The 252763-nt window shown below is 48.1% G+C and overlaps 2 protein-coding genes across 4 annotated transcripts; one reads left to right on the top strand and one right to left on the bottom strand.

Annotated features, from left to right (window-relative positions):
• Positions 1-58838: 58838 nt before the first annotated feature.
• LOC134934694 (uncharacterized) lies at positions 58839-61442 on the top strand (the record flags this gene model as incomplete). Its single annotated transcript, XM_063930066.1, has 2 exons — positions 58839-59681; positions 60597-61442. Coding segments are annotated over 2 exons (1689 nt in total), but the record flags the coding sequence as incomplete, so codon positions are not given.
• A 10353-nt stretch (positions 61443-71795) lies between these two features.
• DENND5B (DENN domain containing 5B) lies at positions 71796-195210 on the bottom strand. Of its 3 annotated transcripts, XM_063928939.1 has the most exons (23): positions 194865-195210; positions 151246-151305; positions 133273-133382; positions 131331-131997; positions 129034-129221; positions 120332-120868; positions 114217-114448; positions 110764-110914; positions 109619-109712; positions 105701-105811; positions 101551-101682; positions 101158-101310; positions 95189-95267; positions 93936-94017; positions 86962-87090; positions 84071-84192; positions 83170-83315; positions 82164-82282; positions 80323-80510; positions 79461-79543; positions 77785-77911; positions 74488-74662; positions 71796-73000 (listed from the first exon to the last, which is right to left on the bottom strand). In XM_063928939.1, exons 1-23 carry the CDS (start codon positions 194986-194988, stop codon positions 72817-72819), a joined length of 3993 nt encoding a protein of 1330 aa, XP_063785009.1. In that variant the 5' UTR covers positions 194989-195210; the 3' UTR covers positions 71796-72816. The 3 variants fall into 3 exon arrangements, with proteins under 3 accessions (XP_063785009.1, XP_063785007.1, XP_063785008.1); XM_063928937.1 differs by lacking the exon at positions 105701-105811 and having other exon boundaries at positions 194865-195209; XM_063928938.1 differs by lacking the exons at positions 105701-105811; positions 151246-151305 and having other exon boundaries at positions 194865-195209.
• Positions 195211-252763: the final 57553 nt, after the last annotated feature.

Below are 252763 nucleotides of genomic sequence, written 5' to 3'. Positions count from 1 at the left end.
GGTCATTCCTACCCTGGTCAAAGCCAGAAAGGAGGTGACCGCACAACATTATCACCACATGTGGCAAAAATATGTTGCGTGGTGTGAGGCCAGAAAGGCCCCACAAAGAAATTTCAACTCGGTCGATTCCTGCATTTCCTGCAAACAGGAGTGTCTATGGGCCTCAAATTGGGGTCCATTAAGGTTCAAATTTCGGCCCTGTCGATTTTCTTCCAGAAAGAAGTGGCTTCAGTTCCTGGAGTCCAGAAGTTTGTCAAGGGAGTATTGCATATACAACCCCCTTTTGTGCCTCCAGTGGCACTGTGGGATCTCAACGTAGTTCTGGGATTCCTCAAATCACATTGGTTTAAAACCAGTCAAATCTGTGGATTTGAAGCATCTCACATGAAAAGTGACCATGCTCTTGGCCCTGGCCTGGACCAGGCGAGTGTCAAATTGGTGGTTTTTTTCTCAAAAAAGCCCATATCTGGTTGTCCATTTGGACAGGGCAGAGCTGCGGACTCGTCCCCAGTTCTCTCCCTAAGGTGGTGTCAGTGTTTCACCTGAACCAGCTTATTTTGGTGCCTTGCGCCTACTAGGGACTTGGAGGACTCCAGGTTGCTAGATGTTGTCAGGGCCCTGTAAATATAGGTTCCAGGACGGCTGGAGTCAGGAAAACTGACTTGCTGTTATCCTGTATGCACCCAACAAACTGGGTGCTCTTGCTTCTAAGCAGACTATTGCTAGTTGGATGTGTAATACAATTCAGCTTGCACATTCTGTGGCAGGCCTGCCACAGCCAAAATGTGTAAATGCCCATTCCACAAGGAAGGTGGGCTTATCTTGGGCGGCTGCCCGAGGGGTCTCGGCTTTACAACTTTGCCGAGCGGCTATTTAGTCAGGGGCAAACACGTTGGTAAAATCCTACAAATTTGATACCCTGGCTAAGGAGGACCTGGAGTTCTCTCATTCGGTGCTGCAGAGTCATCCGCACTCTCCCGCCCGTTTGGGAGCTTTGGTATAATCCCCATGGTCCTTTCAGGAACCCCAGCATCCACTAGGACGATAGAGAAAATAAGAATTTACTTACCGATAATTCTATTTCTCATAGTCCGTAGTGGATGCTGGGCGCCCATCCCAAGTGCGGATTATCTGCAATACTTGTACATAGTTACAAAAATCGGGTTATTATTGTTGTGAGCCATCTTTTCAGAGGCTCCGCTGTTATCATACTGTTAACTGGGTTTAGATCACAGGTTGTACAGTGTGATTGGTGTGGCTGGTAAGAGTCTTACCCGGGATTCAAAATCCTTCCTTATTGTGTACGCTCGTCCGGGCACAGTATCCTAACTGAGGCTTGGAGGGGGGTCATGGGGGGAGGAGCCAGTGCACACCACCTGATCCTAAAGCTTTACTTTTTGTGCCCTGTCTCCTGCGGAGCCGCTATTCCCCATGGTCCTTTCAGGAACCCCAGCATCCACTACGGACTCCGAGAAATAGAATTATCGGTAAGTAAATTCTTATTTTTGCTATATGTATGACCAGGCCAATAGCTCTCCAGTTGTAGTGGAACTACAGATCCCAGCATGCTTGTTATCCTCTTGTTTGCTACCTCTGTATTAGGGGTAGCCAATCATTGGTCCTGCAGCAATCTTTTGGATTGATGCTGGCTCACCATGTCTGCATTTAATGCAGAATATGCACACTAAAAAATCAGGCTTCCATAAAATGGATATTATTCGGACACGTGCGCAGTGAAGGATTAGATTAGGGTTGCAGACACGCAGGTGAAAGAGATATAAGGTAACGCAGGCGTACTGGAGTAGTAAATGCTAGGGGCATGCCGACAAATGCACACTGGATAAGGAGACACGCCGATGCATGCGCACTGTAGCAGGAGATGCAGGTAAGTATATCGCTGCTGCAGAATTGGGGTTCTTACATTGATTCTATTAAAACATCATGGGCCTTATTCTGAGTTGCACGCAATGCTGATGTTGGCGGAGTGGAGTAATTTTTTTCTACAGCACGTACATGAAAATTCATAAAAACTCCCACAGCGCATGTTACAGAGAGTGCGCACAAAGGCGCTGTTGCCATTCAGATGCATGGTATCAGAAACGTCTTGGAAAGGTGCTGGGCGTCCCTGGTCAGTGACTGGGAGGCGGCTACACAGACACATGGCGATGTTTTATCTTATGGACGAGTTACGGGAATGTGGCAGACGGGTCACTGAGGTGTTTGCCTTCTCAGATGCTCGATTGTTCACACAGGAGGTCGTACTCGGACGGTAAATCTGCCTCTGCCATAAGGCTGGTGCGACTAATGGTGGTGTCTAAAGACGCAGCAGGTGGTGCAGGCGTGGAAAATGGGCGTCCTAGTCCTTCCTTGCACCTTCAAACACACAGATATGAACCAGGGAAGGTCAATGGAAAAAAAAAGAACTGGTATCGGTCTGGTGCGCAATTGAAAGGTGCAGCCTCAATCAAAATCACACAATGGGGGCGTCTCCCTCACCCCCACAAAACAATAACAATTTGGAACAAAGATTGAGTGAAATCAAAGTGTGGCGCTCCTTTAAATATATATGCAAGTGGAAAAGACTGTAAATATCATAAAATGACAGGAATAATTTCAGCAGTATACATCCCTGAATACCACTTGTATCTTCAGCATGTATGAGATAGATTCATCCGTATTCTCAAGAGGATTCCTTCTCCTGATTAATTTCCTCTCTAGATGACCATAGAATAGAGGAAATAAAGGCAGGATAGTGCAAAAACGTTTTCTCTAACGTCCTAAGTGGATGCTGGGGACTCCGTAAGGACCATGGGGAATAGCGGCTCCGCAGGAGACTGGGCACATCTAAAGAAAGCTTTAGGACTATCTGGTGTGCACTGGCTCCTCCCCCTATGACCCTCCTCCAAGCCTCAGTTAGATTTCTGTGCCCGACGAGAAGGGTGCACACTAGGGGCTCTCCTGAGCTCTTTGTGAAAGTTTTAGTTTAGGTTTATTATTTTCAGTGAGACCTGCTGACAACAGGCTCACTGCATCGAGGGGCTAAGGGGAGAAGAAACGAACTCACCTGCGTGCAGAGTGGATTGGGTTTCTTAGGCTACTGGACATTAGCTCCAGAGGGACGATCACAGGTTCAGCCTGGATGGGTCCCGGAGCCGCGCCGCCGGCCCCCTTACAGAGCCAGAAGAGCGAAGAGGTCCGGAAAATCGGCGGCAGAAGACGATCCTGTCTTCAGATAAGGTAGCGCACAGCACCGCAGCTGTGCGCCATTGCTCTCAGCACACTTCACACTCCGGTCACTGAGGGTGCAGGGCGCTGGGGGGGCAGCGCCCTGAGACGCAATAAATCGATAAAAACCTTATATGGCTAAAATAAATGCATCACATATAACTCCTGGGCTATATGGATGCATTTAACCCCTGCCAAAACATACAGAAAAACGGATAAGGACGCCGAGAAAGGGGCGGAGCCTATCTCCTCAGCACACTGGCGCCATTTTCCCTCACAGCTCAGTTGGAGGGAAGCTCCCTGGCTCTCCCCTGCAGTCACTACACTACAGAAAGGGGTTAAAAAAGAGAGGGGGGCACAAATTAGGCGCAGTATAAACAATACAGCAGCTATAAAGGGAAAAACACTTATATAAGGTTATCCCTGTATATATATAGCGCTCTGGTGTGTGCTGGCAAACTCTCCCTCTGTCTCCCCAAAGGGCTAGTGGGGTCCTGTCCTCTATCAGAGCATTCCCTGTGTGTGTGCTGTGTGTCGGTACGTTTGTGTCGACATGTATGAGGAGAAAAATGATGTGGAGACGGAGCAGATTGCCTATAATAGTAGAGTGTCTGTAATAGTGTTGTCACCCCCTAGGGGGTCGACACCTGAGTGGATGTACTGTTGAAATTGCGTGACAGTGTCAACTTTGTATTAAAGACAGTGGTTGACATGAGACAGCCGGCTACTCAGCTTGTGCATGTCCAGACGTCTTATACAGGGGCTCTAAAGCGCCCGTTACCTCAGATACAGACGCCGACACGGATACTGACTCCTGTGTCGACGGTGAAGAGACAACCGTGATTTCCAATAGGGCCACACATTGCATGATTGAGGCAATGGAAAATGTTTAGACTTTTCTGATAATATGAATACCACCAAAAAAAGGGGTATTATGTTTGGTGAGGAAAAACTTCCTGTAGTTTTCCTGAATCTGAGAAATAAAATGAGGTGTGTGATGATGCGTGGGTTTCCCCCCGATAACAATTGATAATTTCTAAAAAGTTATTGGCAGTATACCTTTTCCCGACAGAGGTTAGGGTGCGTTGGGAAACACCCCCTAGGGGAGATAAGGCGCTCACACGCTTGTAAGAACAAGGGCTCTATCCTCTCCTGAGATGGCCGCCCTTAAGGATCCTGCTGATAGAAAGCAGGAGGGTATCCTAAAATGTATTTACACACATACTGGTGTTATACTGCGACCAGCAATCGCCTCAGCCTGGATGTGCAGTGCTGGGTTGGCATGGTCGGATTCCCTGACTGGAAATATTGATATTATTGCCTATAGAGCAAAAAAAAATAAAAAATGCATGATGCACAGCGGAATGTTTGCCGACTGGCATCAAGTATAAGTGCGTTGTCCAATTCTACCAGTAAAATGGTCAGGTGATGCGGATTCCAAACGGCATTTGGAAGTATTGCCTTACAAAAAAAAGGGGATGTACCCCTGGTCGCCTCTCAAAATAAGACGCCGTATTATCAGGCGCAGTCCTGGTTGGCAAGCGGACAAAAGGGTTCCTCTTTTCTGCACGTGACAGAGGGAGAGGAAAATGGCTGCAGAGATTAGCCAGTTCCCAGGAACAGAAACCCTTTTCTGCCTCTGCAAAGCCCTCAGTATGTCGCTAGGGCTTTACAAGTTCAGGCACGGTGGGGGCCCGTTCTCAATGAATTTCAGTGCGCAGTGGGCTTACTCGCAAGTAGACCCCTGGATCCTTCAGGTAATATTTTCAGGGGTACAAATTGGAATTCGAGACATATTCCCCTCGCCGTTTCCAAAAGTCTGTTTTACCGACGTCTCCCGCTGACAGGGAGGCAGTTTTGGAAGCCATTCACAAGCTGTATTCCCAGCAGGTGATAATTAAGGTACCCCTCCTGCAACAGGGAACGGGGTATTATTCCACACTATTGTGGTACCGAAGCCAGACGGCTCGGTGAGACCGATTTTAAAATCTAAAATCTTTGAACACTTACATACAGAGGTTCAAATTCAAAATTGAGTCACTCAGAGCAGTGATTGCAAACCTGGAAGAAGGGGACTACATGAGGTCTCGGGACATCAAGGATGCTTACCTTCATGCCAAAATTTACCCTTCTCACCAAGGGTATCTCAGGTTATGGTACAGAACTGTCACTATCAGTTCAGACGCTGCCGTAGGATGGGCCACGGCACCCTGGGTCTTTACTGAAGTAATGACCGAAATGATGATATTCCTTCGAAGGAAGGGAATTTTAGTTATCCTTTACTTGGACGATTCCCTGATAAGGGTAAGATCCAGGGAACAGCTGGAGATCGGTGTAGCACTATCTCAGGTAGTGTTGCGGCAGCACGATTGGATTCTCAATATTCCAAAATCGCAGCTGGTTCCGACGACTTGTCTTCTGTTCCTAGGGATGATCCTGGACACAGTCCAGAAAGAAGGTGTTTCTCCCGGAGGAGAAAGCCAGGGAGTTATCCGAGCTAGTCAGGAACCTCCTAAAACCGAACCAAGAGTGCATCAATGCACAAGGGTTCTGGGTAAAAATGGTGGCTTCCTACGAAGCAATCCCATTCGGCAGATTCCACGCAAGAACTTTCCAGTGGGACCTGCTGGACAAATGGTCCGGGTCGCATCTTCAGATGCATCAGCGGATAACCCTGTCACCAGGGACAAGGGTGTCCCTCCTGTGGTGGTTGCAGTGTGCTCATCTTCTAGAGGGCCGCAGATTCGGCATTCAGGACTGGGTCCTGGTGACCACGGATGCCAGCCTGCGAGGCTGGGGAGCAGTCACACAGGGAAGGAATATCCAGGACTTATGGTCAAGCCTGGAGACATCACTTCACATAAATATCCTGAAGCTAAGGGACATTTACAATGCTCTAAGCTTAGCAACCTCTGCTTCAAGGTCAGCCGGTGTTGATCCAGTCGGACAACATCACGGCAGTCACCCACGTAAACAGACAGGGTGGCACAAGAAGCAGGAGGGCAATGGCAGAAGCTGCAAGGATTCTTCGCTGGGCGGAAAATCATGTGATAGCACTGTCAGCAGTATTCATTCCGGGAGTGGACAACTGGGAAGCAGACTTCCTCAGCACGACCTCCACCCGGGAGAGTGGGGACTTCACCCAGAAGTCTTCCACATGATTATAAACCGTTGGGAAAAACTCGACAGGTATTGCGCCAGGTCCAGGGACCCTCAGGCAATAGCTGTAGACGCTCTGGTAACACCGTGGGTGTACCAGTCAGGGTATGTGTTCCCTCCTCTGCCTCTCATACCCAAGGTACTGAGATTGGTAAGATGGAGAGGAGTAAGCACTATATTCGTGGCTCCGGATTGGCCAAGAAGGATTTGGTAACCGGAACTTCAAGAGATGCTCACGGAGGATCCGTGGCCTCTACCTCTAAGAAGGGACCTGCTCCAGCAAGGACCCTGTCTGTTCCAAGACTTACCGCGGCTGCGTTTGACGGCATGGCGGTTGAACGCCGGATCCTGAAGGAAAAAAAGGCATTCCGGATGAAGTCATCCCTATCCTGATCAAAGCCAGGAAGGATGTAACCACAAAAACATTATCACCGCAATTGGCGAAAATATGTTGCGTGGTGCGAGGCCAGTAAGGCCCGACGGTGGAAATTCAACTGGGTCGATTCCTACATTTCCTGCAAACAGGAGTGTCTATGGGCCTGAAATTGGGGTCCATTAAGGTTCAAATTTCGGCCCTGTCAATTTTCTTCCAAAAAGAACTAGCTTCAGTCCCTGAAGTTCAGACGTTTGTAAAAGGGGTACTGCATATACAGCCTCCTTTTGTGCCTCCAGTGGCACTTTGGGATCTCAATGTAGTTTTGGGTTCCAAAAGTCACATTGGTTTGAACCACTTAAATCTGTGGACTTAAAATATCTCACATGGAAAGTGGTCATGCTGTTGGCCCTGGCCTGGGCCAGGCGCGTGTCAGAATTGGCGGCTTTATCCTAAAAAAGCCCTTATCTGATGTTCCATTCGGACAGGGCGGAATTGAGGACTCGTCCTCAGTTTCTCCCTAAGGTGGTTTCAGCGTTTCACCTGAACCAACCTATTGGTGGTGCCTGCGGCTACTAGGGACTTGGAGGACTCCAAGTTGCTAGACGTTGTCAGGGCCCTGAAAATATATGTTTCCAGGAGGGCTGGAGTCAGGAAATCTGACTCGCTGTTTATCCTGTATGCACCCAACAAGCTGGGTGCTCCTGCTTCTAAGCAGACTATTGCTCGTTGGATTTGTAGTACAATTCAGCTTGCACATTCTGTGGCAGGCCTGCCACAGCCAAAAATCTGTAAATGCCCACTCCACAAGGAAGGTGGGCTCATCTTGGGCGGCTGCCCGAGGGGTCTCGGCTTTACAACTTTGCCGAGCAGCTACTTGGTCAGGAGCAAATGCGTTTGTAAAATTATACAAAATTGATATCCTGGCTGAGGAGGACCTGGAGTTCTCTCATTTGGTGCTGCAGAGTCATCCGCACTCTCCCGCCCGTTTGGGAGCTTTGGTATAATCCCCATGGTCCTTACGGAGTCCCCAGCATCCACTTGGGACGTTAGAGAAAATAAGAATTTACTTACCGATAATTCTATTTCTCATAGTCCGTAGTGGATGCTGGGCGCCCATCCCAAGTGCGGATTGTCTGCAATACTTGTACATAGTTATTGTTACAAAAATCGGGTTATTATTGTTGTGAGCCATCTTTCAGAGGCTCCTCTGTTATCATGCTGTTAACTGGGTTCAGATCACAGGTTATACGGTGTGATTGGTGTGGCTGGTTTGAGTCTTACCCGGGATTCAAAATCCTTCCTTATTGTGTACGCTCGTCCGGGCACAGTATCCTAACTGAGGCTTGGAGGAGGGTCATAGGGGGAGGAGCCAGTGCACACCAGATAGTCCTAAAGCTTTCTTTAGATGTGCCCAGTCTCCTGCGGAGCCGCTATTCCCCATGGTCCTTACGGAGTCCCCAGCATCCACTACGGACTATGAGAAATAGAATTATCGGTAAGTAAATTCTTATTTTTTTTAATACAGCAAAGCAACACATAAAAGTTTCATAAAATCCAATCCCATAAAAATTGACACACAGGTAACAAGGAGGGCCCCAGCAGGCATAGGTGATGTAATTACCAGACGTTATGGGAACCTTGCGAGACCCCACAATCGCATAGATGTCAGAATATTCCAGGCAGTCTCCCGAGTTAAAACTCCCTGGATGTGGTAATTCCTTCCTCCAAATGCCGTTTGGAAGGTCTCCCGTGCCCCACCAACGCGTTTCAGGTCTGCTCCAGACCCCTTTTTCAAGGTAAGTGTGTCATACATAAAAAATCCCCGCTATTTATTCGGAAGTCCACCAATAGCGCATCCGTCAGCTAATACCTTCACCTGTGTGAAGATGGCCGCCCCCATGTTGTTCTTAGCGGTTGTCATAGCAACCACTCCTACCATCCGGTCACATGACATTGAATGGAATTGTCCAGTACGTCACCCCGCCAACATATTGTTACTAGCAGTTGTCCTAGCAACCGCTCCTACCATCCGGTCACATGACGCTGGGTGTGAAACTCACGCGTGTCATCCCGCGAGAGGATCTTCTCTTCAATCTTCCTAGTGTCCCGTTCTATATGTGAGCGGCACTTCCGCCCTCGCTCGTTCATACGGTGTACATCAATTCCGCCCTCATCTGATCGGCAAACTTGTCATATCCGGCCAGAATGAAGTAACCAGGCAACCATAGCGTCAATAACTTAGTTCATTCTAAAACAACGTCCCATTTGGAATCCATCATGATTCACAAGATGAGCAGTCTCAATCATTCATAAGATGGGCGGTCTCGATCATTATATAGTGTCACTGCCGGAGGAACAATAACACTTTAAATCAGTGACCACAGTCATAACATAAAAATACCTATGAACAATAGTGCATGCAAAAAACAAATAAAACCCAAAGCACATAGTTAAGATTCTATTAGTGAGGGCCTATAGAATAGTCTGAAGAGACAGCAAATTTAAAAAAGGGGGAGAAAGAACCTAGATTTAAAAAAATAAGAAGATAATACTACAAAAACCATTTCAGTTCGAAATCTAAATTCAACCCACTTGGTTGCAGTGTGTTATATTTATAAATGAGTTCCATCTCTGCTTTGGCTAAGCGTTTGGAGATATCTTTCTGTCGGCGACCGCATTCTATTCTCTTAATACCTACAAACCTAATGATATGTTTAGGGTCACAGCTATGATGTTTTTTAAAATGGCTGGACAACGCATGAGTGTCCAGCCCCTTTCTGAATTTCCTGAGGTGCTCACTCACCCTTATTTTTAACTGCCTAGAAGTACGTCCAATATAGAATAGATGACATGAACACTCAATGGCATAAACCACATTTCTAACATTACAAGTTATGAAATCTCGTATATCGTGGGTTATCCCATTGATTAAAAGATTTTCCAATTTTTTTCCACTATCTGTGGTTACTTCCCTGCAGCCAATGCAGGAACCACATCTGTGGAAACCCTTGCTGCTCCTAATGCCTTCCTTTTTAACTGGCGGAAGGTCACTTTTTACCAAAGAATTTCTAAGGTTAGGAGCTCTTCTATATATAAACACAGGGTGTTCAGGTAAATCTTCCTTCAAGATGGGGTCTTTTTTGAGTATTCCACAATGTTTCTTAAAGGATTTTTCCAAAATTTTGTGTTGTACACTATAACCGGTGATGAAAGCATACTCAAATTTATTCATTGTTTCAACATTTTCTCTATTACTTAAAAGGGTTTTCCTATCAAGCTGTGTAACAGTATTTTTTACTGTATTAAACGTTGCCCTCTCATATCCACAAGTTTGGAACTTAGTTTCTAACAGATCCAATTGTTCCTTACAAACAGCTTCTTCGGAACAATTCCGTTTGATCCGTTTAAATTGGCTATTTGGAATTGAATCAAGCCAATTCCTGTGATGGCAGCTGTTCTTGTCAATATAAGTCTGAGAGTCGGTTGGTTTTGTGAAGGTTTTGGTACACAAAATACCATCCTTAATATACAAGGTGACATCCAGATAGTTAACTTCCATATTACTTATATTGAAGGCAAGTTCGATACCACAAGGATTGCAATTAAGGTAACCACAAAAACTATCAAGTTCTTCCCTTTCCCCCCTCCATAGAAAGAACCGCTCAGCACACATCTCTCCTGCCGCTCAGCACAGCGCGATCTGTGCTGAGCGTGCGGTGGGAGACGGGGGGGGGGGGCGCTCATTTCACCCAGCGGGTGAAGTGAGCAACCCGCTAGGTTGACCTGCATGCAGGCCAATCTAGCAGCAGCGATAGCGATCTATCTAGTCAGATTGCTTAGAATATCGCTCCGTGAGTACCCCCCTTTAGTGGCAAAGTCATTTTCATATATGCAGATTTTTTTGCATCTTATTCATTATGTCTATAAAAAGGACCACATGTCCTCAAACAAAACAGGCCCCGCGGGTGCATCGGCCCACCGGGAATCTTCCCTGTGAACCCTGTAGCCAATCCGCCTCTGGTTCAGTATGCGATCCATACTGTTTAAGGTCCATAGATAGTTAAGTATTGGTTCAATTAGGTCATAATCATTTCCATGTAGTTGTTTTATACAGATGGAGTGCAAATGGGGGTTTAGTCAGTGGAGAATCACTGCAGAAGGAGGCAGTGCAGAAAAGAAGTACTGCCCCTTACCAGCTGCACAATGCTGAAATTTGTGTAATGTAATCATTTGATAAGCAGCTGTGCAGAGTACATAAATAAATGAGCAAACAAGAAAACAGCACTTGCAGTTCAAGACAGTATAGCACAGGTATGGAAATCCAGGGGTCAGGTGCCGTCAAGGGGAGTATTGAGTAAAAGATAGTGTAAGTAAGAGACAGAAAGTTACATGAAGGGAGAAGGCCCTGCTCTTGCGAGCTTACAGTTTAAAAGGTGAAGGGCTAACAGACCGGAGTGACACAGAAGGGGTAGACCCGGAGCGTGTACAAGAGGGTTAGGAGGAGCGTTGGCTGGGTTTGGTGAAGAAGTGGGTCTTGAGAGCCCGTTTGAAGTTTTGTAGAGGACGGAGAGATATGTTGTAGTATTTCCAGAATTTGACCAACAATTGCCACTAAAAAAAACTTTTTAGCATTCAGATAATGAAAATAATAATATGCAATCCAACCTCTAGGTGTTTTTTTTATTTTTTTATTACATAGATAGAACAAAAAGTTGAACATACAACACTGTGACCTGAGGGTACACCTGCATTAGCTATTATTATTATTATTATTATTATTATTAATGACTGCAGTGTGTTATGCACTTTTTTTTTCTTTTTGTATAAATATAATCTATAAAATTTATACGCAAGTAAGACCCAGTCCCTATACACCCACCCAAATAACTTCTTCAGGAGTCGTCCATAACAAATGACTGCACGTTATTATTATTATTATTATTATCTTTTATTTATATGGTGCCACAAGGGTTATGCAGCGCCCAATTAGAGTACATAAACAAATAATCAAACAGGAAAACAGCAACTTATAGTTGATGACAGTATAGGACAAGTACAGGGTAAATACACATAGCTACATCAGCAGAAATGGACCAATGAGGCCAAGATGAAGCTCCAGGCCTGCTTTGACTGCACGGAATGGGGGGTCTTTGAAGCCTCGGCAACCGACCTGAATGACTTGACAGACACTGTCACATCCTACATCAGCTACTGTGAGGACATGTGTGTACCTACCAAGACTTACCGCATTTACAACAACAACAAGCCCTGGTTCAATGCCCAGCTCAGGCAACTTCGTCGAGCCAAAGAGGAGGCCTATAGCAGCGGTGACAGAGCACTATACAACCGTACTAGGAACTCTCTGACTAAAGGAATCAGGCTAGCAAAAAAGCGGTTCTCGGACAAGCTGACAAACGATCTCTCCACCAATGACCCCGTATCTGTATGGAAAGGAATGCAATCCATAACCAACTATAGGAAAACATCAAAGTCCACCGCCATGCACCAAGACCTTGCAGATGAACTGAACCACTTTTATTGCAGGTTCGCAAAAGAAGTCCCCTGCAACCCAAACAATCGCCTCTACGATGCCCCGAACACCGACGGCCAACCCCAGGCACTGCAAGTCACCCAAGAAGAGGTGGAGGCATTGTTCAAAAGGACCAAAACCAGGAAAGCTCCGGGTCCTGACGGAGTGTCACCATCTGCCCTAAGAGCATGTGCGGGTCAGCTCGCCCCCATATTCACCAAGATCTTCAATAAATCGCTGGAGCTACAGAAAGTCCCTTCCTGCCTCAAAAGGTCTACTATAGTCCCGGTCCCCAAGAAACCCACTATCACGAACCTGAACGACTACAGGCCGATAGCACTGACGTCTGTGGTCATGAAAACGTTCGAGCGTCTGGTTTTGAATCACCTGAAAACTGTGACTGGCCCGCAACTGGACCCCCTGCAGTTCGCCTATCGCTCGAATCGGTGTGTCGAGGATGCAGTCAACCTTGGCCTGCACTACATTCTACAGCACCTAGACATTCCCGGTACCTACGCGAGGGTCCTGTTTGTCGATTTCAGCTCGGCATTCAATACAATCGTCCCCAGCATCCTCCACCCCAAATTACTTCGCCTAGGGGTCCCAGAAGCTACCTGTTCCTGGATAATAGACTTCCTGACAGATAGGACACAGGTGGTGAAAGCGGGGGAATTCACCTCTCAAGCGCGGTCCATCAGTACAGGGGCCCCTCAGGGCTGTGTCCTCTCACCCCTGCTCTTCTCCCTGTACACAAATGACTGTACCTCAGAGGCGCAATCAGTAAGGATCATCAAATTCGCGGATGACACCACCGTCATCGGCCTCATCAAGGATGGGGACGAATCGGCCTATAGACGGGAAGTAGACCGGCTGGCCCAGTGGTGCATCCACAACAACCTTGACCTCAACCCCCTCAAAACTGTCGAGATGATAGTGGACTTCAGGAAGAAGTCATCTAGTGCACCTCCGCTAACGATTGCTGACAGTGTGGTATCGCTAGTGGACTCCTTCAAGTTTCTAGGGACCACAATCTCCAGGGACCTTAAATGGGGGTCCAACACTGACGCCACTGTTGGGAAAGCGCAGCAGAGGTTGTTCTTCCTCAGGCAACTAAGGAAGTTTAACATCCCACAGAAGCTCCTGCTCCTCTTCTACTCCGCGATTGTGGAGTCGGTACTGTGCTCCTCGATACTCGTATGGTACAGCTCCGCCAGCGTGAGGGACAGATGCAGGCTCCAAAAGGTGGTCAGAACCGCAGAGAAGATCATCGGGGCCGACCTTCCCTCAGTCCAGGACCTGTACTTGTCCAGAGCTAAAAAGCGGGCAATGAAGATAGTAAAAGACCAGCTACACCCCGGCCACAGCATGTTTAACTTGCTTCCTTCAGGCAGGCGTTATAGGGCTGTCCCCGCCAGATCCACCAGAAGCCTCAAAAGTTTCTTTCCCCAAGCTGTCCGCCTGCTGAACTCCTGAACATTGACTGACTAGACGTACATGTAACTCACTTGTGTCCCTACGGTATACCTATCTGTGTAACTTTACTTGCCCCCACACTCACACACACACACACACACACCTGCTTACCTGTTACCTACTTGGCTGTTGTATAGCAAACCGAAGACAAATTCCTAGTATACGTAAGTATACCTGGCCAATAAAGCTGATTCTGATTCTGATTCTGATTCTGAGATGACACTGGAATAAGTATCAGGTGGCAGAAGACTGTTGGATTTGGTGCAGTTGAAGATGATTAAAGTAAGAAAGGATAAACACATGAGGGAAGAGGGCCCTGCTCGTGAGAGCTTACATTCTTAAGGAGGAAGGGTAGACAGACAGTTGTGACACAGATGGGGTACATAGAGAGCGTGGAACAGAGGGTTAGGAAGAGATCTGGCTGGGTTTGGTGAAGAAGTGGGTCTTGAGAGACGGTGTTCCCTCCAGATGGCGTGCTGTGGCGGCGAGTCTCGGGGGGGGGGGGGTCATTTCCGGGCCGCGTCGCCATGGCGACTGCTCAGGAACGAGCATTGGTTACTCGGGGGGACATGTCACTTCCGGTTCACATTGCCATGACAACGGTCCGGGAGTGACTGTTTGGCCCATGCACAGTGTCAAAACAGGGGGGGGGGGGGGGGGGGTGGGGATGGAGGAACATGCAGCAGGTTAATAACAGCTGCTACCTCTACACCCAGATCAAAACATCCTGTATAACAACATGGTCTGGAGTCATAACAAATGCTGTCCTAACTGACCATGTGATATCAATCACATGACACAGATCGATCACATGACCTCCAACCTAACCTATGAGATAGCTCTGGGAAAGGTTTCCGTGACTACACTGTAAGAAACAAATCCCCTGATTGGACCAATGCACTCCATATTAAGAAATGAATAAATAAAAACTTTAAAGTATCTATCAGGATTTAAAATAAAAGTTTGATATTATCAATGGTTTCCATGTATAAGTAGGTCTGTCTCCTATATATATTTTAATAGTTTTAATTACTAGAAAGAGATATGTGTGTGATAAACAGGAAATGTGCATCCAGGTGCCAATTAAGCCACCATTTTGTCTAGGGTATATAAAGCCCAAACCCAGACAACACAGTATACCTTTGAAAAAGCTGCAAGGCTTATGCAGCGAAACGCGTCAGACATTTACCCTTTGGAGCAGGACAATATCTTTTTGGATCCGAACCAGCCCTCATCATCTTCCAGCTATCCAGAGGAGTCTTAGAGAGGCACCATCCAATCACCGCACTGCATGAGGTACTCATCATCTATGGGACACACTATTTAATCCTCTAGCGGCCTATGGAATCTTTATTGGACTCTCTAACAGCATTTAAAAGAGACTCTTCATAGTGGATCATTACTGGACATTTATATCATTTAAAGGGCAATACCCGGAACGGATCCTACAGATTCAACACACTATATGTCCTGAATTAACATCTTGGGTAAACTCCATTCTTTTATGAATGCATATGGCACAATATTATTGCACAGAATATTGTTGTTGTTTTTTAGCGAGTTAGCTTTATTAAACTGTTTTAAAATTAACACATTTAGTGAATGATACTGTTCTTTCCTCTTGGAGCGCAGCCTCCCTCTTTTTTATTCATTTTCTGGGTCTTGAGAGCCCGTTTGAAGTTTTGTAGAGTGGTGGAGAGTCTGAGGGAGAGAGGTAGGGAATTCCAGAGAAGTGGTTTTACTGATTTATAGCTCCCCTTTCCATGTCTGGCCTCATCACCCTGCACCCCTCCATTTCGTCCCTACAACTGGAGCTCACTCCCTTCTTCCTACCACACTCCCCGCAAAGCTACAACTGGGCTCTCAAAACCTATTAACCAAAATCAGATCTCACCCTGAGCCACTATTTCCTACCCTAGTACACGGACTCATCTCGCTGTCAACCATATCTGCCCTAATCCTGTAGACTGTAAGCGCCCACGAGCGGGGGGGGGAAGCAGACATGACATCGACACCAGTTATAAAGTCGACAGGCAACATGTCAACATGGGAAATCCCAACATTTTTGGGGTGGACTGGGGTGGTGGTCAGGGTTAGGCTGCGGTGGGGGTGGGAGGTTTGTTGGGTTAGGTACTAGGGGTTACGGATAGGGGACGAATGTTTAGCGGAACACTGCTCATCATATGTCTCCGTGGGAATTGCTCCTCAATTGACCGCTGGAACACAGAAGCCGCCACCATTAGGACCAGGTAAGACACCGCTAGACCACCAGGGATGAACAGAACATCAACATTTTAGCAGAGTCCACATGGTAAACGTAGACGTGCTAAATTACAGTGTAATAAATAAAGTTGACCAGTGTTTGTGGGCTACATGCAAAAAGCAGCCAGTATTTACCCTACATGCAAAAACAATAAATACAAAAATAAATAAATAAATATATGAATGAATGTTTCACACCTCTTCCATTGCAATATAGTTTGTTACAAATTTACTTTTTAGTTTTTTTTTTCTTTTACTTTGTTTCCAATCAATATTATCTCTTATTTAGGGTGTGTCCAGTCCACACGGTGAGATATTTTCTTTCGATTTTTGACTATATAGTCAAAATCGCAAGAAAAGTTAGTGCAGATCGCAAGGTGAAAGTCACTTTGCGATCCTGATTCGATCCCGATGCTCGGTCCCGCCAGGTCGGCATCGCAAGAAAAGATAGACTGTGCAGGCAAGTCAATCCTTGCTAGATCGGTGTACTATCTAGTTCAGTGGTTCTCAAACTCGGTCCTCAGGACCCCACACAGTGCATGTTTTGCAGGTAACCCAGCAAGTGCACAGGTGTACTAATTATGCACTGACACATTTTAAAAGGTCCACAAGTGGAGCTAATTATGTCACTTGTGATTCTGTGAGGAGACCTGCAAAACATGCACTGTGTGGGGTCCTGAGGACCGAGTTTGAGAACCTCTGATCTAGTTCACAGGTTCTCAAACTCGGTCCTCAGGACCTCACACAGTGTATGTTTTGCAGGTCTCCTCACAGAATGACAAGTGAAATAATTAGCTCCACTTGTGGACCTTTAAAAATGTGTCAGTGAGTAATTAATTCACCTATGCACCTGCTGGGTTACCTGCAAAACATGCACCGTGTGGGGTCCTGAGGACCGAGTTTGAGAACCTATGATCTAGTTCACAGGTTCTCAAACTCGGTCCTCAGGACCCCACACAGTGCATGTTTTGCAGGTCTCCTCACAGAATCACAAGTGAAATAATTAGCTCCACCTGTGGACCTTTTAAAATGTGTCAGTGAATAATGAATACACCTGTGCACCTGCTGGGTTACCTGCAAAACATGCACTGTGTGGGGTCCTGAGGACCGAGTTTGAGAACCACTGATCTAGTTCATCTCACATGTCAATGACATCTCACATAAACCAAAATCTCACATAAGCCAAAATCGTAAGCACACATAGGGGGTCATTCCGAGTTGATCGTAGCTGTGCTAAATTTAGCATAGCTACGATCATGTTCCCTGACATGAGGGGGGACGCCCAGCACAGGGCTAGTCCGCCCCGTATGTCAGCACCGCCCCCCCCCCCCCGCAGAAGTGCAAAGGCATCGCACAAAACGCAGCGAGCGAATGGGTCGAAATGACCCCCATTGTCCATATCTCAAGAAAAGTTAGTCAAAATCGGTGGTGCTGGGCTCCGGGGAGTTCAAGGGAAATCGCAAGTGAAAATCGGTAATAGCACGGATCTCACTGGGTGTACACACCCTTAGGCCCAGTTACAATCTCTTAGTAACCAGACATATACATTCATGTAACAAGCAAGTTTGAGTTACTTGCAGTACTCAGATAAAATGTATTTGAGTTGTTTGTATTGAATAATTGCTTAGTTCCCTATCTTCTGTTTGCCGAATAGATGCAAGAGTCTGCTATTTGTTACCGTGCAAGTATATGTTACTGTATACAAACTGCAGGCAAAGACCATTATTTCACTATCAATAAGGTGCAGCTTTAGGAGGAGTCTGTGAAGGTTATATCATTATGTAGTATGAATGGTGCTAATTAACAAGAGGAGAGTTTGGATAAAGTGGAAATGTACATTTGCATACAAAAAAACAAGTTGGAAGACAGACTGGGGTGTATATAATTAGCATATTTAAAGGATGGGGGAAGAAATGAATCTGGACTCTTGTTTTTAAGTTCCGTCAATATTAGCCATTTGCAGACCAGTTAAATAGATTTGCCTATCAGTATATAATATCCGTCTGTATGTCAGGGGAATGCAATGAATAGCAATTGTATTTTTTTTTTTTGTAATCACAGCTTTACATCCTGCGGCAAACATTGCAGAAATCCCAAAGTTTTACAAATCCAGTCTTCCGTCTGCCATGATGACAGGAGGAAACAAATTAACAATGTCAGGGGCGTCATTCAGATCTGATCGCTAGGCAGCGATTTTTGCTATCCTGCGATCAGATAGTCGCCGCCTACGGGGGGAGTGTATTTTCACTGTGCAAGTGTGCGATCGCATGTGTAGCAGAGCTGTACAAACAGATTTTGTGCAGTCTCTGCACAGCCCAGAACTTACTCAGCCGTTGTGATCACTTCAGCCTGTTCGGGACCAGATTTAACGTCAGACACCCTCCATTCAAACGCTTGGACATGCCTGCGTTTTTCCAGACGCTCCCTGAAACTGAAAGTTGCCACCCACAAACGCCTTCTTGTCAATCTCCTTGCGAACGCCCATGCGAATGGATCCTTCGCACAATCCCGCCGCTGACCGGCGATCCCCGTTGCAGCTGTCCATCGCGCCTGCGCATTGCGGTGCATGCGCAGTTTGGATCGGATCGCCCACTGTGCGAAAACACACATCAGTGATCAGATCTGAATGACCCCTCAATCCCTACATGCCATCACACCCCTATATAGAAATGCTTACATGATGTTTAGATTTTATTTTTTTTACTTTTACTAGAATATACAGGAAGTAGTCAACTTGTCGACATTCGTAATATGGACATAGTCAGAATGTTGATACCAACAAGAAGTCAACTTTATGAATGTCAATACATGAAATTAGGGTTAGTTTGCCATTAGGTTAGGCTACATTCTGAATGTTGACGTAAGTTACTGAACCTGAATATAGGGGGTCATTCCGAGTTGTTCGCTCGGTAAAAATCTTCGCATCGCAGCGATTTTCCGCTTAATGCGCATGCGCAATGTCCGCACTGCGACTGCGCCAAGTAAATTTGCTATGCACTTCGGAATTTTACTCACGGCTTTTTCTTCGTTCTGGCGATCGTAATGTGATTGACAGGAAATGGGTGTTTCTGGGCGGAAACTGGCCGTTTTATGGGCGTGTGGGAAAAAACGCTACCGTTTCCGGAAAAAACGCAGGAGTGGCCGGAGAAACGGGGGAGTGGTTGGGCGAACGCTGGGTGTGTTTGTGACGTCAAACCAGGAACGACAAGCACTGAAATGATCGCAGATGCCGAGTAAGTCTGGAGCTACTCAGAAACTGCTACGAGGTGTGTAATCGCAATATTGCGAATACATCGTTCGCAATTTTAAGATGCTAAGATTCACTCCCTGTAGGCGGCGGCTTAGCATGAGCAAATCTGCTAAAATCCGCTTGCGAGCGAACAACTCGGAATGACCCCCATAGTGAATAATTCTGCGGGACTGATAGAAAAAAAATAGGATTTTAATACCTACCGGTAAATCCTTTTCTCTTAGTCCGTAGAGGATGCTGAGGACTCCAAAAGGATCATGGGGTATAGACGGGATCCGCAGGAGACATGGGCACACTATAAGACTTTGAATCGGTGTGAACTGGCTCCTCCCTCTATGCCCCTCCTCCAGACCTCAGTTATAGGAACTGTGCCCAGAGGAGACGGACATTTAGAGGAAAAGGATTTTGTTAAACTAAGGGTGAGAACATACCAGCTCACACCACAACACACCGTACAACATGGCATTTAACTAAACCCAGTTAACAGTGTGAACCAAAACAGATCAGCAACAGGTTGACGGTGACCCCTACCAAACACAACCTTTGTGTAACACAAGCAATAACTATATACAAGTACTGCAGATAGAGTCCACACTGGGACGGGCGCCCAGCATCCTCTATGGACTAAGAGAAAAGGATTTACCGGTAGGTATTAAAATCCTATTTTCTCCTTCATCCTAGAGGATGCTGGGGACTCCAAAAGGACCATGGGTATTATACCAAAGCTCCAAACCGGGCGGGAGAGTGCGGATGACTCTGCAGCACCGATTGAGCAAACATGAGGTCCTCATCAGCCAGGGTATCAAACTTGTAGAACTTTGCAAAAGTGTTTGACCCCGACCAAGTAGCTGCTCGGCAAAGCTGTAATGCCGAGACGCCTCGGGAAGCTGCCCAAGATGAGCCCACCTTCCTAGTGGAATGGGCTTTCACCGATTTCGGTAACGGCAAACCAGCCGTAGAATGAGCCTGCTGAATCGTATTACAGATCCAGCGCACAATAGTCTGCTTAGAAGCAGGAGCGCCAACCTTGTTGGCCGCGTACAGGATAAACAGCGCCTCTGTTTTCCTAACCCGAGCCGTTCTGGCTACATCATTTTTCAAAGCTCTGACCACATCAAGAGACTTGGAATCAGACAAGGCTTCAGTAGCCATTGGCACCACAATAGGTTGGTTCATGTGAAACGAAGAAACCACCTTTGGTAGAAATTGTTGACGAGTTCTCAACTCCGCTCTATCCTCATGGAAAATCAGATAGGGGCTTTTGTGAGACAAAGCCGCCAAGTCGGACACCCGCCTTGTGGACGCCAAGGCCAAAAGCATGACCACTTTCCAAGTGAGAAATTTCAACTCAACCTTTTGTAATGGTTCAAACCAATGTGATGTAAGGAACTGTAACACCACGTTAAGGTTCCACGGTGCCACTGGGGGCACAAATGGAGGTTGGATGTGAAGTACGCCTTTTACGAAAGTCTGTACTTCTGGAAGCGAGGCTAATTCCTTTTGAAAGAAAATTGATAAAGCCGACACCTGCACTTTTATGGAGCCTAACTTCAGGCCTGCATCCACACCTGCTTGCAAAAAATGGAGAAAACGCCCCAGCTGAAATTCTTCCGTAGGAGCCTGCTTGGATTCACACCAAGACACACATTTTCTCCAAATGCGGTGATAATGCTTCGCCATTACCTCCTTTCTAGCTTTAAGTAGAGTGGGAATGACTTCCCCAGGAATACCCTTCCTAGCTAGGACGCACGGCCCTTGCTGTAACAGATCCTCACTCAGAGGAAGAGGCCAGGGATCTCCTGTGAGTAATTCCTGAAGATCCGGATACCAGGCCCTCCGTGGCCAATCTGGAACAACGAGTATCGCCTGAACCCTTGTTCTTCTTATGATCCTTAACACCTTTGAAATGAGTGGAAGTGGAGGGAACACATAGACCGACCGAAATACCCACGGTGTCACTAGTGCGTCCACTGCTATTGCTTGAGGGTCCCTCGACCTGGAACAATATGTCTGAAGCTTCTTGTTGAGACGAAACGCCATCATGTCTATTTTGGGAAGTCCCCAACGACTTGTCACTTCTGCAAAGACCTCTTGATGAAGACCCCACTCTCCTGGATGGAGATCGTGTCTGCTGAGGAAGTCTGCTTCCCAGTTGTCCACTCCTGGAATGAAGACCGCTGACAGAGCGCTTGCATGTTTTTCCGCCCAGCGAAGGATCTTGGTGGCCTCCGCCATTGCCGCTCTGTTCTTTGTTCCGCCCTGGCGGTTTATGTGCGCCACGGCCGTGATGTTGTCCGACTGAATCAGGATGGACAGGTCGCGAAGAAGATGTTCCGCCTGCCGCAGGCCGTTGTAGATGGCCCTTAACTCCAGCACGTTTATGTTGATAAAGCTGAATATTTATCTTACTTAAAACCCTTTAAGAGGTCAAAGAACACAGTACGCTATTTACGTATGGTATACCGTAAGGGTACGCACGTTGCGTAACAATCGCTTAGCCGTAGTCGAGACGCTCGAGCGTCACGTTCGCTTACGGCCAAGAGATCACAGGCAGGCACGCTATAGGCTGCCGACTAGATAAAGCCAAATATTTATCCTATATAACACACTATAAAGAGGTTAAGAAACACTGTACGCAACTGGTGCACGAGGTACCGTAAGGGTACGCTCTTAGCGTAGCGGACGCTGTATCGGGAGCGAGCCGCTCGAGCGACAAGAACGCTCGCGAGAATACGCTGTTGGTATCGGGCACACTATAGGTGAGCGACTACCGTAATGCTACGCTATCAGCGTAGCGGACGCTCGAGACCACGAGGAGATCACGAGCGGCGCAGACGCTCACAAGATAACAATCAGTAGACCTTGAATGTAACACACAGAAATGATATTCTTATACTGTAAACCCTTTTGTAGTGATAAGGTGAAAATGCAACACAGTGTAAGCTGGTTTACACTAAAGCTGTTTGAGCGATAGAGACGCTCCTATTACCCACTGCAATAAACACACAATACCGGTCTAAGGGTCTAACGCCTTTTAAGGAAATGAAGGAACGTTCAAAAAGAATAATACAATACAAGTCATACACTACCAATATAACATAGACTACCTAACCAGATAACTACACAGGAAATACACTATCAGTACAATAACTATATAAGAGAAACGAGGGAGAAAGAGAAGAGAGAGAGAGAGAGATATGGCTCAGAATAACAAGAAAGACAATATGATTGCGGAGAAAACTTACGCACAAGGGGAACGATCGCATGCGCCTCTGGATATCCAGCTCCCGATTATCAACAATGAGAACCGTTGAAGAGTGAGAGCTGGATATGATCGGCTTGTCTATTTATGCCCCACACACAATACAATTCAATGGTCCCTACAATCTTATTGTTCATTGGACACAGGAATTCGTCTTCGCATTATAACAAAAGGTCATAGGTTGATTCATACAGGTGGGCTGTGTCTACTTCCAACTGCTCAGGTGGGTGGGAAACTAGGTTTCCCGCCGCATGGATAAGTAAGTGCAAATAATAGTAAATGGACATAAACTTCTTATGTCCATAACTATTCGCACGAGCGATTAATCCGCTTCAAACCAACACCGGAATATTGCTAAATAAATACTCTTCCGATGGATACTAAACACCACTGTATAATCCTTGTCTGACCCTTTGTATCAGACAAAGAGGGATCTCTCTGTCCATGAACATGCTACATTAACTAAACTTTCAGAATCTATCAAAGGGACCATGATCTACAAAATACATTATATGGTTAAAATATGTAACGATTGAGTCGCACGCTACGCACACATAAACTCTACCGTAAATGCACATCCCGTGCGCCTGCGGGTGCACGTAACAGCGGGTATGCGCACGCACGGGAGAGCGTACGCATGCGCAGAGCGGACATGTATGAGGTGCAAATATGGCAGAGTGCATAGTGATATTTTTCTGACTTTGACAGTCCATCCTTTGGCAGTCAACAATAACTGCTACTTCCTAAAACATTTCAAAACGAGAAAAATATATGTCAAGTGTAAATACATTTCCATGATTGGGTAAGGGAGGAGAGGAGAAGGTAGGAAAAGGGTATGACCTAGTGAGATAGCAGAAGCATGTGTGTATGAATCCATGTTTTGGGGGGTCATGTATCATCGTGCCGTACGTGTTTTAGATCAAGCTTCGAGGTATTGCGAAGTATACATTCGAATTCCTTCTTATCCCGTGGTACGGGTCTGTGGATGGGCTGTCAAACTTTACCGAGCTCTCTTCGGCTTTTGGTTGCAACAAAATGGGGGAGCACATTTTAGTTGATGATACATGAATGGGGGAATATGTGAATGCTGATATCTGTGCCGGTATTCCCTGTCGCCTATGTGTGTGCTTTACCTGAAGGTTGTAGAGATGAAGATAAGACACAATTATGGTAAATGCAGTGGTATTCTATGTCAGGTTAATGAACATTTGTCGGTTGAAGTCTTGTCTGGTGTCTGTTGAATGCAGTCTTCTTTGGGCTTTTGCCAATAGGTGTGAGCAAAAGCTTTGTCAATGTCCATAGACTTACAAAAGTGTTGGGCTAGCGTAATTTTAAAATTTCTAGGGAAACTGGGGGTCTATGGCATAGTTCATCAAATATCTGTGTATAAGGTTGTCAAAACTTCTTCTTTAATCCATCAGTTGTCTGTATACAGGCTCGTCAAACTCCTCGTCCAAGTGGGTCTTTTTACCTTGGAGAAAACGGAAAAACAGGTGAAAGAAACGGACCGTATAATCGCATTTTCATCACATCATTGTCTCTACCGTTGGGTCATAAATCAAATCCATTGGAATTACAATTTCCTCACTCCTTAGACTCATTACCCTGGTACTACGTTTGCACTTCATTAAAGCCTGACCGCATCTAAATATCAAGCCAATTGATACGACAACACCTAAGATACATAGGAGAAACTTCCCTACATCCATTATGACTCCTTGAGCCCATTCTCCTAAACCAGAGAACCAATTTCGCGGGTTCAACCATGACACCCAACCAGTCAGCTCATTACCCACAGCAGCAAGGGTGAGATTGTGTCTCCTGCGAAATTTCCACTTTAATTGGAGAATGTCATCCATCTTTTGGTCTATGACCTCGACCGGATCCTCGGTACTATTCGTTATATATGTGCAGCATTTCACGCCGTACTGCGTTGCCAGTGTGACACAATATCCACCTGTTACTGCTGTGAGATAATTAAGAACCATTCTATGCTGAACCAGTTCTGTTTTAGAAGCTTGAAGCTCCCTTCCAGTATACCTAAAAGTGTCGTCATACATTTCTGTGATATTGTCTAACAAATTTGCGAGCGCAGATATGTATTTATAATTCAACACTCTGGCGGTGCGAGTGATGTCTAACGTGAGTAGAACCTGAATCCCGGTGGATTCATGGATCATGTCAGAGGCCGGATGCTCTGTTCTTTCTATCAGGTGCCGTTTAACTACGTGCTCGTAATGAGTGTGAGTATAAGGAGCTTGGGCAACACGGTGTATATCTTTCATTTTGGCATGTGATACAGTCATTACCTCAGGCAGTACTTTTCCAATATAACACAATCCTTCAGAGTTTGGGGCAAGCCACTTATACGCCTTCCTCCCGCATATGAAATATGCATCATCGGGGAGAACATATGGGACGGAGTAGGACATTACCATATTACACATCTTCCATGTGAAACCTCCTAACCCTAATTCTCCCATCTGTCTAGTACACGTATCAGTTTGTACGATATGTGCACAGTATCCTGGTGATACCTCTCCAACTCTCGTAATCCTACTTCCTAGGGTATACCTATATCGGAAATATTTTCCACTACCAGCTATGTGGCGTATAAGCTCTGTATCTGTTGGCATTTTGTCGGCTCTGTATGAAAAGGTCATGGTTTGGTTAATCCATGACACTTCCCAATTTCCCGGCTTTCGGGGATTGGAAATGTTAAAACATATTAGGGACTTATCCACATGATATTGGTGGAGCTTCAAACTAGGAGGACTGGAGATATTAAACCTCCTATCCACCGGTCTCCCACCACTTAGCTCAAGTACCTCCCCTATAGTTAACGGGAAGGGCACTAATCCTGATTTGCTATGGCCTTGAGGTACTTGAGAGCATACCCAACAATCTGTCTGATTTAACACATTACCCACTAAGGAGTGATAGTCACTCAATGGATGCTGGTCCATGTGGATATTAAAACTGGACTGACATTTCTTGATACACCCATCCTCAACTACATTGTCACAGAGCCTACAGATACAGTTTTCTTCAGCTAACAATCCTTCACAATTCCTTCGATGGTCTATGTTATCGGATCGTTTTCTGATACTCGCCTTTGCTTGTTGATTATGTTGTTCTTGGGAAACTACGCCTCCATCTCTGTCATCAAAACCCATTCCAGAACCTCTCTCGACCTCCATGGTACTCTCGCCGGAACAGACTGCTCTGGTCAACATCATGGTCAACAGGAAAATCCATATCACAGTCTCTTGGGGCAAGTCCATCTTACAGGAGGAGAAAAGAAGAAATTTGTAATGGGGGTACAAAAAAAACAGTTTGAGGGGGAGAGAAACTTGTTACGATAATTAGTTCTCTAGTCTTGTCGTTCTTCTTGTTCTGCTGTCATCTCAAAGGTGCTGTCTCTCAGTCTTCCAAACGAACATTCCAGTGATGCAATATTCCTTCCAAATCAGCGATCTCTCTGTAAGGAGCAAAAATCTTGCATTACCATTTGTCTAACTGATGGGTGACATACCATCTTTAAAACATGAAAACATGAGTGAGAAGAGAGAAAACAAAAAAAAAAAAACAAAAGAGAGAGAACAATTCATAAAAATATATATTACATAAACCAACAATAAACAACAACAGGGAAAAAAAACATTTTCTTTCAAACATTTTAAAACATTGTCAGATCATCAGGCTGTCATCTCTACATGTCCAATGGTTTCCTTGCGCAGTCCCTCCCACCAGCACCTCCATACTCCACCCTCTGTATCTGGCCAGGATACATTGATGCGGATAGGTCATGCTGGGGTTTGGTAGACTTCTGCAAAGACCAAGCAGATATGCAATGTTTGAGTCCTACCAATAATCGTCAGAGATGGGGAGAGAAAAGAAACATTTCACAGATACATTTACAACGTTTCACCCGGTCATTCCTGTGTCTTCAGGGAATGACCTCCCAATTTATTAACTATAACCTCAGGCTTACCATCAGTCCTAATGATCACCTTTCCTGACTATATATTATGGGTGTGGCCCAAAATTCTTCCTATATGATCCCTGATTATAATTTGGTGTGTCATAATTTTGCTCATTTCTTTGTCTAGGGGGTCTGACTTTATGTGGGCTATTACAGTTGCTGGCATAATGCCCTTCTCTTCTACAAAGATAACAAATCCTTGGCTTCCTCCATGTGCTAGGGGCTTGGGGTTTCGGTCGACTTGATGCCTCCTCTAGTGCTTGGATGCTCATTACCATCAACCGCTCTCCCTGCGCTTCCCTGGTTCTTTGGATATTGCGGTCATGCTCGATAGCGGACTCTCTTAATGCAGCGACCGAGATACCTCTCCAGTGAGGTAGGGAGGTTTGTACCCTGATTTTTAGTGTGTCTTTTAAGCCGTCCATTAATACGGACACAGCTACTTCTCTGTGGTGTACATTAGTTTCAATGTCATCTATACCAGTGTACCTAGCCATATCCTGCAGAGCCCGATGAAAATACTCTGGTGTGGATTCACCTTCTTTTTGTCTTATTGTAAAGATTTTATTCCACTTTACTACTGTAGGAAAATATACTCCTAACTGTAGATTGATTCTTTTTACATTATCTTGGTTATACTTGTCTGTAAGTGGTACTTCCTCATCTAGCTTACAATCAGCAATAAATTTCAATGAATCAACATCGGGGGGTAAGCATGCCCTCAAAACTGTCCTCCAATCTTTGTTATTTGGCTCTGCAGTATTTCCTAGCTCTCTAATATACTTTTGACAAGCAACTAAGTCTTTCCTGGGATCAGGAAATTCAGACAGAATTGTTCTTAATTCCGTTCGGGAAAAGGGGCAGTACATGGCGATGTTCCTGACAGGAGTGGCTCCTGTAGTGTCAGTTTTCCCATTTGGTACTGCAATTACCCTGACAGGATTAAGTCCAGTAACGTCATTCTGAATTGATTCTACGATATGAGGTACATTTGTTTGTGCGTGATGTATAACACCATACGTACCTGTGGACACGACCTCACCTGACCCTCCGTTAGGGGGTTTGATTACAGTCTTTACCGATTTGGTCGCGTCCACCTGGATGTCTTGTGTGATGGCTGCTGGAAAAGGTGCCGACATCGTGCTGGGCTCACTTTCTTGTTGGTGTTCCTGAGGAAAGTTTAACATGGGGTGCGACTTGCATGGGTTAATAGTTGTACATTTAACACTTTCATTTTTATAAACCTTATTACGTTTGTTACTTTCATTCTTAATACAGTTACTAAGTGCATTTTTATCGTACAACATTGTGCCTTTCTCCGCAACCATAATCCTCTCCATTGCCATGTCTCTCCTCTCAAGATGAAAGTTAGGTATGTAAGTTACATTTCTTTGCATTTCACTTTCCTGTAGCCATAACTGCAAACAATCATCATGTTTAACCCGTTGTTTCCAGGATTTTATGAGACAGATCCTCCGCCTTAAATTATGCAATACCTCTAAGTCAAAACTACCTATCCCGGGAAATGGTGTCTTATCCCCCGCAGTCATTCGTGTCCATTCGTCACAAAAGGTCTCAGTGTGGGGACCATACCTCCCCCACATTACTAACCGAGCAGACCCTCGGGGTCTGCAAGCCTCTGCAGTCTGAACCCTGACTGCTGAACGTCCCTGTGTTGTGCACTTGGCTGCCATTGTGGACCTTTAACACAGAAAAACTTCCTAAAATGCACCAAACACAGTCTACGGTGGGAGTTTTTCCAAGCTCTTCCACCAGCTTCTTCTGCTCCGGGTATCTCCGGTCCGCCTTCTAGCAGACACGTGTAACCGTTACAGGCCCTATCTCTAGAGATTTTCCTGAGAAAATCCCCTTCCTTTTTCTTTACACAAATCACGCTTGCATGTGCTTCCCACAACACGTAGGGCAATTTACCTCGTATCACGTTGCGTTATTGGTCACACCTACAACCGTGCGGTCCAATCGTACCACCTATAGACACTTGTTGCCCATAAATGGTAGGATCATTGGAGTCTCCCTACTGTGCTCCAAAACAGCCAGAGCGTAATACAACGAAAACTTTATCACACTCTGTCGCACGTTTTCACTTAGACCGTGCTCATCACGTTCCACCAAGACCACCAAGATCACTCAGTTCACCAAGCGGGATTCAATACATTTATACCGTTTTTTCAACCCACTATCATTCTATAGTTTTCTGATCAGAAAAATCATTTCCCGTAATCTGATAGTTCTCTCCAGAGGCGTTACAGTAAAGTAAGGTATTTAAACTAAGTTTTGGAAACTGAAATCAATTTGTGCTATTATCACGTGGCTATACTATACCGCCCCCACTAGAACAATGCTATTGTGCGATTTGAGTTTCGGTGGGCGTACCCAGACGCTCCGTTGCGTAATATACGCTGCGTGCGGCGGCCTTTGTGTTGCGTTCGCGAGTCTCAGCCTTTTTGTTAGAGACACGTGTACGCTGGCCACAAAAATACAATTAGCACGTTTATCAATGTAGATGATCTTTAACTGTAATCATCTACCAAGCACCACACAGGTCTTTCCTTGTATCCTTAGGCAGAGCTGTGTGCGTGCTTTGCAATTTATCCCTTAATGTATTACTTTTACTCTTTAACTACCAATAGCAACAAATCTTTCTCAGCACGTTATCAATTGTGAAATGGCAAACAGGAGAGTGATATGAAAATACACGAAAAAGAAATGCAGCTATATGCGTGTGTAAGCAAAACAGAAATAAACAGTTTTTAAAAGACACTAGCGTTTTGTTCTTACCTCCGGTTCCGGATTCCCTCAGCACCCTTTACTAAGCGAAGCAGACGCTTATCCAGACAGCACTACGAGGAATATGATCTCCCGCCCTTTGCTGATGGATAATGTCTGCTGAAATTACCTAGTGCAGATATGTGAAGGACGGACGAGCCGCCAATTGATAAAGCTGAATATTTATCTTACTTAAAACCCTTTAAGAGGTCAAAGAACACAGTACGCTATTTACGCATGGTATACCGTAAGGGTACGCACGTTGCGTAACAATCGCTTAGCCGTAGTCGAGACGCTCGAGCGTCACGTTCGCTTACGGCCAAGAGATCACAGGCAGGCACGCTATAGGCTGCCGACTAGATAAAGCCAAATATTTATCCTATATAACACACTATAAAGAGGTTAAGAAACACTGTACGCAACTGGCGCACGAGGTACCGTAAGGGTACGCTCTTAGCGTAGCGGACGCTGTATTGGGAGCGAGCCGCTCGAGCGACAAGAACGCTCGCGAGAATACGCTGTTGGTATCGGGCACACTATAGGTGAGCGACTACCGTAATGCTACGCTATCAGCGTAGCGGACGCTCGAGACCACGAGGAGATCACGAGCGGCGCAGACGCTCACAAGATAACAATCAGTAGACCTTGAATGTAACACACAGAAATGATATTCTTATACTGTAAACCCTTTTGTAGTGATAAGGTGAAAATGCAACACAGTGTAAGCTGGTTTACACTAAAGCTGTTTGAGCGATAGAGACGCTCCTATTACCCACTGCAATAAACACACAATACCGGTCTAAGGGTCTAACGCCTTTTAAGGAAATGAAGGAACGTTCAAAAAGAATAATACAATACAAGTCATACACTACCAATATAACATAGACTACCTAACCAGATAACTACACAGGAAATACACTATCAGTACAATAACTATATAAGAGAAACGAGGGAGAAAGAGAAGAGAGAGAGAGAGAGATATGGCTCAGAATAACAAGAAAGACAATATGATTGCGGAGAAAACTTACGCACAAGGGGAACGATCGCATGCGCCTCTGGATATCCAGCTCCCGATTATCAACAATGAGAACCGTTGAAGAGTGAGAGCTGGATATGATCGGCTTGTCTATTTATGCCCCACACACAATACAATTCAATGGTCCCTACAATCTTATTGTTCATTGGACACAGGAATTCGTCTTCGCATTATAACAAAAGGTCATAGGTTGATTCATACAGGTGGGCTGTGTCTACTTCCAACTGCTCAGGTGGGTGGGAAACTAGGTTTCCCGCCGCATGGATAAGTAAGTGCAAATAATAGTAAATGGACATAAACTTCTTATGTCCATAACTATTCGCACGAGCGATTAATCCGCTTCAAACCAACACCGGAATATTGCTAAATAAATACTCTTCCGATGGATACTAAACACCACTGTATAATCCTTGTCTGACCCTTTGTATCAGACAAAGAGGGATCTCTCTGTCCATGAACATGCTACATTAACTAAACTTTCAGAATCTATCAAAGGGACCATGATCTACAAAATACATTATATGGTTAAAATATGTAACGATTGAGTCGCACGCTACGCACACATAAACTCTACCGTAAATGCACATCCCGTGCGCCTGCGGGTGCACGTAACAGCGGGTATGCGCACGCACGGAAGAGCGTACGCATGCGCAGAGCGGACATGTATGAGGTGCAATTATGGTAGAGTGCATAGTGATATTTTTCTGACTTTGACAATGTGCAGACAAGCTTCCTGGCCTGACCATTTTCCCTGGAAATGTCCCTGTGTGACTGTGTGACTGCTCCCCAACCTCGGAGACTCACGTCCGTGGTCACCAGAATCCAGTCTTGGATCCCGAACCTGCGACCCTCTAGAAGGTGAGAACTTTGGAGCCACCACAGGAGAGAAACCCTGGCCCTGGGGGACAGACTTATCTTCCAGTGCATCTGCAGATGGGACCCTGACCACTTGTCCTGCAGGTCCCACTGAAACGTTCTTGCATGGAACCTGCCAAACGGAATGGCCTCGTAGGCCGCCACCATTTTCCCAGCACTCGAGTGCAGTGATGAATCGACACTCTTGGCGGTTTCAGAAGTTCCTTGACCATTTTCTGGATTTCCTGAGCTTTTTCCAATGGGAGAAAGATCCTCTGCAGTTTGGTGTCCAGAATCATGCCCAAAAACGACAGCCGAGTTGTCGGAATCAGCTGCGACTTTGGTAAATTTAGGAGCCAGCCTAAAGCGCAACATTTTTTACTAACTGCTCCTGTGATCTCGCCTTTATCAGGAGATCGTCCAAGTACGGGATAATTGTGACCCCTTGCTTGCGCAGGAGCACCATCATTTCCGCCATCACCTTGGTGAAAATCCTCGGGGCCGTGGAAAGACCAAACGGCAACGTCTGAAATTGGTAGTGACAATTCTGAACAGCGAACCTCAGGTACGCCTGATGAGGAGGATAAACGGGGACATGTAGGTAAGCATCCTTTATGTCGACTGACACCATAAAATCCCCCCCCCCCCCCCTCCAGACTGGAGATCACCGCTCAGAGAGATTCCATCTTGAATTTGAATCTTTCCAAATATAGATTGAGGGATTTTAAGTTCAGAATCGGTCTGACCGAGCCATACGGCTTCGGGACCACAAACAGGCTTGAATAAAAACCTTCTCCCCGCTGTGACGGGGTTACCTCGACAATGACTCGCTGGTGACACAGCTTCTGTATTGCTGTACCCACTACCTCTCTTTCCGGAAGAGAAGCTGGCAAGGCCGATTTGAAAAATTGGTGTGGGGGCACGTCTTGAAACTCCAGCTTGTATCCTTGGGTCATACTTTCCAGCACCCAAGGATCCAGGCCCGAGAAAACCCAGACCTGACTATAGAGCTGAAGACGCGCCCCCACCGGTGCGGACTCCCGCAGGGGAGCCCCAGCGTCATGCAGTGGATTTGGCAGAAGCCGGGGAGGACTTCTGCTCCTGGGAGCTTGCCACAGCCGGCGATCTTTTTCCTCTTCCCTTACCTCTGGCCGCGAGGAAGGATGACCCACGTCCTTTCCGGAATTTCTGCGACCGAAAGGACTGCATCTGATATGGAGGCGTTTTCTTTTGCTGTGGAGGAACAAAAGGCAGAAAAGAGGACTTACCCGCGGTAGCTGTAGAAACAAGGTCCGCGAGGCCTTCACCAAACAAAACTCCACCCTTATAGGGCAGAGCCTTCATAGCCTTCTTAGAATCAGCATCACCATTCCATTGATGAGTCCACAACACCCTCCTGGCCGAGACGGCCATGGCATTAGCTCTTGATCCCAAAATGCCAATATCTCTCGACGTCTCCTTTAGATAGACTGCAGCGTCCCTGATATGACCCAGTGTCAAAAGCACGCTATCCCGATCCAGGGTGTCTATGTCCGATGACAAGATATCTGCCCACTTTTCAATCGCGTTACTCACCCACGCCGAAGCCACAGCCGGCCTGAGCAGCGTACCTGTCGTGACATAAATAGATTTCAAGGTAGCTTCCTGCCTACGATCAGCAGGATCCTTAAGGGTCGCCATTTCAGGAGACGGTAGGGCTACCTTCTTGGATAATCGCGCTAGAGCTTTGTCTACCGTGGGTGTCGCCTCCCACCCAACCCTATCCTGAGAAGGAAACGGGTATGCCATAGCAATCCTCCTGGGAATATGCCACCTCTTGTCTGGCGTTTCCCAGGCTTTTTCAAAAAGGGCATTCAGTTCATGAGAGGGAGGAAACGTTACCTCCGGTTTCTTCCCCTTAAACATACAGACCCTTGTCTCAGGGACAGCGGGGTCTTCCGTAATATGTAACACGTCTTTTATCGCCACTATCATGTAATGAATACTCTTAGCCACTTTAGGATGCAACTTCGCATCATTATAGTCAACACTGGAGTCGGAATCCGTGTCGGTATCAGTGTCAGCTATCTGGGTAAATTAACGTTTTTGGGACCCCGAGGGGGGTGAGTGTTACCACGTCTCCCATGGATTGTTTCCATGCTTGGTTCTGAGACTCAGATTTGTCTAACCTCTTATGCAATAAAGCCACACTGTTATTTAACACACTCCACATCTCAACCCAATCAGCAGTCGGCGGTGCCGACGGAGTCACTCCTTCATTCTGTTCAGCTCCCATACGCACCTCCTCCTGGGAAGAGCATTCAGTTTCTGCCATGTCGACACACACGTACCGACACCCCCAAACACACTGGGCTAAAGGGGACAGACCCACAGTAAGGCCTTTCAGAGAGACAGAGAAGGAGTTTGCCAGCTCACACCCAGCGACCCACCGGTCTGAAGAAAACAACAATGCCCCAGACCTATAAGCGCTAGTTTTATATATATATATATATATATATATATATATATATATATATATACACTGCTCAAAAAAATAAAGGGAACACTAAAATAACACATCCTAGATCTGAATGAATGAAATATTCTTATTAAATACTTTGTTCTTTACATAGTTGAATGTGCTGACAACAAAATCACACAAAAATGATCAATGGAAATCAAATTTATTAACCCATGGAGGTCTGGATTTGGAGTCACCCTCAAAATTAAAGTGGAAAAACACACTACAGGCTGATCCAACTTTGATGTAATGTCCTTAAAACAAGTCAAAATGAGGCTCAGTAGTGTGTGTGGCCTCCACGTGCCTGTATGACCTCCCTACAACCCACACAAGTGGCTCAGGTAGTGCAGCTCATCCAGGATGGCACATCAATGCGAGCTGTGGCAAGAAGGTTTGCTGTGTCTGTCAGCGTAGTGTCCAGAGCATGGAGGCGCTACCAGCAGACAGGCCAGTACATCAGGAGACGTGGAGGAGGCCGTAGGAGGGCAACAACCCAGCAGCAGGACCGCTACCTCCGCTTTTGTGCAGGGAGGAACAGGAGGAGCACTGCCAGAGCTCTGCAAAATTACCTCCAGCAAGCCACAAATGTGCATGTGTCTACTCAAACGATCAGAAACAGACTCCATGAGGGTGGTATGAGGGCCTGACGTCCACAGGTGGGGGTTGTGCTTACAGCTCAACACCGTGCAGGACGTTTGGCATTTGCCAGAGAACACCAAGATTGGCAAATTCGCCACTGGCGCCCTGTGCTCTTCACAGATGAAAGCAGGTTCTCACTGAGCACATGTGACAGACGTGACAGAGTCTGGAGATGCCAAGGAGAACGTTCTGCTGCCTGCAACATCCTCCAGCATGACCGGTTTGGCAGTGGGTCAGTAATGGTGTGGGGTGGCATTTCTTTGGGGGGCCGCACAGCCCTCCATGTGCTCACCAGAGGAAGCTTGACTGCCATTAGGTACTAAGATGAGATCCTCAGACCCCTTGTGAGACCATATGCTGGTGCGGTTGGCCCTGGGTTCCTCCAAATGCAAGACCTCATGTGGCTGGAGTGTGTCAGCAGTTCCTGCAAGACGCAGGCATTGATGCTATGGAGTGGCCCGCCCGTTCCCCAGACCTGAATCCAATTGAGCACATCTGGGACATCATGTCTCGCTCCATCCACCAACACCACAGACTGTCCAGGAGTTGGCGGAAGCTTTAGTCCAGGTCTTGGAGGAGATCCCTCAGGAGACCATCCGCCATCTCATCAGGAGCATGCCCAGGCATTGTAGGGAGGTCATACAGGCACGTGGAGGCCACACACACTACTGGGGATGGGGGGGGGGGGGATGGGGGCGCTAAAGGAAACTTTCGCCATGGGCCCCAGAAGGTCTAGAGCAGACCCTGATTACCATACGAGTGTGGTGTGTTAGATAGAATAGACTTAGATCGACAGGGTCTAGGTCGGCCACTATTGGTCAACAGTAAGTAGGTCGACATGGTTTCTAGGTCGACAGGGACTATAGGTCGACATGAAAAAAGGTCGACATGAGTTGTTTTTTTGTGTCGTTTTCTTTGCCGAGTGACGGGGAACCCCAGTTAGTGCACCATACCGATTTGTAGTCCACGTGGATCGTAAAGTATGAATAAGTTCAAGAATGAAGAAAAAAATAGTGAAAAACTCATGTGGACCTTTTTTCATGTCGAGCTACTTATGTCGACCAACAGTGGTCGACCTACACACTGTCGACCGGTCTTGTCGACCTAGAGACCGGATCCCTTACTGTACAGCCATTCCAGCATTCATGACCCCAGTTTCTTCCTACCTCGTCAGATTTGCTTCATAGGGCCGGGTACAGGATTCTGGCGCTTAGAATGCCGGCGGTCACATGACCTACAGTGGCATCCCGATGCTCAATATCCAGACAGCTGGTGGGTAAGTATGCCGACGCTCACCCCCAACCCTCCTTGGCATACTTACGTTCGGGATGTCGGCTGTTGAGATTCTGGTGCCGGTCTTCTGCCCGCCAGCGTTCTAAGCGTTGGGATGCCCACTACAGCCTGTTTCATACAGTGTTTAACACTTGCTTATCTTCCCTTACAAAGATAGGAGCCTCGTTCTTGGATGAAATATATTGTTGTAAATTGGAACTGAGATGAAGAGTAGCATGTAGCCCTTGTGAAGGGGAAAGTGGCTCCTGAAGTTTATCAAATTGCATATCACTGGTATATACTCGCAAGTGGCACTGCCCCCCAGCCACAGAATACAGCGATGATCTCCACTGCAATGTTGGGGTACAGGCATCATTGGGGAGTGGGGGGGGGGGGGGGGCAGAAGGAAGAAGAAAACAGGGTTGTTACAGGCTTGGTTTCAAAGATGACTTAGAAGCCGATTGGTTGCTGATTTAACTCTCTTCAAGCTTTGATAAATCTCCGCCTTTGTCCTTGCACATAAGAATATGGGGGGGTCATTCCAACCCGTTCACACGCAGCGGTTTATCGCTGTGGTGCGAACGGGTGGGTAATGCACATGCGCGGCGGCCGCAGTGCGTGACGTTGCCCGGTGACAGGGGTCGCCGAGTTACGTCGCGGCTTAAGAAGAAAGCGGTCGCAAGACGGACCGCAAAGAAGATTGACAGGAAGAGGGCGGATCCGGACCGTTTGGAGCCATTTTCGGGGAGTGGTGAGTAAAACGTAGGTGTGCCCAGGAGAACGGAGGGCGGAGGAGTGACGTCAAAGCCGAGACCATCATCGCTGGATCCATCGCACAGGGTAAGTATGTTCAGGTCTTGTCTTGTGTTGTGTGAAATTTTGTAGCTTAGCAGGGCTGCACAAGCGATCCGAGCCCTCCTATGCTAAAATACACTCCACCATAGGTGTGGGCTAGTTGATCGCAGCAACAGCAAAAAGTTGCTAAATCTAGCTATACACTATACAATTATTGGGCCGATTTGCTAATAATGGAGTGATCATTTTTTAAAAAATGATGTAGGGTATAGGTACAAGTACTTTGGCCAAATGATTTTAAAACGGTCCAAACCAGCCTGCTTGGATTGTGCATCAGTAATCTCCTATATATTTGCCCAAGTCTGTGACTCTGTGCCCGTAACGCTGGGCGGAGTCACAGGCACAGATCTGGCCAGGAACAGTCCCCTCCCTCTCTCCGCCCAGTCCCCTCCCCATCTCCGCCCAGTCCCCTGTCTCCCTTCTCCCCGTACACTCTCTCTGGTGACACCGCAGCCGCTGACTGTGAGCGGAACTCACACTACCCGCCTCACAGACTAGCGGCTGCTGCAGAGTTCAGGGGGACATGCTGAGCACTGGCAGCTGCTCTCGCTCCCTCTCCCACCCGCGGCATCCACCTGTCACTTACCCGCGGTCGCGGGTGAAAAGGGGGCGTGGCTTCGCGGAAGGGGCGTGGCTTCTCGTCCCGACCCCCGTTTTCGGCACAACTCGCCCCCCCTCCCACCCGCGGCAACCACCCGCATCAACCACCCGCATCTGCCCCCCACCCGCGGCATCCACCCGTCACTTACCCGCGGTCGCGGGTGAAAAGGGGGCGTGACTTCGCGGAAGGGGCTTGGCTTCGCGTCCCGACCCCCATTTTCGGCACAACCCGCCCCCCCTCCCACCCGCGGCAACCACCCGCATCTGCCTCCCACCCGCGGCATCCACCCGACACTTACCCGCGGTCGCGGGTGAAAAGGGGGCGCGGCTTCGCGGAAGGGGGCGTGGCTTCGCGTCCCGACCCCCCGTATTCGGCACATTGTGGGTCGGGGCATACGGCCTTCACCCGGACACTGCTGAATCTGCAGTGCTGGCTTCTGCACTGTGACAGGAGCCGGCACTTTGGTGTCACCCCTCAGAGGGTAACACCCGGGTGCGGCCCGCACCCACGTTGTGGCGCCACTGCTCCCGCCCCCACCCGTAGCACAAACACCCGTCGCATCCACCCACCACCCGCGGCACTCCCGTCCCCTCCCCCACCCAGAGCACAAACACCCGCGCCACCCACCCGCGGAACTCCCGCCCCCTCCCCCACCGGTAGCACCAACACCCGAGGCAAACCAACCGCATTCGCCCCCCACCCGCGGCACTCCCACCCGCAGCACCAACACCCGCGACACCCACCACCCGTGGCACTCCACCCCCCCCCCCCCACCCGCAGCACCAACACCCGCACCACCCGTGGCACTCTTCCCCCACCCACAGCACCAACATCCGCTCCCACCCGCGGCACTCACGCCCCCACCCGTAGCTCCCACACCTGCAGCACCCCCCGCCCCTCCCCCACCCGCTGCAACCCTGCCCCTCCCCTATACCCACCTCTCCCCCCTGCTGCACCCTTCACCCAACCCGCACCACCACCGCCACTGCCCCATCCTGCACCCACCCCTCCCCCACCCGCACCACCTCCCCAACCCTCGGAACCCCAGCAGCTGCCTCCCACCACCCAACTGCACCACCACTGCTCCAGCCCCTGCCCCCCCTCCGCACCTGTCCCCCACCCACAGCACCTCCCCCACCCCCATCATCTACAGACACCTCCCCCACCCCCAGCACTTCTACAAACCATCACCCAACCTCCCCCTCTGCAACCCCAACTCCCCCTACATCGCCCCTCCCCCACACACAGCACCTCCAGACCCCCTCCTTCATCCACAGCCTCCTGCACCTGCCCCTCCACCACCAGCATCTACTGACCCCATCCAAACCCCCTCCCGCCCCCCCAACCCACCCGCAGCATCCTCACACCCCCCCCCCCTGCCCCTCCCCTACCCGCCAAAGCTGCACCAACCGCCCTACCCCAACTGCGGTATCCCTGCACCGGCACCCTCCCCCACCCACTGCAGCAGCACACCTGGCCCACTACAACCGCCGTAACCCCACACCCACCACTCACTCATCCACAGCGCCCACGGACCCCCTCCCCCATCCGTGCCATCCCCGCACCCGCCCCTCCCCTAGCTACCGCACATCCACATCACCTACCCCATCCAGATCATGTACCTCACCCGCAACACCCCCGCCACTCCCACAACCACAGCACCTACCCGCCCGCATTATCTACAGGCACCCTCCACATCTGCGGACCTCCCACACCTGCCCCTCCCCCACCCGCAACACCTCTGGACCACCACCCGAACCACCTCCGGACTCCCTCCCCCATCCACAGCTCCCCCGCATCCACCCCTCCCCCATCCACAACATCTACATCCCCCATCCCACACCTCCCCCACCCACAGCACTTCTGAAACCCATCACCTAAGCTCACCCCCCCTGCACCTCCAAACGCACACCCCTACATCGCCCCTCCCACACACACATCACCTCCATACCCCCTCCTTCATCCACAGTCCCCCTCCCCCACCAACAGCAACTACACTCCCCCTCCCCCACCCACAGGACCTCTGCACCCTTTACGCCATCCATGCCCCTGCACCCACCCCTCCGCCACCCACAACACCTCTGGACCCCCTCCCACACCCAACCCTCCACCACACGTAGCACCTCGAATCACCATCCACAGCCGCTACAAGTGATTCCCACGGATAGGAACCTCACTGAACCCACCCCCTTTCCAAACCCCCCAAACTTTTGTGAGTATAGTTGCTACCAATGGACATTGGATTAATTAGAAACACTAATACTGTGGCCATTATGTTTATAAGCAACACTCCTACCTGTGCCCATTGTGTATAAGTGGCGCTGCTACCTGTGCACACTGTGTGTATAAGCGCCTCTGCTACCTGTGGTCACTGTGTGTATAAGCGGCTTTGCTACCTGTGGGTATTGTGTGTATACGCCGCTCTGCTACCTGTGGGTATTGTGTGTACACGTGGCTCTGCAACCTGTGCCCATTGTGTGTATAAGCACCTCTGCTACCTGTGGGCACTGTGTATAAGCGCCTCTGCTACCTGGGGGTATTGTGTGTATAAGCGGCTCAGCTAGCTGTGGGCACTGTGTGTATAAGCGTCTCTGCCCCCTGTGGGTATTGTGTGTATAAGCGGTTCTGCTACCTGTGGGTAATGTGTGTACATGTGGCTCTGCTACCTGTGCCCATTGTGTGTATAAGCCCCTCTGCTACCTGTGGTCACTGTGTGTATAAGCGCCTCTGCCCCTGTGGGTATTGTGTGTATAAGCGGTTCTGCTACCTGTGGGTAATGTGTGTATAAGTGGCTCTGCTACCTGTGGGTATTGTGTGTATAAGCGGTTCTGCTACCTGTGGGTATTGTGTGTATAAGCGGCTCTGCTACCTGTGGGCATTGTGTGTATAAGCGGCTCTGCTACCTGTGGCCACTGTGTGTATAAGCGCCTCTGCTACCTGTGGGTATTGTGTGTATAAGCGGCTCTGCTACCTGTGGCCATTGTGTGTATAAGCGGCTCTGCTACCTGTGGGTATTGTGTGTATAAGCGCCTCTGCTACCTGTGGGCACTGTGTGTATAAGCCCCTCTGCTACCTGTGGGCACTGTGTGTATAAGCGCCTCTGCCCCCTGTGGGTATTGTGTGTATAAGCGGCTCTGCTACCTGTGGGCACTGTGTGTATAAGCGCCTCTGCCCCCTGTGGGTATTGTGTGTATAAGCGGTTCTGCTACCTGTGGGTATTGTGTGTATAAGCGGTTCTGCTACCTGTGGGTATTGTGTGTATAAGCGGCTCTGCTATCTGTGGGCACTGTGTGTATAAGCGCCTCTGCCCCCTGTGGGTATTGTGTGTATAAGCGGCTCTGCTACCTGTGGCCACTGTGTGTATAAGCGGCTCTGCTACCTGTGGCCATTGTGTGTATAAGCGGTTCTGCTACCTGTGGGTATTGAGTGTATAAGCGGCTCTGCTACCTGTGGCCATTGTGTGTATAAGCGGCTCTGCTACCTGTGGCCACAGCACCTTCGTATCTTATCTACAGTGCATTGCTGTTACTCATCTGCTACTTCATAATGCAGACACTAGCAATATATACTACACTCTACACTATGTTATTCATTGTGCCCTACGGCCACTCTGCACGCCCTCACAAAGGCCTACGCCCCCTTGACAATCGCATGCCCTCCCCCCTTACAATATTTACCCACTGCCATAAAAAAAAAAAATCAGGTAATACTCCATATAATAACAATTATAGCACAGCTGAAGCCCGTGCAGGGGATAATGAATCGTAGCCCCTTGCAACGGTATTTTCTGTCTAACACCTTCCCTCTCTTTATCCTCTCCCTACCACCCTGCCTCTCCCTATCCTTTACCGATCGCACAGCGTTTCTGTACATTCCCTTTCTCTCCCCCTACGCCTCTCTATCTTATCTCAACCGGAACCCATTTCTGTATGTCCTCTATACTGCCCTGCGTTTCTGATTCTGTTATCTACCGCCCTGCGTATGTTCAAAGGCGTGCAGAGGTTAACGGGGCGTAGCCCCTAACGACGGTGTGAAGAGCGCCCGTAGGGCGCGATGAATCACCTAGTAAATTATAATCTTATTGTGTGTTTCCATAATTGTGCCCTTCCATTCGCCAAAAAAAATCTTCCTGAAGACTATCGAAGTGTGTAGATACCTTAAGCCATGGGTCTTCAACCTGCAGCCCCCCCAGCTTCTGTGGAACTACACATCCCAGCATGCCCTGTAATAGTTTTGCTATTGAGGCATGCTAAAACTGAATCAGGTCATGCTGGAATATGTAGTTCCACAGCAGCTGCAGGGCCGCAGGTTGAAGATCCATACTTTAAGCCATACTTGCGCACCCTCACAGCATAATGCCATAAATTGTGGGTCTGAGAAAGCGGGTGTAGTCAAAATGACAATCGCATCAGCACGCCCCCTATCAGCCCCATTTCACTAGGAAGGGCAACCTCTTCTTCCGGACATCCTCCAGATGTTTTGGGAGAGTAGGCGAGTATTTAGCGCAGTGAGTAAGAGTTTACACTTGCACAGATGCTAGGGTGTGATGCACTCAGTGCTTCACTTTTTCCACATTTTGTTATGTTATAGCCTTATCCCAAAATGGAATAAATTCATTCCCCCCCTCAAAAATCTGCACACAATACCCCATAACGACAATGTGAAAAAAGTGTTTTGGAGATTTTTGCTAATTTATTAAAAATAAAAAACTAAGAAATCACATGTACATAAGTATTCACAGCTTTTGCTCAATACTTTGTTGATGCACCTTTGGCAGCAATTACAGCCTCAAGTTTTTTGAATTTGATGCCACAAGCTTGGCACACCTATCTTTGGGCAGTTTCGCCCATTCCTCTTTGCAGCACCTCTCAAGCTCCATCAGGTTGGATGGGAAGCGTCGATGCACAGCCATTTTCAGATCTCTCCAGAGATGTTCAATCGGATTCAAATCTGGGCTCTGGCTGGGCCACTCAAAGACATTCACAGAGTTGTCCTGAAGCCACTTATTGGATATCGTGAATTTTGAGGGGGAAAAATGAATTTATTCCAGTTTGGAATAAGGCTGTAACATAACAAAATGTGGAAAAAGTGAAGTGCTGTGAATACTTTCCAGATGCACTGTAAATAGAAAGGACAGTTTTCTTAAATACTTCCCAAAGTTACTTATACAGAATTAGTGGCAGCTCAGAACACTATATCGAATGTAATCGCTTATCACCCCTAGTGGGGAGACACCACATATGCCACTTTCACACAGAGTGGCAGGTAATTTTTCCAGTCCCAGCCTTACCCCCTCTTCACACAGGAAAGCAAATTACAGGGTGAAGCAGTTCTGTCCCGTAATTTGCAGATCAATGTCTTCGACCCTGTTAAAAAAACAAAACCATGGTCGATGTCCCGGGAATTTCAACTTGGGTTGACCCTTTCACACGGAAAAAGAACCCCTATTGATCCGCAAATTACTGGGTAAAAGTACTTTACCTGGTAATTTTGTTTTCTGTGTGAAAGGAGTAATACACATTTTTACATGCAAGGTTTCAGGTAGATATAGACAGGAGCAATTGTGTAATTTTTTTTTGTCTAATACCCCTTTCAGACAGCAAAGCCGGAAATTTGCCGGGTCTAGCAGCCACCAAAGTCCCAGGTTTCAGCCCCGACCCTGTTAAAGAGCAGAGTTGGGGATCCAGGACTTTAGCAAACAAAAATCGTGGGTTGATGCGTGTTTACGTGCAAAAAAAAACGTGACTCTTGTGGTAGTATGAAAAGGGTATAATAGCTAACAAACTTTTAAAAAAATCTAACATACGACACAAATGGAAATGCAAGGTGTAAATATGTAGTTATTGTCATTGTATTAAATTTATATTTTTTTTAGTTGTATACTGTGAAGTGGCCAGCAGATGGCGCTAGAGAATCTTTAGCAGTCTATTTTCCAAGGACCAACAAACACTGGAGCCCATTACACACTGGGCGACCTCCCCTAATTAGCAATCAGGGACGGATCTAGACTTTTCTTTAGGGGGGGCGGTTTACGGTTTAATCTGGACTCCTCCCTCTACAGTCCCAACTCCTCGCATCTGCAATCCTAACTCCTCCTCTCTCAATTCTGACTGAACTTTTTGAGTGAGACTGATATAGAGCTTTGTGATTGTTCTATGTACATGTGACTGTGCTATGGGGTAATTGTATTTATTAGCCCTAGTACCCACACACCAGCAAGTGAGGGGCAAATGCTCTGTAACCCTTGCTCTCCTGGCTCCTCCGTGCTGCTGTGGTATAAGCTGCAGCACATCGTTCTGCCTCAGGCTCTCCCCAGAGAGCTCTCATCTGATCAAAAGTGGGCATGGCTATGACTGTGTTAGGGGGGGGCGGTCGCCCCCTTCGCCCCCCCCCCCCCCCTAGATCCAGCCCTGTTAGCAATAAGCGTTATATCGCTGAATGCTAATTAGTGGAGATCACCAGTGCAGTGAATGATATCATTCAGTAACATCATTCCATGCACATGCAGCTCAACAATATAGTAAAAGTTGAGCTGCATGTTCGGTAGATAATGCAGGAACGAGAACAACCCGCGGGTGCACACATTGTTCAGGCATACACACTAGATGATATGAACAATAGATCTTTTAAAAAAGATTATCGTCCATATCGAAAAAAACTCATGAAAAACTCATGTCGACCTAGAAACCCTGTCAACCAATAGTGGTCGACCTAGATACTGTCCACCTAGAGACCGGATCCCCTTGTCTATACACCATATTTATTTATTACCATGTACTTCTATAGCACAAGACTATGACCCATTCCTAGTGCAGGGCGGTGGAGATCAGTACATTTATGGTTGCTTCTAAATCGGAGTGGGAGAAGGGACCTTCTGACGTCACTAGGGGAGGAGACACGTCACCAGGGGGAGGAGCTACGGCTGTACAGGGTCCCCGAAAAATACGCTCGCCACGCTTTGGGCTCGGTGGCTCGTTCCGCTTGCCACTGGGTTACTAAAGGTAATAGTTGGTGGCGTGGATAGTACAGGAACTATCCCGCTGGCCTAGCTCCTCCCCCTTGTGTCGTGGCTCCTCCCCCTGACGTAAAAGGTCCCTTAGGCCACTTGGATCTAGCATCTACCGTACATTTATGGTATTTTATGTTGGTTTTATGGCCTTCACATGTTTAGTTGATTTCATTTGTCAATGGACACAATTAAAGAACTTGTACAACTTTTTTTTTTTGTGCTCGTATCCACGTAGCCTGATCTTTCATGGTGAATAGAAGAGGCAACTGCTTTGGTTATAGGAAAATTGAGAATTCTACACCAACTGAAGAGGAACACGGCATCCCCTTATTCCCTTTGACCTCAAGTTGATTCCATGCCAGAAAATATGCTATGATTATATTGGTAGCCACTATCTACCATATGGTAGCTTCTATTTGCCATGTTTTCCCCATTGTTTTTTTCCATAGGACACCCGAGGACAATATTTACCCTAGGACACCCAAGCAATTTAAATATAGACCCTACGGATGGTGTAATGGTTAGCCTTACTGCCTCATGGCACTGAGGTAATGGGTTCAATTCCCACCACGGCTCTAACTGTGTGGAGTTTGTATATTCTCCCCATATTTGCATGGGATTGCTCCGGGTACTTCGGTTTCCTCACACTCCAAAAATATATTGGTAGGTTAACTGGATCCCAACAAAAATTAACTCTGGTGTGTACATAGGCAGACTAGATGGGCCAAGTGGTTCTTATATGCCGTCACAGCCAATGTTACATATATCATACTCACCAACTCTCCCAGATGGTCTGGGAGTGTCCAAAATGTAGGGAACAGATATGGCAGGACCACAAATTGCGGCTTTAAACCGTAGGGGGCAGGGCCATGATGACGAGACTGCGGCCCAACGCCCATTAGAATGGAGGTGGCTTAATGACAATCAGCAAGTATGATGTAGATACATATATACATACATACATATATAGGGGGGTATTCAATTGGTGGAAAAGTTAGTTGGGTGTCTGTTTTTTCCTAAATAATAGACAGGAAAAAACAGACACCAAACCGACTTTTTAAACAATTGAATTCCCCCCATAATGTGTATCAGCTTCTTTTCATGTAAATAAACTGCGGATGGAGGAATACAATTAGGTTCTCTGGAAAAATAATATATTCAGCTTTGATGAACATTTGTATGTGGGACAATGCCCTCCCAACTGGAGTTCTGTGACCACATAAAAACAAAGGGCTGTACACCAGTTCTGGTCTGAGCTGCTAAGCGTATCCCACGGCGCTTATTTCTGACTATACACCTTTCACAGCATGGACTGTTCTCCGCACCTGAGTGGCGCTCACTCCCCAATTCCCAGACAAGAATGTAAGGAATGCAGAGCATCGTATTACAGATTCCATCTCCGTTCTCATGACACAGAGATACTGCATATTCCTCAGGATCTTTCCCCTTCAAGGTAATCCGATACAGCGGCTCTTACGCACCGCTATGTGCAGAGAACACATGCATCAGGGGAATTGCTGAGCGCTCTCAGGCAATAGCAATTGTTTGGCTCTATATAAAATGCATTTGAAGGAGAAATCAGGATTTTGGTACTTACCGATAAATCCCTTACTCCGATTCCACAGGGGCCACTGGAGTGCAGATACAATGGGGATATAGTAGGCATAACGGATGCAAGAATAGTTTGGCATACTGGCGCAAGAGGTTTCTGTTCTCTGCACGCAAGCAGAGGTGTAGCATGGAGCCATAGCGTCCGGCGCAAGTGTATGCTATGGACGGGGACCCCCCCCCCCCCAACCCTTTACATTTTGGGGTGTCTGATAGTAATGACCCTTAGAGGTACCAGCTTTTCCCAGAAAAAATGAGCATCACATTCTCCCCTGTGCGCCAGTTCGTGGACCAGGGAGAGGCTGACCGCACCAATGCGAGGAAGTTGACAGACCCCCTTGCCCAATATATATATATATATATATATATATATATATAAAAAAAAATTTTTTGTTTGTTTTTTTGTAGATTGTGTTGTCTGTGCACCAAGGAAAGCACAATGCAGACCAGTCTGATAAGGATTGCTGTGCTGCATAGTTAGGGTATTTTCTCCTTCATCCACTAGGGGCCACTGGAGTGCAGATACAATGGGGATATAGTAGGCAGGGGTTCACTACGGTATGCTGGCGGTCGGGCTCCCGGCGACCAGCATATCGGCGCCGGGAGCCCGACCGCCGGCTTACCGACAGTGTGGCGAGCGCAAATGAGCCCCTTGCGGGCTCGCTGCGCTCGCCACGCTACGGGCACGGTGGCGCGCCACGCTATTTTATTCTCCCTCCAGGGGGTCGTGGACCCCAACGAGGTAGAATAAGTGTCGGTATGCCGGGATCCCGGCGCCGGTATACTGTGTTCCGGGATCCCGACAGCCGGCATACTGAAGACCACCCGTAGGCAGTAACTGGGAGCTGGCACTTTAAATTTATAACCATGTGACTAGCTCCTCCCCTACTATGTCCCCCCTCCAAGCCAGTCTAGTGAAAACTGTGCCCGAGGAGAGCTGGAAAAGACCAACGTCAAAGTAGAGGAGGTTCGCTTAGTCAACTAAAACAATATAACACCCAGGAAACCTGGAAACATAGTGATAGGGTAATAGGAACAAAACGCACAGTCACACAGTGACATGCAACCCGATAAGCGTAGAAGGACGAAACAGCGCTGGGTGGGCGTCCAGTGGCCCCTGTGGAATCGGAGAAAGGGATTTATCGGTAAGTACCAAAATCCTGATTTCTCCTTCATCCACTAGGGGCCACTGGAGTGCAGATACAATGGGGACGTCCCAGAGCTCCCAAGACGGGAGGGAGAGCGCTGAGAGTCCTGCAAAACCGCTCGGCCAACCTGTGACACAGAGGCCACAAAAAAGTCAAATCTGTAAAACGTGATCAACATATGATGACCCGACTAAGCGGCATCGCAACATAAAGCATTCATGAAAACCACGTGGGCGGCCGCCCCCGAAGGTCCCCCAGAGCGCGCGGAGTGCGCCGAAATGGAAAACGGAGGCCAGAGCCGGCCCTAACCAATATGATGCCCTAGGCAAGATTTTGGCTGGTGCCCCCTAGCACCAACGCTGGTTCCGCCTCTGACCTTGCACCTCTTTCCCAGCACCACCACCCCTCATCCATAGCAATCCTTATTTTGGGGTTTGTACACCCTATATTTTAAATAGGAACAGTTCGCACATTTGGCGCACAGCCCAAAAAAGGGTGTGTTTTTGCCGGCAAGGGGCATGGCCACACAATAGTAACCCCAATTCCAATTACGCCACACAGTACTGCACTTTATTCACATTTGATCATGCGATGGTTTCCATAATTCATATTACATCCCACAGTAGTATCACTTTACCTTATAAACGTTACTCCTCACAGTAGAGCCCCTTATTCACATTACATCACACTGAATTGCTCCTTATTCACATTACACCACACCCTATTGCTCTTTATTCACATTAGACGACACAGTAGTGCCCTTTCTATACGCAATGCCACATAGTAGAGCACCTTATACATATAATGCCACACAGTAATGCCCCTTACACATATGAGACACATTATTAATGTCCTTATAAACATAATGTGCCTTACACATTATGACAACCTTTATTAATGCCCTTTTACACATAATGTCCCTTACACATATGCTGCACATTATTAATGCCCTTATACACATAATGACACACATAGTGCCCCTTACACATATGTTGCACATTATTAATGCATTTTTACATGACACACATAATGCTCCTTACACATATTTTCCGAACACTACTGCACAACCAACCCACTCACATGCACACAGCACTCACACTGCCACTAACACTGTGACCTCTGCCTCTGCTTGGATACAGATGTGTTCTCATACATCTTGCTTCAATGCTAACGTCGGGCACATTTTTTTTAATGAAAATGCATCTTATTTGCATTGCTATGTAGCTAGGATGCACAAGCAGCTTCTGCTGATTAAAATGATATGCAGCATGCCTATATACTGTGTGAGACTGTGGCTGTATCTGCATATGAAATGCTACACACAGAATATAGGCATGCCGCATATCATTTTAATCAGCAGAAGCTGCTGATGCCCCTAGGCATATCAAATGCCCTAGGCAATTGCCTAGTTTGCCTATGCCTATGACCGGCTCTGACGGAGGCTCTCGAGCAATCGCCAAATAAGACTGTCTGATGGTCAGATGTATCCAACGGCCCAGGACCCCGGCCATTTAGGACGGGAGCATCGTACAGAACAAAGAAGAAAACAATTTGTCGAATAGCCGAAGACCTCTGTAGAGAGAGTCGGTGAGCCCTGACAACATCCAAAGAGGGCCGAAAACACCAGTGTCAGATTTATATGAAAAGCGGACATCACCCCAGGAAGAAACGAGAACTGAGTATGACGCTCAGCCGTAATCTTAATCGAAAGGGGGGCTGCCAGAAGAGTACTCCCTGCAAGAGAGCCCGAACTTCCGGCAGCCAGGCTAATTTGCTTTGGAAAAGAACCGAAAAAGGAGAGACCTGAAAGTCAGGTCAAACTAGTCGAAGCGCAGCCGAGCAAACCACCCGGAGAAACCAATGGCGGCGGCTAAATGAAAAACCGGAGGAAAAAACCCTCGTCATCCACACTAGACCACATAAAGTTTCCCAAAAGTGGCAAAAGTGAGACGAGGTAACCTCAAAAATCGGGGCCCAGTAGGTATCACCGAACTAGGGAACTCCTGCCTTCTGAGAAGGTCTCGTGAACAGCCACGCCGTTAAATGAAACCTGTGTAAGACTGCAGGGTGGATGTTCAAGTCATGCACAGCCAAACTGTAATCACAGGGAAGACTAGCGCGCGCATTCTCCCTTTATGTGTTGCAGAAAGAGAGGTAGAAACAGAAAAGGAGGAAAGAAAGACTAATCAGACACTCCAAGGAGCCGTGAGGGCATCCTCGGCTACTGCCGCCAGAGCTCACGTCCGAGAGTAGTAAAGGGTTGAAGAGTCAGTCGGAGCGCCCTGAGGTCGATCAGAGTTCTCTGCTAACAGCGGACCAGCTGACAAAACTCTGGGGAATGTCCACTCACCCGGGTGCCTGACCTGGCGGCTTGACCTGGAATGAAGATTGTCATCCTCTGCTCAGAGGAGAATGTAGGCGACCTCTCTCAGCGCCGCAACTTGCCTGCAAAGAGAGAGGAACTGGTCCCGAGGAAGGAAAAAATCCTCTGACGGACCGAGGGGCATAAATGGGACCCGGGTCGAATCAGAAAATCCTGGATCCTCCGGATATTCAGAAGTAACCTAAACTGCAGAGAGGGTTTCCATCAGTAGATTGTTCAGTTAGGGAACAAACGTCACTCCCTGCCTTTAAAGTAGGGCCCTCCTGTGACCTTCATGAACACGGTGGGAGCGAAAGAGAGACCGAACGGAAAGATCTGACGGTAGAAATGAGTATTCTGTACTACGAATTGGAGAAAAACCTGGCGAGGAAGCCCAATGGAAAACAGTAAACAGGCATCCCTGATGGCTAAGGAAGCCTAAAACCCCTTTCTCTAACGTCCTAGTGGATGCTGGGGACTCCGTCAGGACCATGGGGAATAGCGGCTCCGCAGGAGACAGGGCACAAAAGTAAAAGCTTTAGGATCAGGTGGTGTGCACTGGCTCCTCCCCCTATGACCCTCCTCCAAGCCTCAGTTAGATTTTTGTGCCCGGCCGAGAAGGGTGCAATCTAGGTGGCTCTCCTAAAGAGCTGCTTAGAGTAAAAGTTTTGTTAGGTTTTTTATTTTCAGTGAGTCCTGCTGGCAACAGGCTCACTGCATCGAGGGACTTAGGGGAGAGAAGTGAACTCACCTGCGTGCAGGATGGATTGGCTTCTTAGGCTACTGGACACCATTAGCTCCAGAGGGAGTCGGAACACAGGTCTCACCCTGGGGTTCGTCCCGGAGCCGCGCCGCCGACCCCCTTGCAGATGCCGAAAAATGAAGAGGTCCAGAAACCGGCGGCAGAAGACTTTTCAGTCTTCATAAGGTAGCGCACAGCACTGCAGCTGTGCGCCATTGTTGTCAGCACACTTCATAACAGCGGTCACTGAGGGTGCAGGGTGCTGGGGGGGGCGCCCTGGGCAGCAATGATAGTACCTTATTCTGGCTAAAAATACATCACATATAGCCCCTGGGGGCTATATGGATGTATTTAACCCCTGCCAGGTCTCAGAAAAACGGGAGAAGAAGCCCGCCGAAAAGGGGGCGGGGCCTATTCTCCTCAGTACACAGCGCCATTTTCCCTCACAGAAATGCTGGTGGGAAGGCTCCCAGGCTCTCCCCTGCACTGCACTACAGAAACAGGGTTAAAACAGAGAGGGGGGGCACTGATTTGGCGATATGACTACATATATTAAAATGCTATAAGGGAAAAGCACTTATATAAAGGTTGTCCCTGTATAATTATAGCGTTTTTGGTGTGTGCTGGCAAACTCTCCCTCTGTCTCCCCAAAGGGCTAGTGGGTCCTGTCCTCTATCAGAGCATTCCCTGTGTGTGTGCTGTGTGTCGGTACGTGTGTGTCGACATGTATGAGGACGATGTTGGGAGGCGGAGCAAATTGCCTGTAATGGTGATGTCACTCTCTAGGGAGTCGACACCGGAATAGATGGCTTATTTAAGGAATTACGTGATAATGTCAACACGCTGCAAGTCGGTTGACGACATGAGACGGCCGGCAAACATATTAGTATCTGTCCAGGCGTCTAAAACACCGTCAGGGACGTTATAATGCCCATTTTACCTCAGTCGGTCGACACAGACACGGACACTGACTCCAGTGTCGACGGTGAAGAAACAAACGTATTTTCCTTTAGGGCCACACGTTACTTGTTAAGGGCAATGAAGGAGGTGTTACATATTTCTGATACTACAAGTACCACAAAAAAGGGTATTATGTGGGGTGTGGAAAAACTACCTATAGTTTTTCCTGAATCAGATAAATTAAATGAAGTGTGTGATGAGGCGCGGGGTTCCCCCGATAGAAAATTATTGGCGGTATACCCTTTCCCGCCAGAAGTTAGGGCGCGTTGGGAAACACCCCTTAGGGTGGATAAGGCGCTCACACGCTTATCAAAACAAGTGGCGGTACCGTCTCCAGATACGGCCGCCCTCAAGGAGCCAGCTGATAGGAGGCTGGAAAATATCCTAAAAAGTATATACACACATACTGGTGTTATACTGCGACCAGCGATCGCCTCAGCCTGGATGTGCAGCGCGGGGGTGGCTTGGTCGGATTCCCTGACTGAAAATATTGATACCCTTGACAGGGACAGTATTTTGTTTACTATAGAGCATTTAAAGAATGCATTTCTATATATGCGAGATGCACAGAGGGATATTTGCACTCTGGCATCAAGAGTAAGTGCGATGTCCATATCTGCCAAAAGATGTTTATGGACACGACAGTGGTCAGGTGATGCAGATTCCAAACGGCACAAAGATGTATTGCCGTATAAAGGGGAGGAGTTATTTGGGGTCGGTCCATCGGACCTGGTGGCCACGGCAACTGCTGGGAAATCCACCGTTTTTACCCTAAGTCACATCTATGCAGAAAAAGACACCGTCTTTTCAGCCTCAGTCCTTTCGTCCCCATAAGCATATCTGCCCAGGGATAGAGGAAAGGGAAGAAGACTGCAGCAGGCAGCCCATTCCCAGGAACAGAAGCCTTCCACCGCTTCTGCCAAGTTCTCAGCATGACGCTGGAGCCGTACAGGACCCCTGGATCCTACAAGTAGTATCCCAGGGGTACAGATTGGAAAGTCGAGACGTTTCCCCTCGCAGGTTCCTGAAGTCTGCTTTACCAACGTCTCCCTCCGACAGGGAGGCAGTATTGGAAACAAATCACAAGCTGTATTCCCAGCAGGTGATAATCAAAGTACCCCTCCTACAACAAGGAAAGGGGTATTATTCCACACTATATTGTGGTACTGAAACCAGAAGGCTCGGTGAGACCTATTCTAAATCTGAAATATTTGAACACTTACAAAGGTTCAAATCAAGATGGAGTCACTCAGAGCAGTGATAGCGAACCAGGAAGAAGGGGACTATATGGTGTCCCGGGACATCAGGGATGCTTACCTCCATGTCCCAATTTGCCCTTCTCACCAAGGGTATTCTCAGGTTCGTGGTACAGAACTGTCACTATCAGTTTCAGACGCTGCCGTTTGGATTGTCCACGGCACTCCGGGTCTTTACCAAGGTAATGCCCGAAATGATGATTCTTCTTCGAAGAAAATGGATGACCTCATGATAAGAGCAAGGTCCAGAGAACAGTTGGAGGTCGGAGTAGCACTATCTCAAGTAGTTCTACGACAGCACGGGTGGATTCTAAATATTCCAAAACCGCAGTTGTTTCCGACGACACGTCTGCTGTTCCTAGGGATGATTCTGGACACAGTCCAGAAAAAAAAAAGGTGTTTCTCCCGGAGGAGAAAGCCAGGGAGTTATCCGAGCTAGTCAGGAACCTCCTAAAACCAGGAAAAGTGTCAGTGCATCATTGCACAAGAGTCCTGGGAAAAATGGTGGCTTATTACGAAGCGATTCCATTCGGCAGATTCCACGCAAGAACTTTTCAGTGGGATCTGCTGGACAAATGGTCCGGATCGCATCTTCAGATGCATCAGCGGATAACCCTATCTCCAAGGACAAGGGTGTCTCTCCTGTGGTGGTTACAGAGTGCTCATCTTCTAGAGGGCCGCAGATTCGGCATTCAGGATTGGATGCTGGTGACCACGGAGGCCAGCCTGAGAGGCTGGGGAGCAGACACACAGGGAAAAAATTTCCAGGGAGTGTGATCAAGTCTGGAGACTTTTCTCCACATAAATATACTGGAGCTAAGGGCAATTTATAATGCTCTAAGCTTAGCAAGACCTCTGCTTCAAGGTCAGCCGGTATTGATCCAGTGGGACAACATCACGGCAGTCGCCCACGTAAACAGACAGGGCGGCACAAGAAGCAGGAGGGCAATGGCAAAAACTGCAAGGATTTTTCGCTGGGCGGAAAATCATGTGATAGCACTGTCAGCAGTGTTCATTCCGGGAGTGGACAACTGGGAAGCAGACTTCCTCAGCAGGCACGACCTCCACCCGGGAGAGTGGGGACTTCATCGGCAAGTTTTCCACATGATTGTGAACCGTTGGGAAAGACCAAAGGTGTACATGATGGCGTCCCGCCTGAACAAAAAACTGGACAGGTATTGTGCCAGGTCAAGAGACTTTCAGGCAATAGCTGTGGACGTTCTGGTAACACCGTGGGCGTACCAGTCGGTGTATGCGTTTCCTCCTCTGCTTCTCATACCCAAGGTATTGAGAATTATAAGACGTAGAGGAGTAAGAACTATACTCGTGGCTCCGGATTGGCCAAGAAGGACTTGGTACCCGGAACTTCAAGAGATACTCACAGAGGACTCATGACCTCTGCCGCTAAGAAGGGACTTGCTTCAGCACGTACCATGTCTGTTCCAAGACTTACCGCGGCTGCGTTTGACGGCATGGCGGTTGAACGCCGGATCCTAAGGGAAAAAGGCATTCCGGAAGAGGTCATTCCTACCCTGGTCAAAGCCAGGAAGGACGTGACCGCACAACATTATCACCACATGTGGCGAAAATATGTTGCGTGGTGTGAGGCCAGGAAGGCTCCACGAAGAAATTTCAACTCGGTCGATTCCTGCATTTCCTGCAAACAGGAGTGTCTATGGGCCTCAGATTGGGGTCCATTAAGGTTCAAATTTCGGCCCTGTCGATTTTCTTCCAGAAAGAATTGGCTTCAGTTCCTGAAGTCTAGAAGTTTGTCAAGGGAGTACTGCATATACAACCCCCTTTTGTGCCTCCAGTGGCACTGTGGGATCTCAACGTAGTGCTGGGATTCCTCAAATCACATTGGTTTAAACCGCTCAAATCTGTGGATTTGAAATATCTCACATGAAAAGTGACCATGATGTTGGCCCTGGCCTCGGCCAGGCGAGTGTCAGAATTGGCGGCTTTGTCTCACAAAAGCCCATATCTGATTGTCCATTCGGACAGGGCAGAGCTGCGGACTCGTCCCCAGTTTCTCCCTAAGGTGGTGTCAGCGTTTCACCTGAACCAGCTTATTGTGGTACCTGCGGCTACTAGGGACTTGGAGGACTCCAAGTTGCTAGATGTTGTCAGGGCCCTGAAAATATAGGTTTCCAGGACGGCTGGAGTCAGGAAAACTGACTTGCTGTTATCCTGTATGCACCCAACAAACTGGGTGCTCTTGCTTCTAAGCAGACGATTGCTAGTTGGATGTTGTGGCCGGAGAGCCCCAGCCACGAGGCAAATGGCCGCCTCGGCACTGAAGGGGTTAATCCCTAGTGCCCGGCGCCATTTGTTAAAGACCATGGGCGCTTGGCGCCAGATTTAAAAATGTATTGTGGGCGCTAGGCGCCGTGTTTTATTAATATAAAAAATGTATTTTATGGTTGTGCCGTGGTCCCGGACCTCTCCGGAGACCACGGCAGGGAGGACAGCCCCCGGCGCGCTCAGCAGAGTGTGCGCGCCGGGGGAGAGGAGGCAGCCGCTGACCGCCGGAGTCCGGGAGCTCCGCTCCCGGCAGCGGTCAGTGTAGCCCCGGGCGCACTGGAGTGTGCGCGCCGGGGAGAAGGGTGAGCGCTGCGGCTGGGAGCTCGGCTCCCGCTGCAGTGCTCTATGTGAGAGCCGCCGCTGGGGGCCGGGAGCTCTGCTCCCAGCGCCTCAGCCCAGCACGGGTGGCCAGCCGCAGCAGCCGGGACGGACGTCCCGGGCTGCTAGCCGGCGAGGGGGGTGCGCTGCAGCTCGGCTCCCCGCCGGACGCTGCAGCGAGGCTACCAGACAGGCGCCGCTCATGGGGGACCGGGCTAGCCGGCTCCCTAGCGGCGTGGGTGAAAGTAGGCTGCCCAGCAGGATGGTGAGCGCTGGGGTCCGGGAGCTACGCTCCCGGCGCCTCAGCGCTGAAACAAGCCAGGGTCACGGCGGCCGGGACAAGTGTCCCGGGCCGCCGGACTTCGGTACAGGGGGGTGCGCCGCTGCGTGCGGCGGGGCCACAAAAGTAGTGCCACACTGGGGGGACAGGGAGAGCCAGCTCCCTGGAACCCCAGAGGCAGGAAGGCAGGCTGGAGGATGGGGGAAGCCAGCCCCATACCTCCAGCACAGAGGGAGAGCCCTAGCAGCCAGGCTGCAGGGCTAGGGAAGGCACAGTAGTTAGGACATTGTGTAAAACATGCAGTGCCTAGGTATGTGGAGCCTGTGCAGGCTCAGAGTGTATTTAAATGTATAAACATGTACAGTGTGATTTAAATGTAATGTATGTAAAGGTAAAATGCACTTACTTGATTGTGTGTCCCAGGAGGGGGGAATCCATAGCTGTGCAGGCTGATGGATTCTCCCAGACCTTTTCCCTAAAAACGGAATGCTTTCCCATCCAGCCTCACAGTTCCAATGGGCACAGGGAGAAAGAGAAGCAGCTTAGCTCTGAAACAAGCTGAGTGGTTTCTTGGAGCTCCATGGAGATCAGCCGTAGTGGCCAAGAAACCTGGACCGGGGAGCCCGGCTGCCCAGCTCTGGAGCCCAAATCCAGGCTGCAGGCAGTGAGAGGGGTCCCGGGCAGGTTTCTGGAAGTCAGATTTAGGAGGGAAAACTTCCCCCCAGCCAGACTGGACGGCACCGGGGAGTATCCCGATTCTCCAAGGTAGGAGCGTCAAAGGAGACCGACCACTCCCCACTGTCCATAGGGAACAATGTTAGGTGTGCATGAGACCAGAGCATGCACAGCTCATGGGTAAACATTGATTGGTTGTACACCACAGGGCGGGCTTACCCCCTGTGGTAAGGGGTCTTGGAGAGGGATAAAAGAAGGGCAGTTGGCCCATAGGAGTGTGTAGTTGTAACATCTTCTTCTGCTGAAAACATCTTGATTGTATGCTGTTGCCCCTAGCAATAGGGAGGAGCCTTTTTAAAGGTTATTTGAGCAATAAACATCTTTGCCTCAAGACTGCTTCATCTTGTGACCAACAGGGTTAGGCCAAACCTAGCCCCGTCCTCCGGCTGTCCAGGGAAGCACCTAGCGTCTCCAAGCTCCGCCTTCCGCCAGCTACCGGTAGAGGCCTAGCAAGTGGCTAGTGGGGATTCGTCAGCACCACACAGCTGTGGTAAAGCAGTGCGTCGGCACATACAGAGCAGAACCGTGGTTCCAAACGCCACGGCAGGTTAGGAGTTTGGTGGTGGCAGCGAGAACCCGCCCACAGCGCAGTGGGTGGAGTCAGTAACAAGCGGTTACTGACGGTAAGCGGGAATCCCCTATGTGGTCAGGCCTCGTGCGGCTTGACCTTCCATTCTGTGCGCAGTCAACGGGACGCGGCAAGCGGCGAGTGTTTCCGTACGGTACCGTCCTGTCACAGAAAATGGTGGCATAGTGGTGGGATAATCCCAGGCGGCTTTTCATCACCCGATTGGAGAAGCCGAGTTACTCAGGAGAGGAGTAACTGCAGCGCAGGAGAACGCACAAGATGGCGGAATTCAGCGGAATGTCCAAGGATGATCTGGAGATCGTATGCCAGGAGAAGGGTGTGGATATCCCTTTCAACGCGTCCAAGAGCGTCATGCAGGCGGCGCTCAGGAGCTGGGAGGAGTCTCAGGTGGAGGTGGAAAACACTGACGGCGTCAGCATCGCAGAGGACGACCCAACAGGGGACCTTCGCACAGGACCGGTGAGACCCACAAGCCCCGCCCTCTCTCACAACAGCCATGTTTCCCAGCAATCCCTAGCAGGGCCAGGATCCCAACGTCCCAGGGGGGGCGACCCGGATACCCTAGCAGATCGGCTAGCGGAATTGGGGGAAAGGGCCACGGAGCAAGAACGCATGCTTGTCATTCGGATGTGGCATGCGGAGCGGGCATCACAGGCCGTGGTACCCCGGGAGCCGTTGTCAGCTGTTGTGCACAGATCAGGACGAGTTCAGTTTGCCAAGTTTGCAGACAGTGATGGGGACATTGATGGACATTTACAAGTTTTTGAAAGGACTTGCAAACTACACGATCTACCCAAGTCGGAGTGGGTGAGGCACCTTGTGCCCACTCTGCATGGAGAGGCCTTGGAGGCCTATCGAGGAGTGGCGACGGAGGACTGTGGGAACTACGACGAAGTCGCGAAGGCCCTCCTCCAGCGATTCTTCATCACTCCCGAGTCTTACAGGAAGAAATTCAGAGACTTGCCCAAGAATCCTAGCAGCACCCATGAGCAGTTCGCCACCCAGCTGCGGCAGTACGTGGTGAAGTGGGTGAAGGATTCGGAAGCCACTACGTGGGACGCACTGATCGACCTGATCTGCAGGGAGCAGTTCTACCGCAGGTGCGCCCCAGAAGTGAAGGAGTGGGTGCTAGATCGGGAGCCACCCAGCTTAAAGATGGCTGCCCAGTTAGCAGACAAATATGTGGCAATTCGGCCGCAGGGGCAGAAGCGCCCAACCAGCAGCCAGCCCCAAAAGACTGTACCACCAGGGGGACACCCCTCTTCAGCTCATCGCCCCCCAAAGCAAGCATCTTCCAACCCGGGTGCTTTTGGCCAGCAACCGCCCCGCAGTGCCCCTGCCAGTAATCAGAGGCCATCGGAGCCACGCCTGGACAAAAAGTGCTATGGCTGTGGGAAGATCGGACATCTGAGGATGAACTGTCCTGCATCCCAAGCACCCCAGACTCGTGCCCCAAATCCGAGTGCTGGAGCCCGGATTGCTTGCTTAACCCGTGAAGATGAGCTTCCAGAGACTGTACCCCCTCCAGTCAGTCCGATGGAGTGTGGCACGAAACAGGTGGACTCCACGGAAAGAGTCACCTGTATGGCTAAGAAGCCCCCACCAAATATGTGGCGACACCTGCAGCCGGTCCAAGTGGGCTCCCTGCAGGGCGAAGGCTTAAGAGACTCTGGGGCCTCCATAACCGTTGTAAGCCCCCACCTGGTCGACCCTGCTGCCGTACTGCAGGGTTGCACTGCAAAAGTTACAGTGGCCGATGGGCTAGAGCGAGAAGTGCCCATGGCCAGAGTCTACCTCGACTGGGGAGCTGGACAAGAGCTAAGAGATGTTGCCGTAATGGATGGCCTCCCAACTGATGTCGTCTTGGGGAATGATCTCGGTGGAGGGATCGTTACTGCCTTCGCGAACGCCATCACCCGGAGTCAAGCGGCCAGACTACAGTCTTCATCGTCTCTGCCAGCACCGCCCAGCCCAGAGGAAAAGACCCCAGCGGCTGAACAACCGCCAACCACAGCATCAGCCATCCCAGAGGAAAAGACCACAGCGGCCAGATCAGCACATCTGCCCCTTGCCTCTGGTGGGCCTACGTCCCCTAGCAACGCAGAGGATGTCGGTTCCAGTTTGTTGAATCCTGTGCGGGTGCCCAGTGATGCTCCTGTCCCTAGTGGTTTGCAAACTCCGGCGGTGAGTATGAGTGACTACACCGACCCTACCATGACTAACCCCAACTTGACTGATCCCAATATTCCCCCTGTAGAGTGTCCAAACTTAGGAGAAAGTGAGGGTCGCAGGCAGGAGTTTAGGGAAGCTCAGCTCTCTGACCCATCCCTGGAAGGTATGAGGCGCCAAGCTGGCCGCGGCCTTGCTGGGATGGGGGCAGGGAGCGTGACCTGGTGGAAACGGTTACTGTACCGGGTAGCAAAGGTAGAAGGGGATAGGCCAGTGCGGGAGCAAGTTCAACTGGTGGTTCCCAGGAGCTTTCGGGAGCAACTGATGTCAGTTGCCCATGAAATTCCTTTGGCGGGACACCAGGGGAGGGACCGAACACTGAGGCGCCTGACGCAGAACTTTTTTTGGCCCGGAGTGTCGGATGACGTCCGGACCTACTGTAAGTCCTGTGATGTGTGCCAACGGCTTGGTCGCCCCAGTGCTCGGGCTCCCCTGAGGTCTTTGCCAATAGTCGGGGAACCTTTCCAACGAGTGGCCGTGGACATAGTCGGTCCCCTACCTGTGCCCAGTAGATCGGGGAAGAGGTACATCCTCACCGTGGTGGATTATGCTACCCGGTATCCAGAGGCTGTGGCTCTGTCCGCCATCACTGCGGAAAAGGTAGCGGACGCTCTGCTAGGCATATTTAGTAGAGTAGGGTTTCCCAGTGAGGTCCTAACCGATCAAGGGACGCAGTTCATGAGTGATCTGGTCCAGTGTCTCTGGGCGAAGTGCGGAGTGCGCCAACTCCGCACTGCCCCCTATCATCCCCAGACTAACGGACTTTGCGAGAGATTCAATGGCACTCTGAAGCAGATGCTACGGGCATTTGTGACTTCGGAGGGAGGAGACTGGGAGCGATACCTGCCGCACCTCCTGTTTGCGTATCGGGAAGTGCCCCAGGAGTCAACCGGATTCTCACCCTTCGAGTTACTATATGGCCGCAGAGTCCGTGGACCTCTTGACCTGTTCCGGGAGTCTTGGGAGGGGGAGCTGATCCACCAGGATGAGTCCGTGGTGGAGTATGTGTTGAAGCTCAGAGATCGGTTAGAGAATCTCATGGGACTAGCGCAAGCGAATCTTGCGGAAGCACAGACCAAGCAGAAGACTTGGTATGACCAGGGCGCGCGTGCTCGGGTCTTTGGAGTAGGGCAGAAGGTGCTGGTTCTGGTGCCCACACGTCAGAACAAGCTCCAGGCTGCCTGGGCGGGACCATACACGGTCGCAAAACGCCTAAGCGACATCACCTACGTGGTGTCATTTGACAGCGATGGTAGGAGGCAGCGTACCTACCATATAAACATGTTGAAGGCATACCACGAGCGTGTGGAGTCGGTAGCCGCTGTGTGCTGCCTGCCGATGGAGGAACCAGGAAAAGATCCCATTCCTGACCTCCTCGCGGATGCCAAGGGTGAGGGTGGTGTAGAGGAAGTTAGCTGGAGCAGTGAGCTTGGTAACCCCAAGAGGGAGCAGCTGGAGTCAGTGCTGCAGTCCTTTGAGGCCCAGTTCAGCAGGAAGCCCGGCCTGACTTCCCTACGTGCCCATCATGTAGACACTGGTGAGCATAGGCCAATTCGGCAACCCGCGTATCGGGTCTCGCCAGAGGCACAGGCGAGTATCTACCAAGAGGTGCAGGAGATGTTAGCGCTAGGCGTAATCACGCGCTCCAACAGTCCCTGGGCCGCCTCCGTTGTACTGGTTCCCAAGAAGGACCGGACAACCAGGTTCTGCGTAGACTACCGCCGGTTGAACGAAGTAACCAAATCCGACGCCTATCCCCTACCCCGCATTGACGCACTGTTAGACGAGCTGGCTGGGGCGAAGTACATCTCTACGTTCGACCTGAGCAAGGGGTATTGGCAGATACCAATGACTCCCGAGGCTCAGGAACGGTCCGCTTTCATCACCTCCTTTGGCTTGTTTGAGTTCAAAACGATGCCATTTGGGATGAAGAATGCGCCAGCCACCTTCCAGAGTGTGGTCGATGACCTATTGAAGGGGTTCCGAGAGTTCGCCCAGGCCTACTTGGATGACATTGCTGTCTTCAGCCGAACCTGGGAAGAGCACCTGGGCCATGTGGGGTTGGTGTTAGAGAGGATTCGGTGGGCAGGTCTGACCATCAGGGCAGACAAGTGCCAAATGGGGATGACAGAGGTACAGTACCTGGGGCACCGTGTGGGGGGAGGTAAGGTGAAGCCTGAACCAGCGAAGGTGGAGGCGATCCGCGACTGGCCCCGGCCCACAACCCAGAGACAGGTCCTGGCTTTCTTAGGGATCGCAGGATACTACAGACGTTTTGTCCCTGACTTTAGTTCTGTGGCCAAACCCCTGACTGATCTGACTAAGAAGAAACTCCCCAAGATAGTTGACTGGACGACCGCATGTGAGTTGGCATTCCAGTCGTTGAAAACCGCTCTAGTACAAGCCCCAGTACTGATGGCGCCGGACTATAGTAAAAACTTTGTTGTACAAACTGATGCGTCACAGTACGGACTCGGGGCAGTACTGAGCCAGGAGGGGCCGGATGGACAGGAGCACCCTGTGGCCTATTTGAGCAGAAAGCTGCTACCGCGGGAGGTGGGGTATGCCACAATTGAAAAGGAGTGTTTGGCTATTGTTTGGGCTGTGAAGAAGCTTCAGCCCTATTTGTATGGCCGCCATTTTACGGTGGTAACGGACCACAATCCATTACGGTGGCTCCAACACACCACGGGGGAAAACGGCAGACTGTTGCGGTGGAGCCTTGCTCTTCAGGTTTATGACTTCCATATTATCCACAAGCAAGGCAAGGCTCATAGCAACGCAGACGGACTGTCACGGCAGGAGGAGCCTGAACCCCCAAAGAACTCCCGGTAACCCCATTAAGGACTGCGGAACCAGGACCCAAATCGTTGGGACATGGGTCCCTGGTTGACCCGCTTGAATGGGGGGGGGGGGGGGGGGGGGGGGGGGAGTGTGGCCGGAGAGCCCCAGCCACGAGGCAAATGGCCGCCTCGGCACTGAAGGGGTTAATCCCTAGTGCCCGGCGCCATTTGTTAAAGACAATGGGCGCTTGGCGCCAGATTTAAAAATGTATTGTGGGCGCTAGGCGCCGTGTTTTATTAATATAAAAAATTTATTTTATGGTTGTGCCGTGGTCCCAGACCTCTCCGGAGACCACGGCAGGGAGGACAGCCCCCGGCGCGCTCAGCAGAGTGTGCGCGCCGGGGGAGAGGAGGCAGCCGCTGACCGCCGGAGTCCGGGAGCTCCGCTCCCGGCAGCGGTCAGTGTAGCCCCGGGCGCACTGGAGTGTGCGCGCCGGGGAGAAGGGTGAGCGCTGCGGCTGGGAGCTCGGCTCCCGCTGCAGTGCTCTATGTGAGAGCCGCCGCTGGGGGCCGGGAGCTCTGCTCCCAGCGCCTCAGCCCAGCACGGGTGGCCAGCCGCAGCAGCCGGGACGGACGTCCCGGGCTGCTAGCCGGCGAGGGGGGTGCGCTGCAGCTCGGCTCCCCGCCGGACGCTGCAGCGAGGCTACCAGACAGGCGCCGCTCATGGGGGACCGGGCTAGCCGGCTCCCTAGCGGCGTGGGTGAAAGTAGGCTGCCCAGCAGGATGGTGAGCGCTGGGGTCCGGGAGCTACGCTCCCGGCGCCTCAGCGCTGAAACAAGCCAGGGTCACGGCGGCCGGGACAAGTGTCCCGGGCCGCCGGACTTCGGTACAGGGGGGTGCGCCGATGCGTGCGGCGGGGCCACAAAAGTAGTGCCACACTGGGGGGACAGGGAGAGCCAGCTCCCTGGAACCCCAGAGGCAGGAAGGCAGGCTGGAGGATGGGGGAAGCCAGCCCCATACCTCCAGCACAGAGGGAGAGCCCTAGCAGCCAGGCTGCAGGGCTAGGGAAGGCACAGTAGTTAGGACATTGTGTAAAACATGCAGTGCCTAGGTATGTGGAGCCTGTGCAGGCTCAGAGTGTATTTAAATGTATAAACATGTACAGTGTGATTTAAATGTAATGTATGTAAAGGTAAAATGCACTTACTTGATTGTGTGTCCCAGGAGGGGGGAATCCATAGCTGTGCAGGCTGATGGATTCTCCCAGACCTTTTCCCTAAAAACGGAATGCTTTCCCATCCAGCCTCACAGTTCCAATGGGCACAGGGAGAAAGAGAAGCAGCTTAGCTCTGAAACAAGCTGAGTGGTTTCTTGGAGCTCCATGGAGATCAGCCGTAGTGGCCAAGAAACCTGGACCGGGGAGCCCGGCTGCCCAGCTCTGGAGCCCAAATCCAGGCTGCAGGCAGTGAGAGGGGTCCCGGGCAGGTTTCTGGAAGTCAGATTTAGGAGGGAAAACTTCCCCCCAGCCAGACTGGACGGCACCGGGGAGTATCCCGATTCTCCAAGGTAGGAGCGTCAAAGGAGACCGACCACTCCCCACTGTCCATAGGGAACAATGTTAGGTGTGCATGAGACCAGAGCATGCACAGCTCATGGGTAAACATTGATTGGTTGTACACCACAGGGCGGGCTTACCCCCTGTGGTAAGGGGTCTTGGAGAGGGATAAAAGAAGGGCAGTTGGCCCATAGGAGTGTGTAGTTGTAACATCTTCTTCTGCTGAAAACATCTTGATTGTATGCTGTTGCCCCTAGCAATAGGGAGGAGCCTTTTTAAAGGTTATTTGAGCAATAAACATCTTTGCCTCAAGACTGCTTCATCTTGTGACCAACAGGGTTAGGCCAAACCTAGCCCCGTCCTCCGGCTGTCCAGGGAAGCACCTAGCGTCTCCAAGCTCCGCCTTCCGCCAGCTACCGGTAGAGGCCTAGCAAGTGGCTAGTGGGGATTCGTCAGCACCACACAGCTGTGGTAAAGCAGTGCATCGGCACATACAGAGCAGAACCGTGGTTCCAAACGCCACGGCAGGTTAGGAGTTTGGTGGTGGCAGCGAGAACCCGCCCACAGCGCAGTGGGTGGAGTCAGTAACAAGCGGTTACTGACGGTAAGCGGGAATCCCCTATGTGGTCAGGCCTCGTGCGGCTTGACCTTCCATTCTGTGCGCAGTCAACGGGACGCGGCAAGCGGCGAGTGCTTCCGTACGGTACCGTCCTGTCACAGATGTGTAGTACAATTCAGCTTGCACATTCTGTGGCAGGCCTGCCACAGCCAAAATATGTAAATGCCCATTCCACAAGGAAGGTGGGCTCATCCTGGGCGGCTGCCCGAGGGGTCTCGGCATTACAACTCTGCCGAGCAGCTACGTGGTCGGGGGGAGAACACGTTTGTAAAATTCTACAAATTTGATACCCTGGCTAAAGAGGACCTGGAGTTCTCTCATTCGGTGCTGCAGAGTCATCCGCACTCTCCCGCCCGTTTGGGAGCTTTGGTATAATCCCCATGGTCCTGACGGAGTCCCCAGCATCCACTAGGACGTTAGAGAAAATAAGATTTTACTTACCGATAAATCTATTTCTCGTAGTCCGTAGTGGATGCTGGGCGCCCATCCCAAGTGCGGATTGTCTGCAATACTTGTACATAGTTATTGGTACAAAAATCGGGTTATTATTGTTGTGAGCCATCTTTTCAGAGGCTCCGCTGTTATCATGCTGTTAACTGGGTTCAGATCACAGGTTGTACAGTGTGATTGGTGTGGCTGGTATGAGTCTTACCCGGGATTCAAAATCCTTCCTTATTGTGTACGCTCGTCCGGGCACAGTATCCTAACTGAGGCTTGGAGGAGGGTCATAGGGGGAGGAGCCAGTGCACACCACCTGATCCTAAAGCTTTTACTTTTGTGCCCTGTCTCCTGCGGAGCCGCTATTCCCCATGGTCCTGACGGAGTCCCCAGCATCCACTACGGACTACGAGAAATAGATTTATCGGTAAGTAAAATCTTATTTTTTTCTTCAAATTAGCAATCACAGACTGAAAGAATTCTAAATTCAGAATAGGCCTGGCCGAGCCATCTGGCTACGGCACGGGAAAAACCAAAGGCCTGAGAAAAAGCCCCGATTCCAATGATGTGCGGAAACAGGGATCAGGACCCTTGCGGTCTGAAGCATCTGGAACGCCGCCTGCAGGACGACTCTCTTGTCGTCGTAAACCGACAGACCCGTGGTGAGGTAACCCTGAGGCGGTTGAAATCGAGTGTGTAACCGCCTGTGATGAGAAACCTAGCCCAAGCATACCCAGGCCTCCCAGAAAAACCACAGACATGCGCCCACCCTGGGATCTCCCAGGTGGGAGGGAGGTCTGACCTGCGGTGGGTGTTGTTGGAGGACCTACAATCAGACTGGCCGAGGCTGCTGAACCTCTGCCTCTTACTCTGAGATCCCTTGGTGACGGAGATACCGCCCCTGTCATGGATTCGAAACATGAAAAGGGCACGGAAAGATCTAAAGGAAAGACCGGTATAGGTCCGTCTTGGAGCTGGAGCAGCAGTAAGGGAAAGAAAAGTGGACTTACCCCCAATGGCCTGAGAAATCCAGGCAAGAAGAACCTTCCCGACCAGGCCTGTAATGAACCTGCTGCCCAGTAGGATTCAATATCCGCCTGTCACTGTCACATCCCCAAAGGTCGTCGGGTTAAGACAGCCCAAGCGGAAATTCAGGCTCCGAGTATACAGACGTCCTTGGAGGCCTCAAAAGAATATAAAGAAGAATCGAGACTCTGATCTGCCCAAGGTATCAGCTGATCCTGATGCAAACCATCCGGTAACCTAGAGGACAATTGTTCCACAACCTACCTGCTCCGGACAAGGTAGAATCCCTGCTGCCGCATATTTCTCTCAGATGGCTCCCTTAGCAAGGTTGCCCCAGGAAACGGCAGCTTGGACCGGCGATACATCGAGGGATATACCCTTGGAGAGGTCAGATATCGTTTCCTGCTATCTGCGGGGAAAGGATAGGAAAACCAACATTGTTTGATACCGGAGATTGTGCATTCGGATGTCTTCAGGCCGCCGACCGGAGCATATCCAGCTCATCCGAAACTGGACAAGTCGCTGTCATTTCTTCATTGGCGCCAAACTCTGCGGTACGTGAAGCGGCCGACTCCTTTACCTGCAGCACCAGATGAACTGCTGTACAATGCACCTCGATATCCTGAGATATTGTATCAGTATCCTGGACATCTCTCGCCTCCTCCAAGAGAGGCCTCTCATCCGCAGAGTTGTGTAACATGGAGGTTAGCAAGCTCCTTTTAGAAACCTGGAGAGGAAAAATAACGTACGAGGTCTCTGGTTAACAGCGACATTACCTGCATAAGCCGAGCTGTTCAAACAGGAGTACGCTGCAGTTGCGTTGAGGGCTGAGCAGATGTTTCTACCGCACAATCCTCACATAACAGGGAATTCTCTGACTGGGTGTTACGTTCAGTAAACGGAAAGAGAAAAGGTGGGTTAAAGAAGCGTAGCCCTATGTAATCTCTGCACTCTAACGTGCAGTGACAGATACGTTTCAAATAAACATTCTGGAGCAGCGGAGACTTGAACTGGTAGCGCTGTGGGTCAGGAGTCTTAGCCACTAGGCTATAGGAGCTTCCCTTAAAGTTGCTTTTGTTGGGAGTGAAACCCGGGTCTCCGTGTTCAGATGTTCCCGCTACTAGCGTAACGAGCCACAGCAGCTATTTGTCTGATGCCACATTCATTCCTCAAATACAAACAGCATTAGTACCAAGTGAAAACAAAGGAATAATAAAGGGAATGCAACACCCGCCCTGTATGTAGTGTACTGCTAAATTAGGAAAAACAGGTGCAATACATGTTTCTCGGAGGCTCCGCTGGTTTCCCAAAATGGCGGTCAGCCTGTGATAAAAGCCGGGGGGAAATGCTATGTGGCAAGGCGGAGCTATGTGGAAATGTGAACCCAGGTCTGTATGTTATTCTAAAACATTGTGAAAGAGTTTAGTTCTATCCACTATATATGTATTGTAACAGTATACATACATATACACACATACATATACACACACATATATATATATATATATATATACACACATACATACAGATCTATGGTGGTCATTCCGAGTTGTTCGCTCGCAAGCTGCTTTTAGCAGCTTTGCACACGCTAAGCCGCCGCCTACTGGGAGTGAATCTTAGCATAGTAAAATTGCGAACGAAAGATTAGCAGAATTGCGAATAGACACTTCTTAGCAGTTTCTGAGTAGCTCCAGACTTACTCTGCCACTGCGATCAGTTCAGTCAGTTTCGTTCCTGGTTTGACGTCACAAACACACCCAGCGTTCGCCCAGACACTCCCCCGTTTCTTCAGACACTCCCACGTTTTTCCCGGAAACGGCAGCGGTTTTTCGCACACCCCCATAAAACGGCCAGTTTCCGCCCAGAAACACCCACTTCCTGTCAATCACACTACGATCACCAGAACGAAGAAAAAACCTCGTAATGCCGTGAGTAAAATACCTAATTGCATAGCAAATTTACTTGGCGCAGTGCGAACATTGCGCATGCGCAATTAGCGGAAAATCGCTGCGATGCGAAGAAAATTACCGAGCGAACAACTCGGAATGAGGGCCTATATACACACACACAGACACACACACACCTACAGTGAACCTAATTGAGGTAGTTTAATACACTTTTGTATTTATAGATGGGGCCATGTCACAGACAGGGTGTACATTGCAGGGAATACTGTGAATCTGGGTTCCACTAAACATATTGGCTCCTATAAAGATGTGAGAGCGCTGCATTGCAATGTGAGCCGCGGCCGGGGAGCCCGCTGAGCAAAGTGGGATTAAGCTCTGCCCCCCCCCACCCCACCCCACCACCGAGTGCAATTTGAACTTGTAAATATGCGTGCTGTGGCAGTGAGCGCTGAGCCCGCTGTACAGAGCGGGAGTCAGCGCGCCGCCGCTATAACAGATGGAGCAGGGAGCGCCCTGCATCCCCCGCCGGCCATGCGTGCTGTGGCCGGGGAGCAGTGAGCGCTGAGCCCGCTGTACAGAGCGGGAGATAGCGCCGCCCCCTCTATTTTAAACCAAACCGCTGAGCCCGCTCTACAGAGCGGGAGTTAGCTCCGCCCCCCGTTGTGGCGCGTAATTCAAACTTACTCGCTGCCCGGGGAGAGCTGAGCCCGCTTTACAGAGCGGGATGAAGCTCCGCCCCCCCTCAATGGCGCCGATTTTAAACTAGAAAAGGCGCCTCTAGTCTTAACCCTGACCCACTCCAGACATGGTATGACTGGAATAAAAATATTACAAATTAGTATGAGTGTCTGCCTAGGAATCTGTAGCATTAGTCCACTACACTACAGCCTCTCTCCATATAGCAGAGGTTCTCAAACTCTGTCCTCGGGGGCACACACAGTGCATGTTTTGCAGGTCTTCTCACAGAATCGCAAGTGAAATAATTAGCTCCACCTGTGGACCTTTTAAAATGTGTCAGTGAGTAATTAATACACCTGTGCACCTGCTGGGTTACCTGCAAAACATGCACTGTGTGTGCCCCCGAGGACCGAGTTTGAGAACCTCTGCCATATAGCATATGTGGGCACTGCAAACTAAACATGGCTTAGCAATGTAATACAACAATGTGGAGGGGGGTGTTTACTCACCACTGCAGATGATAGAGTGGCCCCCGACACGCGCCGCACGCAGCGGTGTCCGGCCTCTGTTGACGGAGTGGCCCCGACACGCGCCGCATGCAGCGGTGTCCGGCCACTGTTACTTACCGCTGCCGTGCTGCCGGAATCTTCTGCTGACGGAGCGGCCCCGACACACGCTGCGGTGTCCGGCCAGCTCCGGAGAGCTCAGTGTCTCCTTCAGCCGGGGCCCATCCCGAGCCTCCCGCAGCTGCGATGAGACCCCGCCGGCAGCCTCCCGCGGTGCAGACTGGCAGTGGCAGAGCTGCCAGTCTGTGAATGTAAGAAAGAATAATAAAAAATAATAAAAAATAAAAATCTTCAGAGAAGAGTCAAGTGACCAGCTCACTCGGGCACTAAACTAAGACTGGCTTGGAGGGGGGACATAGTAGGGGAGGAGCTAGTCACATGGTTATAAATTTAAAGTGCCAGCTCCCAGTTACTGCCTACGGGTGGTCTTCAGTATGCCGGCTGTCGGGATCCCGGAACACAGTATACCGGCGCCGGGAAACCGACACTTATTCTCCCTCGTGGGGGTCCACGACCCCCCTGGAGGGAGAATAAAATAGCGTGCGTAGCGCGCCACGGTGCCCGTAGCGTGGCGAGCGCAGCGAGCCCACAAGGGGCTCATTTGCGCTCGCCACACTGTCGGTAAGCCGGCGGTCAGGCTCCCGACGCCGGTATGCTGGTCGCCGGGAGCCCGACCGCCGGCATACCGTAGTGAACCCCTGCCTACTATATCCCCATTGTATCTGCACTCCAGTGGATGAAGGAGAAAATACCCTAACTATGCAGCACAGCAATCCTTATCGGACTGGTCTGCATTGTGCTTTCCTTGGTGCACAGACAACACAATCTACAAAAAAACAAACAAAAAAATTATTTTATATATATATATATATTTTGGGCAGGGGGTCTGTCAACTTCCTCGCACTGGTGCGGTCAGCCTCTCCCTGGTCCACGAACTGGCGCACAGGGGGAGAATGTGATGCTCATTTTTTCTGGGAAAAGCTGGTACCTCTAAGGGTCACTACTATCAGACACCCCAAAATGTAAAGGTTTGGGGGGGGGGTGTGTGGGGCCGTAGCATACACTTGCTCCGGACGCCATGGCTCCATGCTACACCTCTGCTTGCGTGCAGAGAACAGAAACCTCTTGCACCAGTATGCCAAACTGTATTCTTGCATCCGTTCTGTATGCTTATTACATCCGTGTAGGCCGTAGCTGAATTCCCATCGTCTGGCGTTATGGAGTCTGTGGAACCCTATGAATAAACAATGAGCAGAGTATCTCTTCCGATCTGTGTTTGACATGTGATAAGAGGAGGAGAGAACGGAGCTCAATAAGAAGTCACTGATCTCTGTGCAGAGATCCGGGACATACATCCTAGCACATCAAGATGACGGAGCGGACAGAGAAAGAGGAGCATGTTCAATTGCCACATTCCTGTCGAGTCGTCCATTTCGGTTTGATGGCGGCGGCTCTTGACGATCAGACATCTCCATGCGTGCTTCTGCTAGCTCACGTGCACAGAGCCTTCATATTACACATTTTAAAATGAACAGGTTGCAAAATTAACTAATAGCCTCAGGATGGCAGCTTGGAACCAGTGGCATCGGTGAAACACAAGAGCGGCATTCAATAGTTTATGGCAATATTGACTCTTAGCAGATGGTGCTGGGGAAAAGAGGCTATTGGGGGGTGGGGTGGGGGGGGGGGGGGGGGGGGGGGGGGAGATCTGGGGCTTGGAAGAGCTTCGGGCACTTAACCCAGGAGCTAAAGGCCCGCAGTATGTCCATCTTTGTGAGATTGGAAAAGTCTAATTTCTAATGACATATATATGCCCACGCAGCATGGATCGTGGCACACAGATCTGACCCTGGTGGCTGGCGGTTCCCATAGGATATTGGTCAGAGAATACAACTTTCAAACCATGGGGGACAAGTACTAAGCTTTGCAGAGAGATCTAGTGTAGAGAGATAAAGTGGCAGCCAATCAGCTCCTTTAGAATGTAAGCTCTCACGAGCAGGGCCCTCTTCCCTCATGCGCTTATCCTTTCTTACTTTAATAATCTTCAACTGCATCAACTCCAGCAGTCTTCTGCCACCTGATACTTATTCCAGTGTCATCTGCTGATGTAGCTATGTTTAGTTACCCTGTACTTGTCCTATACTGTCATCAACTGTAAGTTGCTGTTTTCCTGTTTGATTATTTGTTTATGTACTCTGTAATTGGGCACTGTGGAACCCTTGTGGCGCCATATAAATAAAGGATAATAATAAATAATAACTGTCACAGTTTGAAAAATGATAGAAGCCGATTGGACTTTAGCTCTCTCCAAAGCTCAATACATCCGGCCCATAGATTTCAGGTCGCAGGTTACAGTAATGAGGAAACAGCAGAGGACATGGTGAAAAACACTCCAGCAGCGATAGTTTTCAGATAAAATACATTTTAATACTGAGGGGAAAAAACAAGTGGACATTTGTGTAATAAAATCATACAGTACAGGGAACATAATACTGGTGTGGAAATAACAGACAGCAGCATTTCAAAAAAGTTTTCCTTGACCACAATGAGAGAAACGGAATATAATGTATTATTACAGATACATGGTTCAGACCAATTTACGGAGATGTCGGAAAGAAAAGACCACAAAACAAATCTAAAAAGACTCACCAGCCCTATAAAAAAAAAAAAACTAACAAATTGACTGTTTAGACTGGAATACATGAAATGTTCTAAAATTCATTATTGAGGTGTATTTAATACAATAATGCATATGAATACTGTACAATTATCAGTAGGCAGCGGGAAGCAATTAAATTATAAAAAAGAAAAAAAAAGTTGATAGGATTGGAAGAACACAGAAAACCGAACAGCTTCCTGCTCAGATTCAGCATTTAAAAGTGTACTGCAGGCTTACCGCATAAGTAGCGGCTATGAAGCAATCTGTGAACTACAAGTCCCAGCATGCCTTGCCAGACTAATACGAATAATGTCAGTATAAAGCACAGTGTGAGAGAAAATTCTGGATTGAACAGTGCTGCTAGCTTTCCTTTTACACGTCTTCTCCCTGAACTTTTAAATTAAAAGCACATTAGAGGAAAAAAAAAACAACAACGCATTTCGCGCTCTCTACAGTGGAAACGACCACATATAACCACAGCCCAAAAATGGTGCCAAACAATTTAAGATTATTTAAGTGGATCAACAGACAGTACACAGTAAGCGGAACCTTATAATTTCACACAAGACCCTTTTCTCAAATGTAACAAGTAGTGCAAAATATTATTTCTTATTCAACCCCTTGCCTAACAAATCCCAGTGTATATGAATAAATAGCTGAACGTCCACAAAACTACCATTAAAAAAAAAAAAAAAAGATGTTCAAAAAAAATTAAATTGAAAAAACATTATTGTAGCATCATGTGATTCATGGGGGCATGCTATTTTTGATGAAAAGAAGGAAAAAAACACCCTCCACAAAATATCAATCGGATAAAATGGAATTATGAGACTTGGAGCAAAAATGTGGAAATCCTGCAGAATAAGTATACATGCAATAACGCATATATGACATGAACAATGTCACAGCTTCAGGATTCATCTCATTAAAAAAAAAAAAAAAACAACAATTAAAAAATTCATGCCAGCCTTTTATGTTTTACATATATTCAGATGCAAAATGTTCAGAGTAATGAAAATAAATCTGTAAGGACAAGGGAATTGGGAATGTTGCAACCTTGACAAATATAATTTACATTCACAATATATATGTATAGACCAAGAATACAGATGGCTACATCTTAATACTTGCAGTGGTTTCTTGCTATATAACTTAGGAAAATAGTTATTTTAGGACTCGCAGTATTTACAACATATAAACTTTTAAAACATGCTTGTAATTTAACACAAGGGTATCCCGTCACCTACACACAGTGGGCCGAACCGTGAGTTATACAAATGTAGCCTATCCAGTCACTAGGAAAGAGTGACTGTGTCACGGCTGGTGACATGAACCAATATTCATGAGGATGCAGCCTATGCAGTGATGTCACCGGTCCACAAAAGAACTGAAAGGCAGCATTCTTAGTGACATCACAGGACCTGAGCCAAATGGTAAGGTGCTTCATCATGAATAAGAGCACAACTCACAACATGGCCGACACCTGGGTATCGGTGAAGGGTGTGCTTTAATGTGGCTCAATGTTTAATGTAACGGAAACAAACAACAATCTGCTAGTTAAACACATGGTTAGGTGAGGGATTTCTAACCCTCATTCCACAGTCAAAAACAAAAGAAGGAGGAAGAAATACTTAGTAAAATCAACTGAAATATATTCTGATAAAAAAAGGCAAAAAAAAAAAAAACAGAAACAAAACCCAGTCGTATTTACACATAAGACAGGAAAATACTCTATTGTACTAAATATCTGATTCAAATTTACTAGGCAATAATTTTAGGGATGCCTTATAGCATTACTGCGATTGGAGCCTTGCCTGTTGTGCGCTAACGCATTTCGCAACGGCTTTCAGTGATTCGTTACTAAATCCAGTGTACTACATCTCTGTAGCAAATTACAAAGGTCCAGAGTAAACTCTCAAAATTGGGGGGAAAAAAATTCCCAGAAAGCGAGATATTGTACAGTGTTCCAAGTGTAGTCCTAAACGTCTACTCCTTTAGTGAGAGAACCCTCCAGGACAATGTTGAAATCTTGCAGAGTCTGTAGCACCCGGACAAGAGAATGTACCATCATTTGATCTCTTAGTAGGGCAGTCTCCTCGTACATCCGGGTGATAGATGGGCACTCAGCCAGAAGAGGAATCCACTGTGACAGCAAATGATCCCTAACAAAACAGAAATAGGATTACATTCCAGTGTCTCTCGCTTCTAGTACAGATTCTGGGAATATAAAAGCTGCACTTACACCGATCCTAAAATACAATTTTAAGAAAAAAAGAAAAAGATCCACTAATAACATTTACATATAGACTGATAGAGGATAATATGAGTGGGTTGCGGTGTGTGTGTGTGTGTGTGTGTGTGTGTGTGTGTGTGTGTGTGTGTGTGTGTGTGTGTGTGTGTGTGTGTGTGTGTGTGTGGGGGCTGTGACATCATCAAGCCCCGCACCCACACCGGGAAAATTCCGCGATTTGCGGGTCCGCGGGAAGAGGGCGGGGCTAAAATGACGTGATTCGCATAATTTGAACCCCTTCCCCTCACCACGGACCCGCGAATACCAGAGACTATGTCTCCATCCTGCCCCCATCACTAGAGTGCGGGCAGGATGCGGGAGACCTGCCTACTCTTCCGGGGGTGCGGGGGGCTACCCCAAAAAATGGGAGCCTCCCGCAGCTTCTGGGAGAGTTGCCAAGTATGACCAGATCGCCTGACTTGTATTGAAGAGCTGCAGCCAGTCTATTAGTTTGCTATAGCTACAGGTTAATAGCTTGAAAAATAAATAGAATTTCAGATTGTTTGAATTGTCACGGACTCGCGTACGATTGCTCAATGTCTTCAGAAGCATTCATGTTTGGTGGCCCTCAAAATGGTACGCTGACCCTCAATTCCCATTTTATATGTATCCAATAAAACATGCTCGGGTAGTATTCCTACCAAGGAATGTTGTGTAGCTACTATAAAGGTGTACCACATCTGCCTGCAGAGAATACCATGTGCTTGAGTGCCTTTGCTTTACTCTTTCAGGGAGATGTACTAAGCCTTGAAAAGTGGTATATTGCATGGTGATAAAGTAACCGCAAACCAGCTCCTGTCATTTTTCAAACCCAGGCTTAGATTTATCAAGCCTTGGAGAGTGATAAATAGCACGGTGATAAAGTACCAGCCAATCAGCTCCTAACTGCCATGTTACAGGCTATTTTTGAAAAATGACAGTTAGGAGCTGGTTGGTTGATACTTTGTCACTGTGCAATTTGTCACTCTCCAAGGCTTGATAAATCTGTGCCCCACTCTGTAACATGGCAGTTAGGAGCTGATTGGCTGGCACTTTATCACCGTGAATTTATCACTTTTCAAGGCTAAGTACATCTCCCCCTTTGTCCCATAATCCTCTCTTTCAACTCCATATGCTAATTATTAAGCTAAGGATGTTGTAAATATCAGTTCAATGTAGAGTAACTGATGAAGTTGTGGGCTACTCTACAACGAAACGCGTCAAGTACAGTACTAGATGTCAAGCCAATCTATACAACATCCTCAGCTTCCTAATCATCATTAAGAAGATTTGGGGAGGGAGCATGATTCACAGAGTCACATTCTAAACTTCCTAACCATCTAAATTTCTCTTCTTCCTAGTACACAGGCAGCATCTTACCGCGCTCCCAGGCACACCAGAAGCTGGAACTTCCCATCCTTGCCAATATTTCTGGGAGCTGCCACAATGGTGTTGACATAGTGACAGAAGACTTTGCAGGACGATCTCTGAAGCAGCTGGTCTTCTTCTCCGTCTCCAATTTGATCATTGGTTTCAAAGTAAGCCACGGCTCTTTCTGCAGACAAACGTACACAGGCGCATCATTAAGCTTGTAAAGCACTTCCGTCGTCTACAAGAAAAGCCCTTTTGTGGGCTATACATATATTTTCTGCACAAGGGAACATCATTGAGTCAAGCGTCTGACAGCTCAGGGATCTCACCGCTACCAAGCGAAGTGATAAGCTAAGCGGCTGCCTTCACTATGCATAGGTGACTTGGCAAACACAACACTGAAACATTAAGAAAAATACAATTACAAAAAGTTTCACCGTGGTTCTATACATCAGGTATCATCACACCCTTGGAACGACGCCCATCTCCTGGGAAGCCATGGCCTGTGTGAATCAGGACACGGGTTTTAAGTCTAAACGCAGCTTCTAGGTAGATAAACCATCCATCCATGAGATCTGACAGCTGGCAACACAATGACATCCTGATGCCCCAGAATGCTGTGCCCACGTCCGCCATTCTTTAAAGCCAAATGTAAATTTGCTCAGAGAGAACCGGATATGTGATCAGTACACCTCTGAATAAATGTGGAATGGTCATCCATACTGAGGGAGAATGGTAGGGTTAATCGCGATTGATGAAGAGGTTTGACAACTGAGGATTGGGCGGTTTATAAGGATTGATGTAGGGTTTAATAATAACTGAGGATGGGGTGTTTAATAAGGATGAAGGGTTTAATGTCAACCGTGCATGGGGAGGTGGGGTTAGCTATTGTCATTTTAAGGGGAGATGATGAGGCATTTCAACAATGAAGAAGAAGATTAGACAAAGACAGTGATAAAGATAAATGCTGATATGGGGGATTATGAGGAAAAAGACAGATGATAAGGGTGGGGCAATCAGATGGAGAAAGGAATTAATACCATGTGATGTGTAAGGGAAGGGAGCGGGTTGATGGGCTGGAGCACAGGTTCTCAAACTCGGTCCTCAGGACCCCACACGGTGCATGTTTTGCAGGTCTCCTCACAGAATCACAAGTGAAATAATTAGCTCCACCTGTGGACCTTTTAAAATGTGTCAGTGAGTAATTAATACACCTGTGCACCTGCTGGGTTACCTGCAAAACATGCACTGTGTGGGGTCCTGAGGACCGAGTTTGAGAACCTCTGGGCTGGAGGAATGAGAAGAAGCAGAAAGATTGGACTTGTGGGGGTGTAGTAGAAGAGGATAGATGTGGACGTAGAATGGTTGGTATCCGGTCTCTAGGTCAATCACACTTAGGGTGACAATGTCTAGGTCGACCACTATTGGTCGACAGTAACTAGGTCGACAGGTCATAAGGTGGACATGAGTTTTTCACAATTTTTTCTTTTGAACTTTTTCATGCTTAACGATCCACGTGGACTACGACTGGGAATAGTAACCTGTGCAGAGCGCAGCGGAGCGAGACACTTTGCCCGAAGCATGGCGAGCGAAGCGAGTTGACACGGCACACTAAATGGGGTTCCCCCGTCACTGTACGGAGAATACGACACCAAAACGCGCCCCCCCCCAAAACAAACAAACAAACAAACTCATGTCGACCTTTTGACCCGTCGACCTAGAACATGTCGACCTAGAAACCCTGTCGACCAATAGTGGTCGAGCTAGACATGGTCGACCCTCCATACCACACCCGAATGGTTAGTTGCTTGGACTGAAGGAGGCCTGACTAAAAAGAGTAGGAGTTATGTTTATGGGCTGCAATTTATTAAGCAGATACCAAATAACATTTTACCATTTGCCAGCCTCCTATAATTATCCCCTAGGCCCTCGCCCTGCCCTTACTTGAACAGTAAACATGAACACGTTTTCTGACACAAGAGCAGGTCCCAATGACCTATTACCAGTCTTACCTGCAGAGATGCCTCTTTCATCATCTAAGAGGTGAAAGTACAGAAAGCTTCGTACATCCTTTGCTAATGTGTCAGGATACAACAGAACGCAGCACTTTGACAGATTCTCGGGGGGAATGTGACATTTACTAAAATGTCAAACTGGAACTTGTTATTAGTCATCCGGAATAACTGGGAAATGTGACATATCTGACATTTTAAACTGTGTTGGTTAAAGCAGAGGTTCCCAAACTGTATGCCGTGGCTCCCAGGGGTGCCTCGGGACACTTGCAGGGGTGCCCTGGGTTGGTGGTCCAGGACCAATTTAAATTATTCCTGGTCAATATAATAGGCAAAACCAGTGCTGGTGGCTGCCAGTCATAAAATATGTGGCCAAACAGAAGCAAATTTTGTCCCTCACCACACAACTGACCCTAAGGATGACATATAAACGCGATCTACTTAATGTAATATTTATTTCTAAATTTCTCAATAAGAAATTTTTGGCCTAGGGGTGCCATGAGAAAAATTCTGATATTCTAGGGCGCCGTGATTCAAAAAAGTTTGGAAACCACTGCGTTAAAGGGTGGATTTCATAAGAGTGTAATGATCTGGGGATGCCTGCAGGTGGCAGCACGTATCTGTTATTTGTCAGGGCTGCTGAAACGTGCGATGTATGTTTTGAAGGACGTAGTGGTTATTGCTACAATAAGCGTAATGTCCATTCTTGGTGAGTTTTTACAAAAACACAATGCGACATTAGTCTATGCCACAGGTTCTCAAACTCGGTCCTCAGGACCCCACACGGTTCATGTTTTGCAGGTCACCTGTAGATTTTTAAAATGTGACAGTTGCTGATACACAGTGCAGCTGCCGGGTGACCTGGAAAAAGTGAACCGCGTGGGGTCCTGAGGACCGAGTTTGAGAACCATTGGTCTATGCACATCAGCATGACCGCCGTTTAAGCAGAGCGTCACTAAAGGATAATTAAGGGCGGCAATTTTTTATTACTCCCAGAGGAGCACAGTTTATAAACATTCGCTGCACTTTACAGCGGCGGGATGTCGCCAAGTAAGGTGCGAATCAAGCATTTAAAACGCCTGCCAACGACATTCTCCCCCCATTGCCCACACTTGAATTCCCCCCCAAAAAATTCACCGTTACCTAAAACAAACACATTAACCTTGTACACCCAGACACAGACAAGGTGAGAGTACTCTCATCACACTCTTCACGGCCGTTCCAAATCACACGCTTAGACCGAGATAGCCGGGTGCACTTGCACCGGATGATAAGCACGAGATTATAATTTTACCTATGAAGTCCCAGATGAAAACGGTCTTCTGGAAAATGCGGGCAGATTTAAATCCGTGATGAAAGACTTGCTCCAAGGCCGAGACGAGGCCATTCTCTCCGCAGAGCAGGATGGTTAAGCTGCCTCTCTGCAGGGAAGCAAATCATATTAGAAGCTGCTAATGTGGATTAGTGCTGAAGGCCGGCACTGCATACTAACAGCTGACAGGGACGTGCACTTAGCCAGCTCAGCAAAGACCAGGCGTGCAGCAAAAACACAGTCTCTAAAATTGCAGCTTCTAAACTTTACATTCAGATTTATTCTTCCCCCTCCCTTTATATATTCTTCCCCCCTCCCTGTATAAAACAATCTTGTTCTATGGACTTTACGCAGTTGCTATGATGGCGCAGAGAACTCGCCACTCAGCACGGTTTAATTGTATTTTCCTGGACTGTTGCAACTCTACATGTGCCTCTTTTCTGGAACTGCCCCAGCTCTCCATGTGCCTCTTTTCTGGAACTGCCCCAGCTCTCCACGCGCCTGTTTTCTGGAACTGCCCCAGCTCTCCACGCGCCTGTTTTCTGGAACTGCCCCAGCTCTCCATGCGCCTCTTTTCTGGAACTGCCCCAGCTCTCCATGTGCCTCTTTTTTGGAACTGCCCCAGCTCTCCACGTGCCTCTTTTCTGGAACTGCCCCAGCTCTCCATGTGCCTCTTTTCTGGAACTGCCCCAGCTCTCCATACACCTCTTTTCTGGAACTGCCCCAGCTCTCCATACACCTCTTTTCCGGAACTGCCCCAGCTCTCCATGCACCTCTTTTGCGGAACTGCCCCAGCTCTCCATACACCTCGTTTCTGGAACTGCCCCAGCTCTCCATACACCTCTTTTCTGGAACTGCCCCAGCTCTCCATACACCTCTTTTCTGGAACTGCCCCAGCTCTCCATGTGTCTCTATTCTTGAACTGCCAGAGCCTTCCATGCATCCTATATCCTGGACTACTCTGGCTCTGCCTGCGTCCAATTTCCTGGACAAACCCAGCTCTCCCTACTCCCCGTTTCTTAAACCTCCTCAGTCTCCACGTGCCTTTTGGAAACATTGGGGGTAATTAAGATCTGATCGCAGCAGCAAGTTTGTTAGCAAATGGACAAAACCATGTGCACTGCAGGTGTGCAGATGTAACATGTGCAGAGAGAGTTAGATTTGGGTGGATTATTTTGTTTCTGTGCAGGGTAAATACTGGCTGCTTTATTTTTACACTGCAATTTAGATTTCAGTTTGAACACACCACACCCAAATTGAACTCTCTCTGCACATGTTACATCTGCCCCCCATGCAGTGCACACGGTTTTGTCCATTTGCTAACAAATTTGCTGCTGCGATCAGATCTGAATTACCCCCATTGACCTTATTTTTAGAACCCTGATGTGCCCTTTAAGCAATATCATAAATCTGGTAACAAATGTACAAAATGAAGTACACTCCGCATTAGAAAACTAAGGACATATAGGGTTACAGCAATAACTAAACAAACGGGAAGTAGGCTAATCCAGACGAGAAGAAAGCAGGGATTTCCAGGTCAGGGAGGAATTTATTTTCTAAACTGGCAATTGCAGCTTTTGTTCCATATCAGCGCAGGATAAAGATCTAAATCTGGCCCATTTGTTTCATGGTTCCAATAACAAAGGATTTACTTTTACCTCTTTTTCTGGCTTGTGAAAATGTTTGACGATATTATTCACTGCTTCCCCGATTCCTTCCTGGATCTGCCCTGCGTTCGGTTCTGTAATACAACAGTATGTGAGCACAGACCAATATCACCAGGATTATGTTTAGATGCCTCTCAGTGTCCAATACAGAAAACAGAACAGTATAGTCTTTTTTTCATCCACTCACGTTGGTCTCCAATCTGGACTTGGACAGGAATAGATCTTCCTGCACCCAATCAGATAGTGTGGAATGTGCATAACAGCACAGAGCATTTCAGGAATGGAGTGTGCTGCTCTTGCGGGAGGAAGTGATTGTATAAAGTAGGACAGGGCTGCATGTGACCGGCTGGTCAGGATGTGGGGAGGAGAATGGAGATAAACGGTAAAATGCAAAGGGGGAATTTATCAAGCCTTCTAAATTATGGACAGTGAACAAGTCGCCCATAGAAACCAATCAGCTTCTAGCTAGCATTTTTTATGTACGTTTGATAAAATTATAGGTAGATGCAGATTAGCTGAGCACTCTTAAAAAGGCTTGATACACCTCCCCCAAAGTTTGACAGTTCGAGAAGCAGGAGCAGCGATGTGAGGCTTCAGTCAAACTGATGCAGGAAGACTTGTCCAAAAGCACCTTTGTATACACTGGAGTTTATAATGCTGGTTCCCTAATCCCTACTCTAACGGGGTTACACAGTGGCACAATGGTTAGCATTGCTTCCTCACAGTTATAAGGTCAGGATCTGAATAAAATCAATCTGTGAGTAGTTTGTATGTTCTCTCTATACAGAACACTGAATAGAACTTTTTTTTTATTTTTATATCTATGTATATATGTGCTCAGCTATAGACTTACTGCAGTTTTTCCCCGTCAGAGAGGTAATGCTCAGCCTGCGGATGGTAGTGGGGGACTTTTGCTGAGGTGGGGTCCGGCTTTGCTTCCCAATGTCCTCATCGGATATTGGGGTTATCAACTCCCCGATAAGAACTCTTTCAAGGCTCCCGTCATCGATTCCTTTACCTAACCAACGACCGCATGGGAATCTAGGGAGAAAAAAGACCTTATTTAGTATGGTGGGTTGCAGAATCACAGCAAGATGTGGGTGAGTTAAGAAAGGTACAGAATCACATTGACACTTATCCCCCATGCATGAGAGTGGCGCAATTTTACAGCGATCAGAGATATCAAGGCTTTAACGTCAGCAAACAATGGCGCAGTTCAGTCATTAAGCAGAACAGCGCTATCTGGACAGAGAGCTGGGAATGACGACGCCCTCTAGTAGCACGTCTAACCTGGAGTGCGGAAGAGGTGACAGGGTACCAGGCAAAACAGGAGTTTACTTTATGCTCTGGCCACAAACACGAATGACGCGGGTCCAAATTTCTCCAAGGCACAAATTCCGGGAAACAATACTACAAGCTTATTAATGCTACCATATCACACGGCTATGTCCGATTAAGGAGTATATTCAATAAGAGTCGGGTCCATTCCAACATGCATTTGTCGGTATGGACCCGACAACCCCTATTCAATGGACGGCCAAATCAGACTGTCTGGCGCTGCAGGGAGAAAAGTGGGAAGGCCGTCAAGGTACCTCTCATCCCTGATCCCCGTAGCCTGCCGCACCGCTCCCCGTCTCCTCACTTCAATCAGACTTGTTTTCAAGTCGGATTGAGTTTGTCGGAAATGGGGCTAAAACCCGTCGGGTTTGGCCCCGCATCTGACAATGCACGCTGATCTGCGGCTGAAGCCGCCGATCAGCGTGCATTCCAACAAGTTGGGTTTCCCGACTTGTCGGAATAAACGGGGCCCTAATGAATAGGTCGGAACCCCTTCCGACCTAAAACTGTCGGAAGCTGCCGTCTTTCCGACAAGACGGCAGCTTCCGACAGTTATTGAATACACCCATAAGTCTATGTGTTGTCGATAATTATTCAATGAAGTTCCAGTTATGTAAAACATTGAACATTATGTTTGTGTATGCCCAACCACCAGCATCCTTGCCAATTGGCAGTCCCACCCCTGCTCACTGGAAACACTAATCCCAGAATAGACCATACAATATTTATTGGGATGGCTAGCTCATCCAAGATATTGTAAAAAAAAAAAAAAAGAAAGAAAGATGAAAATCATCCACTTTCGTCTTTACCTTTTTTTTTCTTCAGGATACATCTGCTATGAAGAACCTCTTTCCTCTCCACAGTGTCTATGGACCCTTCCTCAGATGCCACCTCTGTTCTGCTGGGTTCACTACGATATGCCGGCGGTCGGGCTCCCAGCGACAAGCATACCGGCGCCAGGAGCCCGACCGCCGGCTTACCGACAGTGTGGCGAGCGCAAATGAGCCCCTTGCGGGCTCGCCGCGCTACGTGCGCCACACTAATTTATTCTCCCTCCAGGGGGGTCGTGGACCCCCACGAGCGATAATAAGTGTCGGTATGCCGGCTGTCGGGATCCCGGCGCCGGTATACTGTGCGCCGGGATCCCGTCAGTCGGCATACAGAAGACCACCCGTTCTGCTCCAGCTATAGCAAGGAGGTCCCACAGTGGAGATCCCTTTTAAAGCTTCCAGTGCTGGAGCTACCAGCTCCCTTCAGAGAATCAGGCAATGCGCATGTCCTGGCTCTCAGAGTGAGCATTAATACTCATCACAGCCTGGCTTTCCTTTCTAAACACAAATAGCACAGATTGCTTACTTGTACGTGTGTCCGGTTATTTCATTCCTGACCATGACGCAGTCTACCAGCCACTTGGCCAGAAGTCCCGAGTTGTCGTGTCCCAGCTGGACTGTAGTGAGTTTCCCCAGGTTCTGGCACTGATAGAAGAGTCACAGAAGAGGAATTCATATAAGAAAGAGCATAACAATACACATATATCCCCCTAGGGGCAGAACACACTGCAGCTGAGCATCTCCGCACCAAGCCGTCGGCAAGTATATCTAATATTTACTGGAACAAAGGTCACGCAAGAATAAGCAATAATAAAGGAATAAATATTCAAGAGACACCTGGGGGGGGGGGGTGTATATGTAATAGCCTGAGACTTGCAGGCACTGGTGAGTTTGCGCTAAGTCTGCATGATGTTTTAAATGGGAAATCATTTAGGAGGGTGAAAACAGATTGCTTTCTCTTTTTAAATGACTGCCCTCTTAATACAGTGGTCAGACTCTCCAGGAACTCACTGATGCATGCCTGTGATTAATACTGTCTTACAGTCTACACATTAAGTGTACGCGCATACTTCCCTTTCAATTACCACCACCGCAATGCAACGTTGTGGCTGGCACTGCCTATAGTTCTGATCCACCGGGATAAACTACGGGCCTGGAAGAAACATGAGGTGGGCCAAATTCGGGGCCAAATTACTGCCTCACAGCACTGAGGTCATGGGTTCAATCCCCACCATGGCCCTAACTGTGTGGAGTTTGTATATTCTCCCCGTACTTGCGTGGGTTTCCTCCAGGTACTCCGGTTTCCTCCCACAATCCAAAAATATACTGGTAGGTTAATTGGATCCCAACAAAATTAACCCTAGTGTGAATGTGTCCTGTGTATGTAATGTGATAGAGAATATAGAGTGTAAGCTCCACTGGGGCAGGGACTGATGTGAATGGACAATTATTCTCTGTAAAGCGCTGCGGAATATGTGTGCGCTATATAAATAACTGGCTAATAAATAAATATCCTCTCAATGCCGACATACCTCAAACGTCATCTCTAGCAGGTTCTTGGGGATCTGCATAACTTTAGTATCTCCCAGCTCACCGGAGACGCACACCCAAGGGTTAGATGTGATGATGGCGTTACTTATCTTCCTGATGGGGATGATCACAGCTCTATAGGGAATCACTGCGGGAGCATAAATTCAGATCATTAAGCGGTGCAGATGTACCGGGCGAGGAAGTGGCTTGACGCCGCCTTGTGCATTAAATGGGTCAGCACAGTAGCAAATGTTTAATGTGAAACTATATATATAGCAAAATCACACCGTAAATGATGAATCAATATTTATGAGAATGCATCGCATACATTTACTAGTCACACTACGGAGATCCTCCATGATAGGAGCCTATCCATTCACTAGGGACTAATCAACAAAGCCACAGGACTAATTACTAGCAATCTGTGAGTTGCATGTTCATGGATATTGATTCAGCTCACAAAATGCATCTCCTGAACGGGCTCAGAATATTAGGTGGTGGCGGTTCTGCGGGCTGAGTATATAGGAAAATGCAGCCCATTGATTTACTAGTAAAACATACAGAGACTGGATATATAGCACATCCTGAATGCCATTTCTAACACTCCCATTTAACAAGTACAAAGTTAAATTAATGTGGGAACCTTGAACCTTTCGGTCTACAAATTTACTGAAAAGCTGCAGCCTGGGACAGAAATTCATGTCCACAGCTGTAAATTACGACTTCCACAATACAGGGGTGGCAATAAAGTGCAATGTGTTAGGAGATATTAGAAGGCTGGGAGACTTTACAAGACTGGGAGGGAATGTTCTGACATTCTAGTGTAAGGTTCACACAGACAATAACATAACAGCAATTCATAGCCCGCTGGTCACAGGCGCTTGGTGGGTGGACAGGACTTACTGATGGTGGTGAACACGCTGGTAAAGCAGAAGTAGTCCACAGCGTTCAACGAGAGGAGATGGTAGAGAAACTGCTCCTTCTCCTCCTCACAGCGCAGGAAGGCATAGCGCTTATACAGCTTCCTGCAAGTAGGACATTAGTCAGCACACCTAGAACCATACATGTGTACCTGTTCCTGCCAGCCAGAAAGCAGTCAGCACACCTAGAACCATACATGTGTACCTGTTCCTGCCAGCCAGAAAGCAGTCAGCACACCTAGAACCATACATGTGTACCTACTCCTGCCAGCCAGAAAGCAGTCAGCATACCTAGAACCATACAGGTGTACCAGCTCCTGCCAGCCAGAAAGCAGTCAGCACACCTAGAACCATACATGTATACCTGCTCCTTCCAGCCAGACATCAGTCAGCACACCTAGAACCATACATGTGTACCTACTCCTGCCAGCCAGAAAGCAGTCAGCACACCTAGAACCATACAGGAGTACCAGCTCCTGCCAGCCAGAAAGCAGTCAGCACACCTAGAACCATACATGTGTACCTGCTCCTTCCAGCCAGACATCAGTCAGCACACCTAGAATCATACATGTGTACCTGCTCCTTCCAGCCAGACATCAGTCAGCACACCTAGAACCATACATGTGTACCTACTCCTGCCAGCCAGAAAGCAGTCAGCACACCTAGAACCATACAGGTGTACCAGCTCCTGCCAGCCAGACATCAGTCAGCACACCTAGAACCATACATGTGTACCTACTCCAGCCAGCCAGACATCAGTCAGCACACCTAGAACCATACATGTGTACCTGTTCCTGCCAGCCAGAAAGCAGTCAGCACACCTAGAACCATACATGTGTACCTACTCCTGCCAGCCAGAAAGCAGTCAGCACACCTAGAACCATACAGGAGTACCAGCTCCTGCCAGCCAGAAAGCAGTCAGCACACCTAGAACCATACATGTGTACCTACTCCTGCCAGCCAGAAAGCAGTCAGCACACCTAGAACCATACAGGAGTACCAGCTCCTGCCAGCCAGAAAGCAGTCAGCACACCTAGAACCATACATGTGTACCAGCTCCTGCCAGCCAGAAAGCAGTCAGCACACCTAGAACCATACATGTGTACCAGCTCCTGCCAGCCAGAAAGCAGTCCGCACACCTAGAACCATACATGCGCACCTGCTATTGCCAACCAGAAAGCAGTCAGCACAACTAGAACCATACATGTGTAAGCTCCTGCCAGCCAGAAATCAGTTGGCACACCTAGAACCATAAATGTGTACCAGCTCCTGCCAGCCAGAAACCAGTGTCAGTCAGCAAACATAGAACCATACATGTGTATAAACTCCTGCCAGCCAGAAACATGTGTACCAGCTCCTGCCAAAAAACAGTCAGTACACCTAGAACCATACATGTGCACCTGCTCCTTCCAACCAGAAATCAGTCAGCACACCTAGAACCATACATGTGCCCCAGTTCCTTCCAACCAGAAATCAGTCAGCACACCTAGAACCATACATGTGTACCAGCTCCTGCCAGCCAAAAATCAGTCAGCACACCTAGAACCATACATGTGTACCTACTCCTGCCAGCCAGAAAGCAGTCAGCACACCTAGAACCATACATGTGTACCTGCTCCTGCCAGCCAGAAAGCAGTCAGCACACCTAGAACCATACAGGAGTACCAGCTCCTGCCAGCCAGAAAGCAGTCAGCACACCTAGAACCATACATGTGTACCTACTCCTGCCAGCCAGAAAGCAGTCAGCACACCTAGAACCATACAGGAGTACCTACTCCTGCCAGCCAGAAAGCAGTCAGCACACCTAGAACCATACAGGAGTACCAGCTCCTGCCAGCCAGACATCAGTCAGCACACCTAGAACCATACATGTGTACCTACTCCTGCCAGCCAGAAAGCAGTCAGCACACCTAGAACCATACAGGAGTACCAGCTCCTGCCAGCCAGAAAGCAGTCAGCACACCTAGAACCATACATGTGTACCAGCTCCTGCCAGCCAGACATCAGTCAGCACACCTAGAACCATACATGTGTACCAGCTCCTGCCAGCCAGAAAGCAGTCAGCACACCTAGAACCATACATGTGTACCAGCTCCTGCCAGCCAGAAAGCAGTCAGCACACCTAGAACCATACATGCGCACCTGCTATTGCCAACCAGAAAGCAGTCAGCACAACTAGAACCATACATGTGTAAGCTCCTGCCAGCCAGAAATCAGTTGGCACACCTAGAACCATACATGTGTACCAGCTCCTGCCAGCCAGAAACCAGTGTCAGTCAGCAAACATAGAACCATACATGTGTATAAACTCCTGCCAGCCAGAAACATGTGTACCAGCTCCTGCCAAAAAACAGTCAGTACACCTAGAACCATACATGTGCACCTGCTCCTTCCAACCAGAAATCAGTCAGCACACCTAGAACCATACATGTGCCCCAGCTCCTTCCAACCAGAAATCAGTCAGCACACCTAGAACCATACATGTGTACAAGCTCCTGCCAGCCAGAAACGTGTACCAGCTCCTGACAGAAATCAGTCAGCACATATAGAACCATACATGTGCCCCAGCTCCTGACAACCAGATATCAGTCAGCACAGCTAGAACCATACATGTGCACCAGCTCCTGACAACCAGAAATCACTCAGCACACCTAGAAACATACATGTGCACCAGCTCCTGACAACCAGAAACCAGTAAGCACAGCTAGAACCATACATGTGCAAAGCTCCTGACGGAAATCATTCAGCACACCTATAAGCATACACGTATAATATATAATAAAAGTCTACCAGTATCAGAATTACAGAGGGCTCTGCAAGTCCTAGGACATTACACGCATCTTCCTCCTGGAGCACTATGGGTAATGCACTCACTTAGTAAGCATGTGATTGGTCAGCAGCTGTTTGAGGTGCTGTGACAGCAATTTCTTCTCCAGGACAAGCCGTATCCAGCCACGGGCCCTGCCGACGTCGGTCTTTATCACACTCAAGTTCCGGATATGTCTGAGGATAAAACCGCAAAACAGAGCGTTAATGTAGATCTGAATAATTCCTCTTCCAGCATTTGACCACAGAATTACCCATAATGGAGATCAAGATGACACCTCTGATGTATTTATGCGTCATTTAAATTCAAAGAACAATTTATTTAGAATTAGTAACTAGACATTAGCTTTCATTGTAGACAGATCACAGGTTATGTGTAATTGGTTGCTATGGGTTACGTCACAACTTCAAAAGCACTTTCAAACAAATTCTCAATAGAGCTGGGCCAATTATATTTAATTTACACACACCCTCGGGCAACTCTGCCTGGTGGGGAAGTATTTCTGCCTTCACAGCAGTGTGTGTAGCTGCTGCCCTGACGAATATACTACACACACACATACAATATATGTGAATCCCGTTATGTTTCATGTTAATTTTTAGACGTTTGAATGCATCACACACAAAAATAAAGCAGAAAATCAACATTTTAAAAATACGACAATACTATAAGGGGTTGGTAGTCATAATTATTGCCTAGAAGCAGAAGTAAATGTATACTCTTGGTAGTTCATTTTTATTGTTTATATGCTTGACTCATGTTACAACAGAATGGACATAGGAACTGAGGGGACTTCTAAAAGACGCTATGCGTGGCCGAGTCACCACGGAACTGGGGTGCTGAGAGGGGCTGTTTGGCGCGACTAAAGCCACAGTGTATGAGGACACACATGTATATAGATTTTGTTCTCATAACCCAGGAAGCCCCAAAGTCATTCTGTCCGTAACAACCAGTTCTCCAGGATCGAGACCATGGAGAAGGCTGAATGAAGACAGCATGGGAACCGGAACACACAGTAAATGGTATCGCAGTCCCTGCAATAAACTTTCTGGATATATTTGCACTGTACTCTGTATTTATTCATCATTCTCCAGTATACCCCAAACGCGGGCAACGGGATGCAAAAGGGATCTTGTTTTAGATTGCAAAAAATAATGAGTGCGCTCCTTATGGCCAGAGACCTGTCGCACATGATAAACTTGTGGCCCGTTCACCATTGTCTAAATGTACGAATCGGCGCTAGGCATCATATACTGTAAATGTATAGGTAATATTGTGTATTAACCTATTCAGTGCGCTGTTGGAGAATTATGGGAATGCATGTGTAAAAGCACAGACAATGCACTTATGAGGAATGTTTAAGGTATATTGTTTTAAAAAGCTTTGACATTTGGGAACAAATTGCACTTGGGACATTTTAACATAGGAATGGATATGTTAATGTGAAGGGGGTCTCTGGACAAGCAATTCTCCCCCACCCCCACCCCATGGTACTGTGTTTAAGAACAGGATAAAAACTGGGCATGTGAGCCTTATGTAGAGAGATCTCTTCTGACTGAAATGTTTATACCTTCTGTGACATCAAGAAGTATTGAACTGCTGTAACAAAGGTATGCTGTATCCCCCTTGCAAAAGAGTAGGAGTCTGTTTTTCAAGGACTATTTGAGCAATAAACATCTTGCCTTCAAGACGACTGGCTTTTCATCCTGCGACAAGCGCAGTCCCGTTCTCCAGCTGTTTAGAGGCAAATCCAGCATCTCCAAGCTCAGCCCTCTGCCAGCTAATGTGCAAGGCCTGGTCCAGGTCAGTGACCAGTGGGGCTCACCAGACACCAGTCAGGAGATGTGGTAGCAGTGTGTCCATGCATACACAGAAGCAAGAGGCTTCATTCAGGTGCCGATCTAGGGGCCTGAGTGGAAATTAGATGATCCAGGTGCTAGCGGGGGAAGCCTGGTGGCGGCAACAAAATATCCACCCACCGCAATGGGTGGGGTCGGTAACAGGTGGTTACGGACCCCACCGCAATGGGTGGGGTCAGTAACAGGTGGTTACGGACTGTAAGAGGGAATCACCTATTGGCCAGGTCCCATAGACCCAAAACCAATCTGTGATCGCTTGGCGTGGGCAACGAAGCGCGTCTGGTCACACCCCTCTTTAAGACAATCTACTTTGTCTAAACTTTTCTATTGTGTTTCCCAAAACCCAATACATATTAGGACACTATAAGACATACATAACTTTGCCTGGGAACAAAAATGGAAGCCAGCATGGTGTGCATTAGAATAGGCGCATTTTAAAAGATATACAATGTCTGTATTTATTTTCCTGGCATGCAGGAGGAGAATGCATTAGCATGCGAGAGGCCGCACGGTATCACACACCACAGCACCCAGATAAGGCAATTAGCTGGACTGCAAACCTGGCTTTGTTAAATCAAACCAATTTAGCAGCGGTTGTGAGAATGTCAGGGTGTTGTGTTGGTGAGGGACGTTTATAGGCAAGATTTATTTCCACATTTCTGTTACAGTGGAAAGTGATAGATAATGGTCAGCTCTCCCACACACGGCTTACTATCACGTAGTGCTGAGCATACACTAGGGATACAGTTAGCGATCACAGACCGTAATGTAACATATTAACCTAAAGGAGATTTGGTAACGTCACTGATACAGACAACCAGGATACACAACTGATTTCTAAAAGGGAAACAACAATACAAACCCACAAGAATTAAATATACAAAGAGTCTGAATTACAACGGACAATTACAGCACTGTGTGTCTACAACAGGGGCGTCCAAACCAAGGCCCCGGAGCCAGTTCGTCCAGCCATCTGCTGCAATATGGCCTACTGACCTGACTGCAAATGGGACATTGGAGTGGCCTGCCCATTGGCAGGAGATTACCAGGGACAAAAGGGGGCGGCCTGGTAATGACGTGGGTGACAGATCCGTAGTCTGTTATTGCAGAGCCACATGTGACACAGACAACTTTACAGCCCAAGATCCGCACAGCACCATATCAGGTATCAGTCTCCACTCTCCTATTCATACTTCCAACTCCCCCCTGTCCCTATGACCTATTCTCCTCTCCCTGCTGCCGACTCCCCTTTCCCTATAGCCCATTCTCATCCCCTTGCTGCCAAATCCCCTGTCCCTATGGCCCATTCTCCTCTCCCTGCAGCCGACTCTCCTATCCAAACTTTCAACTCCCCCTGTCCCTATGGCCCATTCTCCTCTCTCTGCTGCCAACTCTCCTATCCATACTTCCAACTCTACTGTCCCTATAGCCCATTCTCCTCTCCCTGCTGCCAACTCCTGTCCCTATAACCCATTCTCCTCTCCCTGCTGCCAACTCCCCTTGTCCCTATGACCCATTCGCCTCTCCCTGTGGCCAACTGCCCCTGTCCCTATGGCCCATTCTCCTCTCTCTGCTGCCAACTCTCCTATCCATACTTTCAACTACCCCTGTTCCTATAGCCCATTCTCCGATCTCTACTGCCAACTCCCATTGTCCCTATGGCCCATTCTCCTCTCTCTGCTGCCAACTCCCCTTGTCCCTATGGCCCATTCTCCTCTCCCTGCTGCCAACTCCCCTTGTCCCTATGGCCCATTCTCCTCTCCCTGTGGCCAACTCCCCCTGTCCCTATGGCCCATTCTTCTCTCCCTGCTGCCAACTCCCCTTGTCCCTATGGCCCATTCTCCTCTCCCTGCTGCCAACTCCCCTGTCCCTATGACCTATTCTCCTCTCCCTGTGGCCAACTCCCGTCCCTATGGCCCATTCTCCTCTCCCTGCTGCCAAATCTCCTATCCATCTTTCCAACTCCCCTGTCCCTATGGCCCATTTCTCCTCTCCCTAACGCCTCTCCATATACTGCCTACTAGCAGAGATCTCTGCATAGAAGAGCTTAAGGTGCCTATGCAATTAGCTCAGTTTTTTCGCCTAGGTGAAAAAACTGAGCTTTTTCGCTATTTTCAGGGCGAATGGAGATTCGCCCTATGCAATATTTTCGCCTAGGCGAAAAATGTGACAGGGGCGGAAAACACGTGGATCAGCGAATCCACTTGTTTTCCGTCTAAAATGCGGGCCATTTTCGCCGACTGAGTCATTTTTCACCAATTCCTTTTCACTTAATAAAAGAAGGTGAAAAGGCATTGGCGAAAATGCCTTAAAAACTGCAGAAAACGGCCCTAAATGAATACGAGTGGGGCGAATTCATCAGCTCCGAAATGTAATCTGAACTAATTGCATACGTCCCTAAAGCTGGTCACTTCTTTTCAACTGGGGGCATAATGTGTTCTAGGGGCAATACACTATGGCATAATGTGAACTGAGGGTATAATTTTAATATTTCATTTTTTAATGATGGAAACCTCTTACTTATGAACAAAACTGTCTGGTCCTCTGTTTAAAGTATTTTTTTTGTTTTTTTATTATAGCACTCCAAGAAAAATGTGTGTGTGTGTGTGTGTGTGTGTGTGTGTGTGTGTGTGTGTGTGTGTGTGTGATGTTTTCCATATAGAATTCCTGTCAGTAATCCCATTGAAGGACACGGTGTCCTCATTTTGGTATCGTCAATGAGGGTTCCCACTTGCTGCGATCACAGACTGTAATATAAGACAACTGCAGGTGAATTGGTGCTGCATACAGATCTACTGAGAGCAACATGAGAGGCTGAGAAATGACATGTGAAACCACTGAGGGCCTTAGCCACCTTGTGTGACACCAGCTAGCCATATCTGACGTGCTACAGCAAAACAGAGGTAAGTACACCGCAATCTCTCTTAAGGTGTGGTAAGTCTTTTGTATATTTCTATGAATGTTATGAGAATATTTTTTATACAGTACAACTTACACTTTAGGCTGAAGCAGTGGCTAAAACTAAAATGCAAACTAGAACCAAGTCTAAAACGAAAATGCAAACTAGCGCCAAGTCTAACACTAAAATGCAAACTAGCGCCAAGTCTAAAACTAAAATACAAACTAGCACCTAGTCTAACACTAAAATGCAAACTAGCGCCAAGTCTAAAACTAAAATACAAACTAGCACCAAGTCTAACACTAAAATACAAACTAGCGCCAAGTCTAAAACTAAAATACAAACTAGCGCCAAGTCTAACACTAAAATACAAACTAGCACCAAGTCTTAAAACTAAAATACAAACTAGCGCCAAGTCCACAAAAATGCAAACTAGCGCCAAGTCTAACACTAAAATACAAACTAGCGCCAAGTCTAAAACTAAAATACAAACTAGCACCTAGTCTAACACTAAAATGCAAACTAGCGCCAAGTCTAAAACTAAAATACAAACTAGCACCAAGTCTAACACTAAAATACAAACTAGCGCCAAGTCTAAAACTAAAATACAAACTAGCGCCAAGTCTAACACTAAAATACAAACTAGCGCCAAGTCTAAAACTAAAATACAAACTAGCACCAAGTCCACAAAAATGGAAACTAGAACCAAGTCTAAAACTAAAATACAAACTAGCGCCAAGTCTAACACTAAAATACAAACTAGCACCAAGTCTAACACTAAAATACAAACTAGCGCCAAGTCTAAAACTAAAATACAAACTAGCACCAAGTCTAAAACTAAAATACAAACTAGCACCAAGTCTAAAACTAAAATACAAACTAGCGCCAAGTCCACAAAAATGCAAACTAGCGCCAAGTCTAACACTAAAATACAAACTAGCGCCAAGTCTAAAACTAAAATACAAACTAGCACCTAGTCTAACACTAAAATGCAAACTAGCGCCAAGTCTAACACTAAAATGCAAACTAGCGCCAAGTCTAAAACTAAAATACAAACTAGCACCAAGTCTAACACTAAAATACAAACTAGCGCCAAGTCTAAAACTAAAATACAAACTAGCGCCAAGTCTAACACTAAAATACAAACTAGCGCCAAGTCTAAAACTAAAATACAAACTAGCACCAAGTCCACAAAAATGGAAACTAGAACCAAGTCTAAAACTAAAATACAAACTAGCGCCAAGTCTAACACTAAAATACAAACTAGCACCAAGTCTAAAACTAAAATAAAAACTAGCGCCAAGTCCACAAAAATGCAAACTAGCGCCAAGTCTAACACTAAAATACAAACTAGCACCAAGTCTAACACTAAAATACAAACTAGCGCCAAGTCTAAAACTAAAATACAAACTAGCACCAAGTCTAAAACTAAAATACAAACTAGCGCCAAGTCCACAAAAATGCAAACTAGCGCCAAGTCTAACACTAAAATACAAACTAGCACCAAGTCTAACACTAAAATACAAACTAGCGCCAAGTCTAACACTAAAATACAAACTAGCGCCAAGTCTAAAACTAAAATACAAACTAGCACCAAGTCTAACACTAAAATACAAACTAGCGCCAAGTCTAAAACTAAAATACAAACTAGCGCCAAGTCCACAAAAATGCAAACTAGCGCCAAGTCTAACACTAAAATACAAACTAGCACCAAGTCTAACACTAAAATACAAACTAGCGCCAAGTCTAAAACTAAAATACAAACTAGCACCAAGTCTAAAACTAAAATACAAACTAGCGCCAAGTCCACAAAAATGCAAACTAGCGCCAAGTCTAACACTAAAATACAAACTAGCACCAAGTCTAACACTAAAATACAAACTAGCGCCAAGTCTAAAACTAAAATACAAACTAGCACCAAGTCTAACACTAAAATACAAACTAGCGCCAAGTCTAAAACTAAAATACAAACTAGCACCAAGTCTAACACTAAAATACAAACTAGCACCAAGTCTAAAACTAAAATACAAACTAGCGCCAAGTCTAACACTAAAATGCAAACTAGCACCAAATATGAACCTGCAGGCTATACACAGGTAAATACTCATCTTAGGAGGTTATGGGACTTGTCAGTGTGTGTATGCGTGACATCAGTCCTATCTGTACAATGCAGATGACAATGTGACCGGCACACAGTTGTCTAACACAGTTAAGGTAAGCTTACGCTCTGCTTCCAGTTAGCCCCTGGTTGCGCCTCACATACCTCATGTCCTGGATTAGAGACACCCGCAGCAAGGGCAAAGCAGCCCCAGTATCAGATTTCCTGCGTTCAGGACCGAGGGAAACTGCAAGGTTAACCAAAAAAGAAAATATTTTCCAAAAATGTATTTTATGGACTTAAAAGACAATTAATACTAAGCAGTGTATTCAATACCTGTCGAAAACTGCCGTCTTGCTGGAAAGACGGCAGTTTCCGACAGGTGTAGGTCGGAAGGGGTTCCAACCTATTCAATGCCGGCTGTTTTTTCCCCCGTCAAGTCGGGAATTCCTTACTTGTCGGAAAACACGTGGATTGTCGGAATCCACGTGTGTATTGTCGGGAACGCGGCCAAACCTACAGGTTTTGGCCCCAGTTCCGACAATATCAATCTGACTTTTTAAAAAAAAAGTCGGATTAACATTGTCGGAACCGGGGAGATGAGACGGGGGAGCGGGGACAGGTCATGAGGACGAGCGGGGACAGGTAGGAGGGGAGGGGACCATGTGAGGAGAGGAGCTGGGAGGGAGCGTGGACAGGTGAGGAGATGAATGGGATCGGAGCATGGACGGGTGAGGAGACGAGCGGGGACGGAGCGTGGACGGGTGAGGAGACGAGCGGGGACGGGTGAGGAGTGGAGAGGGTCAGTGACGAGAAACAGCAGCAGCACAGACGGGACAGCACCAGGGTATGAGCGGCTGTGACAGTTGTTGGGAGCGGCCAAATACAACAGTCAGATTTGGCCACTTATTGAATACGGACCTGTCGGATCCTTTCTGTCGGAAAGGATCCGACGAGTATTAAATACACCCCACAGCTGGTGTCTTGCTTTATTTATTTTTTAATACTTTCTTTCTCAAAGATTGGGGGTCGGTATGGAATCAAGGGGCAGATTTATTAAGCCTAGTGAAGTGATAAAGTGGAAGGTGATAAAGTACCAGCCAATCAGATCCTAACTGCCTAATTTTAAACCCAGCCTGTGACATGGTAGTTAGGAGCTGATTGGCTGGTGCGTTATCACCTTCCACTTTATCACTTCACCAGGCTTAATAAATCTGCCCCTAAGTCACAAAATAGGAAAATCAATGTATAAAGCAACGGAATAGAGCCCATAGTCTACAACTTGCACTGCGTGATAGAGCAAATCATAAATCAGCTTGGGCTCTTGTAGATAACATCACTCCTGGTCACCTCCCCTGTGCTAACCCGAAGATCGCCAGCGGCCCCTTTGCCACAGCTGAACTTGCCGACGGACTTACCTGGTGATTCGGCGATGTGCTCGTGCCTCTCCTCCCGCTCCTGGTACTGGACTAGATGGGACCACAAAGCCGACTTCCCCTGGAAATCCAAACATGAACCAATAAAAAATAAGAATTTACTTACCGATAATTCTATTTCTCGTAGTCCGTAGTGGATGCTGGGAACTCCGTAAGGACCATGGGAATAGCGGCTCCGCAGGAGACTGGGCACAAAAGTAAAGCTTTAGGACTACCTGGTGTGCACTGGCTCCTCCCCCTATGACCCTCCTCCAAGCATCCGTTAGGATACTGTGCCCGGACGAGCGTACACAATAAGGAAGGATTTATGAATCCCGTGTAAGACTCATACCAGCCACACCAATCACACCGTACAACCTGTGATCTGAACCCAGTTAACAGCATGATAACAGAGGAGCCTCTGGATAGATGGCTCACAACAACAATAACCCGATTTAATTAACAATAACTATGTACAAGTATTGCAGACAATCCGCACTTGGGATGGGCGCCCAGCATCCACTACGGACTACGAGAAATAGAATTATCGGTAAGTAAATTCTTATTTTCTCTGACGTCCTAGTGGATGCTGGGAACTCCGTAAGGACCATGGGGATTATACCAGAGCTCCCAAACGGGCGGGAGAGTGCGGATGACTCTGCAGCACCGAATGAGAGAACTCCAGGTCCTCCTCAGCCAGGGTATCAAATTTGTAGAATTTAGCAAACGTGTTTGCCCCTGACCAAGTAGCTGCTCGGCAAAGTTGTAAAGCCGAGACCCCTCGGGCAGCCGCCCAAGATGAGCCCACCTTCCTTGTGGAATGGGCTTTTACAGATTTTGGCTGTGGCAGGCCTGCCACAGAATGTGCAAGCTGAATTGTACTACAAATCCAACGAGCAATAGTCTGCTTAGAAGCAGGAGCACCCAGCTTGCTGGGTGCATACAGGATAAACAGCGAGTCAGATTTTCTGACTCCAGCCGTCCTGGAAACATATATTTTCAGGGCCCTGACTATGTCCAACAACTTGGAGTCCTCCAAGTCACTAGTAGCCGCAGGTACCACAATAGGTTGGTTCAGATGAAACGCTGAAACCACCTTAGGGAGAAAATGAGGACGAGTCCTCAATTCCGCCCTGTCTGAATGGAAGATCAGATAAGGGCTTTTACAGGATAAAGCCGACAATTCTGACACGCGCCTGGCTGAGGCCAGGGCCAACAGCATGACCACTTTCCATGTGAGATATTTTAACTCCACAGATTCAAGTGGTTCAAACCATTGTGACTTTAGGAACCCCAAAACTACATTGAGATCCCAAGGTGCCACTGGAGGCACCAAAGGAGGCTGTATATGCAGTACCCCTTTTACAAACGTCTGAACTTCAGGAACTGAAGCTAGTTCTTTCTGGAAGAAAATTGACAGGGCCGAAATTTGAACCTTAATGGACCCCAATTTTAGGCCCATAGACACTCCTGTTTGCAGGTAATGCAGGAATCGACCTAGTTGAAATTCCTCCATCGGGGCCTTACTGGCCTCGCACCACGCAACATATTTTCGCCTAATGCGGTGATAATGCTTTGCGGTTACATCCTTCCTGGCTTTGATCAGGGTAGGGATGACTTCATCCGGAATGCCTTTTTCCTTCAGGATCCGGCGTTCAACCGCCCTGCCGTCAAACGCAGCCGCGGTAAGTCTTGGAATAGATAGGGTCCTTGATGGAGCAGGTCCCTTCTTAGAGGTAGAGGCCACGGGTCCTCCGTGAGCATCTCTTGAAGTTCCGGGTACCTAGTCCTTCTTGGCCAATCCGGAGCCACGAGTATAGTTCTTACTCCTCTCCTTCTTATAATTCTCAGTACTTTTGGTAAGAGAGGAAGAGGAGGGAAAACATACACTGACTGGTACACCCACGGTGTTACCAGAGCGTCCACAGCTATTGCCTGAGGGTCCCTTGACCTGGCGCAATACCTGTCCAATTTTTTGTTTAGGCGGGACGCCATCATGTCCACCTTTGGTTTTTCCCAACGGTTTACAATCATGTGGAAGACTTCTGCTGAGGAAGTCTGTTTCCCAGTTGTCCACTCCCGGAATGAACACTGCTGACAATGCTATCACATGATTTTCCGCCCAGCGAAAAATCCTTGAAGCTTCTGCCATTGCCCTCCTGCTTCTTGTGCCGCCCTGTCTGTCTACGTGGGCGACTGCCGTGATGTTGTCCGACTGGATCAGCACCGGCTGACCTTGAAGCAGAGGTCTTGCTTGGCTTAGGGCATTGTAAATGGCCCTTAGCTCCAAGATATTTATGTGAAGTGATGTCTCCAGGCTTGACCACAAGCCCTGGAAATTTCTTCCCTGTGTGACTGCTACCCAGCCTCGCAGGCTGGCATCCGTGGTCACCAGGACCCAGTCCTGAATGCCGAATCTGCGCCCTCTAGAAGATGAGCACTCTGCAACCACCACAGGAGAGACACCCTTGTCTTTGGTGACAGGGTTATCCGCTGATGCATCTGAAGATGCGATCCGGACCATTTTTCCAGCAGGTCCCACTGGAAAGTTCTTGCGTGGAATCTGCCGAATGGAATTGCTTCGTAGGAAGCCACCATTTTTCCCAGGACCCTTGTGCACTGATGCACTGACACTTGGCCTGGTTTTAGGAGGTTTCTGACTAGTTCGGATAACTCCCTGGCTTTCTCCTCCTGGAGAAACACCTTTTTCTGGACTGTGTCCAGGATCATCCTTAGGAATAGAAGACGTGTCGTCGGGATCAGCTGCGATTTTGGAATATTAAGAATCCAACCGTGCTAACGCAACACTACTTGAGATAGTGCTACCCCGACTACCAACTGTTCCCTGGATCTTGCCCTTATCCGGAGATCGTCCAAGTAAGGGATAATTAAAACTCCCTTCCTTCGAAGGAGTATCATCATTTCGGCCATTACTTTGGTAAAGACCCGGGGTGCCGTGGACAAACCAAACGTCAGCGTCTGAAACTGATAGTGACAGTTCTGTACCACAAACCTGAGGTACCCTTGGTGAGAAGGGTAAATTGGGACATGGAGATAAGCATCCTTGATGTCCAGAGACATCGTATAATCCCCTTCTTCCAGGTTTGCCATCACTGCTCTGAGTGACTCCATCTTGAATTTGAACCTTTGTATGTAAGTGTTCAAGGATTTCAGATTTAAATTAGGTCTCACCGAGCCGTCCGGCTTCGGTACCACAAACAGCGTGGAATAATACCCCTTTTCCTGTTGTAGGAGGAGTACCTTGATTATCACCTGCTGGGAATACAGCTTGTGAATGGCTTCCCATACCGCCTCCCTGTCGGAGGGAGACGTCGGTAAAGCAGACTTTAGGAAACGGCGAAGGGGAGACGTCTCGAATTCCAATTTGTACCCCTGAGATACCACCTGAAGGATCCAGGGGTCCACCTGTGAGTGAGCCCACTGCACGCTGAAATTTTTGAGACGGGCCCCCACCGTGCCTGAGACCGCTTGTAAAGCCCCAGCGTCATGCTGAGGACTTGGCAGAAAACGGGAGAGGGCTTCTGTTCCTGGGAACTGGCTGTTTGCTGCAGCCTTTTTCCTCTCCCTCTGCCACGGGGCAGAAATGAGGAGCCTTTTGCCCGCTTGCCCTTATGGGGCCCAAAGGACTGCGCCTGATAATACGGCGTCTTCTTATGTTGAGAGGCTACCTGGGGTAAAAATGTGGATTTCCCAGCCGTTGCCGTGGCCACCAGGTCTTGTTAGACCTACCCCAAATAACTCCTCCCTTTTATAAGGCGATACTTCCATATGCCTTTTGGAATCAGCATCACCTGACCACTGTCTTGTCCATAACCCTCTTCTGGCAGAAATGGACAGCGCACTTACTCTTGATGCCAGTCGGCAAATATCCCTCTGTGCATCACGCATATATAGAAATGCATCTTTTAAATGCTCTATAGTTAGTAATATACTGTCCCTATCTAGGGTATCAATATTGTCAGTCAGGGAATCCGACCAAGCCACCCCAGCCCTGCACATCCAGGCTGAGGCGATTGCTGGTCGCAGTATCACACCCGTGTGAGTGTATATACATTTTAGGATATTTTACTGCTTTCTGTCAGCAGGTTCCTTAAGGGCGGCCGTATCCGGGGACGGTAGTGCCACCTGTTTAGACAATCGTGTGAGCGCTTTATTCACCCTAGGGGGTGTTTCCCAACGTGCCCTATCCTCTGGCGGGAAGGGGTATGATGCTAATAACTTTTTAGGAATTAACAGTTTTTATCGGGGGAAACCCACGCATCATCACACACTTCATTTAATTCCTCAGATGCAGGAAAAACTACAGGCAGTTTTTTCTCACCCAACATAATACCCTTTTTAGTGGTACTGGTATTATCAGAAATGTGTAAAAACATTTTCCATAGCCTCAATCATGCAACGTGTGGCCCTACTGGAAGTCACATTCGTCTCTTAATCGTCGACACTGGAGTCAGTATCCGTGTCGGCGTCTGTATCTGCCATCTGCGGTAACGGGCGTTTTAGAGCCCCTGATGGCTTTTGAGACACCTGGACAGGCACAGGCTGAGTCGCCGGCTGTCTCATGTCATCAATCTTTTGTAAAGAGCTGACACTGTCACATAATTCCTTCCATAAGCTCATCCACTCAGGTGTCGACTCCCTAGGGGGTGACATCTGTTACAGGCAATTGCTCCGCCTCCACCTCATTTTCCTCCTCATACATGTCGACACAACGTACCGACACACAGCACACACACAGGGAATGCTCTGATAGAGGACAGGACCCCACTAGCCCTTTGGGGAGACAGAGGGAGAGTATGCCAGCACACACCAGAGCGCTATATATATATATATATATATATATACAGGGATAACCTTATATAAGTGTTTTTCCCCTTATAGCTGCTGTATTGTTATACCGCGCCTAATTAGTGCCCCCCTCTCTTTTTTAACCCCTTTCTGTAGTGTAGTAACTGCAGGGGAGAGCCAGGGAGCTTCCCTCCAACGGAGCTGTGAGAGAAAATGGCGCCAGTGTGCTGAGGAGATAGGCTCCGCCCCCTTCTCGGCGGCCTTTTCTCCCGTTTTTCTGTGGAATCTGGCAAGGGTTAAAATTCATCCATATAGCCCTGGGGGCTATATGTGATGTATTTTCGCCAGCCAAGGTGTTTTTTATTGCTGCTCAGGGCGCCCCCCCCTAGCGCCCTGCACCCTCAGTGACCGAAGTGTGCTGAGGAGCAATGGCGCACAGCTGCAGTGCTGTGCGCTACCTTGGTGAAGACAGGATGTCTTCTGCCGCCGATTTTCCGGACCTCTTCTTGCTTCTGGCTCTGTAAGGGGGCCGGCGGCGCGGCTCTGGGACCGGACTCCATGGCTGGGCCTGTGTTCGATCCCTCTGGAGCTAATGTCCAGTAGCCTAAGAAGCCCAATCCACTCTGCACGCAGGTGAGTTCGCTTCTTCTCCCCTTAGTCCCTCGATGCAGTGAGCCTGTTGCCAGCAGGTCTCACTGAAAATAAAAAACCTAAAACTAAACTTTCACTAAGAAGCTCAGGAGAGCCCCTAGTGTGCACCCTTCTCGGCCGGGCACAAAAATCTAACTGAGGCTTGGAGGAGGGTCATAGGGGGAGGAGCCAGTGCACAACAGGTAGTCCTAAAGCTTTACTTTTGTGCCCAGTCTCCTGCGGAGCCGCTATTCCCATGGTCCTTACGGAGTTCCCAGCATCCACTAGGACGTCAGAGAAATTCCATTTGCATTAAAGTCTATCCGTTCTGCGTCTGATCAGACGATCTTCCTCCCACCTCAATCCCTGCTCGCTCCTCGCATCAGCTGCGCACTCTTCCATTAGACTGTAAGCTTGTTCACAAGCGGGGCCCTCCCTACCTTTCATTTTCCGGTCTCCCTCTTTGTCCTACCTGGCATATCCCTGTTTTAGGTCGACCAGGTGAATGGAGAGCCCCCTGGTTTATAGATTACCTGCTTGACCTGCAGGCCGTGGCTCCAGATCCTCTCCAGCAGGTCACACAAACTGGCGATCAGGGTGTTCTCCTCTAGACCCGTTATGTTGGCGTCGGCGTGGCCAAGCTCCACGGCTTCATGGCCCATCTTCTCTACCAGCATTCGTTTGGTCTAATAAAGCAGAACGTGGTCAGCAGCGCTAGACAGAGTTCTCATTCCTCGCAAGAATAAAATAAACCATTTGGATTTGAATAACGACGTAAAGAAAGCGACATAAACCTGATCAATACATAATCACTTCTATATCTAATTTATTCTTCCCTAAAGCTCCATTTATTTTTCCAAACTCAACATTCTAAAAGGTTTAAAATAAGGAACGACTCCCAGAGAGAAAATCGACGCAGGGTTTACCTTCATCCGACATTCCTTTAGGAGCCCTTCCACAAACTTGGAGTTAGTCTGTGCTATGACGGCGGGGGAGAGATCGGACAGCTTGGGCTGTCTCACAGTCTTGCCCAGGCTCCGTGCTTCCTGCATGTATTTCTACAAAAAAACAACAACACATGCATATCAATCACAACAAAACTGTACATCATAACGGGGTGTTCTGGGTAGTAATAATAATAATAAATAATAATAATAATAATAATAATAATAATAATAATAATAATGGGACTATAATAATACAAATGACAAACAAAATCCCACACCTACAAGCTACGGAATGAAAGCGGACATACATTGTAGAACTACAATAAGCATATTTTGTTCTGCAGAACTCCCAACTCTTCCGATTTAGGCGTGACAGTCTCGATTTAAGGGGGACTGCACTGAGTGTAGGGACTGTTGGAAGGTGTGACAGTCTCGATTTAAGAGGGACTACACTGAGTGTAGGGATTGTTGGAAGGTGACAGTCTCAATTTAAGAGTGACTACACCAAGTGTAGGGATTGTTGGAGGGTGTCAAAGTCTCGATATATGGGGGACTACACTGAGTGTAGGGAATGTTGGAAGGTGTGAGAGTCTCGATATACGGGGGACTACACTGAGTGTAGGGACTGTTGGAAGGTGTGACAGTCTCAATTCAAGGGGGACTACACTGAGTGTAGGGAATGTTGGAAGGTGCGCCAGTCTTGATTTAAGGGGGACTACACTGAGTGTAGGGACTGTTGGAAGGTGTGACAGTCCCTATTTAAGGGGGACTACACTGGGTGTAGGGAATGTTGGAAGGTGCGACAGTCTCGATATACGGGGGACTACACTGAGTGTAGGGACTGTTGGAAGGTGTGACAGTCACAATTTAAGGGGGACTAGACTGAGTGTAGGGACTGCTGGAAGGTGCGACAGTCACGATTTAAGGGGGACTACACTGAGTGTAGGGACTGCTGGAAGGTGCGACAGTTCCGATTTAAGGGGGACTACACTGAGTGTAGGGATTGTTGGAGGGTGTCAAAGTCTTGATTTAAAGGGGACTACACTGAGTTTAGGGAACGTCAGAAGGCGCGACACGCTCAGAAATCCATGGATATTATTAGAGGAGGGAAACTAGAAGCGGACTATTGCTTTCCTCTGGAGGAGGCAGAGCGCCCCCATGTGTGTGACCCGTGTTGCACACTTTTTGGGCTGAGTTGGGAGTAGAGGCGTTGTTTGCCAGGTGCAGTTACTTGCTTTACTTTGCTTTGCTCCCAAGCCTTTTTGTCCAGTTTTGGCCTGGAACCGATGTCAGGTGGTATCGTACTGTAACCTATAGCAACCAGACATTTTCTAAATGCATTAGACTAGAGAAAGCACAGTGGGCTGTATCGCACCTGTGCACATTACACCCCTGATATTAAACAAGCCTCCTAGCCCAGCCTGTGATTCAGAGACCATCCAGGACTATAGAAAGTTACAGCATCTCCTTATTCTGCATAGAGATCAGGTTTAAATGAACAGGCCGCCCTCCTGGATCTCAAGTCTCTGTCTTGTGGAGTGGATGGTGCCTAGACAAGACAATTCTCAGCCATGAGGCCTGCCGATGATTATTTGGGGGGGGGGGGGGGGATAAGGGACCCACACAATAAGCAAAGGGGGGACTGCTATAGATAAATCACACGGAAAGCTTTGAACACCTGGGTCAGTGTGCCTTTAAGCTTGGTTCTTCTCTAAATACAATGACAGCACACAGGTCTCTCTAAACCCTTTGAACACACTCCGATCGTTAATATCGTCTATATGACCACACATTAGACAGCGCTGTACGGAGCATATACAATGATTCACTTCTGCCCCCCGCCCATTGGAGCTTCCCACCCAATACTCCACCACACAAACGTCTGCCTGTCCGTATGTTCCAGAGTGTGAAAGGAAGCCCAAACAAAAAACACAGGGAGAACGTACAAACTCCACACAAGACAATCAACTTTGCTACTCCCTCTTTCAGGAAAGCGCTACCCTTCCAGCGGGCAAGCAAGACACCATTTTATATAAATATCCATCAAAGGGACAATTGTAATCACACATTTGGAGCAGAACTGGGTGGTGGGCTCTAGTGAAAAGCCCCTCACACCTGTGTCCCAGTTATTGTGCATCTCTGTTCCATCGCTTTGTCGCACAGAGCTGTGGAATATATTGGTCTGTAGAAAGAGACAATAAAACTGCACTTTTATGGAGACAAACAGGACGGCACTACGTCCAAGGCACACAGCTGGCAGCCGTATCCCTTTTGCTGCCAAGTCAGCGTACGCAGATCTTTGCCAAAATATATCTTTACTTAGGAGTGAATTAATAACGGCACGGCTTATGTAACGGATATTAAACACACTCCATATCACTTCTGTATACTGTCCTGGATAGGACAACGGGCACACAATGTGAAAAAACAAGTGCTATTATGGCTAAATAATATTTTTTCTAAATAAAAATTTTTTTTTATTATTATTATTTACATAAAACAGGTTACAGGAAGAATCTTGTTATTGACCATTTTCCCTTGGTTTATTTTTTCTGGCTGCTAAGCATTCAAAAATCTGCACAGTATCATGTGAGCGCCATGACAACCACAGTCACAGGACACATGATGTAGTGATCAGAAAGACTTTTGGAACTCCCCTCCAAAGCTCTATTCGTTACTGTAAAACCGTCCCTCCTCCACCACCACTCACTTAATGTTTTGCTGGAGGACAGCTGAAAAATGCATGTTTAAAAAAAAAGGTACTTAAACTTGCAATTTAAAGATTTTTTTTCATGGACCTGAGGCTTTAATAAATCAAAATGAAAGATTTTTTTTACGATGGGATCAACGCTGGTTAAGGACATCCCCCCCCCCCCACACATCAGAGCCCCATTTCCCTGATCCGATTGCACTGGTGACCCACCGAACATCAATGAGCCTAAGGGAATCGGGGAAATTCTTCATTTTAAAAATCCCAGATGTATGAAGCCTTGGAGAGAGTGATAAATTGGAGAGAGATAAACTACCAAACAGCTCCTGTCATTTTTCAAACACAGCCTATAACATGGCAGTGTGGAGTGGATTGGTTGGAACTTTATCTCTCTCCACTGCTCGGTACATCTCCCCCTACCACTCTAAGTTTCTGTTTCCAGTTTCAGTAACTGAACACTGGCAGAAAGCAAACATTGCACTTTATATGGATTTCAGCCACAGTATTGGAGATATTGCATCTTAAGCAGGCTCTTGTTAACCATGTAGGGGCAAAAAAAGTCTAAGCTACAAAAACAATACTCAATATAGGATATGTAACACTGACAGGTCAATCTGTGGGTTGTAGCTGATGGCTAATGTGGTTTCTTTCAGTGCTGGTTAGGAAATGGGAGTCTTATGCACATCATCCCAGCATTAAAATACAAATTAAATATTAGGTGGAAGTGAAGGCATTCTGACCAAACAGCCATGAGGATCCAGGTCTTCCGTTCCCTAATGAGCAATGTCATAAATGAGGCATTTAGTGCCTCATGTCTCCAAAACGGCAGGAGGCTGTGAGTATCTCATGCCACATTGAGGTCATTGGTTCCTGTAGAAATGATGGACTGAACGAATTGCCTTCTCAGTCATGTCATTGGTCCCCCAGTTAATTTGATTGGCAGCTGAATACAGGTTCCATCCACAAAATAACTGTACCGACTATGCGCAAATTTGACCTCTTAAAAGGTAACGTTCCTGCAAGTCTGATAACTTCTGACAAATATGTACAGCAACAGGTTTCGAGACACATTCTCCAGTTCTGGTCTCGGTAAAGCACGTGAATATTTAGCGCAGTTTTGTTACCAAATATTTAGATATAGGATATTTACAAAACAATACTACAATAATTCTTTGTCTGATACAATTACAATACATGTACAATCATTCACAGAGCATCAAAGCAGAGATTCTATGGGTAATGCTTTGTAAATCTAAAGAACAAACATTTCTGTGACGAAACGCGCCAGTTTCAAAGCTTTTAGGTAAAGCACACGAACTACAAAGCAATTCACGACCACTCTACGCGACAGCACCAGGATTAGGGTTTTACTGCGTGCAATATTGACCACAGAAAGCAGCTGTAAGTGAGCAAACATACCAGGCAGCACTCAGAGAAGGATTTTTTGGGAGGCCGTGCCGGAGCAGGGAACACCTGATCCCACTCCCAGAATGCCATGGAGTTCTGACGGATCAAAATCTCCTCTGACGGCTTAAGGAGGAGTGGCAGACACGACAAGAGGGACAAGAAAGCAAGAAAGGAGACAGGCAGGCATGCACATGAGCCCGACGTAAAAGAAAAGAGAAGACAAAAGTAAATACAGAATAGCAAAATAAAACACCATAATGAAAAAGGTTGCAACAAAAGATAAAAACACAACAAAAACAAAAACAATGATCTATAGCAATAAACCAAACATTTTTAAGGAAATTATGCCTGTGGAAAACCAGAATTCCTTAATTATTTAGAATCAATGGAGAGAGAGGACACGGAGGTAGGAGGAACATGAGTGGCTCGTGCCTCCATGGTTTCACTAGATTCTAGTATGCGGAACACTGACCCATAAACGGTCTGCCCTGACTATGGGCCTAATTCAGACCCGATCGCAGCGGCAAAATTGTTCTCTAATGGGCAAAACCATGTGCACTGCAGGTGGGGCAGATGTAACATGTGCAGAGAGAGAGTTAGATTTGGATGGGGTGTGTTCAAACTGAAATCTAAATTGCAGTGTAAAAATAAAGCAGCCAGTATTCACCCTGCACAGAAACAAAATAACTCACCCAAATCTAACTCTCTCTGCACGTTACATCTGCCACACCTGCAGTGCACATGGTTTTGCCCTCTAGAGAACAATTTTGCTGCTGCCTTCAGGTCTGAATTAGGCCCTATGTGATGTGTGGAGTTTCAGGAGCAGATGTGCTTTAAAAAAAAAAATCTCACAAAAGGCAATAAAATTATATGTGATCTGTGAAAATGGGTCTCAGACAGCAGCTTATTGCAGATTTCTCATTATGCTTCCTGCGGCAAATTCAGCATATATAACTTCTGGAATATTGCACGCATGTCTGATGACTGTCTGATTTCTGAGACAGAGACAGATCCGTGTCATCTAGATGACAGCGGCCACGGACAACAATGCACTTGCTTCAAGTGTAATTTGACGTACAGTAACTTGGTTACATATATAAGGCTACGCAGGAAAACGGCACAGTGCTGACATAAAACAATGGAAAATGAAACGAAGTTAAGTACATGGCAAGCACAACATATGTAGACAAAATGAAGTGAAGTGGTGGAGAAGGACAAAGCCACAGAGGGGTCAGATCCACTAGTACAAGAATTCCGGTAATGCATTCGGAGAACAAGTCCAAGAATGAGGCTCAGTTAGGGCAGACTCCTATTTGATGGGCAAGCAACAGAGGTTATTAATGCCCGGCATGGTCCACGGGAGGTATGCATTCTGCAGAGACTGGGGCTGGGGGAAAGGGGGGGGGGGGGGGGACATAGGTGAGCTGTCAATCAGAGCTCACTGCAGTGACTGACAGCCGCTCAGCATTAACAGGAAGAGGAATGTGTGCCGACGGTGTGGTGTGGGCAATTCTCGCATCACAACACTGCAAGTGTTTCTACAATAGTTCTATGAAAGCCTGCTCATTAGTATACACTGAATTCGCGCAGGGGTGGGGAACCTGCGGCCGGCCCTCCAGCTATTGTTGAACTACACATCACAGCATGGCCTGCAACAGTTTTAGCAAAACTGTAGGGCATGCTGGTATGTGTAGTTCAATAGCAGCTGGAGGACCAAAGGATCCCGAACCCAGGGTTAGAGCAATTATTCAAGTTACTGCCCCCTGCTGTTCGTAAGCAATAAATCCATTCCGGGTTAACTCTTCTGTACACAAATAAGAATAAAGGGGCAGATGTATTAACCTGGAGAAGGCATAAAGAAGTGATAAACCAGTGATATGTGCAAGGTGATGAAGGCACCAGCCAATCAGCTCCTAACTGTTAATTTACATATTGGAGCTGATTGGCTGGTGCTTTTGTCACCTTGCACATATCACTGGTTTATCACTTCCTTATGCCTTCTCCAGGTTAATACATCTGCCCCATAGTCTCCTATTGTAACAGAGGTGAAGCAATAGAATAATATTTTGTAATACTTGTACAGTGACATGCAATTTATACAACGGTTACTTAAGTGAATACAAACCATTCCCCAAAACTGTGCAAAAAATAAAATAAAATAAACAAAAGGGACTGACTTTAACAAACCCATCAAGCATCACTAATGTATTCCTGTTTATTAACCGTGGTACACGGCAACAGACAGATTTAATTAGTAACGGTTTCAATGCGAGGACACCCAAAATGATATTATGCGCTGCCGATGTATGTGCAACGCATTAATGTTTGATGCACAGAGGCCCCCGGATAATAACATTATTCAGACGCTGTATGTAACGGAGAGGCAGTCGCCAGACTGTGGGAAAGGCTCGGGGCTCGGAGAGAGTGACCCCTGACCTTCTGCAACAAAGAGGACTCTCCGCCTGCTCCTAACTAGACTCAAGAGGACAGGTGGCTGCACAGATTACACAATGAGAGATGGGGCTGAAGACTGTTCCGTTAATATGATTACCATGGAAGTCAGGAATAAGTCAGCGTCTTCCTGGGGAACAGATCAATCTTACCTAATCGTGGCTCACTGTGAATCAATAAGGATATAAAAAGGTAGCTGCAATAGCACAGGGAATATTCTGTGCTGCACATAAAACTATAAAATCCCTGGAAAGTTTTTAAACACTTATAAAAAAAAAAAAGTCCTTTAAACAAAGAATTACTAATGCAGAACGTAGAGCATATTAATTAACTTGGTGCATGGATGACATGGCAAAAATATGTGCCGTAAGTAATATGTCACCGTTATGGCGACTTTGAAAATGACAACATCCGATTGGCTGCCATGTACTGCACATGTATCTGGGCACCAGTGCAGCTCAGACGTGTCCCCAATAGGATTTGCCTGATTTCTATGCAACTGATGCAACGATAAACATGGGGCAGACTAAAGGGGGGGAAGGGGGCCTAAAATGCAAGGCCCGTTAACACATGTACCAAGATTATGCTCTACCATTATGATCCAGGTCCCTCTCTGCTATATGCAGGGGTCTATGCCTAATCGCAGAGCCCACGCACAAACGTAAGCCTTCGGGAGCAGCCAAAAACACAGAACGTGCAATCGATGTGAGTGACGGATCATGTGCCGCACGTGTTACAGTGATTCAAGGCAAGGGATGAAATTAAACAGTTGAATTTAGGATACTCAGCAGCTGATATGTACAGGAACAAAAAAGCAGCCACAGAGGCGGCGAGCAAACAAAAGCAAAACATAATCCAATTGTGCAAAAATAAAAAATGTGAGCACGCTGTTAAGTTCACCCATTTCACGCAGCCAAAGAGGGGGGAGGGGGGGAGGGTTCCGCCCACTTTCGCAGCCCGAGGTGGAATTTGTCCTCCCCCACCACAATTCTCTAGTCATCAGCTGCTCAGTACTCTACAGCAGTGATTCAAGCTGCCCCCACTCCGGCAGACGCCCCACCACAGTGACTGCAGAGCATTGTAGCGGAGTGTCAGGTCAGTCTGCTATCCTTCTGCATTCAATTACTACAGAGCGGCTGCTGGAGCAAGAGCGCTGGACGAGGTGAGGGGAGGAGAGTGATCGCCCCTACTATTGCGCAGCCTGAGACCGACGATCTCATCACCTCAGCCCCACAGGACGACCGGTCCCTGTCTGCGTCCAACATATAAATGAAAAGCTCATTTTTATTTTTATCATTGTGGGAGGATTTTGACAGCCTCAGAAATTTATTCTGCAATTCTGAACGCTGCTGAAGCTTGGGGGGGGAGGGGGGGAAGCGGCGAGGGGCAGAAATGATTATTCCATAAAATTAATGAGGGCTGAGCAATTTTCCATCTGCTGCTCGGTGTGGAGTTGGCAGTCTTGCTGCGACTACATACCTCCCTCAAGTCATTGTCTAATCGGAGGTGCTCTGAATGCTGCCGCTGGCGGTCCTTCCTCCGCTGCGCCGTGGCGTTTCGGCTCACCCAGCGACTGTAAAGCAAGGCGAGAATTAACGTGGAGGGATATTGATTAACATAAAGCATTCACACCACAGGCCTTGCTGAGCATCAGACAGGAAGACGTGGCCAGGTTTGGGCTGTGGTGTAATACATCTCTAATCAAGTACTCTGCAGGCCTAACAATGGTGCCAAAAGCTGGAAATGCAGTATAGGGATTACAAAGAGCAAGTAACTTTGTATCTGGAACAAACCGCGCTGCAATGCAAGGGGGGGGGGGGGGGGGGCAAATACATGTATTATTTTTCTATGCAGGGTAAACACTGCCTGCTTCAGCATGTAGCCCACAGATGCTAGCCAGCTTTTTTTTTTTATTATTATTATTTTTTTTACACTGCAACTTCTATTTAACAGTTTGGAAACACCCCTCACACCTAAATCTCTTTGCACATTTTAAACACCCCCCCCCCCCCCCCTTCCCCGCAGCATGGTTTTGCCCAGGTACACAGTTATTTTACCCCCAGGCCAGAATAAGCCCCCGTGTCTCCGTGCCTTCACCAATACCGCCTTAGCTCATACTTGCCTACCTGACCCTCTCCATGAGGGAGAAAATGCTCTGTTCCTGGACTTTCCTGGTAATGTATGATTGCCATCACCTGTGGTGAAACACCTTTAATATCAGTTAACTAGCTCACCACAGGTGATGGCAATCATACATTACCAGGAAAGTCCAGGAACAGAGCATTTTCTCCCTCATGGAGAGGGTCAGGTAGGCAAGTATGCCTTAGCTGCCTCTCCATCAACACTTGAGGGACATTGCAGGGACGTGGCCTATCACAACTGACGGCCACTCCCCCTGAAACAGAGCTGCTTCAGAGGGACCGGTGGAAGGGATCTCTGCATCGCATAACACCAACAGAAAATACACGCGACTTTTGCGAATACATAATAGAACCTTTATCAACATCCCCCTCCTCAGGACACTGACGCAGGATTGGATTAAAAGGAGACAATGGTGAATTTGTAGCTGCACACTGAGTACCGAGATGGGATGTGTAACTTCTGCCAAAAGCAAAATCGCTTACTTGTTGCTAATCGGCCCATTCGCCAACACGTCGGACTGCAATTTGGGGAAGAAGCCCTGCTCATATTTTCCTTGTCCAATTTTCATATCAAGCAAGTGTGGGTGGATGGCCGTGTGATCGATCTTCGTAAGGCGTTGTTCAATAGACTGCGCTGTAAGGGTAAAGAAACCAAACGATTTATCAATAATGTAATATACAACGTGGTAACCTCCGGAAAGTGCACCACCATTAAGCTGAAGGAAAATTAGCTCATTTGCTGGTGACGAGTGATGTCCGCATTTCAGAAAGAAACCAATGTGCCCGGCGGGCATTTGCAACCATCAAACCAGAATATTGCTGGTCGGTCTGAATGTGGATAAACTCACGAAAGAGATATTAATACTTAAAAATTTTTTTAAAAAAAAGTACAGTGAGAACAACTCCAGAACGCTCCAGAGGTTTCCAACAATCCGGAAATAATCCGCGGTGAGTAACACAGGTGACGTGAACCAGCCGCTCTTACTGGGACGCCGGTGAGTAACAGCTGAAAGATTCTGGCACCGGGTACAAGGCAGTAAGTCATGCTGGCAGCAGGGTTTACAGCTGTCATCCTAGTACGCCAAGCTCTGCCAGTTTACAGAAAACCTGTCACTGTGTCCTGTCTGTAATAATGCATTTGGGCATCAATGTATAAATACTTCAATGTTAGTTTTATTGGTTTCAGAGCCCCAGGCTTGTAAAGATGACCCAGTCCAGGACAGCTATACCGGAGGGTCTACAATAACCAGCTCAGGTCCGAGGTCCTGCAATCCTACAGGTGAACGGGTCAGTGCTACAGGTGGCCAAACGTGGATGTACAATGTACAGGGCAGTCCAGAGATTGAGTTAGGGATAATCAGCTCTAGGGCAGGTAGGGGTAAGTAGCCACCAGCTGCAAGTTATGTCTTTTTAATTAATATCCATGATTACTGCTCACTGTAATAAAGAATTAGTGGCACATATCCTCCGTACAGTGCCAGAGAGATGAACCAACATACATTATAAGGCATTTGGTTCAGCACAGGAAATGACACATCTGAGTGATATCACTGGTTACTAGTGATAGGCTACCCAAAATGGCTTCCTCCGATGTGAGGTGTTACACTTTAAGTATTGGCACAGTAATGCTGATTCAGAGCTCAGAGTAAAGCAGAAAAAGGGTAACTTTACACCCTGCGCTGCAGGTGGGGCAGACGTAACATGTGCAGAGAGAATAAATTGCAGTGTAAGAATACAGCTGTTCAGCATCTGTGGGCTACATGCAGAAGCAGCCAGTATTTACCCTGCATGTCCACATAAAGCACGTATTTGTCCTCTTGCATTGCAGCATGTTTTGTAACCGTGCAAAGTCACCTGTTTCCTGTTGTTGCTTTTCTTCCAACACAGAATCAGCCGCTATCTGTAGAAAGTGCCCAATAGCTGTGTTGTGACCCATTTGCACTGAGCTGACTACATTCAAGTGACCTCATGTAAATCCACTCAATTACATGTCTTAAACTGCAGCTGTCATAGATACAACGGAGGCAGCCATTTTGTAGGCCTAACCAGTATTGATAAAATGATCGTGAATTCAATAGGAACCATTGATGCACCTCAGCTCTAATGTTATTCAGTGAACAAAATGGCCGCCGCCACAATGTATAGGTGATGGTTAAGTAAGAATATCAGTGATTTTTTTGTTTGTATTCAATATCTGTTCTATAAACTGTCAAGAAACACAATAAGCAAGAGGCAAAGAATAATAAAAAGTGGTGGATACGTAGTTCATACTAAAACACACAAAAAAAACACACAATTCTTTGTCTAGGGACCTCAATACCAAGTGTAGTTAAATCTCTGGAGAGCAAATAAAATGAGAAAGAATCACTTTCCAGAACAGTTAAAATGGAGAAGTGTGGCCTGCAGCGAAGGCTTTCTAATGACACCGCTGTCTAACAGGTTATCTGACTAAACAAGTTATTACACACACACACACAAGTGTCTCCGCCCTATACTGAAAGCGATAGTATGTGACGCCTACAGCTGTGTGGAATCACAGGCCGGAGATTAGTGCCCTGGAAGCCACAGCGGATCTGCTGCTTTCTCATGGAACAGCACACTTCTCACTTATAATCTGATTTCCACACAAGTATTACACGTAAATGCAGAACAAGGAACGTCTTATTCGGCGCATTCAGCTTTCAGCAGGGGAAATATTCCCGTAACAGCCACAGTAGTATTTCTGCATTTACTCTGAGGAGCATGTCAGCTGCAGAGACAGCAGCCATTTTGTTGGTCAGGACCCATATTCCTGACACTGTGGCTTAACCATTCACCTGTGTACACCTCATTTCTCTGCGATTTTATGATTTTTGCTTAACTTCTAGTCATGTCTTTTGGTTTCCATTGTATTTTGACAGTTATAGGTTATTTACTTTTGTTAGATACGAAGGGGTATATTCAATTGAAGTCGAAAGCTGCCGTCTGTCGAAAAGAAGGCAGTTTTCGACTTTTTTATGTAGGAAGGGTTTCCGACCTATTCAATCTAACCCCAAATTATTTGACAAGTCGAGGTATTCGACTTGTCGAAAAACCCGTGGATCGGCGGAATAGCTGCTGAGCCGCGTGTTTGTGTCGAAAACTGGGTTTTTGGCCCCCCTATCGACCATCCCAATTTGACTTTAAAAAAAGTCGAATTGAGATGCGGGAGCAGAGACGGGGGAGAGCCACGGGCAGACGGGGGAGAGCAGTGTAGCCGGAGGATAGGTAACAGCCGCCGCTCACAGCAGCGTCCACCCGGCTCCAGCAAGCGAAACCTCGCTTGCTGGAGCAAGGTGGACGCTGCCGTGATCGGCGGCTGTGACACATCCTCCGGCTACGCTGCTGTAGCGCAGCTCTCCCCGTCTGCCCGCGGCTCTCCCCGTCTCAGCTCCCGCATCTCAATTCGTCTTTTTTTAAAGTCAAATTGAGATTGCATTGAATAGACCAGGTCGGATCCATTCCGACAAATGAATGCCAGAATGGATCCGACTTCAATTGAATATACCCCTAAGTGGGGTATCCTATTAGGTGCGACCTTTTTACCGCTGATAACAACGGCCTGACCGATGGTCATTATCACGTAGTCCACTGCGCTACTGCACATCAGCGGTCTTCTGACCAAGCATATGCGAGTGGGGAGTGATGGGAAAAGATCCTACAGATCCCTCTCCTGTTGCTTCTGGTGACCGCAAAACATATCTCCGATATATGTTACGGCCCCCTGTAGATACATTATATTTGTGAATACCAAGGTCGCAGATAGGGGGAGGTTCAGTGACAGAAATGGATATCACTTTGTATACGGGTGACTATAGGCATTTAATTCTGTGCACGTAATGCAAAAACAGAAACCAGCATGAAGTTTAGTTTCTGAGGTGACGCATTGTACGAAACAGAGTAAAATGAGCTACGTACCGGCCTCTTTTATGGTGGAACATGCCTGGTAAGTAGAGGTCCGGATTGCTGGCGCTCTCACATTATACATTCGGATCTTTTCGATGCGGGAATCGAACACGCGGAGCAAAGGGTCCTTCTCCTCCCATAGAGACATGATTTTGTTATCTATAAATGTGGCAAACATCTGCGTCTCGATAAATCGGGAGAGGAACGGGAGGTAGGGCTCAGGTTGGTCGGACAGGAACGAGGCCTACAATATAAACAACAAACCGAATCAGATTTTATTCCAGTAACACATCGGTGGCAATTCTGTTCCACGGATGTTTAAAGGTTTTGTGATGGTGACTGGCAAACAAGCTTGGTAAATGTTCCATTCATGACTGTAGAGGTGCCATTGACTCCTACCAGTGTTTCCCAACTCCGGTCTTCAGAAACCCCCAACAGTACAGGTGTTCCAGATCTCCTGGTTGATGTACAGGTGTACTCATTACTGGCTGACACATTCTAAAAGATCCACAGGTGGTGCTAATTATCTCACTTATGATATGGAGGAGATCTGGAAAACATGCACTGTCAGGAGTCCATATGGACTGGAGTTGAAAAACGCTGTTCCATAACAAATGTATAACCAATAAAATGAATGTACTCAACAAGAGATTAAAACGTCCATTTATTCTTATATCCTAGCAGTAACACAGAATAAAAAAGAAAGGGGCCTATATAACCTTAATAAGTAAAAATAAGATTTTAAAGCTACCGGTAAATCTTTTTCTCGTAGTCCGTAGAGGACTCTGGGACTCCGTAAGGACCATGGGATAGACGGGCTCGGCAGGAGACATGGGCACTTTAAGAAAGACTTTGACTCTGGGTGTGCACTGGCTCCTCCCTCTATGACCCTCCTCCAGACTTCAGTTAGAGAAACTGTGCCCAGAGGAGACGGTCAGTACAAGGAAAGGATTTTTGTAATCCAAGGGCAAGATTCATACCAGCCACACCAATCACACCGTATAACTTGTGATATACTACCCAGTTAACAGTATGAAAACCAACATAGCATCAGTCCAAGACCGATGAAACTATAACATAACCCTTATGTAAGCAAAACTATATACAAGTCTTGCAGAAGTAGTCCGCACTTGGGACGGGCGCCCAGCATCCTCTACGGACTACGAGAAAAAGATTTACTGGTAGGTTTAAAATCTTGTTTTCTCTTACGTCCTAGAGGATGCTGGGGACTCCGTAAGGACCATGGGGATTATACCAAAGCTCCCAAACGGGCGGGAGAGTGCGGATGACTCTGCAGCACCGATTGAGCAAACAGGAGGTCCTCCTCAGCCAGGGTATCAAACTTGTAGAACTTTGCAAAAGAGTTTGAACCTGACTAAGTAGCCGCTCGGCAAAGCTGTAGTGCCGAGACCCCTCGGGCAGCCGCCCAAGACGAGCCCACCTTCCTAGTGGAATGGGCCTTAACCGATTTTGGCAACGGCAATCCTGCCGTAGAATGCGCCTGCTGGACCGTGTTACAGATCCAGCGAGCAATAGTCTGCTTTGAAGCAGGGCCGCCAACTTTGTTGGCTGCATACAGGACAAACAGTGCTTCTGTTTTTCTGATCCTAGCCGTTCTGGCCACGTAAATTTTCAAAGCCCTGACCACATTAAGGGACTCGGAATCCTCCAAGTCACGAGTAGCCACAGGCACGACAATAGGTTGGTTCATATGAAAGGATGAGACCACCTTAGGTAGGAATTGAGGACGGGTCCGCAACTCAGCTCTATCCATATGGAAAACCAGATAGGGGCTTTTATGTGATAAAGCCGCCAATTCAGAAACTCGCCTAGCCGAAGCCAAGGCCAACAACATGACTACCTTCCAAGTGAGATATTTCAACTCCACTGTTTTCAGTGGTTCACACCAATGTGACTTAAGGAAACTTAACACCACGTTAAGGTCCCAAGGCGCCACCGGAGGTACAAAAGGAGGCTGAATATGCAGTACTCCCTTCACAAAAGTCTGTACTTCAGGTAAAGAGGCCAAATCCTTTTGAAAGAAAATGGATAAGGCCGAAATCTGAACTTTAATGGAGCCTAATGTTAGGCCCAAATTCACTCCAGTTTGTAGGAAGTGAAGAAAACGGCCTAGATGGAATTCCTCCTTAGGAGCATTCCTGGCCTCACACCAAGAAACATATTTTCGCCATATTCGGTGATAATGTTTAGACGTCACTGCCTTCCTAGCCTTTATTAGCGTAGGAATGGCATCATCCGGAATACCCTTTTCCGCTAGGATCCGGCGTTCAACCGCCATGCCGTCAAACGCAGCCGCAGTAAGTCTTGGAACAGACAGGGACCTTGTTGTAACAGGTCCTGCCTTAGAGGAAGAGGCCACGGATCTTCTGTGAGCATTTCTTGCAGATCCAGATACCAGGTCCTTCGTGGCCAATCTGGAACAACGAGAATTGTTCTCACTCCCCTTTTCCTTATTATCCTCAACACCTTGGGTATGAGAGGAAGAGAAGGAAACACATATACCGACTGGAACACCCACGGTGTCACTAGGGCGTCCACAGCTACCGCCTGAGGGTCTCTTAACCTGGCGCAATACCTTTGTAGCTTTTTGTTGAGACGGGATGCCATCATGTCTATTTGGGGTAGTCCCCACCGACTTGCAATCTGCGCGAAGACTTCCTGATGAAGTCCCCACTCTCCCGGATGCAGATCGTGTCTGCTGAGGAAGTCTACTTCCCAGTTGTCCACTCCTGGAATGAACACTGCTGACAGATCGCTTACATGATTCTCCGCCCAGCGAAGAATTCTGGTGGCTTCCGCCATTGCCACTCTGCTCCTTGTGCCGCCTTGGCGGTTTACATGAGCTACTGCGGTGATGTTGTCTGACTGGATCAGAACTGGTCGATTGCGAAGTAAGATCTCCGCTTGACGTAGGGCGTTGTATATGGCCCTTAGTTCCAGGATGTTGATGTGAAGACAAGTCTCTTGACTTGACCAAAGTCCTTGGAAATTTTCTTCCCTGTGTGACTGCTCCCCAACCTCGGAGGCTCGCGTCCGTGGTCACCAGGATCCAGTCCTGAATGCCGAACCTGCGGCCCTCTAGAAGGTGAGCACTGTTAAGTCACCACAGGAGAGATACTCTGGCCCTGGGGGACAGGGTGATCCGCTGATGCAATTGCAGATGCGACCCGGACCATTTGTCCAATAGGTCCCATTGGAAGGTCCTTGCATGGAATCTGCCGTATGGAATGGCTTTGTATGTTGCCACCATCTTTCCCAGAACTTGAGTGCAATGATGTACTGACACTTGTTTTGGTTTCAACAGGTTCATGACTAGAGTCATGAGTTCCTGTGCTTTTTTCCGTCGGAAGAAAAACCCTCTTCTGGTCTGTGTCCAGAATCATGCCCAAGAAGGGCAGACGAGTCGTAGGATTCAGCTGCGACTTTGGAATATTGAGAATCCAGCCGTGTCGCTGTAACACCTTCAGTGAAAGTGATACGCTGTTCAGCAACTTCTCCCGTGATCTCGCTTTTATGAGGAGATCGTCCAAGTACGGGATAATTGTGACACCCTGCTTGCGCAGGAGCACCATCATTTCCGCCATTACCTTGGTGAAAATTCTCGGGGCCGTGGAAAGCCCAAACGGCAACGTCTGAAATTGATAATGACAATCCTGTACCGCAAATCTCAGGTACGCCTGATGAGGAGGATATATGGGAACATGCAGGTATGCATCCTTTATGTCCAGAGATACCAAAAAATCTCCCCCTTCTAGGCTGGCGATGACCGCCCTGAGCGATTCCATCTTGAACTTAAACCGTTTTAAGTAAAGGTTCAGGGATTTAAAATTTAAAATAGGTCTGATCGAACCGTCCGGTTTCGGGACCACAAACAGTTGAGTAGTACCCCTCCCTCTTTGCAGCAGGGGAACCTCTACCACCACTTGTTGAAGACACAATTTGTGAATCGCATGTAACACTATCTCCCTTTCCAGGGGTTTTTTCCGTAGGGACGATTTGAAAAACAGGCGAGGAGGCACCTCTTCGAATTCCAGCTTGTAACCCTGGGAAACAATTTCTATTGCCCATGGATCCACCTGTGAGTGGACCCAGACGTGGCTGAACAGTCGAAGACGTGCCCCCACAGGAGCGGACTCCCTCAGGGGAGCCCAGTGTCATGCGGTGGATTTTGTAGAGGCCGGGGAGGACTTCTGTTCCTGGGAACTAGCTGTGTTGTGCAGTTTTCCCCCTCTGCCCTTACCTCTGGCAAGAAAGGACGATCCACGTGCTCTCTTGCTTTTATTGGAACGAAAGGACTGCATTTGATAATGAGGCGCTTTCTTAGATTGTGAGGGAATATATGGCAAAAAATTTGATTTACCTGCCGTAGCCGTGGAGACGAGGTCCGAGAGGCCCTCCCCAAACAATTCCTCACCCTTGTAAGGCAACAACTCCATATGTCTCTTGGAGTCGGCATCACCAGTCCACTGTCGGGTCCATAAAACACGACTAGCAGAAATAGACATAGCGTTTATCCTGGAACCCAGTAAACTAATGTCTCTTTGAGCATCCCTCATATACAAGGCAGCATCTTTTATATGCCCTAGGGTCAGTAAAATGGTATCCTTATCAAGAGTCTCAATATCCGCTGATAAGAAATCTGTCCATGCTGCTACAGCACTACAAACCCCGGCCGACGCAATAGCCGGCCTGAGTAACGTACCAGAATGTGTGTAAATGGACTTCAAGGTAACCTCCTGCTTGCGGTCAGCAGGATCCTTGAGGGTAGCCATATCTTGGGATGGTAGCGCTATCTTTTTTGATAAGCGCGTCAAGGCTTTGTCCACCCTAGGGGAGGATTCCCACCGTATCCTGTCCTGCGACGGGAAAGGATACGCTGTTAGGATCCTTTTGGGAATCTGCAGTTTTTTGTCTGGAGTTTCCCACGCTTTTTCACATAATTCGTTCAGCTCATGTGAGGAGGGAAAGGAGACCTCAGGTTTCTTTCCCTTATACATGTGTACCCTCATGTCAGGGACAGGGGGTTCCTCAGTGATATGCAAAACATCTTTTATTGCGATAATCATATATCGAATACATTTAGCCACCTTTGGCTGTAATTTTGTATCATCGTAATCGACACTGGAGTCTGAATCCGTGTCGGTATCTGTGTCAACTATTTGGGATAGTGGGCGCTTCTGAGACCCCGAAGGTCCCGGCGACATAGGGACAGGCATGGGTTGACTCCCTGACTGTGCCCCAGCTTCGGCTTTGTCTAGCCTTTTGTGCAATAAATTAACATTTGCACTTAAAACATTCCACATATCCATCCAGTCCGGCGTCGGCCCTGCCGACGGAGACCTAACATTCATAAACTCCCCCTCCTCCTTAGGTGAGCCTTCAACCTCAGACATGTCGACACACACGTACCGACACACCACACATACACAGGGAAGCTCTTTTCTGAAGACAGGTTCCTCACCAGGCCGTTTGGAAAGACAGAGAGAGAGTATGCCAGCACACACCCCAGCGCTATATGACCCTGGAAAAAACACAGTATGTTTACCCAGTAGCGCTGTTTTGTGTATATGCGCCAATTATGTGCCCCCCCTCTACTTTAAAACCCTCTGTCACCGTGTGTCAAGCAGGGGAGAGTCCGGGGAGCTTCCTCTCAGCGGTGCTGTGGAGAAAATGGCGCTGGTGAGTGCTGAGGAAGAAGCCCCGCCCCCTCGGCGGCGGGCTTCTGTCCCACTCAAATTTTTCAATAACATGGCGGGGGCTCGTTATATACATGTACAGTGCCCAGCTGTACATGTATATATATGTCTTTGCCATAAGAGAGGTTTATATTGCTGCCCAGGGCAGGAAGGACAGGAAGACTGGTGTCTGTGCAGTAGCGCACTCCTCTTTTCAACAGCACGGACCTACAATGAACTAACAGCGGGGTTTCAGGACAATGTCGGACACTAATGTTCTAGGACAGAGAAGAGACTTACACAATGAAGGAAAACCCCTTTTAAAGTTAAACGTATAGAAATAGATATTTGCTTATACACACATGAAGGAAATATAATAATCATGTGGAATAAAAACGGAACTGGACAAATGACCAGAGATTATACTTTACTTTGTCAAAGTTCTGCATTTGCTCTCGGTTTGTCAGCCAGGACTCCATGTCATGTGCGGCCTGAATGACGAACACCTCGTAGTCGGCAAACATCTGTGTGAACCGGTTGGCAAAGACCTCCCGGATCTGCACGTTGAGCTTGTAGTCTTTGAGTTCCTTCTCTGTGCACTGGAGCTTGTGGTCATCCTCCGTGTCCGTCAGCGGAATGCTGATGCTGATTTTCTCCATCTTTATCCCTGTCCTTTTAGTGATTTCCTCCAGGCGAGCCATGGTCTCGTTGCCCTTGAGCAGCTCATACATGTTAATGTTATGGCTGGATATGTTTCCGTTCTTTTTGTCGTTGACGTAGTCGTCCAACGCCAGGCTCTTCAGCTTGGTGGCGCTCTCGCTGCAGTGTAGGTTGCCCTCTGGTGGTATCCCGTAGTTCAGGAGGACCTCAGAGATTTCCTGGATAAACTCCAGTTTGTTGGGGAACTGCGGGAATTCCTCAGGTAGTTCAATGAAGTGGTTGTCGATATCCACAAAGCACAGGTTAGCCTGGAACAAGGAAGGGAGAACGAGACATCAGCAAATAAAGCGCCAACAAAACCCACACAAATGAATCGTGAACCCGGATCTATGTGAATGGTCTACCTTCATGTCGTCAACAGTCAATATGTCGACGGGACAATGCCGACACTTGTTATTCAGAGCTAATGAACTGAATCAGGGCCAGCGACTGTGCTGTAACTGTAAACATGGTTGTAAACAATCATTGTTTCATAGTGTTCATTCTAGCACCCTGCACCTTTCAAATCCTGTGCAGTTCCTCTTTCCTGCCAGGGGTGTCGCACTCTGTTCTGGTGCTTCTCAGCACACACAGGTCTGTATCACAGCACTGAGTAACAGATCAGAGTGTGCTGAGAAGCACCACAGCAGAGAGCGACACTCCAGGCAGGAAAAAGGAACTGCACGGACTTTGAAAGGTGCAGGGTGCTAGAATGAACACTAGTTTCAAATTATAATGCCGACACTGTTGTCCCGTCGATATCATTCTGTCGACAGTACGGAAGATTGTAGCTACTTCCCCACTCAACAGGCAACTAACAACTTACGGTAGAGTCTGATTTTTCATGTTAAGACTGAAATAGACATGAATAATATCACAGCGGATGGAAACCCGGCAGATTCTTCAGCTGTTGTTTGGAAGGTTTATAAAAATGTAACTTTAATTTAACTTCAACCATAACCTTGATGTAGTACTCGATCTAACACGTAGCTAAGTCTATAATGAGCCCAATTGTAAAGCGCAATGGAATGTTCTGCGCCATATAAAGAAATTGCTAATAAATAAATAATTAGGCAACGTTGCTCTATTATATACAGAAGAACAAATCCCAAATAGACCTTATCACGCAGTAAACAAACGGTGATTATACAACGGGGCTGTACCCTGCAGGTCACCCATCTGCCGGCCTCATTAATAATGCATTGTACATTTAACTACAAGAGAACATCCCTAACTTTATGTACAGCTCAGAGGCCAATAAACCGCAGCGGATCTCTTTCTGCTGGGGAAAGGTTTTCAGGCTGCCCACAGAACACGTCTGTTACATGTGATCTCACACGGCTTACGCTGATCCATTATTTCACAGAAATAATATATAGTATACATCCTAGCAGCCATCTGTGTATAAGATAACACATTGAGTCTAATTCAGACCTGATCGCTAGCAAGCGGGTTTTGCACTGCTGCGATCAGAGTCGCCGCCGCCTACGGGGGAGTGAATTTTCGCTGTGCAAGTGTGCAAACACGTGTAGCAGAGCTGTACAAACAGATCTTGGGCAGTCTCTGCACAGCCCAGGACTTACTCAGCCGCTGCGATCACATCAGCCTGTCCAGGACCGGAATTGAAGTCCGGAACCCTCCCTGCTAGCGCTTGGACACGCCTGCGTTTTTCCAGACACTCCCTGAAAACGTTCCGTTGACACCGACAAACGCCTTCTTCCTGTCAATCTACTTGCGATCACCCGTGCGAACGGATCCGTTGCAGAAACCCATCGCTGAGCGGCGATCCGCTTTGTACCCGTGTGACACGCCTGCGCATTGCGGTGCATACGTAGTTTGGACATGATCGCCCGCTGAGCGAAAAACGCAGCCTAGTGATGAGGTCTAAACTACCCCCAATGCACACAAGTATAAATGTTCCTTTGCGCCTTGTTCTGACAGCAGGATGAAATACAAACTTTCATCCCTTTATATCACCAGGGCGTGAGATCACTGCAGGCTCCCCACCAACAATCACATAACTAGGAAGCCCCACCAGTATCTCCAGCAGCCTGCAAGGGCTACAAATCCATGACCTCTTTTGGGCCTCACCATCTACAGGTTGGGAATTCTGCAATCAGGGTTGTACAGCATATGGCAAAAAGTGTAGACCGGGGCTTCTCAACTCCAATCCTGTCTTTGGAAGAGTGTGGGGTAAATACCGATCCAGCAAAACTCACTGCGCACGATTATAAAGACATCCTGAAAACATGACCTGCGAGATGGACCTACCCATGGGCTGTGGTGGAGAAGCCCCTAGCGTAGACAGAACTTTGCGAAGCGTATTCTCCCTGCAGCATAGGGCAGCACATGCTTAAAGAGGGAGACATAGGTGGAGGGGACATTGGTGGCCCAAATGGGGTGGGGATGGGTCTGGGGCTCTGAAAACTTCTTGATGAGAAGAGCGCAGAGTCCGCCGCGGGACTTTCATAGCTGGGGCGGCGGTGGATTCAGCAAACGGAGCGTGGGAAGTGAATATTAATGTGATTATTTCAATCAATGCCTTTTGGTTATTGTTAGAAAAAGACACGTCCTTTAGCAGATTCCGCTCAGAGAAAACGACCTGCCAGCAGCGCCGCGCATTGGTTACGGCGGCTCACGTGTCCGAGGACTAACAGCTTTCCTCTTATCTGTCAGCCCCGTGCTTCACAGGCATTTTTAATTTCAACGCTGCATGCTTATTACTGAACGTGAAAAAGAGATTTCGGAATGAGAAAGCCCCGGGGGTGACGCCGGCCTTCAAAAGCAAATGGTGATTAGAGCCAGTACTTAGAGATTAGCAAACATCAGACGTACGATAGCTAATGATTGGTAATATATCGCTTGCACATAACAGCATTATATTCAGGGCTACGATGTGCGAATGGCCTTTGGCCTGAATGGTAAAGTACTTGTTATATTTAACCCAATCAGCCGCTACCAATTCATCCCACTAGGAAGTACAATATAACAGTGTCTGATGAAGTTTATGTCCTTGGATGATGAAGCGACGGTGTTTGCTCTATTATACTATGGCGGAGCAGCTTAGGCAGAAGGGAGAACACTTGGGAAACGGCCCATAAGCACTTCGTCTAATTCAAAATTTTTATTTTTTTCCTTTCATTAAAAAATTGCTTTCTTGGCAATGGTCAAAACACACCGGCAAAGTCACATTCAGCTGCTGGACATGAATCTGAGTTATGTTCTGAGTTCTTACATCCGTGAACCAGTCAGTCAGTCACAGTCATGGAGGCGGCCATTTTGTGGGCTGAACCAACATTCAGCTTATTGCGACTGCACTGTGCCAGAGTGTACTGTGCATCTCTCTGGGAAGATGGCATCGGCGCCACTTTCCCGGTGATTTGTCTATTGCGCATACCTCCAGGAAATTGGCACTACCACTTTATTCCAGTGATTTTGCAGCGGCGCTGGAAAGGTAAGTATAGCCAACGGGTGCAGGGTGAGCAGTATGGGCCGAACCCGTTATAGCTACACCCCTGCTATCACGTCACTATGCACCAAAATCATAAATGCGGAATGAAATACTTTGCGCTGTACTGTTCCTTTAATACTCCCCATCCTGTAATGCATATCAGACCATGCAAAAAGCTACAACTTGAAGACTCAGTGTGGAACTGGCAGCGAGCAGGGATGACCGTCCGACGGAGCCAATCACAATCCGCACAAGAATACCAATGAGAGGTCTGTTGCATAATGGGCACACTGTATGCATGCATCATCCCCCAGCACAGCGGCTAGTGCTAATGACTCATCCTGTGCTGACATAACCCGGGACTACACAACAGCCGCTCTGCTGTACAACACACGACGTAAGCAGGAGACCCACTGCCTGGGTGGGATTCCTTCTAATTATACCAGGCAATGTGTAAGCTATAGCCTCAGACACCCTGATCCTTTTTACTCTCGCTGCATTACTGCTCCTCACTGGGATTTACACTTAATCCTCCGGTGTTATACCTATAGAGAAAGTGCCACACACACACACACACACACACACACACACACCAGCCTGTTCCCAGTGAGGAAGGCTAGGTGGCACTGCATACAGGCTTTGCATCAGGAAAATCTCCCAACGCTCCCGTGGTGTGGTGCTATACTTCTCCCACCGAAGGCAGACCTATTTCACAACACGCAGGTTGTCAACGCCCCTCCCCTGTCTACTCTCATTGAAATGACTGGGAAGCTCAGTGGGGGAGGGGCACTGACAACACCCACGTTAGTTAGGTAAGCAGTGCTGGACAGAGCACGGTGGGTAGAAAGTAATATTATATCTCCATGATCACCAACGTTGTGGGTGGAAATAATGTATAAAATATTGAAGCACACAGCAGTAATACTTAGGGGCAGATGTACTAAGCCTTGGAGAGATTTACTACCAGCCAATCAGCTCCTGTCACTTTTCAAACACATCCTGTAACATGGTAGTTAGGAGCTGATTGGTTGGAACTTTGTCACTCTCCAAGGCCTTAGTACATCTCACCATTTCCCCTGTAAGTGCAAAGTCCCATCTGGCTTTTACTGCACTGACTCACAGACTGATACATTAAGTAGGGGAGAGGTCAGGGGAAAGGAAGGTGCACCTTGGCCCCGTCACGGCTGGAAGCGCTTATATCACAGGTACTAAGCAACAACTGTTTGGCCAATAAGACTTTCTTCCACCCGCTATGAATCATCAAAGCTCAAATCTCATCTTCAGTTGTTCTTAATGTGCAAGTAATAGTTATAAACCCCAGTGACTGGTACATGACCGTTTTGGTCTGGCACAAACATATGGTTCTTAATGGAGCATACAAAAAGAGACCGTAACGCTTTCCAAACCAAGTTGGGTTTGTACTTGACTTGATAAACCATGTATCCTCCTGCACTAGGGTATATGAACATGTGGACAGGTCCTAGAGACTAGGGTATAGGAACAGGAGATCGGGTCACAGAGACTAGGGTATAGGAACAGGAGATCGGGTCACAGAGACTAGGGTATAGGAACAGGAGGACGGGTCACAGAGACTAGGGTATAGGAACAGGAGGACAGGTCCTGGAGACCAAGGTATATGAACATGTGGACGGGTCCTAGAGACTAGGGTTAAGGGACCTTTGGACGGGTCAAAGAGACTAGGGTATAGGAACAGGAGGACAGGTCCTGGAGACCAGGGTATAGGAACAGAAGGACGGGTCACAGAGACTAGGGGATAGGAACAGAAGGACGGGTCACAGAGACTAGGGTATAGGAACAGGAGGACGGGTCACAGAGACTAGGGTATAGGAACAGGAGGACAGGTCACGGAGACTAGGGTATAGGAGCAGAGGCACAGGTCACAGAGACTAGGGTATAGGAACAGAAGGACAGGTCCTGGAGACCAGGGTATAGGAACAGGAGGACGGGTCACAGAGACTAGGTGATAAGAACAGAAGGACGGGTCACAGAGACTAGGTGATAAGAACAGAAGGACGGGTCACAGAGACTAGGGTATAGGAGCAGGAGGACAGGTCCTGGAGACCAGGGTATAGGAACAGGAGGACGGGTCACAGAGAGTAGGGTATAGGAACAGAAGGACGGGTCACAGAGACTAGGTGATAAGAACAGAAGGACGGGTCACAGAGACTAGGTGATAAGAACAGAAGGACGGGTCACAGAGACTAGGGTATAGGAACAGAAGGACAGGTCACAGAGACTAGGTGATAAGAACAGAAGGACGGGTCACAGAGACTAGGGTATAGGAGCAGAAGGACGGGTCACAGAGACTAGGGTATAGGAACAGAAGGACGGGTCACAGAGACTAGGGTATAGTAACAGGAGGATGGGTCACAGAGACTAGGGTATAGTAACAGGAGGACGGGTCACAGAGAGTAGGGTATAGGAACAGAAGGACGGGTCACAGAGACTAGGGTATAGGAGCAGGAGGACAGGTCCTGGAGACTAGGGTATAGGAGCAGGAGGACAGGTCCTGGAGACCAGGGTATAGTAACAGGAGGACGGGTCACAGAGAGTAGGGTATAGGAACAGAAGGATGGGTCACAGAGACTAGGTGATAAGAACAGAAGGACGGGTCACAGAGACTAGGGTATAGGAACAGAAGGACGGGTCACAGAGACTAGGGGATAGGAACAGAAGGACGGGTCACAGAGACTAGGATATAGGAACAGAAGGACGGGTCACAGAGACTAGGGGATAGGAACAGAAGGACGGGTCACAGAGACTAGGATATAGGAACAGAAGGACGGGTCACAGAGACTAGGGGATAGGAACAGAAGGACGGGTCACAGAGACTAGGGGATAGGAACAGAAGGACGGGTCACAGAGACAAGGATATAGGAACAGAAGGACGGGTCACAGAGACTAGGGTATAGGAACAGAAGGACGGGTCACAGAGACTAGGGTATAGGAGCGGAAGGACGGGTCACAGAGACTAGGTGATAAGAACAGAAGGACGGGTCACAGAGACTAGGGGATAGGAACAGAAGGACGGGTCACAGAGACTAGGATATAGGAACAGAAGGACGGGTCACAGAGACTAGGGGATAGGAACAGAAGGACGGGTCACAGAGACTAGGGGATAGGAACAGAAGGACGGGTCACAGAGACAAGGATATAGGAACAGAAGGACGGGTCACAGAGACTAGGGTATAGGAACAGAAGGACGGGTCACAGAGACTAGGGTATAGGAGCGGAAGGACGGGTCACAGAGACTAGGTGATAAGAACAGAAGGACGGGTCACAGAGACTAGGGGATAGGAACAGAAGGACGGGTCACAGAGACTAGGGGATAGGAACAGAAGGACGGGTCACAGAGACTAGGGTATAGGAGCAGAAGGACGGGTCACAGAGACTAGGGGATAGGAGCAGAAGGACGGGCCCTGGAGACATTGGCCAGGAGAAGAATCTGTACTGGAGACTGGTGTATAGGAACAGAAGGAACTGTACAGTAGATATTGGCCAGGAGAATAAGGATCGGTACTGTTCACTAGGATATGCACTTGTGGGCAGCTGCAGCCTCAGTGGTGTTACCGCCATTTAGGAGGTTAAAGTTATGCTACAGGAGGGGAGGTTAAGGTAAGGCTACAGGACGGGAGGTTAAGGTAAGGCTACAGGAGGGAAGGTTAAGGTAAAGGCTACAGGAGGGAAGGTTAAGGTTAGGCTACAGGACGGGAGGTTAAGGTTAGGCTACAGGACGGGAGGTTAAGGTTAGGCTACAGGACGGGAGGTTAAGGTTAGGCTACAGGACGGGAGGTTAAGGTTAGGCTACAGGACGGGAGGTTAAGGTTAGGCTACAGGACGGGAGGTTAAGGTAAGGCTACAGGAGGGAAGGTTAAGGTTAGGCTACAGGAGGGAAGGTTAAGGTTAGGCTACAGGAGGGAAGGTTAAGGTAAGGCTACAGGACGGGAGGTTAAGGTAAGGCTACAGGACGGGAGGTTAAGGTAAGGCTACAGGAGGGAAGGTTAAGGTTAGGCTACAGGAGGGAAGGTTAAGGTTAGGCTACAGGAGGGAAGGTTAAGGTAAGGCTACAGGACGGGAGGTTAAGGTAAGGCTACAGGACGGGAGGTTAAGGTAAGGCTACAGGAGGGAAGGTTAAGGTTAGGCTACAGGAGGGAAAGTTAAGGTTAGGCTACAGGAGGGGAGGTTAAGGTAAGGCTACAGGAGGGAAGGTTAAGGTTAGGCTACAGGAGGGAAAGTTAAGGTAAGGCGACGGGAGGTTAAGGTTAGGCTACAGGAGGGGAGGTTAAGGTAAGGCTACAGGACGGGAGGTTATGGCTAGGCTACAGGACGGGAGGTTATGGCTAGGCTACAGGAGAGGAGGTTAAGGTAAGGCTACAGGACGGGAGGTTATGGCTAGGCTACAGGACGGGAGGTTATGGCTAGGCTACAGGACGGGAGGTTATGGCTAGGCTACAGGACGGGAGGTTATGGCTAGGCTACAGGACGGGAGGTTATGGCTAGGCTACAGGACGGGAGGTTATGGCTAGGCTACAGGACGGGAGGTTAAGGTTAGGCACCAGGAGAGGGGGGGACGGGGCAGGGTTTGGCACCAGGAAGGGGGAGGACCAGGGTAAGGTACCAGGGGAGGGGACTGTAAGGGTTAGGCACTAGGGGGGAAGTCACAATCAGCTGACCGCCAGAGCCCCGCTCCCATACAAGTGAGTGCAACACTAAGACACAATGTTTGGTTGATATTCTAATCATGTCAACATTTCATCAGTGTTGACATGATGAATGTCGACAAAATATAATGAACCCTACATAACACTATTATATACCATACAAATACTCACGAAGTTGAAACTATACTGTTTACCACTACGGTGCCAGTCTACAGCCAATATTTAATATTTCTGTACCTAACGTCAGCAGACAAGTGAATAATAAATGGAATATCCCTAGGACACGCGCCATCACATTTACCTCCTGCGGGAGTTCCAGTTTGGAGCGGTCTGTCCCTTCTTTGGACTGAAGGCCCATGAGGTACGGCACTGGTGCGTCCAGGAAGTGCAGCAGCGAGGCGGGCAGGATGGGGACGTACACATGCTGCCACTGAAACGGGAAAAGGAGCGACGTGACGCCTTCCGCTACACTCATCAGCCGCTGGTAGTCTGGATGGGGTGGATAAAAGGGGAAATAAAAACAGGGGCAAATGTAACATAAGAAAGTATAAAGAAACAGAACAAACACCTTTATACACAGCACTAAACCACTGAGTCATTATATTTAACAAACCATAAAATATTTTAAGGGCACCCAGTGGGCAGTGTCACAAAAAAAAAAAACAAAGCACACTCAGGAGAGAACAAACTGGATGTATGAACTTTGTTTCATATAGAGGCACATGTGAAACTGCAATATTCCAGCATCAGTTCAACGGAAGCTGGATATTACTACTCAAAGCTGCTGGGGACCCTGCTCCTCCCACTATATAACTCTCAGTCTGTGGCTTCCTTCTGCCTCCATTCTCCTCCTCACATCATGTCACTGCCCCTGTCACATGCAGCCCTGTCCTCACTGACACATCCCTCATCTCCTGATATACTCTGTGCTGCTGGGGGCCCTGCTCCTCCCACTATATAACTCTCAGTCTGTGGCTTCCTGCTGCCTCCATTACCCTCCTCACATCATGTCACTGCCCATGTCACATGTAGTCCTGTCCTCACTGACACATCCCTCATCTCCTGATATACTCTGTGCTGCTGGGGACCCTGCTCCTCCCACTATATAACTCTCAGTCTGTGGCTTCCTGCTGCCTCCATTCCCCTCCTCACATCACGTCACTGCCCCTGTCACATGCAGCCCTGTCCTCACGGACACATCACTCATCTCCTGATATACTCTGTGCTGCTGGGCGTCCCCGTTCCTTCAAAATATATGGCTGTGTATACATCAGACGATCCCGAATTATGTCTGATGGGACAACAGCGCGATATATTGATATATTTATAACGTAGCGCAGTGGCCACATCCTGGAACATACCGCTGGGTCGTCAAAAAGACCCCGAGGCCAGTGGGGGGAGCGCGCAATCATAGGTACACACCAGACGGATGTGTACGATTATGACGCTCAGATCCGCCTGATCAGATGACGTATTGGCTGACGTGTACCCGGCATATAACTCTCAGTCTGGTTTCCTGCCGTCTCCACTCCCCTCCTCACACCACGAGCCCTGTCCTCAATAACATAAATGGTAAAGTCACTGCCTCTTACCAGATCACCTCACTCCTAATATGATGCATTACAGGCTGCCCTACCAACGAGCACTGCAAGACTGGGGATAAATGGCCAAGTCACAGGAGATGAGCATTGATTATTATATAGCTGCCCTGACACTAGTCCAGGAATTCTGTCTGTGACCCAAACCTCTCCACGGAGGACAGGTGCGATAAGTTACAGAGACGATGGCCTCGGTCTACCCACCTGGTGATGCTTAGAGCTCTCTGTTCCCTACAATAAGGAATAAGGGGTCTATTCATGAAGCAGTGAAAAGAGTGGAGAAGTGAGCCCGTGGAGAAGTTGCCCATGGCAACCAATCAGCTGCTCCGTACAACTGTATAGTATGCAAAGAATAAATGTTACACCAATGCTGATTGGTTGCCATGGGCAACTTCTCCACTGGCTCACTTCTCCACACTTTTCACTGCTACATGAATAGATCCCCATGTGTGAAACTTGCTGCTCCTCTGATTACTGTATTGCATAGGGAGCCAATCTCACGGATAGCTTTCAAAGTAATCAATGGAGTCAGGTCAGACTGCCCTGTGGTGTAAAGTCCTGGGCAGACATGCAGTAATGTCATACAATGCTGTGTCACTGAGCCCCACGCGGACATTACACCCTCACAGCAGAATTCCCCCACTTCCTAATCCCAAACTGGAAACACATCCAACAATAGAGGATACCTGTTGTCTGTATACAGAGTGCTTCAGGCTTCGTGAGAATGCAGCCTCTCAATTCCCTCGGAAATAGTGACACCACTGAGGCACAAGGCAGTCTGTGCCTCACTGAGGTTACCCGCTATTAGTGAATTTGCAGGGTGAAAATCAGTTTAACCAACAAAACAAACTGCTGCCCTTGTGTTTAATAATTTACCAGGAAGTAGTGACATCAGTGAAGGTCCCTACCTCACACCTCAGTGATACTGGTTAAGCAATAGGCTGCATTCACATTAATATTGTTTATTATGTCTCTCTCTCTCTCTCTACCGTGGACTTACCTTGTGAGTACAGCAGAATCTGCATCTCCAGTAAAACACAAGTAAACAGCTGGACTAGGTTCTCCAGTCCCAGTAACTCAAAGGCCTCTCTCAGAGGGTAGTCAGACAGAGGGAGCTCGTTAGGCCCCGGTCTCTGACAAACAATAGGTTCGTAGACACCATGGAATTTGAGTGACCTCCCCGGTGGTGGCAGAGGGACTTCGTAAAGAACGTTATGGATGTAACTTTCCAGAGGTAACGGCGGAGGCTGAGGAGATGTGACGGCTTTGTAGAGCTGAGTTAGGAACTTCCTGCAGGGCTGCATGAACGGGAGGGGCGTTATGAGACAAATGCATTTAGAAACGTAGAGCGTGTCCCTGCTGATATCGTAAGAGTTATATCTCTGGAGCTTGGCTAGAGAGGTGGCATCGCCATCATCCATGCTGCTGGCTAAGGAGTCCATGCTGCAGGAGGACGAGGCGTATACACTATTGCACTGCTCCGCGTTGTGCATCTGATACAGGGTCTGCATGGCGGTGCAGATCTGCTTGCTGGTCACCTCTTCGAAAAACGTGAGGACGAACCCGTATGTTCTAGAGCCGTCTTCTCTAGTGATGATGAATGAATGGAACTGGGGGTCCCGGTTGTCCGTCTGGGTCCTGAAGGACAGTCCTTTGGGCATGCAGAGCTGTGAAAACCAAAAGCATGGCAATAAAATAGGTTTTGGACAACGTATATGGACATTAACATTATAATGCAGAAAGGATGCAACGTAGAGCAGCCGTAGTAGGCCGATAACTCAGTAATAGTAGATTCATGGATTTGCTGGTCTAGCGGCCTTTGGAGCTCCGGTTAGGGGCACAGTCATAAAATAGTTTCCCTAGGTGGTAGTGCAGTGTTCATGTAAACGGTAAAGAACGGACATGTGAAAGTCCGCTGCTACCCTATAATATAATGAGCGCCTAGTGCCACCCATAGCCGAGACATTACAACGATCCCTTTTCTTCCTGTTCTAAGAGCGCCATGTAATGATGTTGTCAGGTAATGTTTTAGGTTTCACTTCACATAACAATTACCAGAGGCAAAACACTCATCAGAATGGAATACGTTAAGGAGATTAATTCTGCTGCGTATTCTAACTTCTTGGCCTCAATGGAAATGTGTTTTACAGAGCGACGGTTACATTTGTAGAGGCTATAATTAGCTGCATTAAAATCACTGCGATAATTGAAACTGCCTCAGTCAACACATGACGACAAACTTAATTGACTACACATCTCAGGATAAAAGCTCTGCGGTAAAGTCAGGGCAGAACCTTCTAGGTCTATAATGTCTATAGAAGGTATATGTGGGGCTGGGGGAAGGCCATCACTGGCCACGGGATACAGGTGATGAGACCATCGCCTATAAGAGTTGACAAGGATTTAATTTCCTGTGGAAAGTCTTTACTATGAGGCCACTATGTCAAGTGCTATTAGTGATGGGCTCTCTAATGCCATCTACATGAAGTATGCATCACTAGTGGCACCTTCTAGAAATAGTGGAGGTAGCCATTTTGTGGGCTGAACCAATATGTTGCCTAGTAAACTGCTAGATTGAATACTGGCTCTCTCCACAAAATGGCTGCCTTCAAGGTGTGTACTCAAACGGTCAACTGTGGCTTTCCAGCTGTTGTGAAACTACACATCCCAGCATGCCCTGCCACCGTTTTAGCATTCCCTAATAGCAAAACTGTGGCAGGGCATGCTGGGATGTGTAGTCCCACAACGGCTGGAGAGCCACAAGTTGGCCAGGCCTATGCCTAAGGGGATTTAGCAGACAGATGTTCCCATGGAGATCACAATTTCTGATTTTTGCTGTTTCAGACACTGCTCAGTCTTCCCTTCTTCCACCTGTGGAAAATATAATAAAAATGGAATTAATTACATAACAGGGTCCCTGTGCGGTCCATTCCAGGCCTTACCATGTTGACTGCATCTTGGTCAAAGGGGTTCCACTCCACATTCTGCGGATAGTGAGCCAGCACTTTGGACTTGAATGTTCTTCTGACGGGACTCTGATCAAAGTGCTCACCTGGGATCACACAATGGAAGGTTTTACATTTTGTAATGGTCTCTAACGCAATCGAATACATAATTCATTGGAAGATCACGCAGTGTTTAAACTAACTACATTGTTTGTCTTTCCCAGTCAATTAATTAGAATTTTCAGTGAAATTTAGTGTAAAATATACTACATTATGCCGTTAACTATTTATTTTCCTCACAAGAGAGCCACTGCGCTGTTTGGAGCCACTTAGTGTCAGGAGAATTTCCAATATACAACACAGTTACTTTTGCAGAGGTAATTGTGCGCACAAAATAGTTGACAACAAATGGATCATAATCTGTAACGTATAGATTGAGGTATTATCATAACAAATATCTATATATGAAGTGAACGTTGACACGCATCTAAATTAACTGGACATGCACATGTATAGACACACCAGCCACATTGTGAGGGTTAAAACCTATAGTTAGGTCTTTCAAGATGGCCGCTCCCTGTACAATCATGCTCCTCAGCCCAACAGCCCTATGCATCCACACGAGTCCTGGTCAAATGGCATCTGCACTGAGCGGCCGGATCGCTACAGGACCTCAGAATAAAAGTCCACACACAGACATTGGCCTTCTGAGGTAGCTTGCTGCCTAGCGTTAACAACATTACCGCAAGGTTCCAATAGATTTTTATTATATTAAGGGGCAAATATTGCAGCGTATGTGGTCCCTGCATTAAGCTCACCCCTCCACCACTGTGTGAAAATAATTTGGTATATATGGACAGATTTTGAATGTCTCTTACAGACACATTTTACACCCAGGGGAAAGCCTTCGCTGTGGAGATTCTGCAGAGCGGCCTGTTCATACTCGCGGCCTCATAGCTCAGTTCTGGGCTCCAGGCCAGCTCTCACAGGGATACAAGTGGAGGTGTGAGATATTTGTACACAAGAGACCCTGAGCAGCATATATTCCCTTACACCCAGGTATGGCAACAAATTATACGTTAAACACTACATTTCATTTATTATCTAAATAAAACAATGTTGCAATACACTAGCTGTGCACGGAACGCGCTGCTGCAACGGCTATCTTGTCTGTCTATGAGGGGTTTTATAGATGCAATAGTCACAACAAAAAAAAGATGCAAAGTAATGTATTTGTCTTCCTACAGCATCACTAGTTATGTGGCTTCATGGCTGATTTCAAGTTGTGCAATTATACAGGATGACAATCTCTTAAGAAAAATATTGTAATTTAATTCAAGTAAAAAATAATATAAAACAAGGAAATTATCATCCCAAAATGATATAATTAAATAATAATAATAATTACATTAAAATTATAATAATTAAATTACGATAGAATAATAATAATAATTACATAAGAATAATAATTAAATAATGATATAATAATGATGATAATAATAATAGATAAAATTAATAAATAAGCATTTCCTGGACATAATAGGGACCCGCAATTAATGGCCCATTAAGCTCCAAGGACGGGAATAATTGCCTGAAGCACATGGAGACATTAAAACAGAAATCTTAAACTATTTAAAGTTAATCAAACTAGACAAAGATTAAACCTCACTAATGTACAATTATTTTCAAAACAATTGTGCGACTAGAAATTGGCCATGTAGCCATAGGTATATTCAAATGAAGTAGAAAACTGCCGTCTGTCGAAAAGACGGCAGTTTTCGACTTTTTAAGGTCGAATCCTGATTCGACCTATTCAATATTTCCTTAAATTTTTCGACAAGTCGATGAATTCGACTTGTCGAAAAGAACGTGGATCAGCGGAATAGCTGTCGATCCACATGCTTGTGTCGGTTTTGGCCCCCTTTTCGACCATCTCAGTCCGACATCAAAATGATGTCGGACTGAGATCCGGACCCAGAGGAGGCGAGGCGGGGGAGCCGCAGGGAGACGGGGGGGACAGCCGGCGGGCATACAGGGGAGATCAGCGCTACAGTAGTGCTGCAGCTGGATGTCACTCAGCTTCCATCCGGCTCCAGCACGCTGCTGGAGCCGGGTGGAAGCTGCCATGAGGTCGGGCGGCTGAGTGACATCCTGCTGCAGCGCTGATCTTCCCTGTATGCCCGCCGGCTGTTCCCCCGCTGGTCTCCCCGCGGCTCCCCTCGCCTCCTCTGCATCCCATCTAAATTCGACTTGAAAAAGTCGAATTAAGATGGGATTGAATAGGGGTTGTCGGATCCATTCCGACAAATACATGTCAGAATGGATCAGACTTTAATTGAATATACCCCATAAGGTCTAAGAGAAGAGAACTGGAATCGCATTACAGTGTTTGCCACATAATGAGGTGTAAATTGCAAAGCACATAAGACATTACCATAGATTACTTTCTACCAAGATCTACTACACACTGTGCCTTACAGGAATAGTGGGATATTAAAAACTTTAAACTAACAGAAATTGGGCCTATGTAGGAAAAAACTCAACTTTAATTTATTATATTCTCATAAGACTGGTCTAAAAGAAGATAGTAGTAATACTACTACAGTACTGTCAAATCCTTTGTAACAGTGTCTGTGTGTAACTATCAATTAATATTGGCGTTATTTGGGAAAGTTGTTGTGTAGAGAACATTTTTTCTTTGTCAATTCAAAACTCATTCAAACTCCTTTAATTCACGGGTCAATCTATACCAAATGGTCCAGAATTAAATTAACTGGTTGCTTAACCATTTTTTTTTTCCATTCTTTGCGAGTGTTGACCCTTTGTAAGTTAGTAGTGAGAAACCACCATTACTTTGTTTGTTTACCGTTATATTAAGATGGCGGATATTTTTGTATCATGGCATTTTTCCCATTTTTTGAAATGGAAAAAAAAAGGACAATAAAAAAATGGAATATCAAACTACACATTTTATTGTTTTTACAGGTACCCCTCACAGAGACCTGTGCATGCTGTGAATTTGAATTTTTTTTAGGTCCTCCATCACAGGTACTCTAAGGTCAATTTAGGTGAAAATGGGAAAACAAGCAATTTCAAAGTGCTCTAATAAAAAAAGTTGACAAGTTATATAACTCAACATTTGTTTGGAAAATCACTGAGTATATAACTATCCGCAGACAAAATTACAGCTCTGAAATTTTATTCCTTCCCACAGAAATAAAATCCCAAAATAGCCTTTTTTTTTTTTTTTTTTTTTACTGACATTTAACTTTGGCCATTTTGAATTTCAGTCATAAAGAAGTGAGGTAGGGAAATAGTTATATGACAAAAAATGGAACTTGAAATGTGCTGAAAATGTTTGTTTGTTTTTTATCCCAGTTTTCTATGACTTTTCTGAGCTGATATATTGCATTTACCCCAAAGGTCCGCAACAGTAAAAAATGTCATACGCCACCCAAAAAAATGGTCAAGCAACCAGGGCTGGACCACTCAACATGAATTGACCCTCAACAAAAAAAACAGGGCAGCATCTTAAGAGTCAGTAGCTGCCATGGATTTGCTGTTCATATATGCATGTAATGCTAGTAATACATATTGCTATACTGGCCCCTGTGACTCCAAAAGAATGGGCAGCGCAACAGGGAAGAAACATGTGTGACCAGCTTTAAGAAGGGCTGACGCGTTTCACTGGAGAAATATTATATATAGTGTTGTGCTCATTATAGAAGTTTTGAAAAGTATCTGACAGGCAATGGACTTATGCTCCCCAACTGAGTTCTTTTTACAACATACAGAGGGGGATATTCAATTATCTGTGGTAATTTTTCAGGTGCAAAATAACTGGGGTTTCGCTAATTGTTTTAATCATATTCTAAGATTCCCCCCCCCCCCCAGGGATAATCCAATTATTCCACATTTTTTGCACATGAAAAATTACAAGTTTTCGGGAGAACACACATAAGGATCCAGGATAAGTTCCCGGTCCGGTGTGTTTTCCTCGGGCCAAATTGGATAGCCCAGGGCGGGTGAATTGGCTGCTGTAAATTACCACGGCTAATTGAATATCCCTAGAATGCACAATGGACTATGCAAAATATCCTAGAACAGTGATAGAGTCGGTGATTTTGATCTGCGCTTATAGGTATAGAGGCAGCCTGTATGGTACAAAGGGCCTTCACCAAGACCCCAATATAGGACAATAGATACAAGAAAGTGACCACACCTGGCGCCACCATACACCAACAACAAATGAAATAACTTACTTAAATATCAACCAATTGGAATGGATAGCCTCTTTTATAGTGGGAGTTATTAGTGGAGTACAAAAATCCACCCCTCTCAGAGAGGTAACAAATCTGTAGGACTAAAAATAAAAAAACATAGTGCAACCAATTTTTTAAGGTGAAGTGAAGAAGATATTTTTATTGGTTCAACTCACATAGATATGAGTCAGTCAAGCATATCATCCACCATATGACGTGGATCCTCAATCCCCGCAGATGTCCTGATAGGCTGGGGACTCAGAGGGAGAAAAATATAGTGCAATACTGCTTCACCATACAAATCGGTTTATTCTGACAAAAACACACTTACATTAAACAAAAAAATTAAAAGCATATCACCCAAATGGGATACTGGAACACCACTTCACAAACAGAGCCAGCTGCGTTTGGTCACCTGTGCGGGATCCAGATGGTTAGAGCCTTATGCTTAAGCGCGCTTTCGGTACTCAGACCTTCCTCAGAAGCATGATGCTTTTAATTTTTTTGTTTAATGTAAGTGTGTTTTTGTCAGAATAAACCGATTTGTATGGTGAAGCAGTATTGCACTATATTTTTCTCCCTCTGAGTCCCCAGCCTATCAGGACATCTGCGGGGATTGAGGATCCTCGTCATATGGTGGATGATATGCTTGACTGACTCATATCTATGTGAGTTGAACCAATAAAAATATCTTCTTCACTTCACCTTAAAAAATTGGTTGCACTATGTTTTTTTATGTTTAGTCCTACAGATTTGTTACCTCTCTGAGAAGGGTGGATTTTTGTACTCCACTAATAACTCCCACTATAAAAGAGGCTATCCATTCCAATTGGTTGATATTTAAGTAAGTTATTTCATTTGTTGTTGGTGTATGGTGGCGCCAGGTGTGGTCACTTTCTTGTATCTATGCAAAATATCCTTTGGATAAAATATAAAACCGGGCCCCTTAAAAGCAGAAAACATAAAAAATTATAACCCAAGTTTACAGTTTTATAAAACATGAAAAAACAGAGAACTTTATGACTTGACTTGCAAGTTTCATGGGGAAAATAAGAATTTACTCACCGGTAATTCTATTTCTCGTAGTCCGTAGTGGATGCTGGGAACTCCGTAAGGACCATGGGGAATAGCGGGCTCCGAAGGAGGCTGGGCACTCTAGAAAGATCTTAGACTACCTGGTGTGCACTGGCTCCTCCCACTATGACCCTCCTCCAAGCCTCAGTTAGGTACTGTGCCCGGACGAGCGTACACAATAAGGAAGGATTTTGAATCCCGGGTAAGACTCATACCAGCCACACCAATCACACCGTACAACTCGTGATATGAAACACAGTTAACAGTATGAAACAATAGAGCCTCTCAACAGATGGCTCAACAATAACCCGATTTAGTTAACAATAACTATGTACAAGTATTGCAGATAAACCGCACTTGGGATGGGCGCCCAGCATCCACTACGGACTACGAGAAATAGAATTACCGGTGAGTAAATTCTTATTTTCTCTAACGTCCTAGTGGATGCTGGGAACTCCGTAAGGACCATGGGGATTATACCAAAGCTCCCAAACGGGCGGGAGAGTGCGGATGACTCTGCAGCACTGAATGAGAGAACTCCAGGTCCTCCTCAGCCAGGGTATCAAATTTGTAGAATTTTGCAAACGTGTTTGCCCCTGACCAAGTAGCTGCTCGGCAAAGTTGTAAAGCCGAGACCTCTCGGGCAGCCGCCCAAGATGAGCCCACCTTCCTTGTGGAATGGGCATTGACAGATTTTGGCTGTGGCAGGCCTGCCACAGTATGTGCAAGCTGAATTGTACTACAAATCCAACGAGCAATAGTCTGCTTAGAAGCAGGAGCACCCAGCTTGTTAGGTGCATATAGGATAAACAGCGAGTCAGATTTTCTGACTCTAGCCGTTCTGGAAACATATATTTTCAGTGCCCTGACAACGTCTAGCAACTTGGAGTCCTCCAAGTCCCTAGTAGCCTAGGCACCACAATAGGCTGGTTCAGGTGAAACGCTGACACCACCTTTGGGAGAAACTGGGGACGAGTCCTCAATTCTGCCCTATCCATATGGAAAATCAAATAAGGGCTTTTACAAGACAAAGCCGCCAACTTTGATACTCGCCTGGCAGAAGCCAAGGCCAATAACATAACCACCTTCCACGTGAGATATTTCAGATCCACGGTTTTTAGTGGTTCAAACCAATGTGATTTTAAGAAACTCAACACCACGTTGAGATCCCAAGGTGCCACAGGAGGCACAAACGGGGGCTGACTCTGCAGCACTCCTTTTATAAATGTCTGAACTTCAGGTACTGAAGCTAGTTCTTTTTGAAAGAAAATCGACAGAGCCGAGATCTGTACCTTAATGGAACCCAATTTAAGGCCCATAGTCACTCCTGCTTGCAGGAAATGCAGAAATCGACCTAGTTGAAATTCCTCTGTTGGGGCCCTTTCGGCCTCACACCATGTAACATATTTTCGCCATATGCGGTGATAATGAGTTGCTGTAACCTCTTTCCTGGCTTTAGTAAGCGTAGGACTGACTTCCTCCGGAATGCCCTTTTCCTTCAGGATCCGGCGTTCAACCGCCATGCCGACAAACGCAGCCGCGGTAAGTCTTGGAACAGACAGGGCCCCTGCTGCCGCAGGTCCTGTCTGAGTGGCAGAGGCCATGGGTCCTCTGATATAAATTCTTGAAGTTCTGGGTACCAAGCTCTTCTTGGCCATCCACGAGTATCGTTCTTACTCCTCGCCTTCTTATTATTCTCAGTACCTTTGGTATGAGAGGCAGAGGGGAGAACACATAAACCGACTGGTACACCCACGGTGTTACCAGAGCGTCCATAGCTATCGCCTGAGGGTCCCTTGACCCGGTGCACTATCTTTTATAGCTTTTTGTTGAGGCGGGACGCCATCATGTCCACCTGTGGCCTTTCCCAATAATGTACAATCCTATTGGAAGACTTCTGGAGGAAGTCCCCATTCTCCCGGGTGGAGGTCGTGTCTGTTGAGAAGATCTGCTTCCCAGTTGTCCACTCCGGGAATGAACACTGCTGACAGTGCTAACACATGATTTTCCGCCTATCGGAGAATCCTTGTGGCTTCTGCCATCGCCATCCTGCTTCTTGTGCCGCCCTGTTGGTTTACATGGGCGACTGCCGTGATGTTGTCTGATTGGATCAGTACCGGCTGGTTTTGAAGCAGAGGCCTTGCCTGCCTCAGGGCATTGTAAATGGCCCTCAGGTCCAGAATATTTATGTGTAGGGAAATAACCTGACTTGACCAAAGTCCCTGGAAATTTCTTCCCTGTGTGACTGCCTCCCAGCCTCAAAGGCTGGAATCCATGGTCACTAGGACCTAGTCCTGTATGCCGAACCTGCGGCCCTCTTGAAGATGGGCACTCTGCAGCCACCACAGTAGAGATACCCTGGTCCTTGGAGACAGGGTTATCAGCCTATGCATCGGAAGATGCGATCCGGACCACTTGTCCAACAGGTCCCTCTGAAAAGTTCTTGTATGGAACCTGCCTAATGGGATTGCTTCGTAGGAAGCTACCATTTTTCCCAGGACTCGCGTGCAATGATGCACCGCTACCTATTTTGGCTTCAGGAGGTCTCTGACTAGAGATGACAACTCCTTGGCTTTCTCCTCCGGGAGAAACACTATTTCTGGTTTATGTCCAGAACCATCCCCAGGAACAGTAGACGCGTCATAGGAACCAGCTGTGACTTTGGACTGTTTAGAATCCAACCATGCTGTTGTAGCACTTTCCAAAATAGTGCTACCCCGACTACCAACTGCTCCTTGGACCTCGCCCTTATAACGAGATTGTCCAAGTACGGGATAATTACAACTCCCTTTTTTTGAAGGAGTATCAACATTTCGGCCATTACCTTGATAAAACACCCTCGGTGCCATGTACAGTCCAAACGGCAGTGTCTGGACTTGGTAATGGTAATCCTGTACCACAAATCTGAGGTACTCCTGGCGAGGATGGTAAATGGGGACATGCAGGTAAGCATCCTTGATGTCCCAGGATACCATGTAATCCCCCTCGTCCAGGCTTGGAATAACCGCCCTGAGCGATTCCATCTTGAACTTGAATTTTTGTGTTCAAGGATTTTAAATATAAAATGGGTCACACCGAACCATGCGGTTTCGGTACCCCAACCCGTGTGGAATAGTAACCCCGTCCTTGTTGAAGTAGGGGCACCTTGAGTATTACCTGCTGGGAATACCGCTTATTAATTGCCTCTAGTACAGCCTCCCTGCCTGAGGGAGTTGTCAGCAAGGCATATTTTAGGAAACGGCTGGGGGGAGACATCTCGAATTCCAGCTTGTACCCCTGAAATACTACTTGAAAGAAACAGGGATCCACCTGTGAGCGAGCCCACTAATTGCTGAAATTTTTGAGACGGCCCCCCACCGTACCTGGCTACACCTGTGGAGCACCCGCGTCATGGTGTGGCCTCACAGGAGGCGGGGGAAGAATCTTGATTCTGGGAACAGGCTGACTGGTGCAGCTTTTTTCCCTCTACCCTTGTCTCTGTACAGAAAGGAAGCGCCATTTGACCTGCTTGCTTTTCTGAAGCCGAAAGGACTGTACCTTTGTCTGTGAGGAAACCTGAGGTAAAATTATTTCTTCCCAGCAGTTGCTGTGGATACGAGGTCCCAGAGACCATCCCCAAATAATTCCTCACCCTTATAAGGCTCTCTATGCGCTTTTTAAGTCAGCATCACCTGTCCAGTGACAGGTCTCTAATACCCTCCTGACAGAATGGTCATTACATTTATTTTGGATGCCAGCCGGCAAAATATCCCTCTGTGCATCCCCCATATATAAGACGACGTCTTTAATATGTTTTTATGTTTGCCAACTAGTATCCCTGTTTGACAGGGTCACCGACCACGCTGCAGCAGCACTATCTGCAGGTCTCAGTCTAGTACCTGAGTGTGTAAATACAGACTTCAGGATAGCCTCCTGTTTTTTATCAACAGGTACCTATTAAAGTGGCCGTATCCTAAGACGGCAGTGCCACCTTTTTTGACAAACGTGTGAGCGCCTTATCCACCCTAGGGGATATCTCCCAGCGTAACTTATCCACCTGGCGGGAAAGGGTACGCCATCAGTAACTTTTTATAAATTACCAGTTTCTTAACGGGGGAACCCACGCTTTCACACACTTCATTTATTCATCTGATGGGGGAACAAAACACTGCCTGTTTTTTCTCCCCAAACCTAAAACCCATTTTTAGAGGTGCTTGGGTTAAAGTCAGAAATGTATAACACATTTTTTATTGCCGGGATCACGTCACGGATGTTCCTAGTGGATTGTGTATATGTCTCCACCTTGTCGACACTGGAGTCAGACTCCGTGTCGACATCTGTGTCTGCCATCTGAGAGAGCGAGCGTTTTTGAGCCCCTGATGGCCTTTGAGACGCCTGGGCAGGCGCGGGCTGCGAAGCCGGCTGTCCCACAGCTGTTACGTCATCCACCCTTTTATGTAAGGAGTTGACACTGTCGGTTAATACCTTTCACCTATCCATCCACTCTGGTGTCGGCCCCACAGGGGGCGACATCACATATATCGGCCTCTGTTCTGTCACCATATAAGCCTCCTCATTCAACATGTCGACACAGCCGTACCGACACACCGCAGACACACAGGGAATGCTCTAAACGAGGACAGGACCCACAAAAGCCCTTTGGGGGGACAGAGTAAGAGTATGCCAGCACACACCAGAGCGCTATATATATACAGGGACTAACTGAGTTATGTCCCTAATAGCTTTTAATAAGAATTTACTCACCGGTAATTCTATTTCTCGTAGTCCGTAGTGGATGCTGGGAACTCCGTAAGGACCATGGGGAATAGCGGGCTCCGAAGGAGGCTGGGCACTCTAGAAAGATCTTAGACTACCTGGTGTGCACTGGCTCCTCCCACTATGACCCTCCTCCAAGCCTCAGTTAGGTACTGTGCCCGGACGAGCGTACACAATAAGGAAGGATTTTGAATCCCGGGTAAGACTCATACCAGCCACACCAATCACACCGTACAACTCGTGATATGAAACACAGTTAACAGTATGAAACAATAGAGCCTCTCAACAGATGGCTCAACAATAACCCGATTTAGTTAACCATAACTATGTACAAGTATTGCAGATAAACCGCACTTGGGATGGGCGCCCAGCATCCACTACGGACTACGAGAAATAGAATTACCGGTGAGTAAATTCTTATTTTCTCTAACGTCCTAGTGGATGCTGGGAACTCCGTAAGGACCATGGGGATTATACCAAAGCTCCCAAACGGGCGGGAGAGTGCGGATGACTCTGCAGCACTGAATGAGAGAACTCCAGGTCCTCCTCAGCCAGGGTATCAAATTTGTAGAATTTTTGCAAACGTGTTTGCCCCTGACCAAGTAGCTGCTCGGCAAAGTTGTAAAGCCGAGACCTCTCGGGCAGCCGCCCAAGATGAGCCCACCTTCCTTGTGGAATGGGCATTGACAGATTTTGGCTGTGGCAGGCCTGCCACAGTATGTGCAAGCTGAATTGTACTACAAATCCAACGAGCAATAGTCTGCTTAGAAGCAGGAGCACCCAGCTTGTTAGGTGCATATAGGATAAACAGCGAGTCAGATTTTCTGACTCTAGCCGTTCTGGAAACATATATTTTCAGTGCCCTGACAACGTCTAGCAACTTGGAGTCCTCCAAGTCCCTAGTAGCCTAGGCACCACAATAGGCTGGTTCAGGTGAAACGCTGACACCACCTTTGGGAGAAACTGGGGACGAGTCCTCAATTCTGCCCTATCCATATGGAAAATCAAATAAGGGCTTTTACAAGACAAAGCCGCCAACTTTGATACTCGCCTGGCAGAAGCCAAGGCCAATAACATAACCACCTTCCACGTGAGATATTTCAGATCCACGGTTTTTAGTGGTTCAAACCAATGTGATTTTAAGAAACTCAACACCACGTTGAGATCCCAAGGTGCCACAGGAGGCACAAACGGGGGCTGACTCTGCAGCACTCCTTTTATAAATGTCTGAACTTCAGGTACTGAAGCTAGTTCTTTTTGAAAGAAAATCGACAGAGCCGAGATCTGTACCTTAATGGAACCCAATTTAAGGCCCATAGTCACTCCTGCTTGCAGGAAATGCAGAAATCGACCTAGTTGAAATTCCTCTGTTGGGGCCCTTTCGGCCTCACACCATGCAACATATTTTCGCCATATGCGGTGATAATGAGTTGCTGTAACCTCTTTCCTGGCTTTAGTAAGCGTAGGAATGACTTCCTCCGGAATGCCCTTTTCCTTCAGGATCCGGCGTTCAACCGCCATGCCGACAAACGCAGCTGCGGTAAGTCTTGGAACAGACAGGGCCCCTGCTGCCGCAGGTCCTGTCTGAGTGGCAGAGGCCATGGGTCCTCTGATATAAATTCATGAAGTTCTGGGTACCAAGCTCTTCTTGGCCATCCACAAGTATCGTTCTTACTCCTCGCCTTCTTATTATTCTCAGTACCTTTGGTATGAGAGGCAGAGGGGAGAACACATAAACCGACTGGTACACCCACGGTGTTACCAGAGCGTCCATAGCTATCGCCTGAGGGTCCCTTGACCCGGTGCAATATCTTTTATAGCTTTTTGTTGAGGCGGGACGCCGTCATGTCCACCTGTGGCCTTTCCCAATGGTGTACAATCCTATTGGAAGACTTCTGGAGGAAGTCCCCTTTCTCCCGGGTGGAGGTCGTGTCTGTTGAGAAGATCTGCTTCCCAGTTGTCCACTCCGGGAATGAACACTGCTGACAGTGCTAACACATGATTTTCCGCCTATCGGAGAATCCTTGTGGCGTCTGCCATCGCCATCCTGCTTCTTGTGCCGCCCTGTTGGTTTACATGGGCGACTGCCGTGATGTTGTCTGATTGGATCAGTACCGGCTGGTTTTGAAGCAGAGGCCTTGCCGGCCTCAGGGCATTGTAAATGGCCCTCAGGTCCAGAATATTTATGTGTAGGGAAATAACCTGACTTGACCAAAGTCCCTGGAAATGTCTTCCCTGTGTGACTGCCTCCCAGCCTCAAAGGCTGGAATCCATGGTCACTAGGACCTAGTCCTGTATGCCGAACCTGCGGCCCTCTTGAAGATGGGCACTCTGCAGCCACCACAGTAGAGATACCCTGGTCCTTGGAGACAGGGTTATCAGCCTATGCATCGGAAGATGCGATCCGGACCACTTGTCCAACAGGTCCCTCTGAAAAGTTCTTGTATGGAACCTGCCTAATGGGATTGCTTCGTAGGAAGCTACCATTTTTTCCCAGGACTCGCGTGCAATGATGCACCGCTACCTATTTTGGCTTCAGGAGGTCTCTGACTAGAGATGACAACTCCTTGGCTTTCTCCTCCGGGAGAAACACTATTTCTGGTTTATGTCCAGAACTATCCCCAGGAACAGTAGACGTGTCATAGGAACCAGCTGTGACTTTGGACTGTTTAGAATCCAACCATGCTGTTGTAGCACTTTCCAAAATAGTGCTACCCCGACTACCAACTGCTCCTTGGACTTCGCCCTTATAACGAGATTGTCCAAGTACGGGATAATTACAACTCCCTTTTTTTGAAGGAGTATCAACATTTCGGCCATTACCTTGATAAAACACCCTCGGTGCCATGTACAGTCCAAACGGCAGTGTCTGGACTTGGTAATGGTAATCCTGTACCACAAATCTGAGGTACTCCTGGCGAGGATGGTAAATGGGGACATGCAGGTAAGCATCCTTGATGTCCCAGGATACCATGTAATCCCCCTCGTCCAGGCTTGGAATAACCGCCCTGAGCGATTCCCTCTTGAACTTGAATTTTTGTGTTCAAGGATTTTAAATATAAAATGGGTGACACCGAACCATGCGGTTTCGGTACCCCAACCCGTGTGGAATAGTAACCCCGTCCTTGTTGAAGTAGGGGCACCTTGAGTATTACCTGCTGGGAATACCGCTTATTAATTGCCTCTAGCACAGCCTCCCTGCCTGAGGGAGTTGTCAGCAAGGCATATTTTAGGAAACGGCTGGGGGGAGACATCTCGAATTCCAGCTTGTACCCCTGAAATACTACTTGAAAGAAACAGGGATCCACCTGTGAGCGAGCCCACTAATTGCTGAAATTTTTGAGACGGCCCCCCACCGTACCTGGCTACACCTGTGGAGCACCCGCGTCATGGTGTGGCCTCACAGGAGGCGGGGGAAGAATCTTGATTCTGGGAACAGGCTGACTGGTGCAGCTTTTTTCCCTCTACCCTTGTCTCTGTACAGAAAGGAAGCGCCATTTGACCCGATTGCTTTTCTGAAGCCGAAAGGACTGTACCTTTGTCTGTGAGGAAACCCGAGGTAAAATTATTTCTTCCCAGCAGTTGCTGTGGATACGAGGTCCCAGAGACCATCCCCAAATAATTCCTCACCCTTATAAGGCTCTCTATGCGCTTTTTAAGTCAGCATCACCTGTCCAGTGACAGGTCTCTAATACCCTCCTGACAGAATGGACATTACATTTATTTTGGATGCCAGCCGGCAAAATATCCCTCTGTGCATCCCCCATATATAAGACGACGTCTTTAATATGTTTTTATGTTTGCCAACTAGTATCCCTGTTTGACAGGGTCACCGACCACGCTGCAGCAGCACTATCTGCAGGTCTCAGTCTAGTACCTGAGTGTGTAAATACAGACTTCAGGATAGCCTCCTGTTTTTTATCAACAGGTACCTATTAAAGTGGCCGTATCCTAAGACGGCAGTGCCACCTTTTTTGACAAACGTGTGAGCGCCTTATCCACCCTAGGGGATATCTCCCAGCGTAACTTATCCACCTGGCGGGAAAGGGTACGCCATCAGTAACTTTTTATAAATTACCAGTTTCTTAACGGGGGAAACCACGCTTTCACACACTTCATTTATTCATCTGATGGGGGAACAAAACACTGCCTGTTTTTTCTCCCCAAACCTAAAACCCATTTTTAGAGGTGCTTGGGTTAAAGTCAGAAATGTATAACACATTTTTTATTGCCGGGATCACGTCACGGATGTTCCTAGTGGATTGTGTATATGTCTCCACCTTGTCGACACTGGAGTCAGACTCCGTGTCGACATCTGTGTCTGCCATCTGAGAGAGCGGGCGTTTTTGAGCCCCTGATGGCCTTTGAGACGCCTGGGCAGGCGCGGGCTGCGAAGCCGGCTGTCCCACAGCTGTTACGTCATCCACCCTTTTATGTAAGGAGTTGACACTGTCGGTTAATACCTTTCACCTATCCATCCACTCTGGTGTCGGCCCCACAGGGGGCGACATCACATATATCGGCCTCTGTTCTGTCACCATATAAGCCTCCTCATTCAACATGTCGACACAGCCGTACCGACACACCGCAGACACACAGGGAATGCTCTAAACGAGGACAGGACCCACAAAAGCCCTTTGGGGGGACAGAGTAAGAGTATGCCAGCACACACCAGAGCGCTATATATATACAGGGACTAACTGAGTTATGTCCCTAATAGCTTTTATATACAGTATACAGTGCCAATTTTAATGCCCCCCCTCTCTTTTCCCTCTTACTGTGCAGGGAAGAGCCAGGGAGCTTCCCTCCAGCCGAGCTGTGAGGGAAAAAATGGCGCCAGTGTGCTGAGGAGATAGGCTCCGCCCCTTTTTCGCGGCCTATTCTCCCGTTTTTTATGGAATTCTGGCAGGGGTATTTACCTCATATATAGCCCCTGGGGCCATATATTGAGGTATTTTAGCCAGCCAAGGTGTTTTTATTGCTGCCTCAGGGCGCCCCCCCCAGCGCCCTGCACCCTCAGTGACCGGAGTGTGAAGTGTGTGAGAGGAGCAATGGCGCACAGCTGCAGTGCTGTGCGCTACCTTGGTGAAGACAGAGTCTTCATGCCGCCGATTTTCCGGACCATCTTCTTGCTTCTGGCTCTGTAAGGGGGACGGCGGCGCGGCTCCGGGACCGAACATCAAGGCTGGGCCTGCGGTCGATCCCTCTGGAGCTAATGGTGTCCAGTAGCCTAAGAAGCCCAATCCGGCTGCAAGCAGGCGAGTTCGCTTCTTCTCCCCTTAGTCCCTCGCTGCAGTGAGCCTGTTGCCAGCAGGTCTCACTGAAAATAACAAATTCTAAGACTATAACTTTCTAAGAGCTCAGGAGAGCCCCTAGTGTGCATCCAACCTCGGCCGGGCACGAAATCTAACTGAGGCTTGGAGGAGGGTCATAGTGGGAGGAGCCAGTGCACACCAGGTAGTCTAAGATCTTTCTAGAGTGCCCAGCCTCCTTCGGAGCCCGCTATTCCCCATGGTCCTTACGGAGTTCCCAGCATCCACTAGGACGTTAGAGAAATATAATATACTGTTTACAGTGCCAATTTTAATGCCCCCCCTCTCTTTTCCCTCTTACTGTACTGTAGAATTGCAGGGAAGAGCCAGGGAGCTTCCCTCCAGCCGAGCTGTGAGGGAAAAATGGCGCCAGTGTGCTGAGGAGATAGGCTCCGCCCCTTTTTCGCGGCCTATTCTCCCGTTTTTTATGGAATTCTGGCAGGGGTATTTACCTCATATATAGCCCCTGGGGCCATATATTGAGGTATTTTAGCCAGCCAAGGTGTTTTTATTGCTGCCTCAGGGCGCCCCCCCCAGCGCCCTGCACCCTCAGTGACCGGAGTGTGAAGTGTGTGAGAGGAGCAATGGCGCACAGCTGCAGTGCTGTGCGCTACCTTGGTGAAGACAGAGTCTTCATGCCGCCGATTTTCCGGACCATCTTCTTGCTTCTGGCTCTGTAAGGGGGACGGCGACGCGGCTCCGGGACCGAACATCAAGGCTGGGCCTGCGGTCGATCCCTCTGGAGCTAATGGTGTCCAGTAGCCTAAGAAGCCCAATCCGGCTGCAAGCAGGCGAGTTCGCTTCTTCTCCCCTTAGTCCCTCGCTGCAGTGAGCCTGTTGCCAGCAGGTCTCACTGAAAATAACAAATTCTAAGACTATAACTTTCTAAGAGCTCAGGAGAGCCCCTAGTGTGCATCCAACCTCGGCCGGGCACGAAATCTAACTGAGGCTTGGAGGAGGGTCATAGTGGGAGGAGCCAGTGCACACCAGGTAGTCTAAGATCTTTCTAGAGTGCCCAGCCTCCTTCGGAGCCCGCTATTCCCCATGGTCCTTACGGAGTTCCCAGCATCCACTAGGACGTTAGAGAAAAGGGAATTTAAATATTTTAAATCTTTTACTTTATTACGAGAAAATAATAAACACAGAACAGCAAGTGAACATTAATTAATTTGGTTTGTTCACATCTGTCCCCGTCAAAAATACAGATAATCCTAAAACATTGTTTATTTGACATATTTAACTTTAGTACAACTCATTTTATAGACTTGGCGGCCTTAAAACATTTTATTAAATTAGAAAACACAAAACAATATTTAAAAAAAACAAAAAACTTTATTGAAAAGCATTCACCCCCCCAATGTAATATTGCAAACAGATTTACATAGACGGAAGCCCTGCAGTTCCCCACCACCGCCAGGTTAGATTAGTGACTACAAGGAGGTAGCAGAGTCACAGGGATAGGCCCAAATCAACATACACCAATCAGCTGCAGGCATAAAGTGATTGTGATTTTCAGATAAAGCCCCAACAGAAAAGGAAACACATGAGCAGAACATCTTGGTACATACTGGGGGTATATTAAACCCCTATGGAAAGGTCGACTATGTGGCACAGAACTACAAGTCCAAGCAAGTCAGTAGAGTAACAGACGCACTGATGCCCCAGACAGAAATAATGCAACAACAGGGCCATTATCTGTGGAACAACATAATTCTAAACGAGGGAGGGGGTGGGAGGGATATGGATGAATGGCGCTTTATAAAACATGAAATGGGGAATGTAAACCATGTCAGAAGCATAAATACCCATGATCCGCTATATACGTCAGATTTTTTGTTCCTCGTGATTACTAACCCAGCAGGTCATAATTTCTACCGACGGGCACAGACAGCGGATTGGTTTGTACATGCCGTACTGCAATTTTTCTCTTTGCTTTATTGTATTTAAGCTGTCTCTATGCGTTAGTCATCAAGGCCTTTATATCACCTGGACAGAAGTGCATTATTTAAGTGCTCCTGCAGACCAGGTCTGCTGCATGCAATGGGGGCACATTTTTTTCCACTGAGCAGTTCTGTGTCGTATCCAAGGTCAACCGAAATCATAAATAGGCTATAACGCTTTTCGGCAAAACCACAGAAATAAAGCTTGAATTATAAAGCAACACATTTATGAAAGGATAGAAGGAAACCAACTGTTTTTAGGGAAAGGTTCCTCGAAAACACTATCTTGGGATGTCTGTTCAGTATGTCTTGGCGTAACATGTTTACAAGATGTTTCAACTCTTTACAACAGTAGCGGCAATTGAGCCGAGTGAGACAGAATGGAGTCATGAGGGAAGATTTATTAATGCTTCTAAAACATTGCACCGTAGGAAATGATAGAATCTGATTGGTTGTTTTAAGAAGCTTTAGTAAATCTGCCCCTTGGACACAGCAGAGAAGCTTCGGGAAGGTGGGTGTTTAGGAGAGGGTAAAAGCAAGCCACAGACCAAAGTGAGGAGTTATGGTGAATTAAAGGATTGAGAGTTGGTGAAGTGCGTAGGTCTTATAGTGCCCAGCCTAGGTTACCTTTCTGCTCGGGGTCGTGGCTTCTGCCATGTCGTTCTGCTTCTAGCCATTGGTATAAGACTACATAAACAAAAAATGGATGGGTAAACAAAAGCATGAGCATCCTGGATAGAAAGCAAATAGCAGGGTTAGTAAAACGGAACAAAATAAAACGTAACTACACAAACAGGTGTTAGAATGAGCCAAAAGCAAATAAACTATGTATGGGAAACAAAAGGAACATAAATTAAGGCTTTCTGAGACTGGCGTTAATGAAGAAAATGATTTATAGCAGATAAGAAATAAACGGGCAGATGTATTAAGCCTGGAGAAGGCATAAGGAAGTGATAAACCAATGATATGTGCAAGGTGATAAACGCACCAGCCAATCAGTTCCAATATGCAAATTAACAGTAACGAGATGATTGGCTGGTGTGTTTATCACCTTGCACATATCACTGGTTTATCGCTTATGCCTTCTTCAGGCTCAATACATCTGCCCCAAAGTACTTTAAACTGAAAAATAAAATATCACATGACACTGTATGAGGCGGTGCTAAAGTGCGCTCGCCACCATCACGCTGGAGACAGCCGTTTGCGGCCTAAATCAATATTCATGTGGATACGTCCTATCGCCGTCAATAAGGATTAGTGAGATCGCTGAGTAGCGCGTTTCAAAGTCCATTAAGAAAATATGTTGAGGTGTATCAAACATAAGGGTTAATGTATCAAGCAGGGAAAAGAGTGGAGAAGTTGCCCATAGAAACCAACCACCTTCTACCTAAAATTTATGGACACTACATGATACAAGCTACCTCAAAGCTGATTGGTTGCTATGGGCAACTTCTCCACTTGATACCATCAACCCCAAAGAATTCTGCACATTAAATGCCTGCATCGGGCATCTTTTTTCTTTTCTTTTTTTTTGCAGAAAATGTGTCTTACTCGCATCAATATGCAAATAGGACGCACAAGCAGACTCGCATTGCCTATGGCCCTCATTCCGAGTTGTTCGCTCGCTAGCAGATTTTAGCAGCATTACACACGCTAGGCCGCCGCCCTCTGGGAGTGTATCTTCGCTTAGCAGAATAGCGAACGAAAGATTAGCAGAATTGCGAATAGAAAATTCTTAGCAGTTTCTGAGTAGCTCGAGACTTACTCCTACACTGCGATCAGCTCAGCCCGTTTCATTCCTGGTTTGACGTCACAAACACGCCCTGCATGGGCCAGCCACTCCCCCATTTCTCCAGACACTCCCGCGTTTTATCCCGGCACGCCTGCGTTTTTCCGCACACTCCCAGAAAACGGTCAGTTTCCGCCCAGAAACACCCACTTCCTGTCAATCACACTCCGATCACTTCAACGATGAAAATTCTTCGTTCGGACGTGAGTAAATCTACTAAGTTTTGTGCTAAAATACTTAGCGCATGCGCACTGCGTACCATGCGCATGCGCATTTTTGCCTTAAACGGTCCGTTACGAAAATCGGCAGCGAGCGAACAACTCGGAATGAGGGCCTATATGCTCTGAGCGTCTGCAACTGCATATGAAATAGCACATTACGGTCTTTTCTTGGAAAACACTGTAGCGTAGCATTTCGAATGCAGATACAGCCACAGTTGAACACAGAATATAGGCATGCCGCATATCATTTTAATCAGCAGAAACTGCGTGTGCGTCTTATTCACACGTTTTGCAAATAAAACACATTTTAATGGTCAAAAAGTTGTACGTAAAAATGATCGGCGCTACCAAGTCACGCCATGGCAGTACATAAGTAGAAGGGTTGTTTAACTTGCAGGGAGGCTAGATGTAAGTGGACACATCTGTACATCACTTAACCAACTATTGGCGCAATTCACAGTTGTACGCTATGCTGCGAACGCACTGCACATTCGCAGGCGTACTTTTGTGACTGCATTCGCAATGAGGATTCAGACGCAAAGTGATGGACAGGAAGTGACCGTATTGGTGTTAGAGGGAAGTGGTTTGTAAAAATCTAGGCGTGTCTTGGCCATTTACGGTGCTTGCATGTGATGTCAGCGGCGAACTCCTGCGTACAAAAACATGGCTCCTGCGTGACTATTGCCACGTCTAGTCCGCGCAGCCATACAGCTTCTCGAGCAGTCAATGTTTAACGTTCTCACATACAAGCTGCGTATGTGTATGCAAACTGCGAATGAGTTGCGTTCGCTCCAGTGGGCGTCTATTTTCATGTCTGGGTGACAGCTTCACTTGCTAACATTAGCAGTTGCGCAGCGTAGAAAATCGCAATTGCGTAGAACTCTGAATCAGGCCCTATATCCAGATTACACTTACAATTGATTTTATGACCTGCAAGACGCATCAGCCGCCATTATACCTGCAGGCAACTTCTAAGACAAACACTGCTCGACTCGCGGACATTAAAAAATTCCTTACGTAATTCAGTACCAGCGACACCCACTGCAATACAACCTCCACAAAGCAACAAACAAATAGCGGATTATGACCTTGCTCAGGAGGAATCTTATCGGTGGTGTAATTTTAGAAGCTCTCGGCAACAGTGCTGCAAATAGACGCTGGCCCCCGGCAGATGGGTAAATCTTACAATCACCGTTTTAATTGAGAGAACAAAAAAAACTTAAACTGCGCATAAACCGATGTACATATGAAACGATTAAAGTTGTAATATGGCAATAAAATGTCACTGAGATGTTACATGGAACATTTGGGCGATGTACTAAGGCTGACAGCAGAAAACCTGTGTTGAATAATTCATGGTGAAAGTAAAATAAAACCGGAATCAGAGGCTATTTTCAGCCATCCTTTGTTGTCAGGTGGTGCGTCGGCAGAAACAAAGAAAGAAATATCTTGTAATAAGGTGCAGGGAATGTATAGGAGTGCGGGGCAGGCAGGCAACGGCTGTTACCGGTACACAGTAATAATACACATGTAAAGAAGAGGATTAGGAAATAATGTAATACTGCAACTACAAATAGTTAGGAGATACCAGCAATTAATACGTTTATAAATGCACTAACACCTGCAAATATATACAGAAACATCTCGTATATTATATATGGCTTAAATGTCTGTCTCGCAGTTGAGCGCAAGAGCAGAGGGGAGACCCCACCCCTCTCACAGCTCTCATTGGCTGCTAGGGATGAGAAAGAGCTAAGCCCCACCCATCCGCTCACGTGCACTGGAGGACGGAGTAGTGATAACCTCTCCTCACAGCTCTCATTGGCTGCCGTTTGGTCATACAGGTCTGTACCGTCCCATCAGAGTCCAGAGGGACAATTCAATTCATAGCGATGTGCTGCCAAGCACGGATGTCCACATTATTTTACGGCAGGCAATCGTCCCCCATTTTCCAGCGCACCACTATGGCGTGCAAGCAAAGACAGCGGTAGCAGGGTGCCTTCCCCCCCGACTGTCCTCCGCACTTAATCGATTTGCCCACCTATGCATTCCACAATCTGTGGCAGGGCCTGCTGGGATGTGTAGTCCCAAACATGGCCTACCTCCAGCCCTATAACACAACAAAGAGAACACGCATTTTAAATTAAAAAATAAGTATATTTGTGCCACTAAGCTCCAGTTGTTACAATAAACTCCACTCCCTCTGTATATTCCTCATAGCATAAATCCAACTCAAACACATTATTGCGCTTCCCGATATCTTCTTGCATTTATATTTATATCAGGCAGTTGCTGTAGAACATTTGTTATTCTGACCAGCGTCCGTGATTGTATTTCGCTGCGATTATCACACGCCTGCAGAGTGCTGGGACACCGCTGTCTTGCAGCTGTTCGGGTTGCAACACACAAGTGACGGCTCCAGCAGAGAAGATAACGGGAGCTTTATAGAGACCAACAAAAGGATTTCAGCAGGAACTGAAGTCTCACATTTTACTCAGCAAAAGTGTTAATAGATATGTTACAGCCAAGAACGTCTCATACCAACGTAAAGCTGTAAGGGAGGGAGGAGGCACGGGTAAGGGATTCTGCTTTACTCAAATGTTTTATAGATAAATATACTATTTCAAAAACAAGGTACAGTATACGCCCCCTGCTTTTCTCAATCCATTTCCACAGCAAGTCCCTTTTCCCCCAATCCGCAATGCTGTGTCTGCATTATTAGCAATTTACAGGCCAATTAATCTGCAGCCTAGATTGCCTGCGCCAGGCTGTTTAAATGAACGGGGCAAGAAAAGAGACGCAGCTATGCCAAATCAATAAAATATTTACGGAACATTTCTTCTTCTTTTTTTTGGAACATAGGTCTTGGGCCACTTCACAATATTTAAAGGCATAGCGCCTGCCGCAAAAGGTGAACGTACCGCAGAACAGCTGGAGGAGCATATCTTACATGTGTTCACACCTTGGCACAGGAAAAAAATAAATGCAGGCGCACACTGTAAACACTGGTTATCAAAACAATTATAATAAACTATGCAGTTTAACATGGACTAAAACTGGAGGTTCTTGGCATACTTTTTGGCCAAAAAATATGGGCCCACCTATTTGTTACTCTGGCCAGGTAGGTCCCTAACATTCCTAAGTTTCAAGTCCAGAGCACGGGAGCCTCCGGGTCAGCACAACCCAACCACGTTTCTTCACTTACGTCTACAGAAAAGTAACTGGTCTGTAACGGTTCTTCTCACGTAAGAACACTTGAGTGAGGGCCTGGTGAAGCAACTGAATGCTATGCAGAGCTGGATGTAGGCATGACTGTTTCTAGGCGGATTTTTGGTAGCTGGTATAGGGCACTGTGCGCTGATGGTGACGACTAGTAGCCAATCAACCATACACACTAGACGGGCGCATCTCAAGACACGCACAACACTGCATACAGGCAAACAAATGCATTTCTTCCGGGCAAGCTGTTGTGGAGTAACAAGAGCCCAATTTCCACGCACTAGTCAGTAAACAACAACCTTTTTGCCTCCAAGAGTTTGTCTCTTTAATTTGCTTTCTTCATGTAATTTTATTAATACATTTTTTAAAGGATGGGAGACAATAGAAGTGATGAGCAAAGATAATATTTGCCCCATCCGCCCCCCCCAAAAAATAAAAAAAATAAAAACACAAAAAATAATAATTATAAAAATAAAAATGAAGAAGTGAGAAAAGCAACGTGTTTCAGGTATTATCATCTACTTTCAGGAACGGTTTCCTGCTTCTCTGTACAACAACCCACGTCTAGAGGACCCAGCTGGCACTTTCAGTATTATAACATGCAGGAAAAAACCAGAATCTGATCGTTCAATATTTTATTTAGATCTTTAATTGAATCATGTAAATTTCTTCCTCTGCTGCGAAGCCGTACAAAGCAAGTAGGTCACGTCTTTAGCAAAGCTAATAAGTTTCTTCCTAAAATCTCATGCTTAATTAATTTTTTTTACATATTTTTTTTTTTTTTAGGAACCCTCGAGCGTCTTTACATTCCTTTTTGTATATTCACCATATTAGATGCACTTTAATTTGTGTTTGTTTTGCAGTTTGTGATAAATGTATTTAGGCCAAGTTTATTTTCCTCAAGTACACCAATTACATGCTACTGAGGGTCATGTTAGTTCCTCCAAGATACCTTGGTTACGCAAGGACAGTACAACAGGAAGTGTAGTTGTGTGTACTATCATCGGTGATACATCCTACTCCATTACTTCCTGTGGTGAGTGTAGGCCATTAGGTATGACCCGCATTAAGCAGATTTCCTCCAGGAGTGAGGGTACTAATGACCTACAAATTATCAATGTGTCAAACAGCTGCGTTGCTAACCAGGAACGCTCAGCGGCACATTAGATGTCAGGCACATGGTGGGAATATTGGGAACAGCAATTAGGAACACGTGCCCTGGATCACAATCTCATCCGTATAGTTACCTAATCATATAACACACGGCCTGCTATAGGCTAGAGATGTGCGGTGCGGTTCATTGAAAATCCAAAACCACTTAAAATTTTGTGGATTCAAACAGAGTCCTTGTTCGGATCTTTCCGAGGTTCTAAATTCCGGGATGAGGAGTGCAAAAAAAAAATAAAAAAAATTGTGGCTGTTTTTATCGATTTTAAACCAAGCCGAAATACGAATCAAAACACTTGAGGGAGTTTTTGCCAAAACACGCCCATCTCTAGTATAGGCATCAAAACAAAGTGAGACAGGCAACGTGTACGGAAGGCCCATCGGGAATGGCGGGTTACACAATATCCTCCCTGGGTCCCCGGAATGCTCGTCAACAAGAAAACTTCTACCCTATTAATAAACAAATCTTGCAGAACTGTGCAGAGATCACCTGCGACTGGATGTGGCTCAAAATCACCTATAGCTCTAGACACAAAGGGGGGAATTCAATTGTTTGAAAAGTCAGTTGGGTTTCTGTTTTTACCTAACTCATAGACAGACTCCCAACCGATTTTTCAAACAATTGAATATCCCCCAAAGTTTGCCTGCAAGCAGACATGTCCACACGGGATAAATACGCATGGAACGCAGTCATCAGTACCTCAAACCCCATACCAGTCCGCCCCCTATAAAAAACGGTGACACTTAGCGGGAGAATACAAAGATATATGGGCAGTACGGATGGTGTAATTACTGCCTCACAGCATGTGAGGTCATGGGTTCGATTCCCACCATGGCGTTTGTATATTCTCCCCGTACTTGCGTGGATTTCCTCCGGGTACTGCGGTTTCCTCCCACAATCCAAAAATATACTAGTAGGTTAATTGGCTCCCTACAAAATTAACCCTAGTGTGATTGTGTGTGCGTGTACATGTGGTAGGGAATATAGATTGTAAGCTCCACTGGGGCAGGGACTGATGTGAATGGCCAAATATTCTCTGTAAAGCGCTGCGGAATATGTGTGCGCTATATAAATAACTGGTAATAAATAATAAATGAGAATGGAGATTGCACTGATGTCACCAGAGCAGGTTTGTCTCATTCGCTACAAAAAGTAACAAACTGTAATGACCACTCAAAAAGCAACAAAACCAAAAATAAATAAAGCAAACGCTCAAGTACAAACACTCAAAAGGATTATAAATACATAAAACCCAGAGCAAACAAAAGGCCAGGCGCAGCGTGTTACATACAGCAATACGGCTGGGAAGGCATCCATCGCTATTAATCTGGGAGAACAACCCCTGTTCGGATTACAGTGCTGCAGGGCACCGTTCTGCAGCCTCCTTACTGCGGCTTAAGGCTGATCGCTGCTGACAATTTCAGCTTAGGTTCCCTGCCAGGCCGCAGGATGAACAGAATCAGTTTGTCCACAGGGCAAATGACAGGAACAGTCACAGTGACTCGGAATCTGTTTTATTAGAGTCGCTTCCTTGTTTTCTAAGAGAAGGTCAAATTAGCTCAGCGTGAGGCAGGGAAGGAAACATTAGATTTAAAGGACGGAACGCACTTTGTATGCTAATATAACCACACAGAAGAGATACAGAGGGCATTAATGAGATACCTGCTTCTGCGGAATTAATGTCTCTCTGTATCTAAAAACAGAGACATTACATTGGTGTTTACACAAAAACTTAGGGCCTGATCTGAGTCACACACAATACTGATATTCGTGTAAATGGCTGTTCTTCAACTGCGCGTGCTTCTAAATCGCCAAAATGCTGCACGGTGCAGAGAGGCGCAGTTGCAATTGAGATGCGTAGTATTCAAAGTGCACTGGGCGTTCCTGGGCGTTGACTATTGGAGGCCAAACGAAGATTCTGCACCTGGTATCTGGATGATAAGTCAACAGTAATAATGTCAACAGTCAATATGTCGACCCCATATGGTCAACAGTTACTAAAGGTCAACATATTTTTCAACTTTTTCATACTTCACCATCCACGTGAAGTACAATTGGGAACAGTAACCTGTGCCGAACGCAGCAAGGCACCTTGCCCGAAGCCACGAGGGGACGTGGTACACTAATTTGGGTCACGTGGTTAAACATACAAAATCACACCAAAAAAAAAAAAAGAAACGTAAAAAAAAAAAAAAAGTGTCGACCATTTCCATGCAGACTTTTTTTTACTTTTTGTTTTTTTAACTGTGTCAACCTTTTCTGATCAGGTGTCTACCTTTCCACTGTTGACCTACTGACTCTGTCGACTGCTTCTTAGTCCTTGTATATACACCGGGGGATCGTCTTGTAGCGCTAATAGCACACACTCGCACGTATTACACAGGTAAAAGACGCACACATGGGCGCAGCACCGTCAGTCCCATCATTCCTAAAGGCGTGCTGTGCTTCCCAACTTCAACTTTAGCAAAAATGTTACACTTTTCTGTAAACAAATGATCTAGAAAATATAGAAAAGTATTTCTATGTTCCTCCAGAACTAGGTCAGATTGTGAAGGATTTTTAAAAATGTTCCTACGGATTCCAGCGATAAGCTACAGCTTTATGTGCAGATTTTTAACACTTGGAGCTGATGATCCTTTGTCCGTTATTTTGTGGGGAGGGGGGAGAAGAGGGGGGGGGGGGGGTAAAATTGTTGGACCATTTGTCTAATTTAGTTCAACTAGAAACCAAAAAAAAAAAAAAGTGTTACCAAAGTTGCAAATGAGAAAACACAAGTTTTATATTACGACTATGTCATCGCAACTGAGGTGTGACACGTTTTCTGCACCTGCACTATTCTCTAGAAACCGTGTTACTCTCTGCTGTGCCAAGACGACGACCCGTCTTAAAGGGAAAAGTCTGAAAATAATAAATAAAACCAGGTCTGTAATAATCTAAAGTCCTGTAACCTATAGAACTGAATAAAATATAATGCCAGGTTTATGTGCCATATATAAAAGGTAAGAGGCCACAGGCAAAATGTTTATAAAGAGGTACCAACTCACACATATCGTCTAAGAGCTATGATAGAAGAAATAAAACCTCTGCTGTAATCTAACACACAAGTTTTCCTGTAATGATGACACAAGGGGAGGCAGTCATGTTGACAGGTAAAACATGTCGGCATCTGCAGAATGTCAACATGTTCACAAGGTTGCCTTGTGAAATGTCAACATTCTGCAGGGACCAGGGGGTTAGGCACTAGTGAAAGGGAAAGGAAGGATTAGGTTAAGTGAGGGTAGGGGTAGGCACTAGGGGGAGGAGTCAGGGTTAGGCTACGGTAGTGGAGGGTCAGGGTTAGGCTACGGTAGGGGAGGGTCATGGTTAGGCTACGGTACGGGAGGGTCAGGGTTAGGCACTAGGGGCAGGTTTAGGGTTAGGCTACGGTAGGGGGGGTTAGGCACTAGGGGGAAGTTTAGGGTTAGGCACTAGGGGGAGGTTTAGGGTTAGGTTACAGGAGGGGAGGTTAGGGTTAGGCTATGGTAGTGGAGGGTCAGGGTTAGGCTACGGTAGGGGAGGGTCATGGTTAGGCTACGGTAGGGGAGGGTCATGGTTAGGCTACGGTAGGGGAGGTTAGGGTTAGGCACTAGGGGGAGGTTTAGGGTTAGGCTACGGTAGGGGAGGTTAGGGTTAGGCACTAGGGGGAGGTTTAGGGTTAGGCACTAGGGGGAGGTTTAGGGTTAGGCACTAGGGGGAGGTTTAGGGTTAGGTTACAGGAGGGGAGGTTAGGGTTAGGCTATGGTAGTGGAGGGTCAGGGTTAGGCTATGGTAGGGGAGGTTAGGGTTAAGCACTAGGGGGAGGTTTAAGGTTAGGCTATGGGAGAGGAGGTTAGGTACTAGGGGGAGGTTTAGGGTTAGGCACTAGGGGGAGGTTTAAGGTTAGGTTACAGGAGGGGAGGTTAGGGTTAGGATATGGTAGTGGAGGGTCAGGGTTAGGCTACGGTAGGGGAGGTTAGGGTTAAGCACTAGGGGAAGGTTTAAGGTTAGGCTATGGGAGGGGAGGTTAGGTACTAGGGGGAGGTTTAGGGTTAGGCTGCGGTATTACGCACTAGGACAGAGGTTCTCAAGTGCAGTCCTCAAGGCATTTTAAGGCATTTTAAGTCCAGGTTTTAAGTTTATCCATGCTTGGCCACAGGTGACTTAATCAGCTTCTCAGTGAATTTGATTGAACCATCTGTGCCGAGCCTTGGATATACCTAAAACCTGGACTGTTGGGGTGCTTTGAGGACTGCGTTCGAGAACCTCTGCCCTAGGGCATAGGTCTGCAAACTCGGTCCTCATTACCCCCACACGGTGAATGTTTTGCAGGTAACCCGGCAGGTGCACAGGTGTATTAATTACTCACAGACACATTATAAAAGGTCCGCAGGTGGAGCTAATTATTTCACTTGTGATTCTGGTAGGAGACCTGGAAAACATGCACTGTGTGGGGTCCTGAGGACCGTGTTTGCAGACCTATGCCCTAGGGGAATAGTGAGTAAGGGTTAGACACCAGGGGAGAGTTAGGGTTAGGCTGTGTGTGTGGGGGGGGTAAGGGGGGGGGGGGGGATGGAAGGCTTAGGCACTAGGGGGTTAGGCTGCAGATAGGGGCTGGGTTTAGCAATACTCACTGTCTAAAGCACTGCAGGAACCGCCAGAATACATCAAGGCGTCACCGCCACATCAGCTAAGTCACCGCCAGACCACCAGGGACGTTTTGTCAGCATTCTAATCAGGTCAACATTTCATCAGTGTTGACACAAGGAACGTAGATGTGGTTACTGTTGACATGCCAAGCAAGTCGGCATTACGAATGCCAACAAAACATACCACTCCCTGACAAAAGAACTCCCTGGTAATACACATTACCAGGGTGGTACATACATCGGCATCATTACTTTATCTCCCCGTCACACATCCCGAGATGAGCCAGCGTGCCAGCTCCGCCACATGTAAATGACGTTGGGTGGGTGTCCTGACAGTCTGCTATCTTATGTCACAGCATCGTCCCGAGCCTAACGAGAGGCATAAGCTGCAATGATCTCCTTGCAGATAGACAGCAGAACATATGGGCACAGCTGTCCCTGGATACCTGCAGCCTGAGCAGCTGATTCAGATATGGAGACTGCAATCAATAAGCCGAAGCGGGCCTGCCAGCGTAAATTATTAATGATAATTGTGATCAGCCCGTCCCCCCCTTGGCTCATCTAGTGAGCAGAGGTCATAGGGGTGAGTAGATGGGGGAATATAGAGATCGGAGGTGAGCGCAGACACTGATATTTCATTTGTAACTGGATATATTGCTGATAACTGGGCCAGGGGCAATGCTACCGGGGGCGACAGATGTTCAACGGAGGGAAATATAGTTATAAAAATTTAACTTCCCAGAATGCACCGTAATGTATAAACAGGTCAACGCCAAAACATGACTATCTGTAATAGGAGAATATATAGCCAAACATCACTGGCTAACTGACAATACAAAAGTCTGTAAGAATTGTGGATGCAGGTCTATTAGTCAAGCACAATCATTATAATATAATGTTATAATTCTAATGTTATAATAAGAATATATCGCAGTAATCCGTATAAAGTACAAGGGCGACGGAGGAGAACGGGAAATGCCATGAGATTTTCCTACATTATGTTGGGACCCCTCACCCGCCTACAACCCACACACCCATCCGTTTCTACAGCTGCGAGTTAAAGCGCTGCCTGACCTGAGAACACACTCGCTGTTCCCGTCGGACAGACTTGGAGACTCGCCATTAACGTGTGACACTGCAGCGTTGGGCTTATATGTGCCAGCTACAATTACAGGTTACATTAGGCTGCGTATAAATCGGCACAACGTCTGTCCGTGACCTCAGATTGGTCCGTCTCTTGTCATTGCGGCAAGCCATGTGCTCGGTGCTGGCAGCTGGGGCATGCGACGCTGCAGACGGAGAACGACATTGCAAAAAGGCAAAGGGACTGCTGCAATGCAGACAGACAGCGAGGAGAGCGACAACACAGACACAAGTCTTCCAGGAGGATATGGATCGGTTCCCACATTTATACTTCAGCGATTACAACGGGGAGGGGGGGGGGGGGGGGGGGGGGTGTTAGAAGTGATGCCCCCGAATGCCTGTGGGACTGCAAACTAAAATGCGCAATTTAGGGGAGAAATCGGGGCATTCTAGGGTGCCGCTGTCACAACGGCAATTCGCCTGCAATTCACCACTAACCATATCGACCCCAATGCACTAAAGCCCCACTCTCTGTAACATCGCATCTGGATACACATCTAAAGTTAATTCTGTTCTAAAATATAGGACCGACAACGGCCATAAACGCCAAACTTCTCGGGGTGCGCACGCCACAGTCAGTTGTGTACACAGGTGTTCTGGGCTACCTGCAGCTCAGCTGGGAAAGAATAGGGATTATTGATCCCTATGATGAATGGACCAGCACTTACTGATGCCCCCCCCCACCAAAGTATTAATGATATCTATGACACTTTGGTTTGTCACTCAGCGCACAAGATGAAATTAGCGTTTTGGGGGAGCTATTAAACACAAAAAAATAAAAATCAACATCATGGCGGATTTATCGGCTATAACCACTTATAACCACCACAAACCAAATGCCAGGATGCGTCGCTACATTCCAGCAAGGTGTAAAAACACGTAACCGTTTTATCAGCTGTTTACGTGAATGCTGAACTAAAAACTGTTAAAAATACCACAAAACTGTAATATAAGGGTGAATAGGCCCCTTTTTTTGTTAGTGTATTTTGAGGATCGGTAACAAACACTAAAAGTGTACTGGTATATAGTCTCCAGGGGTGGGGGTCTTAAATAGTAAGGGGTCCTCTTACCATCCAAGGGGAGAATTCAGTTGATGGGCTGAAGAATATCTGCCGCCATCAAGTAGCTTCTGTCATCCAGCGTCTACCCCACTAACCTCTCACATAGCGGCACCAGGTGCCCAGGTCTCAACCAGCAGCCACACACAAATCCCAGGTTATTTCAAGACACATCTACTGTAGTTGAAACAGGGGCCAACGCCAATTATAGCATGTGCCCGGCTTCCACTGAGCCCCTCAATTGTTTAAAGGGCGCCCAAAATTGCATATTGCCCGTCACAGGGCAATATGCAATTATTTGGACACCCATTGTTTTTTCCGCTGATCGTGGACAGAAGCACCGTGTTTAGCCCACCGGACTACAGTATTGGAACGCATTGCAAAAACGGACATTTTTTGCACGTTTCTGCCCGCGCCTCAGGTGGCAGCGAGCGGAAAATAAGATTTTACTCACCGGTAAATCTATTTCTCGTAGTCGATGCTGGGACTCCGTAAGGACCATGGGGAATAGCGGCTCCGCAGGAGACTGGGCACAACTAAAGAAAGCTTTAGGACTACCTGGTGTGCACTGGCTCCTCCCCCTATGACCCTCCTCCAGACGTCAGTTAGGATACTGTGCCTGGAAGAGCTGACACAATAAGGAAGGATTTTGAATCCCGGGTAAGACTCATACCAGCCACACCAATCACACCGTACAACTCGTGATATTATACCCAGTTAACAGTATGAACAACAACGGAGCCTCTGCACAGATGGCTCTCAATAATAACCCTTTAGTTAACAATAACTATGTACAAGTATTGCAGACAATCCGTACTTGGGATGGGCGCCCAGCATCCACTACGGACTACGAGAAATAGATTTACCGGTGAGTAGAATCTTATTTTCTCTGACGTCCTAAGTGGATGCTGGGACTCCGTAAGGACCATGGGGATTATACCAAAGCTCCCAAACGGGCGGGAGAGTGCGGATGACTCTGCAGCACCGAATGAGCGAACTCCAGGTCCTCCTCAGCCAGGGTGTCAAACTTGTAAAATCTTGCAAATGTGTTTGACCCCGACCAAGTAGCAGCTCGGCAAAGTTGTAAAGCCGAGACCCCTCGGGCAGCCGCCCAAGAAGAGCCCACCTTCCTTGTGGAATGGGCTTTTACTGATCTAGGATGCGGCAGTCCCGCCGCAGAATGTGCAAGCTGAATTGTGCTACATATCCAGCGAGCAATAGTCTGCTTTGAATCAGGAGCACCCATCTTGTTTGGTGCGTAGAGGATAAACAGCGAGTCAGTTTTCCTGACTCCAGCCGTTCTGGAAACATAAATTTTCAGGGCCCTGACTACATCCAGCAACTTGGAATCCTCCAAGTCCCGAGTAGCCGCAGGCACCACAATAGGTTGGTTCAAATGAAACGCTGAAACCACCTTAGGCAGAAATTGGGGACGAGTCCTCAATTCCGCCCTATCCATATGGAAAATCAGATAAGGGCTTTTACATGACAAAGCCGCCAACTCTGACACACGCCTGGCCGAAGCCAGGGCCAATAGCATGACCACTTTCCACGTGAGATATTTTAACTCCACGTTGAGATCCCAAGGTGCCACTGGAGGCACAAAAGGAGGCTGAATATGCAGCACTCCTTTAACAAAAGTCTGAACTTCCGGCAGGGAAGCCAGTTCTTTTTGGAAGAAAATCGACAGAGCCGAAATCTGGACCTTAATGGACCCCAATTTGAGGCCCATAGTCACCCCTGACTGTAGGAAGTGCAGGAATCGACCCAGTTGAAATTCCTCCGTTGGGGCCTTCCTGGCCTCACACCAAGCAACATATTTTCGCCATATGCGGTGATAATGTTTTGCGGCCACGTCCTTCCTGGCTTTGATCAGCGTAGGAATGACTTCCTCCGGAATGCCCTTTTCCTTCAGGATCCGGTGTTCAACCGCCATGCCGTCAAACGCAGCCGCGGTAAGTCTTGGAACAGACAAAGCCCCTGCTGCAGCAGGTCTTGTCTGAGCGGTAGAGGCCATGGGTCCTCTGAGATCATTTCTTGAAGTTCTGGGTACCAAGCTCTTCTTGGCCAATCCGGAACAATGAGTATAGTTCTTACTCTTCTCCTTCTTATTATCCTCAGCACCCTTGGTATGAGAGGAAGAGGAGGAAACACATAAACCGACCGGTACAACCACGGTGTCACTAGAGCGTCCACCGCTATCGCCTGAGAGTCCCTTGACCTGGCGCAATAGTTTTCTAGCTTTTTGTTGAGGCGGGACGCCATCATGCCCACCTGTGGCCATTCCCATCGGTTTGTAATCAGCCGGAAGACTTCTGGATGAAGTCCCCACTCTCCCGGGTGGAGGTCGTGTCTGCTGAGGAAGTCTGCTTCCCAGTTGTCCACTCCCGGAATAAACACTGCCGACAGTGCTAACACGTGATTTCCCATCGGAGAATCCTCGTGGCTTCTGCCATCGCCATCCTGCTCCTCGTGCCGCCCTGTCGGTTTACATGGGCAACCGCCGTGATGTTGTCTGACTGAATCAGTACTGGCTGACTTTGAAGCAGGGGTCTTGCCTGACTTAGGGCATTGTAATTGGCTCTTAGTTCCAGAATATTTATGTGTAGGGACATTTCCTGGCTTGACCATAGTCCCTGGAAATTTCTTCCCTGTGTGACTGCTCCCCAGCCTCGAAGGCTGGCGCCCGTGGTTACCAGGACCTAGTCCTGTATGCCGAATCTGCGGCCCTCCAGAAGATGAGCACTCTGCAGCCACCACAGCAGAGATACCCTGGTCCTTGCAGACAGGGTTATCCTCTGATGCATCTGAAGATGCGATCCGGACCACTTGTCCAACAGATCCCACTGAAAGATCCGTGCATGGAACCTTCCGAACGGAATTGCTTCGTAAGAAGCTACCATCTTTCACAGGACTCGCGTGCAGTGGTGCACCGACACCTGTTTTGGTCTTAGGAGGTCTCTGACTAGCGATGACAACTCCTTGTCCTTCTCCTCCGGGAGAAACACCCTTTTCTGTTCTGTATCCAGAACCATCCCCAGGAACAATAGACGTGTTGCAGGAACCAGCTGCGACTTTGGAATATTCAGGATCCAGCCGTGCTGTTGTAGCACCTGCCGAGCAAGTGCTACTCCGATCAACAACTGTTCCTTGGACCTCGCCTTTATCAGGAGATCGTCCAAGTACGGGATAATTATAACTCCCTTTTTTCGCAGGAGTATCATCATCTCGGCCATTACCTTGGTAAACACCCTCGGTGCCGTGGACAGACCAAACGGCAGCGTCTGGAATTGGTAATGACAGTCCTGTACCACAAATCTGAGGTACTCCTGGTGAGGAGAGTAAATGGGGACATGCAGGTAAGCATCCTTGATGTCCAGTGATGCCCTTCCTCCAGGCTTGAGATAACCGCCCTGAGCGATTCCATCTTGAATTTGAACCGTTTTATATACGTGTTCAAAGATTTTAAATTTAAAATGGGTCTCACCGAACCGTCCGGTTTCGGTACCACAAACATTGTGGAATAGTAACCCCTCCCTTGTTGAAGGAGGGGTACCTTGACTATCACCTGCTGCGAATACAGCTTGTGAATTGCCTCTATCACAGCCTCCCTGTCCAAGGGAGACGTTGGCAACGCAGATTTTAGGAAACGGCGAGGGGGAGACGTCTCGAATTCCAGCTTGCATCCCTGAGACACTACTTGTAGAATCCAGGGATCCACCTGTGAGCAAGCCCACTGATCGCTGAAGCACTTGAGACGGGCCCCCACCGCACCTGGCTCCGCCAGTGGAGCCCCAGCGTCATGCTGTGGACTTAGCGGAGGAAGCGGGGGAGGACTTTTGTTCCTGGGAACTGGCTGTATTTTGCAGCTTTTTCCCTCTACCTCTGCCTCTGGGCAGAAAGGACGCACCTTTAACCCGCTTGCCTTTTTGGGGCCGAAAGGACTGTACCTGATAATACGGTACTTTCTTTTGCTGTGAGGGGACATGGGGTAAAAATGCTGATTTTCCAGCTGTCGCTGTGGAAACTAGGTCCGAGAGCCCATCCCCAAATAACTCCTCACCCTTGTAAGGCAAAACTTCCATGTGCCTTTTAGAATCTGCATCCCCTGTCCACTGCCGGGTCCATAAACCCCTTCTGGCAGAAATGGACAGTGCATTTATTCTAGATGCCAGCCGGCAAATATCCTTCTGTGCATCTCTCATATACAGAACCGCGTCTTTTATATGCTCTATGGTTAGCAATATAGTGTCCCTGTCTAAGGTATCAATATTTTCTGACAGGGAATCTGACCACGCAGCTGCAGCACTGCACATCCATGCTGAAGCAATAGCTGGTCGCAGTATAATGCCTGAGTGTGTATAAACAGACTTCAGGATAGCCTCCTGCTTTCTATCGGCAGGTTCCTTGAGGGCGGCCGTGTCCGGAGACGGCAGTGCCACCTTCTTTGATAGTCGTGTGAGCGCTTTATCCACCCTAGGGGGTGTCTCCCAGCGTAACCTGTCCTCTGGCGGGAAAGGGTACGCTATTTGTAACTTTTTAGAAATTACCAGTTTCTTATCAGGGGAAGCCCACGCTTCTTCACACACTTCATTTAATTTATCAGATGGGGGAAAAACCACTGGTAGTTTTTTCTCCCCAAACATTATACCCTTTTTTGTGGTACCTGGGGTAACATCAGAAATGTGCAAGACATTTTTCATTGCCGCAATCATATAACGGGTGGCTCTATTGGAATGTACAGTAGTCTCCTCGTCGTCGACACTGGAGTCGGTATCCGTGTCGACGTCTGTGTCTGCCATCTGAGGTAGCGGGCGTTTTAGAGCCCCTGATGGCTTTTGAGACGCATGGGCAGGCACGAGCTGAGAAGCCGGCTGTCCCACATCTGTTATGTCGTCAAATCTCTTATGTAAAGAGTCGACACTGTCACGTAATTCCTTCCACATTACCATCCATTCAGGTGTCGGCCCCACAGGGGGTGACATCACATTTATCGGCACCTGCTCCGCCTCCACATAAGCCGCCTCATCAAACATGTCGACACAGCCGTACCGACACACCGCACACACACAGGAAATGCTCTGACTGAGGACAGGAATCCACAAAAGCCCTTTGGGGAGACAGAGGGAGAGTATGCCAGCACACACCAGAGCGCTATATAACACAGGGATTAACACTATAACTGAGTGATTTTTCCCCTATAGCTGCTTATATATATGTAATACTGCGCCTAAATTTAGTGCCCCCCCTCTCTTTTTAACCCTTTGAGCCTGAAAACTACAGGGGAGAGCCTGGGGAGCTGTCTTCCAGCTGCACTGTGAAGAGAAAATGGCACCAGTGTGCTGAGGGAGATAGCCCCGACCCTATTTCAACTGACTTTCTCCCACTTTTACTGGATCTCTGGCAGGGGTATTTTTACACCTATATAGCCTTCCTGACTATATATGGTGTAGATTTGCCAGCCAAGGTATATTATATTGCTGCTCAGGGCGCCCCCCCCCAGCGCCCTGCACCCATCAGTGACCGGAGTGTGAGGTGTGCATGAGGAGCAATGGCGCACAGCTGCAGTGCTGTGCGCTACCTTGTTGAAGACCGAAATCTTCTGCCGCCGATTTTCCGGACCAACTTCTTGCTTCTGGCTCTGTAAGGGGGACGGCGGCGCGGCTCCGGGACCGGACGATCGAGGTCGGGCCCTGTGTTCGATCCCTCTGGAGCTAATGGTGTCCAGTAGCCTAAGAAGCCCACGCTAGCTGCAAGCAGGTAGGTTCGCTTCTTCTCCCCTTAGTCCCTCGTAGCAGTGAGTCTGTTGCCAGCAGATCTCACTGAAAATAAAAAACCTAAACTATTACTTTCTTCCTAGGAGCTCAGGAGAGCCTCCTAGTGTGCATCCAGCTCGGCCGGGCACAAGATTCTAACTGACGTCTGGAGGAGGGTCATAGGGGGAGGAGCCAGTGCACACCAGGTAGTCCTAAAGCTTTCTTTAGTTGTGCCCAGTCTCCTGCGGAGCCGCTATTCCCCATGGTCCTTACGGAGTCCCAGCATCCACTTAGGACGTCAGAGAAATTATGTTAGCGCCCAGCGTCAGAAACAATTAGCTCCCGGCGGCCGCGCACAGCTGCAGAGGGTGGCAATAATAGATGAGTCGCCCCCACAAGTATTACGACGTTTCAAAACCATTATTACCCCATCGCAAAATAATCAACCTACTGTAATTAGTATTTTAGAGGACATTACTTCCGCACGCACACAGAGAGGGTCAATAAACACAATCATGGCAGGTTTGCTGGCATTTAGCGTGTATACAATGGGACGACGCTGTGAAATCTGACAGGAATGGGAGCAGGAGAAACCATGAGACGTCCTCCGTGCCTCCCTGTCAGTGAAGTGTAATAAACAGGCGGCCTTCAGGCGGAGATTAGCAACAGCCAAAGATCACAGAACTATAATCTGCGCAATGGACGGGATAATATCCACAATCTTCGCTGCCTTTCTGCACAGCATCCATTGTGCTTAGTGACTCAATAATGCAGATATCACACATAGGGGGGAGATTTATCAAAGTGGAGAGAGATAAAGTACCAACCAATCAGCTCCAGTCATTTGTTTTTTTAAACACAGCCTGTAACATGACAGGAGCGGATTGGTTGTCACTTTGGGGGTAATTCAGACCAGATCGCTCGCTAGCGGGTTTTTTTTTGCAGCGCTGCGATCAGGTCAGAACTGCACATGTGTATACACCGCAATGTGCAGGCGCGTCGCACGGGTACAAAGCGGATCGTTGCTGTCCGATGGGTTTTACGAAGAATCTATTCGTACAGCCGATCGCAAGGAGATTGACAGGAAGAAGGCGTTTGTGGGTGGCAACTGACCATTATCTGGGGGGTGGTTGGAAAGATGCAGGCGTGTCCCAGCGTTAGTAGGGCGGTTGTCTGACGTTAATTCCGGCCCTGGGCAGGCTGAAGTGATCGCAGTAAGTAAGTTCTGGGCAACTCAGAAACTGCACACAGTTTTTTTTTGTACCGCTCGGCTGCACATGCGATCGCACACTTGCACAGCTAAAATACACTCATCTATAGGCGGCGACTATCTGATCGCAGCGCTGCAAAAAAACCCTAGCGAGCAATCAGGTCTGAATTACCTCCCCTTTATCGCTTTGCAAGCTATGAGAAATCTACGCAGTCCTTATCGCAGTGGAATGGACTAAATGAATGAGCAAGATGGTCGACGTGATCCACTATTCAATGGTCTGCAAATGGTCACAGGGGGCCAATCAAAGTGCACTGGTCTCTCACACAGAGTGGGGCGGCCATTTTGTGGGCTGGTCCAAACCTCCTGAGAAAAGCAGTGACAATTCTGAGGCATTGGTATATAGGGTATATTCTAAGTGCTGTTTGCTGTAAAGACATTTGATTTGCTCATTAACTCGTTCAAATACCCCACACCCCCCCAAAAAAAAACAAAGAAAAAAAAGGCTTATCCAACAGGTGGGCCAGGAACATTGTTCATTCTTTCCCCCTGACAGCATTTTGCAAGTAGACAGTCTGATTCCCCACCGCGGCTTCTAGAAGCAGATGGTAACTTGCAAGGGACTCCGCACCCATTGTCTGAGAAGCAGAAATGTAGGTTGAACTGCCCATCGGTGTCAGCTGTCTCATTGTGGCTCGCTGACCCCGAATAATCCATTATGCTTCTCTAACAGCGACGCCGGCGACACACAAAAAAAGAGCCAACACAACAGACACGCCCCCTTCTGCAGCCAGACGGACAGGAGCAGATTTACTTCTGGGAATCTTTCGAGAGAGTCTGTTGCAGGGAATGGACGGGGCTACAGCGAGGGGGCGTCCTGTCTGGGCACTAAACGCAGAACATGGGGCTCATTCTCTAGACCCTACCAGAAATACACACATCCGAGTCTGAGACACAGAACTGTCTGGGCTGACAACCTGCAACAAAATAAATCTCAATTCCAGACAGAGAGGAGAGTTTTATTTTGGTTGCGGAGGACAGGAAGGAAGAACATACAATCACCGGCTGGAAATAGCTTCCAGGGGGCAGAACGCGTGCCGCTCAGGGATAACCACTGCACAGCTGGGTCACAACTTTTAAATGGACATGGAAACCTATGTTTAAATAAAGTCTATTCGTATGTCTCTCTCTTAGTTGGTGATTCAGTTGTTTAATGGGCGTCCGTAATACATATCGCCCTGTCACTTTAGACAGGGAAGTTTGCAATTATTTGGGTGCCCATTGTTTTTGCACATAAGTACAGGATTTAGCCGTGCAAAACATGGCTACAGTACCGGGCGCGATGCGAAACACCCGACATAGACACCGAGTACGACTCAGGCCCCCATTCTCAAATACAACTTTTTAACAAGTGAAATCAAATTTAAAATATACCCCACCCCTGACCCACTCAAACCCACAAATTATCACTTTAAATTAAACTCCACCTATTTTCACGCAAGCCCCACCTTCTTCTGAAGTCCACCAATCAGGACTGTCCAACCAAAACCGGTTACCTATTTGTATCTAGTACGGGGGGGATATAAATACTAAGTCAGCCATATTCTGAGCGAAGACTGTTCCGATCCACACAATACAACAGTTCTGAGCGATTATTGTCCAGAGTACGCGATTATCAAACATTCAGTCATCCACACTGTTCTGCCGATTCCCTGTACATTGTGCCCGTATAGCTTTCGGTGTATGGAGGCATGGCTATTATAACAGCATCGATAAGTCCCTCTAGATCAGAGGTTCTCAAACTTGGTCCTCGTGGGCCCACACAGTGCATGTTTTGCAGGTCTCCACACAGAATCGCAAGTGAAATAATTAGCTCCACCTGTGGACCTTTTAAAATGTGTCAGTGAGTAATTAATACACCTGTGCACCTGCTGGGTTACCTGCAAAACATGCACTGTGTGGGCCCACGAGGACCAAGTTTGAGAACCTCTGCTCTAGACTACAGTAAGGTTAGTAACTCTCCAGCGTTGCACTGACCACAGAGGAAGCCGACGGCCCAGCCATTCCTTCTGCCGTTTGTGTTGTGGGAAAGCCAAGACCTCATAAATCAGTATTTAATAAGGAAGGTGGGGGTTGGGAAAGAGTAACAATGGTCAGCTAGGCAAGGGCTTGAAGCACTCCAAGAATTTCAATAAAATCCATTGTTAAGATGCACAAAAAAAAAAAAAAAAAAAAAAAAGAGATTACTACTATTAACATTCCACTAAATTCCAACTGTTGCATCAAAACACCAATAAATTAGTCCCAAAGACCGCACCAGGGACACAGCAACCAAAAGACGAATATAGATACCAACACACATATCCGAGCGTGATACAAGACGTGATCACGTGAATATCTTCTGTTGTTTTTAGGATTGCAGTTTTACAGCAAGAAGGCACACGTGTAATTATTAAACGGTTGTTAAACTACGTTGACAAAAATATGAGCAACAGTTATCTTTTATTTATAAGGCACCACAAAGTACTTAGCGTCGTACAAACAAAATTATATAAAATGGGAGCAGACACTAAGTGTGTAATCGGTGACCCTGTATAGGACAGATGGAGGAGATCAGAGGCCCTGACAGATCAGAGGCCCAGGCTGTACAGTAAGTCATATATTGCAATTTTGAACAGTCCGTGCAGAATTAAAAAAAAAAATTGTTACATTTCAATCCATTTGTCATTAGGCAGAAAATAGCCACCAGAAACGTTATTGATCGATGTTATCGATAGGGCCACCGTGGTTAATTACATGTAGAGGGCAGGTATTGGAAGAGACTGTCTGATTGTAATGGGTTTATGGCCTATAGCCCTGCCATTACAATCCAACTAGTTTACAGGGTAGACAAAAGTGTTTGATCATTCCTAACATGTCTTAAAGCCTCCTTGAAGCCTTGTGTACTATATACTTGAACATGCGTTCCTACAACAGCCTATTCTATCTTCACAGGCGCCATTGCTGCCAAACGCTGCGGGCAAGGTCGAAATTGATGTGAAGAGTAGAGAAGGGAACACTTGTCAGAAAGTCTGGGCGTTAGCTTCCATTATACAAGTATCAGCATCACAGCGTGAAGTGCTTCAATAAAAAACCCATACATATGGGATCGGAGACAGAAGGAAATACAGGGCAGACATGCCAACATGCACCCTCCTCACCAAATAAAAACAGGCTGCATTTCTCGCCATGTCAGTGGCCGCTACTACTAGAGCGGTTCTCGGGCCTCGCTTATCTAGACACACTGGAGAAGATGGCAACAGACACTCAGGATGCAACCGTATTCCGGAGTAATGGCTAGCGTACCATTTAGGGGATTTAGAAATGCTAAACGCAGGCGACAGGTAACATGCAGTCCTGGGTTAGCGCATTGCGTGTACTGGAGTTGCATTCAGTATCTTAGCACGTCTCCAGCGGATGAATGCACACAGTATAGGAACAGATAGACATTTATACTGATTTCCGTGTGAATTACATAAAACATAACCAGTGTTCCCTCACTCACACCTATCTGCTTCCTACACACTTCTAACAAAGAAACAAAACATTTGCTTTTAGATTAGAGATTTTGGACAGGAAGTCTGCTGTGTCCCGGAAAATAAGAATTTACTTACCGATAATTCTATTTCTCGGAGTCCGTAGTGGATGCTGGGGTTCCTGAAAGGACCATGGGGGATAGCGGCTCCGCAGGAGACAGGGCACAAAAAGTAAAGCTTTACGATCAGGTGGTGTGTACTGGCTCCTCCCCCTATGACCCTCCTCCAAGCCTCAGTTAGGTACTGTGCCCGGACGAGCGTACACAATAAGGAAGGATTTATGAATCCCGGGTAAGACTCATACCAGCCACACCAATCACACCGTACAACCTGTGATCTAAACCCAGTTAACAGTATGATAACAGCGGAGCCTCTGAAAAGATGGCTCACAACAATAATAACCCGATTTTTGTAACTATGTACAAGTAATGCAGATAATCCGCACTTGGGATGGGCGCCCAGCATCCACTACGGACTCCGAGAAATAGAATTATCGGTAAGTAAATTCTTATTTTCTCTATCGTCCTAGTGGATGCTGGGGTTCCTGAAAGGACCATGGGGATTATACCAAAGCTCCCAAACGGGCGGGAGAGTGCGGATGACTCTGCAGCACCGAATGAGAGAACTCCAGGTCCTCCTTAGCCAGGGTATCAAATTTGTAGAATTTTACAAACGTGTTCTCCCCCGACCACGTAGCCGCTCGGCAGAGTTGTAATGCCGAGACCCCTCGGGCAGCCGCCCAAGAAGAACCCACCTTCCTTGTGGAGTGGGCTTTTACCGATTTTGGCTGTGGCAGGCCTGCCACAGAATGTGCAAGCTGAATCGTACTACAAATCCAGCGAGCAATAGTCTGCTTAGACGCAGGAGCGCCCAACTTGTTGGGAGCATATAGTATAAACAGCGAGTCAGATTTCCTGACTCCAGCTGTCCTTGAAATGTATATTTTTTAAAGCTCTGACAACGTCCAACAACTTGGAGTCCTCCAAGTCGCTTGTAGCCGCAGGCACTACAATAGGTTGGTTCAGATGAAATGCTGACACCACCTTAGGGAGAAAATGCGGACGAGTCCGCAGTTCTGCCCTGTCCGAATGGAAAATCAGATATGGGCTTTTGTAAGATAAAGCTGCCAGTTCTGACACTCTCCTGGCCGAAGCCAGGGCTAGTAGCATGGTCACTTTCCATGTGAGATATTTCAAATCCACAGTTTTTAGTGGTTCAAACCAATGAGATTTGAGAAAGTCCAAAACAACATTGAGATCCCACGGTGCCACTGGAGGCACCACAGGGGGCTGTATATGCAGCACTCCCTTAACAAAAGTCTGGACTTCAGGAACTGAAGCCAATTCTTTTTGGAAGAAAATCGACAGGGCCGAAATTTGAACCTTAACAGATCCCAATTTGAGACCCATAGACAATCCTGATTGCAGGAAATGTAGGAATCGACCCAGTTGAAATTCCTCCGTCGGAGCACTCCGATCCTCGCACCACGCAACATATTTTCGCCAAATGCGGTGATAATGTTGCGCGGTTACTTCCTTCCTTGCTTTAATCAAAGTAGGAATGACTTCTTCCGGCATGCCTTTTTCCTTTAGGATCCGGCGTTCAACCGCCATGCCGTCAAACGCAGCCGCGGTAAGTCTTGAAACAGACAGGGACCCTGCTGAAACAAGTCCCTTCTCAGAGGTAGAGGCCACGGATCTTCCGTGATCATCTCTTGAAGTTCCGGGTACCAAGTCCTTCTTGGCCAATCCGGAACCACTAGTATCGTTCTTACGCCTCTTTGCCGTATAATTCTCAATACTTTTGGTATGAGAGGCAGAGGAGGAAACACATACACCGACTGGTACACCCAAGGCGTTACCAGCGCGTCCACAGCTATTGCCTGCGGATCTCTTGACCTGGCGCAATACCTGTCCAGTTTTTTGTTGAGGCGAGACGCCATCATGTCCACCATTGGTCTTTCCCAACGGGTTACCAGCATGTGGAAAACTTCTGGATGAAGTCCCCACTCTCCCGGGTGAAGGTCGTGTCTGCTGAGGAAGTCTGCTTCCCAGTTGTTCCACTCCCGGGATGAACACTGCTGACAGTGCTATCACATGATTCTCTGCCCAGCGAAGAATCCTTGCAGCTTCTGCCATTGCACTCCTGCTTCTTGTGCCGCCCTGTCTGTTCACATGGGCGACTGCCGTGATGTTGTCCGACTGGATCAACACCGGTTTTCCTTGAAGCAGAGGTTCTGCCTGGCTTAGAGCATTGTAGATTGCTCTTAGTTCCAGAATGTTTATGTGAAGAGACGTTTCCAGGCTCGACCACACGCCCTGGAAGTTTCTTCCTTGTGTGACTGCTCCCCAGCCTCTCAGGCTGGCGTCCGTGGTCACCAGGATCCAATCCTGTATGCCGAATCTGCGGCCCTCCAATAGATGAGCACTCTGCAACCACCACAGAAGAGATACCCTTGTCCTTGGAGACAGGGTTATCCGCTGGTGCATCTGAAGATGCGACCCTGACCATTTGTCAAACAGATCCCTCTGGAAAATTCTTGCGTGGAATCTGCCGAATGGAATTGCTTCGTAAGAAGCCACCATTTTTCCCAGGACTCTTGTGCATTGATGTACAGACACCTTTCCTGGTTTTAGGAGGTTCCTGACAAGCTCGGATAACTCCTTGGCTTTTTCCTCCGGGAGAAAAACCTTTTTCTGAACCGTGTCCAGAATCATCCCTAGGAACAGCAGACGTGTTGTCGGAATTAACTGGGATTTTGGAATATTCAGAATCCACCCGTGCTGTTTTAGCACTTCTTGAGACAGTGCTAATCCCATCTCTAGCTGTTCTCTGGACCTTGCCCTTATTAGGAGATCGTCCAAGTATGGGATAATTAATACGCCTTTTCTTCGAAGAAGAATCATCATCTCGGCCATTACCTTGGTAAAGACCCGAGGTGCCGTGGACAATCCGAACGGCAGCGTCTGAAACTGATAGTGACAGTTCTGTACGACGAACCTGAGGTACCCCTGGTGTGAGGGGTAAATTGGAACGTGGAGATACGCATCCTTGATGTCCAAGGATACCATAAAGTCCCCTTCTTCCAGGTTCGCTATCACTGCTCTGAGTGACTCCATCTTGAACTTGAACTTCTTTATGTACAGGTTCAAGGATTTCAGATTTAGAATAGGTCTTACCGAGCCATCCGGCTTCGGTACCACAAATAGAGTGGAATAATACCCCTTTCCTTGTTGTAAAAGGGGTACCTTGACTATCACCTGCTGAGAGTACAGCTTGTGAATGGCTTCCAAGACCGTCACCCTGTCGGAGGGGGACGTTGGTAAAGCAGACTTCGGGAAACGGCGAGGTGGATCCGTCTCTAGTTCCAACCTGTACCCCTGAGATATTATCTGCAGGATCCAGGGATCTACCTGCGAGTGAGCCCACTGCGCGCTGAAATTCTTGAGACGACCCCCCACCGCCCCCGAGTCCGCTTGAGAAGCCCCAGCGTCATGCTGAGGCTTTTGTAGAAGCGGGGGAGGGCTTCTGTTCCTGGGAAGGAGCTGCCTGTTGCTGTCTCTTCCCCCTTCCTCTGCCTCGTGGCAGATATGAATATCCCTTTGCTCTCTTGTTTTTAAAGGAACGAAAGGGCTGCGGTTGAAAAGTCGGTGTCTTTTTCTGTTGGGGAGTGACTTGAGGTAAAAAGGTGGATTTCCCGGCTGTAGCCGTGGCCACCAAATCCGATAGACCGACACCAAATAACTCCTCCCCTTTATACGGCAAAACTTCCATATGCCGTTTTGAGTCCGCATCGCCTGACCACTGTCGCGTCCATAAACTTCTTCTGGCCGAAATGGACATAGCACTTACCCGTGATGCCAGTGTGCAGATATCCCTCTGTGCATCACGCATATAAAGAAATGCATCCTTTATTTGCTCTAAAGACAGTAAAACATTGTCCCTATCCAGGGTATCAATATTTTCAATCAGGGACTCTGACCAAGCTACCCCAGCACTGCACATCCAGGCTGTCGCTATAGCTGGTCGTAGTATAACACCTGTATGTGTGTATATACTTTTTTGGATATTTTCCATCCTCCTATCTGCTGGATCTTTAAGTGCGGCCGTCTCAGGAGAGGGTAACGCCACTTGTTTTGATAAGCGTGTGAGCGCCTTGTCCACCCTAGGAGGTGTTTCCCAGCGCGCCCTAACCTCTGGCGGGAAAGGGTATAAAGCCAATAACTTCTTTGAAATTTGCATTTTTTTTATCGGGGGCAACCCACGCTTCATCACACACCTCATTTAATTCATCTGATTCAGGAAAAACTATAGGTAGTTTTTTCACACCCCACATGATACTACAGGTACCACAAAACAGGGTATCAGCAATATGTAACGCCTCCTTCATTGCCAAAATCATATAACGTGTGGCCCTACTAGAAAATACGGTTGATTCGTCACCGTCGCCACTGGAATCAGTGCCTGTGTCTGGGTCTGTGTCGACCGACTGAGGCAAAGGGCGTTTTACAGCCCCTGACGGTGTTTGAGGCGCCTGGACAGGCACTAATTGATTGTCCGGCCGTCTCATGTCGTCAAACGACTGCTTTAGCGTGTTGACACTATCCCGTAATTCCATAAATAAAGGCATCCATTCTGGTGTCGACCCCCTAGGAGGTGACATCCCCATATTTGGCAATTGCTCCGCCTCCACACCAATATCGTCCTCATACATGTCGACACACACGTACCGACACACAGCAGACACACAGGGAATGCTCTTAACGAAGACAGGACCCCACTAGCCCTTTGGGGAGACAGAGGGAGAGTTTGCCAGCACACACCAAAAGCGCTATATATGACAGGGATAGCCTTATAATAAGTGCTCCCTGTATAGCTGCTTTAATAATATAGTTTTGCCACAATTTTGCCCCCCCTCTCTTGTTTTACCCTGTTTCTGTAGTGCAGTGCAGGGGAGAGCCTGGGAGCCTTCCTGACCAGCAGAGCTGTGTGAGGAAAATGGCGCTGTGTGCTGAGGAGATAGGCCCCGCCCCTTTTTCGGCGGGCTCGTCTCCCGCTCTTTAGTGGATTCTGGCAGGGGTTAAATATCTCCATATAGCCCCCGGAGGCTATATGTGAGGTATTTTTAGCCAAAAAAGGTTTTCATTTGCCTCCCAGGGCGCCCCCCTCCCAGCGCCCTGCACCCTCAGTGACTGCCGTGTGAAGTGTGCTGAGAGGAAAATGGCGCACAGCTGCAGTGCTGTGCGCTGCCTTAAGAAGACTGAGGAGTCTTCTGCCGCCGATTCTGGACCTCTTCTCGTTTCAGCATCTGCAAGGGGGCCGGCGGCGAGGCTCCGGTGACCATCCAGGCTGTACCTGTGATCGTCCCTCTGGAGCTAATGTCCAGTAGCCAAGAAGCCAATCCATCCTGCACGCAGGTGAGTTCACTTCTTGTCCCCTAAGTCCCTCGTTGCAGTGATCCTGTTGCCAGCAGGACTCACTGCAAAATAAAAAACCTAAGCTAAACTTTTCTAAGCAGCTCTTTAGGAGAGCCACCTAGATTGCACCCTTCTCGGCCGGGCACAAAAATCTAACTGAGGCTTGGAGGAGGGTCATAGGGGGAGGAGCCAGTACACACCACCTGATCGTAAAGCTTTACTTTTTGTGCCCTGTCTCCTGCGGAGCCGCTATCCCCCATGGTCCTTTCAGGAACCCCAGCATCCACTAGGACGATAGAGAAAAATTCTTCCCTCCCAGCATCACAACCGCCTTCGGAGACACCTGGTAATGACAAAGGTCCCAAAAAATACAGTATCAGGACTCGTGTATTATACAAGGACCATAAGCCCCAAATCACCAAACACGTTTATCAGTGACTGATTAAGGGGTCTATTCATGAAGCAGTGAAAAGAGTGGAGAAGTTGCCCACGGCAACCAATCAGCTGCTCCGTACAATTGTATAGTCTGCAAATTATAAATGTTACTTCAATGCGGATTGGTTTCCATGGGCAACTTCTCCGCTGGCTCACTTCTCCACACTTTTCAGCGAGGACCACGCGAAAGCAGTCACTGGCCAAATCCGGCGTCCCCCATGGGTTGGGTTTGCGTCGGGATCCTGGCTTTGAGACAGCCGGGAGGAGGGGCCCGAGCGCAACCAAGCCCCTTGCGGGCTCATTGCGCTCGCCACACAGCGGGTGCACACTATGGGTGTCTTGGACACCCACAAGTGGGAATAGTCCCTGTTGGTCGGCGGGCTATTGAGCGTGCGGGATCCCGGCGTCGGTATTGGGACTGGCAGTCACATAACTGTATCCCTTCCCCATTCTACTGGAGCAGGCCCGATGGGTATTGGCCATCGGAAAGAGGGGGAGTAAAGTAATCGAATTGCCTTTTTGAACATAGATAAAAGCCTGGAGCTGGACGTCTGCTCAGAGGCAGTAACACCATTCTGACTGTGCTGCTGTGTAGTAAATGTAGCCCGTGTGCCTCTATCCCCATCAGAGACCGCTCAGGCATCAGAGCGCGGCTGTAACCAGATCAACGCTCTATCCCCCATAGAGAGCGCTGCCCTTTTCTGCGCACCTGGTCCTCAGGATACCCGTAGGCCGAACTCCGTCACCACCGCTCATCCCACCCGAATGCTTCATTCCGCTAGTCGCCGGCTCAGGACATCTGCTGGATTTTATTCCAGAGACCCCGCAGTCAACAGATCCGACGTCCCTAATTATTACTATTGTTTATCTATACGGTGCCACCGATTTACACAGCACTGTACTGAGGATCTAGGTCAGTCATACTGGAGAGTGAGAGGAAACTCACACCAACACAGGGAGAACATACAAACTGCACACAGAAAGGCTATGGCAAGAAACTGATCTCTTGACCTCAGCGATGAGAGATGACAATGCGAACCACTATGCCACCATGCATCATCTTCTGCTTTAGTAGACAACTGGGTTTCAGAGGAGATGCTCAGATATGTGATTAGTTAAATGCACTCAATGAAGTCACTGCTGGGGCTCAGTGCCGTTTCTTGCGGCGGGCGAGCAATCGCACGGGGCGCCCGCCATGGCACTTTGCGGCTCCCTTTATCCCCCTCCTCCCGAGCAGTTTCGCGGAATGATGCGGTTGCGTTGTGACGTCATGATGCAATCACGTCATTCCGCGAAACCCCGCCCCCCGAGCAGGAGTACTCAGGAAGAGGGAGGAGGAGCAGACAAGCTGGAAGGCGCAAAGGAGGCGGCCGGCGCGAAGAGCGGGAAGATCCTGATTGCTGTTCATGGGTAAGTAGTCTCGCACCCCCATCCCTCTCCCCCCCCACTTGACACTTGCCTGCCGTACTGAGTAAAATGGGGACACTTACCTGCCGTACTGAGTAAAATGGGGACACTTGCCTGCCGTACTGAGTAAAATGGGGACACTTGCCTGCCATAATGGGGACACTTGCCTGCCATACTGAGTAAAATGGGGACACTTGCCTGCCATAATGGGGACACTTGCCTGCCGTACTGAGTAAAATGGGGACACCTACCTGCCGTGCTGTGTAAAATGGGGACACTTGCCTGCCGCGCTGTGTAAAATGGGAACTCTTGCCTGCCGTACTGAGTAAAATGGGGACTCTTGCCTGCCGTACTGAGTAAAATGGGGACTCTTGCCTGCTGCACTGAGTAAAATGGGGACTTCTGATCCCCCCCCCCCCCTATGGTGGCCGCGATGATATCAGATGAGGCCACGCCCATCTTAATGATGCCACGCCCCCTTGTCGGGAGTGACCGCATGATTTTTCATTTAATAGCTATGGGGGAAGGGGGTGCATTTTTTTTTAATTTAATGTCAAGGGGGGGGGGGGGGGGGGGCATTTTGAAATCTTGCACTGGGAGCCAAATTGGCTAGAAACAGCCCTGCTGGGGCTCCATAAGGAATATACAGTAGGGGGAGACCGAGGGGGTGCAGCAAACTTCATTTTTAGTTAAAACAAAGGATTGGGGGGGGGTCCAAAACCTGTACAAGAAGAAACGTGTAGTCCTGAACAACATGGCTGGAAGTCTGGTTATCCGGACAATGCTGCAAACCCAATGCTGGTTTCTGAATTATATGTGTGTGATATTTTTCCAATATGATGTAGCACAGACGGACGTAAATCCACAAACACACAGCGTACGGCATAGAGCACTAAACAGCCGGCAGTGTTTATCCTGCTGACGGCACCAGGCCATCGTTAAAGTGCAAAGGTGCGTCGCTTGGACCTGCGGACCATGGTACAAAATCCACACACAGTCACACTCTATAATCAGTCATCCCAATAAAAAGGGAGCCTTAGCACATTCTGCTACTGGGAGCAGTAACGCCCATGTCCTGCTGCATTGTGGCTTCTGAGGGACTGGCCACAGCGATATTTTACATATATTGGGCTCACTGTCATAAGGGGGGTATTTATCAACGCACGGAGAGATAAAGTACTAACCCATCAGCTGTCATTTTTCAAACACAGCCTGTAATATGACTGTTAGGAGCTGATTGGTTAGTGCTTTCTATACTTTATCTCTCTCTATGCTTTGCTAAATATCTCCTTTATAATAGTGAGTAGTTATAATAGTGAATAGTTATAACGTATTATCTCTCTCACCCTGGCAGCACAGATCTCATCATTATTCATTTAATGCTCCTTTATATGACCTTCCAGAAGTTTCTCTATGACTTAAGTTTTCCCTTTGGACCACAAATTTGGAGAGATAAATGCCATGAGCTGATTGGTTGGTACTTTATCTCTCTCCTGCTTTGCAAAATATCCAGCGCATGGAGAATGAGGAGCTGCATACTTATAAATGGCTGCTTGCACCGGGGATAGGTACACTGTGCATATGACTGCATATAGAAATACACAATTCCAAAGTCTCTCTGCATCATGTGTCATGCGCCTGTGGTTTCCACGGTTGCTACAAGACACAGTTTAGAATCTGCGAGTTGTAAACTATTAATAGCGGCCTGAAGAAACAAACCAAGGAAACGTGGTAATTACCAAGCATCTTATAGCCTGCCGCAACGATTAAAACCAAATTTTTTTTATATTTCATGCGATTGCCGCTTTAAATTCAATACCGTTAAATACTTAAAGAACACAAACATCTTCTGTTTCAATATTAAATCATCAGCTGTGCTAAAAAGCCAAGGCAGAATGCATGTAACTTAAATTGCAATTTAATTAATCTGCCTGACCTATATAGAGGTCTTCTCCAGGTCTGCTAATAAACACGGAGATTAGCATTAGTCATTGTGTCTGCAAAGGGATTGGATTCCACAGACCTCACGTCTGCGGGCTATGATGCGCCTTCCCAAGCTTTATCGTATTAGCAAGTGTCGATGGCGCCTGCGAGATCAAGGGAACGGGCAACCAGATCCCATAAATGATCAAATTTGCAAGTAATTTTAGAACAGACGTTTGCGAATTATCGCTTCCATTTACACGTCTCCGACTGCCAGGCTACATTTATGTGGAACTGTAGATGCGTACATAAATTGCTTTATACTTGTATACAGCACCATATAAAAGTCAGCGAGTGCTATTTCACCGTAAAACAGGTTGGTCTGAAACCCACAAAGTTAAAGGGATTTAATTCCTGCAATTTTTTTCTTGTTAAGAGCTGGCAGAAATCTCTGAAAACAAAATTATAGGAACCAAGTATAGCGGCTTTAATTGCACTTTAATAAACGTGAGTAAATATCTGCACGTTTTCTATGGAAACCCCCAATGTTGTCAATTGCACCCCAAATTGTGCTCAAAGGGGTGTCCAGTACTCCGTACCCTAAATCATTTTAGCTGATAAGTAGCCCAATATTTACCATTACAGAAAGGTTCTGACCAGCGGCTTCTATACGATCCCAGTGATAAACGACCAATCAGATTATAGGGAAACTAGGCAACCTATGCATCTCTGGGTACGAGCCCTGGGACGCTGCGACTTATAGGCTCACTATATTCAGTCACACCGTTCCCATGGCTGCATTAAACTAGTTTATATATTGCCCAGCAAAGACTCGCCCGTTGACTGGTATTCCTCATCACGAGAGACGATACTGAATGCCCTATGTAAGAACGTAGGTGTCCCCGCCACTGCAACACCTGCATAATAATAACACATCTGCACCTTGCAAAATCTCACACCACAGTGACTGCTTTGTGCAACAAATAAATAATAAAACCTGTTTATGGCGAGTAATATGAGGAAGTTGTGGATTTCCAGCGCGCGTACAGGACACATTACCCAGAATAACCTACTCAGCTGTGCGTGAAGATTGACGACTAGTAATTATACGCACTAGCAGAGGAGAGTATGTCTGCGGCATCAGCCAAAGAGCCCGGCATCTGGACCCGATCCAGGGTCACCGGAGCCCGTTAGCGCGGGCAGTTCCGCTGGCTTAAAGAACTGCAACAAAATTTGTGTCTGGAAGAGTCAATTCCCCCCCCATATAAGTCCATATTCAACAACTGAATCCCCCCCCCCCCCCCCCCCGCCCCACCATCCTGTAGAGTATCAGCCAATCAGCTCCTGTCATTCACACACAGCCTGTAACATTGCAGTTAGGAACCGATTGGCTGGTACTTTATGGATCTCCAAATGGGAGTATTTATAACAGCTCGGAGAGAGAGGATATTGTGAGAGACCAGCCAATCAGCTTCTGCCTTACATTTTACAGGCTGTGTTTGAAAACCGAGGAGACGATTGGTTGGTACTCTCTCTCTCTCACAGGGCCAGATGTACTAAGCATTAAAGGGGCATAAGTAAAAATGTTCTCTCTCTTCTAGCTTTGATAAATACCCACCGTGTTCTCTAACACCCCATATACAAGATAATGATGGAACGTGGCCGCATGGATAATATAACAATGATGTACACACAGTATATATAATGAGAGAAGATAACTGCAGGTTTCATGTAATTATCACACTACACGCAGAAAACAGCTGAAGTAACGACAGTCACACGGGTTTAACCGGTTGTTAAAGGCAAAAAGAAAATAACTTAATGTGCGACACTAATATCTCTATCACATACTGTATATAACGCTATGAGGGGTAGGTATGCCGCGCTTTACACTAAAAGGCCAGCAAACTGTGAGGTACAATGACCTCGCCTATAAAAAAAAAAAATTAGAAATGAGGCACCTGACCCAAAGAGCTTACAATCTGAAAAGAGACAACTGATTGCAGAGCTTTGCCTTAAAATGCAAATGATAGGAAAGCCAGTGTAAAAAGGAGGCCTGGGCCTGTACAATGCGATGTCATCGGTCACAGTCCCACAGCTTCAGGGTGTCAGTGGCCGTTAGATACTGCGAGGACTATTTAGCATGCGCATGACAGGAATCTCACAGCGGTGCCAACAGCCACAGGACAATGATAATACACAGCAATCACACAGCGGTGCCAGCAGCCACAGGACAGCGCTAATACACAGCAATCACACAGCGGGGCCAGCAGCCACAGGACAGCACTAATACACAGCAATCACACAGCGGTGCCAGCAGCCACAGGACAATGATAATACACAGCAATCACACAGCGGTGCCAGCAGCCACAGGACAGCGCTAATACACAGCAATCACACAGCGGGGCCAGCAGCCACAGGACAGCACTAATACACAGCAATCACACAGGAGGTGCCAGCAGCCACAGGACAAAGCTACTACACAGCAATCACACAGCAGTGGCAGCAGCAACAGGACAGCGCTAATACACAGCAATCTCACAGCGGTGCCAGCAGCAACAGGACAACGCTACTACACAGCAATCTCCCAGCAGTGGCAGCAGCAACAGGACAACGCTAATACATAGCAATCTCACAGCCGTGCCAGCAGCGACAGGACAACGCTAATACACAGCAATCTCCCAGCAGTGGCAGCAGCAACAGGACAGCGCTAATACATAGCAATCTCACAGCCGTGCCAGCAGCGACAGGACAACGCTAATACACAGCAATCTCACAGCAGTGGCAGCAGCAATAGGACAGCGCTAATACACAGCACTCTCACAGCGGTGCCAGCAGCGACAGGACAATGCTAATACACAGCAATCACACAGCGGTGCCAGCAGCCACAGGACAGCGCTAATACACAGCAATCACAGCGGGGCCAGCAGCCACAGGACAGCACTAATACACAGCAATCACACAGGAGGTGCCAGCAGCAACAGGACAACGCTACTACACAGCAATCTCCCAGCAGTGGCAGCAGCAACAGGACAACGCTAATACATAGCAATCTCACAGCCGTGCCAGCAGCCACAGGACAAAGCTACTACACAGCAATCACACAGCGGTGCCAGCAGCAACAGGACAACGCTGACACAGAGCAATCTCACAGCCGTGCCAGCAGCGACAGGACAACGCTACTACACAGCAATCTCACAGCGGTGCCAGCAGCAACAGGACAACGCTACTACACAGCAATCTCCCAGCAGTGGCAGCAGCAATAGGACAGCGCTAATACACAGCAATCTCACAGCGGTGCCAGCAGCGACAGGACAACGCTAACACACAGCAATCTCACAGCGGTGCCAGCAGCCATTGGACAGCGCTAATACACAGCAATCTCACAGCAGTGCCAGCAGCAACAGGACAATGCTAACACACAGCAATCTCACAGCGGTGCCAGCAGCAATAGGACAACGCTGACACACAGCAATCTCACAGCGGTGCCAGCAGCACCAATATACAGCAATCTTACAGCGGTGCCAGCAGCAACAGGACAATGCTACTACACAGCAATCACACAGCGGTGCCAGAAGCCACAGGTCAGCGCTAATACACAGCAATCTCACAGCGGTGCCAGCAGCCACAGGACAACGCTACTACACAGCAATCTCCCAGCGGCGCCAGGACAACGCTACTACACAGCAATCTCCCAGCAGCCACAGGACAACGCTAATAACAGCAATCTCCCAGCAGTCACAGGACAACGCTAATACACAGCAATCTCACAGAGGTGCCAGCAGCCACTGGACAACGCTAATACACAGCAATCTCCCAGCAGTGGCAGCAGCAACAGGACAACGCTAATACACAGCAATCTCACAGCGGTGCCAGCAGCGACAGGACAACGCTAATACACAGCAATCTCACAGCGGTGCCAGCAGCGACAGGACAACGCTAATACACAGCAATCTCACAGCGGTGCCAGCAGCCATTGGACAGCGCTAATACACAGCAATCTCACAGCAGTGCCAGCAGCAACAGGACAATGCTAACACACAGCAATCTCACAGCGGTGCCAGCAGCAATAGGACAACGCTGACACACAGCAATCTCACAGCGGTGCCAGCAGCACCAATATACAGCAATCTTACAGCGGTGCCAGCAGCAACAGGACAATGCTACTACACAGCAATCACACAGCGGTGCCAGAAGCCAGAGGTCAGCGCTAATACACAGCAATCTCACAGCGGTGCCAGCAGCCACAGGACAACGCTACTACACAGCAATCTCCCAGCGGCGCCAGGACAACGCTACTACACAGCAATCTCCCAGCAGCCACAGGACAACGCTAATAACAGCAATCTCCCAGCAGTCACAGGACAACGCTAATACACAGCAATCTCACAGAGGTGCCAGCAGCCACTGGACAACGCTAATACACAGCAATCTCCCAGCAGTGGCAGCAGCAACAGGACAACGCTAATACACAGCAATCTCACAGCGGTGCCAGCAGCGACAGGACAACGCTAATACACAGCAATCTCACAGCGGTGCCAGCAGCCACTGGACAACGCTAACACACAACAATCTCCCAGCAGTGGCAGCAGCAACAGGACAACGCTAATACACAGCAATCTCACAGCGGTGCCAGCAGCCACTGGACAACGCTAACACACAACAATCTCACAGCAGTGCCAGCAGCAATAGGACAACGCTGATACACAGCAATCTCACAGCGGTGCCAGCAGCCACTGGACAACGCTAACACACAACAATCTCACAGCAGTGCCAGCAGCAATAGGACAGCGCTAATACACAGCAATCTCACAGCGGGGCCAGCAGCGACAAGACAATGCTAATACACAGCAATCACACAGCGGTGCCAGCAGCACCAATACACAGCAATCTTATAGCGGTGCCAGCAGCGACAGGACAATGCTACTACACAGCAATCACACAGCGGTGCCAGCAGCCACAGGACAGCGCTAATACACAGCAATCTCACAGCAGCGCCAGGACAACGCTACTACACAGCAATCTCCCAGCAGCCACAGGACAACGCTAATACACAGCAATCTCCCAGCGGTGCCAACAGCAACAGGACAACACTAATACGCAGCAATCTCACAGCGGTGCCAGCAGCAACAGGACAATGCTAATACACAGCAATCTCACAGCGGTGCCAGCAGCGACAGGACAACGCTGACACACAGCAATCTCACAGCGGTGCCAGCAGCCACTGGACAACGCTAATACACAGCAATCTCCCAGCAGTGGCAGCAGCAACAGGACAATGCTGATACACAGCAATCTCACAGCGGTGCCAGCAGCCACTGGACAACGCTAACACACAGCAGTGCCAGCAGCAGTAGGACCGCGCTAATACACAGCAATCTCACAGCGGTGCCAGCGACAGAACAATGCTAATACACAGCAATCACACAGCGGTGCCAGCAGCACCAATACACAGCAATCTTACAGCAGTGCTAGCAGCGACAGGACAATGCTACTACACAGCAATCACACAGCGGTGCCAGCAGCCACAGGACAATGCTAATACACAGCAAACTCCCAGCGGCGCCAGGACAACGCTACTACACAGCAATCTCCCAGCAGCCACAGGACAACGCTAATACACAGCAATCTCACAGCGGTGCCAGCAGCCACTGGACAGCGCTAATACACAGCAATCTCACAGCGGTGCCAGCAGCCAATGGACAACGCTAATACACAGCAATCTCACAGCGGTGCCAGCAGCAATAGGACAGCGCTAATACACAGCAATCTTCTCACAGCATTGCCAGCAGCAATAGGACAGCGCTAATACACAGCAATCTCACAGCGGTGCCAGCAGCCATAGGACAGCACTAATACACAGCAATCTCACAGTGGTGCCAGCAGCCATAGGACAGCGCTAATACACAGCAATTTCACAGCGGTGCCAGCAGCCACAGGACAACACAAATGCACAGCAATCTCCCAGCGGCGCCAGGACAATGTTACTACACAACAATCTCCCAGCAGCCACAGGACAATGCTAATACACAGCAATCTCCCAGCGGTGCCAACAGCAACAGGACAACACTAATACGCAGCAATCTCACAGCGGTGCCAGCAGCAATAGGACAGCGCTAATACACAGCAATCTCACAGCGGTGCTAGCAGCGACAGGACAACACTAATGCACAGCAATCTCACAGCGGTGCCAGCAGCAATAGGACAGCGCTAATACACAGCAATCTCACAGGAGGTGCCAGCAGCCACAGGACAACACTAATACACAGCAATCTCACAGCGGTGCCAGCAGCAATAGGACAGCGCTAATACACAGCAATCTCACAGCGGTGCCAGCAGCAACAGGACAACGCTAATACAGTGGCGCCAGCAGCGACAAGACAACACTACTACCCAGCAATCTCACAGCGGTGCCAGCAGCCACAGAACAGCGCTAATACACAGCAATCTCACAGTGGTGCCAGCAGCCATAGGACAGCGCTAATACACAGCAATCTCACAGCGGCGCCAGCAGCCACAGAACAGCGCTAATAAACAGCAATCTCACAGTGGTACCAGCAGCCATAGGACAGCGCTAATACACAGGAATCTCGCAGCGGCGCCAGCAGCCAGAGGACAACGCTACTACACAGCAATCTCCCAGCGGTGCCAGCAGCCACAGAACAGCGCTAATACACAGCAATCTCACAGCGGTACCAGCAGCCATAGGACAGCGCTAATACACAGGAATCTCGCAGCGGCGCCAGCAGCCAGAGGACAACGCTACTACACAGCAATCACCCAGCTGCGCCAGCAGCGACAGGACAATGCTAATACACAGCAATCTCCCAGCGGTGCCAGCAGCCACAGGACAATGCTGATACACAGCAATCTCACAGCCTTGCCAGCAGCCACAGGACAATGCTAATACACAGCAATCTCACAGCGGCGCCAGCAGCCACAGGACAACGCTAATACACAGCAATCTCACAGCGGTGCCAGCAGCGACAGGACAACGCTAATACACAGCAATCTCACAGCGGTGCCAGCAGCCACAGGACAACGCTAATACACAGCAATCTCACAGCGGTGCCAGCAGCGACAGGACAACGCTACTACACAGCAATCTCACAGCGGTGCCAGCAGCGACAGGACAACGCTAATACACAGCAATCTCACAGCGGTGCCAGCAGCCACAGAACAGCGCTAATACACAGCAATCTCACAGTGGTGCCAGCAGCCATAGGACAGCGCTAATACACAGCAATCTCACAGCGGCGCCAGCAGCCACAGAACAGCGCTAATAAACAGCAATCTCACAGTGGTACCAGCAGCCATAGGACAGCGCTAATACACAGGAATCTCGCAGCGGCGCCAGCAGCCAGAGGACAACGCTACTACACAGCAATCACCCAGCTGCGCCAGCAGCGACAGGACAATGCTAATACACAGCAATCTCCCAGCGGTGCCAGCAGCCACAGGACAATGCTGATACACAGCAATCTCACAGCGTTGCCAGCAGCCACAGGACAATGCTAATACACAGCAATCTCACAGCGGCGCCAGCAGCCACAGGACAACGCTAATACACAGCAATCTCACAGCGGTGCCAGCAGCGACAGGACAACGCTAATACACAGCAATCTCACAGCGGTGCCAGCAGCCACAGGACAACGCTAATACACAGCAATCTCACAGCGGTGCCAGCAGCGACAGGACAACGCTACTACACAGCAATCTCACAGCGGTGCCAGCAGCGACAGGACAACGCTAATACACAGCAATCTCACAGCGGTGCCAGCAGCGACAGGACAACGCTAATACACAGCAATCTCACAGCGGTGCCAGCAGCCACAGGACAACGCTAATACACAGCAATCTCACAGCGGTACCAGCAGCGACAGGACAACGCTAATACACAGCAATCTCACAGCGGCGCCAGCAGCCACAGGACAACGCTAATACGCAGCAATCTCATAGCGGTGCCAGCAGCGACAGGACAACGCTACTACACAGCAATCTCACAGCGGCGCCAGCAGCCACAGGACAACGCTAATACGCAGCAATCTCACAGCAGTGGCAGGACAACGCTAATACACAGAAGGCAGTAATCAGCCGGATATGAATGGGAGCTGGCCACCACTAATCGACTCTTTCATTCTCATCTCAGCTAGAAGTAACTAATAAGGAGAAAAAACAATTTGGGGGGGGGGACCAGACATGACCCTATGAATAGAATAGAATTATCTGCTCCGGACCATAAAACCCAGTATGCATTTACTGCTTTTCCAGTCTACATAGTGCTGTGTATGTCACAGGCAGGGTGTAAGTCATCTTGGTAAATCTTGGCCGTCCTCTGCAGTAGGTTTAATCACAGCTTTGCTGTGGAGGCCGAGATGCCGGAATAGGCAGGACGTGGGGGCTGGGATATAAATATCACAACATCCCAAGATAATAACAACAACCCCCCGCTGGTGCAAGTGTGTGTGTGTGTGTGTGTGTGTGTGTGTGTGTGTGTGTGTGTGTGTGTTTATTTATTTATTTTTATTAGGATAGCACAGTAGAAAGGCAGAACGAGAAATCAAACACATTTCCTTGATTTACAATTCAGCCGATGCTGCACAATACAATTACATTCCATTCCACACAGAGACGTGTACACGGCCGGCACATATGTATCCCCCTGTAGGTATACACTGTATTTTGTTGCTCTTCCATGGGTCGGACATCCTCAGGGACACGTCGGATGCTTTGTTACCAGACTGTGATACACATTTGTGCTTGTACCTTTCCTGCTGCTTAGATCAGAATATATCTGTACAGATGGGAGTGAAGGTGAACGCTTACATAACAAATTACAACAACGGCCGACGCACGACTGCAACTTCTGCAGCACACGCGTCATCTAATGCACCTTAGCATCAATCTGGTACGCCAAAGTGGCACGGCTTCAATACAGTCGAGCAAGTTGGCAGACACCATGCACCTCTCTGCCAGCTGCTTCCCCCAAATCAGAACGTCCCTTCCGGCCTGTTACCCCAACATAATACACATCTCTAGCTGGCACCTCATCATCAACTATACCAGCAGGGTGCCCCACTATACCAATAAGCCCTGCACGTCCACTAGGCCATGTCTCTTCTTTCAGCAACAAAACGCAACGTCTGAATATAGTAAAGTTACCACGTCAAACCAGACACCCCACCACTTCGGTCATATAGGGCAGGCACCCCACCACATCGGTCATATAGGGCAAGCACCCCACCACATCGGTCATATAGGGCAAGCACCCCACCACATCGGCCATATAGGGCAAGCACCCCACCACATCGGTCATATAGGGCAAGCACCCCACCACATCGGCCATATAGGGCAAGCACCCCACCACATCGGCCATATAGGGCAAGCACCCCACCACATCGGCCATATAGGGCAAGCACCCCACCACAAAGGTCATATAGGGCAAGCACCCCACCACATCGGTCATATAGGGCAAGCACTCCACCACATCGGTCATATAGGGCAAGCACCCCACCACATCGCTCATATAGGGCAAGCACCCCACCACATCGCTCATATAGGGCAAGCACCCCACCACATCGCTCATATAGGGCAGGCACCCCACCACATCGCTCATATAGGGCAGGCACCCCACCACATCGCTCATATAGGGCAGGCACCCCACCACATCGCTCATATAGGGCAGGCACCCCACCACATCGCTCATATAGGGCAGGCACCCCACCACATCGCTCATATAGGGCAGGCACCCTACCACATCGCTCATATAGGGCAGGCACCCTACCACATCGCTCATATAGGGCAGGCACCCCACCACATCGCTCATATAGGGCAGGCACCCCACCACATCGCTCATATAGGGCAGGCACCCCACCACATCGCTCATATAGGGCAGGCACCCCACCACATCGCTCATATAGGGCAGGCACCCCACCACATCGCTCATATAGGGCAGGCACCCCACCACATCGCTCATATAGGGCAGGCACCCCACCACATCGCTCATATAGGGCAGGCACCCCACCACATCGCTCATATAGGGCAGGCACCCCACCACATCGCTCATATAGGGCAGGCACCCTACCACATCGCTCATATAGGGCAGGCACCCTACCACATCGCTCATATAGGGCAGGCACCCTACCACATCGCTCATATAGGGCAAGCACCCCACCATATCACTCATATAGGGCAAGCACCCCACCATATCACTCATATGGGGCAAGCACCCCACCACATCGCTCATATAGGGCAGGCACCTCATCACATCGCTCCTATGCTACGTCATTACTCTAGGGCTGGCACCTCATCACACCGCTACTCCAACCCTGGCACAACCATACCAGTTACCTCACACCGGGACCCTAATTGTTGCACCACACTGGGCACCCCCCACATTATCACCTGACACCAGGGACCCCACCGTTACACAATGGCTATCCCACCACACCAACACCCAACGATCAGGCAACCCATCACATCACCCCAGACTGTGCTCCCCTTCACACCTTTAACAAAAACCAGGCACCCCACCATCTTACTATTAGCAAAGAACGAGCACCCCACCACCAAACCAGACCAAACATATCACCCCAGACAGAGTAATCCACCATCATCCCTACACCCCGGACCGAGCACATCATCACCCCACCATCATCCCAGAGAGGGAACCCCACCATCATCCCATCACCCCGGACCGGGCATGTCACCAGACCGGGCACATCATTACCACAGTCCGGGCACCCCACCATTATACCATCACCCCGGACCGGACATGTCACTAGACTGGGCACCCCACCATCATACCATCACCCGAGATGGAGCACCCCACCATCACCCCAGATAGGGCACCCCACCATCATACCATCACCCCAGATAGGGCACTCCACCATCATACCATCACCCGAGATGGAGCACCCCACCATCACCCCATCACCCGAGATGGAGCACCCCACCATCACCCCAGATAGGGCACCCCACCATCATACCAGACTGGGCACCCACCATCATACCATCACACCAGATAGGGCCCCCCTCCATCATACCATCACCCCAGATAGGGCACCCCACCATCACACCAGATAGGGCCCCCCTCCATCATACCATCACCCCAGATAGGGCACCCCACCATCACACCAGATAGGGCACCCTACCATCTTCACATAGACACCCGGCTACATCAGCCTAAGCCTTCCCAGCACCATCTCCGCCAATCACCCCCCAGTGCAGCCGGCGTCACCCGCAGCCTCGGCCCATCTTACCGGCCAGCTCATCAGGCTCCAGCCCGCTGTCCGCGTCCGTCCCGCATATCACGAAGTAATGGGCCAGGCGACAAGGAGCAGCGGCCGAGCCAGAGGCTGGAGAGGAGCCGCTGCCCCCGCTCATCGTCTCGGCGTCCAGGATCCTGGCTGTGTGGTGAGATCCCCGGACTGCAGCTGTCAGCGCCAGCCCCGCTCACTCTCCATATTCCCGGCCAGAGACTGAGCAGCGTCCGCTCCGGGGAGCACCGGTCACCTGAGTGCGGGATCGCGCTGCAAGCTCCGCCCGCCAGGGGGCGCAACTACTGCACCGAACCTGCCCACCGCCGGGAGCGAGCGCACACAGACCGTCCCCCCTACCGCTGTAGCCACGCCCGAAGTACCGGCTACACCACTAACAGCTCCTCCCCCGCCACGCCCACCACCCTTTATATATAAATATGTGTATAGCGCTAGTCTGATTTATTGAACAGTGTAGAAGTTACCCATAGCAACCAGTCTACTTTGAGGTAGCATTTCTCAAGTATATTCTGTAAAATGATAGGTAAAAGCTATACTGCAGCGACAGCGTGTGAGGTGTGCTATGTACCCTAGTTATAGCGCAGGAGGCACAGCCGGCGGTATATACCCCAGTGATAGCGTGTGAGGTGTGCTATATACTCTAGTAGTTATAGCGCAGGAAGCACAGCCAGCGGTATATACCCCAGTGATAGCGTGAGGTGTGCTATATACTCTAGTTATAGCGCAGGAGTCACAGCCAGCGGTATATACCCAAGTGATAGCGTGTGAGGTTCAGTATATACCCCAGTGATAGCGCATGAGGCATAGCCGGCGGTATATACCCAAGTGATAGCATGTGAGGTTCAGTATATACCCCAGTGATAGCGCATGAGGCATAGCCGGCGGTATATACCCAAGTGATATCACTGGGGTATATACTGAACCTCACATGCTAACGCATGAGGCATAGTTGGAGATATATACCCCAGTAAATGGCATGAGAGGTGCAGTATATATACCCCAGTGATAGCATGTGAGGTGCAGTATATACCCCAGTGATAGCACGTGAGGTGCGGTATACACCCCAGTGATAGTGTGTGAGGGGCAGCCGGCAGTATATACCCCAGTGATAGCGCGTAAGGTGCGGTATGTACCCCAGTGATAGTGTGTGAGGGGCAGGCGGTGGTAAATTACCCCAGTGATAGCGTGTGAGGTGTTGTATATACATCAGGGATCGTGTATGAGGCATAGCCGGTGGTATATACCCCAGTGATAGCGTGTAAGGTACAGCTGGCAGTATATACCCCATTGATAGCATGTGAGGTGCAGCCAGCGGTATATACCCCAGTGATAGTGTGTGAAGTGCGGTAGATACCCCAATGATAGCGCATGAGGTGCAGTATATACCCCAGTGATAGTGGGTGAAGTGCGGTATATACCCCAGTGATAGTGTGTGAGGTGCGGTTATACCCCAGTGATAGTGTATGAGGTGTGGTAGATACCCCAGTGATAATGTGTGAGGTGCGGTATATACCCTAGTGATAGTGTTTGAGGCAAAGCCAGAGGTATATACTCCAGTGATAGCGTATGAAGTGCGGTATATGCCCCAGTGATAGTGTGTGAGGTGCAGCCAGCGGTATATACCCCAGTGATAGCGTGTGAGGTGTTGTATACCCCAGTGATAGCGTGTGAGGCGTTGCCGGCAGTATATACCCCAGTGATAGCGTGAGGTGTTGTCGGCAGTATATACCCCAGTGATAGCATATGAAGTGCGGTATAAACCCCAGTGATAGCGTGTGAAGTGCGGTATATACCCCAGTGATACTGTGTGAGATGCGGTATATACCCCAGTGACAGCATGTGAGGTGCAGCCAGCAGTATATACCCCAGTGATAGCGTGTGAGGTGCGCTATATACCCCAGTGATAGCGCATGAGGCACAGCCGGCAGTATATACCCCAGTGATGGTGTGTGGAGTGCGGTATATACCCCAGGAATAGAAAGCGAGATGCAGTATATACCGCAGTGATTGCATTTGAGGTGCAGCCAGCGGTATATATACCCCAGTGATAGTGTGTGAGGTGCGCTATATACCCCAGTGATAGCGTGTGAGGTGCAGCCAGCTGTATATATCCCAGTGATAGTGTGTGAAGTGTGGTATATGCCCCAGTGATAGTGTGTGCAGCGCAGTGCAGTATATACCCCAGTGATAGTGTGTGAGGTGCAGTATATACCCCAACGATAGTGTGTGAGGTGCAGTATATACCCCAACGATAGTGTGTGAAGTGCGATATATGCCCCAGTGATAGTGTGTGAGGTGCGGTATATGCCCCAGTGATAGTGTGAAGTGCGGTATATACCCCAGTGATAGTGTGTGAAGTGCGGTATATACCCCAGTGATAGTGTGTGAAGTGCGGTATATACCCCAGTGATAGTGTGTGATGTACGGTATATACCCCAGTGATAGTGTGTGAAGTGCGGTATATGCCCCAGTGATAGCATGTGCGGTGCAGCCAGCGGTATATACCCCAGTGATAGTGTGTGAAGTGCAGTATATGCCCCAGTGATAGTGTGTGAAGTGCGGTATATACCCCAGTGATAGTGTGTGAAGTGCGGTATATGCCCCAGTGATAGTGTGTGCAGTGCGGTATATGCCCCAGTGATAGTGTGTGCAGTGCGGTATATGCCCCAGTGATAGCATGTGAGGTGCAGCCAGCGGTTTATACCCCAGTGATAGTGTGTGAAGTGCAGTATATACCCCAGTGATAGTGTGTGAAGTGCAGTATATACCCCAGTGATAGTGTGTGAAGTGCAGTATATACCCCAGTGATAGTGTGTGAAGTGCGGTATATGCCCCAGTGATAGTGTGTGAAGTGCGGTATATGCCCCAGTGATAGTGTGTGCAGTGCGGTATATGCCCCAGTGATAGTGTGTGCAGTGCGGTATATGCCCCAGTGATAGCATGTGAGGTGCAGCCAGCGGTTTATACCCCAGTGATAGTGTGTGAAGTGCAGTATATACCCCAGTGATAGTGTGTGAAGTGCAGTATATACCCCAGTGATAGCATGTGCGGTGCAGCCAGCGGTATATACCCCAGTGATAGTGTGTGCAGTGCGGTATATGCCCGAGTGATAGTGTGTGAAGTGCAGTATATGCCCCAGTGATAGTGTGTGAAGTGCAGTATATACCCCAGTGATAGTGTGTGAAGTGCAGTATATACCCCAGTGATAGCGTGTGAGGTGCAGCCAGCGGTATATACCCCAGTGATAGTGTGTGCAGTGTGGTATATGCCCCAGTGATAGTGTGTGCAGTGCAGTATATACCCCAGGAATAGAGTGCGAGATGCAGTATATACCCCAGTGATTGCATGTGAGGTGCAGCCAGCGGTATATATACCCCAGTGATAGTGTGTGAGGTGCGCTATATACCCCAGTGATAGCGTGTGAGGAGCAGCCAGCTGTATATATCCCAGTGATAGTGTGTGAAGTGTGGTATATGCCCCAGTGATAGTGTGTGCAGCGCAGTGCAGTATATACCCCAGTGATAGTGTGTGAGGTGCAGTATATACCCCAACGATAGTGTGTGAAGTGCGATATATGCCCCTGTGATAGTGTGAAGTGCGGTATATGCCCCAGTGATAGTGTGTGAAGTGCAGTATATGCCCCAGTGATAATGTGTGCAGTGCGGTATATGCCCCAGTGATAGTGTGTGAAGTGCGGTATATGCCCCAGTGATAGTGTGTGAAGTGCGGTATATACCCCAGTGATAGTGTGTGAAGTGCGGTATATACCCCAGTGATAGTGTGTGAAGTGCAGTATATACCCCAGTGATAGTGTGTGAAGTGCAGTATATACCCCAGTGATAGTGTGTGAAGTGCAGTATATACCCCAGTGATAGTGTGTGAAGTGCAGTATATGCCCCAGTGATAGTGTGTGAAGTGCAGTATATGCCCCAGTGATAGCGTGTGAAGTGCAGTATATGCCCCAGTGATAGCGTGTGAAGTGCAGTATCTGCCCCAGTGATAGTGTGTGAAGTGCGGTATATGCCCCAGTGATAGTGTGTGAAGTGCAGTATATGCCCCAGTGATAGCATGTGCGGTGCAGCCAGCGGTATATACTCCAGTGATAGTGTGTGAAGTGCAGTATATGCCCCAGTGATAGTGTGTGAAGTGCAGTATATGCCCCAGTGATAGTGTGTGAAGTGCAGTATATACCCTAGTGATAGTGTGTGAAGTGCAGTATATGCCCCAGTGATAGTGTGTGAAGTGCAGTATATGCCCCAGTGATAGTGTGTGAAGTGCAGTATATGCCCCAGTGATAGTGTGTGAAGTGCAGTATATACCCCAGTGATAGTGTGTGAAGTGCAGTATATGCCCCAGTGATAGTGTGTGAAGTGCAGTATATGCCCCAGTGATAGTGTGTGAAGTGCAGTATATGCCCCAGTGATAGTGTGTGAAGTGCAGTATATGCCCCAGTGATAGTGTGTGAAGTGCAGTATATGCCCCAGTGATAGCATGTGCGGTGCAGCCAGCGGTATATACCCCAGTGATAGTGTGTGAAGTGCAGTATATGCCCCAGTGATAGTGTGTGAAGTGCAGTATATGCCCCAGTGAGAGTGTGTGAAGTGCAGTATATGCCCCAGTGATCGCATGTGCGGTGCAGCCAGCGGTATATACCCCAGTGATAGTGTGTGCAGTGCAGTGCAGTATATGCCCCAGTGATAGTGTGTGCAGTGCAGTATATGCCCCAGTGATAGTGTGTGAAGTGCAGTATATGCCCCAGTGATAGTGTGTGCAGTGCGGTATATGCCCCAGTGATAGTGTGTGAAGTGCAGTATATGCCCCAGTGATAGCATGTGCGGTGCAGCCAGCGGTATATACCCCAGTGATAGTGTGTGAAGTGCAGTATATGCCCCAGTGATAGTGTGTGCAGTGCAGTATATGCCCCAGTGATAGTGTGTGAAGTGCAGTATATGCCCCAGTGATAGTGTGTGAAGTGCAGTATATGCCCCAGTGATAGTGTGTGAAGTGCAGTATATGCCCCAGTGATAGTGTGTGAAGTGCAGTATATGCCCCAGTGATAGTGTGTGAAGTGCAGTATATGCCCCAGTGATAGTGTGTGAAGTGCAGTATATGCCGCAGTGATAGTGTGTGAAGTGCAGTATATGCCCCAGTGATAGTGTGTGCAGTGCAGTATATGCCCCAGTGATAGTGTGTGAAGTGCAGTATATGCCCCAGTGATAGTGTGTGAAGTGCAGTATATGCCCCAGTGATAGTGTGTGAAGTGCAGTATATGCCCCAGTGATAGTGTGTGAAGTGCAGTATATGCCCCAGTGATAGTGTGTGAAGTGCAGTATATGCTCCAGTGATAGCATGTGCGGTGCAGCCAGCGGTATATGCCCCAGTGATAGTGTGTGCAGTGCAGTATATGCCCCAGTGATAGTGTGTGCAGTGCAGTATATGCCCCAGTGATAGTGTGTGCAGTGCAGTATATGCCCCAGTGATAGTGTGTGCAGTGCAGTATATGCCCCAGTGATAGTGTGTGCAGTGCAGTATATGCCCCTGTGATAGTGTGTGCAGTGCAGTATATGCCCCAGTGATAGTGTGTGAAGTGCAGTATATGCCCCAGTGATAGTGTGTGAAGTGCAGTATATGCCCCAGTGATAGTGTGTGAAGTGCAGTATATGCCCCAGTGATAGTGTGTGCAGTGCAGTATATGCCCCAGTGATAGCATGTGCAGTGCAGTATATGCCCCAGTGATAGTGTGTGAAGTGCGGTATATACCCCAGTGATAGCATGTGCAGTGCAGTATATACCCCAGTGATAGTGTGTGAAGTGCAGTATATGCCCCAGTGATAGTGTGTGCAGTGCAGTATATGCCCCAGTGATAGTGTGTGCAGTGCAGTATTTGCCCCAGTGATAGTGTGTGAGGTGCGGTATATACCCCAGTGATAGTGTGTGCAGTGCAGTATATGCCCCAGTGATAGTGTGTGAAGTGCAGTATATGCCCTAGTGATAGTGTGTGAAGTGCAGTATATGCCCCAGTGATAGTGTGTGAAGTGCAGTATATGCCCCAGTGATAGTGTGTGAAGTGCGGTATATACCCCAGTGATAGCATGTGCAGTGCAGTATATACCCCAGTGATAGTGTGTGAAGTGCAGTATATGCCCCAGTGATAGTGTGTGAAGTGCAGTATATGCCCCAGTGATAGTGTGTGCAGTGCAGTATATGCCCCAGTGATAGTGTGTGCAGTGCAGTATATGCCCCAGTGATAGTGTGTGAGGTGCGGTATATACCCCAGTGATAGTGTGTGCAGTGCAGTATATGCCCCAGTGATAGTGTGTGAAGTGCAGTATATGCCCTAGTGATAGTGTGTGAAGTGCAGTATATGCCCCAGTGATAGTGTGTGAAGTGCAGTATATGCCCCAGTGATAGTGTGTGAAGTGCAGTATATGCCCTAGTGATAGTGTGTGAAGTGCAGTATATGCCCCAGTGATAGTGTGTGAAGTGCAGTATATGCCCCAGTGATAGTGTGTGAAGTGCAGTATATGCCCCAGTGATAGTGTGTGAAGTGCAGTATATGCCCCAGTGATAGTGTGTGAAGTGCAGTATATGCCCCAGTGATAGTGTGTGAAGTGCAGTATATGCCCCAGTGATAGTGTGTGAAGTGCAGTATATGCTCCAGTGATAGCATGTGCGGTGCAGCCAGCGGTATATGCCCCAGTGATAGTGTGTGCAGTGCAGTATATGCCCCAGTGATAGTGTGTGCAGTGCAGTATATGCCCCAGTGATAGTGTGTGCAGTGCAGTATATGCCCCAGTGATAGTGTGTGCAGTGCAGTATATGCCCCAGTGATAGTGTGTGCAGTGCAGTATATGCCCCAGTGATAGTGTGTGCAGTGCAGTATATGCCCCAGTGATAGTGTGTGCAGTGCAGTATATGCCCCAGTGATAGTGTGTGAGGTGCGGTATATACCCCAGTGATAGTGTGTGCAGTGCAGTATATGCCCCAGTGATAGTGTGTGAGGTGCGGTATATACCCCAGTGATAGTGTGTGCAGTGCGGTGTATGCCCCAGTGATAGTGTGTGAAGTGCGGTATATGCCCCAGTGATAGTGTGTGAAGTGCAGTATATGCCCCAGTGATAGTGTGTGAAGTGCAGTATATGCCCCAGTGATAGTGTGTGAAGTGCAGTATATGCCCCAGTGATAGTGTGTGAAGTGCAGTATATGCCCCAGTGATAGTGTGTGCAGTGCAGTATATGCCCCAGTGATAGTGTGTGAAGTGCAGTATATGCCCCAGTGATAGTGTGTGAAGTGCAGTATATGCCCCAGTGATAGTGTGTGAAGTGCAGTATATGCCCCAGTGATAGTGTGTGAAGTGCAGTATATGCCCCAGTGATAGTGTGTGAAGTGCAGTATATGCTCCAGTGATAGCATGTGCGGTGCAGCCAGCGGTATATGCCCCAGTGATAGTGTGTGCAGTGCAGTATATGCCCCAGTGATAGTGTGTGCAGTGCAGTATATGCCCCAGTGATAGTGTGTGCAGTGCAGTATATGCCCCAGTGATAGTGTGTGCAGTGCAGTATATGCCCCAGTGATAGTGTGTGCAGTGCAGTATATGCCCCAGTGATAGTGTGTGAAGTGCAGTATATGCCCCAGTGATAGTGTGTGAAGTGCAGTATATGCCCCAGTGATAGCATGTGCGGTGCAGCCAGCGGTATATACCCCAGTGATAGTGTGTGAAGTGCAGTATATACCCCAGTGATAGTGTGTGCAGTGCAGTATATGCCCCAGTGATAGTGTGTGCAGTGCAGTATATGCCCCAGTGATAGTGTGTGCAGTGGAAAGGAGAGGTTTTCGTTCTTCTATGATTTCCACTGTCCATACAAAAGTATGGTGATGAGATGCAGACACAGAGCAGGCCGCCACCGGAGAAGAAATGAACTCTCCACGGTAACCCGCTCATCAGACCACACCTGAACGACTGGCTATTATGGGGGAGGAATCCGGAAATGTAGCATTATGTAACCTTAAGATGGCGTTAGCTAACGTGGCCAATCATACTTGTTTTTGCATTTTACACACTCCAAGATAGACAGTCATTAGATCGACAAGGTCAAAAGGTCAAACTTTTGGGGTGTTGTTTTGTGTTTTTAAACATTTTTTACCCCAGTTTCTTGAAATGCGCCCGCTTGCCACGCTTCGGCCGCAGTGACTCGCTTCGCTTGCCAGATGGTGATAGTTGTGATATGGATAGTCAATTTGATGAAATGCGTTCGCTCGCCACAAGGTGATAGTTTGTGACATGGATAGTAAATGCAGAAAAAAGTTGTAAAAAGCCCTAAAAAAAAAAAGTGTTGACTATACGTCGGCCATTAGTGGTCAACCTGCTGACTGTAGACCTTTTTAGTGTAGATCTATAGACCGGATGCCAGAGAGAAAAAGAGAAGTTTAATTTTAACAGCTGGAACTGCAAAGACCTGGGACTGCCCTCCTGTAATTACTGCAAGAAACCTAGTGCACAGGTTACTATGCAATGGAAGTAACCTATAGCAACCAGATATTTGTTATTTTTCTAAATCAGAAGAATTCTGATTGGTTGCAACGGATTTCCAGCATCTGTGTGGATAATAACCTATGCACAAATTCAGAGCCCCATTAAGGCTTTGGGGGGCCAGGGGCACTTAAGACAGGGGGGCCATAAAGTCTTGACCAATTATTTGCTTGCAAACCTATCTGGTCGCACATCCCTTGCTTGATGTGCCCGGTGTCTCCTCCATGCGGCTGCTCCCTGAAGCCCGTGCAGCCAGGCGTTTGAGCCTGCTCAGGTACAGAGACTTTCAATTAGTATACTTTACACTGGACAGCTCTCGGCGCCTGCAGCCTCAGCACTGCACTAAGGCACTGTCAGTGACAGCTGTTGCGGCACAGCAGATCGGTAAATAAGATCCGATCTACAGCGGGGGGGCCCCTCAGAGAGGGGAGCCTGGGCTACTTACCCCTAGTGCCCCCCCCCTTAATCCGGCTCTGCACAAGTTCTGCTAAATGTCCCCCCAATATCTACAGCACCGAGATGAAGCATACAGAAGTCTGGGAACGTTTGGATCTATTCTTTATACAGAGATCTCTATAATCCATCAGCCACAAGCGTACTTTAGTGGCTTCAATGAGCATAAAAGAAAAAGTGCTTTTTCCAGCACACACCATCAGTGCTATATACACGTGCTCACACTGGTGCATTTTGTCCACGTCTAGTTCAATGGTCTGATATAGCTGTTGGCAAATTCTCCAGCTTTCATGGCACTACAAGTCCAAGCATTCCAGGCCTGACATACAACTGGATGCATTTTATACCATAACACGCAAGTGTAAAATGCGCCGGATTCTGCACAGTTGAGTCGGACTCTATTGTATGTAGGTCTGGGTCTGCAAGGGCAGCAAATGGTGGGAGGGATCAAGATGCACATAGCCAATCAGGAGTGGATGTTGAGCGTCATCATCATCAATGCATTATATAGGCCTCCTGTCTGGTGCATATGTGACTGCGCTGATATCCTGAATTCAGGAAATGCGCTGTAATTTCAGGCAGTTGCAGACGTCTGCTGCAATATGGCAGTGTGCCGGGCCTACCCTACAGCTGGTTTTATCTCATTGTCATTGTTGTCGTTTTTTTTAGAAGTTGCAGCCAAACATACAATAGATTCAGAGCTCTGCATTGTATGCACTAAGGGGCCATAACTGGGATGATTGCTCTGTGTACAGCGAGTATTGTTCTCTGTAAATAAATAACCTGCGTCCCCTCCAAACCCTGCTGTGTGCTCACCAGATAGTAATCTGTGATAGATTTCAGGACAAAGATTAATCATTTATAGGGAATGTAGGGTATGTAAATATTTTCTGTGGCACCATCTATGCTTCCACATGACTGACACCCCATACTTACCGTACACATTCCAGCAACGTATACCTGTGACGCTGCCTCCCAGGAAGCACCTACCGGCTTTGGCACGCTCAGAAGACAGGACAGACTAAGCACCGTTTCTGAAATGCTGCCCATCGCCACCTCCGATTGTCAGCAGCCTGTCAGTCACGCTGCGGGTTTTGGGGCACTGCGAGCGACAACGCAGCCTCAGATCTGCACACTGCGGCTTCTGAGCATGTTCAGATAGAAAACATCTCTGAATGACTCCCTATGTTCCTTCCCGCACTCTGTAGAACAGAGGTTCTCAAACTCGGTCCTCGGGGGCCCACACAGTGCATGTTTTGCAGGTAACCCAGCAGGTGCACAGGTGTATTAATTACTCACTGACACATTTTAAAAGGTCCACAGGTGGAGCTAATTATTTCACTTGCGATTCTGTGAGGAGACCTGCAAAACATGCACTGTGTGTGCCCCCGAGGACCGAGTTTGAGAACCTCTGCTGTAGAACCTTAACAGTAACAGAAAAGTCCAATCAAATCAGTTTTTGTGCCAAAATACCGCACTCCTTCCATCACAACGTCATCTGTTTCTGAGCAGCACCTTAAAGGTGTATTTCAGGTATCTGGATGATAGATCTACAATGTCTAGGTACAATCAATAGGTCAATACGTCATCATGTCCCCTGTACGAGCCTGGTGCATGATCAGTGTGCATCAGTACTGTATAATAGGTGATTAATCGCGCCTTACGGGCGCTTTTCACACCGTCGTAAGGGGCTACGCCACAAAGGGCATGCGATGGTTAAAGCAGGCATTCCCAACCGCGGTCCTCAAGGCACACCAACAGTGCAGGTTTTAGTGATATCCAGGCTTCAGCACAGGTGACATAATTAGTAGCTCAGTTATTTTGATTTAACCATCTGTGCTGCAGCCTGGATATCACTTAAACCTGCACTGTTGGTGTGCCTTGAGGACCGTGGTTGGGAATGCCTGGGTTAAGGGGTCGTAGCCCCTTGCAACGGCGTGAACAGCGCATGCAGGGCCTGATGAATCACCTAGTAGGTGCTGTGGTTGGGGGAGTGGCGGATGCGGGGGAGACACAGATGTGGGAGGGGGTCTGGGAGTGCCGCGGGTGGGGGAGGGGTGGTTGCGGGGGTGCTGCGGGTGGGGAGGGGCTGGTGCGATGGTGCCGTGGATGGGGGAGTGGCGGGTGCCGCGGGTGGGGAAGGGCGGGTGTAGAGGTGCGGCAGGTGGGGGAGGGATGGGGATGCTGTGGGTGGGGGTCCGGAGCCATCACGGGTAGTGGAGGGGTGTGTGTGGGGGTGCCGCGGATGGGGCCCGGAGGTACTGCGAGTGGGGGAAGGGCGGGTAATGCTTCTCCTCCTGGAAGCAGCTAAGCTGCTGTCCTCCCTTTGGCAGTGGCTCTCCCGGAGACTCGCACAGCAGCCAAGCAGCCAGTCACTACATGGCTAATGTAACGGATAGAGTGGGTGATATCGGAGGGTAATTTCTGGACGGAATCAATGTAAAAGGTGACAGTGCTGTGCAGGGCAGTGCGTGTGCAGTATCACTGACACTGCACAGCACTCTCACCTCTTACATTGATTCAGCTATTCAGTTCTGCCAGGCAGTCACTATTGTTAGCGCCGGTATCCCAACGCGCCGCATTACAGGGAAAAAGATGCACTCAATAATCTACAGCTCCCAGCAGCCCTTAGCGTTGAAATGCTTTGGCGTTAAGGGCTGCTGGGAGCTGTACTTTATTTAGTGCGTATACTTCCCTGTAATGCGGCGCATTGGGACACCGGCGCTAACAATAGTGACTGGCTGGCAGAACTGAATAGCTGAATCAATGTAAGAGGTGAGAGTGCTGTGCAGTGTCAGTGATACTGCACACGCACTGCCCTGCGCAGCACTGTCACCTTTTACATTGATTGAGCGTCCAGACATTACCCTCCGCGATATCACCCACTCTATCCGTTACATTAGCCATCTCAGGGCTTCCAGGCCGGCAGCCCAGGTGCTGTGTTGCGGAGTCAGGGCCTCTTGGGATCTGGGCGCGGCGGTTGTGGTGGGGAGGCACTTCTGTGACATCACATGCAGAGAAGGCTCCGGGGCTCAGAGAGTATGCGGTGCAGGGAGAGCTATGAAAGCATTCTGCTGCGCCGCTTTCATACACATCTATGCCGGTGGCCGCAGCAGCTTTTGTTCCACCTGCGCCACGGCTAGGGAGTGGGGATTGTTGATGCCGGAGGGGGCAGGCGGACTGGCAGCAGGACATAGGGGGTCATTCCGACCCGTTTGCACGCTGTTTTTCGTAGCGGTGCGAACAGGTCGGTTCTGCCGATGCGCGGCGGCTGCAATGCGCAGGCGCGTCGTTGCACAGCTACCGTGATAGCAAAAAGATTGACAGGAGGAAGGCGTTCCGGGGCGTCAACTGACCGTTTTCTAGGAGTGGTGCGGCAAACGCAGGCGTGTCCAGGCGTTTGCAGGGTGGGTGTCTGACGTCAATTCCGGGACCTGACAGGCTGAAGCCATCGCAGCGGGTAAGTAACTCCAGAGCTACTCAGAAACTGCACAAAATGTTTTTGCATAGCTCGGCTGCACAAGGGTTCGCAGCCTTGCTATGCTAAAAAACCCTCCCCCATAGGCGGCGTCTAGTTGATTGCACGGACAGCAAAAAGTTGCCATGTGCGATCAACTTGGAATGAGCCCCATAGGATGCTGCAGTAAAAGGGTTTATTTTTCCCCCTATCTACAGCACAGAGACTTGCTGCAGATGCAGTGGCATACCCTCCAGCTGCACCTTTATGGCAGGTACAGTCCCTTTTTTTATGGTCAGTACCGATTTTTGGCTCTCCAAACATCCATTGAAAGTATAGGAAAAGGGGCGTGGCCACACCCCTTTTCGAATTTGTATCAATGTTTATGTATAAAATGTTGGAGGGTATGATGCTGCAGATGCAGTGGGTCTATTTTGGGGTGTGGACCTGGAGCTGCAGCTCCATCAGCCCCATTGTTAATCCTGCTCTGGGAACACACAGCAGCCAAAGGGCAGAGCCTCCCATTGGGTGTAACCTGTGTGGGAGGGCATTTTTCACCCAATCAGCTGTGGACTGGGTGTGATAGACCTGCCACTAACCCAATGAGAGCTCCTAGCCACACCCAGCATTAGAGACACAGGCACAGAGTCACAGATCTGGGCAATTATATAGGACATAACTAACAGGGCCTAATTCTGAGTTGCAGCGTCTACTGGCGGTCGCTGAACTGCGACTTTATGCAAATGTCGCTACAGACTCCTAAGACGCCCACTTTTAGTGTCCATACACGCTGTAATTGGTGCCTCCTTATACACCATATGGCAGGTGCAGTGTCTGTCTGACTGCAGCCCCCTATGCCTGCGGCTGTGCATCTGCGTACTAAGACCTGATCGCTGTGCTGCACATTACACTGTCCTGCGATCAGATAGTCGCCGCCCAGGAGAAGTGAAATCTCGCCCCGTGCAAGTGTGTAATTGCGTGTGTACGCTGTGCGAAAATTCCCCTCAGTCAGCGGACAGCTGCAAATCCATTCACATCACACTCACCATCGAATGCTTTTCCTATTCTGTGCAGTGTAATACTTACTCCTCCAGTGCAAAGGAATCAGGCTGATCGTGGCCGGAGCTGACGTCACACACCCTTCCTGAAACCGCTTGGGAACGTCTGCGTTTTTCCAGACACCACCCACAAACGGCCTCATCCTGTCAATCACCCTGCGAACAGCGGTGCAATCGAAATTTCTCTATCGTCCTAGTGGATGCTGGGGTTCCTGAAAGGACCATGGGGAATAGCGGCTCCGCAGGAGACAGGGCACAAAAGTAAAGCTTTCCGATCAGGTGGTGTGCACTGGCTCCTCCCCCTATGACCCTCCTCCAAGCCAGTTAGATTTTTGTGCCCGGCCGAGAAGGGTGCAATCTAGGTGGCTCTCCTAAAGAGCTGCTTAGAAAAGTTTAGCTTAGGTTTTTTATTTTACAGTGAGTCCTGCTGGCAACAGGATCACTGCAACGAGGGACTTAGGGGAGAAGAAGTGAACTCACCTGCGTGCAGGATGGATTGGCTTCTTGGCTACTGGACATCAGCTCCAGAGGGACGATCACAGGTACAGCCTGGATGGTCACCGGAGCCTTGCCGCCGGCCCCCTTGCAGATGCTGAAGTAAGAAGAGGTCCAGAATCGGCGGCAGAAGACTCCTCAGTCTTCTAAAGGTAGCGCACAGCACTGCAGCTGTGCGCCATTTTCCTCTCAGCACACTTCACACGGCAGTCACTGAGGGTGCAGGGCGCTGGGAGGGGGGCGCCCTGGGAGGCAAATGAATACCTATTTTGGCTAAAAATACCTCACATATAGCCTCCGGAGGCTATATGGAGATATTTAACCCCTGCCAGAATCCGTTAAGAGCGGGAGACGAGGCCGCCGAAAAAGGGGCGGGGCCTATCTCCTCAGCACACAGCGCCATTTTCCCTCACAGAAAGGCTGGAGGGAAGGCTCCCAGGCTCTCCCCTGCACTGCACTACAGAAACAGGGTTAAAACAGAGAGGGGGGGCACTAATTTGGCGTTAGAAATATATAAAAAAGATGCTATAAGGGAAAACACTTATATAAGGTTGTCCCTATATAATTATAGCGTTTTTGGTGTGTGCTGGTAAACTCTCCCTCTGTCTCTCCAAAGGGCTAGTGGGTCCTGTCCTCTATCAGAGCATTCCCTGTGTGTGTGCTGTGTGTCGGTACGTGTGTGTCGACATGTATGAGGACGATGTTGGTGAGGAGGCGGAGCAATTGCCTGTAATGGTGATGTCACTCTCTAGGGAGTCGACACCGGAATGGATGGCTTATTTAGGGAATTACGTGATAATGTCAACACGCTGCAAGGTCGGTTGACGACATGAGACGGCCGACAAACAATTAGTACCGGTCCAGACGTCTCAAAAACACCGTCAGGGGTTTTAAAACGCCCGTTTACTTTAGTCGGTCGACACAGACACAGACAGGGACACTGAATCCAGTGTCGACGGTGAATAAACAAACGTATTCCTTATTAGGGCCACACGTTAAAGGCAATGAAGGAGGTGTTACATATTTCTGATACTACAAGTACCACAAAAGAGGGTATTATGTGGGATGTGAAAAAACTACCGTAGTTTTTCCTGAATCAGATAAATTAAATAAAGTGTGTGATGATGCGTGGGTTCCCCCCGATAGAAAATTATGGGCGGTATACCCTTTCCCGCCAGAAGTTAGGGCGCGTTGGGAAACACCCCTTAGGGTGGATAAGGCGCTCACACGCTTATCAAAACAAGTGGCGGTACCGTCTATAGATAGGGCCGTCCTCAAGGACCAGCTGACAGGAGGCTGGAAAATATCATAAAAAGTATATACACACATACTGGTGTTATACTGCGACCAGCGATCGCCTCAGCCTGGATGTGCAGAGCTGGGGTGGCTTGGTCGGATTCCCTGACTAAAAATATTGATACCCTTGACAGGGACAGTATTTTATTGACTATAGAGCATTTAAAGGATGCATTTCTATATATGCGAGATGCACAGAGGGATATTTGCACTCTGGCATCAAGAGTAAATGCGATGTCCATATCTGCCAGAAGATGTTATGGACACGACAGTGGTCAGGTGATGCAGATTCCAAACGGCACAAAGGTGTATTGCCGTATAAAGGAAGAGGAGTTATTTGGGGTCGGTCCATCGGACCTGGTGGCCACGGCAACTGCTGGAAAATCCGCCGTTTTTACCCTAAGTCACATCTCTGCAGAAAAAGACACCGTCTTTTCAGCCTCAGTCCTTTCGTCCCTATAAGATCATATCTGCCCAGGGATAGAGGAAAGGGAAGAAGACTGCAGCAGGCAGCCCATTCCCAGGAACAGAAGCGTTCCACCGCTTCTGACAAGTTCTCAGCATGGCGCTGAGACCGTACAGGACCCCTGGATCCTACAAGTAGTATCCCAGGGGTACAGATTGGAATGTCGAGACGTTTCCCCTTCGCAGGCTCCTGAAGTCTGTTTTACCAAGGTCTCCCTCCGACAAGGAGGCAGTATGGGAAAAAAAAATTCACAAGCTGTATTCCCAGCAGGTGATTATTAAATTACCCCTCCTACTACAAGAAAAGGGGTATTATTCCACACTATATTGTGGTACTGAAGCCAGAAGGCTAGGTGAGACTTATTCTAAAAAATTTTTTGAACACTTACAAAGGTTCAAATCAAGATGGAGTCACTCAGAGCAGTGATAACGAACCAGGAAGAAGGGGACTATATAGTGTCCCGGGACATCAGGGATGCTTACCTCTATGTCCCAAATTTGCCCTTCTCACTAAGGGTACCTCAGGTTCGTGGTGCAGAACTGTCACTATCAGTTTCAGACGCTGCCGTTTGGATTGTCCACGGCACCCCGGGTCTTTACCAAGGTAATGGCCGAAATGATGATTCTTCTTCGAAGAAAAGGCGTCTTAATTATCCCTTACTTGGACGATCTCCTGATAAGGGCATAGTCCAGGGAACAGTTGGAGGTCGGAGTAGCACTATCTCGGATACTGCTACAACAGCACGGGTGGATTCTAAATATTCCAAAATCGCAGCTGATCCCGACGACACGTCTGCTGTGCCTAGGGATGATTCTGGACACAGTCCAGAAAAAGGTGTTTCTCCCGGAAGAGAAAGCCAGGGACTTATCCGAGCTAGTCAGGAACCTCCTAAAAACAGTGCATCATTGCACAAGGGTCCTGGTAAAAATGGTGGCTTCCTACGAAGCAATTCCATTCGGCAGATTTCACGCAAGAACTTTTCAGTGGGATCTGCTGGACAAATGGTCCGGATCGCATCTTCAGATGCATCAGCGGATAACCCTATATCCAAGGACAAGGGTGTCTCTCCTGTGGTGGTTATAGAGTGCTCATCTTCTAGAGGGCCGCAGATTCGGCATTCAGGATTGGATGCTGGTGACCACGGAGCCCAGCCCGAGAGGCTGGGGAGCAGTCACACAAGGAAAAAATTTCCAGGGAGTGTGATCAAGTCTGGAGACTTTTCTCCACATAAATATACTGGAGCTAAGGGTAAATTTATAATGCTCTAAGCTTAGCAAGACCTCTGCTTCAAGGTCAGCCGGTATTGATCCAGTGGGAAAACCATCACGGCAGTCGCCCACGTAAACAGACAGGGCGACACGAGAAGCAGGAGGGCAATGGCAAAAACTGCAAGGACTTTTCGCTGGGCGGAAAATCATGTGATAGCACTGTCAGCAGTGTTTCATCCCGGGAATGGAAACTGGGAAGCAGACTTCCTCAGCAGGCACGACCTCCACCCGGGAGAGTGGAAACTTCATCGGGAAGTTTTTTCCACATGATTGTAAACCGTTGGGAAATACCAAAGGTGGACATGATGGCGTCCCGTCTGAACAAAAAACGGGACAGGTATTGCGCCAGGTCAAGAGACCCTCAGGCAATAGCTGTGGACGTTCTGGTAACACCGTGGGTGTACCAGTCGGTGTATGTGTTCCCTCCTCTGCTTCTCATACCTAAGGTGCTGAGAATTATAAGACGTAGAGGAGTAAGAACTATACTCATGGCTCCGGATTGGCCAAGAAGGACTTGGTACCCGGAACTTCAAGAGATGCTTACAGAGGTCTTATGGCCTCTGCCGCTAAGAAGGGACTTGCTTCAGCAAGTACCATGTCTGTTCCAAGACTTACCGCAGCTGCGTTTGTCGGCATGGCGGTGGAAAGCCGGATCCTAAGGGAAAAAGGCATTCCGGAAGAGGTCATTCCTACCCTGGTCAAAGCCAGAAAGGAGGTGACCGCACAACATTATCACCACATGTGGCGAAAATATGTTGCGTGGTGTGAGGCCAGGAAGGCCCCACAAAGAAATTTCAACTCGGTCGTTTCCTGCATTTCCTGCAAACAGGAGTGTCTATGGGCCTCAAATTGGGGTCCATTAAGGTTCAAATTTCGGCCCTGTCGATTTTCTTCCAGAAAGAATTGGCTTCAGTTCCTGAAGTCCAGAAGTTTGTCAAGGGAGTATTGCATATACAACCCCCTTTTGTGCCTCCAGTGGCATTGTGGGATCTCAACGTAGTTCTGTGATTCCTCAATTCACATTGGTTTAAAACCAGTCAAATCTGTGGATTTGAAGCATCTCACATGAAAAGTGACCATGCTCTTGGCCCTGGCCTGGACCAGGCGAGTGTCAAATTGGTGTTTTTTTCTCAAAAAAGCCCATATCTGTTTGTCCATTCGGACAGGGCAGAGCTGCGGACTCGTCCCCAGTTCTCTCCCTAAGGTGGTGTCAGTGTTTCACCTGAACCAGCTTATTGTGGTGCCTTGCACCTACTAGGGACTTGGAGGACTCCAAGTTGCTAGATGTTGTCAGGGCCCTGAAAATATGTTCCAGGACGGCTGGAGTCAGGAAAACTGACTTGCTGTTATCCTGTATGCACCCAACAAACTGGGTGCTCTTGCTTCTAAGCAGACTATTGCTAGTTGGATGTGTAATACAATTCAGCTTGCACATTCTGTGGCAGGCCTGCCACAGCCAAAATATGTAAATGCCCATTCCACAAGGAAGGTGGGCTCATCTTGGGCGGCTGCCCGAGGGGTCTCGGCTTTACAACCTTGCCGAGCAGCTACTTGGTCAGGGGCAAACACGTTTGCTAAATTCTACAAATTTGATACCCTGGCTAAGGAGGACCTGGAGTTCTCTCATTCGGTGCTGCAGAGTCATCCGCACTCTCCCGCCCGTTTGGGAGCTTTGGTATAATCCCCATGGTCCTTTCAGGAACCCCAGCATCCACTAGGACGATAGAGAAAATAAGAATTTACTTACCGATAATTCTATTTCTCGGAGTCCGTAGTGGATGCTGGGCGCCCATCCCAAGTGCGGATTATCTGCAATACTTGTACATAGTTACAAAAATCGGGTTATTATTGTTGTGAGCCATCTTTTCAGAGGCTCCGCTGTTATCATACTGTTAACTGGGTTTAGATCACAAGTTGTACGGTGTGATTGGTGTGGCTGGTATGAGTCTTACCCGGGATTCAAAATTCCTCCCTTATTGTGTACGCTCGTCCGGGCACAGTACCTAACTGGCTTGGAGGAGGGTCATAGGGGGAGGAGCCAGTGCACACCACCTGATCGGAAAGCTTTACTTTTGTGCCCTGTCTCCTGCGGAGCCGCTATTCCCCATGGTCCTTTCAGGAACCCCAGCATCCACTACGGACTCCGAGAAATAGAATTATCGGTAAGTAAATTCTTATTTTTTGCACCATCCTGTCGCTGTTTGGCGACACACCTGCGCATTGCGGTGCATATGCATGCGCAGTAGTTTGCTAATCGCCCGCTGTGCGAAAAAGATTTGAATCGGGCCCTCAGCCACTTGCACCGGCGCTCACTGAACGGGACAATTTTGTGCCTTCCAGTCCCTGCACATCACTAACACATCATATATCTGATGCTGTCTGTCACGATCGCAACAGCAGCTTTGTACGTGTACGAAACGTATGCGCCGCAGTTTTCAGAAACTTCCACGCATGTGCAGCAGAGAGATAGGGCGCTTGGGGCACACAGCGGGGTCGTGGATTATAGATGGCACTGTTAGGCAATTGGAGGCATGTTACCCTCCTCCCATCCTCCTCCACTTCTCAGTAATTGCCTTTTCATCTTATCCAGTTCCGCTTTCTCCTAGTACAATATAATTATCCTATAAACAAGTACTTATCTTATTCACTATCTTATCTTGGGCTATATGGTATTTTATCTCATGTTGGCATGTCAGTATCTTATCCTATTGTATTGTTCCTGGCTTGTATGAGAGCACGGTTTTAATCATTTGAATTATAAAACTAAATAACAGAACCTCAGACCAGTTATGTACGCTGCCTCATCCTGCCTGGAGGATGCGATCTGACATCCTTGATAGGTGCAGCCTCGGGCCTAGTCAGGGAAGAAACTGAATGGTTAAATTCCCGCTTAAGAATTGAATTGTCCACATAGTGTTCAAGATGTGGGTTGGTTTGTAGACTGGTCGGGGCTTTGTATCAGCTCACGGAGATTGGGTCTTGACCTGTACTTTTAATAAGACGTATCTTGTGGCTGTTCTTTGGCGCAGAAACACATTTCTAGGCGCATATTGCCCAATATAAAACAAAGGTGTCCTGGGACATTTTCTTCTCTCTGTACTTTGAGGCTGTCCTCCATTCCCCAGACGACTGCACTCCTGAAGCATTTACCATACAGATGGTGGCAGTGCACGTTTTGAAGTGAAGGTTGCAAAATAGTTTGGAGCGTACTTTGCTTGCAGGTCTCTACACTTGGAAAGTTAATGCTGTGCAGCGATGGAGTAACCTAGCATGACAGCTAAAGAGTGTTTGATTGGAAACCTTGACTCCTACTGCCCCCTGCTGGTAAACTGTAGAAATGTATTTTAACGTGTGAATGTTACGTTATCTGAAATGATAGAATTTGGGAAAGAAAAAGTCATATTTTATGACTAGTGAAGGTGATAGCAGGGAGCCAGCCATCGTTCACCCACAGGCAATGGTTTATAATACACTAAGTTCCTATATTTGGCACATAAGATGTAGTCATTTTCATTAAGTCTTATGGTACCCATACACTTGTGCGATTGCTTTCGTCGCGATATCGGGCCCGATTTCCCCTGAAGGTCCCCTTGAGACAAATCGCATCGAAAGTGCATTTTTAGTGCATTCGATGTGCATACAATGCTGAGATTTATCTCATGCCCCTTACGACTGGAAATCGGGTGGTATCGGATGATCGAATTTGAGTGCATCTCATGCTGCCCAAACGCACACCAGATTTATCTGCCAGATTAAGAAAAATGTAAATAGAGGGCTGGCCTATATGGGGGATATATAAACAAGCAGCCATTTTATAGTCTGTGCACTTCTGTTTGCTCTGTGACTAGAGAAGTTTGGTTTATACGTACCTGCTGCTCGTTCCACATTGCTAGCTACCGTGCACTGCTTTGTTCTGCTTGCATTACAATATGTTTCTGCTGCTGTGTGTGTGTGTAGAGATGGATTCTACTCGCTATCAGGCTCTCATGTGCTACTCTGTGCTGATGGTGAGGGGAGACAGGGAGAGGGCCCAGCAAAGGCGGAGGGAGAGATCTTGCTGGACCAAGGATTTGCTGCTTAAGCGGCCTACTCACTCCTACATGCCCCTCCTGGATGAGATCAGGGAGAACAACCCAGATGACTACCGCAACTTCCTGCGCATGAATGATGACACCTTCCAGGAGTTGCTGCATCTGGTGACCCCCCTCATACAGAAGCGGGATACCAAATGGCGGGTTCCTATCCCTGCTGAGGAGAGGCTCATAGCTACCCTGCGGTTCCGTGCTACTGGACAGTCATTTGAGGAGCTGAAGTAAGGGACACGTATCTCGGCGCAGGCTTTGGGACACATCATACCTGAAATCTGCAAGGCTATTATCAAAGTGCTTCAGTACAAGTACTGCAAGGTAAGAAAATTACACCACACATTGCTTGTCGTATAACAAAATATTTTATTTTGCAAACTGAAATTGCGTAGAAAAAATATATGCTTTTTATTTCAAGACATAATTGTATATGCAGCCAACATGGCTGAATTTTTTCAACCAGTATACATTTTTCATTATGCAGCATTACATTTAGGACATGATAACAAAATGCTATATATAGCAACAAATGTGGTGCATTTTGATACTACGGCGTTGAGTGGCACCGCAGCCAGGGGTACATATGCAATTTGGGGTAGGAAGATGGCTCCCCGGTTCCATGAACCTGCACCAAGTTGCATGTGTGCATTGTGCGGGATGCGGTCAAGATCCCGCCGGACAGTACCCCGGCGGTCGAAATACCGACACCGGATTCCTGATCGGCACAATCCCGACATACTCTCCCTCTGTGGGTGTCCATCCAGCGGGATTTCGTACTCTTCCCCATTGTGCCCCTGGTAGCGGTGCCACTCAGCGCCGTAGTATCAAAATGCACCACATCTGTTGCTATATATATCAAGGTCAACATTCCCATTTGAGAAACGTATAAAAATGCCTATAACTTTTTTTTAAATATGCAGCCAACATGGCTGAACTTTTTCAAACAGTATAAAGTTTTCATGATGAAGCACATGAAATTGCTTTGAAAAAATGTGCTTTTTATTTCAAGACATATGTGGCCAACATGGCTAAACGTCAGCTAATAGCATAAAGTTTTCATGATGCACCACATGTGCATCATTACATGTATTAAATTATAAAAATATGTATATATATATATATATATATATATATAACAACTAATGTGGTGCATTTTGATACTACGGCGTTGAGTGGCACCGCAGCCAGGGACACAATGCACACATGCAACTTGGGGTAGGTAGATGGCTCCCTGGTTCCATCAACCTGCACCAAGTTGCATGTGTGCATTGTGCCCCTGCCTGCGGTGCCACTCAACGCCGTAGTATCAAAATGCACCACATCTGTTGCAATATATAAGTGCAGTATGATATACGGTGCAGTATGATATACAGAGTTTTTTGAGTGGCAGCGCTTTCAGAGGCACAATGCACACATGCAGGTAGGCTCGGCTTCAGGCTCCCCGGCACCATCAACAGGACCCAAGCTGCATGTGTGCATTGTCCACCTGAAAGTGGCGCCACTAAAATGCAGTATATCATAGTGCACCAGATCTATCACAGTACATACCAGGGCAGCAGGAATGATATATATACCAACAGATGTGGTGCATTCTGATACTGCGGTGTTGAGTGGCACCGCAGCCAGGGGCTCAATGCACACATGCAGCTAGGGGCAGGAAGATGGGTCCACGGTACCATCAACCTGTCCCTAGCAGCATGTGTGCATTGTCCGCCTGAAAGCGTTGACACTCACCGTAGTATCAGACTGCACAACATCTGTTGGTATGTATAACAAGGGCACCAGTAATTGAGAATCACCTTACATTTGAAAAGAGACTTTTCTCCTCCTCCTCCACTTGTCCCCCCTGTGACATCAAGGAGGTCATAATTGCGGAGGAGATGGTGGATGTGTGGCTGGCTTGGGAAGGGTAGCTGGTTTGAGGAGGAGATTGGAAAGTGGGGGAAGGGTGGGTGGATGGGGTTGGGGGTTGACGAAAACGGGGAGGGTGGATGGTTTGATGAGGAGGGGTTTGAGGAGGATGGAAAGTGGAGGAAGGGTAGTTGGATTGGGCCTGCGGTTGTGGATAACCGGAATGGTAGCTGGGATGTGGAGTAGTAGATGTAGGGTAGGTGAACTGAAGGTCAATGGGAGATGAGGAGCAGGTGCTTGAGGTTCTGGCCCATGAACGTTCCACTCTGGTGTCAGTTGCCCTGAGAGTGTTTGGTACAAAACCTGCGACACCAGGCGCTGGCACTCTACTTGCTGCTGCGCAGAAACCTTCCGCATAGTTTTACTCACATATGAAGCAAAGTCGTCAAACTCATCTGGTTTACGTAGCAGATGTGAACGTGCCTCCGCTAGGAGAGGCTCCTCTACAAATTTTGTTTTTCGTGGCTTCCTCTTCCCAGTAGGTCGTGGTGGAGAGGGAGGTTCCTCAGGGGAGGTGTTGATGAGGGCAGGGGTCCGGCTGAGGTCTTCTTCAGGTGTCTGTAGGGTAAAGAGAAACATTTTTAGTGGATAGTCAAACTATTTTTTCTTCTTTTACAGTTCCCTACAAGCGTGGAAGAATGGAAAGCTATTGCAGAGAACTTAGGTGCTGGAATTACCCTAACTGTGGTGGTGCGATATACGGGAAACATGTGCGCATCACCAAACCCAGCAACAGCGGGTCGGACTACTACAATTACAAGGGCTACTTTAGCATTGTTCTCATGGCGGTGGTCAATGCAAACTATGAGTTTATTTTCCTGGATGTTGGGAAAAATGGTCGTTGCTCGGATGGTGGATCGTTGAAAAATACGTGCTTCTATGATAGGCTCACCACCAACTCCATTCATCTGCCGCCTGTGGAGCAAACAAAGAATGGCCTGGGATTTGTGTTTGTGGCACGAGGCATTCGCACTGCACGAACACATAATGAAGCCCTACCCGCAAAGAGTCCTGAACCACGATAGGTGCATTTTTAACTACCGCCTTTCTAGGGCCCGCAGGGTTGTTGAGAATGCATTTGGCATTCTCAGCAACCGATTCAGGATCTTCCACAAACCCATTAACATGAGGCTGGACAAAATTGACTGTGTAGTAACAGCATGTTGTGTATTACACAACATGCTCCGACGCAAGTTCACGAGGCAAATGCCTTTGCTCCCAGCAGGACCGGAAGATCCCAACCAGCCAGTGGTGACAGCGCCGATTTCCTCGGTGGGACCACCTGCAGCAACTTTACGCGACACTGCAAGGGCAAAAGAGGTCCGGGAAAAATATAATGCCTTCTTCAATGGGGAAGGAGCTGTGGCATGGCAGGAGGAATGTATTAGGTAAAAACCATTTAAAAAGCAACTTATCCCTTCGGCCTCCTCCACGTCCAGACTTACCTCCTCGAACTCGGCCATCACCACCATGGACTCCTTAGCTGACCTTTTCTCCAGGAGGAAGTTGAGATCTTTAAAGTACCACAGCTGCGGCACATACACCTTGTCTGCACCGGCCCCTGACCTCTTGGACTCCTCCACCTTGCGATTTTCTTTGACAAAGACTGTCCGTAGATTGGCGATCTTCTTTCGGACCCAGACAGCATAGAAGGTGGGCTTGGAGTACTCCACCATGCGCGTATATGCAGTCTCCCTCTTCTGCTTGTTGCTGCAGTCTGGTGAGGACGTCAGCCACAGACACTCCTCCTCGCGGTACAGGCTGATGAAGCCGGAAAGAAACTCACGGTTATCATAGGACATCTGCAGAAAGCAAAAAAAAGGAAAATTAAAAAACATTAAAAAAGTTAAACTATTCAGGTTAAATAAAGTTTGCTTTCTAGTTAAAGTTCCATTATTCTGGTTAAATAAAGTTTGTTTTCTAGTTGCTGGTGTGAGTTAGCTGAAATATGTAGTGAGAATACATTGGTGTGCAGGGTGCCGCAGCATAACGGTGGGATGTGGGTTGCAGTATAATGGAGTTTAGGGTGCGGCAGCATGGGGCTTGCAGTAGTGCAGCATTTTGGGCCTGTATAATCGTGGGTAGAGTAGCATAAACGGTGGGCAGTGGTGATAAAAAAAGAATAGTAGTCATTGGTGGCCAGTGGCGCAGTATAAAGGCGTTTAGGGCGCGGCCGCATGGGGCTTGCAGTAATGCAGCATTTTGGGCAGGGGGCCTGTATAATCGTGGGTAGAGCAGCAGAAACGGTGGGCAGTGTTGTTAAAAAAGAATAGTAGTCATTGGTGGTCAGTGGTGCAGTATAATGGCATTTAGGGTGTGGCTGGCTGGGGCTTGCAGTGGCGCACCATTTTGGGCAGGGTCCTATATAAATGTGGGTAGAGCAGCATAAACGGTGGGCAGTGTTGGTAAAAAGGAATAATCATTGGGGGTCAGTGGTATAGCCTACCTTGTGCGGTGTTTGGTAGCTCAGCAGCGTGCTTGCAGCCTCCTCTCCAGTCATGTGCGCAGTGAGGGGAAGAGGAGTGTCCAGAAAGTCGTCTCCTGTCTTCACATATCGCACATCAAAAGTGGTAAAAAACAGCATGGAATCACGCCGCGATTCGAGAAATATTAAGTGCAGCACATACTATCTTGAGACGCGAGATTCGACCGGCGTGCCCGCGCATCGCGTCGAAAGGTACCTAAAATGTGCATGCAATCCCCCCGATTTCTCTCACAGATCCAGTCGAAATCGAAGGTTAGTACCGATTATCTCACAAGTGTATGGGCACCGTTACTGTCATCAGTTAAACAACAGTATTCTTGTGAACAAATAGTAAGGGAGTGAGCCTATGATAGAAGCATGCTATAATGAGATTATCATTGTGCTGCATTTTGTGAGTACACAAACCTCCTATAAATATTTGCAGTTGCACAAATAGGAAGAATTGCGCAGCACCCAGAAATGTTTTACGGTTTGTCAATGACCTTCATAAATTATGCAATACACGAGTTTGCAACAAATATTCCTTACTGTACAGTTTTTACCCTAAAGCACACATCTCTCCCGCCGCTCAGCACAGCGCAATGTGTGCTGAGCGATGCGGGGGGAGGACGGGGGCCGCTCATTTCACCCAGCGGGTGAAATGAGCGACCTGCTAGATTGGCCTGCTTGCAGGCTCAATCTAGCACCGGCGATAGCGATGTGCGGGACCGCGCATCGCTAAGGGGGCTACACATGAGTGATCTGTGCTTAAAATCTAAGCAATCTGGTCAGATTGCTTAGATTTTAAGCATGGATCTCTCCGTGAGTACCCCCCTTTAGTCGTTCATGCATAAATTACTCTGTCTGAGGTTGAAAGTGATAAGATGTCTGACAGAGACCTTGCTGATGAATGAGAAAACAGAATTACACCTTTATCACTGAGCAGATAAAAATAGAGACTGAATCACATTGTTTCGGAGTTAAAGGACAGAGTAAATTCATGCAAATACAATGTGTTATACATAAATGGCTGATTCACAGTTGTACATATGTGGCCATGCCTAGGTTTTATGCCATAATGTCATTATCAATGTGCACTTTCACCAACCCAATCGTAGGCACCAAGGATCCGTCTAATGGTGGTCATTCCGAGTTGATCGTTAGCTGCATTTGTTCGCAGCGCTGCGATCAGGCTAAAAAAAGGCAGTTCTGCGCATGCGGCGCAATGCACACAATGAACGATGCCGTTTTGCACAGGGTCTAGCGATGCATTTCAGTCGCACTGCTGGCCGCAGAGTGATTGACAGGAAGTGGGTGTTTCTGGGTGGCAACTGACCATTTTCAGGGAGTGTTCGGAAAAATGCAAGCGTGCCAGGGAAACCGCAGTCGTGGCTGGGCGAGCGCTGGGTGGGTTTGTGACGTCATAACAGGAACTGAACAGTCTGAAGTGATCGCAAGCGCTGAGTAGGTTTTGAGCTACTCTGAAACGACACAAAAATTTTTTGTAGGCGCTCTGCGATAAAATCGTTCGCACTTCTACTAAGCTAAAATACACTCCCAGTGGGCATAGCATTTGCGCAGCTGCTAAAAATTGCTAGCGAGCGATCAACCCGGAATAACCCCCCCATACCTGTTGCAAGAACACATACACAGAACTCCTCATAGGCCACAAAACGTGGAGGACACTTCCTGTACTGCACGGCTGGTGGCACCAGTTATTTAGAGCAGGGTTAGGACGCGGGGCCGATGCTAATGGTCTGTACCCTTCATTATATCTTTACTGTCCTTTACCAAAATCTGCCATTTGCAAATGGAAACATGTTTGGCCGCTACTATATTGTGCGTCATTCCTATGCACTTTATAACGCACGATCAGAGGTTAGTTTCCCAAGTAACAGAAACGCTCTGTGCATACAGATGGTGTAATTCTACACATGGTGAGGGCCAGTGACGGCCAACAAACATAACTGACATGCTCTGCTTTGTTTTTTTAGCATTTTGTATCTATTAAGAGCCGGTTCTAGACTTAGTGGAGCCTAGGGTATTTCCTCCAGTGCCACCCCTACCCCGATAGCCTCACACCATGGGGGCCAGGAGGGGTACTACAGAGCCGGGCCCAGGCCAGCTGTATGGACCCTGATCAGCTGCTGAAGCGGACATTGGGGCAGATGTATTAAGCCTGGGGAAGTGATAAGCGCAAGGTGATAACGCACCAGCCAATCATTACAAATTTGAAAAATGACAGTTAGGGGGCGTGGCCTGGCTAGCTAACGGAGAGGTCCAGCGCTTCTTGAGCTCCGGCTCTTAATTCTGCTCTCTCCCTGTTATTAAGGGTCCTGCTCCCTCATCTTGCTAGTGTGACCCCTGCTGCAACCAGTGGCAGAGCCGGGGGACCCGTTTCCTGAGCCCCGCCGGTTGTGGCCTGCATTTCCGGGTGACGCAGCGGCCTCCAGTAGTGGGCCGATCCCGGCGGCGGTGTGCGACCGGTGCGGAGCTCCAGCTGAATCCTGCCGCACGAGAGGGGGACGCGGCTCCTTCCTCGTGGTGCCGGGGCCTGGTCACTCCCTCCCTGTCCCTTACTGCTATAGGGGATTGAGGCCTCCACAACCACTGAAGCTGGGGCCTCAACTTTACAGCTGATCCGAGCCGGACTTCCTGCGGCGGTGTGGACGCACTGCGACTCCCCCTGCTGGCTCTTATACCCTGCTGTGGCTTCCAGATTACCTCTGGGGCTCCTCCTAGATCATGGCCCTCAGCTATCACCCCTTTACCCATTACCAGCCTGGAATACACAGGCAGGTACTCTGCATGAAGGGGATTCAGAATACACAGTAAGGTACTCTGCCTGAAGGGGATTCAGACTCCAAAGCAAGGTAATCTGCCTGAGGGAGTTTAGAGAGCGGGTGGCAGTCATCCTGACCCTCAGTGAAGTGTGTTGGTGCTTCCAGGAGCCTGTAACCCGCCCCAGCCGGGGCCTGGCTTGCTGTGCTCTCTCCCTGATATGTAGCTGTTTCCTGTAATGGTCCTTACTAGTAACATCCCGCAGTCACCTCCTTCGGATTGATTTATCCATATGACATAGGAATTATTTACTCTTTTTGAGATCCCTCACGGTCCTGTCTTCAGAAAGGATATTTTTTATACATGTATATATATATATATATATATTTTTTTTTCTGTTTTACCTCACATTTTTTGCTCATTATGCCTCCGAAGAAACATAAAATCTCCAAGTCCGTCTCTCAAGTCTCCTTTTTCAAACCATCCCCCCCAGCGCTCTCGCTCTCAGGGTGTCGGGGACCCTAGCACCTGCCCTGGACCTTCTCCCACTACCTCAGATCTCATGGCGGACCTCTCCTCCTCTCTTGGAGGACAGTGAAGCCTTAATGGTTGGTGCTATGAAGCTTTTTTCTCTGACGTCCTAAGTGGATGCTGGGACTCCGTAAGGACCATGGGGAATAGCGGCTCCGCAGGAGACTGGGCACAACTAAAGAAAGCTTTAGGACTACCTGGTGTGCACTGGCTCCTCCCACTATGACCCTCCTCCAGACCTCAGTTAGAATCTTGTGCCCGGCTGAGCTGGATGCACACTAGGGGCTCTCCTGAGCTCCTAGAAAACAAAGTATACTTTTAGGTTTTTTATTTTCAGTGAGATCTGCTGGCAACAGACTCACTGCTACGAGGGACTAAGGGGAGAAGAAGCGAACCTACCTGCTTGCAGCTAGCTTGGGCTTCTTAGGCTACTGGACACCATTAGCTCCAGAGGGATCAAACACAGGGCCCGACCTCGATCGTCCGGTCCCGGAGCCGCGCCGCCGTCCCCCTTACAGAGCCAGAAGCAAGAAGAAGGGTCCTGGAAATCGGCGGCAGAAGACTTCGGTCTTCACCAAGGTAGCGCACAGCACTGCAGCTGTGCGCCATTGCTTCCCATGCACACCTCACACTCCGGGTGATGGGTGCAGGGCGCTGGGGGGGGGGGGGGGGCGCCCTGGGCTGCAATATTAAGACCTTGGCTGGCAAAATAACACACAATATAGTCATAGAGACTATATATGTGTAAAATACCCCTGCCAGATATACTTAGAAAAAAGCGGGAGAAGTCAGCCGAAAAAGGGGCGGGGCTATCTCCCTCAGCACACTGGCGCCATTTTCTCTTCACAGTGCAGCTGGAAGACAGCTCCCCAGGCTCTCCCCTGTAGTTTTCAGGCTCAAAGGGTTAAAAAGAAAGGGGGGGCACTAAATTTAGGCGCAAAATTGTGTATTATAGCAGCTATAAGGGAAAAATCACTGTTGGTAGTGTGAATCCCTGTATTATATAGCGCTTTGGTGTGTGCTGGCATACTCTCTCTCTGTCTCCCCAAAGTACTTTGTGGGGTCCTGTCCTCAGTCAGAGCATTCCCTGTGTGTGTGCGGTGTGTCGGTACGGCTGTGTCGAAATGTTTGATGAGGAAGGTTACGTGGAAGGCGGAGCAGATGCCGATAAATGTGATGTCGCCCCCTGTGGGGCCGACACCAGAGTGGATGGATAGGTGGAAGGTATTAACCGACAGTGTCAACTCCTTACATAAAAGGCTGGATGACGTAACAGCTGTGGGACAGCCGGCTTCTCAGCGCGCGCCTGCCCAGGCGTCTCAAAGGCCATCAGGGGCTCAAAAAACGCCCGCTACCTCAGATGGCAGACACAGATGTCGACACGGAGTCTGACTCCAATGTCGACGAGGTTGAGACATATACACAATCCACTAGGAACATCCGTTGCATGATCTCGGCAATGAAAAATGTGTTACACATTTCTGACATTAACCCAAGTACCACAAAAAAGGGGTTTTATGTTTGGGGAGAAAAAGCAGCCAGTGTTCTGTTCCCCCATCAGATGAGTGAATGAAGTGTGTGAAGAAGCGTGGGTTCCCCCGATAAGAAACTGGTAAGTTCTAAAAAGTTACTGATGGCGTACCCTTTCCCGCCAGAGGATAGGTTACGTTAGGAGATATCCCCTAGGGTGGATAAGGCGCTCACACGTTTGTCAAAAAAGGTGGCACTGCCGTCTTAGGATACGGCCACTTTGAAGGAGCCTGCTGATAAAAAGCAGGAGGCTATCCTGAAGTCTGTATATACACACTCAGGTACTATACTGAGACCTGCAATTGCCTCAGCATGGATAGTGCTGCTGCAGCGTGGTCTGTTACCCTGTCAGGACAGGGATACTATTTTGCTAACCATAGAGCATATTAAAGACGTAGTCTTATATATGAGGGATGCACAGAGGGATATTTGCCGGCTGGCATCCAGAATTAATGCAATGTCCATTCTGCCAGGAGGGTATTAGGGACCCGGCAGTGGACAGGTGATGCTGACTTTAAAAGGCACATCTGCCTTATAAGGGTGAGGAATTGTTGGGGATGGTCTCTGGGACCTCGTATCCACAGCAACAGCTGGGAAGAATTTTTTTTACCTCAGGTTTCCTCACAGCCTAAGAAAGCACTGTATTATCAGGTACAGTCCTTTCGGCTTCAGAAAAGCAAGCGGGTCAAAGGCGCTTCCTTTCTGCACAGAGACAAGGGAAGAGGGAAAAAGCTGCACCAGACAGCCAGTTCCCAGGATCAAAAATCTTCCCCCGCTTCCTCTGAGTCCACCGCATGACGCTGGGGCTCCACAGGTGGAGCCAGGTACGGTGGGGGCGCATCTCGGGAACTTCAGTGACCAGTGGGCTCGCTCACAGGTGGATCCCTGGGTTCTGCAAGTAGTATCACAGGGATACAAGCTGGAGTTCGAGGCGACTCCCCCTCGCCGTTACCTCAAATCAGCCTTGCCTGCTGCCCTCGGAGAAAGGGGAGGTAGTACTGGCGGCAATTCACAAGCTGTACTTCCAGCAGGTGATAATCAAGGTACCCCTCCTTCAACAAGGCCGGGGTTACTATTCCACAATGTTTGTGGTACCGAAACCAGACGGTTCGGTGAGACCCATTCTAAAATTTAAATCCTTGAACACTTATATACGAAGGTTCAAGTTCAAAATGGAATCGCTCAGGGCGGTTATTGCAAGCCTGGACGAAGGGGATTACATGGTATCACTGGACATCAAAGATGCTTACCTGCATGTCCCCATTTACCCTCTTCACAAGGAGTACCTCAAAATTGTGGTACAGGACTGTCATTACCAATTCCAGACGTTGCCGTTGGTCTGTCCCCGGCACCGAGGGTATTTACCAAGGTAATGGCCGAAATGATGATACTCCTTCAAAAAAGGGAGTTATAATTATCCCTACTTGGACGATCTCCTTATAAAGGCGAGGTCCAGGGAGCAGTTGTTGGTCGGAGTAGCACTATCTTGGGAAGTGCTACAACAGCACGGCTGGATTCTGAATATTCCAAAGTCGCAGCTGGTTCCTACGACGCGTCTACTGTTCCTGGGTATGGTTCTGGACACAGAACAGGAAAAAGTGTTTCTCCCAGAAGAGAAGGCCAAGGAGTTGTCATCTCTAGTCAGAGACCTCCTAAAACAAATACAGGTGTCGGTGCATCAATGCACGCGAGTCCTGGGAAAGATGGTAGCTTCTTACGAAGAAATTCCATTCGGCAGGTTCCATGCAAGGATCTTCCAGTGGGATCTGTTGGACAAGTGGTCCGGGTCGCATCTTCAGATGCATCGGCTGATAACCCTGTCTCCAAGGGCCAGGGCGTCGCTGTTGTGGTGGCTGCAGAGTGCTCATCTTCTAGAGGGCCGCAGATTCGGCATACAGGACTGGGTCCTGGTGACCACGGATGCCAGCCTTCGAGGCTGGGGGGCAGTCACACAGGGAAGAAACTTCCAAGGACTATGGTCGAGTCAGGAGACTTCCCTACACATAAATATTCTGGAACTAAGGGCCATTTACAATGCCCTAAGTTAGGCTAGACCCCTGCTTCAACACCAGCCGGTGCTGATCCAGTCAGACAACATCACGGCGGTCGCCCATGTATACCAACAGGACGGCACAAGAAGCAGGATGGCGATGGCAGAAGCCACAAGGATTTTCCGATGGGCGGAAAATCATGTGTTAGCACTGTCAGCAGTGTTCATTTCCGGAGTGGACAACTGGGAAGCAGACTTTCTCAGCTGGCACGATTTCCACCCGGGAGAGTGGGGATTTCATCCAGAAGTCTTCCAAATGATTGTACACCATTGGGAAAGGCCACAGGTGGACATGATGGCGTCCCGCCTCAACAAAAAGCTAAAAAGATATTGCGCCAGGTCAAGGGACCCTCAGGCGATAGCTGTGGACGCTCTGGTGACACCGTGGGTGTACCAGTCGGTTTATGTGTTCCCTCCTCTTCCTCTCATACCCAAGGTACTGAGGATAATAAGAAAAAGAGGAGTAAGAACTATACTCATTGTTCCGGATTGGCCAAGAAGAGCTTGGTACCCGGAACTTCAAGAACTGATCTCAGAGGACCCATGGCCTCTGCCGCTCAGACAGGACCTGCTGCAGCAGGGGCCCTGTCTGTTCCAAGACTTACCGCGGCTGCGTTTGACGGCATGGCGGTTGAACGCCGGATCATGAAGGAAAAGGGCATTCCGGAGGAAGTCATCCCTACGCTGATTAAAGCTAGGAAAGAAGTGACCGCAAACCATTATCACCGCATATGGCGAAAATATGTTGCGTGGTGTGAGGCCAGGAAGGCCCCAACGGAGGAATTTCAGCTGGGCCGTTTTCTGCACTTCCTACAGTCAGGGGTGACTATGGGCCTAAAATTGGGTTCCATTAAGGTCCAGATTTCGGCTCTGTCGATTTTCTTCCAGAAAGAACTGGCTTCACTGCCTGAAGTTCAGACATTTGTTAAGGGAGTGCTGCATATTCAGCCCCCTTTTGTGCCTCCAGTGGCACCTTGGGATCTCAACGTGGTGTTGGATTTCCTAAAGTCGCATTGGTTTGAGCCACTTAAAACCGTGGATTTGAAATATCTCACGTGGAAAGGGGTCATGCTGTGGCCTTGGCTTCGGCCAGGCGTGTGTCAGAATTGGCGGCTTTGTCATGTAAAAGCCCTTATCTGATTTTCCATATGGATAGGGCAGAATTGAGGACTCGTCCCCAGTTTCTCCCTAAGGTGGTATCAGCTTTTCATTTGAACCAACCTATTGTAGTGCCTGCGGCTACTAAAGACTTGGAGGATTCCAAGTTGTTGGACGTAGTCAGGGCCCTGAAAATTTATGTTTCCAGGACAGCTAGTGTCAGGAATACTGACTCGCTATTTATCCTGTATGCACCCAACAAGCTGGGTGCTCCTGCTTCAAAGCAGACTATTGCTCGCTGGATCTGTAATACGATTCAGCTTGCACATTCTGCGGCTGGACTGCCGCATCCTAGATCAGTGAAAGCCCATTCCACAAGGAAGGTGGGCTCTTCTTGGGCGGCTGCCCGAGGGGTCTCGGCTTTACAACTTTGCCGAGCAGCTACTTGGTCGGGGTCAAACACATTTGCAAAATTCTACAAGTTTGGTACCCTGGCTGAGGAGGACCTAGAGTTTTCTCATTTGGTGCTGCAGAGTCATCCGCACTTTCCCGCCCGTTTGGGAGCTTTGGTATAATCCCCATGGTCCTTACGGAGTCCCAGCATCCACTTAGGACGTCAGAGAAAATAAGATTTTACTCACCGGTAAATCTATTTCTCGTAGTCCGTAGTGGATGCTGGGCGCCCATCCCAAGTGCGGATTGTCTGCAATACTTGTATATAGTTATTGTTTAACTAAAGGGTTATTGTTGAGCCATCTGTTGAGAGGCTCAGTTATATTTCATACTGTTAACTTGGTATAGTATCACGAGTTATACGGTGTGATTGGTGTGGCTGGTATGAGTCTTACCCGGGATTCAAAATCCTTCCTTATTGTGTCAGCTCTTCCGGGCACAGTATCCTAACTGAGGTCTGGAGGAGGGTTTTAGTGGGAGGAGCCAGTGCACACCAGGTAGTCCTAAAGCTTTCTTTAGTTGTGCCCAGTCTCCTGCGGAGCCGCTATTCCCCATGGTCCTTACGGAGTCCCAGCATCCACTACGGACTACGAGAAATAGATTTACCGGTGAGTAAAATCTTATTATTACACCAATTTAAAGATGAAGTGGTCTCTGAGTTTCGCACCATGTTGCAGTCTTGTCAACGCTCTATTAAGGATCTGGGGGAGCGCACTGGTCACCTGGAGACTAAAATGGGAGAAGCTGTAGGATTCCATAACGCCTTAATTGATTCACATGATACTCTTGAGGGAGAAGTGGCGGCTCTACGGGACAAAGTAGCGGACTTGGAGGATCGTTCAAGGAGAAACAACCTAAAACTTAGGGGGTTCCTGAGATGGTCTCGAATAGTAGCCTCCATGATTATACTGTTAACATTTTCAAGAAGCTTTTGCCCTCTGCTTCCTCTTCCGATTTGCTTCTGGACCGTATCCACAGATTACCGAAAGCTCGGAATGCTCCTGAGGGAGCCCCTAGATACTTCCTGATGAGAGTTCACTTCTTTCATATTAAAGACTCTCTCCTTAAAGTTGCTAGACCTTCGTTGGACACAGTGGATGCATTGGGACCGCTTCAACTTTTTGAAGACTTGTCACAAGCTACCCTTTCAAGGAGACGCTACTTTCAACCGGTTACAATTGCCCTCCGTAAGGCAGGTATTGCCTATCAGTGGGGATTCCCCACACGTTTACTCATTCCCCGTGAGGGCTCTACCATTGCTGTTTACAATGTGGAAGATGGCTTAAATCTTCTCGCTAAGTGGAACTTGTCTGATGGCCAGAAACTTCCTTCTCCAGATAGTCGGCTTCAGCAGGACTGGTCGACGGTGGTGAAGTAGCCTCATATCCTCGTTAATGCCACTTACTATGCTACTGATATTATGTATCTATTTGTTGATAACACTGGTTGTTCATGTGCCCGTAGCTTTTTAGGTTGGTTATTGTTGTATGCTTCTTGACCTTTTTATGCCACGCTCTTATATTGTCTCCTTAGGTGTTATATGTTGCATCTGCACGTTATTTTGAATTTGCACCTTTCACTGTTATGTGTGCCCTGCCTATGTACATGGATTTCTAGCCCTAGTTGATTGCTTCTTATTTTCTTTAACATGTTCTGGGTATTTACCTCTGTGATTTTCCCAGATTTACTGCTCTATGGGGCTGGCGATCTGTCATGTGCTCTGAGTTCTTATTCTACTAGTAGTTATCGGTTTCATGTGTCATGTGTTTCTACCTATGTTTATATTTGCTCGCTAGGTGATTGCGGGGTGGTTGGTCACTACCCCCTCTGATTGATGGGTGAGGCGTTGCTCTTTTGGCGCCTTACTAAGACTCTTAAGTGAGTTTGTTCATTTATGTTCTATGTTTTTCTATTTTGTTCCCCTCCTGTGTGTTGTCTGCTTTTTGTTTACCCCCCTCTGTGCCCAGGGATTGAAATGTGTTTTTTTTCCAGCTTATGCACTTGCTAATCAATATCAACCTTTCATGTATTCTCTATGGTTAACATTGTATCTTTGAATGTTAAGGGATTGAATTCCCCACAAAAACGTAGGTTAGCCCTGTATTCCTTTCATAAAATGAAAGCGAACATAGTTGCTATTCAGGAAACTCATTTTAGGAAGTCTGACCCCCCCGCATTTTTTTGATAATCGTTTCCCTTCCTGCTATATGGTGAATGGCCCCACTAAAAAGGCCGGTGTAGCTATTCTTTTCTCACTTCACTGTCCTTTTATATTAGTTACACAGTGTCACAACTGAGGGCCTGAGCTGACGGGAGGCAGCCTCAGTTGTAGGGGCTGAGATGTACCGGAACCTGGGAGGTTGTATCAGACCCCTGGACATGTAAGTAACATGAATAATAACTGCCCGAAGGCGTGACCACGACAACTTGGATAAAAGTCAATGATGTTTATTATGACAACTCCGCAACACAGCAGCAGTAAAAGAAAACATAAAAGTCAGCAAAGAATAAATACAGTTCCTGGGTACTACAGGATGGCAGGAGCCACAGGGCACTGGTAGTGTGAGATAGTTCTTATGATCTTCTAGATGGAAAGTCCTTACCAGGCCCGACTGTAGCAATGGAGATAACCCAGGATTGTGCCAGCTGGTGTTCCAGGAAAAGCTGGGTTGCTGAAGATAAAACAGCTGCTGTGGATACTGGCTGGAACCAGACTGTTGTTAGCACGGAGTGGATACTGGCTGGAACCAGTTAAATAATAAATGAACTTGGGAGCGATGAAATATGAACTGAAATGTAGAACTTGAGAGCGGAGAAATAATAATACCGGTGGAGAGTGGTAAAGTGTAGAAAGGACACCGGCCCTTTAAGAGAAGCTGTACTCTGCTGGAAGCTGAGCTGGAAGCAGGTAATGTTGTAGCTGGAAACAGATGAATCCACAATGGATTGGAGAGTCAGGCTACACCGCAGGTGGAATGCTGGTGCGGGTCTCTATGGTGGAAGTCTTGAGACAGGAGCTGGAACCTGGAAGACAATCACAGGAGAGAGACAAACAGGAACTAGGTTTGACAACCAAAGCACTGACGCCTTCCTTGCTCAGGCACAGTGTATTTATACCTGCAGCAAGGAAGGGATTGGCTAGGCAATTATGCAGATTATCAATACTGAGAACAGATTGGTGGAAATGATCAGCTGACAGAATCCAAGATGGCTGCGCCCATGCAGACACTTGGAGGGAAGTTTGGTTTGTAATCCATGTGGTAATGAAAACAGTAATGGCGGCGCCGGCCACCGGAGACAGGAGGCGCCAGACTGACAGATGCACATCCAACCACGCGGACACAGCGGAGGCCGCGGCTGACGTAATCGCCACTCAGACACTCTGCATGCAGAAGTTCAGGGACGGCGGCGGAGGCCGCGGGAGACGCCATGCCAGGTGTAATATGGCGTTTACTGTGACAGCGTCCCAGAGTGACAGGAGAGGATACAGGAATGTACACATCAGGATAACAGATGGGATCCGGTCCTGGAGCGCTGAGCCAGCCTTAAGAGGCATCTGATGGGTAAGAAATGGCGTCCAGATACCCGGATCGTGACACACAGTATGTTGACCCGGAAGGACGCTACTTAAATTCTGGTAGGGCGCCTAGATGACGCTGATGTCACTTTGGTTTCGTGTTATGCCCCTAACTCTAAGCAACTCCCATTCTGCAGGAAGCTTTGCTCGCTGGTGCATAAACATGCAAAAGGTGCCATACTGATGCTTGCCGATTTTAATATGGTGGTGGATCCCTCTATTGATAGATCTCGCCCAACCAAATCTCCACCCTCTAGACCTCTGACTTCCCCAGACAAGGCCTTAGGTTTCCGTTGTTTACTCTGAGAATACGACCTCTATGATGCCTGGCAGACAAAGCACCCCACGGTTAGAGACTACTCCTTTTATTTCCATGTTCATTCCTCGTACTCTAGAATTGACCTAGTTTTGACGGATAAGTGGACACTCCCATTCATTCGTAAAATTTACATACTTCCTATGACTTGGTCGGATCACTCCCCCTTAATGATTGTCTGGGACTTAGGTGCTCGTAAAAAATTGACCCTGGTTCCTGGAGGTTAGGGAACTATTTGCTCTACCACCAAGAGGCCTTCAAATCCATTCAACAATCTATAGAGTTATACCTGGATACTAATGCACCTGAGGACACCTCAGTTTTCAATCATTGGTGCTCCTTCAAAGCTGTTCTGAGGGGGTCAGCCATTCAAGCAGCGGCTAGGCTCAAGAGGGCTCATAAGCGTAATTTTATGTTAGCTGAGAATGAGGTGGCTAGGCTCAAGGCTGCACACAATAAGTCTGTTTTCAAGCTTTTGCTTACTGCGAGGGAACATCTCAACAATTTTACTTGACGTGAAGTACAGCGCAATATAGCTCATTTGAATCAGAGATTTTATGTCTTTGGGAATAAAGCTGGTCGGCTCTTAGCCCGGAAGTTACGTGGTCATCGTGCTACGGCTCGAATTCACCATATTTACACCTCTACGGGATCTAGAGTCTCTGATCCACACGACATTGCAAACGCTTTCGCAGACTACTATTGTCAACTCTATAATTTGCAATCTGACCCTGACACTCCCCAACCCATCGAGGCTGATATTCGATCCTTTCTGTATAGGTTGTCACTTCCTGAGTTAGACTCTGCGGCCTGCCTGGCACTTTGCTCCCCTTGGTCCATTTCGGAACTTGAAGCGGCTATTGATGCTTTGCCGAGAGATAAAGACCCTGGTCCCGATGGATTCCCGTCCAATTTCTAGAAAAGATATAAGGCTGAGCAGGCCCCAGTTTTGTGAACTGTTTTCAATGAGGCATCAGGTGCTGGGAGCTTCCCAAAGGAGATGTTGGAAGCGCAAATCGTCACCATCCCTAAACCGGGTAAAACCCCCACTTCAGTTCAAAACTATCTCCCGATAGCGCTGTTAAATACAGACGTTAAGCTTTATGCTAAGCTGACTGCTAATTGCCTCTGTCCCTTTCTACCTTCTCTTATAACCACAGATCAAGTCTGTTTCGTACCGGGCAGGCAGGGCCCAGATAATAATCGGGGAGTCCTTAATACTATTGAATACTGTAACTTTTACAGATCTCCTTTATTAGTTTTGTCATTAGACGCTGAGAAGGCGTTTGACAGACTGCATTGGGGATACTTAAAGTCTGTCTTAGTTAAATTTGGTTTTCAAGGTAGATTTTTGGATTCCATGTTGGCCTTGTATTCTGTCCCTTCTGCAAGGGTTTTTGTAAATGGCTGTCTCTCCTTGGGGTTCGATATCTCAAATGGCACTAGACAGGGGTGCCCTTTGTCGCCCCTCATCTTTGCTTTGACCATCGAGCCCCTGGCAGACTAGTAGAATCGCTACTGATGTGGTGGGATCTGAGATAGGAGGTCTTAATCACAAGATCAGCCTTTTTGCCGATGATATTTTGCTTTGCCTTCTTCACCCTAAAACCTCCCTCTCTGGGCTACATACAATTTTAGATAGATTCACGAAAGTTTCCTACTATAAATTAAATACCTGTAAAACGGAAGCCCTTCCACTTCATATTTCAATGACTACACTTGCTCTTATTAAAGACAGGTATAGATATGCATGGCAGACAAGATCGATCTTATTTAGGGGTGCATCTGGCTCAGGATACCGACCTCCTTGACTGTAATCTTACGCCTCTGTTAGGCTCCTTCAAGAGATTGATTCATGAAATTTGCTGCATGAAATTTCTTGGTTGGTTGCTGCTAAGATGGTGTTGTTACCTAAATTGATGTACTTTTTTCGTGCTATCCCTCGTAATTTCCCTAAGTCCTTCAGTACTAGAGCTAATAAAATATTCTCTCAGTTCATTTGGAAAGGTTCTAGGCCCCCTATAGCCAGGCAAACCTTGACTTTACCTAAATGCTCTGGAGGTGTGGCTTATCCTGATCTGGACAGCTAACATTCTGCTTGCCTCCTTAGTCAAGCCTGGGCTTGGTTCGCTGTACAGTCCCCTAAACCTTGGGACATTATAGAACAGTCCTTTTTAGGTGCACATGCGCTCACTGATTTGTTCTTGCTTCCCAGGCAGGCTTCACCTTCGTGGACTGGTCATGGTGCCGCAATTAGATCCACAATACAGATATGGCATAGTTATCTCGGCTGATAATACAGTCACCCTACCAGCAGCTGACCTTTCTATTAAGACTATAGCCACTTCTATCCCTAATCTCAAGATTAGATTTTTGGGTGGATGCGGGAGTATCGAATTTAAGGGGGATACTGACGGGAGAGATGTGTGCTGAGCGATCTTAACACAGACCGCTCAGCACACCTCTCCCCCCGCTCAGCACAGCACGATGTGCTGAGCGAGGGGACGGAAGGGGACCGCTCGCTTCACACGTGGCGCAAATGAGCCCCTTGCTGGCCCACTGCGCACGCCACGCTGCGGGCATGGTGGCGCGCTAAGCACACCACCCTATTTATTCTCCCTCCAGGGGGGAATCGTGGACCCCCACGATTGAGAAAAACTGTCGGTATGCCGACTGTCGGGATTCCGGCGCCGGTATACTGTGCGCCGGGATCCCAACAGTCGGCAACCTGAAGACCACCCGTATTTGTCTACTTATCTACCCTATTGTGTGTTTGTTTTTTCTGTACCTTTAGTCCCCCCTCTTATGTTTCTTTTGAGTGTATTTTATGTTTTGTGTATTTGTGATTTATATATACGGCTGCTGATTTCACTGTTTGTGTATTTTTTGCATTTGATACTGTGATGCTTTATAGCTGCCTGTATGCTCATCTTTTGCATATTTTGTAATCAATAAAAAATCTAATGTTAAAAAAAAATAGGATTTTAATACCTACCGGTAAATCCTTTTCTCTTAGTCCGTAGAGGATGCTGGGGACACTTCAAGAACCATGGGGCATAGATGGGATCCGCAGGAGACATGGGCACTTTAAGACTTTGAAAGGGGTGTGAACTGGCTCCTCTCTCTATGCCCCTCCTCCAGACTCCAGTTATAGGAACTGTGCCCAGGGAGACGGACATTTCGAGGAAAGAATTTATTGTTAACTAAGGTGAGATAAATGCCATGTTGTACGGCGTGCTTGAGGTGTGAGCTGGTATGTATCTCACCTTAGTTAACAATAAATCCTTTCCTCGAAATGTCCGTCTCCCTGGGCACAGTTCCTATAACTGGAGTCTGGAGGAGGGTCATAGAGGGAGGAGCCAGTTCACACCCCTTTCAAAGTCTTAAAGTGCCCATGTCTCCTGCGGATCCAGTCTATACCCCATGGTTCTTGAAGCGTCCCCAGCATCCTCTACGGACTAAGAGAAAAGGATTTACCGGTAGGTATTAAAATCCTATTTTCTCATATGTCCTAGAGGATGCTGGGGACGCTTCAAGAACCATGGGGTTTATACCAAAGCTTTAGAATGGGTGGGAGAGTGCGGATGACCAAACATGAGGTCCTCATCATCCAAGGTATCAAACTTGCAAAAGTGTTTGAACCCGACCAAGTAGCTGCTCGGCAGAGTTGTAATGCCGAGACTCTACGGCAAGCCGCCCAGGATGAGCCCACTTTCCTGGTAAAGTGTGCCTTCACTGATTTCGGTAACGGCAATCCAGCCATAGAATGAGCATGCTGAATCATATTGCAGATCCAGTGCGCAATAGTCTGCTTTGAAGCAGGCGTTCCAATCTTGTTGGCAGCATACAGGACAAACAGAGCTTCCATTTTCCTAAGTTGAGCCGTTCTGGCCACATAAATCTTCAAGGCCCTGACCACATCAAGAGATTTGGACTCCTCGAAGGAGTCAGTAGCCACTGGTACCACAATAGGCTGAAATTGTTGACAAGTCCTCAACTCCGCTCTATCTTCATGGAAGATTAAATAAGGACTCTTGTGAGACAAAGCCGCTAACTCTGACACCCGCTTTGGGGATGCTAAGGCCAATAGCATGACCACTTTCCAAGTGAGAAATTTCAACTCAACCTTCTGTAAAGGTTCAAACCAATGTGATTGAAGAAAATGCAACCCCACGTTAAGATCCCATGGTGCCACTGGGGGCACAAATGGAGGTTGGATGTGCAAAACTCCTTTCACGAAAGTCTGAACTTCTGGAAAGGAGGCCAATTGTTTCTGAAAGAAAACCGATAAGGCCGAAAAATTTTTTTTTTTTTTTTTAAGAATATTTTATTAGGTAATGCAGAATTAGGTTACATCAAATAAGAGAAAACAGTAGACTTATTATGAAATCTCAGCAAGACATTGTTAAACTGTAAAAAGAGTCTGCAGTCTAGTAGACATCATCAGAAATCAGTAGAGGTGTAACCTATCATAGTACTGAAATAGAACATAACATTTTGTTTATGTGAAGAAGAATATACTAGTCAAAAATCTGAACAATGTGCAACAGAATGTAAGAGAAAAAGAGAACACAGAACTGTAAAGAATATGTAAAGAGAGAGACAAGAGGGTAGAAAGGGTATAAAGAGGGAGAGCAGGAGAAAAGGGGGAAAAAGAAAAAAGGGAGAGGTAGGACAAGGGTTAGGAATCACAAAGTCAGAGATGTAGCCGTAAGATAAAAGTAATAAGGGGGAGGGGTTGCCAGTCGGGGTGTATCACCATGCTAAGGGAATTCAGATGGATTCAGATGGTCGACAAGGGAGGTTCAGCATTGTTATAATCGGTCCAAAGTGACCAAACGCGGATAAATTGAGTCGGGGGCGTCATGTATAACTGAGGAGATTCGTTCCAATCTATAAGTTGACCATATGGCATTAATAGTAGCAGGAATGGGAGGGGGGGCGGTAGACTTCCAATGTGCTGCAATTTGACATTTAGCGGTGTTAAGTATATGATTAACCAATTTGTGTGTGGGGCGTGGGAGGTTGGGGATCGGTCTAGCTAAAAGAGAGTAAAAAGGTGAGGAGGGCATATCAAAGTCAGTAACATTTTTAATTAATTTGTGTATTTCCTGCCAATATTGGTTTATACTAGGGCATGTCCACCAAACGTGTAATAAAGATCCCCTCTGGCCACATTGTCGCCAGCAGAGATCCGAGGCATCAGGGAAAATGGCACGGAGTCGGGTCGGAACTAAATACCATCGAGTATATAGTTTATAAGCATTTTCTTTAATGCGCACCGAAATTGAACATTTAGATATGGCCAGTTTAATTTGAGACCAATCGTTGGGAGTGAGAACCTCCCCCGTGTCACTCTCCCATGCCAGTTCGTGGGATTCCTTAACGGGTTGATTGTGAGATAGTAAAAGCTGATAAATTGAATATATAAGGCCTTTAGATAAGTGGTATGAACGACAAAGGGATTCAATAGCTGAAGTAGGTGCGAGGGGAGTGCCTGGGGAGGGACGGTTAAGTGAGTGGTAAAAATGTCAGATTTGTAAAAATTGGTAAAAAACTCTGTGGGGGAGATTAAAGCGCGATTGTATGTTAGCAAAGTCCTGGAAGGTGTGTAAGGGAGCTATGTCCAGAAGGAACAAAATATTATGGGCAGTCCACAGTGGGAAATGGCAGTGGTCCATACCGGGAATGAAAGTGGGATTGTTCCATAAGGGGACCAGAAGGGGGTGAAACGAGCGAAGTTTGTAGAGACGTGTACAGAAATCCCAGATGGATAGTGTGAACCATATCGTAGGGAGGAAGGATGAAGTTGGCGGGCGATGTGCGCGTGAGCACCATAAGAGGGTAGAAGGGGAATAGACCGACAATGTGTGGGCTTCTATGTGTGTCCAAACTTTCTGGTTCGGCGGGGCATGCCAATGAATACAAGAGGCTAAGTGGGTGGCTCGATAGTATTTATTAAGATCAGGTATGCCTATTCCCCCTGAGGATTGATGTTTGTGCAGTATTCGCATCTTAACCCTCGGTTTTTTGGTTGCCCATATAAAATTTGAGATGTCTCGCTGCAAGTTCTTAAGAATTGAGGTGGGGATATGAATTGGTAGCGTCTGCCACAAGTATAATAAGCGGGGTAGAACGTTCATTTTGACCGCCGCGGTGCGACCGAACCATGATATATATTGTTTATCCCACGTTGATAGGTATGTTTTGATAGAGGCTAGCAACCTTGGGAAATTGGCAGCGTATAACCGAGGATATGATTTCGTTAGATAAACCCCCAGATATTTGAGCTGTTCGGGTTGCCACCGAAAAGGAAAGTCCGTTTGAAGCAGTGTTAGATCTGAGTATGGGATGTTGATATCTAAAAATTCTGTTTTATCTGTGTTGATGTTATAGTTTGAATGTAAGCCATAAGTGCGAGCCTCAGCAAATAAGGTTGGGAGGGAAACAGTAGGATTGGTCAATGTCAGTATTACATCGTCCGCGTATAGTGCTATCTTATGGTCCGAGTGTCCCACCCTTATACCCGTGATGTTGCCATTAAGTCTAATCCTCGCTGCGAAAGGCTCCATGACGAGGGCAAACAGGGGGGAAAGAGGACAACCCTGTCGGGTACCGTTTTTAATTTGGAAGGGCTCGGAGGTGAGGCCATTTACCAATACGGAGGCGGAGGGGTTATGATAGAGGGAATTAATACCATTGAGAAAAGCGCCTCGAAATCCCATATGACCTAGGGTTTGAGTCAAAAACGGCCAGGCAACCCTGTCAAAGGCTTTTTCGGCATCGAGCGCCACCACCAGGGTCGACAGCGAGCGGGTTGTCGCTGTTTGAATAAGATTGATCAGACGCCTAGTGTTATCGGAAGCTTGTCTGTTGGGGATAAAGCCCACCTGGTCCGGATGGACCAAGGACGTCAATATAGGGGTTAGGCGCATGGCAAGAATCTTAGCAAAAAGTTTTAAATCAACGTTTAAAAGAGAGATAGGCCTATAATTGCCCATCTCTAGAGGGTCTCTCTGTGGTTTAGGGATAATTACAATGTTGGCCCTGGTGGTGGCATCATCAAGCGTAACGCCCTCCAGTAGTGAGTTGAAAAGGGGACGAAGCATAGGAAGCAGCGAGTCTGTAAATTTTTTATAGTATAGGGCGGTGAAGCCATCAGGGCCTGGCGCTGCAGAGCGGCGTAGCGATTTAATAGCTATCCTAATCTCCTCGTCAGTGATCGCTGCATTAAGGGTTTGAAGCTGAGTCACGGATAGCGTGGGCAAAGAACATGAATCCAGGTAATGGGTGAGAGAGGTGATGTCTGAGGGTGAGGCAGAGGGGCTATGTGAGAGATTGTAGAGCGATTCAAAGAACTGACAGAATTGTCTAGTCATTACCTGAGGATCGTGGGTAGCAGTGCTGTCTAAACATTTCAGCGTAAGGATACGGTTGCGGGTGCGTTTAGCGCGCAGCTTGCGGGCTAAGATGGTGTCAGATTTTTCGTAAAAAGTTTGTCGAACCCATAAGAGAGTCTGCGCTGCCTTTTTAGACAAGATTTGCGACAATTGCCCCTTAACAGCGAGTATCTTTAAATAAGTGCATCTTTTAGGATGATTGTGGTGTAGATCCGTTAAGGAGACTAGCGTCTTTTCAAGCTCTAATATGCGTGCCATCTCTGATTTCCTAGATGCAGCTGTCAAACTGATAAGGGTACCCTGAAGAGTAGCCTTATGAGCTTCCCACAGGGTGGGTGAGGGGATACCAGGGGTAGTGTTGAGGGTAAAGAAATCCGTGAGGGCTGTGGTAATAGCTTCAATATTTGATTGTTTCAAGAGGAGGGATTCATTAAGTCGCCAGTGGCGAACGGGGCGAGGGCCCATATGAGAAGAAATTTCCAATTCGATGGCTAGATGATCTGTCCATGATACAGGGAGGACCTGAGCGCCGAGAAGAGTTTGGGATGTGGCACGATCCACAAAAAAATAATCAATGCGGGTGTGCAGGTCATGGGGGGGAGAATAGTGCGTGAACCCTCTCGCATTGGGGTATTGTACTCTCCAAGCGTCATATAGGTCGTGGAGAGCTAATCGTGATAAGAGCGCCTTGGATGTCTTGGCGTGCCTGGGGGGAGTATCAGAGGAGCAAGATCTATCCAGTTTGGGGTCCACGATAGTATTGAAATCCCCTCCTATAATGGTAAGTCCCCGGGGCAGTTGGGCAAGTTGATTAAAGAAGGTAGCATAGAGGGAACCTTGTTGGCCATTAGGGGCATAGACTGAGGCTAATACAATTGGGGCTTGATTGTACGTACCCTTAAGGATAAGAAAACGTCCCAGTGGATCAGAAATAGAATCATGTATAGTGATAGGTGTGTTATGATGAATGAGAATCGCGGTGCCTCGACGCTTAGCGTTTATTGAGGAGTTAAAGGAAGTGGGATATTGTTTGGACGTGAGGGAAGAATGGGGAGTTTTAAGGTGGGTCTCTTGCAACATAATAATACTAGAATTACGCCTGTGGAAATATTGAATGGCCATAGCTCTTTTGGTTGGGGAGTTGAGGCCGTTTACATTAAGAGTTAGAACTGTCAACTTCATGGTGGATCAAAAGAGAATGAGCTTAGTAGCAAATAGGATCCACACCCCGACTGGTGGGAAGGGCAGGTAGGGAGAACATGAAGAGGGTTAAAAGATAATGAGAGAGGGGTTAAGAATTAGGGAAGAGAGAAGGCGACCTACTCCTATAGTGGAGTCAGGTCCAATGTGGAAAAAGGAGTGTCGCTATGACACATCCATCTGGAGACATGGGTGAGTAAGAACAACAAAATTCGCAGCAGGTGAAGCTTAGTGAACATGCTAGGTAACAACAAGAACAAGATGACCTAAGGGAGAACAAGGGCATATATTGACATATTAACATATTAACGCCTGAAATGAGAATGAGTGTGATAAAGCTAACTATTTATCTTATAACATTCACAATAAAAGGGTAAGAGATACAGTACGCAATTGGCGTATGAGGTACCGTAAGGGTACGCACTTAGCGTAGCATACGCTCGGCCGTGATCGAGACGCACATGCGACACGCTCGTTCACAGCTTAATGCATGGTGTCTGGCACGCTATAGGCGGTTGACTACCGTAATGCTACGCTACCAGCGTAGCGGACGCTCGAGACCACGTGGAGATCACGAGCGGCGCAGACGCTCACAGAATGACAATCAGTAAACCTTAAATGTAACGTACCGAAAGGATACTCTTATACTGTAAACCTTGAACTGAAATACTGTAGCGATATAACGCTGCTTAACCTTGTTAATGCTAAAGCTGCTTGAGCGTTTGAGACGCTCCTATTACCTTCTGCAATATAATAAACACACGATACCTTGCTAAGGTTCCAACACCTTTACTAACAAGCTTTTAGTTATATTGAAAAGGGGAAACTGTTTACAAGTCATACACTACAAGCTAACATATAATTCTAACAGAATATCTAGACAGAAATATACAATAGCGTCACAAACTTATACTATAACAGAGAGAGAGGGAATGGCCAATACAAACAGAACAAGTTGATTACAGAGAATTACTTACACACACTGGGAACGATCGCTTCGCAGCTTCTGGTACCAGCTCCAAGTTAGTCAATATGAAAACCGTTTGTGGAGAGTGAGAGAGCTGCCCAGGCTGGCTGATCTTATATACACTGCGTACAATACACTACAATGGGACCTATAATCTCATTGTTCATTGGACACAGGAATGTCTCCTCGTATCATAACAAAAAGGTCATAGGTTAGTTTGAACAGGTGGGCTGCGACTATATCAAACTGCTCAGGTGGGAGGGAATCTGAAGATTCCCGCCGCATGGGTAATGAATCGCGAATATAGTAAATGTCCAGAAAATGCTAATGGCCATAACTATACGCAGGAGCGATTAATCTTTACCTAACCAGCACCGGATTGTTTCTAATAAAATGTTCTTTAGTTAGGTACCAGACACAGCTGTTCAAACCCTGTCTGACCCTTCGTACCATACAAAGAGGAATTCCTCTGTCCAGCGACCATTTACATTAAACAAACTTACAGTCATTATTAAGGGGAACATTATCTATAAAACATACTATTTGGTTTTATTATTTAACGATTGAGTCGCCCGCTAGATGCACACAAATTCTACCGTAAATGCACATACCACGCGCTCGAGCGCATGGCCGAGGCGCCATCACGCGGCTGCGAGTATCCGCACGCACGGGAGAGAATGTGCACGTGCAGCAGGCACGCGCATGGGGTGGATATATGGCAACGTGTAGCATATTTTTCCGACTTTGACAAGTGAGAAAGAGAAAAAAAAAAAAAGTGGGGGTGGGGGGGTGAAAAGGGCATCAGGGCTGTCTAAATAGCAATTATCAAACATATTACTAAGGAGCATCAAAAGTGTCTAAAGAATTAACATTAATAAGATGTAAAGCATAGCTTTCTTTAATAACAGAACAAATGCAATTAAGCCGGGGACCAATCCTTCGACGGCGCCACGGGTCTATGAGGCGAAACAGATTGTCGGCATATTTCTGGAACATCTTCTAGAAGACCAAACAACTTCAGCAGATCATAACCTTGGGCTGGAGTCTTAACAGCGTGAGTCGTGCCATTTCTGGTGACCAATAATTTAAAGGGGAAGCCCCACTTATCTTTGATAGAGTGGGTTCTCAAAGTCTTGGTGACATTCAGTAGATCTCTCCGTTTCTTAAGTGTCGACGGGGCCAAATCCTGAAAAAGTTGGAGTTGAGACCCAGAGTGGGAGACCGTAGAGAGCCCTCTAACAGCGGTCATAATTTGCTCTTTCGCTTTAAAGTAATGAAAGCGGAGGATAACGTCCCGTGGTGGTTGGGCCGAGGGCGGTTTGTGGCGGAGAGCCCTATGGGCCCGGTCCAGATGAAGGAGATCTATAGAAATGTCAGGGACTAGGTGGAGAAAAAGGTCCTCTAAATATGCCAGGAGCGAGTCGGCAGTTGCCGTTTCCGGGATGTTGCGTATGCGGATATTGTTCCGCTTATTTCGATTTCCGCTTATTTCGATTTTCAATGTCCTCGAGATGGTCTTTGTATGTTTCCATTTCAGCCTGCAGATCCGTGAATTCTTGGTCCATCACGCTCTGGTATTGACAGATTTCATCTACCTTCTGTTCGAGAGGGTTCGTTCTGGAACCTAGGTCATCCAGTTCAGATTTAAAATCTGCAAGGGCCGATCTCATCTCTGATTTTATCGTTTTAGTAACTATGGAGATCACATCATTAGCCGAGAGAGGGGGGTCAGTATGAGAGACACCGGCCATGGTCAGAGTACCCTCAGCCCCAGGCGGTTGTTTCGGAAGAGAACCGGCTTTTTCCCACGCCCTAATGATACTTGGTTTGGATGGAGCAGGGGCCTTTCGGCGCTTCTGTGGCATACCGTGGGAAAAAATAAAAATGAAAAGTATTACAATGTGGGATAGATGTTATGGGGCTTCCCTTGATAGAATGGCAGTTACGGTCTCATGAAGATAAATGCAATAGAAGCAGGCGGCATTAATAACAGAAACGTGCAGCTGAGCCCTTGTTCGGGTCAGGTCATCTCGTGAGTTAAAGGTAAATCATCATCAGGCGAGTTGAAGAGAGCACATGAGGTGAGGAACTAGGCACTGTAGTATAGGAATGGAAGACACAGATGAGCAGCACCATTCGGGGGGGGGGCACAACAATTGTACCCTTAGGCAGCAGTGTGTCGGCCCGGGGTCTTGAGAGCTAGTCGAGCAGATGAGGCGTCTCCTGTGTGCGCTCCCAGTAGTATATTGTGGGTTGCCTCCAAGCAGCAAGGCAGTGTCCAGGGCGTATAAATATATATTTATTTTTAAATTTTTGTAATTTATTCCCGCTTATTTCCTTTTCTTTTCTCTCCTTCCCCTCAATCCTTTTTGTGATGGGTCACAGGGGACATGTGCCAGGAGAGCATGGAGGAGGGTGGACAATGGAAGGGGGGGGGGGGGGAAGAGAGCGGGGCACAGGGCAGAGAATCTGCTGCAGCTGCACTCACCAGTCCAGTGGAGGCACACAGGGTCTGGGAGGGCGTTCAGTGGGGTCCCCCGCGAGGAGTGCGGTAGGTAGTGCGGGTCCCGCAGTGTGTAGTGAGAGCCGGGTAGTCGTTTCAGTCGTGCAGGCAGCGCGGAGCTTGCTGCAGGCGTCCGCCTCCTCCAAGATGGCCGCCGGACGAGCTGTGTGTGTCGAGTGTGCGGTGGTGGCGGCGGAGGTCGGCCGGACAGGTCCGGTGGTGATTGGAGCTCGTGGCCGCCGGCCACGCTGCGTGTGGAGAGCCGCGCCGGGTCCGGCCGTGCAGACAGCGGTGTGGGGCCCGTTGCGGACGTCTGCCCCCTCCAAGATGGCCGCCGGACGAGCTGCGTGTGGCAGAAGCGGCGCCCAGCTCCGATCAAGCGGGTGAGCGGAGGCAGCGGTGGAGGCCGGTCAGACACGTCCGGGGGGTCCGGTGGTAAGTGGGGCTCGTGGTGGGCGGCCAAACCGCGTAATCCACAGCGTGCGGGGCACCAGGGAGCTGCGCCGGGTCCGGCCCAAAATCAAGGTCCCAGGCTGGAGGGAGCGGATGGGCCACAATCCGCAGGAGCTCCTATAAGTTGCTCCCCGACTCCGTGGCCGCAATCCGGACACCCCCCTGGATACTATAGATGAAAGTCCGTCAGTAGGGGCACTGTATGGGCTGAGATGGGTAAAAATAAAGGATTTGAGCCTCTTAGAATGTGGAGCTCAGGGCAAACGTGTCTGTTCCTCTCAGCAGTTAGGCCACGCCCCCCGATAAGGCCGAAATTTGTACTTTAATCGAGCCTAACTTTAGACCCGCATCCACACCTGCTTGCAGGAAATGGAGAAAATGCCCTAGCTGAAATTATTCCGTAGGTGCCTTCTTGGATTCACACCAAGACACACATTTTCTCCAAATACGGTGATAATGTTTAGACGTTACTCCTTTTCTAACCTGAAGAAGTGTGGGAATAACTTCACTGGGAATACCCTTTCAGGCTAGGATCCGGCGTTCAATCGCCAAGCCATCACACGTAGCCACGGTAAGTCATGGTAAATGCACGGCCCCTGCTGTAACAGATCCTCTCGTAGAGGAAGAGGCCAGGGATCTCTTACGAGTAATTCCTGAAGATCTGGATACTAAGCCCTCCTTGGCCAGTCCGGAGCAATGAGGATCACCTGAACCTTTGCTCTTCTTATGATCTTTAACACTTTTGGAATGCGTGGCAGCGGAGGAAACACGTACACCGACTGAAACACCCATGGTGTTACCAATGCGTCCACCGCTATTGCTTGAGGGTCCCTCGACCTGGAACAATATCTCTGAAGTTTCTTGTTGAGGGGAGATGGCATCATGTCTTTTTGAGGAATTCCCCAAAGACTTGTCACTTCTGTGTAAACCTCTTGATGAAGACCCCACTCTCCTGGATGGATATCGTGTCTGCTGAGGAAGTCTGCTTCCCCCAGTTGTCCACTCCTGGAAGAAAGATTGCTGACAGAGCGCTTGCATGTCTCTCCGCCCAGCGGAGAAATTTTTTGTGGCCTCTGCCATTGCCGCCCTGCTCTTTGTTCCGCCCTGGTGGTTTATGTGCGCTACTGCTGTTATATTGTCGGATTGTATTAGGACGGGCCTGTTGCGAAGAAGACGTTCCGCCTGAAGGAGGCCGTTGTAAATGGCCCTTAACTCCAGAACGTTTATGTGTAGACAAACTTCCCGGCTTGACCATTTTCCCTGGAAGTTTTCCCCCTGTGTGACTGCTCCCCAGCCCCGGAGACTCGCATCCGTGGTTACTAGGATCCAGTCCTGGATCGCGAACCTGCGTCCCTCTAGGAGGTGAGAGCTGTGCAGCCACCACAGGAGCGAGATTCTGGTCTTGGAGGATAGGATTATTTTCCGGTGTATGTGCAGATGAGATCCGGACCACTTGTCCAACAGGTCCCACTGAAACACCCTGGCGTGGAATCTGCCAAATTGAATGGCCTCGTAGGCCGCCACCATCTTCCCCAGCAGCCGAGTGCATTGATGAATTGAAACTCTCGCTGGTTTCAGAATTTGTTTGATCAAACTCTGAATTTCCAGAGCCTTCTCTTCTGGAAGAAAAATTCTCTGTAATTCCATGTACAGAATCATTCCCAAAAACAACAGCCGCTTTGTCGGATTCAACTGTGACTTCGGCAGGTTTAGGAGCCAACCATGTTGTTGCAGAACCTTCAGGGAGAGTGCAATGTCCTGCTCCAGCTTGTTATTGGACCTCGCCTTTATCAGGAGATCGTCCAGGTAAGGAATAATTGTGACTCCTTGCTTGCGAAGGAGAACTATCATTTCCGCCATTACCTTGTTGAAAATCCTCGGAGCCGTGGATAGACCAAACAGCAGCGTCTGAAATTGGTAATGACAATCCTGAGTAGCAAACCGCAGGTAAGCCTGATGCAGAGGATATATGGGGATGTGTAAGTAGGTATCCTTTATGTCGACCGACACCATGAAATCCCCTTCCTCGAGACTGGAGATCACTGCTCGGAGAGATTCCATCTTGAATTTGAATTTCCTTAGGTAAAGATTGAGGGATTTTAGGTTCAGAATTGGTCTGACCGAGCCGTCCGGCTTTGGGACCACAAACAGGCTTGAATAAAAGCCTTCTCCCTGTTGTGCCGGGGGAACCCTGACAATAACTTGATTCCGACACAACTTTTGTATTGCCTCGCATACTACCTCCCTGTTCGGAAGAGAAGCTGGTAAGGCTGGTAAGACGGGGGCACGTCTTGAAACTCCAGTTTGTACCCCTGGGACACTATTTCTAGAATCTACGGGTCTAGGGCCAAACGAGCCCAGAAATGACTGAAAAGTTTGAGACGTGCACCCACCAGTGTCATGCGGTGGATTTGGCGGAAGCCGGGGAGGACTTCTGCTCCTGAGAACCTGCCACGGCCGGAGATCTTTTACCTTTTCCTCTTTTAGCAAGGAAGGAATAACCTCGGCCTTTTTTGTATTTATTTGTCGGAAAGGACTGCATCTGCAAGTGGTGAGGTTTCTTTTGTTGTGGAGGAACATAAGGCAAAAAAGACAACTTATCCGCGGTAGCCGTAGATACCAACTCAGCGAGACCTTCACCAAACAATACACCACCTTTATACGGTAGAGACTCCATAGCTTTCTTAGAGTCAGCATCAGCATTCCATTGATGAATCCACAATGCTCTCCTAGCTGAGACTGCCATGGCATTTGCCCTTGATCGCCGCTTCCTTTAAGTAGGCTGCAGCGTCCCTGATATAACAGTGTTAAAAGGATGGGCTCCCTATCCAGGGTATCTATATCAGATGACAAGTTATCTGCCCACTTCTCGATAGCACTACTCACCCACACAGATGCAATAGCTGGTCTGAGCAGTGTACCTGTGGTGACGTAAATGGATTTTAGCGTATTTTCCGGTCTACGATCCGCAAGATCTTTAAGGGCTGCCGTGTCAGGAGACGGTAAAGCCACCTTTTTAGACAACCGTGATAGCGCCTTGTCCACAATGGGAGGTGACTCCCACTTTTCTCTATCCCCAGAGGGGAACGAATACACCATTTGAATCCTTTTGGGAATCAGAAACTTTCTGTCAGGATTTTCCCACATCTTTTCAAAAAGGGCATTCAGTTCATGAGAGGGAGTAAACGTTACCTCAGGTTTCTTTCCCTTAAACATACAGACCCTAGTATCAGGAACCACAGGTTCCTCAGTGATATGCAACACGTCTTTTATCGCCACAATCATGTACTGGATGCTTTTTGCCAATTTTGGGTCTAATCTGGTATCACTATAGTCGACACTGGAGTCAGTGTCAGTATCTGTGTCTGCTAACTGTGCAAACAAACGTTTATGTGACCCAGAGGGGGTCTGTACCTGTGATAACACATCCTCCACCGATTTCTTCCATACTTGGTTCTGAGACTCAGATTTATCTAATCTCTTATTAATAAGAGCCACATTAGCATTCAAAGCATTCAACACATTTACCCAGTCAGGAGTTGGCGGTGCCGACAGGGTCACTCCCACAGCCGTTTCTGCCCCCAACACAGTCTCCTCCTGAGAAGAGCACTCTGCCTCAGACATGCCAACACACCTGTAATGACACACTGGGCCAAAAGGGGGACAGACCCACAGTAAAGCCTGTCAGAGAAACACAGAGGGAGTGTGCCAGCTCACTACCCAGCGCCTGTCCCGGTTCTGAGACTTTATATATATTGCCTCAGACCCTGCAGCGCTTTACAATCTTATATATTTGCTGTGCATCTTCCACTGGTACAGGTACTGGTGACGGGGGCAAAGCTGGGGTACAGACGGTGAACCACAGGAGTAGGAGACCAGGAAACAAACCGACATACCTTAAATGCAATCCCCCCCCCCCCCACACCATGTGTAGCCACTCGTGTGCGCGGGACAAGACGCCCACTGATGGCGTCATCATTCCTCTCCCGTCACCATAGTGACCTAAACGACATAGAAAAATATATATGCAACAACATTGTTTCATACATATTAACATGGGTGCCTTCAAGCCGGACCCACGCACACGAGTGGTTACACGTGGTGGGGGGATTGCATTTAAAACTATGTCATCTTATGTGTAATTTTGACAGCACATAGTGTGTGTGTGTGTGTATATATATATATATATATATATATATATATATATATATATATATATATATAAGAAGATTTTACTCACCGGTAAATCTATTTCTCGTAGTCCGTAGTGGATGCTGGGAACTCCGTAAGGACCATGGGGAATAGCAGGCTCCGAAGGAGGCTGGGCACTCTAGAAAGATTTAGGACTACCTGGTGTGCACTGGCTCCTCCCACTATGACCCTCCTCCAAGCCTCAGTTAGGACACTGTGCCCGGACGAGCTGACATAATAAGGAAGGATTTTGAATCCCGGGTAAGACTCTTACCAGCCACACCAATCACACTGTACAACTCGTGATACAATACCCAGTTTAACAGTAGGAAAACAACTGAGCCTCTCAACAGATGGCTCAACAATAACCCTTTAGTTAACAGTAACTATGTACAAGTATTGCAGACAATCCGCACTTGGGACGGGCGCCCAGCATCCACTACGGACTACGAGAAATAGATTTACCGGTGAGTAAAATCTTATTTTCTCTGACGTCCTAGTGGATGCTGGGAACTCCGTAAGGACCATGGGGATTATACCAAAGCTCCCAAACGGGCGGGAGAGTGCGGATGACTCTGCAGCACCGAATGAGAGAACTCCAGGTCCTCCTCAGCCAGGGTATCAAATTTGTAGAATTTTGCAAACGTGTTTGCCCCTGACCAAGTAGCAGCTCGGCAAAGTTGTAAAGCTGAGACCCCTCGGGCAGCCGCCCAAGATGAGCCCACCTTCCTTGTGGAATGGGCTTTTACTGATTTAGGATGCGGCAGTCCAGCCGCAGAATGCGCCTGCTGAATTGTGCTACAAATCCAGCGAGCAATAGTCTGCTTAGAAGCAGGAGCACCCAGCTTGTTGGGTGCATACAGGATAAATAGCGAGTCAGTTTTCCTGACTCCAGCCGTCCTGGAAACAAATTTTCAAGGCCCTGACTACGTCCAGTAACTTGGAGTCCTCCAAGTCCCTAGTAGCCGCAGGCACCACGATAGTTTGGTTTAAGTGAAAAGCTGATACCACCTTAGGAAGAAACTGGGGACGAGTCCTCAATTCTGCCCTATCCATATGGAAAATCAGATAAGGGCTTTTACATGATAAAGCCGCCAATTCTGACACTCGCCTGGCTGAAGCCAAGGCCAATAACATGACCACTTCCCACGTGAGATATTTTAGTTCCACGGTTTTAAGTGGCTCAACCAATGTGATTTTAAGAAATTCAACACCACGTTGAGATCCCAAGGTGCCACAGGGGGCACAAACGGGGGCTGAATATGCAGCACTCCTTTCACAAATGTCTGAACTTCAGGTACTGAAGCTAGTTCTTTTTGAAAGAAAATCGACAGAGCCGAGATCTGTACTTTAATGGAGCCTAGCTTTAGGCCCATATTCACTCCTGCTTGCAGGAAATGCAGAAATCGACCCAGCTGAAATTCCTCTGTTGGGGCCTTTTTTGCCTCGCACCATGCAACATATTTCCGCCATATGCGGTGATAATGCTTTGCTGTAACGTCTTTCCTGGCCTTAATAAGCGTAGGAATGACTTCTTCCGGAATACCCTTTTCCTTCAGGATCCGGTGTTCAACCGCCATGCCGTCAAACGCAGCCGCGGTAAGTCTTGGAACAGACAGGGCCCCTGCTGTAGCAGGTCCTGTCTGAGTGGTAGAGGCCACGGGTCCTCTGAGAGCATCTCTTGAAGTTCCGGGTACCACGCTAATCTTGGCCAATCCGGAACCACGAGAATTGTGTTTACTCCTCGCTTTCTTATTATTCTCAATACCTTTGGTATGAGAGGCAGAGGAGGGAACACATAAACCGACTGGTACACCCACGGTGTCACTAGAGCGTCCACAGCTATCGCTTGAGGGTCCCTTGACCTGGCGCAATATCTTTTTAACTTTTTGTTGAGGCGGGACGCCATCATGTCCACCTGTGGTTTTTCCCAACGGTTTACCAGCATCTGGAAGACTTCTGGATGAAGTCCCCACTCTCCCGGGTGGAGGTCGTGTCTGCTGAGGAAGTCTGCTTCCCAGTTGTCCACTCCCGGAATGAACACTGCTGACAGTGCTAGTACATGATTCTCCGCCCAACGGAGAATTCTTGTGGCTTCTGCCATCGCCATCCTGCTTCTTGTGCCGCCCTGTCGATTTACATGGGCGACTGCCGTGATGTTGTCTGACTGGATCAGCACCGGCTGGTGTAGGAGCAGGGATTTTGCTTGACTTAGGGCATTGTAGATGGCCCTTAGTTCCAGAATATTTATGTGAAGGGAAGTCTCCTGACTCGACCATAGTCCTTGGAAGTTTCTTCCCTTTGTGACTGCCCCCCAGCCTCGAAGGCTGGCATCCGTGGTCACCAGGACCCAGTCCTGTATGCCGAACCTGCGGCCCTCTAGAAGATGGGCACTCTGCAGCCACCACAGTAGAGACACCCTGGTTCTTGGAGACAGGGTTATTAAGCGATGCATCTGAAGATGCGATCCGGACCACTGGTCCAACAGGTCCCACTGAAAGATTCTGGCATGGAACCTGCCGAAGGGAATTGCTTCGTAAGAAGCCACCATCTTTCCCAGGACCCGCGTGCAGCGATGCACTGATACCTGTTTTGGTTTCAGGAGGTCTCTGACTAGAGATGACAACTCCCTGGCTTTCTCCTCCGGGAGAAACACTTTTTTCTGGACTGTATCCAGAATCATACCCAGGAACAGTAGCCGTGTCGTCGGAACCAGCTGTGACTTTGGGATATTCAGAATCCAGCCGTGCTGGTGCAGCACCTCCTGAGATAGTGCTACTCCCACCAACAACTGTTCCTTGGACCTCGCTTTTATTAGGAGATCGTCCAAGTACGGGATAATTAAAACTCCCTTTTTTCGAAGGAGTATCATCATTTCCGCCATAACCTTGGTAAATACCCTCGGGGCCGTGGACAGTCCAAACGGCAGCGTCTGGAATTGGTAATGGCAATCCTGTACCACAAATCTGAGGTACTCCTGGTGAGGATGGTAAATGGGGACATGCAAGTAAGCATCCTTGATGTCCAGGGATACCATGTAATCCCCCTCGTCCAGGCTTGCAATAACCGCCCTGAGCGATTCCATCTTGAACTTGAATTTTTTTATGTATGTGTTCAAGGATTTCAAATTTAAAATGGGTCTCACCGAACCGTCCGGTTTCGGTACCACAAATAGTGTGGAATAGTAACCCCGGCCTTGTTGAAGTAGGGGTACCTTGATTATCACCTGCTGAGAATACAGCTTGTGAATAGCCGCTAGCACCACCTCCCTGTCTGAGGCAGATTTTAGGAACCGATGGGGTGGAGACGCCTCGAATTCCAGTTTGTACCCCTGAGATACTATTTGAA

The sequence above is a fragment of the Pseudophryne corroboree genome, chromosome 6 (genome assembly GCF_028390025.1).
Source record: "Pseudophryne corroboree isolate aPseCor3 chromosome 6, aPseCor3.hap2, whole genome shotgun sequence".
NCBI classification, from domain to species: domain Eukaryota; kingdom Metazoa; phylum Chordata; class Amphibia; order Anura; family Myobatrachidae; genus Pseudophryne; species Pseudophryne corroboree.
This window is presented reverse-complemented; position numbering and strand designations above follow the sequence as displayed.

Excerpts from the sequence above, each read along its gene's own strand:
- DENND5B (XM_063928939.1), bottom strand. The coding sequence starts at position 194,988 with ATGAGCGGGGGCAGCGGCTCCTCTCCAGCCTCTGGCTCGGCCGCTGCT. Across the intron at positions 101,683-105,700 it reads CCTTCTCTGAGTGCTGCCTG|AAATACATGCAGGAAGCACG; the intron begins GTATGTTTGCTC and ends GTTTTTTTGTAG. Across the intron at positions 84,193-86,961 it reads ACCAATCACATGCTTACTAA|GAAGCTGTATAAGCGCTATG; the intron begins GTGAGTGCATTA and ends TCCTACTTGCAG.